Raw genomic sequence first — 288,358 nt, forward strand, 5'->3', positions numbered from 1 at the left:
CCATTATAAAACTTCCATGAGAATCGCTATATCAAAATGTTTATTTATTCATTGTGAAGATCTTCGACAGGAGCTGACAATGCACCGTCTTTAGCAAATCGGAATAAACTATGAGCCCGATTCGGATTTTGTAATAGACGTCTATTAGATATCTTTTAGACATCGCCAAGATACGATAACGATATGTTTAAGATCTAACCTGTCAAATTTGACATTTCCGCGATTTTGGAGATACTCTTGAACGATTTCCACAAGTTATTACTTAGAGATCGAATTCACATCTAATAGATATCTAACACGATCTATCGTAAAAGTGACATTGGTTGCCCGAATTGCGCTGCAAAAGAGAACTAGTTGAAATCTAAACTATAACGTATCTAGAATGGATCTAGTACGTGTCGTCTCTTGTGAATATCTTGAAGTTCGAATACGGCAGTATGGCTATATTACATGAAAATATGTTTAATGATATGAAAAGCTACACGCAATACTTATGTTGGTATTTAATATGCTGAGAGTGGATTAATTAGCTTCAACAACTTGTAACGGTTTAGAACTGGTTTTGATACGACCTTGACGATCGTTTTGGTGATTGGCGCGCATCTCACGCACGACTTTCACTTCATTTCGCATGCACCATTGAGCGTGAGCGATGTTCAAAGTCGTAGCAAAATAAGATCATAACCGTAACAATTATACCTACTCATGGACAAATTTAGGGGAACGCAATAAAAGGTTTTAGTCGAGAGTATAAGCCCTAAACAACGGCGTTGCATGAACAAGAGATTTCCTTTGGCAGGATTGGTCCTTAGGACTCAAGGATGGATTTAAGAAGTGGAGCCACCGAGATTTTTGATGTAAAAGTTTACGGAGGGGGGGGCTCTCATATGTATCTTGTTATCTATATTATTTAAGCTACTAGGCCAAGTTTGGTATCGTTTTCGTATAAATCGGGGATGCCGAATTCATTTATGATAGCAAAATGACACCATTCTGAAGTTGATTCGGTTAAATTGTGTTTTTTGAAAAAAAAAATTATAGCCAGCATTCAATGAATGTAGTATGATACCTTTGGGTATGGTGCTTTACGCACACTAGTGTCCAATCCCCTCCCCCTGACTATACTAAACTTATTAACCTCAGACGTCGCAGACGCTTAAAACCCCTGCATCAAAAATCTGGGTGGCTCCACTTCTTAAATCCTTCCTTGGGTCCTAAGGACCAATCCTGCCAAAGGAAATCTCTTGTTCATGCAACGCCGTCGTTGACTTTTTTGGGCTCTTTGCACACTCGACTATTTAAAGTAATTTCAAAGTTAGTAATTCAACTTTTTTTTGCGTTTCTCTTTTGTCCCCGTCCCATCCCCGATTAAATTTTCATAATTATCAATTATTAACGTTTCGGTTCGAAGAACCATGTGCAAGGAACTTTTCATATCTTTTAAGTAGTATTTTTTGATTAAGTACACATTTTAAATATGATAATCAAGCTAGTTTATTTCAGTCTGATTTCTTTCTTCCCATGGGGTACGAAGAAAATGAAGAAGCGCTTATTTCTTGAATTCATAAATACCCAAGTTTCAGTACGAAAATATATTTGGTTACTATGTTTACATCCAATAATCTGCCGAAAAAGCTACGAAAATCGTTAAGCAATATTGAAGATGATGTCGAGGAAAACCTTTTTGTGGGTCAAGTGTTGCAATCCGATACGTCTTCATCCCAAATTCTTTCGACCAGCCGGGGATTAGCATCTCTTGTTCCAAGAATTACGAAGTAAAGTTAAATTTAGTACACTCCCTAAACAAAATTATTCAGATTTTCGAGAAATCCTTGAGGCCTTTGTCTCCCAGCGACTGCCCTCAAATTATCTCAAATTTTTGCCCGCAATTATATAACAATGGAGTCGAATTGAAAAGCACTCGGCCTCAGACAGCCGCGGAAAAATGGCATCTCAATACGTTACGGATAAAGGGAATCCGCAAATCCCTACAATATCCAATAGCGTAAAAGAAATGCGGGAAATTAAATTCCGAAGCGTAGCCGTTTGTGAGAAACTGTTACGCACGCCCGCCGCACGCGGGTTATTGAAATATACGAATTTATAAAAATACTGCAAGCCCCAGGGAAACGGGACGTGCGTCCTCTCTGCTGAACCCGTTCGCGAGGAGTCCCGTCCCGCCAGAAACTCCTGGCTACAACTTGCTTGCCCGCACGGAATCAATTGCGTTTTTAAATCCCCTGCACATTTGTATTTCCGATTTCGCAGTTCGGACGTTAAACGACAATTCCGTCTGCGAATCGGAGATTCAAAATTGAATTTCAATGTCACAACAGCAGATATAAAAATCATCGGAGCCTCCGCCGATCGTTTGGCAGCGCAGTACGCAGGCGCGGCGGGGTGCGGCGCGCGGGCCCGGCGGGGGAGGGGCGGGGGTTGCGCGCGCTGGCGCGGCCGCGTCAGTAGCCCGGCTCGCGCGCGCGGGACGGTCGTGTGTTGCCATGCCAGCCCCCCGCGCCCCGCAGCCCCGCGATCGAGTGTCGTGTCGCTAGTGACCCAGTGGTGGTGGCTTATGTGAAGGAGCGGGAACACGCGAGCGATCTGAACGCGTAAACAAACCCGCAACTTCGCTAGAGATGTTCCAAAGTTTTCGAAACTTCATCTTTCAAACTTTAACTATTACCCCCTGAACCCGTTTCAAACTCGCGCGATATCAATTTTGCGCAGTGACAGAAACTTATCTGACGGATGTGGCCGAATTGACTGCGTGAATACGAAGGATGTGAAGTGATAATGAGGTAGTTTCTCCGGCGTATCTGCGATCAGCGGATCAAGGGCGCGATACCATCGCAGGTAACCCCGCTCTGAATAAATTTCCTCGGCTTTTCTTTGAATGGAACTTGGGCTGGACGGCGAACTTCCCAAAGTTCCTTGTTTAAATATTCATAAAAGCTTGCAGTAGCCTGAATAAAAGTGGGTGTTATCGCGGGAATTTGCATTCTCGCCGGCGGCATTAATTAAGGCGGGCAAGTGTGTCAAGAGGTGTTACACGGCATTAGCGGCCGCAGATAGCCTGAATAAAACATTCAATCTCCTCGGAACACTCTCTTTGATTAACCCCGTAAGCCTAATTACTTACCCACCTAACGCACTCGTATTGAAAAGATCGACGTCCTTAAGCCTTAAGTAAAGGACTTGAGGGAAAAACAAAGGTTTGAGAAGGAAAATCTTTGAAGAAAATTGAATTTATTAAAACTTCTGAGAACGCAATTCCGGTGCTGCCTGCAAAATACGGATACTCTGAATCCCTTTTGGAAAATACGGACAGAAACTCATTTTCAAACTAAGCTTTAAAAATAAAACTTAAGTCAATCTATAGTCAAATAGCAATCGTCACGAAAGTACTGCTCAAACACCGAAAGCGCTGGTACTCAGACACTCTTAGTGAATGGCAAAGTATAAGAAGCCTTCAGCAATACACGAAGCTCTTCTAGTGGTAGTGCGCCTTGTAAAGGCCACTCCGAGGCTGAGCAAAGCGCAACCTCTTTAATCCGATAGCGAAACTGAATAGCCGGCCAAGAAATAGTTCCAACCTTATTGCAGCCGGGCATTCAGCGCTAGAATCGCTTTACCGAGGGTTGAATGGGATTAGCCCTTCCCCAAGCCCTGCGATAAACTAATATGCGGACTCGAATTGGCTTCGAATAACCCCATTTATAGCGCGAGTCCGTGAACGGGTAAATAGCTTCTAAGGTCCTTGGGACTTCAAACGTTTAACCTTCTATAAATTTCGCCCGGTTTTAGACATACATTTTCACAGCATCGTTTGTTTAGTGCTAATCCATATTCTATGTTCCGAGCTAAATTGGTAAAAGATACGCATCAGACGATGACATCGTTTCTTTGAAGGTTCCGCTTGAATCCACTTTGGTATGAGTGAATAAAATTTCATCGAGATAAGTGCCGTCTTTGTCCGGGCGTTATCGCCGCAGCCGTGTAAAGCCGGCGATGCGGATCGCTCCCCCGGGGCCTGATAAGCCCGTTCTATAAACCTTCACTATTCCTTGATGTGATTTAACGTTACACTAAAAGCCACAGAGTTATGGCTGTTGTGGACCGTATCTTGGTCATTTCATACGCTGACCTACATCCCCTATACCTAAATCGTACGCAAAATTTCTCGCAGTCCTTTGGAAATCGTTGAAATTAATTTCTCCTGAAAGGACCCATCAATTAACTATCGAGCGACTCGCGACCCCATTGTAGACGGAAGAATATTCGATTAAAATAATTAAATAATTGTCGAGGGCTGTCGCCTAACAAAGCGTTGAATTATTCACCGGAACAAATTAGATCCCCGTCAACACAACTGTAACTCCCACGTTTCCCGAAAGGGCCTATGATCTTGGCCGCTCGAACGCCCCAACTCCTTTGTGGGTGACAGAGCTCGGGCGCTAGTTAAATGGCTCGGCTATGCGGACACGAAATTGTATCAGAGGAATTAGATTACGATTTGAGTCGGGCTAAAATTGATGGCGGCCGCGGTGACTGCTATTTGTATTTATGATCCTGAAACGACTTTCCAAGACAAACTGCGAAATCATGACATTAAACATGAAAAGTGAGAAGTTCAGGGAAGACGTGTATAAGGTTATTCTAAGGTTGTTAATTAATTATTTACCAAGCCGTGAGCCAGCTTTCACGGTGTTACAGTTTCATAATACAAAGTGAAATATTTGAGCCCCTAATCCTAAAGAGGGTGCTCGAGTGTCCTCCCTCACAAATATAATATATATACAGCCAAACTGACTAAGTCCCTCGCAAAATATTACGTGGAGCAATATTGCTCTTTTGGCGAATTTCGTAATCAAATCGTACGCTCAACGCGGACTCGGGCTTTTAGATCAAAAAGGAGGTTCAAATAAATCTGTAGGTTTGAAGAAATTAATCTATATTTCCGAGCGCTATTTTGTCGGATAGTACCTACTGTCTTAATGTCGGTCGCTATCAAGCGGGTCGCCGGAGGTTTATTGTTCTAATAGGTCGTCGGGTTACAATAATATCTCCGAACAGTTGTAATGAGCGGCCATTAGTTGCGGTGCGATGCTTATCCGCGCGTCAACTCGCTTAATAGTTTCAAATGAAGTCGCGGCCCGAACATACCGCAGTGGGTGACCCTGCGATACGATCTCTTGTCAATAGCCCGACTCATTTGTTCAAATCGCTTTTCGATTCTTTTAATTACACGTTCATGACGGATCGCTGTGTTTGTGGAACACCTGTCATGTCCCAGTATTGCTTATGTACTGATTGAAAATTAATGGGTGCTGATTCGATCGTGGCTATTTTACGATTGTGGATAAATCACGAGAAACCCTTTGAGCCGACCCTTCTCGCTGTCAGGCTCCGACAACTCCACAATTTAACAGGAATTTTATAGAGGGACATTTCTTTTCTTTGAACTCCATTGAATTGGGCACGGGGTTTCTGTAAGTTTTTGCTATTTTCCCGCGGCAGCGGCATTTTGTGTACTTACACATTTTTATAGCGCCTATAATATGAGATTACATTGGGACGTGGGGAAAGTTAACGAGTTCGCTGTAAAGACTTTGTATGTTGTATGTGTGATCCCGCATCTAGTAGCTCCGGAGGGAGTGTTAGGGGATGAGCTCCAGCGATTCGATCCTACAGAGCCGAGCATCGTGCTCAAATCCGTAGACACGACAAGACACAACACGGTAACCCGACTAAGTGGATACTCGACAACACGTCTCACTAGCTTGGCTGGGACAAGTTGTATTTTCTCGCTTGTCTCTTAGTGTCTCTAATCCCTCCCTCCCTCTCCCATCCATTTCTATAAAGGTTAGAAATTTAATACCGAGTTTTCTGTTAAAGGGGTCTGTGTTATTTAAACGATGTCATCTAGATAAATGTCAAGCAATTAGAACCGTTTTGAAATGCAAATGTTAGCGAACGACATCCATCGACTGTCCGGCAAAATTAAACCGAAGTGCATCCCATTCAATAAAGGACAAACTGCCCGCTCGATGCCAAATGCAAATCTGCGGGCATAAAAGCGGGCTAGATTTTGTACTAGTACTATACATACTATTTGAGGGTCTATATAATTCTCCATCAACTCCGTTAATTGGATTCCGGATTGGTATAACTTTATTAACGTAGCGAAGCTTTTTATTGGTAGCGTGGTTCGATTAAGGCGATCCCGGGGCCATGATTAGCTCGTTCCTCACCCAAATGAAAGCGGCCGTAATAGGGCGCGGTGTGCCACGCCGAAATTAGAATCGTGTCTTCTGAATTCTTTGAAAAATTATCTTCCTTGTCTGAGATATTGCGAATTTGTATTCATCACGGCGTCAGAAATATCACGTTTTGTTTTGAGGGATCGAGGTTACCGCGTTAACAATAATGTCCGCACGTAATAACCCGTGATTACGGCAGTATCGTCGCATCGACAAATTGGTACACGGTTTAATTTCACGGGGTGAGTTTGTTGAAAGCGCTGAAGTCTGACAAACGAGGCGCTTACGCCACCGTCTGCGGAAAGAAAACAATTTTCCTCTCTTTACGTTTCCGCTCCACATATTCTTGCTCGCGTATTGTGTAAGACTTTCATTGTAATATCGCCGCGGCATGTCGATATCAGATAGTGAATCATGTTCATGATAACGGTATTTTCGCGACTCCCTTTATCACCGTCGAAGGGTGTACTGCCATCTCGCCGAAATATGTTTCGCCTAATTTCACTTCCCAACCAACTTATTGCAGTACTTTTAGTTGGCAAACCAATGCTTAGCATATTATTATTTAGCATAATTTTTATTTATTCAAAATTTTATTTAGCAGATGTTCATTTTACCACGATTTATTTAGAAAAATAGTCACTAAGCAAATGTTTTATATTATACCTAACTATTTATTGTTAAATAACGTTTGCCCAAATTGAAACTTCGCATACTTTTTATTTCATCACAATTATATTTAGCATTTTTTTTTATGACCCGTAAAACGAAACTGCTCCCAAAGATAGGTAGGTTATGTTTTTTTTTATAACCCGTAAAACGAAACTGCTCCCATCTGATAGTTTTGCCAAATGATACTATGGGAAAAATAGTTTGGGAAGTGATAATTTGCCATTCAATTTTCGGCCACATATTAGTAAACCCCGTCGAAGGCCTGCCATTTCTACATTCTCTACGATATATTTGCAAGCACGCGTCAGTAAGTGTGGGGGACTTTCGGAATAAATTTCTCATTGTCGTCACGAACTCTTCAGGAGGGGTGCGGTGACAGTTTCGACGAAAACCAATGGTGCGTCGTGCGATCCTAACATAAAAACCTTCAAACTCCAGATGTACTATTGAGTACCTTATAGTGATGGGTAGGACATCAATTTAAAATGAGTTTGTATGAGTACCTCATTTTCTAAAATGAGGTGTTACAATGTCTTACTTCAAATGAGGTGAGGTACTAGCATATTTTCAGCGTCGACTATTCCATTAATTCCAACGGCGACAAAAATATTTCATGTATATACATATTTATGTATTCATAACTTCCTTTATAAATAAATAAATAGTAACATTTAATTGGAGTGCAATTCTGGAGGTTAAGAATAGAACTTTTAGGAGAAAGATAATTTTAGAATCAAGTAAAATGAATAGAGGAGTGAAGTAAGACATTTTTGCGGTACGAAGTACTGCGACAAATTAACAAAATGAGTGGTACAAATGAGGTGCCTCACGAGTGAGCGACTCAACACTAGTACCTTAAGTACCTACTATTCAAATATTTTCTGGGAAAATTCCTCATTGGCAGCAGGTTTTTGAATATCGATGATCAAAGCGAATGTTGGCGCTAAACAAAACTGGGAAAACATCTAAAACAAATTTAAAGAACATGCGAGCCTTTGTACTCCGATTACAGCCATGAAGTTCGGGCTAAGAATTTTCTCCTAAAAACCTCTAAGTATTGTTTCTTGGGTCTTTTCTACTAGCAATTGTTTTCCATAACATTCAATATTTATTTGATATTTTAAGTGTTGGAAAGTGTCTTCGTAAACCGAAAGAATCTTGTTTACAGGTAACTGCATAAACGCACGTGGAACAAGTTTAAATGTTTGAATAATATAACAGCTTTTGTTCGCGTGCGTGATGCCGTCACATTCTTTCGACCTTTACTACTAAACAGACTAAATTTGTAATCAGTGCTTATTTCCTCGACAATATACATCTTCATATGGACTTCTCATAGTTTCATTTACGCCCGAGATCAAACAGGTCATGGGCCTGCGCGTTTTCAATAAAAATCAAAAATATTTCGAGCGTAAAAAGCGAAAATAGTACGGTCGCCGGCAGTAATGGCGTCCAGTACAAGTTCCTCATCTCCACTCGTGATGGAAAAACTAAAAGGAATGGAAAACTATTCATCGTGGAAATTTATGATGAAGATGGTGCTAGTTCATGAAGATCTTTGGGATTTTGTGGAAAAAGAGGTTGACGATAAAAAACCGGAAGATGTGAAAAAGGGCCAGAAAGCGCTCGCACGCATTGCATTGTCCGTGCAATCGACGGCCTTCGTACACATAAGGAACGTAACCTCGGCACACAAAGCATGGAAGAGTCTTCAGAAAGCATATGAGGATAAGGGATTATGTCGGAGATTAGGCCTGTTGCGAACTTTGTTTAGCACAAAGTTGACAGAATGTCAAAATATGGAAAAATACATAAATAAAATCACGGATGTCGCACAACAACTGGAATCAAAGAGATGATACCTATGATTATAGAGGTCTTGTAGGTTCTCTTATGTATATTGTGTAAGGGTAAAAACACCAGAGCACCATTTTAAACAATATTTATTAGGGAATCACAATAATAATCAGAGTTTTGGACTTAGGTAATACGCGACGCCGATCACGCGCAAAAACCGATCTCTAGATGACAGACGTCATAGTGTTGCTCTATCCCCGGTTCTCGTAGTGATGTCAAGACCGCTGTTTGACGATGCCGCCTTTTAGCTCGGCCATCGCCTGTCCCGACCAGCGCCCCGCAGGTCACTGTCATCAGTGCAGCCACTGAAGTCTGCCACAGCCAACGCAGTCGCAGCAAGCTGGGTCTTCACCAGGTGGATGTAGCCTCCACCAGTTCAATATTCTGCGAATTGAACAAGCACCTTTTACGCTCAGCCGATATACAAGCCTTGGTCCTTTTGAGTAATTCGACTCGAGTTCCGTTGAAACGGTCTATTTCGTTATTGTCAACTTACACCAAGATATTTAGTTCTATTTCAGTCGAATTGGAGTAAGGGCTTAAGCCGACTGAACCAAATGTAAGAAAGCATGACCAGGCTAGGTACCAAATAATCCGTGGTATGAGAGGTGTTAGGATATGCAAGTCTGCTCAGCACTTGCTTGAAATACACAAAAGGCTTAATTCACGTGCATATGACACCAAGAGGATATAAATACCAATTAATTAATTATGCAAAATAATAAAATATTGCGATGAGCGTGACATCTAGCGGCAGGTAGATAAACCACCCCCTTTTTTTGTAACACCATCTAACATAAATTATTTTCTTGTGAATAACGTCATATAACTTTGAAGGATTTATTAGATTTTGATAAATTTCTACCATGTATACCCATGCAGCTAACCCAAACCTTCCATTGAGCGGTGCGTTCATACTGACCGCTTAACGTAACAATGACTATTTGTGTCGTTTTAAAAGCAAAGACTTGGAACAAACTCACAATTGGCTTCTCCGTTGTAGGATGTAAGACTCCCTCGCATGCACGCACAAAAATGCGTACAACTCGTGAGAGGCTAACATGGGACACGTCTCATGCATGTGCGGAGCTGCCTAGGCTAGGACACCACTGCCCTTGTAGGCGCAACGACCGTAGAAGTCAGCCCTTCACGATAAGGTTGCCACGGAGCCCGGTGCACGCACTCGCTCCAACTGGGTATTTCGAACAGGCACTCCCTCCAACTCTACTGGATCCGGTACTTCGCCAGCGATCCCTAGAAGGTATAAGTGCAAGCAACCCTTTCAAGGTAACCTTGAGATCATCAGTCTTAAGGTCATTAAAATATCCTTTTGTAAACAAGGTCTCAAGCCAACCTCTCAAGGTCAACAACAAATAGTACGATACGATATAGATAAAACATTTATCGGTAGTAGAATAATGGTCCTCTTAAGGATAATATCATATCGCATGCAATGGTCCGCCTCTTAAAGCCTGCACTGCAGATACCAGGAACAAACTAGCCTGTTAAAGATAGTCTTGTATCACATGCAATGGTCCGCCTCTTAAGGCCTGCACTGCAGATATACCAGTAACAAAATTAGCCTATTAAGGATAATCTAAGCTCACATGCAACGGTCCGCCTTTTAAGGCCTGCATTGCAGCAAATACCAGTAACAACCATCCTCTTAAGGATAGTCTTATATCACATGCAATGGTCCGCCTCTTAAGGCCTACACTGCAAATATCAGCAACAACCACCCTCTCAAGGATAGTCTTATATGACATGCAATGGTCCGCCTCTTAAAGCCTACACTGCAAATACCAGTAAACAACCATCCTCTTAAGGATAGTCTTATATCACATGCAATGGTCCGCCTCTTAAAGCCTACACTGCAAATACCAGTAAACAACCATCCTCTTAAGGATAGTCTTATATCACATGCAATGGTCCGCTTCTTAAAGCCTACACTGCAAATACCAGTAAACAACCATCCTCTTAAGGATAGTCTTATATCACATACAATGGTCCGCCTCTTAAAGCCTACACTGCAAATACCAGTAAACAACCATCCTCTTAAGGATAGTCTTATATCACATGCAATGGTCCGCCTCTTAAAGCCTACACTGCAAATACCAGTAAACAACCATCCTCTTAAGGATAGTCTTATATCACATGCAATGGTCCGCTTCTTAAAGCCTACACTGCAAATACCAGTAAACAACCATCCTCTTAAGGAGAGTCTTATATCACATGCAATGGTCCGCCTCTTAAGGCCTACACTGCAAATACCTGTAACAACCATCCTCTGAAGGATAGTCTTATATCACATGCAATGGTCCGCTTCTTAAGGCCTACACTGCAAATACCAGTAACAACCATCCTCTGAAGGATAGTCTTATATCACATGCAATGGTCCGCCTCTTAAGGCCTACACTGCAAATATCAGCAACAACCACCCTCTCAAGGATAGTGACAAGCAACAGGCCGCTCCTTAAAGCCTCTGTTGCGATTACCGGCGCCAGGAAGTAGCCTATTAAGGATAGCATCCCTTGCCAAGACTAAAGTAACAGCCCTTCTTAAAGAGCACATAATAATTAAAGCTCTATAGCAGACATTGAAGAGAGTAAGTAATATAAATAAAATAATCACTCAGTTCTCAATCCGAGTGTCTAATAAAATTAATCAAGCACAATGTGTTTATTTTAGTCGCCAAACCTGTTAACAAAACACATAAGTATGACAACAGTAACCCAGTTCTAAATCTGGGATAAAACAAAATCACAACTCGATTCCAAACTCGAGAGTAAGTAATATAAATAAAATAATCACTCAGTTCTCAATCCGAGTGTCTCATAAAATTATATCTCAGTTCCTAATCTGAGAATATACTCGTAGTCAGTTCTTAATCTGAAAACGGTACCTGAAATAACAGCATTTGCCCTTAACATGGGAAATATAAAATAATAAGCAGTTGCTACTATGCAACCAATTGTAAATGATCATGTGCAACTTGGCTTGCCTCTTCCGTGCCCCTAAATAAAGGCAACACTCTTACTATACCAACATTGAACTACAGTAGAGCCTGAACAGAAGTTCATGTTATCGAGGTTTCTCTCTTACCCAGGTTCGCCTTATCGAGGTTTCACAAATTGTATTTTTCAACCATCATGAAGTGTATATTGATAATGACCAATCAGTCAAATCATGGCACATATGCTTAAACCATAAAGCTTCCAATCCCAAGACACACATGGTTGATTTTCTCCAGCTGTGCATGTGCATTTTATGTGTAGATAACTCAACACATCATCATCCAGGTTAACTTATACCTGCACAAAACTAAATAATTTTGTTAAATGCCATGCAAGCACACATTGTAAGAGAAATGAGTTCATAACATAATAAACCACAATTTATGCATTTTTCAAAACAATGAAATACATACTTAGTGAACCCACAAAATTTGTGAAACATATTATTATTTATAACTTCTGATTTATGAAACCCAGAAGTAATAAAAGTGTACTGTTTATTAATGCAACCGGTACCATAACACACTACAAGTTCAGACGAAAACCGTCAATAACTTCAAACAGTAGCTCATGACATGATATTCTTCGATCGGTTCATTAGCAGTGAATGGGTTAAAATAGTTATTTGGAAAGCTTTAACCAAGCTATTTACCTTCGTTTAATATTCACCCATAAAACACTTATCGGACTGGAACGTTTAGAGTCCAGTCGCACTTGTATGTAAAAGACATGTATCATGTAGACCGTCAATATCCATATTGACTCCTGAAAGTATTTACCTCGCTTACCATTAGCAACAACCTGCTTTACCAGTGTCATACTCAGCTCAGTAAATATCTTGTTCAATATGTCCATCTCTTTGACAAGATTTTAACCTTGGAAATTCATCAAACTTCATCAGTAATAAAGTTTTGTTATAATGAAATGCATCTGAAACATACTGTTAGATCACAAATGTGTGTCAATAACTCAAACACTTGACAATGTCATGCCAATAACTTTCATTAGTTTGGTAAGTCTGTTTAAATATATGTCTTTGGTTCATTTTATAACATGACATTTTGTGATAAATATTTGCAATGCAAACTTAAACCAACATCCCAATGAACAAAACAACAACCACAACATACTATAAGCTGTATGCAATTAATTTGTATAAACATTCATAAGATTTTTCATACATAGAACCAATCAATAATATGTACAGACAGAAATTTTCTCAACATCTCAAATGATTTACTGCCTTATTTATCAGTATGTCTGCAGCTTAATGTTAATTGCAAAGATGCAGGAGGTTATATGTGATATGAACTGTCTTTTAAAATATTCAGTCCGAGGAGGCTCCGGAAACATGGAACGACTACATTTGTCACAGACACTACTAACCAGCTTGAAATAAATGTCACCTTTCGCTTATTCACAAAGCACATTTTACCAACCACACACAGTCAATGTAACACATACTGACCGTTAGTGTACATGTAGAACATGAACAAACATTTTATTTCTAAATAAATACCTCATTTTCCATGACATCGGAGTATAGCCACTTATCAACATATTTTCTCCATATATGAATTATGAGCACTAGGACATAATATACCTGGCATCCATAACCAATTAACAAATATTACCCATGTCCATTTGGGTTCATTATAGAGGCCTGACCCGATAGTCACTCTAGTGCGTTCAACGACGGTATGGTCGTTCAATTCAAGAATCATTGCTGTCAAATTTCTGGAAATTACACAAACCAAAAACACACCAACAAAGCATTATTTCAGTTGCAATAAGCATGTGTAATATCACACACACACATATGAAACAACAAGTAATTTCTCCTCATTGTCATTGTTCCAGTGTTTTTGAAAACATGAAATCTATTTTAATTTGATTGAAAGGATAAAGTATTAAATAGCACTCATTGTTAATCATGAAAGCATATTACCACCATACATATAGCATCAATCAAGGCTACATTACCAAACTTGTTTTATATGCTTTTTACTTGAATGTAAATTTCACCACGACACAGACTTTAGAAAATGTTCATAGCATTTTGTTAACATGTTATGTAGACATACTTAATCACATTATGTTATGTATCTGAAAGCACATACATTACAAAAATAACACAACATATAAGTGAGGCAGTGAATATTTACCACTATGGCCCCGGAGCACTGTTAGGTATTGGATCAACAGACTTCTTACCTGAGTTAACTTTTACCTGAGTTACTCTGTAATCCCAAGGATTTATTTCATTCATACCAATATCAAAATTCAATTGTACCTAATGGTATCTGTCAGCTTATATCTTGTGATCTTCTGCTGTGAATATTGTAATATACATACATGCCAGCAGCCTTATTACACTGTCAATATGTATTATTTTTGACAGTCATGATCATTGATGTACATAAACTGAAATAGGTATCTGAAAGCAAACACAAAACACACAAAACACACGGCAAGGCTCGATACGCCAACAGCCAATAGCCGGCACAGGTTAGTTTTTAGGTTATTCTTGTAGGTATGATTTTGACACCAATCTTGGACTTTGTATATTTAAGTCCCTAACTGATGAGTGGTGTTGGTGCATTTACTCATTACAATCAGATTAACGATCAGAACAATTAAACAAGGAAGGACTACGCGCGGTAAATTTCGTAATGTCAATTTCGACAAATTATATCGTAGTAGGCGGGAATCCACTATCGCACTTCTGAAGCTGTAAGGGTAAAAACACCAGAGCACCATTTTAAACAATATTTATTAGGGAATCACAATAATAATCAGAGTTTTGGACTTAGGTAATACGCGACGCCGATCACGCGCAAAAACCGATCTCTAGATGACAGACGTCATAGTGTTGCTCTATCCCCGGTTCTCGTAGTGATGTCAAGACCGCTGTTTGACGATGCCGCCTTTTAATTGCTATCTGTACCCGATCAGACATCGCATACGCAGTTAGCTACTTGAGTCAATTTAATGAATCATTTACAGAGACCCACTGGAAAGCAGCCAAAAGAGTCCTGCGCTACTTGAAAGGTACCTTGGATCTCCGTTTGACTTTTAAGAAAGGCAAGCAGCAGCTGGACATCACTGGATATGCGGATGCAGACTGGGGCAGTGACGACGTGGACCGCCGGTCGTACACGGGCTATGTCTTCAAAATAGGTGAGTCAGCAGAGATGTACAAAATGGTTTTAAAAAAGCATTTAAATACAAAATGCAAAATACTTTTCAGATTTACTATTTCAAATGCAAAATACCAAATAGTTTTGCGTTTTGTATTTCAAATGCTAAATGCAAAATAGGTATTTTAAAAATACTTTTTCAAAATAAAATACCTTTTGACCAAATCTCAGATATTTTTATTTATTTTAGGTATTTATCATGAGAATAGCCATAGAATAGATAATGTTCGTCGTTTTCGTTTGATATTGACACTAGTCAGACATAATAGCCGGTTTAGACTCTCGTGGCTCGCAAGCTCATCGAGCTAATATAATTTAAACACTAACGGCACGGCATAAGGTTTATAACCAAATGACAGGCCGAATGCGAGTGTGTCGCGGCGAGCCACGAGACGCGCCGCGAGTCTAAACGGCTATAAGGCGCGCACTCTGACCAAAGAAAAAAAACCGGCCAAGTGCGAGTCGGACTCGCGCACGGAGGGTTCCGCACCATCAACAAAAAATAGAACAAAACAAGCAAAAAAACGGTCACCCATCCAAGTACTGACCCCGCCCGACGTTGCTTAACTTCGGTCAAAAATCACGTTTGTTGTATGGGAGCCCCACTTAAATCTTTATTTTATTCTGTTTTTAGTATTTGTTGTTATAGCGGCAACAGAAATACATCATCTGTGAAAATTTCAACTGTCTAGCTATCACGGTTCGTGAGATACAACCCGGTGACAGACGGACGGACGGACGGACAGCGGAGTCTTAGTAATAGGGTCCCGTTTTTACCCTTTGGGTACGGAACCCTAAAAAGGGCGCGCATGGCTAGCAGACTAGCTATCGGTCAAATTCGGTAATACAAGCGTCATTCGTTCATTTCATTTTGTTTGACTGGTAATGTTGGCTAAACTTAATCACAAAGTATTTTGCATTTTGAAATGAATATTAAAAATGCAAAATACATCTCGAAAAGTATTTCAAATAAAATACAAAATGTTTTTTACTAAAAGGCATTTAAATGCAAAATACAAAATAGGTATTTTGCATTTTGTATTTGCATTTTAAATAGAAGTATTTCAAATAAATCGCATCTCTGTGAGTCAGTGGTTACTTGGGAAAGTCGCAAGCAAAAAAACAGTTAGCCTTAGCTCTACCGAAGCCGAATACTACTCTTTGTCAAATTCTTGTAAAGAGGGTTTGTTTATTCGTACATTTCTGAAAGAAATTATAAACAAAGAAATTGTACCGACAATTTTCAATGACAATCAGTCAGCGCTAAAATTGTGTAGGAGCTCTTTACATCATGCTAGGACCAAACATATCGATATACGGCATCATTTTATTAGAGAACTTGTAAATAGTAATAAGATTACTATTGAGTATCTAAATACTAATGATATGTTGGCAGATATACTGACAAAAGCGTTGTGTAAAGTTAAACACAGTAAGTTTGTGAGACAGCTCACATTACTGTCATAGGTAAATGCATAAAACTATGTATTCTATGTAATAATTGTGTTCTTATTGTAATTACCATCGTGGTTATTTGTTTGGTTTAGTCAAACATGATAGTGATTACATAAAATTAAAAGACACGTTTATTTTATAAACATTTATTGAATTACAATTCATAAAGTGGATAACTGAACTTTGTTGATACGGTGTAGTGAAAGTTCAGTGCATATGTTTTTGTTAATTTACTTAATGTTGTAGTGAAGTGTAGGTCACTATACTTTAGTTTTGTGTTTGTGTGTTGAAACAAGATTGCTTTGATTTAAGGGCCAGTGTTGGAAAGTGTCTTCGTAAACCGAAAGAATCTTGTTTACAGGTAACTGCATAAACGCACGTGGAACAAGTTTAAATGTTTGAATAATATAACAGCTTTTGTTCGCGTGCGTGATGCCGTCACATTCTTTCGACCTTACTACTAAACAGACTAAATTTGTAAGAAGTGCTTATTTCCTCGACAATATACATCTTCATATGGACTTCTCATAGTTTCCTTTACGCCCGAGATCTAACATTAAGTGCTAGTGAATATTTTCTATTTCGTTTTCATAGTCATAACACCAGAATGGTAACCAAAAATTAAAAGTGTCTTTTTTGTACAAGTTATTCAATGAGCTTCATAATATGGTAGGTACTCGTCATGTCGTCATACCATACATCATATCATATCATACGTCATATCAAAGCCATAATATTTTGTCCTATGGACAGAATTAATACAAGTTTAGGTAATTTCAATGCAGGTAAACAAAGTTCGCTAATAGGTTTAGACCTTTGATGTTGCTCAAATGATGCTTTGATATCTTCAAGCGCGCATTCAATATTCAATGGCGGTGTTCCACCGAGCACATGATTCGATACCGAGTACGGTCCGGCTCGACTCACGTGAGCACGACGTTTCCTAATTGAATCCCAAGTAACAATGCAAATGGGAAAAGCTAATAAGAGTACGAAGCATCCATTTTGTGGCTGAAATGAAACGCTGTAATGGTGGAGCCATTACGCTGGAGATAGTAATGCAGTTTTTGATGGAGGGCGAAGCAAATGTAAGCGTGTATAATAACCTATTTTGTTCTTAATAGCTGTTTTTACTTGGTAAAATTCTGTGGGATGTAGTAATATAATAAAGAAAACTAAAAGAGTTTACATGTTAAGTAGACTGTAACTAAAAGGTTCTCAATAGATAATCTTTATTTTTATAACGTAAGATACATAACTAGGATAGGTGGTAGGTCTCAGGATTAACCAGTCAAAAACTAAATACCTCCACATGAAGCGCTACAAAAATACACGAGTTCAGCGCGAAAGTCTCCATGTTGGGGGTACCGTCTACCGTGGAGTTGACAAGTTCCGGTATCTTGGATGCACCATTACCGATACAAACACCAGGGAGGAGGAGATCAATATTCGCATCCAAAACGCCCTGCGATGCAGTGCAGCCCTCCATAAAGTGTTGGTGTCTAGGATTCTCAGCAGAAATACTAAGTTAAGGATATATAAGACCGTTATCCGACCAATCCTTATGTATGGTTGTGAGGCCTGGACACTAACACAAAAAGAGGAAAGTCAGCTCCTGGTAGCGGAAAGGAAAATCTTTCGGAAGATCCTGGGGCCTAATATTATAAATTTATCTATGATTGCTCTAATTATAAAATGGTGGTGCCTCTTTAACTTTGCTCACCCGTTACCATCAAGATGTTCTCTCTTTGACTCCCCAATCCAAGTGAACGAGTCTGCACAACCGTCCGTTTAACTCCCACTTACCCCTACCACTTGCTAACTCAAGTGTTGCCAGGTAAGTCATTAAACATTACCCATTACCCTAATATTAAATTCAGGTATTTTCAGAAAGTTGCCAAGTAAAATTCATATTTGCTTACACTTTTTGATATAATTACCAAAAATCATGACATTCGGCCATCCTACTTCGTGCATGACTCCGGCGCACGAAACTCAATTTAAGGTTGAAAAGAAAATAGCTAAGAAAGCTCCTTTAGAAACACTTATAAAACATTTCTTATACACCGAAATAAATCGTACCTACTCCATGAAATTCCCCTGAGATCGAAATGCTTATTCAGCTTCTTATACCTAGTTGTAAACAATAACATTAAATGTGTAAACTTTGTTTTAAATCAATATGTTTGAGCTCGCGTCTATCATGACATTCGGCCTTCAGTTCTTTCCTTTCTTTATGTTTACTGTCAATTGCATATGTTTAGCTTTATGAGAATTTGACTTGTAGTTAATTATTTACTTGATGTTTACTACGTGTCTTACAAACGCTTAAAACATTTTTCATCATACAGCGATATAAGTTTATGCAATAAATAGATTTTATTCAATGAATTCGATAGTCTTCAAGTAAAATATGATATTGTACCTTTAAAAGTTTAAATTTTAATATTATGAACACAAACTATTTTTTTTTTATTATTTCTCTGAAACAGACCTGACAAATAAATTAGCTATTGGTGTTGTTACTTAAGATATACATATTTTCTTTATTTTATTAGCATATAACCTTGCTAACCTGTTTCCGAATATTAAACTCAAAGTCGACAGAAACACTTGAGACAGGTTTCAGTAGCAAAACGCAGACTTTATCAATTTTATCATGCATAATTGTAGATTTTTATTTTTGCAAATAATATTAAATAATTGTATAATGTCCAATATTTTGATGCATTTTCTAAATTTCAAAGTCTATTTGACACCCAATATATCTAATAATTTACCAGTTTTTCTTGAAGATTTATTTTATTTCATCTATTGTAACAGAAATAAATCAACTCGTCGGACCAAACGGAAGATTTGCATTTTGTACACACCCTTTTGATATCATTCGTTACAGCAGTCTTCTAAAGATGGCAATTTATCTTTTTTTTTTTGTTTTTAATCAAAGTAAGCTTTCCAAAAAAAAAACATGTTTCTTCACATTCTTTCAATATTATTTCTCACAGCAATCATGCAAAGATAGCAGATTTTTGAAATCAATGCAAACATTTCTGACGAAACCAATCTTATTGGTGCAATTGGTTTCTTCTTTCATACTAACTTAATTGATTTTAAGTACCTATCTATAGTGCATATAAAGCCATTTATGGCAATTATAATATTCAACTCTATTGACAGTATTAAAATTCAATTTGAAGTAATCAATTTTATGTGACATACATTTTTTAAGCGTACCGACATATGTTAAGTACCTAATCAATAACCGTTTCAATATTATTTTATTACCTCTGTTAAGATGAACTTCAAAATGTAAGTGTTTCATTAATAAATAAATGAACCACGACACAATGACACGAAATTAACTTTTTGAAAATAGAACGTAAATAATACAGAAACTAGATATTAAAAGCGGAAATGTGGAAAGTCATGTGATATACCAACTACAACTTATGAAAATTATGAATTTTGAATTACATTTTTTTTTATCCTGATCCTGATACGAACGAAACATCACAATCATAACTTTGAATACGAGAGAGATAGGATGGTTTTAATTTTGGATGTCTCGATCATTGATGTATATGTTACCCTATATAACCCTTTCTAGATATGCTAGAACAGTTATTAACAACTACTAATGCTATCCCATCATTTAGATAAACTATTATTCTAGACACTGTTTTAAATCGATTAACAAATCAATAATAATCAAGCAGAGTATGTTTAGAGTTAGACCCTGGCATAAATACGACTAAACTCACAATTCGCATAATTTAAAAGCAAATCAGTTACTGAAATCACGCATAGGCAATGAATGTTACCTATTTCATGTCTCTAACCAAAATCTAAGTCAAATACCTAATTCAACTATTTTTTTTTTAATTTACGACTATACATGTACTTTATTATTTCTATGCTTCAAACATATTATTACGTATCTAGAGGCTGTAGCTCTAAACTTCTTCACAAACTCAGCCATTTCTACAATTTCGCTTTTATAACGTGATTTGTAACTGTATATAACCCTAAATATTCTTCATATAGACGTACACACAACTAAAAATAAAATACCTTTTGACATTGATATCTAATTTACTAAAGCTTTTTTTTTTCATTTGGATATTCTAAGTTTCAAAAATAAACTCGCATCAAACTTTCAATCATAGAGAAAGTACATTTTTATTTCAAAATATTTCGAGACCGCATGTAACGATACTTAAATACTATTTTGTAAGAGAGGAAATCAAGCCCAACCCCTACATGACACCAAACTCGATCGCACCTTAAAGAAAAAAAAAAAACAACTGCATACAGTATAAGACAAAAAAAAAACAACGGGCTGCACCCAGGGAGCGCCAGCAGCGAAAACTCAATGACCAGTGCAAAATGACAATTGTCTCAATTGAGGCCAGCGCCATCCAGCGTTATTTCGTCTCATCACTTGAAACCCCCAAACACATCGCTGTCAGTACTCGAGCCATACCAGTACCAGCTAGAGGAAAAGTCACCAGATGGCATTCAATTCAAATCAACAAAGAAGAACTCAATGACATTGTAACAGTCCCTCGACCAGGCCACGTGCCCGTCCCACGTTTTACGAATCTTACGTCTTACGCTCTCGCGAGTTTAACATTTTTTTTTTCATCACAAAAAATGCTCGGCGCCGCCAAAGAAGTTTTCACTTTAAAAATTACATTCATTATCACCACTAATTTTGAAACGACTATTTCGTAATGTTAAAAAAAAAATGTTTACTTATAGTTAGTTTTTGAACATTTACTGCTTCATAGTACCACTCACTTATGGCATGTACATATACTAATTTAATTTATACAATAAGTTATTGCCAATTGCGTTAGTGTGAAAAATTCTAAATCAAACAGTTTTCTGACATCAATCAGTCAACTATAGCTTCAAAAAGATCATTGTATTTAATATTCAACACAGATATTATTTTATTGAATTCATTTCATAGTCAAAATATATTCATTAGAAAAACCCGATGAGGTAAAAACCAACTACTCTTTTCAATCTTCCGCCAATGACAAGAGTTCTCTGGTATAAAAAAAAATATTCTCTAACCTTTGTTATAAAGTTAGCACAAATGTGACATTTTAACTAACTCTGTAAATTTTCATTGACCCCATTTCACAATTCATTCAACAATTCTCAGTCACCTTGACCCCTCACTCCTATTTGAGCAGGTCAAAACCAATATCAACTTCCTTTGATGCTTTCAACGTTTCTCGTATCTCGTTTGTTCCACCTCGTACTCCAGCACATAATCATTTTAAAATAAACAAAATTCTTACACTTCCTTCTCAATACATTTAATATGACTTTGCAAAACACGTTAATGAAAACTTAACTACATTTCCGTGCAAACAGATCACTCGCACAAGACAGGGATCAAAAAATCAACTCCGAACTCATCCTATTAGACTGACCAAGTCATATGGTTGGTAAAGTTTTACTTGTCATTAACTTCTGTCCTTTTTAAGAGAATTACTCCCATACTGTTGTTAATGTTATTTCAATTTGTTCATTATGTTGAAACTATTTGCCGTATCTCTCATTAACCACGTCGACATTTTAAAAGAGGAATAAGACATTAACATTTACTGCGCAACCCGATCGAAATAATACACGTACTTATCCGTGAAATATTTAAAATACTTGAAATGTAAGTACTCAAACCCTTTTCATGTCTTTACATAGATTCAAAATGCTTGTTATCACAAAAACACAACAAGAACTACCAGAATATTAATAAAGCTGTCGCTAGTACGACATAAATCCTCTGCACTCTCACGATATCTATGCCTACTTTTTTCCCACTATAAACATTTTAACATGATCTGCAATAAATGATCAACATTAGCCTGTCAGATCCACATCAGTTTATTTTTTAACTTTCAATAACGTACACGCGCGCTATACTATGTATTTTACTTGTTCCAAACATCTCTAAATTTTCAAATTTAAATAAAAAGTCATCTTCATCAGACGCATACCCGCGTTACACAAAACGAAACTCCAATAACGCATGCTTAAGTAGTACAAATGACGCACTTTCGTGTCATATAGAACTTAACCTTAATGACGCCCCAACGTCAAAAATTCAGCTTCAATGACGTCTCCACGTCATACAAAACAACATCAATGACGCCACAACGTCACACAAATGACACTGCCATGTCATACAAATGACGCCTCCACGTCACACAAAAGACGCCTCCACGTCACACAAAAGACGCCTCCACGTCACACAAAAGACGCCTCCACGTCACACAAAAGACGCCTCCACGTCACACAAAAGACGCCTCCACGTCACACAAAAGACGCCTCCACGTCACACAAAAGACGCCTCCACGTCACACAAAAGACGCCTCCACGTCAAACACAAAAGACGCCTCCACGTCACACAAAAGACGCCTCCACGTCACACAAAAGACGCCTCCACGTCACACAAAAGACGCCTCCACGTCACACAAAAGACGCCTTCACGTCACACAAAAGACGCCTCCACGTCACACAAAAGACGCCTCCACGTCACACAAAAGACGCCTCCACGTCACACAAAAGACGCCTTCACGTCACACAAAAGACGCCTTCACGTCAAACACAAATGACACAAGCTCATATTAACGTCGATTTAAAGTATCAGGTATCAAAGTATCCCTGTGCTATTGTTATCTTACTAATGTCATATTTATTTCGTAAATGCACTGCATTGCACAATACTACTTATACGGTACTCATTTAAATTAATTGTAATGATTATATTGTATCATAAAATATTATTAGTTTGCATATGACAAAAAAAAATCAAATAGGCTTTAACCGAGAGGAACAAAGTACCGTTGTCACTAAAAATTGCTGGACAAAAACTATAGGTTATAGTTAATCAGTTCAGTTTCAATGAACAAGGCTTATTCCGTCCCAATTAACCGCGATATGCTACACATGTACTATATTTTATGAAATAAATAAGACATAATTCAATAGCACAAATTTCCGATCACTGATCACCAGCACAAGCCCACACATCAATCTGTAATCATAAAACACAAAAAGATCAAAATAATAGGCATTTCAAATATGTACTTATCTACTCATAAATGTATCAATTTTCTTACGACGTTGCAATTTGATGACAATAATTTTGATCATTTATAGTAGATAATAGGTACATATAAAACAATAATCTGTGCTAAATAGCCATTAAATCGACGGGTACATAACTATTAACTTATGAACTCATTCCAAAATCAAAAGTCTGCCGCTTTAATACTAATACAATAATTATAATTTCATTGTAGGTAGATGTCGTAATAGCAACCGACTAAAATAATTGTACCATTCAAATGATATCGAAAATTATGGTTATATTCCAAATACTTTTGCAAAGAACACGTACCTAGATCAGATACTCTAATTACTCATCCATCTAAGAGTATATAATTAAATATATAACTTTTTACCGTTAGCAAAATGTAGGTAACCTACCTTCATTAAAACAAACCAAACAAAACTCAATACTTTTACAATGAATTGATGTAAAATTTTACTTTGTCGCTGATTATACAACTACCACTCATGTATAATAAAACTACCTTATATTTTTTTTTTGCATTAAAATATCTTGATAATTTAAAACAACACTACAAAGCAACAATGTAAAGAAAGTCTAAGCTTCTTACAGCTACAAAACTGCATTCAAAACACATAAACTACTCGAGGTTCATAAAATCAATCCATTATGTAGGCACTTAGGTACCTACTATTGAAATAAAATAAAGACAACTTACGTTTTTATTCTACCGATCGAATCTAAAAATCTTATTGTGGGTTAGTGATACGTTAACACTTCTGAAATATTATAAATTTATCTATGATTGCTCTAATTATAAAATGGTGGTGCCTCTTTAACTTTGCTCACCCGTTACCATCAAGATGTTCTCTCTTTGACTCCCCAATCCAAGTGAACGAGTCTGCACAACCGTCCGTTTAACTCCCACTTACCCCTACCACTTGCTAACTCAAGTGTTGCCAGGTAAGTCATTAAACATTACCCATTACCCTAATATTAAATTCAGGTATTTTCAGAAAGTTGCCAAGTAAAATTCATATTTGCTTACACTTTTTGATATAATTACCAAAAATCATGACACTATCAAGAGAGACAACGGCACCTGGAGGATAAGGAGGAATGCCGAAATCGAGGAGTTGGTGGCCGGACCCAATATCATCGGCGAAACGAAATCATCCCACAGACTTCGCTGGTTCGGGCACCTATTGAGAATGGGAGAGGACCGAGCTGCCAAGAGGGCGTACCTGGGAAGACCGACTGGTGGCCGCCCGGTAGGTCGGTCCAGATACCGCTGGGGAGACAGTGTGGAAGCGGATCTGCGTCAGCTTCAAGCCGATAATTGGCAGGAAACGGCGCAGGATCGGAAAAAATGGTGTGCTCTCGTTTCGGAGGCCAAGATCCTCTTTGGGTCGCTGAGCCGTAATAGTTAGTTAGTTAGTTAGTTAAGATACATAAAGCTTTCAGAAATAAGATTTTTTTATAAATAAGCTCTCCTTTAAAACGTAAGATTCGGATAAATACGTCGGAGCTCAAAGCGAGTGTCGCCCGTGACAGAATTTCATTTGTCGATGTCAAGAGACGCGGGAGGACTACCGATATCCAGGGTTCCGTCGAAAACTGTTCCTATCTCTTAAAATTTCTTTTATATTTTTCAATCATTTTCTTAATGACTATATTCTTGTTTAAACGTATCACTACCACTGACCAAAAAGAGTACCTTGGGGAACACCTAATTTTAGTTCTGATAAAGGTTCAGATGAAGGTTCAGGTAAAGATAGTTGATGTTCTATAAATATGAATTACCTAAGTTATTTGTTAGAATAATTGAGCTAGTTTTCTGGCTATTATTTAGACACAACTAAGATTAAATATTAATCACTGAAAATTATAATGTTGCTACCCTGTCCAAAGCTATAGAAAAGTCAAAAGAAACCCCAAAATCGTACTTTTGGTCAAAGCCGATTTAGGGTAAAGAAGTAATTTACGAGTAGCACACGAACTTTGCACGAACGAACCAAAACCAAAATTATTTTTTTACAACATAACTTAAGATACACTTCACCGCGTCGTCGCAAAGTTTTGTCCTTGCGGAACCCAGGGGCGTAGTTGCCTAACTTTGTGGGATATTCTCGTTCGACACTTCCTGGGTTGTCGTTCCGATCGCTTTCGCTCGTGGTTCTTATTGACCTTGAGGTCATGTTTCATCGGTTTTAGAATGTACCGTAAAATGGGGTGAGTAGGGTAAAAACTGAAATTCAAACCTCGATAACATTTTATTTTTATATATGAAAACTGAATGGTGTATATAATAAGTGTTCCGGACGTTTGTATTTTAGTTTTTATTTTATTTTTGGTAGTTCCATTTCATAACTTTGACGATAAAGAGGAAAACCCACCTCACCCCGTAGTGCCTCGTATTTGGGGTGAGAGGGGTTTTCATACAAAGGTGATTTTGGAAGATTGTTGGATCGATTTTTAAGGTTCCGCATCCAAATGGCAAAAAACGGAACCCTTATGGATTCGTCATGTCTGTCTGTCTGTCTGTCCGTCTGTCCGTCCGTATGTTACAGCCACTTTTTTCCGAAACTATAAGAACTATACTATTGAAACTTGGTAAGTAGATGTATTCTTTGAAGCGCATTAAGATTTTCTTACAAAAATAGAAAAAAAAAAACAATACATTTTGGGGGTTCCCCATACTTAGAACTGAAACTCAAAAAAATTTTTTTCATAAAACCCATACGTGTGGGGTATCTATGGATAGGTCTTCAAAAATGACATTGAAGTTTCTAATATCATTTTTTTCTAAACTGAATAGTTTGCGCGAGAGACACTTCCAAAGTGGTAAAATGTGCCCCCCCCCCCTGTAACTTCTAAAATAAGAGAATAATAAAACTAAAATAAATATATGATGTACATTACCATGCAAACTTTCGCCGAAAATTGGTTTGAACGAGATCTAGTTTAGTAGTTTTTTTAATACGTCATAAATCCCCTAAATAGGGAACCCTTCATGGGCGAGTCCGACTCGAACTTGGCCGCTTTTTTTTATTATGCGTTTTACTATAGCTCCGTTTTAAATTGGAATACATTATTTTTGTAGCAGTAGCCTTAAAATCCCTTCTCACCCCCCCTCTCAAACCTTCTCTCCCCATTCATAACCCACCTCTCCCCGCGAAACCTACTCACCCCGTTTTACGGTACTTATGCTCGGGTAATGGAGAACACGGCGACATGACAACTTCCATTAACTTCTTTAAACGATCTATGCTTGGATTCTTTAGTTTATATTTAATGACAATCGTGTTTTTCTACTATTATTTCGTTACTTTATATATGTTACTTAAAGAAAGTGTTAATATATTTAGATTTAAAAATTGGTGATAAATAAAAATATCAATTCATTATTTACGATGCATTTAACGTGATCATTATTTCATTTTTTGATATATATCTAAGTTTAACATTCCTGCAAGAGGACTAAGTAATATTATTTATTTAGAGGCATGTGAGATGTCCACAGATCCTATTTATATCAATTGCTATTGATTAATATAACAAATAAATAAAATCATCAAATAAATAAATTGACATTGAAATTGATTATATTTATTATAAGTATCAATAGTTATTTCCTAAACGTAATTAATCTTGTTTCTCCGAAATGACTCCCAAAATGTCTCACTAAATAAATGACACGACACGATACGATCAATTATACGAGCTACAGAGTTATTTACTAACGACATCTAATAATAAAAATATATGTAACGCGGTTAATACAAGTAATATTACCGATATCTTGGTAAAATTGGTAACGAATTGTAATAAGATGTTTTCCTGGAACGTACCTAATATTTATTATTTTCGTTTCATTTATAATCATCAACGATGTTTTATTTACAGATTATTTTTATTTAGAGAAACAGAAATGGATATAAAAAGTTCATGAACAGAAAGTTAAATAAATTTTCTTTCCATCCGACATTCGCTAGGTTATATTCCGATTAAATGTGTACGCCCGCCTCTGATCTAGGTCGTATTTTACTTTTTTCGCTTTGAATAATGTGTTTGGGCGCTCGTGAGTTCTTTAGGGAATACCTTTTTAGGACAAGCGTATTGTTCTAGATTTGTGTAGGTTCGAATTATTCATGACATGCTTTTTGTCAATGCACCGTTCCGGTTGTTTTTTAATACCTTATTTTACATCTTGTTTCAGATGGTATAGTTTGTAGGGAATGCAAATCGGTTATTTTTTGTATGGAAATAACCGCGGTTTCGGTTAATAACCGATTATTTCCATACAAAAAATAACCGAAAATAACCGATTTGCATTCCCTAATAGTTTGTAATTCATTTTATATTAAATACTGAGTACTGAGAACGTAATTTAATACAATAACATTGAGTAATATTTAATAATCATTTTAGCTGCTTCTCCTTTGACTTCTTTTTCACTTAAATACGTTACATGTTGTTCCTTAATATTTGAATACAAACTTTCATCTTCTAATAGACAAAGGAATTTTCATACTGAACAAATATACAATTAAATCGTCTTTGTGCTTAGTTTTCATATCAATCTCTTTCATTGCACTATTCACCACCGACACAGCGGTCAAAGTTGCCATAATCACCCGACGTGCCACATTGACCCCGTTGTATTCATTCTGGGGAATATGCTCGTTCGAATGCTATTCATAACTTTCCGTGAAATGCCTTTGGAAATGTTATACCTTTTGAATACTGCTTCATGTTAATTTTGTTTATAAAATGTGATTTTCATACATGGAAACCGTACTTGATATTATTAATACAACGTGATTATATTGGCTTTTGGCGTTTAGAAAATATTTTATGAATTTGCCATTAAAGGTATTCCAAGATTTAAAGTGTTTATTAATTGTCTCATATAAAATCTCACGACTGCTATGCAATAAAATTTTATAAGTACATTTGTTATAAGTAATAGTTACAACTGCAAAAATTCATATTAGACACACTCATAAAAAGAAAATGTACTTTATACTAAGCACATAAATGTTCACCAGTCTGTATAACTTTCTTCCAAGGATCGTTTTCAATGTTTACTGAGTACAGAGATCCTGAAAAGAATACCTCAATTTATTTACCCCAATTACCTACGCGTCTGCAAAGAGCTTTGACTTAATGCAAATTCCTCCAAGGCCTGCCGGCAGCCAAAACCAGAATGTACTATCATAGTATCAGGTTCCTGCATTCTTAGTACTTTCTCGCTTTGGCTGCCACTGTAACTGATGAGAAAATCTAAAGTAAACAAGTAGCGCGGAAAATTCCTCGAAACGCTAAGCGGAACGTGCAATTGCAACGTCAACATGACCTGATATCTTCATCCTTACCCCTCTCGTAATAGAGTTCTCATTACAATAGCTTATGTAACGATTGGAAATCGAATGAAGACTTATAGCTGGTGTAATTGCGCTTTAAGACATGTTCGATTTTATAAAGTTGTTAGTGTAAAGCTTTTGCGTTTGTTGAGCTTACGTAAGCAGCTTGTGTATTCTATATTGTTCTCGCTCGACTCGTCTAGTTAGTTGACTGAACAATCAAATGTGAAACTGTTTAACAAGAATATAATTGTTGCTGAATAACATATTGAGCATAATTGAGTTAGTGCGAAATACATGTAATAGGTATTTAATAAGTAAACTTTAAACTTCTATAAAGGTTATTTACTAATAAATTGTTCACATTTTTTTCCAAACATTTCCCCTACCTCTATTACTTGTGAAGTGTGTTTCATTATGTTCAAAAAGATAGACAGCGGGTGAAAATCGAGGCTAACTTGTACCTACCCCAGGGAGCTCTCGGGCCGAGTTTGTTCGTAACGTTCTGTCAACAAATCAAAAAGATGTTGGATGTTGAATATTGCAGCCTTTGGACCTGCTGATGATAAATTCAGAGCTTGCGGCGAGTGCGGTATTCAGATTTTAGAATTTAATAAAGATCATCATCTTCCTCGCGTTGTCCCGGCATTTTTCCACGGCTCATGGGAGCCTGGGGTCCGCTAGGCAACTAATCCCAGTAATTGGCGTGGGCACTAGTTTTACGAAAGCGACTGCCATCTGACCTTCCAACCCAGAGGGTAAACTAGGCCCGTATTGGGATTAGTCCGGTTTCCTCACGATGTTTTTCCTTCACCGAAAAGCGACTGGTAAATATGAAATGATATTTCGTACATAAGTTCCGAAAAACTCATTGGTACGAGCCGGGGTTCGAACCCGCGACCTCCGAATTGCAAGTCGCACGCTCTTACCGCTAGGCCACCAGCGCTTCAGAATTAGAATTTAATAAAGATATTATGATAATATTATGAAACCTTGGAGGTGACATTCTAATGATGCAGCAGCATTACTGTTGCAACGTTACTGCTGCGGCGTTGACACCGGCAATGTCATTGTCAATGTCGTGGGTAACATGAGCAACGGCCATTGTATCGTATCACATAAATCTAAAACTAAATAGATTTCAGAATATAGAAGAAGAAGAAGAAGAAGAAAAGCATTTATTAGCACAATAACATAATCTTAAAAACTAACAAAGAGAACACAAAATGAGAGGTTGCGCTAAATGGTCCTCACTCAGCTAGGTGTCACGGTATGAGCCACATGGCACACTCCGCGACGCTGATTTTCAGTAAGGCCCAGTGGATGGACTAGGTGGCACTCAGTAAAGGACACAATGTACAAAAATACGGGAAAACTTAAGTAAAACTAAAATTAAACATTAACATTTACATTATATCGCTCCTGCTGATGTTAAATTCAAAGTTTGCGGAGCCGAGAGCACTTGCTACAACATTCTACTTCACTATCAGCTACTTAAATAATAGCCACTGATTTTCTTCAGAACAAAATGTAATACGTGAAAATAAATAGACTAAAACGGGTATAAGAAAGAATTTCGGGCTGAACTTCAAAATGACGAAGTCGACTCGAGAATATTTTTTAGTTTTTTGCTTAATAATGTTGTTTATGGAAATGTGCAGCTAATGAAAAATAAAACTAGTTTTGAAACGTGATTAACTAATCTTTAGTCAACACCCAGCAATCTATCATGGCTGTCTGTAAATTCCAGCTAATTATGACTTTAATAAAAGCAACAATCAAAAATGTATTAAAAAATAGACGTTAAAGAAGAAAAGGAGTATAAAAAATCGTAGACAATAAATTTAATTTTTAACGCATTCACTGCCAGGGGGCGTGGCCTAGGAACCACGTTGCTTGTCTTGTTAGTTGAAACCGTAAAATGACGTATAACATTTATTTTGTGTGTGGTTTTGCATATCCCTGGAGAATATTTCGGGAGTGCGTAGCTTATGTGCCTTGTACATAAACACTCTCTATGCAAAGTCGTATCGACCCTGGGCCCGCTGTTGCGAGAAATAAGGAAGCAAATACAAGTTTGGGTTTATATTAAAGGTAAATGATAATATAATGTCTTTCTTCAAATTCTCTTTGCTAATATATATTTTCTAATTTAAGTCAAAAACTTGTTTAGTTTGAGTACAGGTTAATGCGTCTTTCTAGTAGATATCATAAATCATAAAATAAACGGGTTAAAGAGCATAATTTTCTTACTTTATTCTTATAATATATCCTTATGTTGTATTTCGTTTTATTTATAGAATATAAAATGTCGTATTTGTTATTACTTTTAACTGGCAATTGATAACTTGGCTCAGTAAGAAAAATTTGAAGTTATAGATATACTAGTTTCTGCCTCATGTCATGATTCATTAAAACTATCCTATGTCCTTTCTCGAGCTTCAAACTATCTCCATACCAATATTATCTTAAACGGTTCACCTATTTACGAGTGAAGAGGTAACAGACATTATTTTCACATGTGTAATATTACAAGATGTATACTTACCTATACATTGAGATCCAATTTTTCTGAAACGGAACCGTCATAGATCGGGCCGTAAGTACAAAGCAATATTTTCGTTTGTCGCGTGACGAGGGTAGGCTGATCAAACGGACAGATGTTTCTTGTGAGACAATCTGACAGCAGAGGTCGTCTGTGAAGCATACATTATTTGATCCTGGAACAAATCAAAAATAAGAATATTTTAAGATTTGTAAATTGCGTCTTGTTTTAAAATATGTTTTTAATTTTCTTGAATAATGAACCGAGGCCTACAGAAAGGCCTACATACTACATAGGTCTTTTAAATAATAATCAACTACTTTTGAATAATCTTACAAATAAAATCATCTTAAGCTATAGTATTTTTCACATAGCTTTTTTTTTAAGATTTTGACATTAGATAATCAGTATAATCACCGATGCAAAACCACCTTTAAAACGACTTTTAATTTAGCTTAGTATCGATAGCAAAATAAAAAGTCAAAACGCGAGCTCATATAACAAATCAAACGCATAAGAACAAAGTGCTGAAGATGTAGCAATCGACATAATCAGCTACAAATGAGGCGTCTCCGTGGGTGACTGTAACAGCGGCGTGACACGGGAAACGCCAGGGTTATACCGCGACACACGGCCCCTGTGACAAACTGACAGATCTATTAATACTAATGACTACAGTTTATGTGGGTGAAGAAATCCGAGGTAAAATTAGAACTTTTATGGACGTGTCTCCGATAGTTGCAGTTTCTGAAGCAAAAGTTTAACCAGATGTAGTAGCCAGCTTGTAACTTAAATATTAAGAAGAAGTAAGTAAATGAACAGCTCATTCAAGTCGATGAAAATAATGTGCAGATTGCATGTTTTGCTTACTCTAGAGACCTAGGTTTAAAGGTACTCAATTACTTTTGATATATTGCTTGCAATTAATGTTATGTTATTTATGTGGCGTAAAAAACGGCGTTATTTATTCTCGTAATATTTCACAAGCCTTATTAATTTTGTGAGTATTGTTTGTGTCCTATCTGTAACTTTTTATGTTTGTTATGTTAGTAAATAAATTAACTAAAAGAGGCTCGTTAAGAGCTTAACTAACCTCTTTTAAATTATGTCACTTTCTATCAAACACACTAAAAAAACATTTAATATCAAAACTGATGAATAGGGGCAAATGATGGTAATCAACGTTATTTATAATTGGCAGATGTTTATGCACAACGCCAATTTTTTAAACGTATTACTTAACCTGAAAGTGACCTCACAGTTCATTTCAAAACAAACGTTTATACTCGACTGTAATAATCACAGTAGTTAATTATAATCAATTTATTTTGATAAAGCGGAGCCCCTAAGACGCTTAACGCCCCAAATCCGACGGCGACCATTAAAAATGCGTAAAAAGCGGAAAAGCCTTAAGAATGTTTACACTGACTTATCCTTATTCTCTTAAAACGAGTATTTGCGAAGACCTTAAACTTTCCGAGTATTGTTCCTTGCGAAAGTCCTCGATTGCGGTTGAAAATATTAAATTTGTTAGTAAGTAAGCTTGTAGATATGCTACAAGTTTGGTAATACAAATTGGTACGTGATCTTTGGTAACAAAGTTTTGGCCAACCTTTTTTGTGCGGCTATGGCTATGAAATAATATTAGGTTTTGTAATATTTCTTTTTGAAATGTGTGTAATACTAAAGAATACAAACAATGTTTACTAGAAGCAATCACACTATACGTACATAGTACATATAACAATGTCGTAACCTTGTGAGCCATAACTTATTCTTTGGCTATACTGTCGCAACCATTCTACGACCACTGTCGGATGTTTTTATTTAACGACACGACTTTTATTCCAGCCACTAAATCTATCCCGCCTTTACGATACAGGCTTACGTAAGAGAATTTCGCGAAGATCTGAGCAATCAGGAAAGTGGAGCGAGCATAGTTAGGACTAGTTAACACTTTCAGTGCTGAAGGCAAACTAGTTTCGAGACAGCGCCTACAGTGGCCTATTTACTGCGATACACGAGATCTTGGCGAGCTCCTGTTTTTATGATCATCTAACACGAGTTGTACTCTGTTGCTTGTATGTACCGGTAATATGTAGGTAGAAGTAACATAGTGATGAAGAAAAGTAAAAAAGAACAAGTACTGCTACTCGTTCACGATTTCTTTCTTAAGGTGGTTCGACTAGGTTACTCAAAGCTTAACCCTCGCTAGATGGCGCCACTTTCGCAAAATTTCATGTTTTATTTTTTTGTGGAATGGTCTTGCTATTTGTATACTTAAAAGTATGTTTAGCGAACTCTTTAAGTAAATATTGAACTATTAAAATAAACATTGAATACTTCATTGTGCAAAAACCACCCTTTAAAGTCGACGGAGTGTTGCTGTCATGCTTTTTCCTACTATAACTCACACATGCAAACAGTGTTCCCGTGATGCTTGTAGTAGACAATTTCACACAACGTAAGTATGCTGCAATAGCGTTACGGTATGTTCGTGGAAATACGTGCAAGAGGATTGGGGTTCAAGACTGGTGCGAGTAGGTAATTTCATTTTGTTTATTTTTGTCCTTTTTGTGTTATCTTAACGAGCAATTATTATATATATATATTTATTTATATATTTGGATGATATCAGAAACGGCTCTAATGATTTCGATGAAATTTGCTATAAGGGGTTTGATCTCTTAGCTAGGTCTGATCTGTGAGAAAACACGCATTTTTGGGTTTTTATATGTTTTCTGAGCTTTGGTCGGTCTCCCAGATATTCAATCTCTTCTTAGGTATCGGTATATAAATAGGTTCCGGTAAATAGGTATCAAATGATATTTCGTACAAAAGTTCCGAAAAATCATTGGTACGACGGTACGAGCTGGAGTTAGAACCCGCGACCTCCGGATTGCAAGTTGCACGCTCTTTCCGCTAGGCCACCAGCGCTTCCCCCATATATTCAGTATTATCATCATCACTATCACTATCACTAAATAGTATAAAACAACGTCGCTTTCCTATCTGTCTGTCTGTATGCTTAGATCTTTAAAAGTACGCAACGGATTTTGATGCGGTTTTTTTTAATAGATAGAGTGATTTAAGAGGAAGGTTTATGTATAATTTGTTAACCCGTGCGAAGCCGGGGCGGGTCGCTATTATCAATAAATTACTTTATCAACGTTTAAAAAAAAATTAAATACCTGATTTTCACAGATTATGATCTTTTTGGGTTCTTCAAACTCAGAATCACTAGCATATTCTTGTTGAATCCTGAAGCTAATATAAAAAACCGGCCAAGTGCGAGTCGGACTTCGCACACGGAGGGTTCCGCACCATCAACAAAAAATAGAGCAAAACAAGCAAAAAAAACGGTCACCCATCCAAGTACTGACCCCGCCCGACGTTGCTTAACTTCGGTCAAATATCACGTTTGTTGTTATGGGAGCCCCACTTAAATCTTTATTTTATTCTGATTTTAGTATTTGTTGTTATAGCGGCAACAGAAATACATCATCTGTGAAAATTTCAACTGTCTAGCTATCACGGTTCGTGAGATACAGCCTGGTGACAGACGGACGGACGGACGGACAGCGGAGTCTTAGTAATAGGGTCCCGTTTTTACCCTTTGGGTACGGAACCCTAAAAACTATGTCCCAAATATTTGTATAGAAGTTTTAGTTTCCGCTACGTCACGCAGGCTGGGAAACATTTTTGATACTAAAACCTGACGTAATGACCGACCTCGGAGTAATAATCCAATATGGAGTGGTGACACGCACTAATTTCTATGTGAAAAATTCTGCCGTTTTCGGCGCGGGGGGCGAGGAACGCACACAAATAATGTAAACACTAATGCATTTTTTGCATGCGTCGCTACACACGCACACGACAAAATTAACAAACACTAGCATAAACTATATTCACACAAATACAAGAACAAACACAGACAACCCTGTCCGTGAACGAGATGATGTCAGTTCTAAGTAAACGTAGAAGTGCGAGGGACTTGTCGATAATATTGTCGATATTTTATTGACTGAATTTTAACTGTCTGCTTTAGTCAATTATAACCATCAAAAACATTACATGTAAAAAGGTGCAAGTCTCGCAACGCTTCTACTACAAAAAAGTTTTGAGATGTAATGCTAATTTGAAACCAAGTCGGTTATTTTAATCAGTGCCAGGGGGTGTTAAAACCGTATCAATAAGATATCTTTAATTTGTAATACGTATAATGACTTGGCCATCGCACGGCTGCATAATGACAAAAGGATCATCGTCACCTATTAAAAATAATTCTAATTGAACATAACGCTAGCGCTAATTGCAGTTTGAGCATTACACATATTTACGAGTACGGTACGAGTAAAGCATTATGTGCGATTGCCAAGTCATTATATGTATTACAAATTAAAGATATCTTATTGATACGGTTTTAACACCCCCTGGCACTGATTAAAATAACCGACTTGGTTTCACATTACATCTCAAAACTTTTTTGTAGTAAAAGCGTTGCGAGACTTGCGCCTTTTTAGGGTTCCGTAGCCAAATGGCAAAAAACGGAACCCTTATAGATTCGTCATGTCTGTCTGTCTGTCTGTCCGTCTGTCCGTCTGTCCGTCTGTCTGTCCGTCCGTATGTCACAGCCACTTTTCTCCGAAACTATAAGAACTATACTGTTGAAACTTGGTAAGTAGATGTATTCTGTGAACCGCATTAAGATTTTCACACAAAAATAGAAAAAAAACAATAAATTTTTGGGGTTCCCCATACTTAGAACTGAAACTCAAAATTTTTTTTTCATCAAACCCATACGTGTGGGGTATCTATGGATAGGTCTTCAAAAATGATATTGAGGTTTCTAATATCATTTTTTTCTAAACTGAATAGTTTGCGCGAGAGACACTTCCAAAGTGGTAAAATGTGTGTCCCCCCCCCTGTAACTTCTAAAATAAGAGAATGATAAAACAAAAAAAAATATATGATGTACATTACCATGTAAACTTCCACCGAAAATTGGTTTGAACGAGATCTAGTAAGTAGTTTTTTTTTTTATACGTCATAAATCGCCTAAATACGGAACCCTTCATGGGCGAGTCCGACTCGCACTTGGCCGCTTTTTACATGTAATGTTTTTGATGGGATCTCATCTCTTTTTGTAGACAGTCCTTCTTTCGGGTACTCATACCCATACTATGTATACACATATCATAGCTAAACACATCTTTATTCATACTCACATCGTACATACATCGTAGTGTACCTTTACCTACTATTTGTAGGAAGTGTAGGAACTGCAACAGTAACTTTGTAATAGCATATATTTATATGGAGTTACAAACTTACTTATGCAGTTCTTAGATATTTAAAACGTGACTGATATTGCAATATTTTTAGGTTTTCGATGGCTTGGTAAGCTGAAAACTACTTATGTTTAAAATGTATTGCATCTTTTGGAAATCTAAAAAAATAAATCAAAAAAACAATATATTTATAATGTTCATATAGATTTTATCGATATTGGTTTTTATGGTGCCCCATCACTAACTATGGTAGAGTGAGACCAGAGTAATAAATTAAAAGTGCCTATTTATGGAAAATGACGGCAGTAAATACCTTAAAATAAATAAATTACAATACAAACATTGGACATGTCAAATAAAAAATATACGATAGAAACTAAGACAAAAATGAATTTTCAAACAGTAGTAGGGTAGGTGCGTTAGTTTTCGTCCAGCTCTAGTTTTCGTCCACTTGACGAAATTGAATATAAATCTACATTGCTGCACAAATTTGGACTTAATACAATCCTTAATGTCGAGACAATACATCTATCTACATAAAAAATGTATTTGGCAAGTAGCAAATTAAATATCAAATATGTTATTTGCTAATCTGTCATGTCGACGAAAACTAGAGACTAGAGCATGGACGGAAACTAGCACAATGACCCTATATCGGTAATATCACGTTATTTATGATTTATACTATTTATTTCATTGAATGGATTATTATGTTGATATAAAAATAAGGTGTTATATAAATTAAATTATACAACAATAACCAACGCAAATTAGAAGTTAGGTATACCTAATGAATATTTAGAAAGTCTTCTTTAAATTTTACCCTAAATTAGATCTAGTACCATGAAGTGGTATCACTTTCAGATTGACAATGTTTTTTAGTTTTTTGCTAAATTAGTGCACTATTTCATAATATTTAGATGTAATAGTACTTACATATGAAAAGAAACGTGTTTTTTAAGTACGCTAGATGTTTCCGATCGGTTTTTACAGGAGAAAACGCTACAATTCGGCATTTTCTGCTCCTAATATTCCGCTTAGACTGACGTTTGCTGAATGGCGTATGACGTATGGCAACTAGTTTTATATAACCTCCTTGACCGGCGGCCGCCGACTATTGGCAGAGGGGAACGCCTATTAATGGCGGTTCCTGTTGGTTTATTATTCCGAGTGACCGACATTTTAGGATATCTTTTTATGCTAGGATGGAGAATACCTACTGACGATTTTTAGTAGAATGAGCCCAAGGAAGTCCAGGTTTGTAAGTGTCAGGTATCAGTTTTTTTAAAGCGCTAATAGTTTGTTCTACAAGTAAAGCAATCCCTTACTGCCCAGCCTCTAATAAAGTAGTAGGTAATTGTAAAATAAAAGGAAAACATTTTTTTTTTTAATTCAAGTACCTACAGTACATTTTTTCATATTTGTTATCCGTAGTAGTCCCTGAAAAAAATATAATATCATGAATCATGATAGGAAAAAATCTCTAATATTATAGGAAGAAAGATGAGGCAACAATATGGATTCTAATAAAGTTATAATTTACTTACCTGGTAGTAACTAGTAATAATTGTGTTTTTCATTCATAGACAAAATTCCATTATTTTCAACCACAGGAAATTTTATACATTTCTTTTTTATTGCTGTGAGGATGTCCTGATTGTAAAAATCAAAGAGATTAGGTAGAGTATAATTTCTAATTATCTTTGTAAAAATTAAACGAATACGCTTAGCCCATACTTAATCAATCGATTTTTGAAAATAAGAAAAATTAAAAAAAAAAAACAATACGAAATTTAGGTGTAAAAAAAATACAAAAAGTTATGTCCCAGCATACAATGACTGGGGATTGAACCGGGAACCTTCCGTTTGTAAGCAAAAAAGCGACTGTTTACAAAACGCACCATGATAGTTCTTAGCTAAGCTGACGAAATTCGGGTACTTATTCAACAAAATCGGGTAGGTCAACAAAAATGTACTAAACATGACGGGACTTCAAATTCACGCCGTGGTCAGCCCGGCAACGTCGGAAATGGTATGGCAACGTCGCAAATGTATCCGTACACGACGTTTGTGACGCACACATACGTAAAATTGATGAAAAGTTAACTATGATTTTTGCATGATTTCTGTATGAAACATTGTTTTCCTATTAATTTAGCGAAAATGAATATTCGAAAGAAGATAAATGCGGAAATATTTATGTAGTAATAGTGTGTAGTTACTTAATGAAAGTCGATTGAATTTTGTATGAAAATCGAACCACCTTAAGTTTATACATTTAATTGCACATTGGAAGATTTAGAAGTGGTTTTTAAACTAAAAGGCATTCGAGTTTTTTCAAAATGTCCAAATTGTGTGGCTATTAACTGTGAATTGTTTCTACTTATTACCGTACTTTGTGTCCAGAGTCCTGGCCCCGTAGACAACATGCCAATCGCTAACGCTCCGTAGCGAACATAACGCAACTGTCACTGTCACACTAATATGGAAGAGCGATAGAGACACAAAGCGATTCGATGGCTATAACCGCAAAAATCGAAGTTCGCAAATTGCGGGCATCTTTCTCTTTTACTTTAATTACGCCTTCATTGGAGTCAAAGAGAAAGATCCCGCAATTTGCGAATTTCGGTTTTCGCGGTAGACCGTTTGTATCGAAAAAGGCAACGCAGATTGTAATCCTTATATTAATATCGTTACGCGATAATCTTAAATTACCTACGTATTTGCAATACATATGTCTTAAACTTAGTTACTGTCGACGTCACGTCGCTCTCATACTCGTAGGAGCGCAGTTACGGGCGCGAGTGCGTTCTCCCGAACTTTATTCTGAAGATGACTTTGAGACTTGAATTATTTAAGAGGCGTTACGACATGAGGGCCAAAGTTACGACATTCGTTTGAAAATTAAAAGTTTGCAACCTTGTATTTAATACAGGCAAAGAATACAAAACGAGGTTTTATTTTATGGGTTTACGTGATGTCACGATGTCTTTAATTTCTTTTTTTAAGCTTATGCAACATTATTATTACAAGCTTGGCTTCAGGTGGTAATAATCGTGATCTCACTTCAACTTCCAGCATATTATTGGGCCATGTAAAATCATTCTTACATCCGCCGTAAGTTTCATATTTTCTAAAAGAGCTAAATACTAACAAATTCCAGACAATACAAATAATCATGGTATTACATCAAAGCTTTAGCCTTCTTCAAGAATGTCAAAGCAGCTGACAGATTCCAAATGTTAGTACAAGCTTGAACGCTGCGGTAATGATGACGTCTCTCCCTCGTTACAACTCGAAAGACACCATTTAACTTACTTAAGCGCCGCAGTGTTGGCCGCCTCTTCCGCAATGTCTCTAGTGCTGCGGTGCCGTGCCAAAACCTCTGAAATGTTTGTACAGCCACCAAATAAATTTGATATTCTTGACGTCGAGCTGTGGCGCGAATAAAGTTTTTTGTCACTTGGTTTTCATGAAAGTTAAGTTTCGATTGGGTTGGGAACTATAAGTATAGTTGGTATAATTTGTTCAGTTAATTTAAAGTCATTAGGGTTTTTTTTTAGTTTAATAGTATTTTTTTTGTTTTCAAACGCAAGTTTAATAAATACCTTTTATACTTAATTTATGGCCTTCACATACAAAAAATTTATTTAAGACAGTACAAATCCATTACTTACATGAGCATATTTTTGAAATGTCCCAGACTTTTCATTGAAATAAGTAGAAAAAACAGTTGTCAGACTTGATTTCCCGTTAAATTTCAACCACCAGCATCGTTGTAGCCTCAACGTCACTGCGGAATCTGCGGCAACAGACTCCCTACAGCTTAAAGGAGCCGTCGCTTAACTTACTTAAGTTTATAATCTTGGCGGCACACCTCGCCAGATGGCGCTATCTCGTGACGTCATGCCTGGCGTTACGCCAGCCAGAAACAATGAAACGGAATTTAAAATAAGTGTTTCGCCTGAAATATATCGGGGGTAGTTTTTCGAGAAGCCAAATTTTAATTTTTGTCAAATTCGAAGTTCATTTAGAGGGAAAAAAGTGTTTACTTTAATGGCTAAAGCTATTTGTGGTGGAAAACAGCCGCGGCCCGCCTTAAGGAGCGCTTGTGCGGTGCACTCCCATATATAATCAAAATGAAATTATGGTACCTATTTAATATATTACTATTTAAGATCGATCGTAAAAAAACTCAATACCAATTAAATAATAACCTTTATTCATTATAAGTTTATAAACAGCTCACCACTACCTACACGGCGTACTCCTATAATTTCATAGAAATCAAAGGTAACGCGCGAAGCGGAGCGCTTTGGATTGCGCTCCTATGGAAAAAGATTTAGTACATTCGATCAATAGGAAATTCAATAAGAGCGAAAGAGACGTTTCACCACAGCTTCGCGCGTGAAACGGAAGATTTTCTATGAGGGAAGAGGCAAAATCGGTGCGGCGCTCCGAGCCCGATTGACCTTGCGCGCGCATCCCGCGCGCCATGTTGATGTTGTCACGTGTTTCTAAACAGACCTTAATCAATTTTAAATTATGTGCGGGAATGCAATTTTGGCTTTTTTTCATTCTAAATAATGAAACAAGAGTTTAAACAGTTAAAGCACATAATCTGTTTGTTGTGAGGTGTTTAAAAATTAATGAATTTAACGTGAGAATGTGAAAAAGTTTACAAAATCGACTCGAGTTAAATTATGGACGACCTTGAACTTTCGTAGCAATGTTAGTCAAAAACAAAAACTTATATATTTTTTAAATCAGATCAATATGCAAAAACACCGTGGTTGTGTTGTGTGAATGTGATAAAAGTAACTAGCTTATTTTGTTTTTCGTGTTATCTAAGTATATGTTTTGTGTTTGGCGCGGGCGCGAGCGACGGCTGTGCGGTGAGTTTGTTTGGAGCGAAACAGGTGTGTTATTAACAATTTAGCACATCTTTTCATAAAATTGAAATAAAAACATTATAATATATCCATTTGTAAAATGAACTGCAGTTGGCGTCTATCGGTCGTCAAGATATTCGTAATACCGAAAGTCTATGAGAGAGTTCAATGACCGGGTGGACGGAAATCGACATCTAGGTACTTTGCGACGGTTAATTGAAAGTGTAGGTTTAGTTTTTGTTTTTTATTGTGAGTGAACACCCATAATACATAGCTACCAGCCGCCCCTGGTGGAAAATGCGAACTTAATGCTTGGAATATTTTTTCTGAATTAATTTTTAGAGCTCCTTTAAAATTAATTATGTTTTACTTACTTAAACTATCTCAAATTTATCTAATTCTAGAATGCCTTAGTAACTAACCGATTACTCTTTCCCCGAGAACTTTTTCTTTCTTTGAGAGCTCAACATTTTAGTCGCAAAATAACTTGCTTCGGAGACTATTAGCATTCCTTAATTTGCTTGTTCCCTCGTTAACCAAATAGTATTTTGTCCTTATCCTAACGCTGTTTGTTTTTCTTCAAGTACGACCTTTTTAATGATCTCAACAGTTACAGTAAAATATTGGTTAGTACTCTTCTAAAAATGGAATAATAATGATTACAGGTCAATCAACAAAATGTCGAAAGAATTTTAAAACTTTTTTGTAATAAATAAACATTATTATATTAGGAGATTGCTTCATTGTGGTTGATTACATAAGCTTGTTAAAACATCGGTTTATTATGGCATCCCTTATTATTAAAACAGTAGATGGATCTCTCTGCGGTTGATCTCTCGATAGTTGGCCAGATCGCGGTTGCTGTCTCCTTAATTGGAAATTTAGTCGCCAACATCGAGTTTAATATTATTTATTCATCCAATGAATTCATCTTCAATAAAATTAACAATACAATTTATAGATACATACATTTCTTATTGTGACTAAAAAGGATTATAATCCTTAAAAGAAAATTGTATTAAGCAAATCATACCTACTTACAACAAGGCAGTATTCCTAAGAAACTAAAAACAATTGAATGCTGAGATCAAATAAATCATATTAAATTTATTGAGTAAAATGCCTGGCACTCAATATAACTGGCTATGACGCGGGATCACGAACCAAGCAATCAGCATTCAATGAACATCTCGAAGTATACATACATTATGTACTTAGACATTGGTTTGGTAGTGAAATTTCAGCTCGGGAAGGGTTATTTACTCGCACTTCCCCAACTTTGTTCCAGCATTAATCTTTTCCAACTATTTTTTGTTAGCGAAGACGCAACTATTGGTGGAAGTAATTACGGTAGTTTAGTAACAGGACGCGAGACTGCCACTACAGATCCCGAATGTCGTAAGAACCTCGGCGAAGAAATTTTCATAAGACCTTTTGCTTTTGAAAGTGTTTGAGGTGCTGAGTTAGTGGAAGAGCAAAGAGGTGCGGCGAGAGGCGGGGCTCCAAGTTCGAAGTTCACGAAGGAAAGTGTTGCTGTTGGTTTTCGTTGCATTTGCAAAATGTCAAATGGTGCTTTTAAAAGCCAACTAAAGGTGTTAGTGTTATTTTTGTTCAGTGATTTTTGTAAAAGAGCGTTTAGATATATATGAGCTGTATGAGTTTATGTTTATAGTAGTATACAATTTTTAATTACAAAGAGACAACTTAATTCTTTAGACAAATATAAGAGACGCAATTTCCACCAAGGTCGTGACTTATGACACAAACCACACAAAAAAAGGTTATAGTTTAAATATAGTATTTTATGCAACCGTTGTTTAAGAGAGGTCAAAAAAGGCGAGTGGCGTGAGTAACAATTTGAGGCGAAGCCGAAACTTGTTAATAAAGACGCCACGAGTATTTTTTGTCTCAGTTAAACAACGTTGCATACAATACTTTTTCTACGACCAACTTTGAAATAAAATTGTACTTAAATTTAACAAATATTTTTAACTCAAGAAGTAGCAAAAATGGAGGGTACTGGCGGGAAAAGAATGAATGAATAAATGAAATTAAAAAAAAAACATGTCTATGGTTCACTTATTTGTCAGAGATGACATTTAAAATAAGGTTGGCAACACTGTATTTCATTCAATATTTTTTAAGTGGACATTACACGAAGTATCGTAAAATCGCCAAAAAGATACTGCGTGTATGCACAAATTCTTTTTTGGGGAATAGACTAAAGACTTGTCGTGACAACTATAAAGTAGGGTTTTAAAGGTGTGTGCACGACCCTTTAAATGACAAATAAAGGTACGGGAGTAGAAAAAATAAATAACATATTATTATATTATAGTACACAGTATAATAAAGCAAATCATTAAATGACTACGTAAATAAACCAGTTTTTATAAGTTTTAAATAATTTTTGGGCTAATCTAACTCTAACAAAGCGCCTAAAGCAAAGTTCAAGGCATAAAACCGCACAGCCAAAAACGAGTTATTTCCACTCACCTTGAGTTAAATTAAATTATTCAGTGCTCCTTTGAGTATTACAAACAATCCCGAAATCCTAAGCATCTAGGCCAAGCTTGTCGAGTTTAATTAATCAACAGCCTCACTTCATTATCCCTGTGGATCTCATTAACATCGATCCGCCGGGAGCGCCCAATCTCAAATAAGGAAAAGAATCAGGTTACAGAATCCTTTATTTGAGATTCCGGTCGCCAGCCCTGCTCGCCTCAAAGAGAAATGAACTCTGAATAGCATAGTTTAAAGTCCACAATCGATTGTCGCAGAATCACATCAAAGCATCTATTCGCGGCAGCGGAAGTCCGCTCCTCACTCAGGGGTGACACATTTGCAACATTTAAAAAAACATATATTTAAGCCGGCGTAATTTTTCCTCGTAAACGTACGTATAAATTCGGATTTATCTTTTTATGATGCCATAAAAATTAATAACGCACTCTCGCGGTGTCAGGTAATATGAATTTATTCGCGGCGTCGTAAAGTTTGCCTGCTGAATGCCAACTCATTAAGTTTAAAATGGAAACTGTCACGAATGAATAGTTTCATCTTCTTAACTTGTTGTTTGGAACTTTGCTGGATAAACTCATTTTCTCAAGTTTAAACAGCAATCAGGATTTCTGACTAAGAATTTATATTCTGTTGTTTAATGTAAATTTAAACAGATATTAACTGTTTGTAACTTGCCTGTGGACAGAAATAGGGTAAATACTATAGGCAACAGGAAATACGATAAGAAATGTATAACCCTTACGCCCCCAACTTTACAATTGATATTCAGAAATACAACGTCCTTCCACACATGATATTAATAACCGGAACAAAATGGCCTTGGTGCCATCAACTAAACGAAGTGTGTTAGTATATCAGGGGTATAGACCAGAAACCAACAATAGGCCCCAATATACTTCCTTGCTCGACCCTACTTCCAGGACATAAGTAATGTAAGAGCTGACAGGCGACATGGCGCCATCGATTGTCCGTCTATTCATAACCTATCCCTCTGTCCTCTTTGTATCGAATTATTATTATGACACTTATATTGATTATGTTGGTTGAGGATAGTGTTACGGGAATCGATAGATGGAAAAGTTGTTTTGTTTTGTCTATTGTAAGCTTAACAACATATTTGATTAAAGATTGGTTGGCCGTATGTCTTTGCATTAAAGTTTATGAATGATCATTGATTAAGCTGGTAACTAAGGTTTTTTTCTACCATACTTTCAGATTTAAATCCGAGGTTACAAGATTAATCTTTTAATCTACAGAAAATTTAATGTTAAGTGAATATTTTGCATTTAAGTTGCCTCGAATCCCAAGCGTTCATTATATGTATAGGTGGTACTAGGATAATCTAGAAATTATTATTATTATAAGTCTCTTTATTTATTTATGTTCTCAGTATAGGTTCTTTATAATATGAATATAAAAGTAAAATATAAAAACACTTACAAAACAATTTAAAAAAAATACATATAAACACATTATTATTATTTGGAGCTTGTCGTGTCCCACTGCTGGGCAAAGACCTCCCCCCAATTTCTCCATAAATCTCTGTCCAGTGCTATGTCTGGCTAGAAATAGGATTCGGAAATGCCTACATGGTTCTATTTTCAGATCCCAACTGCCACATGGTAAATTGATATATGTCCAGCTTCGTGACTGACGGGTGGTTTAGAAATGGCGATGTGTTTGAATGTCACGTAGAAATTTGGTTGCACATTCTACGTTCGGCAATGCTTTTGCATTTTTGGATTGCAGTTTGTCACTTTGGAAGTTCTTAAAAATAAATAATATGGCTTGGTAACTACTGATGGTGAGTGACCGGCTTCAATGGGAAGTACCATATCAGCCCATGTACCCCACCCCATTTTGCATCTATATCTAGTACTAAACAATAAATTAGACAAGCCCCTGACAACAAAAAATACACATAATTAAAGTAAAATTAAAATGTAACTAGGTACTGATGAGCATTATAAGTACCTCCGAAATTTATTCAGGTTTGCTTAGTTGCCTAAATAATGATCTGTAAAACATAATGATAAACCAATAATGATAAAGATACTTTTAAAGCAATAATTGAATAGCATCACAAATAAGCCGTGTAATTTAGTATTTTCAAATGATTTATCTACACTTTTTGTTTGAATACTACCACTTTACTATTTTTTTTTACTATTTTATTTAACGGTAACTGTAACAGACTAATCATTTTTGCCGTAACCAGCAAAACCGCGAATATTCTCAATCTCCAATCAGCTCTGGCGTTGGGACGTCCGTTAGTTCATTAATCTAGATGCACTGAAATAGTGCATTGTCTGCCGCTGGACTGATTAAAATGGAGCTCTGTTTAAAACTCCAATTCGTTTGATCAGAGTACTCTGACAATGATGAATCCGTTTTTAGTTTCTTGGAAAATAGTTTTTGCTAAAGCGTTTAATATAATTCAAGTTAGATTTGAAATTTTACACAAAAAAAACTTGAAGTAATAAAATATGAAGGAATTTATTCACTGCATCGTTGAAAGGAACGTTTTTTTTTTTCAATTTCTATTTGGGCCTGTGTGTAGTGTACTGGCTCTTTCTTTGTTATTTTATATCTGGAACTTTCTATGTTAGTTCAAACATTTGTCCTTACAGTACAAAATAACACTTAAATATTATCAGTTTTTCAATCATCCTCAATGAATTAGACCTAGTTATTAATTTTAAAATATATAATCAAGTCAATATACTCCTACGAATGAAACTAACTAACAACAGCACAAAGCCCTAATACGAGTTCCATATCTTCCATGATTAAGCTAAGTGTAGTATTAGGAAAGGAATCATTATATGGGCGCGCGTTCGGCAAGTCACGGCGCATTCAGCGTGTTTTGGTCGGTTAGCGCGCGCCGTGTCACGCGATGAATGGCACTTCCCTCAAGTGACACTTCACAATTTATTAAAATAATGTAAGTTTTGTCTAACATAAAAGAGAGTTACTTTGTTGTTGAGTCATCTTTGTCATTTACAAGTTAAATAACAATTTAATCTTCTGCACGAGTATAATGTTTCTCATTTGTTTTAATTTGATATTCAATAAACTTATTATTGACTAGTTAATTAATTAATATTGACAACTGAGGACTTGAGGACAGTAGATTATCTTGTCGCAATGGGGTATACAAATATCATTTTGATTGTGTAAACTAAGGTAATTCAAATCAACAATTGAAATCCATGATTAAAACATCCTCACTAGCATCAAGAATGATCAAAAATATCTCGTAGCCGCTGAAACTTATTCAGAGACCTTGAGAAAATAAGTTTTGCTCAGATTTAATGGCTCCTCTACACGCTGGGCCAGCGCCGGCCACTCCAAGGGACGCAGTCATGCGGTAGAATGAGATAGCAATATCACTTGCTCCCTCTAACGCATAAATGCGTCCCTTGGAGTGGCCGACGCTGGCCCATCGTGTAGAGGAGCCATAAGACATCACCTTATGTCGTTTTTAGTTATGACGAACATACTAAAATTGGTTTAAAGAACAATCTCTCTGTACCGCAGCATCTGCACACAACACGTCGGTGATATTTTACTAAAACTGCAGAATTTAAAGCCGTCATTTCGCAAACTTTCGTCGCATCAGCGCGACTGCTCCAACTTTTAGTAAAATTATGTCCCTCGGTGCGCTGCGGAAAAAATAATTGCGCCATATTTTACGGAGGGCTGTTATACGGTTCATTACAATAATGGACGAAATAAAGCGAAGCCTTGACGAACATGTGTCTTGTCGGCGCCGTGTTACGCGTTACGTATGGCCGCAATTATATAAACTTCCGCTTTTAAATGGCTAGCGGAAATATTGTGTATGGTTAATATTATACATTTACCAAACTTGCCCCTGATTTATGTTTTACGGTGATGGTTAACATGCGACACGCCTACGCCTTATAAGTAAGCGGTCACTACACTCTCATGGTAAAATATTGAGCTTGTATGTAAATGACCTTTGATAGTGAAAGTTTTCTGTGTAAGCTAAGAATTTACAGTATGGCGCAAATCTGCTGAAGGGTGACCATTGTTTTCCCACCATTTCATCTGAAGGCTATGTTTATATATTAGATAGGAGATATTTTAGAGAAGTTATTCAAATTATGGTTGATAGCACAAAACATTTAAACAAAATTTATTAGCAATTTAAAATGTTAGAATGTACATTATTTATTTATTTATTTTTTATTTATTTTATTTACATGGAGAACCAACAGCTATAACTATGCTAATAACAACATCAATAGTGACACAGAGCCAATTATAGGATCTCACATATAGCAACATGTTAATATTTAACATTAAGTTAAATAGCACGCACAATGTTACATGGGCACATGCAATAATATGTTGGCAACATTATGTATTAAATACTAAAACTAATTACTTAAGTTGGATCAAGTTTTACAATCAATAATTCAATGACTACCTAACAATTTATACTTATACATACGAGTAGCAAACAGCAACTGCAGTTAATGACCAATTAAACAACTTATAGTGAGTATGTTGGACTTAAAAACTAGCCCTTGGATAATATTATATCTATATAAACTACATCTACTTCGGGCTCGGGCATACGTACCTACCACCTGTCAGTCTTTTCACTTAAAGCAACTTGTCATCAATTTACGCCTCGCAGAATGAATGGAACAGTTGAATATGTCAATATCTAGCTCTCTTGTCACATTATTTAAGCAACGACTGGCTCGAATCAGAAAACTATTTTGCCTATATTTGGATGAAACACATTTAACTGAAAGAGGGGGGAAATGACGTTTAGACCGAGTAGGCGTATTAAATGAAAGCTTGTGAAGCAGTTCGGGGCAATCCAGATTACCACTCGTGATATAGTTTTATTAATATAAATTACTAAAAGACATAGAATATAAAACTAAAACTAACTACAATTAAAATAACTAAAACTAAAAATTAAAAATATCTATCAAATATCTTGAAGAACTTTCTGTAATATTGCATGATGAGGAGTGACAGGTATTTTTATTCTTTTCTGCAGCCTTTTCATTATTCATATAATTTATGTCTCAAGTAGGTATGATGCTAGTGTCAAATCATAATTTCATTGCTTTTATGATGTTATAAAAATGTATTTTTACAGGAGTGAAGTACACAATGCATTTTGATGAGTGTCACAAATCGTTCTTAAAAATATTGATCATTGTCTTTCAGCATTTTCATACTGAAGTGTCACATATGATATTTGAAACAAATAAAATGATGTTATGTTCTCCTTGTTTTTAGTCAGGATTTTATACGTTAGTGAGTTGAGTGATGAGTCGCTAATGGCTATCAACTTTAAAGATCAAATTTTGTTGCTCGAATTGTACGTTGGGACACATTTTTCATTACTTATAGTAAGAATTAATTTCTTTCAAAATAACTATTGAACTTTTTTGAATGGTTGTTTTTGTAACATATTTAATCCTTAACAAACGGCGCAGTTGCTTAATGAATCAACATCCTCACTTGGCTGCGACTTGGAAAAAAAAGACAACGAAAAACAATGAAATTATATCGCGTTAGACCCGTTTGTGTAAATAAATATCTGTATATAAAAGTTTGATGGCTCGACAACGCTTACTAACAAAGACGAACTTATCCCTATAAGGGATCTCTTCCATGCCTCTCTATCACTCTTGGTCTTGCATAACTGAGTGACACAGAAGTAGATAACGTTTTTCGATTTTCCGCTGTTGATGGCCTACTCTCTGGTCAAAATTGCAGGAAACTGTGATGTGTTTATGTTTGATCAGGCCATCTCATAATAGGACATTCTTAGGTTTGGTCAAAATTATGCAATGAACATCTTTCAGTTATATGTATATTATGAGAATGATGATGTCACGACTTCACGTGGATATAACATAAGGTCTCTGTTCCGCCTAAATATATAACTTCAGAGAATGTCGTACGTAGGCCAAACTAGCAGTAAAACAAACTGCTCACATGTAACCTTCCCAGCGCACGTAACCTATAAACAATTCTTTGCCGTTCGTACCGCATTGTTTAGGGTCACGGGGTGAAGCGGGAGGGGGTGTCTTCAGCTTCGGTGAGCGCGGATCCTTTTATTATTTAGAGCAAATAATGCGGAACAGTCGGCCGGAGAAAAATTATCGGTGTAGGGGCAGTGCTAAGTGGGCGAGACCTCTCGACGTGGATTCTGTACATAGCCAGACGTAATAAATGTTAGCGGTTAGCAGGAAAAATGGTTCAACGAAAGATGGGTATTTGGAAGATTTGAAGTTGTCAGTGAAATCATGCGTACATGATAATATTTATGATTATAAAACGCGTTTGCTTCCATACCTACTAAACTCCAAGCGGTAAAAGAGAGCGTTTGTACTTATATAATAAATCCATAATTATGTTTCCAAATCTCTGCAAAAAGCGTATTCTAAAATGAAATCCGGTAGTACTTCAGTCATTGCTTCCGTAATTTTAAATAAGTTGTATGGATTTATGATTTCAAAAAGGAAATAAAACGTCGATAGTGGCCTAGATTAAGAATCAAACCTAGTATCGTTGGCTGGTCGCCAAGCCAAGTTATATTGCAATATTGCAATATCTTTTATTTCTACACTTAGTCGGAGCTACATTATAATGTCACATTAGACGTTCGCGTTCGTCTTCATTTTGTATTAATGATGTGCACACGTCGCTTAATCTGGGTTCACCAGCAAGTCAAACGGCGTAACGAATATTTGCGGCTCATTAGGCTTAAAGTTAAGTGGCTGCACTGCACGTCGTTCTGCTTTTACCGTCTTGTAGTTATCTCTTCCATAGATTTTACATCATACATTGTTGCTTTGTGTATTGCATTGTATCTTCATTATTTTCTTTCGTTTTTATGTCGCGTACATCGATTTTGTTTCATCGTTTCACGATATCTTTATCTGTTTTATTGATTCTTCACACAGCTATCGATACACAAATGTTTTTATACTGTGTATTTATTCTTCTCTTGATGGTTTACACGTTATTAATTTTTTGCGAGCTTCCTGACTTTTTATTGTTTTTTTTTTATGATTTTTGCAGCTTAGAAGTTATCTAATGAGCTTTTGTTTATATATACCTATTTCAAGTACTTTAGTGCTGTTGTTTTTAAGTTGATAATTTCTGTGAAAGCGCAACTGGCCATAGGCTCATTAAAAATAATCGCCATTTAACAAATCTTCAAACCGAATTACTTAGTTATTGCTACAGTTTAACCATCCCAATATAACTAAAGCATGTCAGTTATAATGATATAATATAATTCAATTGAACTACCAATCAATCGTTAACATCTATAATAACAAGTAAGCAATTAGCAGCGGATCGGAGGTTACAAAGGATATACGAGTAGTTGGTCTTACATTCCCTCTGCAAGCACAAACGTGGGCACGTCCAATTTTAACTTACCCTTGAGATATTATATAAAAACCTACGTGTAGAGAGATCAATTTATACTGGATTAATAAACCTTCGTTTTGTCCTCAATAAAGCAATCAGAATGATATTGCCGGGGGCGTCAGAGGAAACAATATATGATACGTTACGCTGTATTGTGGTCTGTGTCAATAATTGCCGATAATAAACGGTAGAAACAAACTGTTGTAGTAATACACAAATACACCAGAAGTCATATCGTGGATTTGGCAAACAATAAAGGAATAAATAATATTTCTGTTTATCAAAGGGTGACAATATACCTACACATGAGCATACTTATCCCGAAATGAGTTTTTTTATTATTATCAAGATCATGCACGAAATACTAGTTGTAGTCGTTTTTTCTTGGCAAGAGGTAAGTACCATAGCCATAATAATTAAGGCCAGTTTAGTGAAAAGTATTTACAGTCCTAAGCTAACCTTGCAACAGTTGCAACGACTTGAACAGAACAAAGAGAGAAAATGTCATTATAAACGTCTTTTCATAGAAATGTGATAGATGACATCTTCACACTTTGTCATTGCAAATCCCATGCAAATTGAGCTTCGTCCGACTCCAGTAAAACTCAACAAGTAAATAATAAAAAAGTTTAGTGATATAAGTAAACTAGATGCCAACAAATGTCTAACATCACGACGCAGCGCACAACGTGCAATTTTACGAGCACATAGTCATTAAAATACCGCTCTCGGTATGCAGCGAGATATTTCCCACTGAATTTTCAGTAAAATTTCACTCAAAATGTTTTTATTTAACTACCAAGTTAATCCAAACAAGCAATTATTTTCACATTACAATCTCTCTGAATGAATACTGCTTTATTTATACCCCAATTCGTGTGAATGCAAGCATGGGCCGCCGAACACGGCTAGCTAGTTAATGCAAAGTAGGTACCTAGGTAATTAAAACTCTAGGTAATGAATAAATCTGGAATGAGCAAAAATCTAGCCTTTTGTTCATAGCGACGGAGAAAGCAACATTGAATCTAGTGTCCAAACGCGTTTTTGGATCTTGCTTCAAATTACACGCAGTGCAGTTCTCTCGTACTTTTCTCGCAGGATGGGTTTCAATCCTAAGGCGCATGACACACTACTATACTGCCTCCGATTCGCACGTCGCTCCGATATTTGAGTGAAACATCGCTATACGCGTATTATAGCGGGGATGTCGCGTTTCATGTCGGAGCAACGTGCTAATCAGATTCAGCAAGGTTTTTTTAAAATATTGTCGCCCCACGTTGGGCGCCAAATCTCCTTCGAGGCTCCTGGATGGATGGGTATAGTACGGCTCTTCTGAGGTGAACTTTTCGCTTCAAACCGTAATCTTTCAAACAAAGGCCATTGTCTCTATTATCGCAAAAGCGCTTGCTCCCGACTTGGCACGTGCCAGTACAACATTCATATTGAAAAACAACCGGTATCGTCATAGTATTAAGGTTCAAATTAAATGTCACTGATGTTCTATATATTACGTTTTGGTAGTGTAGGACGATAGACCGCCCCGAAGCGATACGGCACTCATATTATTTTGATACTTAGTGTGGTGTTAAAAATGAAACACGGTTATTTATGATAAAGCGTTGTATATTTGTTATATAACAAAATCTAAGGTAACAATGTAAATTTAAGATTAATAAGTTTAACATAGGTATAATCAAAATTTTTCCGTGTAGGTATATAAACAGTTATACGTACTACTAGATAAAATCGTGTCATAAAAAATCAGATATAATCAATTTCTTTCTTATATTATAACCGACCTTTCTTCTGACCGTTGACACGTGACGTTTTGTTAGAAAAGCTGTACGCTTCAAAGCTCCACGTTTGCCTTATCAGTGTTTTTATTGTTACTATGCGTCGGCATCACATCAGAGGTGCTAATTTCACAGTATCGTTATTTTAAAGATAAGAAAAAATAACAATGCTTGCAGCTGCACCTTTGTAAATTATTAAATTTACCACCGCAAGCTAATAATTTAAATAAAACAATATAATAAATAACCGCGTTTCATTTTTAACACCACACTAAGTATCAAAATAATATGAGCGCCGTATCGCTTCGGGGCGGTTTATCGTCCTACACTACCAAAACGTAATATCTAGAATATCAGTGACATTAAATTTGAACCTTAATACTATGACGATACCGGTTGTTTTTCAATATGAATGTTGTACTGGCACGTGCCAAGTCGGGAGCAAGCGCTTTTGCAATAATAGAGACAATGGCCTTTGTTTGAAAGATTACGGTTTGAAGCGAAAAGTTCACCTCAGAAGTGCCGTACTATACAAATTGTACATACATACATAATTATAAATAATTACTCCGTTTTTTCATAATGTAATAGATGGAAAGTGCTCAAGTCGTCAAAAAACTTAAAGTTGAAGCACTTTATTTCAAGAGCCAGCTACGAAATTTTACATTTTAATAAACGTAGGTCCTCCTTTTATTTCTTATATTTTAAGATTGACGTTAATATTGTTTCGGCAGTGACAGTTTAATATACTAGCAATATTGGATAGTCTCTCGTTAAATGAAATTTCATTCATAAAAATATTTTATTTTACGACATTAATCAACTTTTACGATGACGCCGAATTTTAACCTCGGCTTAAAATTTTAATCAATAAGTGTAGTTTATTCTGGATCAGCGAAGAATTAACGCCAATGTACCTATTGTGTAAGGCTTTATGGTAATTATGGATGAAGATAACAAAGAAGTGAAATATTATTTTATGTTTACAACTTCGGAAACAACTAACTTTTGTAAGAATAGCAGACGTCAGTTATTTATAGTAGGTACCTATTATACTGCAATCAGCAATCACCATCTGAATGTAATCTTAAGAAAAGTAAGACCAAATCGTAGAAGTAAGCGGTACAATGTGAAATGCTAAGTTAGCCTTTTGGGATAGCTGTGCTATGACGTTTCTTGTAATGATGAGATGGCCTCCTAGCCTAGTCAGTAGTGACCCTGCCTACGAATCAAGAGGCCCCGGGTTGAAATCCTGGTAAGGGCATTTACTATTATGTTTATCACAAATTTTGTTCTTATAAGTACCTATACCGTCGTCTAGTAACGGTCGATCTGTGTGTAATTGTCCTAGTGATAATATTAATTTATTATTTAATTATTTGCAAAACAATTCCTGTTAAGACAATTATCCTTAATCACATACCTGATACGTCAGTAATTACATTCCACTCGCGTGATCGAACGTCGAGCACCAATCACAGGTGTCTGCAACAGCGTCCTCGGAATTAGCAGTAAGTGCGACACCGTGTTCCACGCACGACATCGGAGGCTTACTATTAGCTAATGGCTAAGAGACCAAAGCAGAATGGTATATGCTGAATTGCTAAACAATCTATAATGAATTTAAACCTTGACGATAGTTCATCAAATAAAAATTTAACTGAATTTTTTGTTGACGCCCTTCTAGGCATGAAAATATTCGAGACCCCGCTACCCCCAGCTGCTATACTAGAGCTGTGTGACCCACAACTGGAAACAAATTGATTTACAGCTATTTTATATTAACGCTTATTCATCTAATGAAAATTCATGCGTAAACAGGAAAAAAAGGAGTGAATATTCCGCCCACCAAAATACAGCGCAGTTAAAAAAGCGGCCAAGTGCGAGTCGGACTCGCCCATGAAGGGTTCCGTATTTAGGCGATTTATGACGTATAAAAAAAAACTACTTACTAGATCTCATTCAAACCAATTTTCGGTGGAAGTTTACATGGTAATGTACATCATATATTTTTTTTAGTTTTATCATTCTCTTATTTTAGAAGTTACAGGGGGGGGGGGGACACACACATTTTACCACTTTGGAAGTGTCTCTCGCGCAAACTATTCAGTTTAGAAAAAAAATGATATTAGAAACCTCAATATCATTTTTGAAGACCTATCCATAGATATAACCCACACATATGGGTTTGATGAAAAAAAAATTTTTGAGTTTCAGTTCGAAGTATGGGGAACCCCAAAAATTTATTGTTTTTTTTTCTATTTTTGTGTGAAAATCTTAATGCGGTTCACAGAATACATCTACTTACCAAGTTTCAACAGTATAGTTCATATAGTTTCGGAGAAAAGTGGCTGTGACATACGGACGGACAGACAGACAGACAGACATGACGAATCTATAAGGGTTCCGTTTTTTGCCATTTGGCTACGGAACCCTAAAAACATGAGCGATAATAAAATTACAGGTAAAAAACTACGTAATCACATTATTTCTATTCTTATAATGACTACAGATATCTCGCGTTTGAGTATGTCATCGATAAATGAGTATCCATTCCCAAATCGATCCCGAAAATTGATTCGACCTTCCGTGATACCACTTTATTGAAATTAGGAACAATTAAGCTATATTGGAATATGATTGACCTTGTCTCGTTTAAGTTTCACACGTGTATCGATTTATACTGGAGTTCATTATAAGTCTTATAATTAGTATAATAATACCTTAAATTCTTATAAATGATGCCAACGGTAATAATTGTGTCGGAAATTATATAATTAACATGTTCGCGTTGAAACTCGTTGTAAACATATTTAATTACTCGGAATATTTGTAATAAACATACATTAAGCTCACATTAAGTATCGCTTCAAGTTTACTTAATAATAGGTATTTGAAAATTCAATTCTATAACTTTTCCATCATTAATACTAAAATTGAGTCAATACACGTGTCCAAAAAAGTTCGAACAATTGTAATTTTAGTGACAAATATTAAGTTTCTAATTTCTGAATAATTTATTATCTTTATTTATTCAATGCCTTCCTAATAATACGTTGGAAATCTAAAAACCAGCAATAAAATGAAATAATTTAACACACATTAATTAATGGACTTACTTTTGTCGTAATTGCAACGTTTTTTAATGATCACATAAAATACAAATCCACCGAATCAGACAAATTACTATACTTACAACCATTATTATAAATAATTGCATATTTCATTAAATAATACTGCGAACTGCGACCCAGGTGTGCGAAACGGTGCAAATAATAAATTCAACTTTTGACTTTTAGGTGTCCTCCAAATTTGTTCGTTCGGATCGGGAATTCAAACACGGTAATAGGGCCGAATGTGGGCCGAATAGTCCCAAGGGTCTGGGAATGGTTGTCAAAGTTTAAAGTTTACGGTCTGTCGATAATGAACTTTGCGTCTCAATTATATGTTATAACTAAAGTAAAATTAACGACGATGATTGGCTACGGTTGCCGTTTACCATCAGTAGGCCTAGCACATGATTGGCGCGACAGTATCTCGCGGCGAGATATACTTACCCGACTTTTTCTAACTATGTTAACTAAAAAGGGACGGGTAGTCTATCTCGCCGCGAGATACTCGGCCATATTCGAACTTTAAGATACGTCAAATACTAGAGATTGAAACGATATGGAATGGATATGTCAGTGTCAAACAAGTGTTAAAAGTGACGTTTCTTCAAACAAATGCGTCACTTTTGACACTTCTTTGACACTGACATATCCAATCCAAATCGTTTTAATCTCTAGTAATTGACGTATCTTAAAGTTCGAATACAGCCGACTGTCGCGTGCTGTCGCGCCAGTTATGTGCTAGCCCGGCTGGTGATCCAGAAGCTTTATATACTTGTGGCGTTATTCATAAACGCGCTACATAACAATCCCCAATTATCAATCAAAATGATCTTTTGTCTCAATATCTATTTTGGCTTATGTAAAATATAAAATAAAATAATGAGAAAGAGAAAAACATAATTATTATTAACTATTCAAGGCTTGTACAATGTACAGTTTTATTAGTAAGGGGGTTAGTTACCACTGACATGGTAGGATCGCACGACGTGGACGTAGATAAGAACATTTCCCATTAGTTCCTTGTCTATATTCTTAGATTTCCATGAAAACTGATGGGTATGAGATTACTATTAGGCACGTGTAAATTGTAGGTTTTTACATATTTACTTACAAAACTACATGTTTACATACATAGCTACCTACATATTTACACAGCCTTTTGAACATGGTAACCCAGCGAAGAGCTCCGGACTTAAAACTTCTTAGAAGTAAACATGAAAGCTTAAATTCCTGCGCCTGACATTAAGTTAAGTGATCAAAGCGATTTACCTTACGCTGTAAAATGCCGGAGGCCGGTGACTGCGAGGTGGCAGGGTTATTAATAAGAGCATTTACCCGCGAGGGCAAGAAATGTTATTTTTACAGCGGGTTTTACGAGTGATTTGGAGAAATGCGTAGCAGCGAGCGCCGGGAAATTTGTAAAAAAAAATTGTTTTGGATAGATTTGTTCGTAATATGATTAGTAGGTGGGTATTATAATATTTCTTGCTTCCATTTTTATATTGTAAGTCAATCTCTCTAACACGTATTATTGTATATTTCGTTTGCGTCTCTTCTAATGTAGACATTGCAAAGATAAGAGAATCAAAAGCTGAATAGTAAACCTTTACAGGCGGGATACATTGTTTCAGTCCTTAAGACTCAAATAAGAAACAGTGATAAATGTATACCCGGGTCGTTATTTTTGATGTTTTGCCCACAAAAGTGACCTTTTTCTGAAATGTGTTTGACCCAGAGACGTACACACAAATGATAAATTATAATGAAATAATTTCATAACAGTACGTTCGAAAATATTTAAAGAACTAAGTAGGTAACTATAATTACTTGGGAGTTATTTATTAGACTTATGAGGTAGCCCTATTACCAACCACTAAAGTGTGAACTATTTGACCACTATCTGGACCAACAAAACAAACCCTCCACCCGCCATAATTAGCGTTCTATTTATTATTTACACACGATCTTATCTTTCTTTTTTTCAAGTCCGGCCCCGAACGGCGTCGCGTGCCGCCATGTCGGAAGCGTTCCGTCCGACGTCTTCCGCCCCCCCCCCCCCCTTAAATTCTTCCTTACACCCCCCGGAAGCGCTTCCGTCTCCAGCGATTGGGATGCCTCAAACGCCTCGCCTGTAGAAGCTTGATTTTTCAGTTTGATATTTCTTCCTGATGTAAATTTTATTGTCGGCGACGAAATACTTCGTGAAATTGTTACCGGTGATTTAGAGATACATATTGAGAAAATAAGTAGGTATACAGAAAAATACTCAATGTATTATATTTCTGACTTTTGCAAGATTTTATATATTCACAACTCACATTTGTTAATACAAATGTGAGTTGTGAATATATAAAATCTTGCAAAATGCATGATTATCATTGAAGATATTTGTTATTGTTATTGTGATTGTTATCTGAATTAAATATATATAAATAAATAGAAATAAATATTTGTATTAAACTGGAGCCCGATTCAGATTTAACAACTTTTTCTCAAAAATGAACGGCATAGTCGACGTCGTCGGTTAATAAATAGGTCGCGAAGTGCGTTGTTTATGGTCAGTCAAAAAATTCAAAAGATAAAAACATTATTTGTCGATTTCCAAACTTATTAAAAGTTGAAATGGCCATATCAAATGAAGGCATAGGTCCATTAAACAGCCAAACAGATGCTCAGTAGTTATTATTATAATGTTGATACCGCGACTATTTAGGTGTCTCAAATAGGTTGGCGTATTTTCAGCAGACAAATGCCTACACTTCTTTTATTCTTTTTTAAGGCGGCAAAGCAAATCTTTTTAATGGTTTTACTTTTTTCTGTGAAAATTAGAACGTTGCATCTGTAAAATATTTCTATTTCTTGCACCATTTTGAGAAAAGCACTATATTATAACTCGGCTGGAAGGCTACTTGCTGGCTTCGGATTCAATTAAACGGACTCCCAAGGTCGTCCGTTTAAAACGAATCCTCAGCCAGCAAGTAGCTACTTCCGAGCCTCAACAATAATGTACTAATTTACGGGTTTGAACTAATTTTGATACGACCTTGAAAATTACTCACGATGACACCAATGTGCACACATGAAGTGAAGTCGAGCCTAAGATGCGCGCCAATTACCAATACGATCATCTAAGACCTAAGTCATAACAAAATCAGTTTAAACTATAACAAATTATAAATAATACTTAAAAAATATTATTATCAAATGAACCATTCTTAAAACTTAGTGATATACTCGTATGTAGTTAATACGTTAATATGGATCTCAAGTCCTATATTTACTAGACAGCCTACAGTCGCACAAAATTCACGAAGTAGCTCGACCCATGTCATTGTGATAAATCAACTCAACCTTCCCTAACTGTTGTTCTCCTAGCTTTGGGCTTACACGTGTCACAGAAGTGTGTTCAATAGACGACTGCATTAGCAATTAGTAGTGTATGCTCTGAATTATAGATGGCGCCGGGTGCGATCGACCCGTTGGACCTACGGTGTACAGTAAGCTCCCAAGTCCCATAGTTAAGCTCAATAAGGATTGTGTTATGGGTACTAGACGACGAATACATCCACACTGACTTATGAGGAGGTCCCGTGTTCACATCCTGGTAGGGGCATGTATTTATTTATCGCATATATTAGGTACTGACCTATTTAATTGTGATTAGAACCCGGGACCCCCTGCTTCATAGGCGTAGAGATGTGGAAGCAAACTGTGTGCAACTCAATTGAAATGAGAAGTACCTAAGTAATTTTGTTTTGATCTTATTTTGATACGACATTGAAGATCGCTTACGCTGATTGGTGCATGCGAAATGAACTTGCGCGTAAAATACCAATCACCAAGATGATCGTCAAGGTGTCAAAACCATTTTATATAAAACCAAATTATTAAATTAATAGAATCGTCCTCGTGTTCAGAAACATTCAGAAGAAAGGATGCTCATCGTTATTACCAAACCTTTTAAAAAACTTGACAAACTACAGACATAAACTTTTAACATTGTACAAATCACCGAAGTTCGTACTATTTTATCAAGAATGTGCGCTCAAGAAATTACTAGACAAAGTAAGCGCCCAGAGTTCTTAATTGTTAATAATTGAAAGCAATCGATAATAAACAAGTCTAGACACCAACATTTACTAGTGCTGAGTACTTTATACTCTTTATAGCATAAAAGGGGCAAATAGCTTTTCTTATAACAATCAAAGAGTGTTCTTTTCTTTATTCACAGCTGCACTTTGATTGCCAATCAAAACTTTTATTGACGATTTCACGGAAAAATTGATTAAGAATTGTACCTTTTCTCTTTACTGTGTTTCCACTTCAATTTCTACTTTGATGTTTATTTGAAGTGTTCATTAATCGCTACTGCTTAATAACAGTTCACCCTCATGCTAAATCTAATCTAAATCTAACAGATAAATGCGATATCAAAATGAAAATATAGATCCAGCTACCTTTTAAGTGATAGTAATCGTGAAACTTCTATACCAACCTGAGTTAAGTGATACACCTATAGAATCCTACAACAGTATTAACAATGTTTGTTGTGGCTAGAGTAAGCCTGCAGTCGACAATAAGATTGCGCTTTGTCCTGTCATAGCCAAGCTCTCATTCGTCTTCAGACCTTTTGCACTAATCCCAGACGAGACCATTATTAATTTCCTTGTGTTTACTAGAGCCGAGTATTTCCGTAGCTGGGTATTTTGAAATAACAGAATAACAGTTTTCTTCTGACAACCGTTTTTTTCACAACTGAATCTGAAAAAGGCCTAACGCCAAAAACGCCACAAATGTTTGTGGTTTTATTATTAGCACAGTTACACACTGAAAGTAACGCAACTCGAAAATGTGTTTATGACATTTTCCCGTTCCAATATAGGTATAAAGTCAATACAATAATGAAGGGAAAACAAATATATAATGGGATTTTAGTCCATTTGATCACAATAGTCACACGCCAAAGTCTGGCAAAACTGTTTTCCGAAACGGTATCTCAAATTCTCAACGAAACTCGTAACGTTTCGTTTCACAGCTCTCGTGTCCACAACAATTAGTAGAGAGTACACGTGTCGAGTTCACTGGAGCAGTCATGACGTTGTTATGTCGCTCATGAAACGCTATTTGTTAAACATTAGTCTCTACTACTATTACTCCATTACTATTTGGTAGTAGAGTTTTGTGTCTCTTAGCTAATAACTGAATTTATATTGAAATCATAGTACTTAGTAACTTTTTTTAAATCAGAGCTTTTTTCAACCTTTAGACATATACATGCCTATAGACATAGACATAGACATTATTTATTGGTAATAAGGTATTACAGGTCACAATTTTCAAACATATTTCTGTACATCTTACATCTATTATTTACACTAATTCGTATAAGTATTACACTATTCTTTATAATTATTCTATAAATTCCATAATGCGCGAGATATCCCTATTAAATAAATAAACATTTAATATGTTTGGAACCTAACTCGAAATCGCTGCGAACTTTTTTTAGGCTTTTAATGAGTTTTATACACTGTACACAAAAACACACGTTATGCCAAATGAAGAGTTGTTAAGTTTATTACCTACTAGCTCTTGCCCGCGACTTCGTCTGCGTGGAGTTAGTAATTTGGGTTGCTTACTTTTACCCAATCTGCTTTTTAACGATTCCACATACAAACTTCCACCCCCCTTTTCACCCCCTTAAAGGGAGATTTTTGGGATAAATACTACCATGTTATTCCCCGGGACTCAAACTATCTCCATACTAAATTTCAACTAAATCGGTTCAGCGGTTATTGATTGTCCATACAAATTTCCACCCCCCTTTTCACCCCCTTAAGGGGTGAGTTCTGAGATAAAAAGTATCCTATGTCCTTCCCTGGGACTCAAACTATCTTCATACTAAATTTCAACTAAATCAGGTCAGCGGTTTAAGCGTGAAGAAGTAACAGACAGACACGCTTTCGCATTTATAATATTACTAGCTTTCGCCCGCGACTTCGTCTGCGTGGAGGTAGTAATTTGGGTACTTAGCTTATTTTTACCCAATCTGCTTGTTAACTATTCCCCATACAAACTTCCACCCCCCTTTTCACTCCCTTAAAGGGAGATTTTTGGGATAAAAACTACCCTATATATCCTTCCCCGGGACTCAAACTATCTCCATACCAAATTTCAACTAAATTGGTTCAGCGGTTATTGATTGCCCATACAAATTTCCACTCCCCCTTTTCACCCCCTTAAGGGGTGAGTTCTGAGATAAAAAGTATCCTATGTCCTTCCCCGGGACTCAAACTATCTTCATACCAAAGTTCAACTAATTCAGTTCAGCGGTTTAAGCGTGAAGAGGTAACATACAGACAGACACACTTTCGCATTTATAATATTAATATGGATTAGTATGGATGGAATTAACCTAGATATTACTAGTGATTAAGTACTAATATGCGTATGCCTTCAACAATTATTCCGCGTGTCGAACTCACTGGAGCTGTCTGGGCCACCCGAGCGGACGTAATGTATGGAAATACCTGCCATCAACGTATCTGTGCGCTTCGACGACTGTTCATGTTTATTGGCACTTGAGTGATGGCACTGATGGCTCATTTATTAAATTATTAGTAGAATGTGTTTATGAATGTTATTGTCGTTTTAGGTATAGGTACCGACCGATTCTTATGACTTTGTTTCCAATTCGACAAATGTGGTTCAATCAAACCTCAAAATGATGGTATAGAGATAGTTTAAGAATGATACCCGAGGGAGGACACAGAATAGTTTTTATTAATAATTATCATCATTAATTAAAATAATATTGCAAAGTCCATATCCTGGACTAGGCTTCTTTTCTTGGTTATATTTATTGTCTGCTTCTAAATCTATCTTCAGCATTCTCAGCAGAATTCATCCATCTTCAAAACCTTATATATAATGTTTAAAGTAAAATAAAGTAAGACGTGCTTGAATACTCTTTATGCTTGCTTCGTGACTTGAAATCTTCTGAATGTCAAATTGTAAACATTTTACTTACCTTAAGTCGATAGAGGATGCCCGGTTCTCCATACCTTCAAATGGACTACATTTGAAGGTATGGAGAACCGGCCATTTTCCTCCCTGGATATAGACTTTATGGAAAATATTAAAACGATTTATTGTATATTAACCATAGCTAATACCTATGCCCCTTCATAAGACTTTTTTTTGATTTTTTAATTATTAGGAACGAAAAACAATTTTCATACTAATTCTTAAAAGCTCCGAATAGCTATGGTTAATAATAAAAATATTTTCAATACAGTCAATTTCTAGGGAGTAAAATGGAGACTACGTTTGTATGGAGTAGCTATCACCTGACTACGTCCCCTTTCCTCTTAAGACTACAACATAATTAAACACGTCATAGTTACTTAAGGTGCCATCTAGCGTTAATCCAGGACAGGAAACTCATCTATTATTCAAGTATTCAGAACTGACCGCTCATTATAAATGCAAAAGTTGTTGTTTTGAAGATTTTCAACGTGTAGCTATTTAAAACCAAGTTGGTTTATTTAAAACCACTTGGCGACATTCTCATTAGGAAGCTTGTTGATTGCTTCTTCAAACGAAGTTTGTTCCTCATTTGTTTGAGCAAACACGTAATACAGACGTGTATTAAAACTACTTACGGTGGTATTACGGTGTATTCGGTGTTTACGTAACTACTGACGTTAACTATCATTTGTTATTGTTATTTTGTAAATAGTGTAATAGAAATATGCATAGATAGTATGCATAGAGTTGTAGTTTTTTTACTTTTGTATGTAATTTTAGTTTTAAGATTATCACGAATAAAAACCTTGATTCTGATTCTGATTCTGAAATTGCTATCTAAAATTGCTATCTTATTTAGTGCCCCAATATCTTTTAGTACCTAGTGCACAAAACTTTGTTCACGGAGCACTTATAGGATTACTTCGGTCTTGCAAATCGGTTAAATGCGTTTTTCTCAAAGACGAGACGTTTTGACGTAGATACCTGCAATTTGTAATACTGTAAATAAATCATAACCGCTTATGTCTTACTTTATAAAAAGTATTAAATATATGTACGCTTGAAAATACATAAGTTCTCATCTACATATTTTCCTTAGTTGCGAAAACCATCCGTTTGATGCGATTCAGTACACTAGCAACTGAAGAAACTATAACTTTATGCCTACCGATTTCTCACAATGAATAACTTAACTAATCTCTCTTCTTCATAATCCCATATTTATCCCATACTATAAACTACTTGGTTATTGACTAAAGTCAATACTAAACCTCAACCACACAACTAGAGCGATGACAATTAAAACTTCCTTAGCTCTATTCGGTTGTCTTAGTAAACTTGTAAAACAAACGTGTATGTGTTATATAGTGCAGGTTTATATAGGTCATCGTGTGCGCCTTCTCATAGATCAACTAACTATCCATTAGATGGATCATTTAAGAGGGGGCTACCGCAAATTTTAATATTGAATTCTTACGAAAATTACACAAGTAGCAAATGTATGAACTCGCAATAAACTTTAATCAATTTGTAAACAGGCACCAATGTTAAGATCAGCCACACTTATATCGCAGCCGCATTTACCCGTATCGACCTTATATCTTAGATTGTGAAGAATTTTCAAACTTGCAATAAGTAGTTTAAAAAAATACCTCTATAAATTTGTACTAATGAGATTTTGTTTGTTCCAGGTAAGTCACATGGGCTCGTCATATAATCTTTTGTCTTTACACAACGTTTACTAACAGACAATTAAGTGGAGATGGCACATAACAATACGGTGTCTGCTGGAGGAAGCCTAATGTTCGTTGACCTAGTTATGAGCGTCACTTACAATGCTGTTATGTGCCATTGTAGCGGACCGACACGCGAGCAAAATCGCTACCGCTTATGAGCTTGGGCAACCGCAGATCACACCACCTCGTACGTCACCTATTATCCGAGCGGCCGGTCTGCGCCCGCGCCAGTGTGGATACAAGGGAACGTAACCGAGAATCGAACTCGGTAGCTTGCGTTAGCTTATAGGGAGCGAATGCGATCTTTATGAAAAAATGCGCGGCACAATTTATATAACTATTTAATTTAATATCACAGAAGGAATTTACAGTTTACACTTTAATATTTAATAATGAAGAAAGAAAGAACACTAAATTTAGAAAAGAAACAATTAACACTGAATAGGAAATTAAGAAATAACTAAACACAACGAAGTACAACACAAAGCGAAAAAGTAAAGCGGATAGCAAAGCGAATTGCAAAGAATGACTCGATACAAAGCAAGCGCGCGTGTGAGTTAGGCAAAGGCTAGGATCGCATTGAACGGCGATCGACTGAGCAGGCTTTAGGTATTGGCGGGGTGAGGCGCGCGGGTGCGCGGGCGCAGACCGGCCGCTCGGATAATAGGTGACGTACGAGGTGGTGTGATCTGCGGTTGCCCAAGCTCATAAGCGGTAGCGATTTTGCTCGCGTGTCGGTCCGCTACAGCTATTAGTTTGTTGTTTGTCGCTTCAGAATATTCTACTCGTATTGTTTTGATGGGCAGTAATAAGCACGCGCCAAAGCCACATGCAAGCATATTCTCTTAATCTGTTTTATAGGGTTCTATAAGCTGTTTACCTTCGCCTGTAAACCATCCATACTTATCTTATCTATAAATGCGAAAGTAACTCTGTCTGTCTGGTTGCCTCTTTACGCTTAAACAGAGGAACCGATATACCTAATAGATGCAATTGGTAGGGGCATAGGATAGATTTTATTGACCAACATTATTTCTAACGCAGATGAAGTAATTTCGTAGGGATACTAGGGATTTAAAATTCGTGTAGGTCATCATCATTGAACTTTTCTTAAGGGGCTACCGTCCGGACGATATCGGCCTGTCAGTTGTTCGGAGCTGTCAACTTTTTGTTCTAATCGTCCGGCGGACTGTTAATCAGTGGGCCCCTTTAGAGCACACAATCATTTAATAATATGATAATGTTACAACATATGCTGACTTGAAAGTCATTTAGCGTACCACTATGCACTATGCACTGTCCACATTTTAAAGAGGCACCTTCTATTCTAAGAGTCCTTACATTTCCATACGAATGTTAGTTGCCTGTTTTATACTCTGTGGTCGAGCGGACTCCGTGATCACGAGGAAACTGTTTGAACGTAGTATAACGGCTTCGATGCGGTTGCAGCGTCGATAATGGCTAGATTCTTGCAGGTCTAATATAAGATTCTGCAAATGTAATATTCTAAAGTGAAAGTGAGCAAGCCCTCGAATGGTTGTGTTTAGTGGCATATGTATTAACTCACACTAAACACTAATCAATGTGTAAGCTGACCCTAATCGCAAGTAACAATTCCATAAACTCGCCATTATCACTTAGGCGTCGTAAACGCTACTCCATCGTTTTATTGTCAGAGACAGGACAAAACACTTCTCTCTGTCAGCCGCAAGGCAGGTGCTTATCTTACACCCCCCGCCCCCCCCCCTCGAACGTCTTATTTGAATATGACTCTCGTTTGTAATATCGGTTTATTATCTCTGTATAATTCTCAATACTTGACATAGTACACAGAGATAATTTTTGGGAAAGTAAGTGCAAGATGTACCAATGTAAGTTATGTTCGAAGCTTATATACGTCCCACTTCTGGGCACAGGCCTCCTCTCATGGGCGAAATGTCATATCCGAAAGAAAATGTACCAGAGCTGGAATCGAACCAGCAGCGTCCTCTACATTCGCGACATATGCCTAGACCCCTCGGCCACTCGGGCCACAACCCGCCCAATAGGCCCCGCATATATGGCTACTTCCCTCAAGCTAAAATGTCCTCGAACTCTTACCATTCGGTTGAGGTGTCTTACTGTTACAAAACCTTATACTGCTGCTCTTAACAGTGTAATACATCAGAGTTGTAAGAAATAATATGTTAGGGTGAGGCGTTGCGTTTTGAATAAATTGTCAGAACTCTTAGGGAGGGGGGGGGGAGGTGGAGGGAGGATCAATGACGCGTGACGATTGCGTACATGCCGCTCTTGATATAAAGGTTCTTACTATGCCGGAATACACAATTCATTGAGAATACATCACCTTGATACACTTTGGCGCTTCTTTTACACGCAATTTGAATCTTCAATCAGTTATTGAGGCACCGAGGGCCTAATACTATGTACAAAATAAAATAATCCAAATACTGTAGGTGAACTCCCACTCACACAGTATTAGGTACAAGTTTAATACTCGTATTCAAACTATTTTGATAAAATTTGATATTGCAAATTATAAGTCTTTTCTCTTTTTACAGATTACCTACTAATAATTTTCTAAGGCTTCACGTGGGTCGATGTTCTTATTTCTATTTCATTTGTTTTCGCTTCAAAATTGTTTAATTTTATGACAATTTTCTCAGAAAGCCTACTTAGTACCGCCTACTAGCACTTTTAGTACCTATTTATATTTTTATTCATCAAAGGATTGTTTAAGAGATATTTAATGATGTTGTTTTGTTTGTTTAATCAGAATTATGTTTTCCATGAACTTGACGTAGGTCGATGTTCTAAAAATACCTACCCTTAAAAATACGCAATAAAAACAAAGCAGTTGGCTAAAATGAAACGCGAATACAGTAGTTTTCTAAAAAATTCACCCCATCAAAAAAAATCATTAAAATTCTTAATTAAAATCACTTTATTAGAAACTTTCGCGTACTTGGGACTCAAAATTGGCACTCGAAGAAATGTCGAACTTTGCTCTCTTATTGCACAAATAACTATTGATAAATAAATGATTTAAGACACAGACAAATATAAAGCAAGTAGTAGAAAAGAAAATATAAATCGTTCACGAAACAACCGTATCGCTTCCCACGTGAATGTAGAAATATAATATTAAAGAAATATAGTGGGAAGTAAAAGTTGCACTACATCATACGGGCTATAAATTTCAAAGGAAGCTAAATATTTCCTTTTAGCTCTCGTTTCACCGTTACATGTGTGTGTGAGGGATGATACCCCTCTTGTAGACTCCGCATTACGAAGGAATATTGAAAAGCCCTATATGTAGAGGAGGTCAAGACCCACAAAGGGTTGTAGTACCACAGGCAGTAAGAAATATTAAGAACGATATAAGAAGAGTCGCGGTGATTAAACTAACTGCCGTATTCGAACTTCAAGATATTCACAAGAGACGACACGTACTAGATCCATTCTAGATACGTTATAGTTTAGATTTCAACTAGTTCTCTTTTGCAGCGCATTTCGGGCAACCAAAATGTCACTTTTACGATAGATCGTGTCAGATATCTATTAGATGTGAATTAGATCTCTAAGTAATATCTTGTGGAAATCGTTCAAGAGTATCTCCAGAATCGCGGAAATGTCAAATTTGACAGGTTAATTAGATTTTAAACATATCGTTATCGTATCTTGGCGATGTCTAAAAGATATCTAATAGATGTCTATTACAAAATCCGAATCGGGCCCAAGGGCACTTTTTATACCACCTACTTAGTAGGAAAGTAGGTACCTACTTCTCTACCAGCTGCGCCCCTTCCCCGCGTCCCACAGTTTTACACTATATGAGCCCATTTACCTATACTAGTTATATCCATGGAATCCATATTTGTTGATATTTTGTAGCTTATGTGGAGTCAAACATTACAATTTCTATGTGATCATAGACCTCACTCGTCTCTATGAGCAAGCCGTGTAGATGGATGTTGTAGGTGTAGTGATGTCGTAATAATCCAAATAAAACGAAAATATCGATCAAATTCTAAAATTCTGAGTTAGCTATTCTGAGGGAGCCTAATACAGATTTAACAACTTGTTACGACTTGTTGTGACCTTGAAAATCGCTTACGCTGTTTGGTGAATGCGAAATGAAGTAAAAGCTGTGCGTAAGATGCAAGCTCATAATGAAGACGATTGTCAAAGTCGTATCCAAACCAGTTCAAACCCATAACAAGTTGTTAAATTTTTAAAGATTTTAAAGATTAAAGATTAAAAATCTGGATCGGGTTCCGCATTTGTTTTGGGTGTAGTGGCTTCGATGGCTCAGCTATGTAGGAAGTGATCTGTAATGAGAGAAAAACAGACGGCGCCATTTCAAAGAGTATTTATTTAGGTTCCGGCGAATAATGAACACAATATGCTCCTTTACAGACATGTGTGTATAACTTGTAGTGTTAGCACTGTTCTTTTAAGTATGTTAGAATAATTAAAAGGCAAGTTGTTTTACCAGGCGGGCTAGTCACATTGTTTGAATAAGTACTTGTTCAATTATGCTTTTACACACACTATGTAAACACAGGGCCTTTTTGACCTTTGAGGAAATGAGTTTACGCTTGCCACCTGGTCTGGGGGAACCAGGCCGGATGTCGGACTAACCAGTGGTAGGACTACCGTCTAAAACAACCAACGAATGCTGGCTCCACCTCGTAGTGGAGCACCGCCGCCGCGGGGTTGCTACTATACTCGCATTGAGGCTGACTGTATCGGTCGTGACGATTCGGTTGAAACAAGAACAGAGAATATTATTTTTGGTATTTTTTTTTACTGTTAGATAATAGTCATCTCACCAGGTTTCTTATTTCATTTTAGTGCCCTCACGCTAAAACGCTAGCGACCGCATCAACTCACAGTCTCATGTGCAGTCCATCTCGCTTGTGAGTTACTTTACGCAGTCGCTAGCGAATATGACAGTGTCAAACTCGTGGTAAGGATATAGTTCGCAGGTGCAGAAATATTCACGTGGTTTTACAATTTCCTTCATCCGCCTTAACTTCAGTAAGCTTAATAGTATTTACTTACACAATGTGGAACTGTGGAATAATCCAGAATCCAGCGCTGCGGCCATTTAATTAGTCTAGTCAACGTTAAACGCAGGAGGAGGAGGAGGAGGAGGACCTAAAATAAATAATGTAGATAATAGGTACTAATTGCAACCAAGTCAACCAAGTAAATTAAAGTAGGTATGTAGACAGACTAAATTTTCTAAAACAAAATAAAAACGTTCGGAAATGCGACTTTTCTGTGGACATAGTCAGCATAGGTACAGCATAAAAGTTAACAATTTGGATTTTGGTTCGATTAAATTCGAATTTGGATAGGTATAGTTTTTTTTAAGACTTTAGTTATAAAAAATTAAGATGTATTTATTCATTGCCGATTAGGAATCCGTTTATTTTATGGTTTTCACACTCTAAAAAAGTTTTGATCTTTAGGTACTGGGGTTTAAATCCAGGGCCTCGATCCCCGTGGCCAGGGTTTACCGAAGTTTACAGAGGACTTAATCAAAATACGCCTCCAGAATATATTCATTTACTCTGAAAACATGTCTCATGTTTGTTGTTTTAGGCCACTTGACCTAATCTCTAAGTAGGCCAATCTTCAAGAGTGTTTTTTTAACTTTGATCCATCTTATAAAAAAATATTTAATCTTCTACGTCACCTCAAAGAGAGCATGCCGATTTTTAATTTGTAATGTATTTTCTTTCTTAGCAGTTTTTCTTATAAATAGACTTTGCATTCTTGCTTGTTTATTTACGTCGGCAATATAAAACAGCACCGTTTTACGGTATTCAAACCGCCAATTAAAACTACTTTTTTAATCGAATAATATTGTTAGTAGTAGAAAAATATTTCAATACTTAAATGAAAACAGTACGTACTTACTTAAATAAAAATTAAAATACAATAACTAGGCAACAAAGCGTCCTTACGAAAATCCATTAATAACGGGTATTATCACCACCAGTATTCAAACATTAAAACAACTAAAAAGATAAAAACCTTAAAGTACCCAGTATTTTTGTTTGTCTTTAAAAAACGGCGTATGATATTCATATTACCTATAAATCCTATAATATAAGTACATAAATCTTTCCGAGGAAAACGGGATCCTCATTGAAAACACTTTATTTCCGAAATACGCTTCACGTACCTAGAGGTCCCATAATCTTTTCCTCGTCGTTTGGTATTAAGACTCCCAATTCCTTTGCAACACTATATATTGCGGATAGCGTGTAGACGTTTTTATTAGTTTCCTGGTATTTATTCCCCTTACATTTTTGGAAGTTGTTACAAAGATAATTTCACGGGAACTAATCTCACCAACATATATTCTTACGGGCGGGCAATCGTCGGTGCGAATAAAAAAATCGCTATGTGTTCGCTGTGTTTTATTTTGGCATATTCTAATTCCTTTTTCAATTTCCCGTCGACCTATATCAATATTTTTTTTATATCTATATTAGTTTTGAAAATAACTAACAAAATTTGTACAAAAAAATAGCTATGTGATTTTTTTTGCACATAACGAAATTAAATGCCTTGTTTTCCGTCGAGGGTGATGGCGATAATGTTGCACATGGCGATTTATTGACCCTAAAATCCGCTATGTATCATTTCTCGTGCTACGTTACTTTAGCAACAAATCGCTATGTGTAAACTTTACACATGACGATTTTAAGTGAACCAAATTTAAGTCGCTATGTAGCAAAATTCTGGTTAAAATAATTTATATTGTAAAAAAATACGAAAAAAACTGTTTATTTTCTGCATAAGTATCATGTAAAAGCCATTGATCTACCAGAAAAAAAATACAGGCGCAAGAAATATATTACAAACAGGAAAATAAACAGTTTTTTGTCTCCTGTAAAGTAGCTAAAAAATACATGGCGATTTTTTTATTCGCCCCGACGCAATGCTCTGCGAGTGATTATAAATGGGATCAAAAACGTCGTATAAAACACGCGTGCATTATTGGTAAAATAATTACACACATCTGCTTTCTTATTGCGCGCTCGCTTTTAGCTCACGCGCACAATATCGCCTCGAGTGTAATGAACAACATAGCACACTTGTATCATAATGTAAAACACAACCATGACAACGTGCTTTTTGAATTTAAAAATAGAAAATCATAGACATATCAGCTTGGTGCTGGATTCTGTTAAGTCTACAACAAGTTGATTGCCGTTACGTCTCCACTTATCTCCGCCTCAGTGGAAAGGCAGCCTTATTACACATTTCAATCAGCATAGCCGCAGTATACCTAAGCATTAGCGTAAACAACATTTAATTACTCGAGGTAAATTTCTTGAATCATCAAATATGAAATAAATTATAGGCCACAGAATGTTCCTGTTTTTCTAAACTGAAACTTTTATATTGACACATCCTAAAACAACGATGAAGGGTTGTGTGCTCGGCGCCGGCGCCGGCGCGGCGCTCGGTAAACAGAGGCAAGGAAGCGTCGTTTAGTGACGCCTAGAGGCTGTTTGGGGTTCACCGCAAAAATTGACGGGTAAGGAACCTTGTGGCTTAAATTGAATTTTAAAATAAGAAAATACTGATACTTTATGCCAATAATGCGGTACTACCCGCTACTTTTCCTTTGCCCTTTAGGAGGTTTGTCATATTGTGACCTAAATCGAGAACTTAAACTTGACATTATCAATTCCCGCCAACAGACGGGCTAAAAGTCTTTCACGCTCCCTGTACATGTCTACGTTACCGTTACCGCTACGTTAACGTTAATATTTAAATACCTACACAATTGTCGCCCGAACAGTATATTTTAAAACCTGCCCTTTAAAGCACGGGCATTAAGCCCATTATGTATCAAAAAACGTCTATTTCTGAGAATTCTAATAAAAACGGTCGCTTGCAGACTATACAAAATGTCATAAGATGTCACCTGCAGCTGCATTACTGTTGCGGCGTTGTTGTTGCCGCCGCTGTATCTGTCAATTTCCTTGATTAAACGAGAGACGCGACGCGATTATGACGTTCACTCATTCATGTCTACGTATAATTTACTCAACAATCACACATTTTTTAATAACCTTAAACCCCGCTTTAACCTAAGTATTACTTACGTAAAACACACAAAACAACCAATCACCATTATACTGTTATTGTTTGTTTTTAATAACAGCATAAAACTGTACTTCAATACTATAAATGACTAACCGCTTTAATTCAAACCAAACGTAGTAACCAATCAAAAACGTCATAACTTCATAAACGGTTCCCACCACTTACAACCTTCTCGTCTTCAAACATACTCTCATTGTTCCTCGTACCACAAACTTCCAAGATGCAGTGAGGCATTTGCTAGAGCGTGTTTATTGCCGGCTCGCCATTAACGGCCCCATACGGGGCGGAGCGCAGCACGCAATGTACACTGTACACTCATTAAGATCATCCGTTTAGTGGCCACTCGAGTCGGTAATAATATGGCTCCTTGGGACTGTTATAGCAGTGCATACTTTATGGCGAAATGAGTGTTTATGAAATTAATGTGCACTTTTTACAGGAAAGTTTGCTAGTCGTGTTGTTTACTTTACCGATAGGGAGTTTTTTTATTAGACACTGTTTTCTTTAATGCAATTTAATTATAATGTTTGTTAAACTTTATCTTTATTGGTTAAAATTTGCCACGCAGATTTAAAAAGTCAGTCCGATAATTTATTACCTACCTATATTATGTATGTAAAGTTACAAATAAAATTAGTCATATCTTTTTAGGGTTTTTAGTTAGGTAGGTGAGGCATATAAGGCCCGACGGGTAACTAGGCCCAGCAATCAAAAATAGCAATTACACAAGTATGATTTTTTCAACTTATAGACTAATAGACTCTCCTGTGGACATCATATTAAAATCATAAACTTTTGTAACGTTTGTAATCCATCTTTATGATTGCTTTATATAAATAGAGTTGTGGTAGTTTGTACAACTTTTACTCAAAAGATAGTCTAAAAATAAAAAATACTTACAAAAATAAAACTCAAGTTAAGTGAATAAAATAACTCGACGTCTAGACCGCAAGCTATAAAGAGAATAGTCTAGGTATTCGTGAATAGGTACTTATATTGTCTGAGAAACTTACCATCTAGGTTTTCTCAAGGGTCTACATGTCTACAATTAAGGTTACCTTAAGAAAACGGGTATACAGTTTAACGCATTCACGAAAATAATTAGAAATCGAATGTACGCCGCTATCAAATAGTTATCATTCAAAATTATCACAAGTCAACATTTTCATTAAATTAATTTGCCAGTTTTGTGAGCCTTTACTAGCTGATGTGGTTAGAAATTAATATTATTCGCCGTACTTATTTACATAAGCATCTGAATATGCCCCTAACATAAATACACGCTGCCAAAGCACAAGATATATCGTATAGTTCGAAACATGTCGTCCCGCGATACGGAGACGGGCTACGAGATAGCGTAGCAAATTCGTAGCGCTACGCCGCTACGATAACACTCGCGTAAAGTTTGAGATAGTGAGTTCGTATATAGTGTATTCTAGAGAAATGCAAGTTAGGTTAAACGTGTACATGACGAATAGTATAGTGAACTAACAAACGTATTAACTTTGTAATTTAATTAACTTCTTACTAAACTAGGTTATAATACTTATAATGTTGCTCGAGAATTATAGTACATTGGTAGGTAGGTATGTTATTTAATCCTGCATTGTATATGTGGGCTGACTTTTATTTTGTTATTTTTTGTTGTTTAATTTTGATAAGTATGATGGGCTCCTTAATCTGGGCAAAATAATCATGAAATCCTGATTTAGGACGGAAAATGTATGCATTGTATGTATATTATCATGCCGCGATCAGAAAGGGATTAGAAATAACAGATTTCCATACACTTACGTCAAAATCAATATGGATTGACAGCTATCTCAATCCCTTTCTAATCGCGATTCAGTAATACATAAGTAGGTAGATGTCGTTTTCCGATGAGCTTACGAAAATTCCATACGTTTGCGTTACTCAGAGGACAATCTTTCAGGGCATACTGAGAAATTATGCTTAACTATATTGTACATAATATGGAACTCCATCGCCCAATTTTATTGAAATTTGACGAAAGATTAATTAAAAATAAATAAATTCAAACATAAAAAGTTATCAAAAATCGGCGCATATAGCGTTTTGTATAGGTAAAACTATTTATCAATCATTTTATCATTCATTTCATTAATAGTGAGCGATTATTACGCATAAATATAAAACCACATAACGATTTTTAAAGAATACGGCTATAACCAGCGCTAGCATTAGAAAGGCTAATATTGACTGAAATAGTTAGCTTATTACGTACCGTTAGCAACGAAATATTGCTTCCATCACGAACCACTAACGTAATTAAATACAAGCACCATTAACAGTTGCCAGAGTTAGTGGCAGAGCTCAGGGGGCGGGGCAGATTAGTCGTGGTTCTGATTACTGGGACAGCAATGCTTAGAAATAAAGGAAAAGTGGAAAAATGCATGCGAAGGATATAGTGGTAATCTGGGGGCACGGCAGTGCCCCCGCCAAGACGAGCTAAGCGAAGCGCAAGGGCACTACCTACCTTTTCTCGAAGCACTTCGTCGTTTTTAGGGTTCCGTACCCAAAGGGTAAAAACGGGACCCTATTACTAAGACTCCGCTGTCCGTCCGTCCGTCCGTCCGTCCGTCTGTCACCAGGCTGTATCTCACGAACCGTGATAGCTAGACAGTTGAAATTTTCACAGATGATGTATTTCTGTTGCCGCTATAACAACAAATACTAAAAACAGAATAAAATAAAGATTTAAGTGGGGCTCCCATACAACAAACGTGATTTTTGACCGAAGTTAAGCAACGTCGGGCGGGGTCAGTACTTGGATGGGTGACCGTTTTTTTGCTTGTTTTGCTCTATTTTTTGTCGATGGTGCGGAACCCTCCGTGCGCGAGTCCGACTCGCACTTGGCCGGTTTTTTTCACCTTACGCCCATGTGACGGTAGCGAAACGTCACATATTTTGACTAAGGTGTAGAGTTTGTGAAGTTAGGGCTTGTAGAGTTAGAAGTCTGTGTCTCTACAAGAGATCTAATAACTTTTTGACAGTGCGAGCCTTATGGTTTCGTGAAATTGTTTTTGGTGGGATATTCGCTGTCAACGGGTAAGTCTCGGTAGCTCAGTTAGTAGCGCGGCTGGCTGGTATTCCGGAGTCGCGAGTTCGATTCTCGCCCGTTACAGTGAGTTTTGCCACTTCTTCAGTATTTCTAAACATTGTGATATCGTTTTCAGACGTTTCTGCTTACTAAAAAATATTTTTACTGGGACTTTAAATATCAGCATTCGAAAGTACTAACGCTAAATATGATCGAGAAAAAGGAATAATCCACCCGAATGCGGAATAAAAGGCCGAGTGTAGCGAGGCCATTTAATGAAGATAAGGCCTGCAATCCCTATCACGGCCCGCTATTTCCTTACGTGCTATGTTTAGTGATTACCTCAAATAATAACCTTACAGTTCAGTGGACGACTCCGTTTGTGACGCGTGCTTAAGATTATGCCGGCCCGGCCAACAATGTTATACATAAATCTATTGCCAGCCACGATTGAGCGCGTGCCACACGTGTTTCGCAACCTATTATTATGAACGTAAGACAATATTTTCATTGTGAAAGTAATTAAGAATACCCTAGATAATCAACTCAAATTTCCTAAGGGTTAAATAAACATCCTAATTCAATAAAAATATTTGATTGTCCTCAACTGACAAACTCAGGAACGTGTCGGGATATATTCTTAGATAGGTACCTCGGATTTTTCCTTAAGCCGATGTCTCTGAGAATATTTATATGCCATCCTTCGGGATCCGTGATGTGTTTATAATTTCTAATAACGTGTTCCGGTTTTTGAGGACACGGAAAAGACGGAAAGCTTCTTAATTTTAGCCACGGGGACATAGGGAAATATTATGTACCAATCGGATTACCACGAAAGATGTTTACGCAATTTATTTCGTTAAAATTATGTCCGTCACTTCGCGAAGTTCCGCCCTGCTCTCGCTTTTTACTATTGTATTGCTTATAACCCCAATCTCGTTTCCATTTTTTTCTTTTAAATTCTTGCAATCTTTTGCGATAAAAATGTTGATCATCTTTAACCCTTGACAATTTTTTCTCAATATGTTGTACATATATTTGTATATAGTATTTTTTAGTATGTTAGTGGTGATTATTGAATGTTACGCATGTAATGGTAGATCCTTTTTATTAGAAATATAAATGATATTCTAATTCCAATTTAATTATTAGACTCATTTTGGCAATCATCACAGGAGTTCGTGTAAATTCTATCTTATTTCAAAATACATGAACACAAAAAGCAATCTAAATTCCAAGTGATAAACACATAGCTGAACATAAATAGATTCCTTTTGAAGTAATTTCAAAAGACATGTGTAAAAGAAAATATACCATTGACGTAGAATTATTACTAATTTACTAATTTAACAATGTACTCAACAGTATTCCACAGCAAATTGAGTACCGTAAAATGGGGTGAGTAGGCGCAAAACTGACATTCAAACCTCGATAACAATTTATTTTTACATATGCAAACTGAATGGTGTATATAATAAGTGTTCCGGACGTTTGTATTTTAGTTTTAATCTTATTTTGGGTAGTTCCATTTCATAACTTTGACGATAAAGAGGAAAACCCACCTCACCCCGTAGTGCCTCGTATTTGGGGTGAGAGGGCTTTTCATACAAAGGTGAATTTGGAAGAATGTTGGATCGATTTTTTTTATTATGCGTATTACTATAGCTCCATTTTAAATTGGAATACATTATTTTTGTAGCAGTAGCCTTAAAATCCCTTCTCACCCCCTCTCAAACCTTCTCTCCCCATTCATAACCCACCTCTCCCCGCGAAACCTACTCACCCCATTTTACGGTAGCAGGCCAATTCGAACGTACACTGACATGAGAATGTTATTTGAATCATGTCATTTACTTATAGTTATCGTGCGTCTCACTCGCGCGCGTACGGACAAGTACTTACGAGCGCAATGCACGATAACTAAATGACATGATTCAAATATAATTTTAACGACAGTGTAGGTACACCTACGTTCGAATTGGTCTGTTAAGTTTACAGCAAATTGATAAAATGGTCGAATCGACCCTTCTGCGTCGCCCTGTCTAAACGCAAGGTCGATTACAACGCCCTCTGCCGCCAACTCTTGTCTTATCTAGTTAAATGTTTTATTCAAGTATTTGTAGTCACGCTCGAATACATGTTTTGGACTTTTTCACGTTGGTTGGTTGGACAAACGATCATGTCCAGGCATCGGATCATTGGAGGCAAAATTAAGTGGCAGGTAGAGAGACTCAATCATCGCTACTTTTGCCATGTACTTTGCGATACTTGTGCGGTTTTAATAGCTCAAAACGTATTGTACCCCGCGCTGGGACACTGCAGGTGAATGATATTTAAAATACTTTTAAAATATTTTTTTTTTGTAATTAATATTCATTGAATCTACTTTCATTCAATGACAATTGCCTTAAAAATATAATTATAATTTGTATATAAAAATTATATATAGTTAAAAAAGGTCCAACATAATCATATTGATGGGGCGGTCGTGCCACGGTTTTAAGAAAAGGCTGATTTCGTTAATGGCAACCTATTGGGGCATAAAAAGGTAGTCCTAATGAGTAACAAGGGGAATAGGTTCTCATAAGAACCTGGTTGTACGTAGTTGGATGAAAACGGGCGTTTCTTTCAGGCCTATGTTTCATTACTCGTCGTAAACCGAGCCGTAAAAGCCGTAATTACTATACACTTGATGAAACGGCCTTTTTACTACTATAATCTAATTTAGTAATTAATGTTCCTTTTCATTAGCTCGTCCGCTCGTACGTCGCTGGGGAGTCGTAATTAGTTGTAGTCAAAGAATACAGACGATTGTGTTGTGAATTAATGTTGTATAATTTTGTCTAACTACATACTTGGTTGGTTAAAATGTATAGTTTTACACATTATAATTTTGACAGAGGTAAATACTACATATATTTATTATTTGCCTCAGTCTCCCGTCAACCACGAACGCTGTAAAATATTTACATATTATAATATTGTCCCCTAGTATACCTACCGAACAATTCTTACTGTGTTTACTGTGAGGTCGATTTATGAAAATAATATTCATTTATTTTTAGTATCATAGGATCAAATTCTGAATGCCACTCGAGGTGGGTGTCATTTGATAGTGCCAAGGCTTAGCGTGCCAACCGGGCATTTTAGATACGAATAGCTAGCGTTTGGAACAAGAATAACAGTACACCAGCTACTTTATTGTAGCATTTCTACTCGACCATTATCAAACTTTGTACACTTCACGGCGCGGCGGTACACCATTCGCCCGTTTCAAATTTAATAACTTTCTTCTTTAATTTTTTTTGTGTTCAAAACGCGAAAGTTTTAAATATTAATAACTTAAGTTCCAGTTTTGATCTTATTTTGATACAATTCAACCATTCTTGAAGATAGTTTACAATGATAATTATTTTACAGTGTACTCGTATGCGAAATGAAGTGAAAGTGGTCCGTGAGACGCGCCAATCGCCAAAACGATCGTCAACATCGTATTCATATTCATATTTCTTTATTCAGTATTATTATACATTGTCAAACAGATAACAAACAGTAATATGTACAGATAGTGAAATAAATTAATTTTGGTCAATATAGGTAGGTATTAAACATAAAACTTCTAATATTATAATTTAAAAAAAATCTGCATTATGGGACACAACACACAATTATACATAGGTATCTAAAGAAGTTATTTTAACTTACTTCGGATAGAAATTCAGAGACGGAATAGTAGGCCTTCTGTAACAGCAGTGATTTTAGTTTATCAAAACCAAACCATTAGTATCAAAGCCATAACAAATTGTTAAACTAGAATCAGCCTCTTTGTACACTTCAAGCCGATTAATATATCATAAGCGGAGGATATAAAAAGCGGAAGAAATACAATAAAACGGTTTTGACGAAGGAAAAAAGGACAATCCATGTCGGACCTAAATGTGTGCATAATTTATATTTGAACGCTTTTATATAGGCTTAATGTTAGGTACAGTCAGCAGTAAAAGTTCGCTCTTATTCCCTTGACAATAAAGTCGCGTCAAGATCATTTTGAACACCTCGCCCGCTTAGCAACTTCTACTGCTGACTGTACACTTGTACAGTTAGCTGGCCAATTGTGAACTTTAATGCTGGTTACCTTAGATATGCATTAACAATGTACGATACCTACTGACCCTGTCAGTGTCAAAAGTGATGTTTTTGGTTGAAGAAATGTCACTTTTGACACTGACAGATCAGTATCGTATCGGATTTAGATCTAATAACTGTAGGTACTCGAATTGGCCCGTTATTCTTATTGCAACTGTAAATATCTGACATAATATAATATATATAGCATTGCCTCTAGTCAAGCTGCCAGTATTTAAAATTACTTCGAATTTAGTTCATTTTATATATATAACGGTTCTGTCTTAATTTTAGGTATAGACAACGACCTATAGTAATTAAGTTTCACCTTGTCCTCAAATTCAATTCAAAATGCACCCGTCAAATCGGGTTAGGGTAACATTCCATTTCTGACCGCAGCTGCACTACTGGTACTGAACGCGTCGCTGTTACTGTCAATTTCCATAGTAAAATGAACAGTAGTGCAGCTGCGGTTGGAAATGGACTGTCACCTTTATTCTAATCAGCCATTACTTCTAACATTATATGTATGTATATATGTATTATTATGTATTTGAGCCAATGTATCGGATCACGTACCTTGGCGATGGCGATTACGCCACATTGCCCGCTATCAGCTATCTCCAAACAGCTTTGGGCTCATATCGATGATCATTATCGACATTTAGCTTCGGTACGCTTTTAAAACGCCTCTTTTAAATTATTTTCACTAAATGAGAGTTTTAAATCGAATTCTCTTCGAGCTTCATTTTATATCGTACTTTAAAAATAATGTTATCACGATTGTTTATTTTATTTTAGCTTCTTTGGAACAAATATTTTATGATGCTAGTCGGTACTAGCTTATACTTACCTAATCTGCTAATCTGAAAATTGAGTTTTAAATTTTCATGACTGTTTTATTGCGAGAAAACTACTGGAACTTTTATTGTTAAGCCATTCAATGCACTTAACATTAGCCAAGTCTAGGGGAAGTATGGAACAACCAAATTAGCTAGAACTCTAAAGTGGTTCAACAATCACAGTCCGTGGCCCTACTTACACAAATATAGTGATTTACCTATAATGTTAATCACAACGCCTGTTTGCACCAGGGATGTTGCGAACATCCGCATCCGCATCCGCAACCGCGGAACTTCCGCATTATTTTCGACATCCGCATCTGCATCCGCATCCGCATAAAATCGAGGCGGAGCTTATGCGGATGCGGATGTCGAACAAGTTGGTACAGGAACGTCTTAGCGGCGGCGTAAGTGCTGGGTAATTTCGTCATTACCTGTAACGAAATCGTCTAGATCCAGAAAAGTCGGCCAAGTTACTGTTTATTAAATATAACGCACCTATATTCTTGCTCAAATACTAAAAGTTTCGTTTTTTTTTAATAAAAATATACTAAAAATAAGCAGCAAAGCAGTGGTGGCCGAGTGGATATGACGTCCGACTTTCAATCCGGAGGTCGCGGATTCAAATCCTGGCTCGTACCAATGAGTTTTTCGGAACTTATGTACGAAATATCATTTGATATTTACGACTAGCTTGTCGGTGAAGGAAAACATCGTGAGGAAACCTGCATACATCTGCGAAGAAATTCAAAGGTGTATGTAAAGTCCCCAATCCGCATTGGGCTAGCGTGGGGACTATAGCCCAAGCCCTCTCGCGCATGAGAGGAGGCCTGTGCCCAGCAGTGGGACGTATATAGGCTCAAATAATAATTATTATTATTTATACTAAAAATGTAATATTTGACGTTTTCTAAGTACCTAATCTTGACATCCGCATCCGCATCCGCATCCGCGGATGTGAGCCTTTAAATATCCGCATCCGCATCCGCATCCGCGGATGTCAAAAAATCTGCATCCGCAACATCCCTGGTTTGCACTGTCCGACGCGATAAGGGCACTCTCATTATGAACCGTAGACTACCAGTAACAGACTCCACACAGCGTTTTTTTATGATACAGGAGGCAAACGAGCAGACGAGCCGCCTGATTACCGTCATCCATGTACACCCAGAAGAGGTCTGTGTTGCTGGCCTTTAAGATGGGAGTACGCTCTTTTCTTGAAGGTTTGAAGGTCGTATCCTTCCGGAAATACTGCGGGTACATTAACAAACAGAAAAGATGTGTGTATGCAAAGAATGTATGATGATTTCGAGTCGCGTATATGCTTCATCTAGCAAGTGATCTGCGTTACGAGCTCATAATTGCGCCACGACCATGACTTTACGACTGGTTCCCGTCGTAAAAACATACTTTAAAGAAAAACCAATTTTAACAGCCTCAAGATAAGGTCCAGAATGGGTCAGCGCTTTATTTCAACGGTTATTATGCCATAAAAAGTGACGTGCGGAATCGAACCCCAAGAAATAATGGTTTAAAATAAAACCTAACACTTAAATGGTGGTTATGGTTCACTATTAAAAGTGCGTGTTTGAGTTTGAACCAGTTTTCGAATTCAGAGCGATGGTAAACTTAACAGTAATGAACTCATTAAGACGAAAGGGGACGGACTCACGTGAACGCTACTCCATACAAACACTATCCTCTTATTTTTTTCGAATAGGGAATATTTCGTGTGACTTCGGCCTGATTTTTCCAGAGCGTAAAAAGAGGAAATAAAAAAAATAATTCAGACGAATGTCTTATTTGATTGAAAGTTCCCAAATCTTATTTTATACGCAATACCTACCCGTTAGAGAAAATAGAAAACAAAAATCTTCTGTATACGATTTACTTAGAAATTTAGACGTAACCTGAGAGTCAGATCACCACCTGTGTAAATTGACAAGCATTATAGTGGCATGTTATAAAAGATGATAAGGTCGACCTGGATAACGACTAGAGGATTATTGCGTCTATATTTGAGTTATTTTAATATTAAACAACGTGAAAAAGCCTGAAATACTTTGAAATAAATCGTATCCGAAAAATAACAAACAGACGAGACGCCATAATCCATTAGTTGCATTTACCCCGGTTGACCTTAGTATTTTTTTACCCACTCGTGTTTTTTCATGTGCTTTGACCCCATTAAATTACGCTCACTCGCAGTGTAGGTAGGTACCTACTTATTTCTCAGTATTTATTCATTCTTGCCTTCAGTTTTCCTAACATCAAAAAGTGCGACAAAATCGTCGAGTTGTTTTACCTACTCCATCAAAAACATGGCGACTTGTCAGTTTGACGCGATCGTAAAGTGAGGCCTTCGCCTACGCCGATACGTCACGACGTTACTCGAGTTACGGGTACTAAAGGTTTTGCTTGTTTTCGCTACTTTTATATGAGATTTAGACGTAAAAGCCCGTACACGCGATTTCGTTTAGTTTTCGAGAATTTATGACCATGCTTAACAACCGTATATGTTACATTGACAAACGTTTTTCGTTTAAAAAGTTTATTGCAAACAATGGAATGAGGTTTTGTACGTCACATTCGGTGTTTTAAATCAGTCTTTCTTAACAACTTAAAAACTTTTACTGATTGTGATGTCACGATCAAGTACTTACTGTTTAGTCAGGGTAGTTTCGCGCATTGAGTAAGATTGTTAGACTTATGTCATTTCTGATTATTGTATTGCTTATTTAATGCAATGAGTCCCTTATCTACATTTTGGTTTTGATCCTCAAAATAAACCTGACCGTCTGATAACATTAATAAAAACTTGTCATCTAGTCTATTCATAACTATATGATTTGTACCTCGAGTTGAATTATTGTTAGCATTGATAACTTATAACCACAGTAAATAAGGTTCTTATTGTCTTGTATCTGTATTTGAAATATCTGGGCGTTATCTACATCTGTATTTGAAAGTAAACCATCATTTACAGTTTGACGCAACCCCACAGACACTAGGGCATGACCCTAATAGACGAAGACGTTACCGTCATGAGCGGCGTGATGGATGTGCAGCCTTATTGATTCCGTGCAATATCGGCCCGTGTCCACTAACGACTGCCAACAGGCGAGCCTGTTACATAATGGTTGTAAACGGCGGGTGAAAAAAGCTCCGAATTTGATCTCTAAGCTCAAGTATTAAACCAAGGGTTAAAACGATCCCCTAGCCTAGTCGGTACTGACCCTGCCTGCGAAGCAGCAGGTACCGGGTTTAAATCCTGGTAAAGTCATTTATTTGTGTGTTCATTATTGATATCTGTTCCTGATTTATTTATATCTATCTACTATAATTATCGTCGTCTAGTACTCACAGCATAAGCCTTATTGAGCTTGCTGTGGGGCCAGGTCAGATAGTCCCATAATATTTATTTATGTAGGTATATTGGAATCAACTTGTTTCACAAATGGCGCACTGTCTTTTGATGCCTGTTCGCTTGAGCGACCGTCTCGTCCTCTCAAGAAGCAATAGCTATAAAGGCCGTACCACATCGGCCGCTCCGGGAAATGGCGTCTGCATTCTATGCATACTCTCCCGATGATTTGTAGTAGTCTGAAGCCCGCAAGGTCTAGCGGAGCCGGACCATTACGGGGAAATAGCAGTTTCTTGTTAAATGTAGGCACTAAGATTAAGGTACCGTTCGAATTCAAACTAAGCCAGCAGCATAATAGCTGCAGTATTGCAACGAGACATCACTGTAGCAATAACTTCCCGAGTCTCTGGCGCAAAAACACTTTAACAACACATTTGTTCGAATTTTTTTTGTAAAATCTAGAAATGAGTCAAGATCAAATGCGTAAACGAATTTTTCATTAACATTAATTAATACTCAAATTAATAATTAATAATTTAACTATATGAATAATATAATTAAAAGAGTTCAGAATTATTTTAATTTCCACTCCCATTTATTTGATTGTTTATTCTTCACAAAATACAAAATGCAGTTTTTATACTTCTAAATTCGAAACCTCCAACTAAAATTATAACATCATCTAGTAAATTAATAATACAGACAATAAACACAATAAATGTTTACATTCCACGCGCTTTCCTCGATATGCTTTGTATCATCGATAACAAAACCCTCAATAAAATAAACCGATTGGACATAACGTAGGCTATCGATAAGCCGCGCGATAACATCGATAAATAACGTTAAGAGAGCGCCGTAACGCTATCGCAACGGTGCGTCATCGCTATCGAACGCCACGGACGCCGCAGCACGCCACACGCCACACGCGGCACACGCCACGCCAGGCAGCGGGCCAAGCGGGCCTACTTATCGCGACAATTAAATTAAAGATAGCAGTTTAGTGCAATGCCATAACAGTATAATAACGCCGTTATGGCTAAACTTATTTCTGTGAGTGCTTATGTAATATCTGAATGTTATGCTTACAAGATTAGAAGAATTTTTAACATTTCAGCGCCCTAACTTCAGTGGGTTGAACGAACGATGCGCCGTTTGTCGAAATTTATACCGATTAGTGAGAAGATTTTACTTTCTAAATGATAAACTGAAATATAATTGAAATCATAAAATCTTGAAAAAATATTCCACTTAATTGATTTGTTTCACAGTTGGCAGTGCCATCTTTATTTTATTAATATAGACGAAGCTAAATCATGCGAAACCTGAAATTATTTTAACTTTGAAGAATTGAATAAAGTTATTTTCATCCCTCGTCATTAATTACTGGTAATTAAAAATTAATTTGTAGCTAAAGTTCTGATTAGTGTCTTAGACTTAATTTATCTTGCTTTAGAAATACGAGTTTGTGAGGTAAGGACCGGTATTAACGCAATATATTAAAATTTGGATATTGTTATGATACGACTTTAATACAACTTACAGATTCACGTAGCAATAGTGTGAATGAGACGCTCATTGACATTACCCGCAGCTGAGCAGTCCATAGCATAGCTAACGTATCATAGCAATATCAAAACCTTAACAAGTTTAAAAATCAGAATAATGCTCCAGGGCAATTTTAACGTTGACTAACTGCAAATAACTTTGAACTTTCTAAGGTGAAACGTGGGCCTACTAACATTTAAATAAATCTAGTTTTCAGGGCAAGATAAATGATGCAGATATGTTTTTAATTGTAATAGAAAATAATACATTGCGCTATTTTGTGAATGTTAAGAACTGTAAGGAGTTAGATTAAATACCTTAAACCAAATAAAAATAGAACCAAATTGTTTGAGACTTCAGTAAATATTTTTACTAAGAAAAATTACTATCAAATGGTTTTAAAAGAAAGGTAATAACATATCGCTTCACGAGGCTTACGAACTTGAAATCAACAGAATAGAATACATACAATCCAAATGAGCTAATTAATTCATTCAAAGCCATGGCTCTTTTGAAGCCGGGTACACCTACTTACTCGTACACATAATTTAACGCTTATAACAATTATGCCTATGCAAATATACCCAAGAACTATGAATATGGGTCACATAGTAGCTTGTTTTGCTTGCCCTCGCATGTAACCTACCTACGTATGAAAGTATAAAATTACGAATTTATTTTAAGAAATACAGTGGCTGCCGAGTTATTTGTGTCAAAAATATGGCGAGTAGCAGTAGGTATATCTATTACCTAGTTTTCTTAGTCGAATTATTAAGTGAAATACGTTTTCTGTGTAAATGCTATTCTAGATTACAGTCACAGAACATATTAAAGAGGTTAGAACGGCTATCGCGCGCAGTTAGTATCGGAACCGGTGTCGCCGCTCGTTCCTCTCCACATTTCCACATTTCTCGCGCAACGGTAGTAAAACCTTGTATGCCTGGTGAATGGATACGCCTTCTTTAGACAGATTTGATGTCTGGCTTCTTAATCTGAACGTTATTGTGTCGCAAAAGGCATTTTCACGTTTTTCGGTCAGCGCGGGCGAGTACTAGCATGCGAGCGTTTGCTCATAACCGGCGGCGACACGTACCCTGCTCGCATCGCCATTCTACTTGTTCTGTGATTACAGTTAGATGTAGTCGAGTCGACCTCTATCCTTTCAAGCAGGGATCGGAACCGGTTTTTTGCAAAAACTTAGAAATAACCATATTTTTCGAATTATTTTATACTCGAAATGTAGGACACAGTTGTGGTATTAGGTTACGACTTCGTATTATTAGATTGCTCAATTAGAAATGAAGTAATTAGCAAAGAACGAAAAAATACCGTTTCCGTTCCCATACAAAAAATACCGGTATCCGATCCCTGCTTTCAAGTACATACAGTCCGTATAGAAATAGCCACTAAATCGTAACCAATTTGTTAAATCTGGATCGGGCTCAATATCGTTGTAAAATTAGTTACTGGTCCTGAAACTAATACTCTATTTATGTTTTTTTGCTTCAATATTAAAAATATGTGTGTAATTGTTGCAGTTCGGCGCTAGAAGACGCAACATGTGCGCGCGCGCTTGGCGTCTGCACGCGTTCACCGCCGCGCTCGTGTTCGCCGCGCATCTCATCAAAGGTGAGTGTCCACAGAGGCTAAGGGTTCCCCCACATATGTCGACGCGCATTCGGCAAAAGCCGATAGGAAAAAGCTTTATGTCCGCGCAATAAGAGCGAAACAGTCGTCGTTCGCGTCGGCTCGCATCGGCCGGCGCCTGCCGACGCGTCGACGGCTTTTTCGCTCTTATTGCGCGGACATAAAGCTTTTTCCTATCGGCTTTTGCCGAATGCGCGTCGATATATCTGGGGAGACCCTAACTTGTAGGCTGCGCATGACACAGCATGTGCGCGGGTGAATTTACACGTTAAGCATACCTAGATAAACGAAAATTACTAAATATACCTATGTACCTATCTGAAGGTTAGTCGTTTTAAAGAGTTTCACAAACAGAATTTTTCCTTAATTTTTTTTTTACCTAGCTTCTTCTCATCACTATTTATGTATAAAGTAACCAGGGATGCCATAGGTATGCTTATGTTATAAACAAGTAAAAGCAATGGGTAGTCAAAATTAGAAATCAATGGCTTCTTTCGTGTAAAAAACTATACACCCGCAGGACTTTATCATGAACGTAATACTTCAACAGAACTCAAGTATAAATGACTTCTCCTACGGGACACACAATTTACATTAATCCACCAAAACTAGTACCGCTTCGAACAAGTTTTAATGAATATTTTAATCTCGAATTTTCGTCAAACCGTTGCACTTCAGTCGTCCTTTTTCATCCGGCTGTTAACGAAAGAGACGCAAAGCGAGAAACTAGTCGAAACCGTGAAAGTTCCCGTCGCGTAAATAAGTGCGGCGAATGTTCTCGAAACTGCTTTATGTCGGGATGTTCCCTTTTTAACTCTACAAATGTAATTCTTTTGCGTTTAGACATAAGTAATGCAAGTCTATTACATGCCTAAACTGTAATATTTTTCCCCGCAACGGCTCGTAAAGGCTCTCTTTATTCTTCAAAATCTGATGAGAAAGCTACATTTTATCCGCATGAGTGGCAAAGTAATTTAATGCCAATTTGGAATAAATTACTCTGAATGTTTGTTCTTTTTTTTTTATTCAATTTGTAATGTATTGCAGTTAATATTTTCACTCAATAGCAAAGTTTGTTTAACACTCGTGCCTTGAAACCCTCGCAGCGCTCAAGATTCATCTTTTCAAACCACTCGCTAGGCTCGTGGAGTCCTTTATTTGCTCGGATATCAGTTACTAATATAAATATTATTCTTGCTAGTAAGCAAGTTGCTACTGCTGCACAAATGGTCAATTATAAAAAAGAATATTTGGGACTTGTTATTCTATTGTGATTGTGTGTGTGTTATCTGTGATCCTCTTTGGGTCACTGAGCCAGTGATGTATGTATGTATGTATGTATGTTATTCTATTTCCACCGAAAATAATGGCAACGGGCTCAGTTAAGAGCATACCTTTCTATCAACTGTCTCTGACATTAAAGAGCCGTACTATCTCCGACAAAGCGCGGCGCGGTGAGGAACCCTGAGGGCCTACCGCGAACCACGTTCGACGTGTTGCCTCTCTGTCGCACTTGTAAATTCGTACGTAAGTATGACAGGGAGGTAACACGTCGAACGTGGTTCGCGGTAGGCCCTCTGTCGCTCCAAACTTGTAGATCCCTAAAGCCACTAGCTACGTGTGAATGCATTTTGGAGCTTTGTGACTTTCAAATGCTTTAGTGAATAGAATTTGCTGTAGTTTTATTTTAAGGAATTTCAAATGCGACTCTTTTAAGGTACCCACAGAAAATGTTCACTTTTAAATTAATGTCGACACAAAAAATATAAATTCCGTTGAAATCCGCAACTTCATTAAAACAGATTACCATACCCCACCACGCCGTAACATCCATTGAAAATCAGTAGTAAATTATTGAATGACATTTTCTAATGGTTAATCATAAGATCAATACGGCTAAGTGTGACATACGGTTGTGTCCTTTACATTGGGGCCTGGCTGTTTACGCTTTGATTAGTGTTTAGTTATTGCGAGTTCATACATTTGGCAATTAACAAGTAGCTAAATGTATGAACTCGCAATAAACAGAACACTAATCAGGCCCCAATGTGAACGCCAGCCACATTTACCTGTACTATTAATTACCGTAATCGTTTCTTTTTAGGGTTCCGTACCCAAAGGGTAAAAACGGGACCCTATTACTAAGACTCCGCTGTCCGTCCGTCCGTCCGTCCGTCCGTCCGTCCGTCCGTCCGTCTGTTATCAGGCTGTATCTCACGAACCGTGATAGCTAGACAGTTGAAATTTTCACAGATGATGTATTTCTGTTGCCGCTATAACAACAAATACCTAAAACAAAATAAAATAAAGATGTGGGGCTCCCATACAACAAACCTGATTTTTGACCGAAGTTAAGCAACGTCGGGCGGGGTCAGTACTTGGATGGGTGACCGTTTTTTTGCTTGTTTTTTTTTGCTTGTTTTGCTCTATTTTTTGTTGATGGTGCGGAACCCTCCGTGCGCGAGTCCGACTCGCACTTGGCCGGTTTTTTAGGGTTCCGTAGCCAAATGGCAAAAAACGGAACCCTTATAGATTCGTCATGTCTGTCTGTCTGTCCGTCTGTCCGTCCGTATGTCACAATCACTTTTCTCCGAAACTATAAGAACTATACTGTTGAAACTTGGTAAGTAGATGTATTCTGTGAACCGCATTAAGATTTTCACACAAAAATAGAAAAAAAACAATAAATTTTTGGGGTTCCCCATACTTAGAACTGAAACTCAAAAATTTTTTTTAATACGTCATAAATCGCCTAAATACGGAACCCTTCATGGGCGAGTCCGACTCGCACTTGGCCGCTTTTTTATTGGACACACGAACAAAAACCAAACATCGATCGGTTTTATTTTCCTCGTGTAAGATTATCGAAAAAGGGAATTTTTCTTACAAACAACATCACCTTTGTACAATCTCAATTTTGAACACGGTTTCTTTGACAAGTAAACAGCATGCAAATTGTGCACTCCACTAACGGCTACAATAGTAATAGGGTCCCGTTTTTACCCTTTGGGTACGGAACCCTAAAAAACAGATAAGTTTCACTCCGATTTCCACAAGAAATGTATCTCTTTCCCACTATACGTGAAGACAGAGACAAAAAGGTTGCGCAACGCCGCCCTAACCTAGTTTCTCCTAATAGATTGTGTCTGTAATTCTGTTTAAATTGCGGTGAATTGTTTATCTCGATACTCGAGCCTTGGGTGGCTTATCTACGCATCGTACGAGTATAGTCAGCATCAGCAACGGATGAAACTACACGTCGGAAGTATACAACAACCCGTACGTACAAAAGTCATTCATAGGGCAATGCATTCCTTTGAACACCAAAAAACCTACATCAAAAATTATATGATGTAGGTTTTAAAAAACTCGAGGACTATTTGACAGACAATCAAGCATACATACATGACCTGAACCAGAAACTATAACATACGCGAGTAACATTTAAATAATCAAATATTTTATGTTTTAAATAATCAAATGTCAAATGTTGTATTCTACTACAATTTTAATTTATGTTTGATGTGTTTTCTGCAAAAACTACGCGTTACGTACTTATACTTTTCTCTCTAATAACTGAGTCTACCGCTATCTGTGAAATGACAATGAACATCCAAAATAATGTTAATAATTATCACGATATTAAAAAAGCAAACGAACACCTAGCACATACATTAATTATACAGTTTTAGTTTCCATTTAATAAGCCCATTGCAAATGGGTTAAGCTGCACAAAAGCCTCGCTATTAAGCGAGCTTACCTTATTTTTACGTGGGCGTTACAAAGCCGAAGTGGAGAGTAGCCATAATATGATAATAATCCGCCGTAATCGCGTTCCGCGTAGGCGATAGTTACATCGTGTAAGGCCTTTTAAAAGCTTTAGTAGTCGAAAGCCCTAAACATGGGAGCAAGGCTTATGATGAGGGTACTTAGGTATTTATACTGTATAGAAATAGAAGAAGGTTTAGTAGTAAAAACTTTGTGTAAGTAGGTACGAAGTTTATTAGTACGTGCTAATAAATCTCATAATTGAGATAACAAAATACCTAATCATAAGATTTTTTCTTCATAAATTCAGATTTAGATAGATTGATTATATTATAGCATTCAGCAAGTTTAGTAACAATGCAAAAGTATTCAGGCTTACTGCCCATCCACTGCAGCGGAGATAGCGGCAATGCTAGGATATGCGCGGAAAACAACCAATAGCATTATTTGTACCTAATCGACATCTCTTCTCCGCTGGTTGATTCTCGTATTCTCTTTCCTCTCATCTTCGCTCTTCTCTGCTTTAGTGGAAAGGCACCCGAAAACAATCTATTTTGTGGCATAGTGAAATCTTGCTTAACCCCTTAAGTCCCAGAGTTATTTTTTCAAACCTTGTTTTTTGGAACCTTCTTTTTTCCATTATAGTTCAAAATTAGATTTGATTGTGTCCCTTTTAAGAGGACTTCGGTATTAGGAGGTTAACCTAAAATCATCCTAGAAAATAGAATTTTTGACAGGCTGCAGATATCGCAACGTCACGGTCTGCGTGTCGAATGTCGAAGACCCCTCGGTGAGCCGGCGGCTCCGTGATTTATCTTGATCTGCCTTTAATTATCCACGCGGCTCAACCAACAAATTACAAATCTGTCGAATGATAATATCGGGACTCAGTTCTCACATTTCAATTCTCATTTAATGCATTTAACGACCTCTTAGCCTAGTCGGTAGTGGCCCTGCCTACAAGGCAGGAGGTCCCGGGTTCAAATCCTCCTTAGCCTTTTATTTGTGTGTGCATCACGTGTATGTGTTTCTGGGTTTTGGATTTATATCTATTTAGTACCCATACCACAATCCTTATTGAGTTTACTTGTGGAGCTAGGTAGTTTTGTGTAAGATTGTCCCATAATCATCATTTATTTTATCCATCTTTTGCTCTGACAAATTGCACGTTGCACAGCTGTTGACAATACCTGGCTCAAACAATAAATTGCATAATTTATCGAACGATAAAAGCACGCCTTCCGCTTTTAGAATTTTGATTATGCATGAGCAGGACCGAGTTATTATCCGATGCGGGGGTCCATCGAGTGCGCCGACTTCTGGCCGTGGGGTGTCGTCGTGTTACGTAGGTTCCGGGGTAAACTGCCTAATACGATACAAGACCCTGTTCTGACGCCAAAATAGTATTTAGTTTTAATTTTTTGAAATTTGTATCTATCTAATAGTAATAAGGGCCTTACTGCTTTATGGAAATTTTAAATAAATAAATAAAGTATTGCTAAGGTCTGATGGGGAAGAGCAATCCGCAATTTGAACTATTGTTTCCCTTAAGCGATAAAAACTTGTATAATTACATAATACTTGTAATAAAATAATTGTAATACAATAATATGTTTGCTTGTAGTTTAATTTTGCAGCGGGTGCGAGAATGGAGTCCCTGATAAGACCGTCTCATTGATTCCGAATATAAATTCAGCCTCGACTAGTCCTTCGGGATTAAGGTCGTCCTAGTTTTACAATAACCCGCCCATGTTTATTCATTAACGACGAGATTATCTCTCACTATCCGAAGGAAATTAATGATGTTGTATTTGTAATCCTTATCATAGTTATTAATCCCTTTCCCTCCCCACGCAAAAAGAGGGGTGCTATATGTTTGACGCCATTGTCTGTCTGTCTGTGGCATCGTAGCTCTCCTCTTTGTTAGATCCAATGTTATTAAGTCGTTTATTTCTGTTATTTCTATATTTCAAAAAGATTCTCCTTTCCCGAGTGTTCTATGGAGGTAGGTACTATTTACTGAGTAAACTTTAGAATTTTAATGTATACCTAAAGCTTGTATGGGCCGGGCCCAAGGAAAAATAAATACGGACTCTGTAAATACAAATGAAATAATAAAAACGTTCGCTCAAAATACCTAATTCATGAGTTTCATGACCTTTGTCGCTGTCGTGTTGTCAGGTTTAATTGAAACGCGACATAATTATATCCTGTCGCAGGGTATCGCGATTTGTCAACATGGATTAAAAAGAGGAAAGATCAAGTCAGTCATCGTATATTATGTAGGTACATCTTATGCCATTAAGTTTCCTTAAATATACTTAACCATACCCCCAAATTACCGGAATTTTATAAAAATACTGTGTATAGTGTGAAACATCATTAGGTACCATAGAGAAAAAAGGTGTGTACAAATTAGCGTCGTGCCCGTGGCCGAAAATATCTCGAACAAATTAGAGTAGTCGTAGGTGTATAAGTTGATGATAATAATATTTATATCATGTACCTACTTATTTACCTTTGGCGTTATTCATAAACGGCTGCTAACTTAATCAGTTGATGATCGTCGTTTGTCCCTATCTGTCGTTACGCCATAGAGAGTGACAAACGACGATCATCAACTGATTAAGTTAGCAGCCGTTTATGAATAACGCCACTATAGGTAGTGGTAGGCGATGTAGGCATCGCCTCCTCGCATACATAAACGTTTTTTGTCAGATTCCTTGCTTAAAATAGATTAAAATTTAGAGTTAGTCGTGACTTTCTCAATTCAAACCAACAAAGCACAAAATACCTATCAAACTTTGACCTTAGACAATAAAAAAGCGCGCCTTTTGCGTAATTGCTAATGTGCTCTAGCCCTTGTAGCCATAAACTAGACCTAGGCCTTGCTCGTTAGTGCCTAGATTTAGTGGGCGGCGACCGACTAATGGCCCTAGGTGACCTTTTGCGTGGTTTACCACGTGCAGCTAAAAATAACTGGGTTTTATTTACGACGTTTTAACGAGAGCTAATATTAGTAATTTAGGAATTAATGGTGATGACATTTGGGGAAATTATACGTCTGTACGTATGTCTACCGATTCAAATTTCAAATAAACCTTCTGTCAAACGTAGGTGCCTATTTGTACCTTCGTAATACTCGTATATAATTAATTTATTTTCAATTTAAGGTTTACAGAAAACAAATTCCTTTGCACAGAAGTTTGCTTAATCCTGTCTAGGTAGGTACTTATAATTAAGTACACTTATAATTTAATCGTCGTGAAGATTAAGCATAAATCGATGTCAAAGTAATTTGTTATTAAATTACACGTATATGGAAACCCACAAAACTACATACAAGGCCTGCCTTTAGGTATGTACTTAGGTAAATTTTGTACCTATACATAGTTATATGGTACTTACAGCGACCGACCCACATTACAGTAAAACACTTACGTGATTTTATCTTCTTACTAGATTTGAACTAGAAAGCAAGTATGGATTTAGGTTTTTAAGAACTCAGCTGAAACAACAAACGCACAGAAAAACTATCGGCCCGATTCGGATTTTGTAATAGACATCTGTTAGATATCTTTTAGACATCGCCAAGATACGATAACGATATGTTTAAGATCTAACCTGTCAAATTTGACATTTCCGCGATTCTGGAGATACTCTTGAACGATTTCCGCAAGATATTACTTAGAGATCTAATTCACATCTAATAGATATTTAACACGATCTAACGTAAAAGTGACATTGGTTGCCCGAATTGCGCTGCAAAAGAGAACTAGTTGAATCTAAACTATGTATAACGTATCTAGAATGGATCTAGTACGTGTCGTCTCTTGTGAATATCTTGAAGTTCGAATACGGCAGTATATTCCTTTAGCTCCAAGATTTTTCTACGCTAGTTTTTATGATTTAAAAGAAAACGCGGATGGAACACGGAGACCGGCGCTAAGCCGGATTACTCATAAAAGGTTTAACGTTTTGCTGTTACAAGCAATCGCTGTGCGGATGAGACATCTGGGTGCCGCTCGAGAATACAACATATTTTATGGTTGCTATTTTTAGAAGCACTGTATTTGCGGTGGAAATTCTGACACAGAATATTATCACGTTTAGCATAACAGAAAATTAAATAAATAATAAAATTGTTTGTCGTGACATTTTGTCGTGAGATCTTCACGGAAATAGTGACGATATTTTTTTATTACATCCACGTCGGTTGAAAATGTTAAGCGGTTACCATTATAAGGTTCGTCTGAGCCAACTTTGCACCGATTTTGCAAAGGTGTGAAGTCATATTTTCATAGGGATTTGACGTCAATGGCGATATTTCCATACTGTGGGTTGCCATTTCGATATCTTCGTACATTTTGATATCAAAATTATTTTACTATTTAACCCGTACGTCTCACTCGCGCAAATAACATGTATGAACAAGTGCGGGCAAGATGCTCGCGCTATTGATAGCAGAATGGCATCATTTTGATATCAAAGTGTACGTTCTAATTGGCCTCCAGGCAGTTTTCACTTTATAAATAAAGTATAAAAATCAATTGTATGTGACATTTTTTACTCAGCATCTATAAAATGCGTGTCCACAAACCCGATATAGAAAACCAATAGTATCGCGTCCTCGAGCTAGCCTCTAAGAAACTTGCGCCGAAGTAAATCGAATGCCCCGCGGAAACGCTATGAAATAGAAATGCAGGAATTTTACAATCACTCCGGGCCGTAATGAGGTTGTAGTGCGCTCTGAATAAGCAATGTTGCTACGAGGCAGGGCTGCTACGACAGGGTGTGCTACGAGCTGCAGCTACAGGCGTAGCACGCCTACGGTAATGCTACCAGACGGCAGTTTTGTATATGGAGTATTATTTTCGAACAAATGAAATTGTCAACCGTAAAAATACTAAACTGTAAATAACGTTACGTTCTGTGAGGGTGTGTAGCGCTGTCGCTGACTTCACTATGTGAAACTCACTGCAATGTACAAGTCGTAGTTTTTAATACGTCTTTCCATACTTACAAACTCTGTTTATTATAATTTTAACCAAGTGTAGTCTTATGTACTGACCTAAGTTTAATTACTAAGAGAAAATCTACCTCATGTTTACCTAGTCAAGGCAGAAAGTTAACCACGCTAAGTATTTACTTAATTTCCTCTGCACGAATTCCTACCGTATTTAAACTAAAGCCAAAACACTACACTTATAAAGGCGGAGACATATCGCAGCCATTCATTAGGTAAACTAGTGTTCGTGCCGCGCGCGCGTTACCGCCGCTTCCGGCGTGCGCGCGCGACGGGGGGTAGAGGGGGGGGGGTGACGGACAACGGTTGTGAATGGGTGATTAGAGCGTGATGGAATAGTAGAGTAAGTAGACTAGTTTTACTTCGAGCTTCCGGTTATAGATGGAAAATAAGATAGACAGTTTCAATAAGTACAGTCCACATCAATAAGACTGCGCATCCCAAGTGTAGGTATAGAATAACTTCTCTGTTCCCCAACAGCTAGAGTGTGGCCGGTACTTTTGTAACCGAACTGTAGGGTGTGCTGTTTTTAAAACTTTGAGATTATTTTTTTTGCTTGTTGAAAGAAAACAGTCAACAACAGTTTTTTGACAAAAATTCTCCCTTCCATAACAATAACAATATTTTTATTGACAATTATGGTTGAGATATATTATGTCGAGGTCGTGGCCCGCAGACGCCGGAGCGCCCGCCGGCGTTCGTTAATGAGATGATAAACTGCGTGCAACACTAATTAAAATGGATTTATATTAATTACGACAGTATTTTATGAATAAGTTGAATGAATAAATAAATAGGTAAATAAGTTAATCATAAAACATGAAGTCTATGAAACACGAAGTGTTGTTGGTAGCCTAGCGGTAAAAGCTTGCGACTTTCAACCCGTGAGGGTTCAAACCCCGGCTCGTACCAATCATTTTTTCTTTATGTTTATGTAATTTTATCACATTATCAATTTATCATAAAAGTGCCCTGACGTTAGGTTGAACTCTATGGGCCCGATTCGGATTTTATAATAGACATCTACTAGATATATTTTAGACGTCACCAAGATACGATAACGATATGTTTAAGATCTAATCTGTCAAATTTGACATTTCTGCGATTCTGCGATACTCTTGAACGATTTCCACAAGATATGACTTAGAGATCCAATTCACATCTAATAGATATCTAAAACTATCTAACGTAAAAGTGACATTGGTTGCCCGAATTGAGCTGCAAAAGAGAACTAGTTGAAATCTAAACTATAACGTATCTAGAATGGATCTCGTACGTGTCGTCTCTTGTGAATATCTTGAAGTTCGAATACTGCAGTCAGTCTTTTGTCTCGTGAAACTTTCTGTATTCCTCGGTTACTTATCTACTTTCAGCAGTGTAAGGGTTGGTGCGATGACAAATATCGCAATCATTCGCATGCAGAGCGGATCGCGACGATTTGTCGCCGGGACGATGTGGCGCTTGTCAGGGGTAAAAATGAGGGGGCGATGCAGAGGGTGAGGGGGAGTAATGATTTAAAGGAAAACGACGTGAGTTTTCCCCGTTACGTTAGTTTGAGTCATTGTAAATGGGTGGATTAACTATTTCCAATGTAACAATCAATGTTTTATTTGCAAATATAGAGTAAGGAAATGTGTTACAGTTTTGAAAAACTTAAATTGGCCTGTTAGTGTGGAGCAGGACGCCTGACACTGACTGTAGGTTCGCATTTACTAAAAACCGTAAGCGATTGTAAATATTGTATCACAACAAAATCGAAACTTTAACAAATTGTAAAATCTGAATAGCGCTAGTATCGCAACTGTCTCTACCAGTGTCGTGTTTTTCAGCGTTGTTGAAAAAGCTGTACAAGTACTCCAAAGCGTTTTACAGCGCTGAAAATGGACACTGTATTCAGCTTCAGTGGGCCGCGCTGAGTTTCATTCAGCTATCACTATACAGTTGAAAGTGATTGCTGGAGTTTGTGAACTTGCAGGTTTACGAAACCTTTTTTCCTTTACTATTTTTATGTTAAAATAGTTTCAGAATAACTATTTATGGATAGATTGTGTGTAGGTGCCTACGTGCCACGATTTCAAAAGTAGGTATACTTTTACTGTATTTAATCGATAGATTTACAGAAGTTTAGTTTTGCTATACATTGGTTAACGGTGAGTGTAAATGCTCAGAATGGCCCCACGATACGATATAATAATATATGATAAGATTTGATCTGATCCCGTGAGCCCTATTTAGATATAACACCTTGTTACGGTTTTGATCTTATTTTATTATACGACCTTGAAGACCGCTCACGCTGTTTGGTGCAAGACGTCAAGATCGTATCAAAAATCAAAACCAGTTCAAAATAGTCACAATTTTTTAGATCTGAATCGGGCTCAAGGGTAGGTATTATAGGTAATTAAATGTACCAAAACATTACGAACATAAGCCCATGAATTAGATGATTTCTCTCAAAAATCAGAAACAACATTTGTACTCTCACAGTACATTAGACAGAGAGAGATATAACACCCCGTGACAAAGTCCCGCGGTACTTGTGTTAGTGAGGACAACAGTCACTCGGGTCCGCTCGGTTAGCCCCGTAATTGGATGGAGTACACGAAGAACCGCGGGCCACAAAGTCCCGAGGACAAAGAGTATACAGCTTGTATGATAAAGCTTAAGCCACAATATGTTTTTTATAATTGAACGAAGTGTTAGCGAAGGTCTCCGTTTTAACTCGGGCAAAATGCTTTCGTATGTCCGGATGTTCTCCTCTACAGGTTTCCTCTACATTCTCAACCAATTCACGTGAAATTTTGTGACTAGGTTCGGTACTTAAATAAAATTTGTCTGCCAAACAACAACAACCAAACTATCTTAAAACGTAGGTCTATAACTCATTAATAAAATGTAATAAAAAATAAATATCCTTCTCTTTTTAAAAACAGTAATAATAAATTCTAGTCCCTAGAAGGTTTTTAACGCTTGATGCACATTAACTAGTATATTTAATTAGGTAGTAGGTAATTTTACTTTGGCTAGTACCTAAGCCATATGAATATGTGAAACGTTTTTTCTCTAGTGGAGTATATTAGCAAGTTCCTCTTCCGCTCGGGGCGGGTCGGTTAAACAAAATTACTTCCCCAAACACGGCCACAAAGAGAAGCAAAAAGCGCATAACGAGCGGCTTGATTACCGCACAGACTACCCCCCGTAGACGGCTCATGGAGCGTTTACAACGAAGTCAACATACACACAATACAAATCTCAAAGTACCGTTTGGATTCTCACTACACCAGCATTACCTACTGCTACAGCGCAACCATTACTGCCATTACTGCATTGCTGTCACAAATTCCAGAAATCCGGGCAGCAACATTGATTTTGACATTTGCGGTCTGATCTCATTTGCAAACCGTTCCATAAAAAATATATATTTAAATAAAAAACACCCAGATTTAGCTAGGTAGGTATCCTGTAGATTTACAAACTTAAATACTTTACTGTATGCCAAACTATTAAATTAATTAATATTGATGCTTCAATGTGTTATGTGGTGAATGATGACTGTCCATCTAGTAGTACTGATCTGTGTTACTGGCCAGCGGGGACCACGAACGGACTTTTCTGTTTTAGGACCGCAATTTCGCAGGCGCGGTAATGTGTGGAGCGCTAGGCGAGGTCACAGACTACATAGGTAGGTACTGCATTGAGGTTACATTCGGATGGCCACTGTAGCAGCGTTAAGGTGACGTTCGTATGTCAACAACAGTAATGCAGCTGCAGTCGACACCTAAATGTCACCTTTAAACTATTAATTCCACTAATGGTGAAAACCTCCAATATAAAGGCTGTTTTGAAAATGTACCTGCGTGACTCGTGAAAATGGGCACACAAAGCACCATAACCGAATTAAATTAGTCTCAAGCATTTTCCTCCAGATACTAGGAGCAAATCGCAGCAGTAACGGCGCACACGAGCCATTACGAAGTGCAGTAACACTTACGAGGAGTGCAGTAAACGCGCCTGCATTGTTCGCGCGATATTGAGACCGTACTGCACCAGCGGTGATAAGCTGTACATTGCGCAGTTATTACCAAACGTTCTAAACAAAGGACGCTTAGCACGAGTAATTCCGTACGTTGACCCGCATGTTCCTATTTCTGTCCCGCGTATGATGATGATGATGGATTCTACAGTGCAAGTGGGACAGACGCCTGCAATCAGTACATAGTATAAAACAAAGTCACTTCCCGCTGTCTGTCTGTCTGTATGTATGCTTAGATCTTTAAAACTACGCAACGGATTTTGATGAGATTTTTTTTAAATAGATAGAGTGATTCAAGAGGAAGGTTTATATATAATTTGTTAACCCGTGCGAAGCCGGAGCGGGTCGCTTGTGTAACATAAACAGATAGACAGAGTTTGTTTCGCATTTATAATATTAGTGGGGATATTATTGTCACCAGTGTGGGGAAGTTCACCCATTAAACCTTGTAATAACTTCAGAAACCGTTACATTTCCGTTCAACACGGTGACACAGTTCCACGAAGAACGTGCACCGCAAATGTAATTCCGTGTACTCCGCTGCACTGCACTGTGTGCACTATAATGTTACACGACGTGCCACTTCAATCCGCCCGGAAAACACAAAGGACTGCCAGTAGAAGCCCGATTCAGATGAAATAACTTGTTATGGTTTTGATCTTGTGATAAGAATTTGACGATCGTCTTGGCCATTGATATGACGCGCATATCATGCACGCCTTACACTTGATTTTGCATGCACCAACATCGTGAGTGGCGTCCTAGATCGTATCAAAGTAAGATCATGACCGTAATAAGTTGTTTAATCTGAATTAGGCTCCCAGATACATTATAGTAACTTCCTCGTATTTAGAAGATTTAAAAACTACCTACTTTTCGATTTTGACAGACGGCCTCGAATATATTGTATGAGCTTTACTTTAGGCATATACTTAAAACCTCACCTTTCTAAAACATCAAAAATTTCTACCTTTTCTAAGTTATGATGCACAAATTAATGCGTACAGTATTTTGATTTTCCTCTTGGAAAATAACTATTTGTTGTATTTACCTTGTGCCATGCCAATCCATAATTTAGATATGCTCTTGTATTTCCTTAAGTACATATATTATTCTTTACAATACAGTCAAGTTTGCAGACTTTTCAGAATGTCATCGGTTGAATTTTTGCTTCTGAGATATCGTAATTGAAAAACCTACCGTGAAAGTGTAGAAACTTGTACAGACAGAAGTCACACTTCGCTTGTTTCGTCTCAGGTGGTGCCACAGCTTTGCCCCGAGGGGCTTGAGTTACGAGAGAGCTGCCAATGCAATTTTCTTCGTATCGATGCTATTGGTATTTACACTGTTCCACTGTTTCATATTTTACCTGTTTTAAGTTTTACTTTTGAGATCTTTTCATCTAATAACTATGAAATACGAACGAAATATGACGTCTATAAATAACCAATCGAAAAAACAGAATAGATGTCAAACATGATGTCATATACTGTATTGTTAGGAACACAAAATTCGAAAGTATTTAACATTTCAAACACTCGCGTTTTTTACACATGATTAATTACACAAACGGGTGTACCGCAATAAAAATTGAGTTAAATTACAATAGCAGGTACTCGATATAGGACCTTCTGAATATGAAATATGAAAACATAAACCACCACCTGGGCAACCACGGCTCTGAATTGCAAAAGGTCCTATATAGTAATCTAACTCTATTCTTCAAGCGGGAAAGTTGTTATCCGTATGGAATCTTTTGTTGTTATTGCTTTTTGTTTTGCTCAGGTAATTAGCGGTTTGGTTCAAAATAAGATAACAATTCCATTCATCGGCAGGTAATCTCTCAAGTGGATACCGACATTTAAAACCGTACGACTATATGTATACATCAGCATTGATTTAAAAAAAACCTACCTATGGTAATTCTCAGAAATTCTACACAGTAATTCTCAGAAACAAACGAAAGCTAAACTAATTAATATTTACAGTCACTTTCATTAATCAAGTTATGCAACGAAAGTTCAATGTTATGTCGCCGAGAACACGTTACCGAGCGTGCGCGTGCGGTGCGTGGCCCGGCGCCATTACCTCTGACACACGTAAACCCACTGAGCACACATAACGTCGTTAATAACCATGGCGAAACCGGTTTGAATTTAGACTTTGTTGCACGGGAATATGGTTTAAAACTGAATGAATTTACCAGTGGCAGTTATGAGTAATGTGGATGGTGCGTTGCTGTACGCACTAAGTAATCATTCGTCAGAAATGTTCTAAGCAATCAAATGAGCAATATTTTGTATCGTAATCGTGAAGCCTAAAGCGACTCTTAAAAAGGAGATTCGTATGTTGATAGGTAAATCCGTTTTCTTTGTGGTTTTAAACAGGGAGCCCGTTTTTGTTTAAAAAATTGTTACAGTTGATTTGATTTTGATACGGCCTTGATGATCGCTTAAACTTGAACGCTGATTGGTGCATGCGAATTGTAGTGAAGTTCGTACGTCAGATGTGCCCCAATCACCAAGACGATCGTCAAAATCGTATCAAAACCAGTTTATAACAATCACAAATTGTTGAAACATTTTCACGCCAGGGAGGGATAAAGTTTTTAAAATCTCAACTTGATATAATATTGATAAGATACGACTTTGCCTTGGCTCGCAGTGCACCTCGCGCGCATCATTATTCTATCATATCAATAACAAATGATACGGTGATAACATTGACAATTTACTAGGTAAAATGAGAGATGGATTGAAAGTTCTAATCGCGAAGGCAATGCAACGACAGCAACGAGGCGTATTCTGACTGTAATTACAGGTAATGAATTTGATCTGTCAGTATCAAATGTGTCATTTCATAAACCAGACACCTCGCTTTTACCACTGACAGATCATATCTATAGATAACAAATCCAGCGGGCTCAGCACGGTTCCATTTTTATCGACTATCACTAAGCCCGTCACTTTCGCACTTACATACTTGTTAGAACGTGACAGGCATGGTGATAAATGATAAAAATGCGACCATGCTACTAGGGCAGATGAAATTAATAACCTGCTGTTACAAACAGAATATGCCTAAAGTACATTGAGTTTGAGTTTCAGCATCTAAAGTGTAAACCTTCGACATAATATACATACTTATATTCTGCTCGTATTCTTTACATTGTGTTTCGTACCGCCGTAAACTCGTACGTGAACCTTTCCCGCTCCCGTGTTCCGAGCGATATATAACTTGTTTTCATTTGCCTGCCCCGCACGCGCGCAGGATGCGTCCTGCTTCCGAGTAAACACACTGCCGTATTCGAACTTCAAGATATTCACAAGAGACGACACGTACTAGATCCATTCTAGATACGTTATAGTTTAGATTTCAACTAGTTCTCTTTTGCAGCGCAATTCGGGCAACCAATGTCACTTTTACGATAGATCGTGTTAGATATCTATTAGATGTGAATTAGATCTGTAAGTAATATCTTGCGGAAATCGTTCAAGAGTATCTCCAGAATCGCGGAAATGTCTAATTTGACAGGTTAGATCTTAAACATATCGTTATCGTATCTTGGCGATGTCTAAAAGATATCTAACAGATGTCTATTACAAAATCCGAATCGGGCCGACCATCTTTTCATCTCGCGCGCACATTTGTTATCGCTAGTGTTGTGCAACAAGCGACTGCTGCGGTCTTGACTGGGAATTATAGTTAATAAAACTACTGTTGCATGTAGTCGTTTTCCCGCCTGTCCCAAGTTCCATGCGGTATGCAAAACTGTGTCAATGATGTATGAAAGTTTAAGGTATCGTGCGAATCCCCCGCTAGTTTTTTTTACAAACTATAACGCACACTGGATATCTTAATAGTTATTTGCTTCTGCTGTGGAACGTACACGTAGCTGCAAAAGTTCAAACTCACATTATGAATGGAATTCATTTATAAATTAGATATACACATTTGCAGCTCGCCATACCTGCTAATATCTTTCAAGAAACCACAGGGGTATGTGGTTCTTTAATAAAAGAGTTTTCAAAAGCACCTGCAACGCGCAAGTGGCAAGTAACCATCGTGTATTTGTTATTATCATATTAAAATACAGGTAGGCCAAATTACTGCAGAATTGGTATTTAAAGTAAACAACGTAGTATTTAAACTCAAATGCCAATATGTCACATCACTAGCCTTCGTGTCGATCCGTATAAAAAGTTCACGGCACGCACGCGGCCTACAAACAGCGACAATACGTCGCGGACGTGATTTAATTATGGACCATCCCTAACAAGGATACCTTTAATACAATGGATGTGCGGTTTTTAATATTGTTACGTTGGTACCTACAGTTAATGTCAAAAACGAGCAACAACGGTTTCACTCCGGGAGTGCCGATAGAAGTGAAAACTCACCTCACTATGTTACCGACGCCCGGTAACACGATACATACGTTTAGCGGAGGTATTCTATTTATTTATTATATATTATTATCATTCTCAAATAAGATCACACTTTTTCATTGACATGGTTTATTTACATACTGCCATGACAACGTCAAATTATTTGAACATAGGTAAAGAGTGTGTAAACAGGTAAGTATAGATTTTGAAAAGGAGTCCGCAACATAAATGTCAAATAACATTGAGTTTTTCTTTATTGATCTAAATGCTATCTTAATAATAATAATAATAAGGCGGTGATCTTGGACACGGCGCGGATAGTCCGCCGGTTCCTCTCTCTGCGGCCCTGACCACCGGCAGCTTGGGCCTTGCCCCGCTGCTGGCGGCACCCTAGGTTACGTTTTTTTATAATATGTTTATAAGTATTTTGTATTGTTTTTGTAAGTGTTTTTGTATTTTATTTTTATATCCATATTATAAAATAACCTAACTTGATGAGAAATAAATAAAGAGAATAATAATAATAAAATGCTTTATTGCACACTACAAAAGAAATAGTACAAAAGTATGAACAGGTACAAAAATGTAGGTAACAACAGGCGGTCTTATCGCTAAATAGCGATCTCTTCCAGACAACCTTCAGATAGTGAGACGGCGAAACAGATTCAAGTTAACTTAATCTGTCAGCTCCCACGGCTAATATATGAGCCAGAACGCTTATGGTGACGTCATATCGTGGGATTCGACAGGTTAATTATGAGTGGCCACCTTACGGGGCTTACGGTCACGTGATCGCCTTACGCTGTCTCGAGTTTATCATTTTTTCCCCACCTCAAAAATTGCCCAGCGCCGCTAAAGAAGTTTTCACTTCAATAATGTCATAGAAACTTGAAGAATAAGTCATTAGCGGCAATAGGTAAGATTTAATGATGGAGGCGGTGGCGGCCAAGTGATTCTGACGTCTGGTTTTCAAACGGGAGGTAGCGGATTCAAATCCTGGCTTGTACCAATTATTTTTTCATAATTTCCCCCCTTGGCTTGTATTATGACAATACCACCATTTAATTAGGTGCCAACTTGCTTTCCGACTTTAACCAGGTCAGTTTTATTAATCAATTTATTTATGCGTATTATTATGCGCATAATAGTGGCCTGAATAATGGACTGTGATATACTGTAGCTAGGGCGTTTCTGAATTCGAAATAATCTTAAAATTTCAACTAACTGGCGCAGTCGTTGGTAGGATTAGATCATATTATTATTCGTTAGAACTTTTTTCTATACGCTGCGAGGCGATACCTAAACCTAAATAATAACGTAATATTAAAAATAGGTCTAAACCACTTTTACTGTATGAAAAAATTGGTTGTATATCATAAGTAAGTATATCTCGGTTGATCATATCTCGATGTTTTCTACGGGGCAGCCAAAACTTTTAACCACTTACAATCTCTCTGGTGTTACGGGTATCCATGGGCGACGGTAATCGCTTACTGTCAAGCGATTTGTCAGCTTGTTTTTCTCCTATGTCTTAAAAAAGCTATTTCGTGGTAAAAGTTGTCCATTACGTCCTACGTTTTCGGATCACAGGGTAATAGCCAGGGCTTTAAATACCGTTAAAAAGTTGGTATCGTTACCACAAGGTGACAGATTTAACGTTAAGTTGTAACTAACGTTAGACCAGGTACCGTTAGTTATACTACTTTTTACCGGTAACAAAATGGTAACGTTAGCAGCTGTCAATTTGAGCTAACGTTAAGTCAAAGGTATCGATACACCATTGTTAACGTTAGTAGGTAACGTTAACAGCTGCTTATTTACCGTTTGATTAACTGATAGGTGCCATCATCGTTGACAATCGAGCGAATGTTCATTCACTCTCAAGCAGAGATGGGCAATTTTAATAACAAAACTTCCGTGAGACAAAGACATATTAAATGGAGATGGGCATTTCGTAATTGATTCCTGGTTCCACGATTACTCGAAATTACTTTGTAATCTGATTGCCTGTATAACCTTTAGCTTAACTACTCCCACGTACGTACTACATTTTTGCCGGTCCGTCCGAGCGCCAACAAAAACTTCCGCGCGTAATTAAATAGTTGCACACATTGAAAACATACGTGACCTTTACACACACACGCAAGCATACTTACTGTATACCTACGTAATTACGTAAACAAAAGGTAACCTCCTAATAGACTTCGCATTATGAAACATACTTGTGCTTAAAATATTTGCCTTTTCTTATAATAATTCTGATAATATAGTGTTAATGATAGTATTTGTTTTAAAAGGCGGTCACATAATATCCGTACCGTTTCATTTGGATCCCATTTAACACTATTACTTTTTGAGTGTTGGTGTCTTTTGGTCAATTGTAGCTACGTATATTCCACTATTTCCATTCCGTGTTTGGCGATGCTATATTAAATTAAATTAATTGTTTTATACCAATAAATCAGTATTTGAGTAGCTGAATGAGGGTATGACACCTCTTTTGCGTGTGCACGGGTAATACACTACATTAATTACGATTATAAGCTCAGCTCATTACGCTCCATCTAGAGGGCGAAGTTATCTGTGACGTAAGCATATCGTGTATTATCCTTTGGGCCGCAATTATTTTTTAGTGTGGGCAAAGTTTAATTGATAACGGGGATAATGGGCACGCGACATAGATTATGGAAACGCCACAGTTTGGGATAGTTCTGTTTTGTTGGAAATAACACGGATATACAGCTAGTATGTAACCTCGACGAATGTTAAATGTTTTAGGTAGGTATTTGCAGCTATCGAATATACAGTAGGTGAAAATGAGTATTAGATTTTCAGTACAAAAGGGTACTTACCAGGGTGGCTGGTACCTTTCAAGCACAGCACAGGAGCAGAAAGCTTGCCTTGGGATAGATGCCCTCTTTATGACTTTGTACTAATTTTCTGATGGAAATGGGAAATGCAATTTAGACAAGGATATATTTCGTTTTGATAACATAAAGAAAAAAAAACATTACGTTTATATTTACGATGTCTTATGTCTCAGTTAGATCACTGACTCAGTACCTATAGGTCCTTGTATGGTGTATAATTGTCGCGTGTTGTCTCACAAATTGTTTTCCAAACTACAATCATCAACCAAAGTTGATAAAAAACTGAACTAAACTTATTATAACTAATGACACCAGTTATCAGCAATCAGGTAATAACTGTGCGTAGGCGGACTTGAGCTATATTTGAACTTTACATATTGATAACAATTTAACTCATCATATGGCGCTGATGTTAGGGGAGTGTTGGAGAGCCTTTACACATCTAATAGTATTTTCTCTGACATTGGGGAAGAAATTTTCTATCTTCAAATTTATCTTCTAGCGTCCCATCTAATACTTGTAATGACTAGCTAAAATGTAATTTAAATAATTATTAAACGGAACTTACTTACTTGTGTTTGTTTTGTTTCATTCCATTTCAACACGAATTCAATTCTATTTTGTAACATCATTGATATAAATTTGAATGCCAATTTTTCTTGTATTGTGGCCCGCTAGAGGTAAACGTATTATTAACCATAGAAATTGTTATTGTAGCAATTAATTGACAAAGTAACATTTACACGAGCTGTGTATTTTATATATGTTACTGTTTATTTTTAATGTCACTGCTAATTTTATAAGACCTACACAATATTTTAAATTCTTGGGGTTTTCAGTTTAGACTTAGGAAAATTAGGACCGATATTGGTTTATAAAGGGTATTTTGCAATTTTGTACTTAGTCATATCTTGAGTGATATTGTTTAAAAAAAATTGGATTGTGAACACATTTTTGCTTAATACACATATCGAAGCGAATTAAAATATCTTGTGATTTCTAGGTATTTAACATAAAAAAAATAGCTTATTCTGATCATCTTTAAAAACCTAAAGGGGCCCACTGATTAACAGTCCGCCGGACGGTATTGGCGTGTCAGTTGTTCGGAACTGTCAACTTTTTGTTCTAACTGACAGGCCGATACTGTCCGGCGGACTGTTAATCAGTGGGCCCCTTAAGGCCTACCCATGATCGGGAGGCGTACTCTGATTGTATTAACAGGTTAACTAAGAAATCCACCGCCGTCACAGATGTGTTACTGTGCCCTATCCAAAACAAATCCGGTTCGAATTCATAATCTGTTACTGCCATCAGAATACGCCTCCGTTACTGTTAAAGGCAGCAAAGCTCATTCTCTGGCACGGTAACTGAAAATCTTGCAAATGCTCTGTCCGAACTTGAATCGCAGCGTCGCGGCCTACATCCATTGTTCTCTCCCGTTAATTAGAACCCCCCCCCTCCCTCCTTACCCTCCCTTCCCTTTCCTCCACGCAGCTGAACAAAAGAACTGATGGATAATACGCGTAATCTGTGCGTATTTATGTCGGTGCGTGCTTACCGGCAATGAGGCAGCTGTGTATGTCGTAAATATAACTGTGTACGGAGCTGGAGTTCTTGGGCCTTGGCTGTTTCTCTCTGACGTGTAAATTAACAAATCAAAGAAAACGAATCGTGGTTTTACTATAAACATTTTGGCATCAAATATTTTTTCTCTTCTCTGGACTTTACATTACTTAAAGAAAATATTTATTATTATTCCTTTATTTATTTATCTTCTCTAAGCTAGGGTTTTTTACAATATGAATATAAAAGTAAAATATAGAAACACTTACAAAACAATAAAAAATACATATAAACACATTATAAAAAAACCTAACCTAGGGTGCCGCCGGCAGCGGGGCAGGGCCCAAGCTACCGGTGGTCAGGGCCGCAGAGAGAGGAACCGGCGGACTATCCGCGCCGTGTCCAAGATCACCGCCTTCTGCATCTGGCCCTTGATCCAACCACCTAGCGAGAGTCTCTCAAGATGTTGGTCGAGACTCTTCGCTATTAGACCGTTCGCTGAAACAACTATCGGGACAATGATCGTCGAATCAACATCCCACATGGCGGTTATCTCGTGAGCCAAGTCTAGGTACTTACTGGACTTGTCCTTCTCGGCTTTCACGAGATTCTCATCATGAGGGATGGTGATGTCAACGAGCACGGCCCGGCGTTGCGCTCGATCTATTATCACAATGTCAGGCTTATTGGCTACAATAGTCCTGTCAGTGATGACAGATCGATCCCAATAGAGCGTGGCACGACCATTCTCGAGAACTTGCGCAGGTGAATACTTGTAGTACGGTACTTCGCGGTCCACAAGGCCGTATAGAAGAGCAAGCTGCTGGTGAATAATCCTGGCTACGAGATTATGTCTGTGCAAGTACTCGCCGTTAGCAAGATGAGAACAACCGGAAATGATATGCCTGAGTGACTCTCCGGGACGGCGGCATGCCCGACAAATGTCGACCGTACCGTCCTTCAGGATATATTTCCGATAGTTGTTCGTCATCATTACTTCGTCCGCAATTGCACAGGCAAAACCCTCGGTTTCTCCGAAGAGGTCCCCGAATCGTAACCAGTTCACCGACGCGAGCAGGTCCACATCGGGTCCCGTGAGGGCCTTGTAGAACCGCCCGTGTAGCACCTTACTCTCCCATGCCGCCTTGCGATCCGCAGTACTTAGTACCACAGGTTTGCGCCAGTTCTCGTTTGCCAAGGAGAGCGGCGTGAGGTTCCTGTCTACTGCCACCACATCACGATGCATCCCACACTCGTTGTTAAGGAAATAATTCCTGAGATTTTACACCTCGCGGTTGTGGAGATCCTTGGCGTTTAGGAAGCCTCGACCTCCACATTTCCGTGGGATGTACAATCTCATAACTGACGAGCGTGGATGTAGCATGCGATGTGCGGTGAGCAGTGATCGGACCCTCCGATCCAGGGCGTCCAGCTCGGTCTGAGTCCACCTTAGTATGCCAAAGGAGTATGTGAGTAGGGGCATTACCCAGGCGTTGAAGGCGCGCACTTTGTTGCCTCCTGACAAAAGACTGTTAAGGACTTTTGTGAGCCGACTGAAAAAGCGCTCCTTCACCGACCGTCTAATGCCCTCGTCCTCAATACCCAACGACTGTGACATACCAAGGTATTTGTAGGTTTCTGATTCAGAGATAGATCTGAAAGACATTGTCTCAGAAGGTTGTAAATTTGTTGAATTTACAACCCTCCCCCGCTGTACATGCATAACCGCACATTTATCGACACCAAACTCCATGTTGATGGCACTACTGAAGACTTCAGTGGTGTTCAGTAGCTCCTTCAAGTCTTGGTTATTTGGTGCAAATAGTTTGAGGTCATCCATGTACAGAAGGTGAGAAATGACTTCACCCTCTCTCCGAAGCCGGCAACCTAGACCCAAATCCTTCAGCAGGGTGCTGAGGGGATTCAGAGCTAGGCAGAACCATAGGGGACTCAGACTATCACCCTGAAATATTCCTCGCTCAATCCTTATGAAATCCTGCGGGCCAGGGCGGTCATCCCCGCCTCCTGGTTGACGAAGGACTGTGGTCCACTGCCTCATGCACGCGCTTAGAAAGGCTCTCAAAGCTGCATCAACTTTATACAGCTCTAAGACCCTCCCCAGCCATGAATGAGGCACCGAATCATAGGCCTTCTTATAGTCAATCCAAGCGGCTGAAAGGGCCTCCTTGTTCCGCCGGATTTGTTGGCAAATGGTCATGTCTATGAGGAGGAGCTCTTTAGTACCACGGGACCCAACCCTACATCCATTTTGAGCGGGGGCCAAAATATTGTTAGCGACAATGTGCGCGTTGATTTTTGTCCTCAAAATGGATGTAAGGAGCTTATAGAGTGTAGGTAAGCACGTGATGGGTCTGTAATTCTTCGCTTCCGTGGTACTACCGGACTTATAGAGCAGGAAGGTGACACCAGTTGTTAAGGAAGGTGGGACAGAACCAAGCTCGAGGGCTTGTTGAAATTGTGCTGCCAAGCACGAGTGCGAGCATCGGAACCATTTTAGCCAGAAGTTGTGCAATCCATCCGGCCCAGGACTTTTCCAGTTCTGGGCCGTGCGGATGGCACAACTTACGTCATCGGGGGTGATAGTGACTACCCCCATAGGTTCGATGGACTCGCATTCACGCTCGACAACATTCATCCAACTCCCCTCGGTGTGTCCGACAGGCACCGACCAGATGCTACGCCAAAAGTCAGTCATGACAGTAGGATCCGGCGGCTGCGTGTCGGACCCACGAAGGTTAGTTTCCTCCCACTTTCGGTACACCTTCCTTTGGTCACTCTGGAAAAGACGATTCTGCTGGAATCGATCCACACGCTCTCTGTAGCGGCGAATACGGTTTGCCCATGCATAGACTTTCTGCTTAAGAAAGTCGATGCGCTCCGTGATATTGGCAATATAGTCGCGGGGCTCAATACCCGTCCCCACGAACGCCTGATTCACAAAGCGCATTACTCGGGGGCGGTTATTGCCCCCCCTAAAGCAGATCAGCTTTGCAATAAGAGTCCTAAAAGAGCTGATACGTCGCTCGATCCGTATTTGCCATGCGGGGGCACCTCCGTCGGTCCTAGGTGCACGTTCAGAGTCCGGAAGCTTGACTCGTGCAACACGGCACGCCGCGATGGCTCCGCAATACATGATCGCGTGCGTATCATCTAAATCTTTACTAGTCCGTAGATATGGCTCTAGTAAAGCGTTTAGGGCTCCCATTAGCGCTAGATTGCGTCTATTCATAGGCAAACGTGGTAATCGTGGCCTAGTGTTGGGAGTGGAGCGATACTGCGTAATCGCCTCATCCAGAGTCCTCCTCAATTGCTCATTGGCTGTACTACTCACACACTGCGCGATCTCCTCTTCGTCAGCGCTGAGATCCACCCGCGGTGCCCTCGGTGCCTGGTCGGGTGCCGGCACCGAATCCGGCAACGTCGCGGGCGGGTCCTGCGCCAAGGTGGAGGCCGCGCAAGCAGAGAGAGCCTCCAGGCGAAGCCGATCAAGTGTCGAGTCATCCAACCGCTTTAGCCGCTGAATGACGCGCACCTGATCCGATAATCGCTGCTCCGACACGGTGATGGTGGGTTCAAGAGCCTGAAACAGAGGCAGCATTCTTGAACGATAGGCGGATAGTTGTGTTCCCCCCTCTGTGGCCCCATAATAGGCGCGCATGACGTTCTCGTTCATTTGTCGAGTCCATCGCATGCGTCGCACTATACCACCGGTAGCGGGAGCCGTGGGCGGGGCAGGATGTCCCGCAGGCCCCAAGCGTGCCGGCAGCGGTGGCCGCCCTCGTCGCGCAGGTGGTCGTGGCGGCGGCGGCGGCGGCCCGCTCTCGTCACTGGACCCGTCTGTGTCAGGCGCCGTTGCGAACTCGTCGCCTGACGACGATGTGGACGAGGAAGTGGACGAGGCGGGCGGGGGTGGTGGGCGTGCGTTTGTTGTTACCGCTTTAGCTTTAGCTTGACTCCTTGTAATCATTTCTTAGTTTTGCCGGTGGTGTATGACAACTGTCAACACGGTTGTTATGCGGGTGCGATACCATGATCGAGGTGTTTATAATGAAATATGTGAATTGTCCGCATGATTTAATAATAACTCTGTTCACACATGAGTAAATTATCAGTATTTTAGGGCAAAAACCACATGTAAAAATATAATTTATGAAAAGAAATATAAAAGGACGTCTGTCAGTGTCAGCGGTTTTTTTTTATTATTATTATTATTATACACAATTATTTATACTTATCAAAAAATCTAAAAACGTTGAACAAACTGGAAATATCCAATGAGGAAAATGGGCACTACTTTTATTTATATCAAGAAGCGGTGGTCCAACTATCACGGTTGACGTTGAAATCAACCATTATATCAATCAATTTCCTCGAAATATACGTTTTTTGTGGCATAAACGGCTGTATCTTAATTTTACGTTAACTTAGAAGTTTCATTTTTTTCACAGCTTTAAGGGACCGTAGACTTGAGTATATGGTTTCAATTTCAACTCGATACCTCTATTACGTGTTCCCGAGATAAAAGTTTTTGACAGACAGACGGACAGGGCTCAAATGATTCAAGTTTCTACCAGCACTAATACTTGGTCACTTCTTAAAGTGCATCTTGCATTAAAATCACCATCTGTTAAATGCAAACTTTCAGACACGTGCCTTAAAGAAGAAGGCTGAGCGTAATTAAACAAAAGAGGAGCGGGACAATGAAGTGACAGCGGCGGCTTCATTAAAACAGTTGCACGCAAACAAACCGCTAAGTTACTCGAGCGGGATTCCCACTTTGGAAGTCTGCTTCGGATTTGCCGTTAGAATCGTTAGATACTCACAATGCAATCGGGTTAGCTGGTTGAAGTATTATACAAATGGCGCCAGCATAGGTTTTACCTGGCAATCCTACGAACTGTGTCAATTTCTTATTATTTTTTAGTTTTGTGGCTTGAATGCTAGCCAAACACAGGTAAAACCTATGCTGGCACCATTTATAAAAACATTTGACAGTTTTTAACACTATGATAAGTAAAGAACTATTTTTTTTATGAGTAGTGCATTATAAATATCAAAATTCAAATCAATATATTTAAATTGGAGTTCCACTCCTGTGCAATGCGATTTCAGTGTGGCATAAGGTACATAAGGGTACCAGAAGTTGTATTTTCTTAGACATGACTGTAATTCTATGTAGATAGTCATCAGAACGAATACCGGAATAATAAAATATCTACATAATTTTTACGCAAATAAGCGATGACGCTACCTTACTAAGTATTTATAGTGCCTATATATACACACACAACATGCGAAAAATGTTTTGATAGGATCGCTGGCATTCCCGCAGTTTATATCGTTGTTATATTGCTTAACGCTACCGAATTAACCGTTATTTGATAGCGTTATTTGACTTAAGTGAATTAAGTATGATCAATAAAACGTTATTATGTAAACGTATTAATGTTATTAGCTTTTATATTGTTTGAGCTGCTCGAGCGGGTAAAATTTAATAAATGTTAAAATAAATATGACTTATTTGTTAGTTTAAAACTGTATTACAATTTAGTTAACCTTTTATAAATTACTCAAACTCTCATTTTTTTTGCAGGTAAGCTCTAAATGAGTATGACGCAGACAATAGCAGTGACACTCTTCATTATGGTACACACAGGTATATACCTACTCGCATGGACTTCAATCGTTAAGCCAGTGTTTACATTAATAAAAGTCACATGAACGCACCGCCAACATAATACTTAGAACTATTTAGTAGAAGTTTTGTGTACATATGACGATGGCTACGTCCATGTGACTAGAACTAAATTAGCTTGAACTATTTAATTCCGTGACCTATTAATGCGTGAAAGCGATTCGAGAGCTTCACCTAACAGATAGCTGAGTGTCACATTTTAAAGAACTGAAAATTTTTACTTTGTCTTTCCTCTACATTTTTGAGATTGCGATGTACATCAAGACAAACCCAACACTATTCAGGACGGTCTCTGAGGTATTTGCTAGAGATTCTAGGTATCCTCAGAATCTCTTTCCTGTTTCCGCAAATACTGCCCTAATGCGCAAAAGTGTGTTCTGCTTAGCTAGTAAGATTTATAACAAATTGCCTGTCCCATTCAGAATGTTACCCATAAATACTGACATTTTTAATTGATAATTGTTTTTACACTATTTCTGAATTTTTGCTGTATAATTTTAATGCTTCTGATTTGATATGAATTTAATATTAATAACAACTAGGTATATGTATAGATATGTAAATTTATTTCGCATGTTAGTATGTAAGGAAATAGTCTTTCCTCTACATTTTTGAGATTGCGATGTACATCAAGACAAACCCAACACTATTCAGGACGGTCTCTGAGGTATTTGCTAGAGATTCTAGGTATCCTCAGAATCTCTTTCCTGTTTCCGCAAATACTGCCCTAATGCGCAAAAGTGTGTTCTGCTTAGCTAGTAAGATTTATAACAAATTGCCTGTCCCATTCAGAATGTTACCCATAAATACTGACATTTTTAATTGATAATTGTTTTTACACTATTTCTGAATTTTTGCTGTATAATTTTAATGCTTCTGATTTGATATGAATTTAATATTAATAACAACTAGGTATATGTATAGATATGTAAATTTATTTCGCATGTTAGTATGTAAGGAAATAATTCAAGTTTTAGTACGCCATAAGGCAGGGTATAGTGCTACAAATATTTTTTACCGTCACTGTAATCAGTTTGACATATACTTACTCACAAATAAAAACACTTTGACTTTTGACTTTGACTATTTTCGCACAAACATGAGGCACATCTACCGTCTAATAGACGTGAAATATGATAAGCCATAGTATGTACTTTGTACGAGGTTCAGGAATTCAGAATGTGAAATGAAATACCTAACACTCTACTTTATGTAACATACACATTATTTCTATTACTCACTTTCTAAGAATAAATGATTTTAATTTACTTACCAAGTGTTTGTGTGCCAAAAGTTTTACCTAGGTATGTAATGTAGGCACTACATTAAAATTTAGGTAGGTAGGTACTGGACATAAATGGTTTGTATGTACTTAAATAAAATTAATAAGTTTTTTTTAACTATAGTTTTAAATTCTGAGCTAGATTTCTACGGGAAATAAATAAGTCCAGTTTACGGGATAGAAAATGTTGTTTATTGTCGCGGAGCAAAACAATGTTCCTGGCACAAGATTCCATTCATAATAAAATTAATCGCGACAAAATTGTTTCATTTCGATCTGCAGAGTAAAGGAAATGTCCTGGCTGATACTGCTACAATGCTGAAATGATACAACTTTAGTACTGACACACTATTTTACCACATAAATCCATGGCTATTTCTCAGCAAGGATAATACCTTCAAACACATTCCCGTCTTCCTCTAATACAAGCAGCTCAGCAAATTCTGTGACAACAGAACTCAAAGACACCCCATTAGCTCGTTCCGATATTAACGGCCTTTACGCAAACACTTCTCTTCACGCGATTTTGTACCTTAATAACACGTATTAAGGTATACACTTTTAGCGCCATCATCTCACATTACCCGCCACGCTATTATACACCTTACTTACAAGTTTTAAGGTATAGTTTACAGATTATTGGTTTTGGAAAGTGTCCTAGTTGGTCATTCGAGCGTGCCGAAGCCGTGGCAGATGTTTATTCACCAACACTATAATCGTTGGTAAAGGTGAACCAGTTCATATCTGAGAGGGATTACGGCTACAGCAGCCATAATAAGTAACTTATTATGAGACTCGTCATCATCATCATCTTCCTAGCGTTGTTGAGACATTTTCCCACGGGTCACTTGGGAAGCTTGGAGTTCGGTCGTCCCAAAAGTCAACACAGGAACTAGTTTTTAGGAAAGCGTCTGCCATCTGACCTCCCAACTCAGAGGGAAAACTAGGCCGCTAGGATTATTTTTTTTTTATTTCCTCACGATGTTTTCCTTTAACTATCGGAAAGCGATCCGTAAATTAACATTGATAATTTGCGTATAAACAAAATGATGGAAGGGAAACGGCTTAGATAGTTTAGTTGGTTAGAGCAATTGGACAGGGTTTTCAAAAATATCACGAATACTTGCCCGGGGCGGTGAAGTTTTAATTTAATTTAAATATTGCTAAATATTCAATTATATTCAGTACATAAGTTTCAAGAAACTGATTGATACGAGACAGAGTTCGACCTTCGGACAAAAAATTAAAAGCCTTGCTATTTAGTACGCCAACAATGCTTCTATTCTTATACTTATACTTAGGTCAAGTTATACTGGAGAGTTAATAGTTGATCGTAATGTTTCGTGAACGTACAGAATAGGGTGTTTTACGTGCAGTGATCGATGGCAAATATTTCCGTAGTGTCGATGGCGACAACTGCGTAGACCGTGTACAATCAGCGATAATAGTATAGCGGGTGAGTTGACGTATCCAAAGTACTATCGAGTTCACATGTACACGCGCGACCTTAATATTCGTATCTTAGAGGCGTGTAAATATATTTTGGGAACATTGGCAGATGTTTGTAAACTTGACTGGACTGAGGTAAATACAGTCAACAATATCCAATAATATTGTTGTAATTTTTCTCGTGGATATAATATTTTTGACCTTAGACATGAGTTAATTCTATTTTTAAAGGAGTTTAATAAGTTAGTCTAACAATACAATACAAATATTGCACACCTCAATAAAAGAAGAAAATGCAGAAAGAAAACAGCAACACAAATAGAGGTCAACAACAGGCGGTCTTATCGCTAAAAAGCGATCTCTTCCAGCTTCTAACTATAAGTTTGTTACCTAATTTTTGTTAATAATATGTATATGTATTGAAGAAATCGCTTTTCAACCTCTAATCTTCATGTTTTTTCGCCGTATCGTTTTCATTAGTTGAGAGTATAAATAGGCATGTGTAAATAATACCTATAAAGACATATTTGTGTATACGACACTAATACACGTACCCTCCCGTACCCTTGACCCACTTACCCTGACCCGAGGTCCCGGGTTTGACTCCCGTGCGGATCAAATTAGGCACCGGCCAGTCGCGAATCGTCTCCGGCCTGCAATAACATGTGAAGGGTCGCTAACTTTGCCGTGAGCTATTGAAAATGGACCCCGGTGACCTCGATCTCTGTCCGTCTTACGGTAAATATTCGACAGTGAGTTTTTAAAGTAACCACAAACACAGTACCTAGTATACGGGGACTTTTTTTATTACCGTCAATATTTTGTGATGTAAATATTTAGGACGTGATTTCGAGGTTTATCCCATAGTTAAAACACATCGAAAAATATAACCGGGAATAAAAGATCACCTTGTAAATACTCTAGACTCTCTAGAGCATTAAAACAGCCCACTTTGAAGATATTTTTTTACACAGTCACTTTTTTGCTCTTCAGCTATATCAGCTATATGCAGATTTATGCCGAGAAAAGCTTGGTGAGTAATGTATGATTATTTTAACACTAAATTATTCTGCCCTCTTAAGTCAATTAGCGTTATTTCAAATAAAAAAAAAAAATTTCAACATCATGTTTTTAGATACCGCTTATGAGGCATATAAAGGCTGTGTTTTTGTTTCAGTTCGCCTCTGCCCGAAACTTCGCCTATTCTCGTTTCACACCCAGGATAAAAGATTCCGTAAAATGTGTCTACTTTGCTCCTTGATGGGTAACTATGCTCCAATTTAAAAAAATTGCTATTTCTATATTATTATTTATATACTCAGATAAACGAAATTGTATATATTTTTTGAATTGCTACTTTAGTCATAAAATTAATTTCTTTTCTTGGCGGGGTCTATTAATTTGGCGCACAATGGAGTGACTTTGCACCTCTAAGTGGAGCAATAGGTAATAGGTAGGAGCAAAAATGAGTATGTTGTGCCCCGTATTCAAAGCTTCGTTTTATATAAAACAACATTTCATAAAGTTGATTTACCGATGAAATATGTCACATGAGATGTAATGTTCTTCTTCATATTCAATTTGTTTGAATATTTAAATGAGAAACAGATTAAAAAATATTCAAAATTTCCTTAAAGTGAAGCCAATTTTGGAGCAAAGTAGGACCGTTTTACGGTTCCATTTCAAGCTAAAAAAAAATTATATATTATATTGAATCCCAAATCTTTTAGAATAACTTAACCTAAAACGGTATAACCGTTTTGAATAATTGAGCAACAGACATCAAATTTATATACAAACTTTCGCATTTTAATCGTAGGATTTGACGCAGAGCCAATTATAATCACAAGAGACACATCTTTTGTCTTTCTTCGCATGAAAACATCACCCCAAAGATTTCCCGTTCACCGGGCGAATAAAGCAAATTAAGCCAACGTCTTACATTACCGCACGGTACATAAACCATTTGAGAACCTTACAACGTAACGTTTCTTGAAGCTTCCCCGAGGGTAGGGGTGTCACGCTGGGACTCTTTATGCGTCTAGACACGGCCACTTAGATACGAGGACGTACTGTGCGTGACAACCTTCCGGGACGCCACGCCGCGCGCCGCGCCGGTGGAAATGCAGGCAAAGGGCACTGAGCGTGGAGGTTTAGGGTAAGAGTTAAATTGTACAAGCGATAAAAAATATACCAAAGAGGGCCAAAAACGAAGGCTAACAAAGGAACCCCTAGGAACGCCAGGAACAACGTATAATAATACGATAAGAAATAAATATTAAGCTGTGTAGACTCTATTCAGAATCTATACCCACTTTATTTATTTTAGGACACATTTAGGTTCGTGTTTCTTAGGATTTTAACAATAGGACTCCTATATTAAGAGATAACAATTTAAGTATTACACAGTAACATAACGCAAAAAATGTTTGTTTTGCAAAAAGACCGCACAGAAAAAGAAAATTTGTTAGTATAATTATCAAAAAATTAAGTAAAATATTATTTATTGGATCACAAAAGAAAACAATGTATTAAACAGATGTAGGTACAATATAAATAAAGGTAGCAATAGGCAGTCTTATCACTATAAGCGATCTCTTCTAGACAACCTTAGGGTAGCAGTAACGATGTTTTCTTAAAACATTTACATATTCAAAGTGTTAATCAAACGGAATTCCTTGCGTGCCACAAGTTCCAAGCCAGCGACAAAGTGCAAATACCCACTTATTAATTAGCTTAGAACTTTTGCAAAAACCTCCAATATTTTAGCGCTTAACTTAGGTACGCAAGTTATTAATAAAACATTCGTTCTGCAACTTTTAATTACATTTCGCGCGTAGCGTTCTACGGGTTCTATACTTGTTCTACGGCGCATGAATTTCATATTTTGTAACTAGGTAAATCGAAAAATTAATAAATATGAATACGGAATTAATGGAAGATAGATAATGGAATTATCATATTAGTAAGGGTCAATTAAGGGTCGGCCGTTCGCTCGTGATACTTTAGAATGTCTAATGTTCTTAAAATACTGTCCGGAAAGGAGACTTGGTAGTGGGTTTCGCGTCGTCGGTCGGGCAGGTGCTTTAGATAAACGCTTAAATTCTCCCACATGATGACCTGTACGGCTATGATGGCCGGCTCTTTATCATTTGTCACCATGGCTGTCACGTTCTAACAAATATGTAAGTGCGAAAGTGACGCATAGCATGACAGGTGATAAAAATACGACCATGATAGCTGGTCTGACTTACAAGTCACATACTACACATAGTACTATACATAGTATTATTAGGTCCTAATCCGCGCCCTTGCTGTCTTGTAAGCTCACGGTCCAGGATTCGACCCCCGGCAAGGCTAATGTGTCAGCGATCAAATTAACACGGCGCAGGGGGTAAAAATGTAATAGGGTAGTGATTTATCGAGTCGTTAAACTGTCAGGGATAGTCTGTTGGGATTACGACTGGCCTTTATTATTGTTTGTGTCCGACAGATCACATCATTTATTAGATAGAACATATACCTAAAGGTACCGTTCGGATTCAGACTAATAACTAGGTACACCAGCATTACTACTGCAGTATTACAGCGTGATAATACTGCCACCTCTAAATATTACACCTGTATTGCTGTAAATCTCGAAGATCCGGGAATATCGATTTTGACTATTGCGGTATTAGGAAGCAGAGTAGGCAGTAATATCGAGCTGCAATATTGCTGAAATAATCTTCACAACTTGTCTTTCACTACTAATAAAATTAGAAAATAAATCACAAAACACTGATACACACGTATACACACGTCATACACACGTATGACTACCAAATAAAATTTAGTCCATACAACACAAAAATCAACCTGTATATCTGATATAATTAGGGTTCCGTCTTATGGATTCGTCATGTCTGTCTGTCTGTCTGTCCGTCTGTCTGTCCGTCCGTATGTCACAGCCACTTTTTTCCAAAACTATAAGAACTATACTGTTGAAACTTGGTAAGTAGATGTATTCTGTGAACCGCATTAAGATTCTCATACAAAAATAGAAATAAAACAATAAATTTTGGGGGTACCCTATACTTACAACTGAAACAAAAAAAATTTTTTCATCAAACCCATACGTGTGGGGTATCTATGGATAGGTCTTCAAAAATGATATTGAGGTTTTTAATATCATTTTTTTCTAAACTGAATAGTTTGCGCGAGAGATGCTTCCAAAGTGGTAAAATGTGTGTCCCCCCCCCCCCCCCCTGTAACTTCTAAAATAAGAGAATGATAAAACTAAAAAAAATATATGATGTACATTACCATGCAAACTTCCACCAAAAATTGGTTTGAACGAAATCTAGTAAGTAGTTTTTTTTTTTAATACGTCAAAATCCCCTAAATACGGAACCCTTCATGGGCGAGTCCGACTCGCACTTGGCCGCTTTTTTTTTTTTTATATCGAATTAAGCCACACGCGCAGGTTTATATCCCTCTGATTGGACGCAGACGTCACTGGCCATCTCACAACTGAACTGACTTATAAGCCGTACAAATGAACGGCACTTACGACATTTTTGACACCACCGTAACTAGCCACCTTACAACTAAAGTGGCGTAAGAGTTTTACGTCCGTACGGCGCTTACAACATTTTAGTTTGCGCCGCTACTGGCGCAGTGCCCGGTAAACGAATTATATTGTTTAGTCGGGGGCTGATGCAATTGCTGCATACAGGTTGAGCCGTATAAATGGGTCAGTAGTCTGAAAGTGGAAAGGATAGATCTGATACCTAAAATAAATATTAGTGTCCGCCCGAAACCGGAACCGAAGGTTTGGCGCTAGTTTCGCTGAAAAATGTTTTTTTTTTGGCAAAACTTTGTTAGTACAAAATATGTTCCTTGGTGTAGAATATTCGTTTTGTTGTCCAGAAAAAGGTGAACTTACCTAAACCAATTTATTAAATAGTTTATGTTTAAAATGGAATCACTATCACTACTATAAAAACTATGAATGTAGTTCCCGAGGTCGGATTCGAACTGGGTTCGTCTTTCAAGGCCTTTGACCATCGCTAACCCACTAGTCATCCTAGTTATGCAGAGTATAATGTACCTTAAAAATGGCTTTCTAAGTAACATTTTGCCACAAAGTCGGCGGTATTAGTACCTGTACTTCTGCCGTATCTAAGCTTTATAGTAAAAACTGACGGTCTCTGGACTACGCGTACAGACAGAAATCACTAACTCAAATAAAGAAAAAAAGCGGCCAAGTGCGAGTCGGACTCGCCCATGAAGGGTTCCGTATTTAGGCGATTTATGACGTATAAAAAAAAAACTACTTACTAGATCTCGTTCAAACCAATTTTCGGTGGAAGTTTACATGGTAATGTACATCATATATTTTTTTTAGTTTTATCATTCTCTTATTTTAGAAGTTACAGGGGGGGGGACACACATTTTACCACTTTGGAAGTGTCTCTCGCGCAAACTATTCAGTTTAGAAAAAAATGATATTAGAAACCTCAGTATCATTTTTGAAGACCTATCCATAGATATCCCACACGTATGGGTTTGTAGAAAAAAAAAATTTTGAGTTTCAGTTCGCAGTATGGGGAACCCCAAAAATTTATTGTTTTTTTTCTATTTTTGTGTGAAAATCTTAATGCGGTTCACAGAATACATCTACTTACCAAGTTTCAACAGTATAGTTCTTATAGTTTCGGAGAAAAGTGGCTGTGACATACGGACGGACAGACAGACGGACAGACGGACAGACAGACAGACAGACATGACGAATCTATAAGGGTTCCGTTTTTTGCCATTTGGCTACGGAACCCTAAAAAAGAGGTGTAGAGTTAGAGACGGTGTAGCTTTATGTGACGTTCATAAGCGCATTTGATTGTAGGTAATACTTACCTATGCCTACTTGAAAAAATAAAATATATTTATCTTCATCTAAAGTTCGTATTACCTATAAAACAAACTGAACTAAATTTTAAAATATCCTACGGTGGCAAATAATCATAACCTCTTTCTTATAGCCCCAGCTGAAAACTAATTAAGTCTGACCCTGAATGGCGCACTTTTGCGCTTTTTTACCGAAGCCCCATTTTATCTCTTTGCCGCATCAACATCACACTCGCACAACCCTCATACAAATGATACAAATAACACCCGCGCCACTAAAATATTCACATTGCCAACTTTTATTTGAAAATTTGATTACATTCGCAAATGGGTACACGTACGGTTAATTCCGCCGACGGACGGGTACCCGGGTAACCGAGTTACCCGTGTTTTGTGCTGTAATTGATTAGCAGAACGAGTGCAGACGGACGTGGAAAAATCATTTCACAATTTGCCGGCTTTGTTGCTGACTCTATTCGCTGCTTAATTTGAAATTGGAATTGAATGATCCAATTTATAACTGTTATTTTATGTAAATATTAAGTTGGTGTTCTATTTTGGAATCGGGTTTTTAATGGATTAATTATTAAATAATGAAATAGAACGAGTTATTAGTTTTAAACAATTTTCCATGAAATAGCAGCTAATTAGTCTGATTTTTAGTTATTTCTGCAAAACATCATAGTTTAAGAACCAATTTTAAATAAATTTGTTAATTTAGTAATAATAAAAGACGTAATTAAGAAAAAGGATCCATCCTCAAAGAATTATGTATTGTTATTTGATAAATTACTTACTTAGGTATCTTATTTTTTGAGAGAAAGTTCAAATTTTATATTTTTTTAATAAATTATTTAAATATTGATGACTTAACTTACTTTATAAATATTTATTTCGCAATATTTCAAGTATTTCAACACACTTTATACCTAAGCTAATCTTCTTTTGTCTTAAGTTCTCAAATCTAAGACAAACATCGTATTACAAGAGTTAAGTTAAACAGAGTAAAGATGTTTGTTTATAGGGCCCCCCAAAGTTCGCTATTCATCGCAAACCGGAGCTCGGAGTTCCACAGGGCACTATTCTTCGGCCTAAATTTATGAGTAAAGCTTTCGCCAGAGTCTACTCTGACGTAACAGTAAACAAAGTGGGGTTAATGTCGCTGTTATTTGATACTCCATTTAGCACTTTGGCTAAACATACTACAATAATAGTAGATAGGTATTATTATTCAGGCTTTTCGGTGTGACTTCGTCTGCGTAAAATTAGTATAGGTACGTACTTCTATATCCCACTTCCACGGTATTATTTTAACCTCTTTATCTGGTGATTTCATTGATAAAAAAATATTCTATGTCCATTCCCGAGACTCGAGATTTTATCGGTATAATGAATGTGTACTTATACAATTTTATTATATTATTGGCAGGTATTCCACAATTTGTTCAGTCAGCTTGAATATCAGCCACAATGAGAATTTTAAAGCACATTCATCTCTGAAAATCAACTCAAATATTAATATTAAATCCTGTACCTGTATTCGAAGCCTACAAACATAATGAGAGAAGCATTTCCGTTTCCCAATAGTATCAGACATAATTTGACTACATTTTCCGGTATCCCTACCACCCCCTCCACTGCCAGCCTGGCGAGTCAGCCATCTTGGATGGAGCTGCTCGCCCCTTGCCTCATTAGCGTTTTGTTTCCCGACGTGAACGGTCATGGTCCAAGACGTGGCCGTCTTGTCCCAGAGAACAAAGTCTTTTTGAATTTAAACCGTTCATAACGTATAGTATCTTTAAATTTCTTAATTTAATCTTTAGTTCTGTTTAAAAAAAAAAAAAAAAAGAGCATTTTTGGCTGAATAACGGTTATTGCCGTTCGATATTTAAAAGTAAAATTTTAACGGTTACATTTCCGGTCTTACGAAATTTTAACATTGTGCTTTTTATTTTAACGTGATTTGCTTGCAGCGACAATGAGTGGTCAAGGTAAGGACCCCGAGAGACATCGATCAAGACAAAGGAATGATTCGGAAAGCTCGAGTTCGTCATCAAGTTCGAGCAGTGATTCGTCTGCAAAGAAAAGGCGTCGTCATAAAAGGCGTAATCATGAGGTGAAAAAACTGGCAAAGGAGGTAAGCGAGTTACGTAAATTGTTTTGCCGTCCTGTTAGCAGCACTCCAAACTACCCGCCAGCCGATAATTTAAATTTTATCGATCATGATGTTAGTGGCGATCTGTATGACGACGTGTTGGCCGATGCTAATGTTGGTAATGATGTCGTTATCGATCAGCAAGTTGCTGGGGTCGCCCCTGCCCAGTCAAAGTTTTCTATAAATTTAGAAACTAGCGTAAAAGCACCCGCGATTCCAAAAACGCCAGATAGTTATCTCGAAGCCTTGCAAAAATTAAATCGATTTACTAACAAAACGTGGACTGATGTGCGTTATCTGGATGTTCAAAAACTGTATACGCATTCCCCCGGTTTTGTGGAGTTAGAAACCAATGAGGAAGTGCTAGCTTATGATACATCTAAATCACTGTCACATACAGAGCGATCGTACGCTGCGCTTACTTTTGCGTTGTTAAAGCAAAAAGAAACGATTGAGAACAATATTCGTGAATTCCTTGACTGGGCACAGGGCTATAGTGAATTGACGTTTGCATCGATCAAAGAAAAACTAGAAGGACTTTTCGATACAGGCGAGTTTCATAAGGTGTCCGTTGATGCCTTACAACTTGTGTGCGGTCACCGAGCTGATATAGTTGAACAGAGAAGGGATATGATATTGCGGGCAGTTCGGGACCCGCTCGACAAGTCCAATTTACGGAAAATTCCACCCACTACTACCAACCTGTTTGATCCGCAACCTTTCGCAGCTGTACTTGAGAAGGCTGGAGGCGTTCGTAAGGTTTTTTGGCCTAAACCAAAGTCATCCGCCAGTGCCCCTGCTGCGCAAGCAGGTAATTGCAGTGGAAATGTGCAACGCCCCGCGCAGGGGTCCTTTGCTACTAATATGCCTGCGCAAGGCTATCAATATCAGAGTAAGAGGCGTGGCCCTCCTCAATACACACCCGCGCAGGGTATGTGCAATCATTATCCCTCGCAGGGACCAGGTCCCAGCAACTGCCAACATTGTCCTGCGCAAGGAACAAACAATGGTGGGGATCAGAGGGCAAATCAACGCCGCGATAACACCACTTATCGACCCCGAAACTGGCGACCTAACAGGAATGGCCGCGAGGCCCGTGGCAATAAGCGGAGCGGATCCCCTGCTTACAGGGATAAATCTAATAAGCGAAGGCGCTTTTGACTCGAGGCCCTTCCAAGCAGGACAGCTACAACGTTATTACAAAAATTGGAAAAATCTACAAGCACCGCTTTTCATTTTAAAAATAATTCAGGGTTATCGCATACCCTTTTTATCAAAACCGCCTCTCATAGCACCGCTGCAAAACGAGAACTATGCAACACAGGCATCGCCGGAAATGACTGCGGTGATTCAGGAACTGAAAGATCAGGGCGCCTTGGAGGCAGCCACCACGAGTCCAAGCTTTTTATCCACAATGTTTCTGGTGGAAAAGGGGGATGGCTCCAAGAGGCCCATTTTCAACCTTCGGGCCCTGAATTTCTACGTCCGAACCGAATCGTTCCGCCTGATAAATGTGGTCAAAATACAGGATTTTGTACAGAGCAGGGACTGGCTTGCAAAGATAGACCTGTCTCAAGCATATTTTCATATCCCGATTGTGAAGAGTCATCGGAGGTTCTTGCGACTTGTTTACCAGAACCAGCTGCTGCAGATGACGTGTCTCGCGTTTGGCTTGAGTTCGGCACCAAAAGTTTTCGCTTCAGTAACAAATTGGATCGCTCAAGTACTGAGAGAGCGTGGATTGAGAATCCTGGTTTATTTGGACGATTTTTTAATAGCTCACCAGGATCCACATACTCTCGAGATCCACATAAACATGGCGACGCAATTGCTACAAGAGCTAGGATGGCAGATCAATTGGCAAAAATCCATCTTAAGTCCCAGGACACGCCTAGAGTACTTGGGTATAATATGGGACCCGTGGACAGACGAGAAGAGTCTCCCCGAAAAGAAAGTACTCAAAATCTTGAGTTTCATATCAAAGCTTGTTCACCAACAGGCTGCGAATCTCAAAGAATTGCAATCTTTAGCGGGGATGCTGAACTTTGCAAGCTTCGTAGTAACCAGAGGTCGCCTAAACTTTCGACTTCTACAAAAGAGAGTCAACCAGCTTCTGTGTCAAAACCCGAAGAAGCTGTTTTTGCTCCCCAGCGGAATATTGTCAGAAATGGATTGGTGGAAGGCCAATTGTCGGAACACATCACCTATGCAGATCCCTCCACCAACACATTATTTGACAACCGACGCATCGGAGGTCGCATGGGGAGGAAAATTGAACAATGCGCACTTCTCGGGTCTTTGGACTGCATCCGAGAAGAAATTACACTGCAACCAAAAAGAGCTACTGACTATTCTCAAAATTCTGCATCTAAATCAGTGTCAAGATCTGTACGACGCTTCACTATTAATTCAGAGCGACAACCGGACTGTGGTAGCATATCTGAGAAACGAAGGCGGCACTCGGTCGGACATGCTTATGACCTTAACCTACAGGATATACCAGTTTCTGGATATGTTTCGGATTCAGTTACGTATCTACCATCTTCCAGGAATATACAATGTCGAGGCCGACCACCTTTCAAGGCTGAAGGTGCTCCCCGAGTGGCATCTGCTACCAGAAGCCACGTCACCAATCTTCCGCAAGTGGGGAACGCCTCAAGTCGACCTGTTTGCGTCGCGGACGGCGCATGTTGTAGCGGCGTACTGTTCACTGGATCAGACCGACAATCAGGCGCTATTTTGCGATGCTCTGAGCCTGACGTGGAGCTTCAAACTAGCATGGGTCTTTCCACCCCCATGTTTGATACCCAAAATCCTACACCACCTAAACCAAGCCAAAGGAGTGTTCTTAATGGTAGTCCCCAGATGGGAGAGAGTGTATTGGCGCGCGGATCTGAAGGCTCGGGCCATGGGCCCCCCACATACGATATGGAATCTGAAGAACGTGCTAGTCGATGTCGCCACCGGTCTTCCTCCGCCGAAAGTAGATCAAATGACCCTGGAGGTCTGGAAGTGTGGGGGTGGTCGAGGGACCTAGAAAGCTGGTCTAAAGATCAAAAGTCTTTACTTTTGTCGGGTTGGCGTCCTTCAACTATAAAAACATATTCAGTTGCTTGGAATAGATGGTGCCGCTGGGCCCAAGAAAATAATATCGATTATTCCTCACCTTCTGGGTCACAGCTAGCCCGCTATTTATCGGACTTGTTTCAAAAAGAGGGCCTCGCATACAGTACAATTTTAGTGCATAAGTCAGTGGTGTCGTCGCTATGTAACGTTAATAGCTCGGAAGTACTAAGTTCGCACAAACTTGTTAAGCAAGTTCTGAAAGCTATAGCCCTACAAAAGCCTAAAGATCCAAAACCACCCATATGGGATGTTTCCAATTTAGTGTCCTTTATGGCTTCTAGGCATATCAAATCCGATAGTTTTTTCGATGTGACTAGACAGACGGCCACTCTGTTGTTATTGTGCTCGGGAAGAAGGGTCCATGACCTTACACTCTTATCGATAGACCCCGAACACATGATTGAATCCGAAGACTGCATCACCTTCTGGCCTCGGTTCGGGTCAAAGACTGACTCTGCAGATCATAGACAGTCAGGATGGAAGCTTCTTAGTAACACACAGTGCCCTGCTGTCAACCCAGTTTTTTGGATAAAAAGACTAATAGAACTGTCACAACAGAGACGTCTTGCTTGTAAGAGTCAAAATCTCTTTCTTACTGTAAATAATACTCCGAAGGCCGCTTCACGGACTGTAATAGCCGGTTGGGTAAAGAGTTTATTACGTGACGCCGGCATAAAGGCTACACCAGGGAGTGTTCGTGCGGCAGTAGCCTCCAAGAATTGGATGGAGAATTTTCCTATAGATAAAATTCTAGAACAAGGAAATTGGCGTTCAGGAGACACATTTAGATTGTTTTATCGTCGAGAGATAATGAAATCATCATCGTCACGTGACAAAAATGTTGTTAATTTAAGCAATTTGTTTAATTGTTCATAATCATAACGCTTTATGATTTAAATCCAGGAAATCGTTTATGTGTGATAAGCAATTTGTTGTCAATTTAATTAGAATAATTAAATAATAATAAATGTCCTATTGATTATACAATGGTTTAAGTTTCACCCTACCACTACCTTGAGCTTACAATTTTATGTACCCATTGGTATATAATAATTGTAATGGGTTTCGCAAACCAGTGTACTTCTAGCTAACTTGTCATCACATTAGCGTTTTACCTTCACTGCCAGGCGATAACAAACACGTCTCATTATGTTTGTAGGCTTCGAATACAGGTACAGGATTTAATAAAGGCGTTTTACCTTACAATAAAACGCTTATTAAATACTTACCTTATTCGAAGCCTACAAAATAAGTCCTGCCTGGCGCATACTGAGCCGCAATGAGGCAAGGGGCGAGCAGCTCCATCCAAGATGGCTGACTCGCCAGGCTGGCAGTGGAGGGGGTGGTAGGGATACCGGAAAATGTAGTCAAATTATGTCTGATACTATTGGGAAACGGAAATGCTTCTCTCATTATGTTTGTAGGCTTCGAATAAGGTAAGTATTTAATAAGCGTTTTATTGTAAGGTAAAACGCCTTTATTCTTACCACGAATACGACTTTCAATCAGATTTCATATTATATACGAATTCGATAACCGGCTTTTACTGATTTTGTGCCAAATATCACTACCTTTCGAAATACAGTTGTTGTTGTGATATACAAAATACGAAAAGCTGTATTCAGAAGATACTGTGGGCGGTTATAATATACTTATTGGAATATAACTACTGCTACAAAACCAAAACATGTACGCAATCACATAGTTATAATTTCTAAATTCAATACTTTCAATGACTCTTAACGTCATTCCGATTATGGTCGTACTTTTGATATTTGATAGGCAATCTTGTACATTGTAGATCAGTGGTCGAATGTCCCTGACTGGAATGACTAAATGACAATAAACAGATGATTATTCAAGTGTTTAGCTCGATTTAGAGCACGAATATTAAACAGTTGAACATACACTCGAAATGCTTAAATAGATTGATATTTGCATGCAACATATCGACCGGGACTGTGACGAGCGATTTAAAGCCATCTTGAGTTCCAACAACACTATCTTAGTGAACAACTGGGCATACACAGACTAATACACAGACACCGCATTATGAAGCATTTACATCAGTGGTTCCTAACCTGGGGGTAATTACCCCCGTGGGGGTAAAACTGGTATTTTACGGGGGTAATAAGCTAACCTAATTTAACAATACAACAAACGTACACGTTTTATTTTTTATTACCATTGGGAGGAGGGGTAAAATCAGGTTCCCTAGTTAGTCATAGGGGTGACCGGACTGAAAAGGTTAGGAACCACTGATTTACATAGAGCACGAGCCCTCTCTCGTGTGGTAACTAAGGTAAATGCAGGTATTAACGCCCCCCTTAAGGTTATTTTAGAATCGACCATAGTTTTTAAGTATACAGGTTGCCCTCAAGTATACTTTTCAATTTTTATATGCTAATATTATGTTTATAAAAGGTAATTACAAAGCTACCTGTACCTAAATAAAGGATTATGATGTAAAAATTAATTTATAAAGTTACTGAGTCGATTGTTACTATTGCCGACCCATAATAATTAGTGATGGGTAGGACATCAATTTAAAATGAGTTTGTATGAGTACCTCATTTTCTAAAATGAGGTGTTACAATGTCTTACTTCAAATGAGGTGAGGTACTAGCATATTTTCAGCGTCGACTATTCCATTAATTCCAACGGCGACAAAAATATTTCATGTATATAAATATTTATGTATTCATCACTTCCTTTATAAATAAATAAATAGTAACATTTAATTGGAGTGCAATTCTGGAGGTTAAGAATAGAACTTTTAGTAGAAAGATAATTTTAGAATCAAGTAAAATGAATAGAGGAGTGAAGTAAGACATTTTAGCGGTACGAAGTACTGCGACAAATTAACAAAATGAGTGGTACAAATGAGGTGCCTCACGAGTGAGCGACTCAACACTAATAATAATGGCTGTGAAGCTATTAACGATTTTTAAGCAGCTATTTCCGATCGTGATAAGCTGATAAGAGAAAGTATGTGCCCAGCAGTGAAACTCATATATATATATTTTATACATATATGTATATACCTGGGCAGGTGTGGTGACATAGTTTCCATAGTGAATTATTTTAAACATTTCTAACACTTTATAAGGTAAATATTTTATATTTCCAATATGAACGAAAATTTCTAGGAATTTTCACGCATTGCTTAGTTTGGGGAGATTGATCTGTGTCAGTTTGAGTGTGTGTATTTATAATAATGGGTACCTATCGTGTCACAAGAGTAAGTATAAAATTAAATTATATATCTACGATCGGTAATAGCTTCTTATAGTTACTACTATTACCGATCCCTTTGAATCGGTGATAAAATAAGTAATTTTACAGGGTTAAAATAAGAAAACTAGATGATGAAGTGTATGTCGGTAATAGATTTTTAAAAAGACTAATTGTTTGAGTTTATTCGGGTCCATAAAAATACTTGTGTTGGTATGTTATGATAATATAAAATAACGCAATAATTAAATATTACGTTGTGGCCGTTACCGACTTACGGATCGTTGATAGCTGCTACAACTAAAAGTGGTGATGCTATCACCGTTCTATTTTAATTTAAAGTTTTATGGTTTTCAATGTAATTTTTTAGATAAATTGTGATGTTAAAACAAGAATTTATAATTGAATTGATACATTTAGTAATAAAAGGTAAAGTACAGTAGTCAATTATTTCAATAAATGTCTTAAGCAGAAAAGTCACGTACTTACTTGAAAGTACAAGCGCCAGTACTACATAACCTGCGTCCACGCTACCCGCGCCGTAATTGACGTAATTTATCTTTTTTTCGAACCACCACTCAAAATAACGTTAACCTACCCGATACCCAAGGAACAAACGCTTGTAGAAGTCTACCTACCTACCGCTGAAATGGTTCTGGTATCGAAAATACATCTAATTACCTAAATAGATCGGTAATACCTGCAGTTTTTCGAGGGGTCGTTAATAGCTGCGTTTACCTTACCACACATAGGTGCAATTTTACTTGGAAAATAAAATACTAAGATTTGAGCAGTAGGTACAGTCCCGCTCCGTGATTGTTGAGCCATTTTGGGGTTTAGCTAAATTATTGGACACTATTGGAAGAGTAAGAATTGAACACCAATTTAGTTAGGATCCTAAATTCCTCAGCAATCACGGAGCGTGACCGTAGGTACAGTAAGCGAGTTGTACTTATTTACCACTGTTTTATATTAATGCCCGATATTACAATAAAAAAATAAATAAAAAAAAATCATTTATTTCAGACTAAAGGTCCATACTAGGCGATGACTGCATGCAGTCTCTGCCAACGGCTGAGCATGGGGCCGTTTTCGCGTTCCATAAACATAATGCACAGCGAAATTATATTATTATATGCCCAATGAAAGTTCTTGTTTAATAATTTAGTTGCCCGGTTATTAATAATAAGCTTTTTTAATTTACACGAGTACTAGTCGTAATTATTGTGAGTTAAACTGAAATAAGCGGCCACGCTCCTATACTACATATGTAGGTATGTACGGGAGCGCTTATGGTGACTTCAATTGTCTTATGTGCTTTGTCTAGTAGATGGTCTGTGATATGCAAGAGCCATCGTCCATGTTCACTGATCAACGGCGCCGGTTCGGCCGGAATCCGATGGGTATTAACCGGATTTGGCCGTACCATCGCATACATACGCGTACCTACCTGCCTATCATCCATATTCAAACTTTAAGATACGTCAAATATTAGATATCTATTAGACATCACCAAGATATGTCAGTGTCAAACAAGTGTCAAAAGTGACGTTTCTTCAAACAAAAACGTCACTTTTGACACTTGTTTGACACTGACATATCTTGGTGATGTCTAATAGATATATAATTCAAAATCCGAATCGGGCCCTATGTCGCATTCAAACGCCCTTTTGATTTTCCTTAAATAAAATGCTAAAGCTGTGTGAATGAAAATGTAAAAATGTTTTAGATTGACACTTTTAATTTTTAAACCATGAGGGGGATACAGATTTTACAGTTTGTTAAAGATTTAATATTATTATCCATAATGCACTGCAGCAGTGGTATGAAATTTGCACCTGCAGGCGGCGTATGAGGCGTGTAATATAATATATATATTTATTTTATTATATTGTTTACACCCTGAAACGACTAGCAGAGATAAAACTAAGCTTCCCTCTCTCGAGTAGCAAACTTATTAAGCAAAATTGTGTATCGCCCGACTTGTTGAAAGTAGTTCGTTGAATAGATTCAGATTGTTTTCCTGGACTGTTCGTTTTGTTTTCAAATTGAGAATAACGTTTAATTATGTTGCACCGTTGCAGTCGGCAACAAAGGTAAAACTAATTACGGGATTCGGACAAGTGTTAAATTGCTTGTAAAATTGTTTTATTTCATGTTATTTTAACAATATTTTTGATTATGGAAGATTTGTTTTGTAAAGAATATTGATTTAATTTAATTAGTGTTAGATTTTTAATATTGTTAATATTTAGTGAACTTAATACCTATCTCGATATTAAAAACATACTTAAAAAACATATAGGTAATTAACAACTTGTTTTATAATAATCACCTTGCCTTGGTTAACTCCTCACGCGGTATTTGTAAACTTTGGCGATGATTGTTCGTATCTAAATTAAAGCTACAAAAATTTTTACAATGTTTGGCGGTCATTTTTATATCGTCATCATCATCATCTATCCGTTTTAGGTCACAGTGACTGCATTCTGCCGCTGATGCGGCCTCAGATAACTGACTTAGTCATTGCAGCAGACGTGCGACCACTACCGGGCCGTACCCGGGCCGAGGCGCCGACATGTCATTTTCTATGACGGCTGATCACCTGATCACGTGGTGCTTGCCATAGAAAACGAAGCGCCGGAAGCACCGGGCCGGTCTAGCGTGAGTCATCTTTTTGAATAAAGTATACATCCGTCAGCAACTACAACAGCCTTGTAATCGGAGCCGACGGTGTCGTGTCCCGTCGCAATTAGAGAATAAAGCGAAACAGATAGCGTTGTCGCACTACGAGTAGATAGCGCGGCGCGATAATTTACACTTGCGACATTTATCAGGACGTCGTAATTGAGAGCTTCGTGGGAAGCGAAAGGTTAAATCGGACATCAAACCGATAGGTATTAGAATAAAAATCTTTATTAATATAAATTACTAAAAGACATAGAATATAAAACTAAAACTAACTACAATTAAAATAACTAAAACTAAAAATTAAAAATACCTATCAAAATTTGGTGCCCGCGGGAGGGTGCCCAATACGCAGGCAGCGTTCCCGCGCTGGATTGCGATTGCAATTCTCTGCGCGAGAAAGCTGCCCGCGCGGGGGTCGCCCGTTGCCTCCCTCAGCCGTTTCCCGAGTGCCTTGTGGAGCATCTGTGCGCCTCTGCCCCACGAACCAAGCGTCTCGACGCCAAATGCGACAAATTCGTATTGAGCGCCGAGACAGCTGTATTTGGCTACCTTTTGACGCTCCCGAGTGTCCGCCGCCGCGCCAGCACGCCTGCTGGTCGATGGGACGTAGGACGCCGCTAGCGTGTCAGCGCATAATAGAATAATTAGAATAATATTGAAATCATATCAGATAACTGTCATTCGTGCGTTCATTTCGCTCAGACTTGTCCGCACATAAACTCATGGACAAAAGAGGAACGCAAAAAAAAGTTAAATTACTAATCTTGAAATTTCTTTAGGTGCTGTAATTCAGTAATTAAAATCGTATTTTTGCGTTCTTCTAAGTTTGTCTATGAGTATATATATTATATTAGTGCGAGCGAGACGCTGTTGGAAATGGCATATATGCACACTGTTCATTGATAATTCGTAAACCTTAAGGCGGGATTCCGCCAGCAGCGTGCGGCACTGTGCAGCAAAACAATCAATCAATCAATATCATTTATTTGCAAGAATACTTAATTATAGTTACAAGATGTTCTTGTAGAAAAATGTCCAGTATTCTATCGTAATTAAACGATGCGCAAATTTTGTAGTACCTAACGTAAATTTTTAGTCCAGCACATGTGTTAGACTGAAAATTATTATGTTATTAAATTTAATTTTAAAACATGCAATATAACCAATTAGATAAATAGATTTCACTCAAGAAATTGTATAGCACATTTCATTACATCAATAAAATTGGACTAATATCAGTACATTATTATATTACATAAAATTTATATTTAATTGGATTTATAATAACTAAAATTAATTATTTGCATTATTGTGCTCAATATACTGCTTGACACTATAGAAACAGTGTTATAATAAAAAGCTTGTCATTTTCTTCCTAAATTCAGTAGTGTTTAGACATCTTAAATTGACAGGCATACAGTCATATAGTAGGATACACATATTATAGGCGTTATTTTTGTATATAGCCGTGTTGCATCTTGGCTGATATATTAGATTTTGATATTGAGTTCTCTGAGTTCCTGAGAAGAACTCAGATCTCATTTTAAATATGTCTGGGCGATTCTTTACAAATAGACACGCTTTTAAAATATTTGTACTGAATATGCTTGTGCCGCAGAGAGCCGCATGCTGGACCAACAACTATCAAATCTTCCAAGACATTGGTCCTGCGTGTTGCTTTAAAGTAAGTACCTGAGAACGGAGTCCCCATAACTGTATGATGCTCTCACCTCTCAAAAGCTCTGTTTTATCGGACCTCACATACTAGTAACAATCTATAGTCTATACCAAGATTTTCATTTTTCAGTAATAAGTAGTGATGGGTGGGACATCAATTTAAAATGAGTTTGTATGAGTACCTCATTTCCTAAAATGAAGTACTACAATGTCTTACTTCAGATGAGGTGAGGTACTACAATTATTTTTGCATCGACCGTTCCTCCGGCTTCAAAAAACTCCAACGGCAACAAAAAATATTTAATGTATAGACATATTTATGAAAGACATATTTAATATGTATGAAAGCCTGCAGCGCTTACGCTTGTTGTCTTTCGTGTGTCATTTTCGGCGAGGCGACATTGAAGTTGGGCGTGTGTCTGTCTCACTCCCTCTTTGGATAAATATAATTCATTGTTTCATTTTGAAAGGATTTTTGAGGGAATGTCCCAGTCAGTGACGCGTGAGGCGGTGAGCGAAACTTCAACGAATTTCTCGGTGGACCTTTTGTCTTTGCAATAAGGTTTGTAGTTCGGCAGTTAACAGACTCATTTGAGACTCAAATGAGGATTTGAATGTCGGCGAGTACCGAGCGGCTCGCGCGCTCGCGAGTATCGCGACTCTTGCGAGTTGTGAGTAATTGTGCGCATCGCGCGCTCGCGCGCCTCAGCCGCGAGTGGTTTTTTCAAATGAAGTGTTTGAATGATTTGTGTGGTAAGACCTGTTGTGATGCGCGCGCGTAAATGAGTAAAATGAATAGAGGAGTGAAGTAAGACATTTTTGCGGTGTGAAGTACTGCGACGATTTAACAAAATGAGTGGTACAAAAGAGGTGCCTCACGAGTGAGCAACTCAACACTAGTAATAAGTAAAGTAAAATTGTTGTTTTATACAAAAAAGCAACACATAAGACATGATACTGCGTATTTTGCTCCGTCAAGTTCCGTTATTATGGCAGCGGCGTGTCCTTTACAAAAAACAATGATAGTCCATTAGCTACCAAATGCTCTCAAACCCGAACAACAAAATTTTAATCATCAGTGTTTTAATTTCACCGTAATCTTGGGAGCATGGAGAGTAAAGATTGCTTTGTTTGTGGTAGATACAACTACAGAGCAAGACCGCGAAACAGGGCGCCGCGTCGTCTGCCGCCGGCCTCCACTGACCCGGCATTCGTACTTTATGTAGCCTTTCGGGACTAATCTTTTATTTATTTTTGCTTAATATTTTCTTCAGTCAAAGCGCTGGTGGCCTAGCGGTAAGAGCGTGCGACTTGCAATCCAGAGGTCGCGGGTTCGAACCCCGGCTCGTACCAATGAGTTTTTCGGAACTTATGTACGAAATATCATTTGATATTTACCAGTCGCTTTTCGGTGAAGGAAAACATCGTGAGGAAACCGGACTAGTCCCAATACGGGCCAAGTTTACCCTCTGGGTTGGAAGGTCAGATGGCAGTCGCTTTCGTAAAAACTAGTGCCCACGCCAATTACTGGGATTAGTTGCCAAGCGGACCCCAGGCTCCCATGAGCCGTGGCAAAATGCCGGGACAACGCGAGGAAGAAGAAGATTTTCTTCAGTCACAGTAATCGTTACTTATGAAATAAAACGTTGAAAACTGATTTTATCGAATTTTATAAATTTAAAACACATCCCGACGTTTACGGGCGACTGGGAAAAATATAAACTACTTGCATACAAAAATAATGAAACAAAAACAACAAATTTTAAGGCTGGATTGCGACTTGTGACTAGGACTTGACTTGGCCTGCCTATATTTATGTTAGTTTTTCTAACCAGTTACCCACCAAGTTGTTAGCTGCTAACTCTCCTAGTGATATAAGCAATATCAAGAACTTAAAATAGGTAGATCGAGTTTAGAACAGCTAGATTAAATATCGATTATGCTCACATTAATTAGTCCATCATATTATGAGTAGTTGCTGTTGAAGTGTAGGTAATGCACGTCCCACGATCGCGAGTTGCCTCGTCTGATCGTGCCTCGTGCTTGCCTCGGGGTATATTACCTAACTGGGGTAATTAATACCGCGTCAGAGAGATAAAGCTTCTAATCGTTCAAAGTGTGACGGTGAAAATGGTTTCATAAATCACGTTGTATGCATTAATCCCTGTATTGTTGGATATGACGAAGCTGGATATTTTCTACTGAAGGTTCTACTCTCGTATGTAGGGTTAGAAAGAGTATTAACTACTTAGTTAGCGCTGCGTCCTGAGATTATCACCATCGTAAAATTGTTTTAATGGTTATAACTTAAAATTACAATTAATTTTGTTAACTTTGCTGCCTTATTCTCAATAATATTTTTATTTAAATATCCTGAATTTATTTTTTCTAACTTTGTGTTTATTAGGTACTTACTTATATAATGTACCATCAGCCGCAAAAGTGCATAGCGACTTATCAACGAATTGATTCATAATTTATCCATGCAATTTTGCAGCTCAGCTCAGCCAAGTTAAAAATTATGAATTCAATATTCATCTTGTAAAAGTTTCGCTAAAGAACTAGACCAGAAATCTCGAAATCCTTTGACAGCATGTTTTTTTTTTCACTTTATAGCTTCCATTGCATGGCACTGGCTATTTTCAAATTGCCTACGTGACGTACAAAAAAGTGATTTTTTTCCACATCGGCGCCTAAATGTTCAAAAGTCCACAAGAGATTAAGAAAAGCCGTTTTTAGTACACGATTACGTCATCATTTAATACCGCATGTGGACGTGGTCGGGATTCATTGAAATTGATTGTTTGATATTTCTTTGATATTGCACCTAGTGCAGAAGCGTCATTAGAACTTCAAAAGTCGGCTACCTATTGAATTGTTATTAACTATATTAAGTTCGTATCTCGCTCGAACCAATATAATACAGGATGTTTTTTTAATACCCATATTCAAGCAATAATGTTTGAGTGGATAGCGTTTGAGTGTTGGTGTCAAAATCATGTGTGTGGAACCCAGAGATGCGATTTATTTGAAATACTTCTATTTAAAATGCAAATACAAAATGCAAAATACCTATTTTGTATTTTGCATTTAAATGCCTTTTAGTAAAAAGCATTTTGTATTTTATTTGAAATACTTTTCGAGATGTATTTTGCATTTTGCATTCATTTCAAAATGCAAAATACTTTGTGATTAAGTTTAGCTAACATTACCAGTCAAACAAAATGAAATGAACGAATGACGCTTGTATTGCCGAATTTGACCGATAGAGGCGCCTACTGCTAGCCATGCCAGTCAGAGTGCGCGCCTTATTCGCTCCGTGCAAAGCACCCGTAGGGGAAGCCGAAACGATCGCAGCGCTTGATGTGGCCAATAATGACAAGATTGGTATCAGTGTTTCTGTCAATTCCCATACTTATCAGTTATTTTAGCTTTATAATCATACTTACGATAAAAATTGGTCACGATAGCTATTGTGTGGTAAACTGCAATAATACTGGACGAAACCGTAATAGTAAATTTTATATATTTTCAACGCCGAGCTAGATATTAGCTTTTTATACCATATAGTACTATTCCAGGCTTAACAACGTAATGGCTAAACATTTTATCTAGTCTATGTCAACACAGAGTTTTTCTTGTATGTTAATAAAATAGCTAATACAGTGTACCAACATTAAGTGATTGTAATATTAGTTATTTAAAGACCGTCAAAAGCACACTTTTGGCACGTAGGGTTATTATCTGTCGTCTGTCACAAGTGTCACAACAGACATTGTGCCTTAAGCGGGAGAACATAAATTTTTAACATAATATGTGTTGATTAAAACCTGTGAAAAGGTCAAAGTTTTTATAATTGCAAGCATCGTACGTATCCCCAGGAAAAGGATCACTAAGTGAGTCATCAAAACATAGTGAAACATGCGTTTATTCATTGAATTTGTAACGAAACAACAACGAAGAATATTGACCGAATAATATAAAATACACAGATAATTCTTACTGTTTTCACTAAAGCAAAAACCAAGTGTATTTAACATTAAATACGAATAGATTCCGCACATTGTTAAGTACATTATAGTAAATATTTTTAAGGAATAATCTTTATTTTGTTGCGCTCGCTATTTGACAGCGCCGACCACGTTGCGAACGCTAGGCGGCGCTGCCATCGTGCACGGTCTCAATAGTCGTTTAGACTTGCGGCTCGCGGCTCGGCTCGTGGCTCGCCTCGACGCACTCGCGTTCGGCTTGTCATTCGGTTATAAACCTTATGCCGTGCCGTTAGTGTTTAAATTATATTAGCTCGACGAGCTTGCGAGCCACGAGACGAGCCGCGAGCCCACCGCTTACACTCGCGTTTCGTGGCGCGGCTCGCGGCTCGTCTCGTGGATCGCGCGAGAGTCTAAACCGGCTATTATGTCTGACTAGTGTCAATGTCAAACGAAAACGACGAACATGATCTATGGCTATGAAACGCAACGCCGCTGACGCCGACGATTCGATTTCACTGGTGAAGTGGTTACTGATTTGATTTGATTACCTACTTTTATGATATTGAAGTGTTGTTGTTATCCCTACAATACTGGAACGGCTATGTACTGTACTACAACAAGATAATTTAGATAATGTAAACATTTACATTATTTACATTATTGATACGCGTACCTACTGATAAATATGACCAAAATGTCATGCATAAGGTGCCATGTTATTAGACGTTTTTGTTCGGCTCGGCATTGTGTCTCTATTTCTCATGATAAATACCTAAAATAAATAAAAATATCTGAGATTTGGTCAAAAGGTATTTTATTTTGAAAAAGTATTTTGAAAATACCTATTTTGTATTTAGCATTTGAAATACAAAACGCAAAACTATTTGGTATTTTGCATTTGAAATAGTAAATCTGAAAAGTATTTTGCATTTTGTATTTAAATGCTTTTTTAAAACCATTTTGTACATCTCTGGTGGAACCTAACAAGGCGATTCAGTCGTCGGAGAAACGATTGACTGACAAAAACACACGTCATCTTTTCAATAATATTAGAGGTAGTTCCTATGTAGTAAAACATGATGTTGCGGAATGGAAAAATAGGTATTTTTGTTTGTCGCATCAGGATTAATTGCGTTTAAATAAAGTAGTGATTTATATCTTGATTTACGTTCTTTTTATATTTATACAGTCATACATACCATGCATTTAATGCGTGCCAGTAAAAGAAAATACAATTATGTCAAATCAATCTCCGATTTTTTAAGTCGAACTCCTGGCCATGTCCCACGTCCCGCCACGTCTCCACGGCACGTAGACACGTAGGCACGTACGTTTCGCCTGCAATATTATCATTACGCTCCTTTCAATAAACCGACCATGTTGATTTCTTCTTCCACTTCGTTAAACTGTGCACAAGCTTTGGAACGGGTTCATTGTGAAGAGTGGAAAATGAAGCGAATATAATATGCCTTAATAATTTTAAGTCTTGAATGACGAGTCACAAGATAAGTTCGGCTCTCATTTTGATGTAGAAATGTGTTATACATATAAGAAGAAACTTGGTAAGAACATTAAAGTAACATAGGTATTAGTTTTAGTTGCTAGAGATTGTAATACATAGAAAGTAGAAATTCGAAGGTTTGTAAGTAAAATTTCTCATCGCTATATTTTCTTAGCGGTAACGCGACACGACAGTAACTTTGGACAACCTGTATGTTTAGCACGTGGATATCGTAACTAAACGCGTCCACGAGCTATAATTGGATGAAACGCTCTTTCAATTCCGCTCGTTTACGATCATAGTAATGAGTAGTGTTCCCCTCACCCCCCTACCCTCCTTCAGCCCCTCCCTGCGAGCCTTTGATCTGCCGAATCTAGTTGTGTCCCTTTTGCGACAATGAAGGGAGAGTATTCGAGAAGCATTAATGGTAGCTCGTGACATAATTGATTTTTATTTCTTATTTTTCGTTTTTGTTTCATTTGTCGATGGGTAAAGTATGTAGATATTTTTAATATTAAATCCTTTAGGTATGAATATTTTGTTTTTGTTTCGTTTATCTATGACATGAGATAGGTAACGTATTTTAATTCAAGATCCATTGTAAGTACCATACCCGCAATATCGATTAAAATATTTAAAATGTGTACATTTGATTGATTAATTTGTATTGTTTTTTGGGTAGGAGCAAATGCATACATACCATATTCAAATACTTATGAATATCAGGGCTGAGGGCCTATCGCGAATACCGATGTTCGCAAATTGCGGGTATCTTTCTTTTTTACACCAATTAAAGCGTAATAGTGACAGAGAAAGATGGCCGCAAATGGCGAACTTCGGTGTTCGCGGTATAACCCTGCTGTGATGTATCTGCCGGCGACTGTAGGTACTGCAATGGCGATGGAACAGCATCGTGCCGTAGAAGCGTTACGAGAACACTCCCTAAGATTTATTTGCCGCTATAATTTTGCTCCGCACGAGTACTTTTAGTCTTCATTTTCTTTTTACCGGCTCATATTATAGTAGAAGTGCTCTCACTGTTTTGCGAGAAATGTGCTTGAGAACGTTGTTTTAGCCATTTACTGTGTTCTCCGGGCCGTAATGTGCTAACATTCTTCTTGAAATAGGTAGGTGAAAATGTACATATATGTTGTATATGTACATATATATAGACAGAATACTGGACAGGGTAATCCTGTTAAGTCTATGTGATACTGAACAACTTAGATATTACTAGTATGAGGGACCTGAATAACGTAACGTACATACCTATGTAAATATGTAGCCACATAACTTTTCATAGCATCTGTCAATCCGATATCTTAATATTTCTTTCCGTTTAGCGTTTGACGATATACGATTGTCAACTTGGCTACACCCCCTGATTGCGGGGTATCAAGTTATTATGTTGTCAATTTTGACGATTTTAATATACTAATATTTTAAGAAAATGTCTACATGTGAACTTAATTTAAAATAATCCTCGTTTTAAAGTGTAAAAAGTGCTTCCAGAAATACTACAAGTTCTTCATCCTGTGATATTTCAATAAACTAGTTGTCTAGCTTCGAAACCCTATTCTGCATGTGTATACGCGGTACGCGGCTACTCGACACTCGGGGCAACTCCGGGCTGAGTGTTATCTTCTCTGCTAGCTGTGAATTATGAACTAGAAAACCTTTTCCTTCAGTAACTATAGAGTGCACTTTTATGTACAGTAAAATTACCCAACTTCCAAAGGCGTGATTAAGTAGGTAAACACTAATTTTGTTTTCGTATTTGTCAGAGTTTTTTCTTTCATTGTGTATAATTTTATTTATTTATTTAACATTTTAAATCGGGCAACAAGGCCCATATTACAAATACCTTACAGACTAACATATATATGCATTTTATATAAACTTAAAAAACTAAACACTATTTAGGCGACAAAACGGCGTGGCTCCGTTGAATCGTCTGGTCTTGTGTCGGATTCGACAGTTTGCCCCGGAACCTCCGAAACACGACACCCTTCGGCCAGAAGTCGGCGCACTCGATGGTCCCCTGCAGCGGTCGCGGCACGCGCACCACAAACGAGTTGAAGTGCACGTAGTGGCGCGATCGAAGCTGGAACACCCTCAGCGTATAGCCGGTCTTCTGGTGTACATACTCCACCACTTCAGCAGCCGTGGCGGTGTAATGAATGAATGAATGAATGAAATCGTTTATTTCAGGCAACTAGTGGCCCATACATAAATACCTTAAAACTGTAAAAATAACAACACCTTGAAGATATTTATCCATTTATTTTCTTGTCTTCTTCCAATTTACAATAATCTCTTCTCTTGACAACCGCCTGCTAGCACGACTCAACAACCAAAGAGAGCTGTCCGCCAAGTGTCTTTCTTTTTATACCCAACCAATAACAGTCTTCAATTTCAAACTACCCTTAACTTTAAAAACTTATTAAGTAGGTATGCTAGGTCTTATTTCAAACTACCCGTAACTTTAAAAACGAATTAAATAGGTATGCTAAATACCAAAAACCCTACACTCGTCCATCCTGACTCCGTGTATGTCCTCATACACGTGCCAGGTGGAAACCCTACACTTGGCCGACAGACTACGTATACTACTTAACAGTGGATACACTAATCGCATAGGATACGAAACAGTTTCAATCAGGCATCAGCAAGTCAAAATCTCAAAAACATCATCTAAATAACCTTTCGTATGCCTGCCACACAATTTGGACTAGAATTTACAGTTTCAAGGTTATTAATTCAGTGGTAAATTTTGACTAAAGCATACGAAGGGTTAAAATTGTTACTCTTCTGCCGGAGACATCCTGCTGGAGACGGCTCGCACCGGACTCTGGCGGCGCGAGGCGGGCTCCTGCTGGAGACGGCTCGCACCGGACTCGCACCGGACTCTGGCGGCGCGAGGCGGGCTCCTGCTGGAGACGGCTCGCACCGGACTCTGGCGGCGCGAGGCGGGCTCCTGCTGGAGACGGCTCGCATCGGACTCAGGCGACGCGAGGCGGGGGACGCCGGTAGAGGTGCGGCGCTCAACTTGCTAAAAATATCCAACATTGGGTTAATAATCACAACAGTGTACACCTTGACTAATGATTCAGGGTAACAGATCATTAATTGCCATTTATTATTCGATTTTCATGAGTAATGATCATCTCTATCTGCAGGTAGATAGTACACGAACCAATTCAATTCTCGTGACTGAAACAACAGAGTACACGAACCAATTCAATTCTCGTGACTGAAGCACTATCAATCTTCCTATAATATGAACCAGTTCAAATCTTTTCTAAAATGGTAGTACTCAGCTGTGTCAGCACACGAATCAAATCAAATTCTCGTGGCTTCAACATCATTTTCCATTATCATGTCAAGAAATCTTCAATTATAAACCTCACTCTTGAGACAGGAATATTTCCCGAGAACCTTTCAGTAACTTTAACCCTGACTATAATTTATAAAATATTACTTATGATGGATAACAGCGATAATTAAGTAATTATTGTGTACAACTTGACCTATTATGTTCCCATTATCAATGCATTAATCATCTGGTACTAAAAACCTATACCTAATAGCTCCCCTCCCAATGTTTTCAGAGAAGGTCGTATATTCTAGCTTGTTAGGATTTATCCAAGCTGACAAAGTACTTAGTTCATCAATTGCAAGACGCGTTGGGATTTTCAGACTATTAGATTTTTTTTATAATATGCATATTGTTTTATGAAAGACTTGAACAGTATATTAATTCACTAACCGTCTTTACAGCATACCAAATCCCGCAGTTCGGGAATAAACATAGCACCTAAATAGGCGTGTTTCCGCAGAAAAAGGACCAGTAATATTTTCTCTACACGTTGAATTAAATAAATTATACGTTTCAAATGTTACATGGCAGACATAAACGATAGAACTGCAAAAACCTGATGTTTTACCTATCCGTACCTTCCGACTTGTTCTAGAATACAATCAAAAATGTATACCATGGAATCGCATATTTTGTAACTGAAATATGGTATCATTTAACTACTGGGGTGATTACGACGACGTTGTAATTATGTTTAGGTTGTAAGAAAACTGCCCACGCAACATGTATCACCAATATCCACTCAGAGATTTCTTCAAGGAAATACTTGCGTTAATTGAGATCTACATACTGGAGCTAGAGATTTCTTCAAGGAAATACTTGCGTTAATTGAGATCTACATACTGGAGCTTCGCCTTTTTGTAAACATAAAATATTAAGAATAAATCTTTTAATTACGATTTGCGCACTAGTATAAATATAATTATCAAATTTCAAGTTCGGCAATAAGTAAAAGTATAAAAGTGAATTCTTTACCGCAATACGTGTCTTTAATAACCTCCCAGTTGAAATTAATATCTCTTATTATTAAATTATCTGTTTTAAAAACTGCCTCAATGGTAATCTACTATTATTTGACATAAGTAAAAGTATAAAAGTGAATTCTTTACCGCAATACGTGTCTTTAATAACCTCCCAGTTGAAATTAATATCTCTTATTATTAAATTATCTCTTTTAAAAACTGCCTCAATGGTAATCTACTATTATTTGACGAGTTTTTTATAGTTCATGCATTATTTAATATATCAGCTTATCTAATTAATTTAAACATAATATTTAATATAACCAATAAGAGGCCATCAATCCTCCTCGATCTCGGTTTAATTGCGGTGAGTTCTACAGGTTCAACCATGCACTCTTCATTATCGCTTATATTAAAATCATATTAAAATCATTTCAATGTAATGCTGCAACATCAACTGCAGTAACCTATGAATTAAAAATATGATTCAATAATTCAATGATTCAATAATTCAACGATTCTACAATTCAATAATTCAACGATTCTACAATTCAATAATTCAACGATTCTACAATTCAATAATTCAACGATTTTACAATTCAATAATTCAACGATTCTACAATTCAATAATTCAACGATTCTACAATTCAACGATTCTACAATTCAATAATTCAACGATTCTACAATTCAATAATTCAACGATTCTACAATTCAATAGTTCAACGATTCTACAATTCAATAGTTCAACGATTCTACAATTCAATAATTCAACGATTCCATAATTCAGATTCTACAATTCAATAGTTCAAGGATTCTACAATTCAATAATTCAACGATTCCATAATTCAATAATTCAACGATTCTACAATTCAATAATTCAACGATTCTACAATTCAATAATTCAACGATTCTACAATTCAATAATTCAACGATTCTACAATTCAATCAACCAACGATTCTACAATTCAATCAACCAACGATTCTACAATTCAATCAACCAACGATTCTACAATTCAATCAACCAACGATTCTACAATTCAATTAACCAACGATTCTACAATTCAATCAACCAACGACTCTACAATTCAATCAACCAAATGACTCTATAATTCAATAAACCAAATGACTCTATAATTCAATAAACCAAATGACTCTATAATTCAATAAACCAAATGACTCTATAATTCAATAAACCAAATGACTCTATAATTCAATAAACCAAATGACTCTATAATTCAATAAACCAAATGACTCTATAATTCAATAAACCAAATGACTCTATAATTCAATAAACCAAATGACTCTATAATTCAATAAACCAAATGACTCTATAATTCAATAAACCAAATGACTCTATAATTCAATAAACCAAATGACTCTATAATTCAATAAACCAAATGACTCTATAATTCAATATACCAAATGACTCTATAATTCAATATACCAAATGACTCTATAATTCAATATACCAAATGACTCTATAATTCAATATACCAAATGACTCTATAATTCAATAAACCAAATGACTCTATAATTCAATAAACCAAATGACTCTATAATTCAATAAACCAAATGACTCTATAATTCAATAAACCAAATGACTCTATAATTCAATAAACCAAATGACTCTATAATTCAATAAACCAAATGACTCTATAATTCAATAAACCAAATGACTCTATAATTCAATATACCAAATGACTCTATAATTCAATATACCAAATGACTCTATAATTCAATAAACCAAATGACTCTATAATTCAATAAACCAAATGACTCTATAATTCAATAAACCAAATGACTCTATAATTCAATAAACCAAATGACTCTATAATTCAATAAACCAAATGACTCTATAATTCAATAAACCAAATGACTCTATAATTCAATAAACCAAATGACTCTATAATTCAATAAACCAAATGACTCTATAATTCAATAAACCAAATGACTCTATAATTCAATAAACCAAATGACTATCAATACTAGATACTAGATACTAGATACTCGATACTCGATACTAGATACTAGATACTCGATACTCGATACTCGATACTCGATACTCGATACTCGATACTCGATACTCGATACTCGATACTCGATACTCGATACTCGATACTCGATACTCGATACTCGATACTCGATACTCGATACTCGATACTCGATACTCGATACTCGATACTCGATACTCGATAATCACGATCAATTCACAGAAAATGTGCCGTTAATGAGCTAATTATTGTCCAATTTTGTTTATAATCAGATGGCATTATAAATGTGGAGCTTCCTTGCAGTTCAAATAGAAATCACAAAAGTTGGTCAAAGGCCTGACCGGCTGAGAACCACTCATAGATCGTATCTATTATTTCGTAAGATAAGATATATACGCGTTATTATATCGCATTGACATATTTAGGCAAAAATTTCTCATAATTGGTACACAAGTAATAGTTTCTATCGGTTCATCAAATTTATTTTTCTCAACTTATCCTCTGGCAATATATTCATCTTATACTTATGTTATATGTGCTAGATGTCGATGAACGAGATGAAGTCAAGCAATTCACGGTATCTAACACACATTACCATATCAAATCATTCATAATATAATAGTAAAAGTAGGTGTACATGACCTGATGTCCAGTGGCGCGTGCCTCTCGCTAAGGCTGTCGAAGCGGGGTTACTCCTGACTTTCACAACAGGACTCTGCTTCGGTCTGGATTCCTTTTTCACTGCCGCTGTTATTCCAGCTACATTCCCTTTCGCGAAGACCGAGGCTTCTGGTGTTCGCAAGCGCCGTTGATCATCATGAGTCATCGTCAGCCATATTCTCCAACAACTCGGCATGAAACGTAAAAGTATCCGGTGTTACATATACCTATATACTATATCATAATACCTTATAAACTATAAAGGAATTATATGACAAAATAATGTTTAATGGTAGTTCAAATTATAAACATTCATTTATCTCAAAAACTATGCGTCGTAGCAAAAAAATTACTGAAAATTCAATGTCCCGTTTGCATAGTAAGCCATCTACTTATATTCCACAAATTTTAACATTAAGGATCAAAATCAAAACTCAAAATCTTCAATTAAATTGCGAGACCTGGTTATAAATCATAAATATCAATTTATCTCTGAAACTATGCGCCGTAGTGAAGAAATAATGAAAATTAAGGCACCCTTGAATACTCCAACCAACACATATCAAGACCCACGTGTTGACATATTCTGCCTAATTCCCACATGTGTGTGGGTAAGTAAGTAGCAAAGAAGTTAATAACTACAGTCACGTATCTATTTATTAAGAAGAACACGTGTACTTGATTTTGTTAACTGAACATTATTATGCCTAGCTGTCGGTGGCATGGTGGTTAAATACTTTGAATTCTCGACCAACTGACGCATATATTCTTATGATTACACATTGATATTATGTCCATTTAATTACATTTATGGGTCAAACTAACCTAAGTTTAACTGATATGCAATTAGATAGCCTATAATCATAATCATCATAATATTATTAATAAATGATGCAGGTACTCATTTAAATTAAATAAAAATGTTACCAGTACCATATTTCTTACGTAATTCATTAGAATTTCGTATAGTTAATTAATTATCTCCAAGCTCAGAATAAGGGTCATGTTATCAGTTATCTCACTAAATCAATAAGTAATAGCAGTAGGCGTGTACTTACGTTCATCCCACTTCTGAAGTGTAAAAATAACAACACCTTGAAGATATTTATCCATTTATTTTCTTGTCTTCTTCCAATTTACAATAATCTCTTCTCTTGACAACCGCCTGCTAGCACGACTCAACAACCAAAGAGAGCTGTCCGCCAAGTGTCTTTCTTTTTATACCCAACCAATAACAGTCTTCAATTTCAAACTACCCTTAACTTTAAAAACTTATTAAGTAGGTATGCTAGGTCTTATTTCAAACTACCCGTAACTTTAAAAACGAATTAAATAGGTATGCTAAATACCAAAAACCCTACAAAACTAGCATACATATTATAATGCAATGCATATTGTAATGCAGGCGCGACACATACAGCGCCTTACTCGGTGTAGCAACCCGCAAGCCAGAATGAACTAGTTCGGCGGTACCGCACCGAGTCTTACGAGGCGCTGAGCGCGCTTTCTTCTTTCTTGACACCAGAGTGAACTCCTCCTCATCCACACTGGCACCAGGGAGCTTCTCTTTGGGAGAATATATAGTTACCTTAGAACTGAATCTCTATGTATTCGTGTTAGTTTTGAATCATAGTGGTTTAATAAGGTAAACAATAGATGAGACCCTGATGTCACCTCTATTGACAATGATTTAAGTTTCAAGATGACATGTACTGGTACATACCGCGTCGAGCACCAGTACGTTTACCTTACTTACCTATACATCAACCAGATTTGCATTAATAATAATAACTGATTTTTTGAGGTTTAACCTTAAAAGTTTAAATGTTTTTTGATCTGCCTTTGAGGAAAGGGTGCTTGGATTTTGGAGCTAATAAATATTTTGTTGGTTTCAGGTATGTACGAGACTAATTATTACTGTCTCCGTTTTGGAATCAAAACACGTTTTTTTAAAACTAGGTAAGTATGTTAAATGACTACTCATTAATGCTGAGTGTATCAATGGTGGGGCGTATAGATCGGCGCCTACTGTCTCTTCCCAATTTATCAAAAATTTATCAAACGCCACGCTGTTGTACGCCCCGCCGAACGCTCCGCTTCGAGCGTCCACTCAGGCCTTACACTTAGAATTCGACTCAGATTTGACAATTTGTTATGGTTTTGATATGACTATGACAATCGCCTTGGTGATGGGCACGCATCTCACGTATGACTTTCAAGGCAGGCAAACTGAACCCACGTACGCAACGTATGCATGAAATCTGAACCCCGCATAACGAGTATGTTTCCAAGCATATGTACAAATTTCCGGATTCAGATTGTCATAAGGTCATAACAGTTTGTCACTGCCTTGATAAGCAATCTGCGAGGTCGTAGCAGATCAGAACCGTAACAATTTGTTAAATCAGAATTGGGTTCCTGGTGTGTACAGTGTAGGCTTGAAGTGTTAACCAACCGCTTAGTGCGTGCATTATTCCGGTCAAGTCGACTGCAGCCGCCTGTTACTCACATCGCTCTCGCGAACACTTACTCGAGTGTATTATTCGGTTATCCAGTGTAATGTGACCTTGGATTCCATAACAAACCTACCTGCGCTTAATAGACATGTTGAGTTGTTGACTGTATTTAAAACTAGTGGATCTTATGATGTGTAAACCTCGTGAACCGACAAAACAATTATAAGGTATATAAACTAGCGTCCTGCCCCGGCTTCGCACGGGTTAACAAATAATACATAAACCTTTCTATTGAATCACTATCTAGTTATTAAAAAAAACCGCATCTAAATCCGTTGCGTAGTTCTAAAGATCTAAGCATACATACAGACAGACACACAGCAGGAAGCGACTTTGTTTTATACTATGTAGTGATTATCGAACCTGCTCACCAAGTTTTACGAGAATCGGTTGAGAAATACAACCTGTAGAGGAGAACATCCGGAACACATAATAATTGTTGCCCGAGGGAAACGGGCTTGGCCAATAAATTACAACTAGGACAGGTGATTGGCGCCCATCTCACGCATAACTTCATTTCGCATGCACCAATCAGTGTGAGCGATCTTCAAGATCGTATCAAAAATATCAAAAGATCAAAACAAGTTGTTAAATCTGAATCTCTGGCTCTTGAGCTGTAGACTCGCCCGAGTTCTGCAAGCGCGCGGTTGAGCCGAGCCCCGCGCCGCCGCGCCGCGCCGCACGTTCGCAGCAGAATTATTCATCAGCTGCTCGCAGGAGGTGCTTCATTTCCAACCTTACCCTCCTAGTCATGTTTGACACCTCGTGAGACTTCACGTACGAGGATTATTAAGATGAAGCTTTTACTTCTTGCTGCGTTTTTATTATTATATGTTTTCTTATTGAAAATGCAGTAAGTTCATTGCATAGTTTTTAGTGTTGATGTTGATAAGGCATTTAGGACACATAAAGAAGAAAAAAAATCTCGGAGAGTGGTCAGTTAAATATTCTTATACGAAATTGTACCGTTCCCTTCCCGAACAGTTAAAATGACATTGCTTAAAATATGGAGTAACCTGGCTCCTAAAACCTAGAACAAGCATTTGATCCCGGCGACCCATCACATCCAAGTTTCAGCTATAGCTATAGCTGAAACGTTAATCACGAACGTAATTAAATTCCTGATTAGGGTTATAGATTGACGGAAGACGAGACCGTACTCACGGCATGTTTCCCATGTCTCTGATGTCTCTGTATGTATGGGTATGTTTTAATATTTAGTCTAATTTTGGAACGTTCTCACTGTTGTCGTTTCGATGTCATTTAAACCCAAGCCAAGCCCAGCTTTGTGATGGTGACAACCGTCTACAGATACTCGTGGCACCGTGAGCTGTAGACCTAGTAAAATTATATAAATTCTGTATTCTATATCTATTTCGTATAGATACCTAAAGAATCTCTTTGTTTTGTGGTCTATAAAGTAATCTGCCACAGGTCAACAACCTAGATGAGTTGCATCTCTTCGTAAACTTCATATCTCACTAACTGTTATTTATGTAAGTAAATACGACCGCTTAAGTTAAAATAATGTGTCCAAATTACTCAGACTAAACAATTAACAACTTTCTTGTGTAAGTATATTTTCTGAGAAACGGTATGTTTCAGTGACTTGTTGTCATCTAGACCTTCTATAAGTACCTACTTTGTAAGTTAGGACATATCTGCCAAATGGCATTGACATCGGTAACTTATAAATCTTATAATATAGGGTCCCTAAAATAAAACGTACCTAAGACTGATAAATGAGACCTCGCGGCAGCTCAGGTGCGCGATCCGTTACCAGTCGTTATCTGATCAAATAAGGGAAGACTGTGACAAAACGGAATTGCCTCAACGAAGTACGACGGACGTGGGTTTCTAAAACGAGCGAAATACAGATTTAGTGCCTTCACTGTAGTTTTGAGTATACCTTTCTTGAAATCTATATTTTTTATTAGCAAATTCTTCTAAACAAGAGGTGGTAACCGCGACTTAGAGCAAGTTGTATACGAGCACGCGATTTTTCGAACTGCATGCAATGGCAGAGACACTCGCAACAGAAGTAGGCATATTTAATGCTCATGCATTTAATTCGCGAAAGACGCTTGTAAATAACACTGCGCCTATTCTATATTTAAACGCATTGTTGCTATACTAAATGATTTTTTTAGTATTCAAATATTTACAAGTTAAATACACCTAAATTCAGTGAAGGTCTCTAGTGCTTAGTTTATTTATGCAGTAGCTAGACAAACGAACCGGCGGTTGCCTTAGAGAGCAGCTTGCTTAGAGCAAGTTGTATAGTACCTACAAACAGCAACACTCCTAACTTTGTAATAAGGTACATCAGTGGACCTTATTACAAAGGCATAAGGTCCACCGATGTACAGTTAACAGTGTGGGCAATGCTACCTACGCGGTTAACTGCGACCGCAGAGATACTCGGAGCGTAGACATATTTAATGCATGACTACAGCTTTTTGATGAAAATGTGAGGAAATCTGCAAACATGTGTAGAAAAATTCGTGAAGCATATTCGCTTTAAGCTAGCATGGGGACTTCCGCCCATCCGTTCCATTTCGTTATACTTTTACAGCGCTCTTTTTGTTTTTTCATATGTCAACTATCACTAACGCGATACTATGATTAAAGATTCATTAACGACGCCTTATTTTTTGTCGTCAAACGTCAACTTTTGCCTTTTAGACTTACCACATAATGTACGGAGCCATCTTTACTAGCTTTCAAAGTCAAAGCACGAATTCTTCTTAGACTATACCCATCTAATACAGTAAATCTTTGCTTTTAAGTACTATCAGAATAATGACTTTGCATTTATATTTGTTTACGTAAATTCATTCGAGTCTTGCGAGCGACAGGAGGAATTTCGTTCCGAACGCTACATAAGCAGGTAAATACTCAACCCAACCAGGGATCTCCGAAGAATAGTTGTTATGTTTTGAGGTCATATACATACCCATGGCTTACTGATTTAATTTTTATGACTCAGGTGATATCGATAGGTGCATAGGTATCATTTTTTAAATCATATTAACAAGTGTAACTCGTCTATGAACTAAAAATTATAAATTAAACTACTAATAATAAGCGCCTGACTGTTACTTAGTTTTAAACTTTTTTCGTATATTCTTATTGCAACTATTAATTGCAACTATAAAATCTGCAAAATTCACTCTGATATTCTTAAAAAATACATGGAATATAAATTCAGTTCATATTATTATAAAAACAATTATAACATGACAGAATTACATTACGTACTATACGTCATAATTTTATCGACATCGACTTTATAAAAAAAATTGCCCTTGCACTGTTAAAGCGCCAAGCCAAAATGTCTCCCTTGAAATCGTGGTGCGGTTCATATTACACTAGTAGTTTTTAGAACTCGACTCGCTCAAGCTTGCTCAATTAGTATATTTAGTATGTATACCCAACAATCGCAGCGCATTCGGCTCCGTTCGACTGACAAATCGAATCGCGCCGCGTTCCACTCCGCTCTAATTTGATTGTTAACAAATTGGATTCTTGAGTGTTTGCTTTAATAAGGTCTGGGCTTAATGCTGCCTTATTAATCTGAAGGTGAGCGAACCTCTGTGTGAGTGGTAAGACATCCATCGAACTTGATTCTCGGCGGATTGCCTATATATTTTATTTGAGAGGGCGCTAACAGCAAAATGTTTTTGTATTGAATATTTACATGTTTTAAACAAGGGCAAATGCCATGGAAAAAAACACTTAGTAACTAAAACATATTGCAAGGTCAAACTCCAACCAGAACCTTAAAAAAGCGGCCAAGTGCGAGTCGGACTCGCCCATGAAGGGTTCCGTATTTAGGCGATTTATGACGTATTAAAAAAAAACTACTTGCTAGATCTCGTTCAAACCAATTTTCGGTGGAAGTTTACATGGTAATGTACATCATATATTTTTTTTAGTTTTATCATTCTCTTATTTTAGAAGTTAGGGGGGGGGGGGGGGGGGGACACACATTTTACCACTTTGGAAGTGTCTCTCGCGCAAACTATTCAGTTTAGAAAAAAATGATATTAGAAACCTCAAAATCATTTTTGAAGACCTATCCCTATACCCCACACGTATGGGTTTGATGAAAAAAAAATTTTTGAGTTTCAGTTCGAAGTATGGGGAACCCCAAAAATTTATTGTTTTTTTTTCTATTTTTGTGTGAAAATCTTAATGCGGTTCACAGAATACATCTACTTACCAAGTTTCAACAGTATAGTTCTTATAGTTTCGGAGAAAAGTGGCTGTGACATACGGACGGACAGACAGACGGACAGACAGACGGACAGACAGACAGACATGACGAATCTATAAGGGTTCCGTTTTTTGCCATTTGGCTACGGAACCCTAAAAAAGAGTAAAGTTCCCTCGATAGAAAAAACTAAAACATGTTTAATTTTCAGAATCAAAATTTTAAACAGAAATATTTTTTCAGACTTTCAGAGTAATTGAGAAAAAAGCGGCCAAGTGCGAGTCGGACTCGCCCATGAAGGGTTCCGTATTTAGGCGATTTATGACGTATAAAAAAAAACTACTTACTAGATCTCGTTCAAACCAATTTTCGGTGGAAGTTTACATGGTAATGTACATCATATATTTTTTTTAGTTTTATCATTCTGTTATTTTAGAAGTTACGGGGGGGGGGGACACACATTTTACCACTTTGGAAGTGTCTCTCGCGCAAACTATTCAGTTTAGAAAAAAATGATATTAGAAACCTCAATATCATTTTTGAAGACCTATCCATAGATACCCCACACGTATGGGTTTGATGAAAAAAAAATTTTTGAGTTTCAGTTCGAAGTATGGGGAACCCCAAAAATTTATTGTTTTTTTTTCTATTTTTGTGTGAAAATCTTAATGCGGTTCACAGAATACATCTACTTACCAAGTTTCAACAGTATAGTTCTTATAGTTTCGGAGAAAAGTGGCTGTGACATACGGACGGACAGACAGACGGACAGACAGACGGACAGACAGACGGACAGACAGACAGACATGACGAATCTATAAGGGTTCCGTTTTTTGCCATTTGGCTACGGAACCCTAAAAAGCTACAAGCCCACGCAATGGGCATTTCTACCGTTGCAAGTCTCGCGCAGCGTGTTGCATCTTTTGTCCCCTTCTAATTTCCTGGCTTTGCGGTCCTCAAACAAAGAGTAGTTTAGAGTTTGGTAGCTTGTAGGAACAAGTTTCTAAACCAAATGCCCCTTTTGAAGTACACTGCGGCCGTTTCGTTTGCTCCGTAAGTCAATCAAGTTGTCGCTCTTGCGGCTGCAATCCACAAACAGACAAACAAACTCATTGTATCCCACAACCGACTTTAACGGAAAGCAAAACGGTCCAAAATCGATCAGCGGTCGATCTTGACCGCGATCTCGCATTACGTGCGAAGTGTTCCGCCACTCATTACTTCTGTTTGTGCTTTACAAACGATTCTGTGTCTTAAGAGTTATGTGTAAGGTTGTGATTTGAACGGCACGTTTGACGGGTAGGCGTGTAATGACCGGGTATTGTTTGCACTGCTGTCGCGATAGCCCTTGTGGCCATAACATTAAATGCCAATATACGCTGACCCTTCATAAGTACAGGTGCTTGGAAGATTCGGAGCTCAAGCATCGTTGGATAACTTTTATTAGACATGGGTAAGAAGGTATCTGGGGGCACGGCAGTGCCCCCGCCAAGTCGAGCGCGAAGCAAACACTGCCGTACCATCCTTTACTGGAACCATTTCGCCGCATTTTCAGGCCCCTATTTGAGAACCTCTGGATAAGACCAGAACGCAGAAATTTTCGTCATCCAGTAAGCTATAATCACATACTTAAAATCCAAAATTTCAAGTCTGTAGGTCATTTAGTTCCGAAGTTAGCGAAAGTAAAGTTTCGCATTTATGACACTCATTCATTCACTCATGATCATCAGAATAGAATTAGTACTTCCCATAAACTCAGAGAGCTGAAATTTGGTACAGAGTTAGGGTTTAATGGCCACATAAAGGGTAAACCTAAAAATATTGCAATATCAGTCACGTTTTAAAGATCTAAGAACTGCATAAGTAAGTTTGTAATCCCATATAAATATATGATATTACAAAGTTACTGTTGCAGTTCCTACAAATAGTAGGTAAAGTAAAGGTACACTACGATGCACGATGTGAGTATGAATGAAGATATGTTTAGTTATGTATGATATGTGTATACATAGTATGGGTATGAGTACCCTAAAAGAAGGACTGCCTACAAAAAGAGATGAGATCCCATCAAAAACATTACATGTAAAAAGGTGCAAGTCTCGCAACGCTTTTACTACAAAAAAGTTTTGAGATGTAATGTGAAACCAAGTCGGTTATTTTAATCAGTGCCAGGGGGTGTTAAAACCGTATCAATAAGATATCTTTAATTTGTAATACATATAATGACTTGGCAATCGCACATAATGCTTTACTCGTACCGTACTCGTAAATATGTGTAATGCTCAAACTGCAATTAGCGCTAGCGTTATGTTCAATTAGAATTATTTTTAATAGGTGACGATGATCCTTGTGTCATTATGCAGCCGTGCGATGGCCAAGTCATTATACGTATTACAAATTAAAGATATCTTATTGACACGGTTTTAACACCCCCTGGCACTGATTAAAATAACCGACTTGGTTTCACATTACATCTCAAAACTTTTTTGTAGGTAAAAGCTTTGCGAGACTTGCACCTTTTTACATGTAATGTTTTTGATGGGATCTGTTTTACGTAGTCATTAATACCCGCGGGACGTGTGTTATAAAACCTCTCTCTCACTCAATTACTAAATTACTATAGAGAAAGAGAGATAGAAATAGGACCTGATTTGTAGCGCAGCAGGCCTCAAGGGAAATCCTTCGGATAACGCTATTCGGTATTTTAATGCATTTTTATGGAGTTAGGAACGTGCTCGTATAAAGTAGGTGTTTATGCATAGATGTTAGAACGGATATGCATAATGTAATTTGATTTGATACATCGATGTAGTGGTGTAATGTAATAATGTATGTATGTACATAAGAATTATTATTAGTAGGTACTTACCTACGATTTACCAGAAGCGAAACCTTCATGAAATTAGATTCCCCTATTCATTTAGATATTTTACCATATTTCTATGTTACAGTTTTTCTTTTGACTATTCATTATGCAAACATATTTTTTTTTTTTCAATTTTCTTAGACCTTTTTATGGGTTTTGCATAAACATAGATTTTAATATAGACTAAAGACATTGTATTATATTTGTTTTGGTGTAGTGAAAGTGTGGCAGTACAGTCATCATGAATAGCTGCCAGATACTCGGATCTAGAAATAAGAAATAGTATGCTGCCATGATAAACCAGTAGAGACCAATTTAGAGCTCATTTAATTATGCATCTGTTATGCTTTTGACAAAAATCCGTTCCTTTTGGATTATCACGGCAGAATTGCAGCGTACCTATATTTTAGGTTTTCCTGCTCTATAAATTGTGCCTTTTTGGTGCTGGCTCTTAAACCGCAGTTTCATAGACTTGGTACCTTGTGCGCCCGACCCCGTAGTTTAGAGCGGCACTAACTCTATGCACTAAACTGTTATGGGATCGAGTAAAATGGCTTGCGGCTCTCTATAAACTGTGGCGATTTAGAGCGTATCACCGCTACGGGTCGCGTAGCGCTACGATCGACGCTACGAAGCAGTGCTACGAGTCACCAGCGAGTATTGTAAATACGATAGTGGGCCCGATTCGGATTTTGAAATAGACATCTGTTAGATATCTATTAGACATCGCCAAGATACGATAACGATATGTTTAAGATCTAACCTGTCAAATTTGACATTTGCGCAATTCTGGATATACTCTTGAACGATTTCCACAAGATATGGCTTACTGCCGTATTCGAACTTTAAGATATTCACAAGAGACGACACGTACTAGATCCATTCTAGATACGTTATAGTTTAGATTTCAACTAGTTCTCTTTTGCAGCGCAATTCGGGCAACCAATGTCACTTTTACGATAGATCGTGTTAGATATCTATTAGATGTGAATTAGATCTCTAAGTAATATCTTGCGGAAATCGTTCAAGAGTATCTCCAGAATCGCGGAAATGTCAAATTTGACAGGTTAGATCTTAAACATATCGTTATCGTATCTTGGCGATGTCTAAAAGATATCTAATAGATGTCTATTACAAAATCCGAATAGGGCCGTTAGAGATCCAATTCACATCTAATAGATATCTTACGCTATCTAACGTAAAAGTGACATTGGTTGCTCGAATTGCGCTGCAAAAGAGAACTAGTTGAAATCTAAACTATAACGTATCTAGAATGGATCTAGTACGTGTCGTCTCTTGTGAATATCTTGAAGTTCGAATACGGCAGAGTGACGTACCTATTGAAATAGGATTTGGAGGTCGATTCTTATTTAGCAACTTGGTACGGTTTTGCTATCGTTATATGATCACTAACGCGAGAGAGAGATCTCTAATGATACGACTTCCAAATCATTTCGCTCGCACCAATATATTTTATTTAATGTGTCGTTGGTGGTGATGGCTTGACGAGTTTACGGCCTTATGGATTTACCCATAAGGGGTTTTCGCTGTAGCAAGAGAGATGGTGCTGCCTTTTATTTAACTAGGGAACAAATCATATTATCCCGTCAAAAACATTACATGTAAAAAGTGGGCAAGTGCGAGTCGGACTCGCCCATGAAGGGTTCCGTATTTAGGCGATTTATGACGTATTAAAAAAAAACTACTTACTAGATCTCGTTCAAACCAATTTTCGGTGGAAGTTTACATGGTAATGTACATCATATATTTTTTTTAGTTTTATCATTCTGTTATTTTAGAAGTTACGGGGGGGGGGGACACATTTTACCACTTTGGAAGTGTCTCTCGCGCAAACTATTCAGTTTAGAAAAAAATGATATTATAAACCTCAATATCATTTTTGAAGACCTATCCATAGATACCCCACACGTATGGGTTTGATGAAAAAAAAAATTTTTGAGTTTCAGTTCTAAGTATGGGGAACCCCAAAAATTTATTGTTTTTTTTTCTATTTTTGTGTGAAAATCTTAATGCGGTTCACAGAATACATCTACTTACCAAGTTTCAACAGTATAGTTCTTATAGTTTCGGAAAAAAGTGGCTGTGACATACGGACGGACAGACAGACGGACAGACAGACAGACAGACATGACGAATCCATAAGGGTTCCGTTTTTTGCCATTTGGCTACGGAACCCTAAAAAGGTGCAAGTCTCGCAATGCTTCTACTACAAAAAAGTTTTGAGATGTAATGTGAAACCAAGTCGGTTATTTTAATCAGTGCCAGGGGGTGTTAAAACTGTATCAAATATATATCTTTAATTTGTAATACGTATAATGACTTGGCCATCGCACGGCTGCATAATGACATAAGGATCATCGTCACCTATTAAAAATATTTCTAATTGAACATAACGCTAGCGCTAATTGCAGTTCGAGCATTACAGATATTTACGAGTACGGTACGATTAAAGCATTATGTGCGATTGCCAAGTCATTATATGTATTACAAATTAAAGATATATATTTGATACAGTTTTAACACCCCCTGGCACTGATTAAAATAACCGACTTGGTTTCACATTACATCTCAAAACTTTTTTGTAGTAGAAGCGTTGCGACTTTCACCTTTTTACATGTAATGTTTTTGATGGGATCTCATCTCTTTTTGTAGGCAGTCCTTCTTTTCGGGTACTCATACCCATACTATGTATACACATATCATAAAGAAACACATCTTCATTCATACTCACATCGTACATCGTAGTGTACCTTTACTTTACCTACTATTTGTAGGAACTGCAACAGTAACTTTGTAATAGCATATATTTATATGGGATTACAAACTTACTTATGCAGTTCTTAGATCTTTAAAACGTGACTGATATTGCAATATTTTTAGGTTTTCTGTGGCTTGATAAGCTGAAAACTATTTATGTTTAAAATTTGAAGCTTGTGGGTATACTAGAAGTACCTTAGAATTGTGATGATCGTAGGTGAGTGAGTGAGTGAGTGAGTGAGTGTGTCAGTGTCGAAAATAAGTAACTTTGACGTACAATAATTCTTAAACTACTGGTTCAAATTGAATGTTTTTGAGAATATATCTTAAGCATGTTAAGCCCTATATATTACTGAAAATTCAGGGTTCTAGCTTCAGCCAGCACAAAATTACAGGTCGTCAAAAATGGCCTGAATCGCTTCGAGAAAAGGATGGTACGGCCGTGCCTCTTTGTTTTGCTCGACTTGGCGGGGGCACTACCGTGCCCCCAGATAGGTAAATTCGTAATAAATTCGTACCTACACAAAATGTAGTATGCATTGTACATAGGTAACGACTAACGAGGCTGACAGCAAGGGGAGATCGTAATAATCGGGGACATCAATTTGTAACTGTCGATATTGCCTTGCCTTCGTTTATAATTGTCCGATAATTTGGGTTTCTTATGTATGTAGAAATGTCACTGCTGAGGAGAGGTCGAAATAAATCATATGAAATATCTGAATTGACAAATATAGACGGTTTTTTTTAACGCCACTTTGCTTTGGTTCAACAGTAGCAGTTTGCTAATAGTATACTTTATGCATTTAAGTACAGTAAACATTTAAGACAGTTATGTACGGCGAGCAAAAATATACACAGAATTGGCTTTAACAATAAATTTGTAGGTATACAACAGGCATGTTGCGTGCATTGTACATCGCCTGTGTATGTCGTAGATACGTAACGCGGCTGACAGCTAGGGGAGCCTGGGGACGGTTGTGACAGTCGAGATTGCGTTACAATCGTCGGATACCTACGTTTCGGCACTTCGTTTAGATACGGTTTCTGTTTGTCACACGCAAACGTAATATCAATTGACACGCTTTATTTGAGTATCTGTGTCAATTATTTGTATTGAAACGTGATATTAGAACAAGTTGAAGACACTTTTGTGAGAAATAGTCACATAATATCTTTACAAATTAAATACAGCCATATTCGAACTTTAAGATACGTCAAATACTAGAGATTGAAACGATATGGATTGGATATGTCAGTGTCAAACAAATGTCAAAAGTGACGCGTTTGTTTGAAGAAACGTCACTTTTGACACTTGTTTGACACTGACATATCCATTCCATATCGTTTCAATCTCTAGTATTTGACGTATCTTAAAGTTCGAATATGGCCCATAGTCTTAGTTTTAGAGCTACTGACAAAGCATTTTCTGGTGATAGGGGTGCGGGTGGTTTCATGTTGCATGAAAAGTAATTGTGTTGTCATTTATAGGTATCGTGTAAACATGCGGAAAAAATAATAAATCGAGTTATTCCATAGTTTGTTTCGTAATAAAAATTTATCATTAGTTTCTTTAGGAATGAATAGTTATTTTCACCTCAGCAGCTCGAACAAGGGTACTTTGCTACTTAAAAACAGTGAGCAAAATCGCATTTTGCTCACTGAGTGAGACAAAATGACATTCAAGTGACCTTAATATTCAAATGTCATTTCAACATGCGGGGTCTAATACAAGTTCGAAATACTTGGATTTTATTATCTCTGTCCCTTTCACGTCGTTAGCAAAAAGAAAGAGACAAAAAAAATTTCAAACGACATTCAACGGTATATTTACGGTTTATAATAGACCCCCGAAAACCGTCAGAACGCATCGTTCCAAAACACATACAAGTATGAATTCTTAATATGTAATTAATGAAAATAAAGTTTCAGATTTGATAAAAACTGATAAAAACACTATATTTTACGTAATTTATTGTACGATTAAAATAATGAACTCAAAAAATACACAGTATATGACGTAAAATAAATAATTATACTTTTAAGAATCTCTACAATAGTTTACAAATAGTAAGTATCCGTAATTCGGACCGTATCTTACAATGTTTTTTTTTTACAAAAAAAAAAGTTGCCGATTCAAATGTCAATCAATTGATGGTCGTTGTTTTCATATATTACCTATTTTACTGAAATTTACTACGTTTGTTTGTTTGTTTTTGTGTTTGATTGCGGTAATTATACTTAATTGTTAGTATATCTTAAGAAACATGACTAAATAGGTAAGTGATGAAGAAGGATTACATTTTTCGGGTTGTCTAAATGTTCTTACTGCTGAGGTGAAAAGTTTTATGAACTACACGAGATCAAAGTTATTTACATCTCGTGCGCTTTTGAGTCCCTTACTACGCTCAAGATTCTAAATTAGATTCACTCGCTACGCTCGTGAATCTACTATAGAATCTTTCGCTTGCACGGGACTCAAAATAAGCACTCGAAGAAATATCAAACTTTGATCTCTTGTTGTACAAATAACTATTGTTTTATAAGGGGGCAAAGTTGTTGTTTAACCGCTCGTGCTAATATTGATACCCGAGCACGCGAAAGATTCCAAAATTTAACCACGAGCGTAGCGAGTGGTTCGAAAAATGGAATCTTGAGCGTTGCGAGGGTTTCAAAGCACGAGGGTTAATCAAAATTTGCCCCCGAGTGAAACACAAAATTTTTACCACCAACCCGAAGCAAATATTAAATGTAAAATATCAAACAAAATCAAATTCAAATGAATGTTATCAAATATTTAAAATCCAAAATCATCATTTAAAAGTCAATTCTACCAGCAAACATAAGAAAACAACTCAAAATTTGCATTTGATTACTTTGACTCACATGTGAATTACTGATAGCAAAGTGCAACTTTGCTATCCGTTTTTGAAGAGCAAAGTAAGCCTTTCCAAGCTGGTGTGTGGTGAAAATAAATATTTTACATCCTTAAATATGCTTATTTTATACTTCAATAAGACTAAATACGTAAGGCCCATTAGGGTAGCTTCGACAACGGAGCAATTTTGAAAATCGCTCATATCTCATATCTCAAAGCACCTTAATAAACCTTTAGCGGCAACATTCACAAATCCAAACCGCCATTAGATATTGAATCGCTTGAAATAAGGATGCCGAAACGGCCCCCAATGAATAGGGGCCAGACAAAAGCCGGTGACGGACGGCCGGACGCACTCACAATCAATACACCTGATTTATTATAGGCGAAGAGTAAGCGCCGCAAAAATATACAATTTACGTTCCATAAGTATATTTACCTCTTTTACCTAGTTGGAAGGTTCGAATCCCGGTAAGGTAAGGGTATATATATGTATATGATGAACAGCCAGTTGCCCGAATCTTGTATTTAACAAGGATCGTTTCTATAAACTGTATACAACTTTCTGAACCCAGCTCTTACACAATTAGATCCGCGCAAACAATAACGCCTTTGTATTAGTATGTATGACAAGCTTTCCTAATGGAGGCATTCGTCAATACTTCACCACGTTCTCAATATACACGGGCAACTGAAACTCCCAAACAATTTTTTCGATAGACTTCTGAATTCGGCCGCAAAGTTATCTTTGTCAGTGTATAGTGTATCTCGCTCTGTCGTTAATAAAATGTGCGTGCGTCTCGCTCTGCGGCGCGGATTTCCGATCGGTATGAATCACGGGCGATCAGTTATCGCGGCTTTTTGCGGTGGTTTCAGTCCGCAGGGCGCGGGGCGTAGATGCGAAACACTTTGATTATCAGATGCGGGTCATTCGAAGTGTAACAACAGGTTATGAATTTGATCTGGATTTGTTATGGATATGATCTGGCAGCTGTTATTTTTCCAGGGGCCTTATGGCGTAATTTATGAACGCCTGACAAATCTAAAATAGGCATTTTAGATTTGTCAGACGTTCATAAATGACGAACGTTTTTGTCCTTTCAGATTGTTAAAAAGGGCCAAGTTTAACAAAATAATGGTAATAAAATTATAAAACGTCCTTTCCGAATGCACTCGCACCCCCCCTGTCATCGGCACCCGCTCTTTCATGAAATGTGTCACGAATAAACTTTTAAAACGACCTTTACTGTATAACACCAGTTAAATATTATTCAATTTAGGAAAAGGCAGAAATGGGAATGTGTGAACTCTATTCCAAGATAAATGGAAAAGTAAGACAATATACAAAAAAAAACAATAAATATAAATAGGTATAGCAGTAGTTCACCAAATACTTAATGCTTTCCGGAGGTGCATACATATTTCACTGAGATTGTGAAGACAATGAAACTCCTTATTGAATATAACTTACTTAAACATTTTTCTGAACACGCCCGCACGCAGCCCCCGCGGTCGGCTCTGACAACCTGTCGTCGGCACTCGGCACTACCGCACCGCACCGGCTCTTCCATGAAATGTGTCACGAATAAAAGCTTGTAAAACGATCGCGTCATCGTCACGATAAGTATGTTTGCGTGAGGTTAGGATTGCGCTTTTAAAATATATCTGTAACGGGGTGTTGGGGGTCGGACGCCATAGCTTTTATAAGGGAGGTGGGACGTAGAATTAGGGAGAGGACCTCTGATGCTCGCGCGGGTTCGTACCTGGTGCAAAGGCTGGCCATCGCTATCCAACGTGGCAACGCGGCAAGTGTCATGGGCACCTTTGCACCCGGTACAACTCGCGGAGGTCTTTTAGATTAAAATATTTTAATATTTAGATATATTTAAGTTATTTTTGTATGATATGTCGGAGAATGGCAGAAATGTGCCATCTATTGCCTTCAAGAGGCGTTTCATCAAGGAATCTTTGACAAATAGAGCAAACTAGGGTGTACACCTGAGTGGCGTTCGGCGCAGTTCCGCCAAGTCGTCATAGAGTGCGCTGTCAAAAACAAATGAGAGCCAGAACAATTGAAGTCATGCTGTCAATCAATCTTCAGAGGAGATCTTGACGAGAATGAACGGGAGAAGATGACGTCTGTGGCGGTTCCTGGGTCTAATCCACTGGTTTGCTTTGAATAAGAAGTGTAACGTGTGCTATGATTTGTAATCAGTCTTATCCAGTAAAGACTGTGAGTTGAATAAAAATTTCATTGACGAGGGCTCGCCATCCATGATTGAAGTTCCTGATGTGCTCCTGATAGTATGATGCGCCCACGATTCCGACATACCATTATCCTTTTGTATAATATAAATAAAGTTACCAATTAACCTTAACTGAAAAGGTCTTATAAAAAGTACTTTAATGATAAATATTAAGTAATAATTCAGTCATATTACTAAATTCGTCTGTTTGAAGTTAGTCGGTGGTGGTTGAGTGACGTAACATAAAAACATTACGCTATAAATACCTTAGCAGCCAACTATTTACATCGCGCATCGATATCTTACTTGTCTTCGCTCTTTACCACGGCATGCTTTTAAACAATCTGGCATCCGCTCGGCTACCTAATTCATATTGTATTGGTTGCCGAGAATCAGGTATCGCCGACGATATTGCAAAATGTCAACAACAAGATATACCAAAAACTCTATCCACATAGAATTTATCTGTGTAAACGACACACGATATTTACTTGTGTCAATTTCTAAATCCATACTTCTGTAATATGCACCAAACATTGACAATTCATATTTGTTCACGAAGCGTGCTTTGATAAATGAAAAAATAGATCTATTATTTTTATTTCCTACAAACTCATGGCAACAGGAAAACGTAAAATCATAAAACTCGTAATAATGTTTTCATTCCGCCGGAAAATTTAGGTCGAGGTCGAAATACATCAGACTTACTTCTTAGAACAACAACTTTGGGGTTACGAGTAGGCTTCATAGGAAATAATAGGTACTTGACTGAAGCTACAGATAGCAGACAGCATACCAAATTATCTTATATAACTTAGTCGGCTATTGTTTTTTACCTCATGGACGCAAGAAATACCGGTTGTAGTTGATGGTATTTGAAGAAGAAGAAGAAGAAGAAATACATTTATTTTAACGCCACAACATGAAAACAGAAAAAAATAAAAGCATGCAGACATAATAGACATTTGGACGCTAAAATAGGATCCCACTCAGCATAATGCCGCGGCAAACCGTGGCGCTGGTTTTCTGTGGGGACCTGAGTTAATCTAAAAAGTTGACGGCGACACGTACGCCAACGCCAAAATTTTACAGAACGTCAACCGCTTTGACGTATTAATTTGTCCTTTTTAGGGTCCCATACCTGCAAAGGAAAACACGGAACCCTTAAGAACACTCTCATGACAACCTTAAAAACTATCTGTCTGTCACAGCCAATTTGCTTTGAAACTTCCGATTGAGTTTAAATCTGATACGCATATATAAATCGGTGAGTCACTCTCAGTCAGTCCTATTAAAAATTACGTCCTAGGACCATCCCGTTCTATATACTTATTCTGAGGAAGAAGAGGAAGGAGAGACAAGAGAATAATAAGGCAGTCTTAGCAATCTCTACGGTGTCCGAGCCTACACTACATGTCGAGAGCTCTGTCGTTATCTTTTTGCAGTCGCGATGTGATTTAATTTATTGCTATACTTATAGACCGCGAGCCACGAACAGGTTTCCATGACCAATCGCCCCCCGGGCGATGGCGATAACTCGTATAGTGGTTAAGGCGAGGTATGCCCGGGGAAAATTTTCAGATTCTGTCAAATTACCCCATTTCACACACAAGCACACTTCACGCACACTACCTCACTTTACTGGGACAGGTCAGTGACCCAAGCTGTTTTTTTTAAGATGCAGATGAGAGCATTTTGAGGTTAGTGTTAACCATTGGCCTTTTTAGAGGAACAGGGACTGTAAAAGCGTTCCATTAAAAGAAGAAAGAGAAATCTTATTTTATCTTGCTTTCCTTTAATGTCAAACGTGACGTACTTAAATGTAAATAATCTAATTCATTTGATTGTTGTTGAGATGCGTATTGCGCATACTAAATAAACCGAATAAATACAGAAGTCTTCAGATATAGATAATACGTTATTTAGGTACCAACTGTATTCTGTCCGGCTTTCGATAAGGCGCAAAATCAATTCAATGACTATTTCAATGAACTCATATGTGTATTCCGTTGATGTTATTAGTATACAACTTACCTTAGCTTCAAATTGTATATATTATTATTTAGTTATTAATACAGTCACCTGCAATAATATGTTACACAACGAAAGGCCTCAATAATATCTGACACGACCTTTTATTTGTAGAGCCATAAGAGCGTGTCACATATTCTTGCGGCCTTCAAAGAGTAACATATCTATTCCTTTGGGTTCAATTGGCGTAAAGGACAGTTTGACGAAAATGAGTTATGTATACAGTTTTTTTCAGAATTCTAAGCGTTCTGCATAGTTAAAATTTCGATATCTCGAGAAAAATTGTTTTTACGACCCAATTTTTACACTATGAGCTTGCAAAAACAGCTTAGCTCAAGGGGCGTAAATGACCAGTTAGCTATAAATTATAAGTTCAAAGATAGTATCGTAAAGATTATTACTAGTGATGTACCGACTATGGTTTTGGCCGACTAGCCGACTAATCGGCGCTCGGATGGCCGATTAGTCGGCCAAATTCATAATCGATACTTCCCGATAAAGATTACATACTTATGTATGGCAACTGTAGTAGATTTATTCAAGTTCAGATGCATTATAAAAACATTTTGTTTTGTCCTTGCGTCGTCGCGCTTTCAATATCAACCGAGAGATGTTCTGTGCTACTGCGACGATACACCTACATAATTACCTATACATGAATTTAATATGAACACAAGCTCATTTTGTAACCTAAATACGTATTTGAGTAAAATGGGCATGTAACATTTGATTAATACTGGCTTTTTATTTTATTTATGTCCTGCTTTACATTACATTAATAATAGACCGACTAATCGGCCTTTTTTGCCGACTATTCGCCGACTAATCACCGACTACAAATGTGGCCGGATAGTCGGCTTTCCCGACTAGACGGTACATCCCTAGTTATTACCACTAAATATTAATACTATTGTAAAGGACTTACAAGTCTTTTGTCGTCCTTTAAGCCCGTCATTTGTCATGATAATAAAATTTTCCATGTCGTATCGTCAAGATGGTCGTAAAGGACATATTTTCCTATTGATATTATTTTACTTGCCCTTTACGACCCGCCCTAAAAATGATTTAACCATAAGTATACGAGGTGAACCAGGTTGTAAAGGAATTTTCTAATATTTCTGTCGTTTACTACCACAAATCAGTTTCTTAACTCTAAATTTAAAACAAATAACATGGACGTAGCGGTGTATAATATCAAATAAGTCGTTTTCTGTGACCTTTATTACTATAATGTAATCTTTGCCCTTAAATTTGAAAGCATTTACGCTAAGAGTTTTTTCCGCAGTTATCTTTGATTATTGACGTAAAGGTCTATAATGCCAAATTAATAAATAGTTTTATGAGTCCTTTGTTACCAAAATATAATGTTTGCCAATCAAATGTTTTTCCCCCAACTATTATTGTTTTACTCGCAGTGTAATCTCTTATAGTCTTGCGACAACATACTAGTCTGTGCATAATACACTCTGAACCTTTCCGGCTCGCATTTCTTGTTGGTTAGGAGAACGTAACATGTGTATCACCGACTACCCATTGCGTCGCTTTCCTGATTCTCATCGGATACGCAGCTTGACTGGCGTAGGGTTATGTTATGACTGTTTATTATCCGTCTCTGAGCGGTGGAAGTTGTTGTTGTTTGTGCGTAATTTAATTATTTGTGTCATTGGTTGAGCTTGGCTACAATAACTAGTTGAAATAAAGAACAATGCTTCGTTTCAAACACACTCACAAAGTTTGGAACGTATCAGGACGAACTGGTAATTAATACTTAATGACTAAAGACCGAATCGGTTTTAATTAATTCGTTTACTTAATTATTTCACAATGAGTCCTGTTACATTTTAAGGACCATAATACTGTACGAAGACATTGCTGTAGGACTGATGGGCGAGATAGAAAATTGTGAATAAAATTTCACGTTTTCTCCATAGAGTCTGGCTACTGAAATATTACACAAATGTTTGGCGGGAAATTCAAAAAATCTTGGGCTGGTCACACTTTTTGTAGTAGGAATTATATTTTTGATACTAGAAAACATTTTACATTTTCTGTGCACACGTAAGGTACCTAAGAATATAAGTTAAATATACGTTGACGTGCACTCAAAGTCAGCTCACATAATTTCTACACATATGTTAACACTTTCTCACCATATACTATTGTAACAAGGCGAAAAATTAAATGTAGTGTAAATAAGACCTAGCTCGATGATACCGTATTATTATTCCATCACCAAAAAAATACATAAGTACTATGCCAAATTTGCTTAAATGCTAAGTATCAAAATATTTATAGAGCAACAACCTCCTAATTGGTTTACATTTGCTTACGACTTGTAAACATTGCAGTTATTCGTTATACAACGCTACACGTCGACTTCGCACATTGTCGTAATTATTTACGAGCTTAAATAATAGTTTGCGGACCTCACTCAGTATAGACATTATTAATATTATTTAAAATAAACCCATTATAAACCCCAAACAAATTGAATGAATGACATAAATTGACAACTGACTTTTAGCTTTTTTCTATCATAGGCAATTCGTGATAATACAATGAAATATCTCTCAACAAAGCTATCTCTCTTTTGGCTAGCCAGACTCTAGTAAATGTATGGAAAAAGTTTTTATTAATAATAATAATAAATTCATTTATTTCAGATACGTGATCCATAATTACACAATAATCAAATTAATTAACAAAATTAGAAAAAAAAACAATATAAGTACATTAAAATTAGTTGATCCATAGGCTGCAGTTAATTTGTGGCTTAGTAGTTTTTAGTACATTACCGTAACTTGACCCACTAGGAAACTATTAATACTGGATAGGAATGGAATCGATTGGCATCCAAAAATAGCATGTGAAAAATAAAAGTTTTCATTGTAATACAAATTGTCGGGGAAAAGTTTTCTTCGCTTTTTGGGATTTTTCTAGCCGGATGTTTTCTCTGATTGCATACAAGCTTTTGATTCTCAATAGGAATGAGATCGATTGGCATAAAAAAAAAGGTTTGTCAAAAATTTCCTTCTTCTCGCACCCTGTATGTTTTTTCCAAAATCTGTAAAAGCCAATCTTCATTAATTTGAAATCGAAGGAAGGTTTTCTATGACCGTTTTCTCGTAGCAGCACGGGCTCTGGTAGCTGCCCTCACTGACCTAAAAAGAAAATCTACCCTGTATAAGGCGGCTAGCATTAAACACTGGGATATTTAGTTTACCGTCTGCATTAACATGACTACCGTGACTGGTAACTAATACACCCCGAATTTGGAATAAAATAGTCTGAGAATGTCACTTACGACCCCCTACTAAACAAGATACACTAAATTACTAAAAAATGTATGGGTGTAAAAGACATTCATAGTGTTTTTGACCAATTGTAAAGGACATTGAGTAACTTCTTTCGTATTTAATTCATACAATGACTGCTAATTCAGGGTAAAGTTACTAAAATTTGGAGTACTTTTCTAATACACATCAAAAATGTAGCTTCATAAACAACAAAAATATTATATAAATATCAACATTTAAAAAAAATCGCTGTTTTTCGCGTCTTATGAAAACTAAAATTTTGTCCTTTACGCCAACTGAAACCAAATGTATCGATACTAATTCAGGTGACTGTACCTAGCCAATAAGAAAAAATTGCATGCTTCTACAAGTGAACTGTACGCATCCAGAATTACTGTCCACCTATCCATCACTACATTTTTGCAAATAAACATTTCTTTATCTTTATCAATAAATAAAGTCCTGGCAGGGTGGATTTTGGTGGGTGGAAAATAGGTACTATTATCAAAATTTTAATGTAGGTAAATTGTATTTTATACATGTAGAAATGTAACCTACCTACTTACTTACTGTATATATTAGGATTGCACATAAATTTGATATACATAGAATGTTGCACTATGCGGGGACTGATTTAGCTACGGTGTAAGCAGTACGGTACAGCTTTTTACACGACTGCCCAAACAAAAAGAGTGTATTATTTTCAGCGTTCATGTTTGTATGTATTTATTATTAAAGTAAAAAGTAAACTAATCTGAAAAAAAATCTTAAAATTACGCAAACATTGTATATGCATTTACATATATAGATTATCTTATACCTTTAAATTATATTTGGGTGCTTTAGGATAATTATTCTATTTTGTTTTCAAATACTTAAGGTATATGGACAGGTATAAGGTATGTCCTTGAACTACGTCCAAAAGAGAGGTATGGGTACTGTGAATGTCACCTGTAGGGCACAGCACAGCGGATGTCATTCCAGATCTAGAGCAGAGCTCAACCTTACAGTAAACCGCAGCTCAATAACACTAGACCCTACCCCACTCATAGTGTTATGTTCCTGCCGGTGAGTAAGGTGGCCAGTTATCAACGAGGGTACGGAGTGATAGGCTCGGCAACGCGCATGTAACAACTCTGGGAGTTGCAGGCGTTCATAGGCCGCGGAGACTGCTTACCATCAGACGTATGCTTGTTTGTCATCGACGTGGTATAAAAATTAAATATGCTCAGAATGTCATTGAACTTGAACTTTGTTTATTTGGTACCTAGTAAATTTGTATAATACCTACTGTTTATATGTATCCAAACAACCACAAACACAAACCAGACCGCAGCGCTATTGGCCTGTAAGCCTCATAGGTAAGTATATCTCGGTCTCAAAAGCCGCAAAAACTCGCTAGGACTGAGGATAGCCGCTTATTTTTTCTTCATTTCATGAAGGTTTGCAGAACAGCATGTAACCGCAACAAAATAGGCCTCAAAAATGTCGTCATATAAAGCTGTAGTACCACGTTCCCGACTATCGGGTCGTCCGGCCTAGGAACGAAATCATAAAATACCCGATAGTCGGGTTATCGGCACTGAATGTTAATGGGTAATATTTGAAGAACAAAAGTTCTCTAACATAAATACAAAATCACAAAATTGTCATCTGTCATCACAGTTCATTGACGTACCGAAGTCACGTAGGAACGTTTTTAAAATGACGCTATATTAATACCAGCATAATGAAAATTAATTCCAATCAGTAAAAATTAGTCTTCAAACTTTTTTCATTTTAAGCGGGATTTCAAGGCGCAAATTACTTAAATGATATTCTAATCGTATTGTCTTAAGATAGTTTACTGCGTTTTTCAACCATTATGCCCCGTAAATAACAGCAAATCAAATTTAAAATGAGACTCGAGCTCGACGTGATGATAATTATTTACCCTATTTCTTTTAATACAAACTGTCTACTGGTATACTTTTTCGTATACGTACATGATTTATTTGTCAAGAGTAAGCTGTCATGGAGCTCCAAAGCGCGATGCGTCCACCTTTGTCCAAAGCCCGCGGGCAACTAATCAAAGAAGTTGCGTGCACGGGACCGCTGATATCATGTCTTTGAATATATTTATTTAATGTTCAATTTAAAAAAAAAGGAATCACTGAGTTCCATCAAGAATAAGATTGCGCGTTATTAGAAGCAAATTTCATATCTTTATCTTTTGTGCCAAAATTGTTACGAATATTTCAAGTCCGTTTTAGACCTATGTTCGTGATTGTTTTCTATCGAGCGAAAGTCAAAAACTTAGGATTCGAATCGTTGAGTTCCCTAGAAAAAGGCCTCAAGATTGCTTATACAGTTCATGGCAGCCGTACGGTGATCCAAAAAAGCGCTACGAATATTTTAAAACTCCGTTTTCTGAACTCACCTCACCTTAACGATGCGATTCTGTTGCTGTTTCACACACATTTGTGTCATCAAATCCACTGACTCTTAATAGCTCCGGAATACGGCTTCGCTTTAATTACGCGACCACAAAGGTCGCAATAATATGTTAATTAATTGACTTTTGACTACGCAACAAGGGCGCTATAATTAGTTAATTAAAACCTAATCAGTTTGATTAACATTTAGTTTAGTGTAGATATAGTAGCCTCGTGACATTGTAACTCGAGGGCGCGGGTTTGAACCCCAGCTCTTGTCAATGAGTTGGTCATGGAATCAATAGGTATTATCCCACCCGAGGTCACGTCAAACAATTTTTTTTACATTGTCGGAAATTCATTACAAAAGGCTCTTTCAGACGTGTCGAGGACGCCGCGTGCGCTTTGTATTACCGCGTTTGATTTTGTACCCCCTGTTTCACTTTCACCCTCGTTCACGGCTTTCGACGATAATTCCATTAAAAGACAGAAAAATTTTGACATGTAAAACATTGACTTTTACCAATAAACATTGACATAATCGCAACAGAAAACCAGCTGTCACCTTTAATTTAAATGAGTAGGTAACTAGCAAAAAATAACAAAACCTCATTATGCTAATTCTGTCATTATTACCTAACCTGAAAAGCGGTTAATATCCTACGGGATTAAATACCTGAAAGTTCTATTTAATGTCGTAGACTAAATAGGTCTTCCATTCGGCTGCCCCTGGCCTATTAAGACAGCGGAGCATGAGCCAGACACGAGGGGGATGATAACATCGTGAGCTATTTTTAAAGCCACTGAGCTTATTAGGTGAAGGTAATGATTTTGGTTTTTTCATATTTGTGTTGTTGTGTACAGCTGTTTAAAATGTTTTATTTACTGAAAAGATAAATACAATGCAAAGTTACAGAAAACTGAATAGTTACATTAAACTGTTTATTTAAAATCAAGCTACAAAAAACATTGTGGTAACTTTAAGTAACACACACAAAAGGCTAAATTCGCAAAACCAGATGCACCACGTAATGCGACAACTAGAATTAAGTTAACATAAGTTATAAGTATTTGTACATTCACGTCACGGCGTGCCCTTGATGTTGTTGATGTCACAACATCGCGTGAGTTATTATATTCATCAATATTACTGCGAAGCATCCGTGCAGACTGTGGCATTACAGCTATGTTATAGCCACATCTATACCTATGGCCGACAAGGGCGACAAGCATCCGTGAACATTTCAATGCGTATGGAAATAACCGGTGCCTGGCATGCAAGCCCTCTATCCGTCCTTAGACAAAAATACATATATAATATATCACTACAAAGACTCGTGACGCTTTTAGGATTCCGTTTCCGGAAGATGACAAACGGAACCCCGCTTCTAAGCTACCGTTATCCGTCTGCTTGTCTCCTTGTCAGCAGGCGAGAGCCGTACTCCAATTTTAGTGCACCAATGGGTAAATTATCTCAGTCGGATTTTGAAAAATAAATAAATAAAAAGTTTTATTTCCACAACTACAAAAAAAACACGAAAAAAACAACTTCAAGGCACGAAACATAAGTAAGTAAGCTCTACTCTAATACCTACGTGATTTTGTGATATAGGCAATCAAATGGGTAGCTTTTAGATATATTTATAAACAAATACATGTGTGTTGTCGTCCTATGGTACCCCATTGGTACAAAGGGCCTTCGTGAGACAAATACATAATAAACCATTAATTATTTAAGCCAGCCATTGGCCAGTTTTTTATTGTTGTACTTTTTTGTTGACCTTCCACTGTTACTTCCTTCCTGCTAAACTAAATATAATTCCTCCGCGTGTACCATGCTTGAAGTAGATCAATCCTTTTTATAAGTATGTATGCAAATTTATAGGTTATATCGATTATATTACGATATATGTTTATAAAGAGATTCGTTGTCTTTTTAGGGTTCCGTAGCCAAATGGCAAAAAACGGAACCCTTATGGATTCGTCATGTCTGTCTGTCTTCTTGTCTGTCTGTCTGTCTGTCTGTCCGTCTGTCTGTTCGTCTGTCTGTCTGTCTGTCTGTCCGTCTGACCGTCTGTCCGTCCGTATGTCACAGTCACTTTTTTCCGAAACTATAAGAACTCTACTGTTGAAACTTGGTAAGTAGATGTATTCTGTGAACCGCATTAAGATTTTCACGCAATAGTAAAAAAAAACAATAAAGTTTAGATGTTCCCCATACTTAGAACTGAAACTCAAAAAAATTCTTTTCATCAAACCCATACGTGTGGGGTATCTATGGATAGGTCTTCAAAAATGATATTGAGGTTTCTAATATCATTTTTTTCTAAATTGAATAATTTGCGCGAGAGACACTTCCAAAGTCGTAAAATGTGTGTGTCCCCCCCCCCCCCCCCCCGTAACTTCTAAAATAAGAGAATGATAAAACTAAAAAAAATATATGATGTACATTACCATGCAAACTTCCATCGCAAATTGGATTGAACGAGATCTAGTAAGTAGTTTTTTTTAATACGTCATAAATCCCCTAAATACGGAACTCTTCATGGGCGAGCCCGACTCGCACTTGGCCGCTTTTCTACAGTCTACGAAATTTTTATAATCATAAGTAGATAAATGCCCTGCGTTCCCCGAACTTGTAATTTAACTTCAGATAAAACGATAGTCTAGTTCCAGACTATAAATAAAACAGCAATGCACAATGCTAAACTTAGCTACTAAATGAAATATGACAACTGCAAAGTAATTTGACTGAAATTGAAAGCAAGAATTTTATTTCATTCCATCTCAAGACAGAAACTTTTAGTTCGAGGTAAAAACAAATAATCTCAAGGAAATCTTTCATAAATTCCAAACGGCTTGCTGTATTAAAACACCCACTTTTACTCGTCCCTACACTGTTGTTAAGTAAATGCTAGGTAATACCTACTGGGAACTTAAAAATGCGAGGGCGCTCATAAGACAAATACCTAATAATTATAAAAATCATTAGTACCTACTTTTAGTACCTTTCCTATATAAGTAAACGAAAAATGTGTAATGAGTTGCGGGCTTCTTATAGTGGTCGAATCTTCCCATCGAGTTGGCCTTATGCAAATTTTCCACCGGCGTCTTGTTTATATTCTTTATTTTTGTATACGAGGGGGCATAGTGAGTCCATCCTGATCTGGGGGCACGGCAGTGCCCCCGCCAAGTCGAGCGCGAAGCAAACACTGCCGTACCATCCTTTACTGGAACCATTTCGCCGCATTTTCATTTCATTTAGTTCCGAAGTTAAGCGAAAGCAAAGTTTCGCATTTATGACACTCATTCACTCATGATCATCAGAATAGAATTAGTACTTCCCATAAACTCAGAGAGCTGAAATTTGGCACAGTTAGGGTTTAATGGCCACATAAAGGGTAAACCTAAAAATATTGCAATATCGGTCATGTTTTAAAGATCTAAGAACTGCATAAGTAAGTTTGTAATCCCATATAAATATATGATATTACAAAGTTACTGTTGCAGTTCCTACAAATAGTAGGTAAAGTAAAGGTACACTACGATGTGCGATGTGAGTATGAATGAAGATATGTTTAGTTATGATATGTGTATACATAGTATGGGTATGAGTACCCGAAAAGAAGGGCTGCCTACAAAAAGAGATGAGATCCCATCAAAAACATTACATGTAAAAAGGTGCAAGTCTCGCAACGCTTTTACTACAAAAAAGTTTTGAGATGTAATGTGAAACCAAGTCGGTTATTTTAATCAGTGCCAGGGGGTGTTAAAACCGTATCAATAAGATATCTTTAATTTGTAATACATATAATGACTTGGCAATCAAACATAATGCTTTACTCGTACCGTACTCGTAAATATGTGTAATGCTCAAACTGCAATTAGCGCTAGCGTTATGTTCAATTAGAATTATTTTTAATAGGTGACGATGATCCTTTTGTCATTATGCAGCCGTGCGATGGCCAAGTCATTATACGTATTACAAATTAAAGATATCTTATTGATACGGTTTTAACACCCCCTGGCACTGATTAAAATAACCGACTTGGTTTCACATTACATCTCAAAACTTTTTTGTAGTAAAAGCGTTGCGAGACTTGCACCTTTTTACATGTAAGATGGGATTTCCAATATTCCAAGTGTCAAACGACTGCTGGGTACCTATATGAGCTACATTACCAATGATTCGAAGCAAGCTAGCTAACTTTTCTCAATAAAATTTGAGCAGACTTTCGGTGTCTGTCCTCATAAACGTTACCTACTTGAAGTATAAAGCCTGCGATTGACGTCGGCACTGCACGTGACGTCACCCCTCCGTCTCGAGACGGCGCGATGACCTGGAACAGTCCGCGTTCTCGCCTATGCAAACGAATCAGCCCCACTTGAATAATTATTTAAAAATATTATTTTTGGAGACTTCGCTAGTGAGCCAGCTCACGTAATCCTAGACCAGTAGCAACAACACGTAATCGAAGAACCTTATACTGATTACTATCAGCCCTTTACTCGATAACCTATGACTGCATTACTGTAATGGCATTGAGAGCACTAATGGTGTCAGTAAGATGGTACCTAATGAGACGTGCTGACGCCGTGCTTGTGTATCGTTAAGCTTGTCAGAGTTAGGTACGATTACGATATTGCTATCTAAGCCAGTTGATTTAAAACATGTTTTTTTTTTTTATGTTTATACTCGTATGAAGCGTATGGCATACAGGTTGATCTAAGACTTACCTAATCAGAGAAACGAGACAATATAAGTAAATATGAAGTAGGTGCGGCCGACGAAATATAATTTGCACCGATTCACCCTACGAGTTGTTAGTGAGGTGGGTGCAAATTATATTTCGCCGACTATTTTTAATTTAGGAGGGATAATTGTATCATTGAATGTCGTGAATGTAACAATGTTGCCATTATTATTCATAAGCCCTTCCGCCCGCAACTCGCGTGCAACAGTTGCCCAATTGATACGCAATTAGTCGAATTTTCGTTACTGTTCTGGTTTGTTTGGCCGCGAGACTTTCCTGATTTGTGTATGAGATCTGAAACTTAATATCCAATTTAAGTTATATTAGTCCCGTTCTAATGACTAAATATGCAATTTCACCGTGTATACCAATACCAATATTACATTTCCACTGCACAAGAGTTGTTACCGCGTACTCCATCATCAGCTCAGAAGGCCTACCGCGAACCACGTTCGACGCGTTGCCTCTCTGTCACACTTGTAAATTCGTACGTAAGTGTGACAGGAAGGCATCACGTCGAACGTGATTCGCGGTAGGCCCTCAGCTCAGTTAACCAAATAGTTTCATGTGCATACACGTACTTAATAACACTCTAATTCGACAATCAATCTTCTCGAGTACCCACCTTACCCCAACTCCCCATCATGCTATTATGGTAATTCGACTATTATACGATATTTGAATTTAGTTAATCGCCGTATGTACGGCAGGCTGCGGCTATGAATATGAATTGTAAGTGCTCTTGGGATGAATGTCATATAATAATATTTAGAATTAGTGTAGCACCCACTTGTAATAATATAAATATAAACATCGCTCCCGTCGTCTGTATTCCCTGGGCAATAACCGCAAAAATCAAAGTTGCAATTTGCGAACTTTGATTTTTCTCTTTCACTCTAATTACGCCTTCATTGGAGTAAAGGAGAAAGATCCCCGCAATTTGCGAATTTCGGTTTTCGCGGTAGCCCTTCTAGACAAGAGCCCTTCTAAGGATGTCGTTGAGGGCAGCGTGGCGAGACAGGCGGCCGGCGCCCGAGGAGCAGGAAAGGCCGTGGTGGCCAAGCCTGTCCACTTGGGCCCCACAAGAAGCACAAGTGTGGTCTGTGCATACATCATATAATATTAAATATTTATACATTTGCTAGAAATTTATATACCTACTCATAATCGTAAACACTACCAAACTCTAAAGGACGAAGGCAAATATTTGGTACCTACTTACTACGAGAGCAGAATAAACTAGGTTCAGGGAGGATTATTTTATTTATCTTAAAATATAATATAATTTCCATTACTTTCGAAAAAAGCTTTTAAACCTTATTTACTCATATCTCCAGAATCACACATCACCCGACCTTATTCCATTTTACGACACGTACCCGCGATTCTCGCGAATATATCATACCGCCTGAAGATACATCTTAACGGCATCTGAAGATATAGATAACACGATTTACCGCCAGATGAAATTATCTCGTGAAATATTTATCAGGCCCATTGTGCCACTTGGCGCGACCGCGACGCTGTGACACTCGGGTTTATGGCACGAGTTTACGACTCGAGGTATCGAGTTGAGGTTCGATTTTATTTTGAGTAGCTGCTGTGGTAAACGCGGTTGCAACGTACCTGGAAGATGCAAATGCGTATCGATTTAATGCTTGCAGAGCAGACTTATGGGCATTCGTCGTATGTCTGAAAAGCATTAATATGAATTGATTCAAATTAAGAGCCAACAGGAGTGATACAAACGTACTCGACTGTTTCCTCCGTGGGTTTTAAAGCTAGAGCAATATTTTTTTCAACACAGATTAATATTGTCAATATCTGTGTCGGACCGTTTTTCTTTTTTTGATATTTTTGTTTTTTAAGGCGCTAGAGCCCTTCAAAAATGGCCAAAATGGCCTAATTGACTATGCCGCAATGAGAGGCGTGCTATTCAAAACTGACATCAATTAGTCAAAAAAGAAAAACGGTCCGACACAGATAATGTCATAATCATTTAGATTTCCAAATTTGGTTACGATTGGTTAAGTTTTGGAGGAGGAAACAGTCGAGTACGAAACCTCGATTTTTGATATTTTTACGCAGGATTTTTCGCCTTGTCCTTATCGCACTAGTTTTAGGAGCCGCTTCCGTTAGGGAGACAGGTATATTTACCTACAATATTTAAATCTTAGCTCCTGTTGGCTCTTAAATAGATGTCATATACAAAGTGATCAAGGCTTCCAGTGCCTAAATACAGTGAAACCTGGATAATTGCAATCTCAAGGGACCGGCAATTTTTTGTCAATTAACCAGGTTTTTCAATTAAGCAGGTCGTGCCAATTAACGAGGTTCAAAAAATCGTTGTGTCAATTATAGAGGTTTTCATTAATAGAGGTTGCGTTCTGACAAATTGACCTATATTTTAATTTGTTCTAATATGTACCTAGTACTAAGTATATACAAATTGGTCTAAGATGGTGTAATAAAAACAAAATTACAATAAGGCGGGTGTGGAAACAGCTAACTCAATTCATCCAAAAAACTCGCGCTAAATCTCGGTCTCGAGTCACCACCCCATCACTAATCGCACGAGTTATTGCAATTTGAATATTGCACGAGCGAGCCGGTGGCGTGGCGGTGCGTCCGTAAATCTTCGCTAACTTATTCACAAACAGACTAATTTCATTTGCTTGTCGCGATGATGAGGTGCCGTATGAGAATATATGTGTCGTATAATATGTGTGTAGGAATGGAACGTAAGGGGATAGCGTGAACCGGAACGTAAGGGAGAGAGAAGGATGACAAGAGGTGCGAAAGGGACGGGGAGAACGATTTGAATGGTGAGCGAGCGAACGTGGATTACGGTGTTAAATATTCATAAAATTAGTTTATCATAGTTAAATAAAACAAGTAAAGTGATATTTTGGTTTTTAATTACGAGGCCTAACATAATCCCACATAATTTTGGGGGCTCGTCCGGGATTGCCTCTAAAAACCAAATAGTTGTTCGACGGTGGCACATGGTCGCGCGCAACGTACCGGCGAAAGACGGCGGCGGTACCAGAACACGGCAAAAAGAAGATTGTTCTCCATTCCAACACGAAGACACGACGAAAAAATAAGAAGGTTGATGTACGACGATCAAGACGAAGAAAGAATTTTAAGTATTCTAAGCTCAGAAATTGAAGACGAGAAAATGGCGGCTGACGCGTGTGCTAGTCTTTTAAACCTCACTGTCATGACGGACAGTATTACGAAGTTTAGCGGCGACGATAAAGCGCACACGGCGTCGAAATGGGCGCAAGATATAGAAGATAACTCGGAAATCTTCAGCTGGACGGAGGCGCAGAAGCTCGTGGTGGCGCGTAGATCCTTGGTGGGCACGGCGGCGTTATGGTTGCAGTCAGAGAAAACCTTTAAGAAGTACGACGAGCTTAAGGCGGCATTGCTTAAAGAGTTCCCGGATGCAATCAACACTAAGGAAATGCACGAGCTTATGGGCAGCAGAAAGAAGAGAAGAGAAGACTCTTACTATCAATACATGCTCATTATGAAGGAGCTCGGTAAGCGAGCTAAGTTTCCGGATTACGTCGCGATACAATACATCGTTGACGGCATTACGGACTACGAACCTAATAAATCTATATTATACGGGGCTACTACTTATCCCGTACTCAAGGAGAAGTTGCTTTTATATAAAAAAATGAAGACTAAAACGAAGAAAGAAGACAAAGAAGCTAAACCTAATAAGATAGAAAAAGACACGAAGTATAATAGTTCATCGTCATCATCAAGTCGAAAAAGGTGATACAAATGTGGTGAAGAAGATCATCTGGCGGTAACATGTTCTAGAGGGGTGAAATGCTATTTTTGCAACGATTTTGGTCATATAAGCAGAGAATGTCCACCGAAATCCAAGGAACGCGGCGGCGGCGGCGGCGCCGGCGCGGCTGGAGGTGCGGATCCGTCGGTAAAGCAGTCTCGCATAAGCGGCGCGGGTGAGAAAGCGAGACAGCAAGCATCTCCGTCGGTAAAGCAGCCTGCGGCAATGGATATTCGTCGGCAGTCGGCCATGTTTGGAATACTGGCCAATCAGGAGGCAGAGTCAACATGGCGGATGACAGCGTTGACAGTTACCGGCATGATGTAAACATTGCGACTAAAGTTGACGAATCGAAGACGAAAAGTAATAAGAAAAAGCCGATGAAGTCAATTAATTTGTGCGGAGTGGAAATACAGGCGTTAGTAGACTCTGGCAGTGGATTCAATTTGATAAATAAGGACTCGTTCGACGAACTTAAGGTGAAAATGTGTGATGATGACTCTGTGTTTACCGGACTCGGTATGAAGGATATATTTCCTTACGGCAAGTTCTACGCTAATATGATCATCGACGAGACGTGCTATGATGACACAATATTTCATGTTGTACCTAATGATTGTATGCCGTATAAATGTATTGTAGGTCGGGAATTTCTTGACACTGTGACCATGGTTATGTGCAAAGGTTCCGTAAAGTTCTTGCCACTTGAGGATGAGGGATGGCTGGCGCGTCTGGATTGTGTGTGTGAGGTATTCACTGTTTCAGATCACGTACGCGATGGTACGGTAAGGGAAGAGGTCGAGCGTCTGGTCGCCGAATACAACCCCGTGCAGACCAGAGAGGCGCCGATCGAACTGAAGATCATTCTCAAAGATGATGTCCCAGTGGTGCAGCGTCCCAGAAGGCTTTCCATCGTGGAGCAGAACATTGTGGAGGAACAGGTTAATGAGTGGATGCAAAAAGGAATTATACAGGTGAGTTATTCCGAATATAGTAGCCCACTAGTCCTTGTCAAGAAAAAAGATGGTTCAACCAGAGTTTGCGTTGATTATAGATTGTTGAATAGTAAGATGGTTAAAGATGAATTTCCCCTGCCACTGATAGAGGATTTAATTGACAAGTTGAGAGATGCTAAGTTGTTCAGTGTTTTAGACCTTAAAAATGGATTTTTCCATTTAAGGATTAGTAAGGAGTCTGTGCCCTATACTTCATTTGTGGCCCATCACGGCCAATGGGAGTTCCTGAGAGCCCCTTTCGGGTTATCAGTCAGTCCGAAGTATTTCATGAGGTTCATTACCACTATATTTAAAGAGTTGATGCAAGAAGGTGTTATGATGGTATTCATAGATGACATTATAATTCCAGCCCAGACGGAGCAAGAGGCGCTACTAAGGCTGCAACGGGTGTTGGAGGTTGCTGCGGAGTATGGACTTGAAATTAACTGGAAGAAGGCCAAGCTGATATGCCGAGAGATTGAGTACCTAGGCCATCTGGTTAAAGAAGGTCAAGTACAGCCAAGTCCAGAGAAGGTAGAAGCAGTAGCGCGATACCCTGAGCCTGTGAATGTTAAACAGATCCAAAGCTTCATTGGATTAACCTCGTATTTCAGAAAGTATATAAGGGACTTTGCACAGATAGCAAGACCCTTAACGGATTTGATGAAAAAAGATGCAAAGTTTACCTTTGGTCCTGAGCAGCAAGAAGCATTCATTATTTTAAAACAGAAGTTAACGAGTGAGCCAGTGCTCAAGATTTTCAACCCGAAGCTTCATACCGAACTTCACACTGATGCGTCAAGCCAGGCTCTGGCAGGTATACTTCTGCAGACCAGTGAAGATGGAGAACTGCACCCTGTATACTATAGAAGTAGACGTACAAGTGAAGCTGAGAGCCGTTATTCGAGCTATGAGCTCGAAGCTCTAGCTATAGTGGAGAGTGTGAGGAAGTTCCACCACTATCTGTTCGGTATACATTTTAAGATTGTGACAGATTGTCAAGCTTTTGAGCTTACTTTGAAAAAGAAGGAGTTGACACCGAAAGTGGCAAGATGGGTGTTACTACTGGACCAGTATGACTATGAGATAGAGCATCGAGCTGGTGCCAAGATGCCGCACGCAGATGCACTTAGCAGGAATCCATATGTGGCCACAGTAGTAAGCCTACATGAGAAGATTGGTCAAGCTCAAGAAAGAGATGAAGAGCTCAATGCCATTAAACAGCTGATTTTGAAAGATGGGCATTACAATGACTTTTATGTGGAAAATGACATACTATACAAAGGAGACCAACGGCAACTGGTGGTGCCTAAGGTAATGGAGAAAGAAGTTATCAAGAAGGTGCATAGTAACGGTCATTTTGCTATGAGAAAGATGAAGGAAGCTATAAGCAAAGATTACTACATAAGAAACATGGATAGAAAAATAGAAGAGGTAGTGACAGGCTGCATACCATGCTTATTAGCAACAAGAAAGGAAGGAAAGCAGGAAGGATTTCTAAATCCTATTGCTAAAGAAGGTACTCCACTGCATACATTGCACCTGGACCACATAGGACCGTTGATAGAAACGAAGAAGCTCTACAATCATATACTTACAGTAGTGGATGCATTCACGAAGTTCGTGTGGCTCTACCCGACGAAGTCAACATCCAGCGCAGAAGTAATTAGTAAGTTGCAGCTACAGCAGCAGACGTTTGGTAACCCCACACGTATCATCACAGATAGAGGTACAGCATTCACTAGCGGAGCCTTTCAGAAGTACTGCGAAGATGAAGGAATCCAGCATGTGACGATTACCACTGGAATAGCAAGGGCGAATGGTCAGGCGGAACGCATTCACCGTATTATGATCCCCATGCTAACGAAGCTATGCATAGAAGACCAGTCTACTTGGTACAAGCATGTCGGGCGAGTACAGAGAGCTATAAACAGTACTTACCAAAGAAGTATAGATACCTCGCCTTTCCAGCTGTTGACCGGCACTAAGATGAAGTGCAAGGAGGATGTAGAGATATTGAACCTTTTACAACAGGAAACCATATCCCAGTTTGATGAAGAAAGAGAAAGTTTAAGACAGAAAGCTAAAGAACAGATACAGAAGATTCAAGAAGAAAATAAGAAAAGTTTCAATAAGAAGAGGAAAGAGAGCTCCAAGTACGAGGTAGGCGATCTCGTCGCAATTAAGAGGACGCAGTTTGGGCCAGGGCTTAAGCTCAAGCCAAAGTTCCTCGGACCCTATAAGGTAACCAAGGTGAAGCGCAACGACCGATATGACGTGGAGAAGTTGTACAGCGGCACAGAGGGTCCCAACAAGACAGCCACGTCTGCGGACTTCATGAAAAGATGGCCTGAGGAGGACTGCGAGTGATAAGGTAGTAGTCTAGCCCTTTTTCTCTTATTTCTCGATTGGCAAATGTTATAATTAGTATAAAAGACGGACCTTCTGCATATAAACTTGATCTCGTGTAGGAAATTCCTGGTTCCTACAATTTTAAGCTAAGGTGCATATTTTGTTATGTTATGGTTGGTTAAATTTTAAAGGCAGCTAGAATGTTAAAAAGTTGTAAAATGTTCCTATGTTACTTATGCTGCCAGCTGTTTTCAATATGTTTAAAACGTACCATGAGAGTTAAAAATATTAGCAGTGTTTTCTAGATTTCAGTAAATTGTTAATGTGCCATATTAAGATGCTCAATTTTCTTAGATGTGTAGTATGCAGCAGATGTGCTTAAATTAATAGTAACTTTTTATTTCAGAGCATGGCACTATAATGATGTAAGATAGAGTTAAGATACTTACCGTGTACTTACCTTTACAATGTTGAATGAATGATGTGCAGATGAATGAACGTGTGAGTATATCTGGGGGCAGATAATGATGTGCAGGACAGCCGAGAATGTAGGAATGGAACGTAAGGGGATAGCGTGAACCGGAACGTAAGGGAGAGAGAAGGATGACAAGAGGTGCGAAAGGGACGGGGAGAACGATTTGAATGGTGAGCGAGCGAACGTGGATTACGGTGTTAAATATTCATAAAATTAGTTTATCATAGTTAAATAAAACAAGTAAAGTGATATTTTGGTTTTTAATTACGAGGCCTAACATAATCCCACATGTGTGTATTAGGAAAACGTGGGAGCATGGCTGGGAGCTTGGTATCGAGTTTCACAGTGCTTCTGAAGTAAAGCATATAGATTAGATAATAGTTTATTCATCACACATGGTAAGAGGCACATTTAAAATATACGTAATGTACACAATATCTATAATACTAACAAGTGCGACTAGTCAAAAATTAATTTATAAACTAAGGTGCATGCATGTCATAATTTGTAACATTTACACTTCATTAAATTATTTTTCTCAAAAATGGACGGCAAAGTCGACGTTGCCGGTTAAAAAATAGGTCGCGAAGTGCGTAGTTTATGGTCATTCAAAAAATTAAAAAGTTAAAAACATTGCGGTCTCGATTTCGGGACTGCAATGTCGCATACAAATTCCATTATTTAACGAGTTCCAAACTTTTTAAAACTTCAAATGGCCATATCAAATGAAGGCATAGGTCCCTTAAACAGCCAAACAGATGATCAGCACTTATTATTATAAAGCCTATAACAGACTATCGCACCGCACCGCGACCTTGGAGCGTCGCACACATAAGTGAGAGCGAGAAACAGATATCTCTTTCTCGCTCTCACTTATGGGTGCGACGCTCCAAAGTCGCGGTGCGGTGCGATAGTCTGTTACAGGCTTAATGTTGGTACCGCGACTATTTAGGTGTCTCAAATAGGTTGGCGTATTTTCAGCAGAAAAATACACTTCTTTTTTTTTTTTTAAAGGCGGCAAGCTAATTTTTTTAATGGTTGTATTTTTTTCTGTGAAAATTAATGGAAAATTAGAACGTTGCTTCTGTAAGTTCTGTAAAATATTTCTATTTCTTGCACCATTTTTGAGAAAAGCACTATATATGACTCGGCTGGAAGGCTACTTGCTGGCTTCGGATTCAATTAAACGGACTCCCAAGGTCGTCCGTTTAAAACGAATCCTCAGCCTGCAAGTAGCTACTTCCGAACCTCGACAATAATGTACTATTATGCTATACAAAGTCTTTAATAGGTCTTTCACTTGAGCACGAAACAGTGTCAATCTTGATTCCTTTTTGAGATGTTCAGGTAATTTATTATATAGTGTCCGACCAATAACTCCCGCGAGCATATTTTTTGACATTGCGAGTATTTATAAATAATCACAATCACGCATATATATATATATATGGCAACTTTTCAGCATCAGGAGCAACACGATCTATGTCTGCAGAGTATTATTATGGCTGGGAGCTTCTATTACATTACTTCTAGTGAATTTTACCCGTATGCTCTAAATTCGAGCAAGCTGTGACAATTCGTCAGGTGCCCTTGCTAATTACTTAACTTAATCTCATATTTAAACATAATTTATTCCTAGTAGATAAAGGAATAAATTCTTAGGCTATCCTTAATTTTACTCCAGGAAAATTACTCGTTTTATGAATGCGAAAATTTGTCATGGCGTAATATCATATCCATCATATCTTCTTTCTGTGACTTTGGGCCCGATTCGGATTTTGTAAAATAGACATCTATTAGATATCTTTTAGACATCGCCAAGATACGATAACGATATGATTAAGATTTAACCTGTCAAATTTGACATTTCCGCGATTCTGGAGATACTCCTGAACGATTTCCACAAGATATTACTTAGAGATCTAATTCACATCTAATAGATATCTAACACGATCTATCGTAAAAGTGACACTGGTTGCCCGAATTGCGCTGCAAAAGAGAACTAGTTGAAATCTAAACTATAACGTATCTAGAATGGATCTACTACGTGTCGTCTCTTGTAAATATCTTGAAGTTCGAATACGGCAGTTTCTCTGCATATTGCGAAATTAGATACGTATTTACATCAGAGTTACAAAATTCGACATAAGGAAAACGTTCTGAAATCTTAAGAACGAATGAGAAAAGCAAATATTGAACCAAATACGCTCAATTTAATGCTGCTTTTGTACTTTTGTACTTTGAATAAGGTATTGACAGAAATCGTAAACATTTAAGCTTTTTTATAAAAGATTGTTGGCACCTGATTCTTTTGAACTAACAAAAATTACTTTTGTCCTTTGTTAAGAGTTTTGCCGGTGTTTTTTGATGTTACAATAAGAGTAAACTGACTGCAATTTAAAACAAGATTAGTATACAAGTGAGTTTACGTATAATTATGATTATTTAAGTCAAATTTACTTTAGGTAAGTCACAAAAAGTATTAGATTTATATGGTTATGAGATAATCTTATGAAATCCACGGCCGCTACTGTTAGGTTACAGTTGTATGCATATTATGTACTAGCTGTGCCCGCGGCTCCGCCCGCGTGGAATTCGGTCTGTGTCAGTAAGCTAATTCATCCCTAATTTCTCTTTCTCTCCCCTGGAGGCGGAACTTGAAGTAAAGTTGACAGATGGATACGATTAGCGGACTGAAGTCCAGATAAAATATTTTACAATTAGGTAGGTAGGTACTTACCACTAAACAAAACTACACTCCAAAACCAATAGTTTTTTTCGCCCTTATTCCAATATTAGACGTGATTTAAACGACACAGAGTTATAGTAGGTGTATAACGGACCCCTGCGTGGGCAGGCGCGATGTGTAGCCAACGCGCCCAATGAGGTGAAGGGGTGATTTCCCCAAGAGTCGGGTCCGAGTCCGGACGGCCGCTGGCGAGGTTGCGGAAGAGTACTTCGGCGTTCCTGGGACCTCGCCTTATAGCAGCGAGGCGGCAACAGAGGGGTTTTAGTGGGTAAACCTGGGGTCTCATTAGCTCACAACAGGGAGTCCCACATAACCATCCCGGCCCGTCCCCGCGCCGGGTGGTATGCTTAAAGCATTTCCCCTCTTAAAAAAAAGGTGTATAACGGACAATGCAGTACTACTTTTGTATTTTTACGTTCTTGAGTGTACCTATCCAAAACATGTCCATAGCAAATATCATCCAATTCTGTCCTCCAGTCAAATCATTCTGAGCATGAAAAATTAAGATTTATACACATAGAAATCCATACTTCCTAACAAACTTTCGAATTTAGGTCTAATATTATATTAGTTAGAAGTAAGATTACAGGAAAGGAGAATATTATAAATATCAAAAACTTGAGGCCGAGTATTTACACTTTATTTACAGTTATGTTTATGTATGCACAACTAAATATCTACATATATGTATGTACCGGGGATTACTTTTAACAGTGTAAAAAAATGTTTAATTATAAATTGGCCTAAGTCGTAGTCGCTTGGTAGGGTGCCCAGAATGCCATCTTTATTAAAGTAGGGCTTAACCCTTAAAATCGTATTAAAAACGCGAGCGCAGCGAGCGCGAATTTTTTTTGATAGAAAAAAAATTGAGAGATGGGAGTAATGTTGTCAGGGACACAGCCGCAATGGTTTACGTGAAACGTTGGTGTGGATATCTAATGCGAAAGCCGAAGGCCGAGCTCCATGTAGGGCCGAAGGCCCGAAGCGTCCAGGCTGTCAGTACTTAAGCACAGAACAATAGTATCAGTGTCTAAATGCGAAGGCCGAAGGCCGAGCTCCGCGTAGGGCCAAAGGCCCGAAGCGTCCAGGATGTAAGTGTTTAAGTCGTAGTAGTAGTCGCTCGATAGGGTGCCCAGAATGCCACCTTTATCAAATTAGGCTTAACCTTTAAAATCGTATTAAAAACGCGAGCGTAGCGAGCGCGAATTTTTTTTGATAGAAAAAAAATTAGAGAGGCTATGTCAGGGACATAGCCGCAGTGGTTTACGTGAAATTTTGGTGTGGATATCTAATGCGAAAGCCGAAGGCCGAGCTCCGCGTAGGGCCAAAGGCCCGAAGCGTCCAGGATGTCAGTGCTTAAGTCGTAGTAGTAGTCGCTCGGTAGGGTGCCCAGAATGCCATCTTTATCAGATTAGGCTTAACCTTTAAAATTGTATTAAAAACGCGAGCGTAGCGAGCGCGAATTTTTTTTGATAGAAAAAAAATTAGAGAGGCTATGTCAGGGACATAGTCGCAGTGGTTTACGTGAAATTTTGGTGTGGATATCTAATGCGAAAGCCGAAGGCCGAGCCATGTAGGGCCGAAGGCCCGAAGCGTCCAGGATGCCAGTGCTTAATCACAGAACAATGGTATCAGTGTCTAAATGCGAAAGCCGAAGGCCGAGCTCCGCTTAGAGCCGAAGGCCCGAAGTGTCAGTCGTAGTAGTAGTCGCTCGGTAGGGTGCCCAGAATGCCACCTTTATCAAAGTAGGCTTAACCTTAAAAGTTAAAAACGCGAGCGTAGCGAGCGCGAATTTTTTTGATAGAAAAAATTGAGAGAGGCTATGTCAGGGACACCGCCGCAATGGTTGAATTTTGGTGTGGATATCTAATGCGAAAGCCGAAGGCCGAGCTCCGCGTAGGGCCGAAGGCCCGAAGCGTCCTGGATGTCAGTGCTTAATCACAGAACAATAGTATAACTGTCTAAGTGCGAAGGCCCAAGGCCGAGCTCCGCGTAGGGAGGAAGGCCCGAAGCGTCCAGGCTGTCAGTGCTTAAACACAGAACAATAGTATTAATGTAGGTTAATGTGTGTGCTGGGCTCTCCAGTACCCGCTGATGCACCGCAGTACTTACCGTCGAGCGCGTCTGTCGTGCGAATCCGCTGAGCGGTCAACCGTTCTTCGCACTGCGTGAACGTCTCCGATTCTTCCTCAGATTCCTGAGACCGTGCTACCTTGTAACCTCAATACGTTGCGAGAATTTCGCGAAAAATTAGTTTTTTTCGGATAGGTATGGTAACGCGTTTAAAATGCAAGTCCCAAATTGTTTGACATTTACAATTACTTAATACCTATTTAAAAACTTTCGCGTTTCGAACACATATTAACTCACATTTATAGACCTATCTCGAAATTTATTTTATTACCTTTATTTACCGACGTTTCGACACAGGTTTCACTGGTCATGGTCGCGGCTAACTGATGTCCCAACAAAATGTCAAAACAGAGATTTGTGCAACTACCCGACGAAAAGTGTATGAAAAAGTTTGGGGTAGACATCATATTTTCAAACCACCCACTTCACATAATGTTAATTATTGTCAATAAACCCGCGATAGACCCGTCTATAAATGTGATTTAATATGTATTTGCAAAGACGTTTGACATTGACTAAGAAAAATGTTGTTTTTTTTACAAAGTACATTCACAAAAAAAAAATGTGCACCACTTTCTTAAGTTAGCGCCATAAGATTCAGGTGCAAACATAACTTAATTGAGTGTAGTGGCCACCCCCCCTTTTAGGGGTTGAATTTTTCTAGCCTAAAATAGGGCCTGGGAGTTTCTTGACAGATTAGTAAAGTTTGCATCAAAATCCGTTCAGCCGTTTTCACGTGATGCGCGGTCAAATAAACAGACAAACAGATAAACAGATAAACAGATAAACAGACAAACAGACAAAAATTCTAAAAACTGTTGGAACGTGTTCTGTTATCGATTCTAAGTATCCCCAACCAACTTTTTTTCGAATATCTTCCATGTACAGACTTTCGACCCTCTTCAGCTTTATTATATGTATAGATTACCTAACGTGTAGCAGAGTGATTAAATGAGCTTAATAGGTATTCCATTGTGTATCAAGATTTTTTTTTAAATGTATCGGTTTTTATTTCCAGTGGTTTGAGTAATCCCCATTGGATTGGTAATGTGGTGAAAATTTGCCCGTATATACCTACATGAAACCGTCCACATTCGGGTATGATTGAAACTAGCAGTAATACCCTCAACTTCGCAACAAGAGATTCGCGACCGCTCTAATGTAGTGGAAGTTTACAGCCGCGGTACGGGCCGGGCGACTGCTAACTTTGCTGCCATCGCGTGTAACACAAACACGATGTACTACCGAGTATGTAGCTCGTACTTACCACTGACTATTCGGTTTTATATTCTAGTGATAACAATATTTGGATGTTTGTTCCTTAATTACGCATTACGGCTTAACAGATTTAACCTACATACATTTGGCAGCCAGCTATAGTGTAAAACATTTTTAAGCCGGAAATTTCTTTTAAAATCGTTTTTATGGCACTGAAACCTACGGTACGAGTATTGTTTTAAAAATACACGCTGTAGGATGGGAAATAGCTGTCCCGCATCCCATAAGACAGCGCTTGTATATTCCTACGATACTTGTAGGTATAGTTGCAGCGAGCGAGCGCTCTCCGCGAGATGTGCCAATACAGCGCAGCGCTCTCGCTCGGATGCGGCGCTGCATTATTCATCGCGCTAATGAATAATTACCATAATGCTCCAGATGGAAAACCAACACGCCTCACACCGACTAATCGCTACAAATGTACGGAATACAATCCCTTGCGTTCTCGTTGTTTCTTAACCCATTCAGCGCTATTAACAACACATTACACCTTACCCTAACACCTATCGGTAAAATGTTACCTATAGTGAAACAATCTCATAAGTTTCCGTAGTGCTACTTAAAAGTGAGCGCGAGCGCCGGGTCATATGATATGACCTAATTCTACCATGTCGTCACTTTCCGCCGACACCGCTAGAAATATTGCAGACTCGTTTAAAAAAATCTGAAATGAAAATTTAACCGACTTGACAAGGCAGTCTAACATAATAACACTTTAAACTCTCGCGTTTTGTAGGGTATTAATTATGGTTTTAAACGGGTGTAACGCGTATAAGTACATAATTTCATTATTTTTACCTTATCCGACGTTTCAGCTGGGTTCACCGGCTGCTGTGCTGTGGTGATACAGTCTAACATGCTTTCATTTTATTGTATGATATATCATCAGTTCCATTTCGCCAAATATCGCTTTTGGAATGGAATTTGGATAACTCTTGCATTTGCTATTTTATATTTTAAAAATTCTCTCGGTACCTCAAGAATCCCACCATCAGATCACGACATGATTTAATAAGACCAACCTCGAAGTACTCTTCGAGATATCGGTGAAAAACAACAAAACCTCTTCGAGAATTGAGAAACATATAAATATGTCCTTCAACGTTCAAAAAATAAATACTTAACAGTATTTCGAAAAAAATACCTTCTTTTTGTAGCCGGTAAAAATAATTTAAAAGCCCATCCACTTTACAGTGTAGGACTCTCGGCTACAACTAATTGTGTCACGCCGGGGACAATTTCATTACGCGGCTCTTTGTCCATTCAGTTTTACAATTGTAAAAGGAATCGCAAAATGACACTGTCGGGCGAGCGAGCGCCGAGCGCGGACAGCGAAGTCAAAGACGGGCAAGTTCTCTGTGATCGTGTGGAGTGGACCTGCGTGCTACTCGGACAGAAAAGGGTCAACGCGGGGTATTTGATATTGCCTTTAAAGTCGCTTTTACTTATAGATACTGCCAAATAACGCACAGCCAAAGCCATTGCAAGAAGGACCTTGGAACAAACATAAATATGCGTATTATTCAAATGTTGGTACAATACCATTTTGGAAAGGTCTTAGGGAAAGATTGATTATGTGATCATGATCATATGAGTTTATTAAATAACCCACTATGTATTTTTTAAATATTACCGTGAAAGTCTTAATCAATACTTGTAGTGTCTTTGATCTTCGGTTAAACATGATCAATGATCGGAATAGGTAGTGCCATTTGGGGTGAATGACCTCAAACATTGTACTTAACATGGATAAGGCTCGGGATTCCAAGACTCTTATTTTTAGGGTTCCGTACCTCAAAAGGAAAAAACGGAATCCTAATAGGATTAGGATCACTCGTGCGTCTGTCTGTCCGTCCGCCTGTAACAGCCAATTTTCTCCGAAACTACTGGACCAATTAAGATGAAATTTGGCACACATATGTAAGTTTGTGACGTGTAACGTAAATAAATGAATTTTAAATATGGAGGCCATTTTTGGGGGTAAATGAGAAAATTAAAAAATAATGTTTTTCAAACTATATCGTGTTAATGAAAGAGCTCATTGTAAGGATTTCAAATATATATAGGTATTTTTTTAATTTTAGGAATAATAGTTTAGCAGTCAAGAAAATAGTCAAAAAATGACTATTCCCCCCCCTTATCTCCGAAACTACTGGGTCTAAAATTTTGAAAAAGTACACAAAATAGTTCTTTACCTATAGATGACAGGAAAACCTATTAGAAATGTGCAGTCAAGCGTGAGTCGGACTTAATGTACGGAACCCTTGGAACGTGAGTCCGACTCGCACTTGGCCGGTTTTTTTCACAAAAATATTTCTTGGCATGTCTTTAATTAAAGTAGGTAATATAAAATCCCGGGGTGAAAAGGTATATCCATACTAAGCTTACGCACCGAAGTCCCGTGAAATGGCACTACCAATTCCGATCACTGAACATGATTCACATGCTATTACGTTACGCGGCACGTATGCACATATTTGCTCGTATTTGCTTTATCGAGTCCAGTCAGGTCAATCGATGAAAGCACTACCTATTTATCTGCTATAAGTGAGCTAGGTTGCATTCATAAAAAGCCTTCATGGATAATAAATCTCATGCATTAGTACACCGGGACGTATGGACGGTGAAGCACGAGAGCTTCAAATGCAGAATTGGCTTTAAAAATTCACTTTTTACTTGATGTTGCTCGTTGATCAGACCACTCGTGAAATTATTTTCTAATTTGTAGTTTTTTAGGGTTCCGTAGCCTAATGGCAAAAAACGGAACCCTTACGGAACCCTTATGGATTCGTCATGTCTGTCTATCTGTCTGTCTGTCCGTCTGTCCGTCCGTATGTCACAGCCACTTTTTTCCGAAACTATAAGAACTATACTGTTGAAACTCTGTAAGTAGATGTATTCTGTGAACCGCAAAGAGTTTCACACAAAAATAGAAAAAAAACAATAAATTTTGGGGGTTCCCCATATTTTCAACTGAAACTAAAAAAAAATTATCAAACCCTTGGGATATCTATGGATAGGTCTTCAAAAATGATATTGAGGTTTGTAATATATTTTTTTTCTAAACTAAATAGTTTGCGCGAGAGACACTTCCAAAGTGGTAAAATGTGTCCCCCCCCTGTAACTTCTTAAATAAGAGAATGATAAAACTAAAAAAAATATATTATGTACATTACCATGCAAACTTCCACCGAAAATTGGTTTGAACGAGATCTAGTAAGTAGTTTTTTTTTATACGTCATAAATCCCCTAAATACGGAACCCTTCATGGGCGAGTCCGACTCGCACTTGGCCGCTTTTTAACATTTTACCTAAACAGAACTGACTAACATTGACAGATCAAAGTGTAAAAGTATATATTACCGATCGTTAGCGAAGGTCGCCGTTTCAGCTTGGACAAAAATTATTTCGTATGTATCGGATGTTTTCGTGTACAGGCCGCATTTTCCAACCAGTAAAATCGTTCTCGTATGGTGAGCAGGTTCCATAATTATGTATATTACAGTTTATTGTCGATTCAGTTTTTGTAAATTTTAAAAATGGCGGAGCCATGGGTAAGTGCGAGGCCTACAGCTCGCACAGCTTCTAGTTTAATAGAAATTTAACGTTTATGATAACAGTTTACACTGTGTCATTGAAAAGTCCGTGTAAGTTATCTTGATCGGACTATATGTATATACCCAAACTTGTACAAAACCTGTACAATGCAACGTTTATAAAAAACGCATGACCGCAGCGGACCACATTATAACATCGGAACAAAGTGCATGCATACATTAAAGTTTATGACGTCATATTACTTGTAAAACCACCGCTACAAATTGTTTACAACAGTTCTATTTGAGGCCGGAACACGGTCTCGTTTATATTTAAATGACTGCGACGTGCAATTTATAACGAGTGCGATAATAATTTTCATACACGAGTAGCGGGTATGTTGTACGTCGCGATTCGAATACAATTACGACGGGATACAAATTATTTATGTTTTACAAAGCGGCAGGAAAGCGCATACGGGCCGCGCGCACGACACAGCCATTCAACGCAAAATCCACTTTAACCTCATAAGTATACAGATCAAATTCCTGCCACATGAAATTCCCGTGCATGTATCATTGAATTTGAAAGTATAATTGGCATCGACATCGCTAATGCGATCCGATTGGCGGGCGCGCGCGGCCGCGGGGCTGCGCGCGCCTTATCGCCGGTGTGCTGTTGTTTGTGCAATCGACGAATGCATCGAATAGGGCCCTGACAAGTGCTAAATTGCGTTTTAGTGTCACGCTACCGCTTCCCACTATGTGAGTTACGTTAGTTACGTGTTGTTTTTAGCGACCGAAGCGATGAACGAGAGGTTTGTAACTTGTAATCCTTTATCCACGATGTCCTGGCGTATAACCGATGGATACATTTCAGAATAGAGTTGATATTTCGTTGGTTTATGTTTGTGTTTGATTTCTGGTTTTAATTTTCCTTTATTTTATATCTCGCTACGTGAACCTCAACAAGGGAGGGTACAAAATTGAGGGCGGCTCAACGCCTCCGCTGAGTTTCGCCATTTAAATATAAAAGAGCATAATCTATAAATAGTCTCTAAATCTCATTAATATTCATTTACAGTACATATTTCCGCACTAGTGCGTAAAATACCTATAGTACCAATAAATATTTTAGTTTAGTTTAGTTTATTTATTCATAAAATAATAATTTTACACGTCACAATAAAAATAGGTATATCACAATTATTAATAATAGTAAATGACACACATAATTACATATAAAACAATAATTTAGTTGTAAATATTTTTGTCGAGTCCGAGTATGAATGTAAGTAGTTACTTTAGTAGTCCGACTATACACTTTTTTTTTTTAATAACTAGGTAGGTGCGTAGGTACATACATACGTTTTACTTACTTAAGAAATCACGCGACGAATAATACGCAGCAGAGACTAAGTAAGATTTCAGTTTCGATACGAACAAGTTATTGTTTCTAACAGTCTTTATGTCATCTGGGACTTGATTATAGATTTTAGGTCCGATGTAGTTGAGACACTTTTTCGCCTTGGCCAACCGCGTTCGAGGAGCGCGGAGCTCCTGGCCGCGTCTGAGGTGGTACTTGGGTTCATCAGCGTTTGACTGGAACTGTTTTAGGTTACATCTTACCAGCTTTGCTACCTCGAGGATGTAAAGGGAAGGTAGTGTTAGGATTTTGTAACCCATGAACAGCTCTTTGGCTGGATGATCCCATTTGACGCCGGCTACTACACGGATTGCGCGCTTTTGTAATCTGAAGACTCTTTCACGGTCAGCGGCGTCACCCCAAAGGTCTACACCGTATGATAATATGGAGTGGAAGTATCCAAAGTAGGCCTTTTTGATGTTGTCGGTGTGCAAACTTGGGCGCAATCTAGTGAGCGCGAAGCAGGCAGCAGCGAGGCGGTCACACAACGCATCGATGTGCGGTCCCCACGATACCTGAGTCAATACTCAGCCCTAAATATTTGACTTTGTCCACTTGCGGCACCGGTAGGCCATTGCAGGTGATATTAAGGGTGTGCTTTCTCGCCCCACGCAGGCCGAAGTGGACAATATTGGTTTTCTCGATATTTAGGGCCATTCCGTTCGCTGCGAACCACGCCGCGACCTGGTCCATCACACTGCCCAGTTTTAGCTTGAGCTGGTCGTAGTTGTCAGCAGCGACAATAACACAACCGTCATCGGCAAATAGGACGAACTCTGCTTCATTGGATGCTTCAGAAAGATCATTCATTAAGATGAGAAATAGGTTATTCCCCATTATAGAACCCTGGGGCACGGCGCTGTCTCCCAGCTCCAGGAGCTCCGACCGTTCACCCTTGACAGACGTCAGCTGTTTGCGGCCTTCCAGAAAAGATGCTATCATGCGGTGAAGGTTGCCTGTCACACCGTAGTGGTCCAGCTTCGCCAGGAGGAGTGGATGATGCACCAGTTCGAAGGCGCGTGAAAGGTCGCAAAATATGGCCGCAACATGCCGTTTAGCCTCTAGATGACTCATGACCCTGGATGTTACGTCACGGGCAGCGTCTATAGTCGATCTACCGGGCTGGTAAGCGTATTGTTGCTTGTTCATTAACCTGTTTTTATTGAAGTGCGACATAAGTACATCGCTCAACACGCGCTCGAATATTTTTGAAAAGATTGGAATTAGTGATATGGGTCTAAAGTGTTTTACGTTATCCATTTCTCCCTTGCCTTTATAAATTGGCTGTACTTTCACATTTTTTAAACTCGCAGGGTAAACCCCACAGTCAGCACATTTATTAAATAAGTCGCACAGTATACTGTAAAGGAACTGCGGTATTATGTCTAGAAATTTAGTTGTCATGTCATTAATGTCTTGCGAGTCTTTACGTTTGATTTTTTGCGCGATTCTTATTATCTGTTGCGGCGAGCATGGTTCGATACTGATAATGTGTGCGTGCCTAGCGATGTACTTACGTAAATAGGCAAGCGCAGTTGAAATACAAGTGTGCGTGTTGACACTTTTATTCGCATCAACATAGAACCGGTTTAGCTGAGTAGCCGCTGTGGCTGCGCGCTGCTTATCTGACCGGCCAGCTGATTTATTTATTAAAATATCTAGCGCATCACGTTTGCCCTCGCACTTACCCGTCTCTGAGGCAATTACTCGCCATGCCGTTCGACATATGTTGTTGCTATTTGAAATTGACTTATTTACATAGTCCCTACGAGCCTTACCTAGTTCATTGATGTAGTTAGTTATTTTCGACAGAAATTAGTTCGTGATATTCACAGTTGTCGTTTGATGACAGCTGGTTCAATAAAATCTTAGTTTTAGTTTCACGCATTCGTTTTCTGGCTTCTACCACATTTTCATTAAGCCAGGATTTGGATATATTTTTTACAGGATTTTTTTTTACGGGAAAGTGTATGTTAAAAAAATGAATTATAACATCCAACACAGAGTTAAAGGTTTTATTAGGGCATTTGTGTTTAAGTAACAATGCGTTCCAGTCATAAAATAATAAGCTACCATTGAACTCATTAACATTCATACTCGAAAATACTCGTTTTAGAATAACACTATTAGATTGTATTAACTTCTTAATTTCCAACGATACGAATATACATTTGTGATCTGATACATACATTTCATACGGTTTGACACATAGGACGTCCGTTACGGGAATGTTGGTATAGGCATGATCTATACATGTTTGTGTTGTTTTGCAAATTCTGGTAGGGAATTTAACTAATGATCTCATACCTGCTGATTTTATTAAGTCGATTAGTACTTTTTATCGTTGGTTTTAGTTAATAAGTCAATGTTAAAATCTCCTAGAATTAGTACTCTGTATTGATTTAATGTAGGAAGGTTCAAAAGTTCGTGCAATTTCGAGATAAATACAAGAAAATTATTCTCTTGGCCCGATTGATGGGGAGGTTTGTAAATACATACGATTATCAAGCCTAGACCAACATATTCCGTGGCACACGCTTCTAAGTTCATCTCTTTGCTAAGTTCAGCGACTTCCAGACGTTCCAGGGTGAGTAGGGAAGACTTCGAGTATATGCATACTCCGCCGCCGTTCCTCGAGGATCTGCAGAAGCTCGAGCTGAGTTTGAAGTTCATGATGGTCACTGCCTCCAGCTGCTGTTTAGTGAGCCAGTGTTCGGATAGGCAAATGACGTCGATTTCATTATTCAGTTGCAGTTCACATTCTAACTTGTAGGTTTTATTCTTTAACCTGTTGATGTTTTGATGAATCACAGTAAAATTGTTAGTTTGAATTGTATACCCTGTCGTTTGCGGGCCGGTTGAGTGCAAGCTACAAGTTATGTTGCTTGCGTTTATTTTCGAATAAAAAGGGCCTATGGGCTATATAGGGCGCATATGTTGACGGGCCATGTAGTGGTTTTCAGGAATAAGTCAAACACTGAAGACGGGATTCCAATTTTAAAGAAGTTATAATTTTCATGCTTGGATTGAATAAGCTCGGCGGTGTAGTTGTGCCCGTCTTTAATTGATTTTAAGTAAGAGATAACATTGTCAGGTTGCGTTGTAGTTTTAAAGTAACAGGCATGGAGATATTTCATTTGATCAATTCCTTCTATGTTTGTATCCACGGCCGTTCCTTTTATTGTTTTTACACGACGGTAGTTGTTTCTAGGTTTGTGCTGGTCGTTGGATCTGTTCTCGCTTTGTTTGGTTTGTACGGCGCTAGTTGTGTTGTCCAGATCGAGGGTTTCGTGTTCGGAACTAATTGGGGTGTGGTGATGAGTTGGTGTTTCACTTATGATTGAGGCCGAAGTGCTGTGAGAGCTCAGTGATTGGTCTGCCGATAGTTTAGGCGTCGTTGGCCGGCCGGGTTGGCGTTTTTGTTGCAGTAGGGCCAATTTGTGTTTTGTGTCTTTGGCAGCGGCTCGAACTGGCCTTTGAGATTCTTTTCTGTTGCTGGTATTAGACGAGGTAACGCCGCGGGAGACGACTGCGGCGTAGTCATCGTTGAGATCTACCTTCATTTGTAGCGGTTGCGTCGTTGGTATCGCAGCATTCGACACGGCCGTTGGGTGAGTTTGAATCGGGTTACCGGTTCTTAGATCACGTATTTCACTTCTCAATTCACTTATGATATTGCTTAATGATTCGATTTTGTTTTCGAGCGGGAGTATTGCCGCTTTGACAGCTTTAGAAATCGCGTCGTTGTTTGTTCGCGACATTATTATGCACTTTGGGTCGTATAACGAGCGAGAGCGCGCGAACGCTGCTAGCCGGCCGAGTGTGCGAGCGAGACTGGTCGAATATTATATTATTATTTATTGTATACCTATAGTCACAATAAATATATTATGATTATGAATAGCACTTTTCGTGCGTATGTCGAAACTTTATCAGTTTATTTATTGTATCCATGGTAGTTACATTTGGTGTTACATAGTAAAAGTAAGTTTCACATGGGCCCTGGCACAGCAATAGTCTTAAATCTAAAATAATTATGCTAGGTACTAAGTGCCATATGTACTGTAAAACGTTGTTCGATACACGTGCGAATAGGTAATTCGCAACTCGTGTCGATTTCGAAATCGAACAACGTTTTACAGTACATATGGCACTTTAGTACATACCTAGCATAATTTATCGCCACTCGTTTCGAATTTCCTCTTTTTCGCACTTGTATCGAAAATAACTATTATTCCCCTGAAGGGTTAAAGTTACCTATAGGTACCTACTAACAACTGTGCGCAGGTATAGCTAGCTTACTGTAGCTTCTTCTGCCCGCAACTTCGTCTGCGTGGGATGATGATGATGATGGTGATTGATAAAAAGCTAACTTATGTTCTACTTCGGGCCTCTAACATCTCCATAACAAATTTAAGCGTAAAGAGGTAACAGACAGACAGACACCATTTATAATATTAGGGATTCGGCTTTAGAAAGATATGCCATGTCTAATACTCCAATAATACACTAATCTACCTACCTCTTCACTTCTCTGCATGAACATACACGGTCCCATCCCAACCACCCTGAAAACTACATAAAGTTGGCATCCTCGCCCGCTAGTCCCGCCATACTTTAAATACCTCGATGATTGAAATACTTCACCCCTCACTCGCGCGCGGCGACGGGTGGGGGGGGGGGGGGGTCACAAGGAACCTCATTATTCTGTTAGTTAGTTATTTATTTATTTACCTTTAATTAGAGCTAATAGAGGGGATTAATTGGACGTAATTTGGGAGATTACAGAGGCTACAGCGCTGGAGTTACTCTTTAGTTTGTGGAATTGTACATTTTGCTGTCGCGAACAGTCGCAGAATAACATCTACATTTACAATGATATTATGTGCTAGATAGTACCTGAAGGGCCGAAGAAAAACAATTCTACAAACAAAGCTACTATTTATTTTTAATTATCCTTATTAGACTTATAATCAGGTCTACGGTCTCTTAAAGCTGTGAAAAAAGATACAGCCGTATATGCCCCAAAAAACGTATATTTCGACACTATCAATTGTTAGGGTACTTCCCTGGAACAATGAAATTTGGCAAGTAATATTGTCTTACACTACAAATACAGGGAAAACCTGAAAACTGTAAATTTGTAAAGAAACATGTTAAATATGTACGGAACCCTCGGTGGGCGAGTCCGACTCGCACATGGCCGGTTTTCTAATTATGTGAGATTGTGAGTGAATCGCCTGCACTGAACCGAGGACGTTTTAAAATGGCATTTTCCGCAACGGGCTCAGGACGCGCGTGGTCCTAATGGCCGGTAATGTGCACTGCAGTGCACTTGCTTACTGGATAACATATTATTGACTTTGCACAAACATGCTGTACAGTCACCATCCATAGAATGGATCAGATTACGGTGAGACTTCTTATTCCTCTAACCGTTTTAAAGTAGTGCCATGGAGATGGATATAAAGATAAATACCTAGATCTCTGGTAGTTAGTAGTTGTGAGACGTGGCCCGTTTTCAATCCTATCGAGCGTGCCAAGCGTGCAGATGCAGGCTGTAGATGCTGTAGTGTATCATCGTTTATAGGCCATCGTAAACCTTATAGTGAAGAGATAAAGTCTATTAAGAGCCAGTTATTAGTGTGTCACTGTTTATACTTTCTAGTGAATCCGCTAGGGCATACCAAGCGTGCGTTGTAGATATTGTTGGTTAAGACTCGAGTCCTTTGAGTCCACTGCTTTAAGACTCGACTCGGTTTTCCTCGTACAATAAAGTCGAAGCTCGAGCCCTTTTTAACTTGTTAGAGACACCAGAGATTAACCGAGTGTTTGTAGAGACTTGCGTCCTTTTCAGATAACTCTCTATTTATTTACAAAAATGCAGTTGTCTTCATGCAAAATTTTAATGTACCTACTTAAAATACACAAATCTTACAATAACGCCTATTTAACTATTGTTTTAATGAAACTTATAAATAGTTGACGAAGGCCTTTTTGTTCGGGGGATCCACTCTTTTTGAGTTGCGCTTATTTAAAAAAATTCCATAAAGGACTCGACTCCGGATTTTAAACACTCAAAATGGTTTTAAGCGCTGAGCCTCATTCATTAAACGATTCAAATCCCTAAAAAAAAATTTAGAGTCCGCAGAGTGAACCTAATTTCATATTTCTTGCATATCAGTAATTTAGTAGTATTCATGATTAACGATTGACGAGAAGTTAAATAAAGTAAATAATACAGATTACTTATTGTGAGTTCATCGGCGAGCTGCGACCTAATCAACACTTCCCATCGGGATGGAAGTTGGAATAAAGCGCGGTTTATCTGGCTTTCTTTGCGTCAGGGAAAAGCCTTCATACCTAGTTGGTGTCAATAATTATAAAAATGTATCTATATGAATTAATTTTGTATTAAGCAGAAACGTCTGCGAACGATGCTATTAAGCTTCGAAATAAATTAATTTAGTATGGGATAGCGCATTGTTACTGGTGAATTTCCAATATGATTTAGAACTCTAGTAGCCGTTTAAGAAGTGTAGGACTCTTACGGTAGATGTCGCTAAGAGCCTCCCTATTAGGGCTCATATATGGTGGAAATATTCGCTGAATTGGGTACGGTCTTGGTAGCTCAGATGGCAGAGCACTGTACTAGTGATCCAGTGGTCGTGGGTTCAAGTCCCACCCAAGACAGTGAATTTTTCCACTTTTAATTTATTTCGAAGTTTATGTATCTACATGGTCTTGTGTAAGTACGTTCTATGGAAAATCGTACAACTCGTACAAGGTCACTAGTAAATCAGGGTAAAGTCAAGGTATTTAATATCTTAGTAGGTAGAGTGCTTTTTATAGACATGGACAAGTTTATCATCAGGGACCTTAGTCAAGAAGACAACATTACATTGACAAACGTCAAATGAAAAGAAAAAATTAAACGGATGAAAGATGCAGCTACGACGAAAAGTCACGTGAAGTTCCACATATTATTTAAGTTTCGATTGGCGTTTTCTATTTACGATTGACTTCTTGGCTAGGCCACTACCCAGTTGTACTCATTGTAGGTGGTTGTACCAAATTTCCTTACATATAATTATGTTTTACACCACCACATTGCATTTCTATTGTATTGTTTATTTTTTATTAAAGTTTGCCAAGTAGTAGGTACTGTGTGGCAGCTTACTGCTATGTGATTAAGTATGTGTACATGTAGTACATAACATTAGAAGCGGCTGTTTTCCGACATTTTGTCCGTCGCAATGCAAATTGTTGGGTCCCCTGCCGACCGCAGTCGCGGCGACAAGGCCGAGAAACGATGTTACTTTATTCAATTCGTTTAACACTGGATTAAAAATTTCTTTGCAGTAACAAATAAACTGTAATAACCAATAAAGTAAACTCAAAGTTGAGCTCTAAATAAATTAAATAAATTTCAATTTATTCTACTAAAACGAATTCCAGGTCATACTGGTCCAAAAAGTAAATCTCTGTATTTTATATCGAAAGAAAACAAATAATTGAGTCACCTCAGTGACTTTCAATCTATCTTTGTGTATTGAAACTTAAATGTGACTTCGTAATATTGTTTGACGAAACTGCCGTCCCTGAAAACATGCGTTACACGTGGTTCGTGAAACCTATTAAGCTATTTTAGGTGCCTACCCTAAACGTTTCATTAAAACGGGTTACTTATGTACATTATACAAAATGTAACGTTTTCGAACAAGTTCTTCCTCATTTTTGTATAAAAACGTGAGGTTTTAATGTGTGTCACTCCTCTGGGTTCTAAGTTTTGTATATAAAATTAGCATTACAGTAGTTCACCAATGTATGGTTCAATAAAATTTCTGTTATATTGTCTCTTAAAAGAATACCAACAAATCCAATGACGGGGATTACCGGGTAGGTAATCCACGTCGGACTCCCAGCCTAGGCGAGTGCGCACGACAACCGCGACCGAATACAAAACGTGCCCGCGATGCTAATGCCCGCGCCGCCAGTGTCGCCACCGCACCAGCTTTATTTCAATTCCGCCTTCGTAGTAATAACGAGTGAAACGCCTGCTCCTTCTCATGTGATGCTATCTTGTTTCAGGTATGTACACGGCAACCAATAAGAGACTGAAACAAAACTCAACACATCAACCATCACAATATTAACTTAGGTACCTATACGTTTCCCACTGTCGGGCACGGACCTCCGCTCCCAAAGGTTTTCGGATGTAGTACGTACGTATCCATAGCGCTAGCGGAGTGACCTTTTCAGCACTTTGAGGTGAACTGACAAAATATTCATGATGAACTTATACTGATTACAATAATATATTCTATGAACATGACTATTAAACTTAAATCTATAAATTAATTACAAACTATTCATTACGTAGAGTATCAAAATAACCAATGAGTGCATTGCTACGATGTTCAAGGGAAAGCGTCGAAATATTGGCAAATTGTGACCTACCTGGCTTTGTCCCAAGTTGGTAACAACTAAGCATGCTACAGTAAGTAGTAGGTACCTATCGCTTTAACTTTTCCACATAGCTAAAGACATACAGTAAGGAAATGGACGTAGGTATCACGCTGTCTTTAAAATCGTACCCTTGAATAAAATAGTCAAAAGCTATAGAATAAAGCAGACGTTATATCTGTTAATCAAGTCAAGAAAAATCAAAGCACGCCCGCATCCTGCCAACAATAATTGTCACATTAACAATCAAAATTCGCTCACAAAGACTCAAATGTAAAGCCTGATGAAGTGAATGAACAAAGCAAGCCGCTTCCGCGAGCCGTGTGTTTAATTGTCGCCGTGAGACTGACATGCCACCCCCCCCCCCCTACCTCCATACTTACCACCCAGACACCCCCCTTTGAACTGCAAGTCCATTCACACCTGTCACCTCGCTCCAATTAGCCCACCATCGAGTGATTCCCACAAAGGGCGCGGGTCACACGCGGACGAGCAGCGATGGAAAAGTTGGATGCGCTTTGTGTCACTCTTATTACTTATATGTAAAGTTTACAAACTGTTCAATAGGCGGACGGAAAGACTTGTCAGGTGTTTGGGATTTTTACCTACATATAGCCTCATTATTAACGGCCAAAGTGGCCAAATATATCTGTACACAATTACACATCCTTATTTTCATGGTAACAAATGTGATTTAAATTTTAAGACATAAATATCTGGGAGACCGAGCTTTACTCCGAAAACATATAAAAACTCAAAAATTAGCGTTTTCCAAGAGATAAGACCTAGCTAAATTGATTTATCGCCCCCGAAAACCCCCATATAGCAAATTTCGTCGAAATCGTTCGAGCCGTTTCCGAGATCCCTGAAATATTCTATATATATAAATGTGCAAGTGTCCTGACTGACTGACTGATTCATCAACGCAGAGCCGAAACTACAAAAGCTAGAAAGTTGAAATTTGCACACTAGGTTGCATTTATAAAGGGTACAAGAGATAAGAAGCGATTTTGAAAAATTCAACCCCTAAGGGGGTTAAAAAGGGGATGAAAGGTTGTATGGGGAACACGTTTTATTTTAAGCTAGGAATTTGAAACTTCGTAGAAAGGTATATTATTAAAAAATAAGAAAACTAATTTCCGCGTTTTTGAAAATTCATCCCCCAAGGTGGTGAAAAAGGGGTTGAAAGTTTGTATGCAGATCGAAAAAAAATTTGAGTGCGGGACTTTAAACTTTGTGTATGGGCATATTATTAAAATACAAAAAAAGTAATTTCAGCGTTCTTAAAAATTCATCCCCTAATAGGGTTAAAAAAGCGGTTGAAAGATGGATGGATGGATTCCATTACAAATTCTTTGAAACTTCTTATAAACGCGTAACATAAAATAAAAAAATAACATTAATTGAACATTATTAAAAATTCAACCCCTAAGGGGGTTAAAAAGGGGATCAAAGTTTGTCTTGGGGTTCAAACTTTATTGTAAGCTAGGAACTTCAAACTTCGTAATAAGGTATTATAATAAAAGAAAAGAAAACAATTTTCAGCGTTTTTGAAAAATCATCCCCCAAGGTGGTGAAAAAGGGGTTGAAAGTTTGTATGCACATCAATAATTTTTTTGAGTGCGGGACTTGCATCTTTGTATAAGGGCATATTATAAGAATACAAGAAAAGTAATTTCAGAGTTTTTGAAAATTCATCCTCCAAGGTGGTGAAAAAGGGGTTCAAAGTTTGTATGCACATCAAATATTTTTTTGAGTGCGGGACTTGAATCTTTGTATAAGGGCATATTATAAAAATACAAGAAAAGTAATTTCAGCGTTTTTGGTAATTCATCCCCCAAAGTGGTGAAATAGGAGTTGAAAGTTTGTATGGAGATCAAACATTTTTTTGAGTGCGGGACTTGAATCTTTGCATAAAGGCATATTATTATAATACAAGAAAAGTAATTTCAGCGTTTTAGAAAATTCATCCCCCAAGGTGGTGAAAAAGGGGTTGAAAGTCTGTATGCACATCAAATATTTTTTGAGTGCGGGACGTGAATCTCTGTATAAGGGCATATTATAAGAATACAAGAAAAGTAATTTCAGCGTTTTTGAAAATTCATCCCCCAAGGGGGTGAAATAGGGGTTTAAAATTTTGCATGGAGATCAAACATTCTTTTGAGTGCGGGACTTGAATCTGTGCATAAAGGCATATTATTAGAATACAAGAAAAGTAATTTCAGCGTTTTTGAAAATTCATCCCCCAAGGTGGTGAAAAAGGGGTTGAAAGTTTGTGTGCTCACCAAATATTCGTTTGAGTGCGGGACTTGAATCTTTGTACAAGGGCATATTATAAGAATACAAGAAAAGTAATTTCAGCGTTTTTGAAAATTCATCCCCCAAGGTGGTGAAATAGGGGTTGAAAGTTTGCATGGAGATCAAACATTCTTTTGAGTGCGGGACTTGAATCTTTGCATAAAGGCATATTATTAGAATACAAGAAAAGTAATTTCAGCGTTATTGAAAATTCATCCCCCAAGGTGGTGAAAAAGGGGTTGAAAATTTGTATGCACATCAAATATCTTTTTGAGTGCGGGACTTGAATCTTTGTATAAGGGCATATAATAAATATACAAGAAAAGTGTTTTCAGCGTTTTTAAAAATGCATCCCTTAAAAGGGTTAAATAGGGGTTGAAAATTTGTATGGAGATGAAACAATTTTTTGTGTGCGGGACTTGAATCTTTGTATAAGGGCATATTATTAAAATACATGAAAACTAATTTCAGCTTTTTTAAAAATTCATCCCCTAAAAGGTTTAAGAAGGGGTTGAAAGTTGGTAGAGAGTTCAAACTGTATTTAAAGCTAGGAACTTCAAACTTCGTAAATAGGTAGTTAATAGGTAGTAGGTTTTACTAAATAGTGGACTTGAAAATATGCTGGGGGTTGAGAGGGATTATATCGAGAACAGTTTTATTCAGTTAGGGGCTTGAAACTTCGTAGCCAGGTTGTGTATAATAATTAACAAATGATTAACAGTCCCTGCTGCTATCTTTTGCTGCATAATGTTCTAAGCTAATGTAGAATATATAACCACCAATATACAAATCCACGCGTACGAAGTCGCGGGCAACAGCTAGTATATAAATAAATAAATAAACAAGAATTGCTCGTTTAAAGGTTTAAGATAAGATAGGTATGTTTGTTTTTTAATTACGTATAGCCAATGTCACTATCTATTTATTTGACAGTTAAAAGAACGCAGTAAAATCTACGTCTTAATTATCCAGCTCTAAGAATAGTACGAATACTCTTGTATTATCTAATTTTTGAAGTGAAAATTTCTTTAGCGGCGCTGTGCACTTTTTGAGGTGGGGAAAAAATGTTAAACTCGAGACAGCGTAAGGCGTAAGGCGTAACCCTCTCTTTCTACCGCGCGGCGAAAATGTATGCCTGAGCCTGCTGTTTCGTTTTTATTCACTAAAGAACTTTAGTCATAACGTATCATAATCAGGTCAATTATTTAAAACTGGACTTTTATATTAAGCAATAAAGCTCAATTTTCTAATCTTGTACGGGCTGAAATACGAGGATCTCACAGTTACATTCTAACTTTATATCACTCCAATATAATTCAATAAAGCTACATCTTGATGAAATCGCTAATAAAAGTGAACTCTAGTACTGGTAAATAAAACTCAAAATATCATGACCAAATATATTTAGATGCGAGGTCTGCAAGTTAATTTTACAATTTCTATTCGAATTTTAAACAATGAACGCTACAAATTTAAGCTCACTGGCCAGCAATTTCGGAACTAAAGTTTTTCAATAGAAAGGAGGATGGGTCAATTATACATAGTGCTGCAGACATTTTGGACTAGTCATTGAGTTTTCACTTCTGTCGGCACTCCCGGAGTGCAACCCGTTGTTTTTTTTTTGTTTTTAGCGTAATGTTCCTAAAATACAACAGCACAGCAGCATGAGTGCAAATCACTAGTGATTTGCATTATAATTTCATATAATTTTCCTCATTTTATTTGCAATTTTCTTGTTTGGTTTCTTACCGACATTTGATCTTCAATAAAAATGTGGTCCGCATGCATCAAACAATTCGTTTTGTGAAAAAATGATTGACAAATACGCTACATTTTCACAAAAACCAGTCTAAAGATATAAATTTATAATAATAAGAAAGGTCTCATGAAACGGTATTTGCGTGACGACAATACACCCAGTAGCCTTACTGACCTATTTTAAAAACCCACACATATGTTTAAGCGAACTGATATGCGGATGCGTGCGTGCGGCCTCAACGGAAGCATTTACCCTCGCCTGTATTCTATCGCTGACGTATCGCCAACAATCGCTTCTTTTGCATTTGCACTTCCCACACATAGGTAACAGCAATTTAACTGACCGTGGGTATTACGCCTTCGGAATAAAGTTTACAATTTAGCCTGTTGTGTGGACGATGGCCATAAACCAGCCATTATGACTCTGAGCTCCGATCACGCATAGTTCTTACGAATCTCGGGATCAATTTATATTGAATATGCTCGCTCGAAGCAGTGTGGGTGAAGGCTGAGCTAAACAAAATGCAGAGTCAGTTCGTTTTCTGTTGTCAGTTGACTGGACTAATACTTCCGAGCAATTGTACAGTGTCGTGTAGGTATTCATTTCTTCGCCACTGCTCACTGTGTATCTATAGGTACATACAGCACTGCAAAGATCTTACATATATGGCTCTTGGCCACTATGTGCATATTTTTTTGGTGCCAGTTCCAATGAAGTAACGCTTGGATAACGCCAGCAGCAGTGTAGGTACTGTTGCAGCGTTGACAACTGTCTCACTGTCAACTTCCTTATTCATTCAAAATCTGACGAAAAAAAAATCGACCAGAAATAAAAAAGCCAATCAAACATTTTATATATCTATATAATTATAAAAATGCATGTGTCCTGACTGACTGACTGAGTGATTCATCAACGCAGAGCCGAAACTACATCTACAATAATTATATAACGTCATTGAAAAGGTATCCACTCACCTTGAAAATATTGCAACAAAATATGGCTAAAGAAGTGTCGCGAATCGTAAAAGGCCAAATAATTATAAAGTACCTAATGGGCGAAACACGAGTACCTATGCATTACATCTCGTTAAATATTGAAGTAGTCTCAAACTTGACGGGTGTAGGCCGAGGCCGACACGCCTAAATCCTGATAATCTCCAACACTAGTTATCCCTTATGTATAAAGTTATTACATTAGTCAGCCTACCCCAGCGAAAAAGATCAATATTAATTAATGTACCTATGTAAGTTTAGCAAGCCTTTTAGCTGAGGCTTTCAGCTGGAATTTCAAGATAAACAATACTCATTTTACACGTGGCACGCCGCGACAACAGCCTGTTTGGATTGTCATTGTGATGTACGCGTTTTTAAGGACAGGACAGGTACCTAGTAGACGACGCCACCATAAATAACGTAACAAAATCGTCCATTACACGATATTAAAACAATATGCAACCCTGATTGCCGCGATACGCGTGTGAATCGTGTGATCGACCGCCGTGATTGCATGAGTGACGGCCGCAACTTATAACTTCCACAATGCGACAATCCGCTCCATTGTTTTTGCCGCTCAAAATGGTGAGATAGTGTAAACGTGAATGTCGAAGCTATCCATAACAATTTCATAACCAGATTATAAAGATGGAATCGCTCTCCTGTGTAGATTGATTGCTGAAAAGATGAGATGGATAGTAAAATAATTATTCCAGCGATAACAGATATCACTTACCTACCTAAGTATATCGCATAGCTCAATGTCAGGCGGGCGTTCATTACGACATTAAAATTAAAAACAAAATGAAATCGCCCTGATAGCCGCGACGCGTGTGATCGACCTCGACTTGATTGAGCGACAGCCCCGCTATTTGGAACTTTCCACAATGTGACAATTGATTCCGCGCCATTGTTTTTGCGCTCATAATGGCGAGATAGCGCAAACCTGTGTGTGTACACTCTACACTGGCTGCTGAAAGGCGAGGTCGATAGCCGAATGAACTTTACTAAATGCCGGCCTGAACTTTATGATTCATAATGATGCTTGAGTATTCGTATTTATTCGTGTAATTTGTAAGTATATCAACATTCGTTGAACAAAACAGTAAACGTTAAGAACTTATTACGACTGCATTCAACTAAATTTCGCTCGCTTGTGTTTTACGATTCATAATAATGTGCTTGATTCGTATTTATTCCTGTAATTTTATATTATTTGCGCAATAAACGTTAACAACTTGTTGCGAATGCATTGTGACTGCAGGGAGAACAACATAATACCTAAAATCTCTTATGCGCGTTATTCAGCTTCTTACATCATATAATTTTATTGTGTCCCTCCTTGTTTCTACATTCTCATAGGCGGGGGAAGAAAAAATTTTGCTTGCATTAATTCGTACAGTTTCGAAAGCTTTTCCTAATCAATATTTAGGGTTTACAGATGCCCACGATACGATTATCTCCAGTACCGTAATTGAGCTCTTCATGAAATTAATGACCCTAGGGTCAATATCTAGAACACTATACAGACTAAGTCATACAGTCGGGATAATGTATCAATTATATGTCTTAAGTTAGTTCATGATTAATAACAAAGAAATCCCGAGAGTTTCCTGTGAGCTGTGTACAGTAAGCTCAATCTATAGTTTTTTTTTAAATAATCGATATAAATGTAACTTAAAAATTCCTACACAATTCGAAAATTTGATGATTAGGTCATAATATTAATCTCAATTGATATGGAAATTTGCACCACTCGGATACCGTGAGATCTATTTATTATGATTTTTTATTTTTTATTTTATGCTTAAAAAATATGTTTATTCATCCTACACTCGAAAATTTTATATTTCTACAATTATCTGTTTATTTAACACGTGTTATCAAAAAAATATTGGAATAATAACAAGTGCTTTGCGAGAAATCAAAATAAATAACAAATAATTTGAGACCAATACTTTTAAAACTGCTACGCTCAAAATAGCTACGTTCAAAAAGCCTAATGACAATACTTTGAAAGTCAATATTAATAAAAAAAAGTCACCTTTCTCACTTGTTTGACCCTGACATATCCCATCCATACAAGTGTCAAGAGTGACGTTCCTTCAAAAACATCACTTTTGTCACTTGTTTGACACTGCCATAGCCCATCCATACATGTCAAAAGTGACTTTTCTTCAAAAACGTCACTTTTGTCACTTGTTTGACACTGACATAGCCCATCCATACAAGTGTCAAGAGTGACGTTTCTAAAAAACGTCACTTTTGCCACTTGTTTGACACTGACATAGCCCATCCATACATGTCAAAAGTGACGTTTCTTTAAATAAAAAAGTCACTTTTGTCACTTGTTTGACACTGACATATCCCATACATACATGTCAAAAGTGACGTTTCTTTAAAAAAAAGTCACTTTTGTCACTTGTTTGACACCGACATATCCCATCCATACAAGTGTCAAAAGTGACGTTTCTTAAAAACAAACGTCACTTTTCTCACTTGTTTGACCCTGACATATCCCATCCATACAAGTGTCAAGAGTGAATGTTCTTCAAAAACGTCACTTTTGTCACTTGTTTGACACTGACATAGCCCATCCATACATGTCAAAAGTGACGTTTCTTTAAAAAGTCACTTTTGTCACTTGTTTGACACTGACATATCCCATCCTTACATGTAAAAGTGACGTTTCTTTAAAAAAAGTCACTTTTGTCACTTGTTTGACACCGATATATCCCATCCATACAAGTGTCAATAGTGGCGTTTCATAAAAAACGTCACTTTTGTCACTTGTTTGACACTGACATATCCCATCCATACAAGTGTCAAGAGTGACGTTTCTTCAAAAACGCCACTTTTGTCACTTGTTTGACACTGACATAGCCCATCCATACATGTCAAAAGTGACGTTTCTTTAAAAAAAAGTCACTTTTGTCACTTGTTTGACACTGACATATCCCATCCATACATGTAAAAGTGACGTTTCTTTAAAAAAAAGTCACTTTTGTCACTTGTTTGACACCGATATATCCCATCCATACAAGTGTCAATAGTGGCGTTTCATAAAAAACGTCACTTTTGTCACTTGTTTGACACTGACATATCCCATCCATACAAGTGTCAAGAGTGACGTTTCTTCAAAAATGCCACTTTTGTCACTTGTTTGACACTGACATAGCCCATCCATACTTGTCAAAAGTGACGTTTCTTTAAAAAAAAGTCACTTTTGTCACTTGTTTGACATTGACATATCCCATCCATACAAGTGTCAAGAGTGACGTTTCTTAAAAACACGTCACCTTTCTCACTTGTTTGACCCTGACATATCCCATCCATACAAGTGTCAAGTGACGTTTCTAAAAAAAAACGTCACTTTAGTCACTTGTTTGACACTGACATATCCCATCCATACAAGTGTCAAAAGTGACGTTTTTATTTGAAGAAACGTCACTTTTGACAGTTCATGAACGACCAAAAATCGTGATGTTAAATAAAATTATCAGTTTCGTACGGTAGTCCCCACGCTAGCCCAATGCGGATTGGGGACTTCACATACACCTTTGAATTTCTTCGCGGTACGGTAGACTTTTTAAACTTAGGTCAGCTAAACGTGGGACACATGTCGTTACAAGTTTCGCAATTTATACATTTTAAACTTAGGTCAGTTGAGATACGTCAAATATTAGTTATAGAAACGATATGGATCGGATATATCAGTGTCAACAAGTGTCAAAAGTGACGATTCTTAAAAAAAAAACGTCACTTTTGCCACTTGTTTGACACTGACATAGCCCATCCATACATGTCAAAAGTGACGTTTCTTTAAATAAAAAAGTCACTTTTGTCACTTGTTTGACACTGACATATCCCATACATACATGTCAAAAGTGACGTTTCTTTAAAAAAAAGTCACTTTTGTCACTTGTTTGACACCGACATATCCCATCCATACAAGTGTCAAAAGTGACGTTTCTTAAAAACAAACGTCACTTTTCTCACTTGTTTGACCCTGACATATCCCATCCATACAAGTGTCAAGAGTGACGTTTCTTCAAAAACGTCACTTTTGTCACTTGTTTGACACTTTTTTCCTACGTCCAGTTGACCTAGAACTGGACGTAGGAAAAAAGGTCGTTAGTATTTTCGTGCACTAGCAGACATTTAATTGCTGGTGACTGTACGCGTACGCTCGTATAAAACCCTACTCTGTAACCGCCCTAAGATACCTTCATCCTATCCAATCCGTTGCTTTGCGGCCGTGCGGCCTTGAGGTATCGCCATCGCTTCCCCTCCCGCCCCGCGCCGATCATTTAAATAATTTAACGATAGCCATTTTTACAATTGTGACAAAAGCTCATTGTATTAATAGGAGATTCTTTGACGTTGTGATAACATTAATTACAGGCTGTATGGTGCATTAAAAAAATATACTGTAGAATTAATGCGCGTGGGGTAAAATACGTTATAATTGTTTAAAAAATAGTAAAAATAAAATCCCCTGGTTTTTTATTTTATTAGATTGAGTACAATAATTGGCGTAACAATATAGTGGAAAATCACCAAGTGTTTAATTAATGTTGTATTGTAATTATTTATTTCAAACATTTTTATTGCTCATGACGTATGCACCACTAAAAAAGTGGTGCATATTTTACTTACAGTGTAAAATATTTAGTTATGCCTTTTGAACAAAAAATCGCTACTGTAGAATTTGATGTTCACATCTTTTTAAAAACTAAATTTTTAATTTTTTTTTTTCCAAAAATCTCAATATATTTTTTAGAGATTACTTTACACATACATTCACAAAATAGTGTTCTATTATATTCCAAACACAAATATACTGTAGGATATAATGTGATGCTCTCGAACAATTTAAAGTTTAGTAACCGGCCTATCAGCTAATTGAGCAGATTATAGAACCTACACAGAGTTTCTTAAAACTCTCTTTCATTAGGTACCTACTTAGCAATGTACTTTTCATTTATGGGATTACATACTATAAGTACCTATTTGCTTTTCTAACTATGCGTATAATAAATACATTAACTATATAAATGTGATTAGTTCTAATTATATGAACCTACTTATTACAAGTTAAAAGACAATAAATTTCAGACAAAGAAAGGATGTGAAATGTGAAGATTCTTTTTATTTTATTTTATTATAGTCCAATTAGTCTAATATTATGTTATTTTTCAAAACTATTAGATTAGGTATAAAAAATAGTTACTTACAGTAAAACACTAATGGCGTTATTCATAAACTAAGTTATTCATAGTCTAAGAAGCCCTTGATAATATTTTGTCCTTATTCGTCATTTTGACATTTTTGTTTTGTTAGAAAGGGTGATAAGATTGTCGTAGACTTTTAGAATTTTGATACGGGAAATTCCGGGAGCTGGAGCCGATACTGCGAGGCGGTTCTAAAAGGAAATTTATACTCGCAGATGACTTACCCCGTTCGTCCGTAGTCCTTGTCCACTAAATCTTGGCGGTTTCTTGTTACGAGTATCAATATGCGGCGGGAGCGATATTTAGCGGGTTATAATTATATTTATATGCGGAAAGGCGGAATAATAAATTAAATCGTTTCTGTGTATCTTTGCGGTAATTATTTTTTTAAGAATGAAGTCTGTTGTCAGTATGTCAATATGTCAGCGTCATGTCTAGGTGGCCAGTCACCGTAGAGTTTTCATTTTAAAAAAAGGTCGAAAGGGAATTTTGGCGCAGTAGCGCCACCAAAGGGACATACCTAATTTAACAAAAATTTTACGAATATGGTGGTAAAATTCCAGCGACGCTTTTGTATTGCATTTTTTTTTTGCTCATAATGTTAGTTTTACTATGGCAGATACCATAACAAATTGTGATTGACGTTCGTGTATAAATTGCAGTGTTGTCGTGCGGCGAGGCGGGGAGCGGCGGCGCGGGCGCGGGCGCGGGCGCGGGCCGCGCGCGCCGCTACGTGGGCCTCTACACCGGCCCCTACTTCGACCCCGCCGCGCCTAACAACATCACAGCGCAACTGGGGACACACGCCTACCTGCCCTGCAAGGTAAAACTCACACCAACTTAGATACAAGTGGAAGTCCCTTTCTAACAAAAGCTGTCAAAAAGTGACATCCGCTTGTATTACAAGTTACAAGCTTTTGAGAAACGGGCCCCAGATGTGACGGCTCTACATCTGCCCATACTTCTCCTGCTCCCAGCAACATCAAAGCAGCGCAACCTTACCTTGCAACCTTGCAAGGTATCAGTCATAAAATGTTCCTAGCCCTCTACGCATGGCTATGCTCTGGCCCTTACTTCGATCCCGCTGTTACACACCAAAAACATCACAGCGCAGTTGAGGACGCACGCCTACCACGGTAATCTATGTTCCACGGTAACAGAGATGACTAGTCCCCATAGAGTGCAAGCTTCGCTTATTTTTGGGGCTAAGTCGAGCTGTGTAACGCAATTCCCAAATATTTTTTATATTTACCAGCAACATCACAGTTCTGACTTCTAACGTATGGTATCTATAAGTATGTTGATGTTACGTTCCAGGTGCGGCAGCTGAGCAACAAGTCGGTGTCGTGGATCCGGCGCCGCGACGCGCACATCCTCACCGTGGACCGCTTCACGTTCATCGCGGACGAACGCTTCCAGGCGTTCCTGGTCGAGGCCACCGACACCTGGACGCTGCAGGTGTGTGGCTACACTACACCCAGCCCCTGCAGTAGATCTGTAGCTAGTCATTACTATCGTTAATTTTTTCACACAGACTTTTGTGTCATAATTTTCCATAATACAAATGAATTATAATGGAAGCACAAATTATTACATATACTTACATGGTTTACATTAAGAATATTAAATGAACCTTGTCTTCTTGGTACATTGTAAGGCTTTTTCAAAAAGCTTGCTTGCTATTTAATATTCAATTTATGTTCATATTCAAGAACTGATAGGTAACTAAGTATTCTATGCTAGAAATGTTATCCCAACTCGTTGTTGATGATGTAAATGTATGTCGGTTTCAGGTGAAGTACGTGCAGGCCCGCGACGCCGGCGTGTACGAGTGCCAGGTCGGCACCGAGCCCAAGATGAGCCACTTCGTGCAGCTCAATGTCGTCGGTCAGTACAACACCAATGTTCACATAGGATAAGGTATTTGACTGACTAGACCAATCAGGAGGCCAATCCCAACGGACACTTTGATAACAAAATAATGATGTTAGGCAGCTATATTTATCTTAATGTCCGTGGATGTATGGGTACGTGTGAGACACACGGGCAAATGAGAACATATCTATTAACTTAAAAATGTTAAAAAAATCTTTTATCACTTTTGAAAAGAGCTAATACTCTTCAAATTTCTGGATCGATTTTTATCAATTATAGCTAAGAACCATCATAAGGAAATAGGTATATTACGTACCGGAATAAGAAACCGTTACAATATTGCCGGCGCCAGAGGGCGCACGGGGGGGCTTAGGTAACCGTATATACCCTCCACCAATATACATATATACATAACAATTATCAACGAGACACAACCATAACGTCTAAACTGTTATCAATATATTGCAGTGCCGAAAATCGAGATCGCGGGCGAAGCCGAAGTGTTCGTGCGCGCCGGCAGCACCGTGCGCGTGACGTGCGTCATCACGCAGGCGCTGGAGGAGCCCGCCTACATCTTCTGGTACCACAACGGCGCGCGCGTGTTGGACTACGACCGCAGCGCCCGCGACATACGCATGGAGCGCCGCGCGCCCGACACCACGGTGCGTACAGTGTGATCACCTGCCTGCATCTGCTGGTAACACAACCCCGACTGTTGGACTCCGACCGCAGCGCCCGCGACATACGCATGGAGCGCCGCGCGCCCGACACCACGGTGCGTACAGTGTGATCACCTGCCTGCATCTGCTGGTAACACAACCCCGACTGTTGGACTCCGACCGCAGCGCCCGCGACATACGCATGGAGCGCCGCGCGCCCGACACCACGGTGCGTACAGTGTGATCACCTGCCTGCATCTGCTGGTAACACAACCCCGACTGTTGGACTCCGACCGCAGCGCCCGCGACACCACCCATGAGTATGTACAGTGTGACCACCCTCCTACATCTTCTGGCACTACAACAGCGCACAAGTTACTTGAATTGTCACAAATCAGCGCCATATTCTTCAGCGTCAACTGTAAAACTATATTTAATTTAATTTATCTTTTAATACAATCAATGACTATATTAAAGTTGGGACGCGACGGTCAGGGCTGGCGGCGACGCTTCTTTCTGGGCATCCACTCCACTGTGACTTTTTAAGGGAAACTCGACGCGAATGAAAAAGGAGTTAAAAGTGTGGCTTTATTGACCGAAGCGTAGCGAAGGTCTACGTTTTGACTCGGGCATTTTGCTTTTGTATGTCCGGATGTTCTCCTCTACAGGTCACAATTCTCAACCGATTCTTGTGAAATTTTGTGACCAGATTCTATGAGTAAATAAAAATTTTTTGTCGATCCCGTTTATGAAAATTTTCAAAAATGGAGGAGTTGTGATACCTCTCGCTTAAACAAATAGTCGTATCGATATCATAAGAGTATTTTCTTTTTGAGGCTTATTTACATAGTAAATGGCAAAAATTGCAGAAAAATTGTATTGCTGGTTTAGGCGGTATTTAGATATTTAGTTTGTACTCGAGAATGAGTAGCCGAATTTCGTCAGCTTAGTTAAGAACTATCATGGCGCATTTTGTAAACAATCGCTTTTTTTGTTTGCATACAGGAAGTCTAGGTTCGATCCCCAGTAAGACATAACTTTTTGTATTTTTTTTTCACTTAAACTTCGTATTTTTTTTAATAAATTAAAATCTTTGTATTGTTTGATCAAACCGCTGTGTGGCGCTGTCATCGTGCACGGTCCCAATAAGCTATGCTCGCGAGGTCTACAGCTCACAGAGCCACTAGTACCTATTTGACAGGGTTTTGAATAGTCGCATCGATATTCCAGGTGGGCGACCTGGTGATGTACAACACGCGGCGCGAGGACTCCGGCAACTACTCCTGCGCGCCCTCCAACCTGGACTCCGCCTCCGTCGTGCTGCACGTGCTGAGCGGTCAGTATTAACCCGGACACAAGGACCACATAAACAACAGTCGCGGCAAAACAGTTTTAATTCTTTTACGGTGAGCGCTCCGACCGAACTAGACATCACCGACACTGCGGGGCCGCATTCGCATTATGTAATACATCGCAGCCATAATACGTTTTGTACTTTTAAGTTTCAAGATATACATATATTTTATAATTATGTATGTATACTATTCGGTTTTAAACCTACCACTTATCTATCACGGGCCACTAGTCGCCCGAAATAAAGATTTAAATAAATAAATAAAAACCGTCTATCGGAGATCATCGATCCATAACATAACAATTAAATGATAACGTAATGCGGGCGTGCAGGAGAGCAACCGGCGGCGATGCAGCACGGCAACGCGGCGCCGCCCCGGGCGCCCGGCGCCGGGCCGGCGCTGCTGGCGCCCGCCGCGCTGCTGGCGCCGGCCGCGCTGGCGGCGCCCGCGCCCCCGCCCGCGCGCCGCCTGCTGCGGCTGCTGCTCGCCGGCGCGCTCGCGGTGCTGCTGCCGTGAGTACACTACACGCTCTATGTTATTACACGAGCGTGGGGCCGGTGGGGTTGGAGAGATTCCTTCGTTTGTGAATGTGGTGAGAGGGAGAAAACTACCGAATTCGTTTTTCTTCGCCGCCCCCCGTGTCCGTATCCGCGTACGACCGAGTGGTTGCACGATTTGTTACGGCCGTAGAAGGTTATTTTGAAAACGTAGCCAAATTATGACCACCTATTACTATATGTTTTATCGTTTACGTAGGTGACTGGATTTGTGTGTCATATTTCACCTCGATATTTACAATCCTGTACTGACTACGAGTTTCTATTTGACTCGTTTTCTGTTGACCGATAGAGAATGCCTTGAAAGTCCGCCATTTATACAATAACTAGCGACCCGCCCCGCCTTCGCACGGGTTAACAAATTATACATAAACCTTCCTCTTGAATCACTCTATCTATTAATAAAAACCGGCCAAGTGCAAGTCGGACTCGCGCACGGAGGGTCCCGCACCATCAACAAAAAATAAAGCAAAACAAGCAAAAAAACGGTCACCCATCCAAGTACTGACCCCGCCCGATGTTGCTTAACTTCGGTCAAAAATCACGTTTGTTGTATGGGAGCCCCACTTAAATCTTTATTTTATTCTGTTTTTAGTATTTGTTGTTATAGCGGCAACAGAAATACATCATCTGTGAAAATTTCAACTGTCTAGCTATCACGGTTCGTGAGATACAGCCTGGTGACAGACGGACGGACGGACGGACGGACGGACGGACAGCGGAGTCTTAGTAATAGGGTTCCGTTTTTAACCTTTGGGTACGGAACCCTAAAAAGTAGTATGCGTCTGCGGCGTCTGGCTGGTGAGCTTCCTGGTATTGTTACACTGTTCTTTTTGAAAAAAAAATGTCTATCATAGGATAATAAAGATTATCTACTTTATTTCTGCTAGCATACTTAGTCTTTTATCATTAGGTACAAATGTTTGTAGTCACAGTAAATTAACTGCCATCTTTCGACACAGGATTAAAACTTTTAGAACGTCATATAGGCGGATTAGACTCTCGCGCGAGCCACGAGACGAGCCGCGAGCCGCGCCACGAGACGCGAGTGTAAGCGGTGGGCTCGTGGCTCGCAAGCTCGTCGAGCTAATATAATTTAAACACTAACGACATGGCATAAGGTTTATAACCGAATGACAAGCTGAACGCGAGTGTAAGCGGTGGACTCGCGTCTCGTGGCGCGGCTCGCGGCTCGTCTCGTGCCTCGCGCGAGAGTTTAAATCGGCTAATATGACTTTGACCCATGTTCCTTCAGTGTTAAAATTGTTAAATATCAAACGGTGTCGCCATCTACACGAGTATAGGCCAAACTAGGTATGGCGCCATCTTTTCGAGCATATTTTTTTCTTGATTTTCCGAGGCACGTTCTTTGCTTAGACATCGCTTATGTTATACGGAGTTACATATATTATATCTTCGATCGTAGGTACGGGATCTAGAAGCGTAGATCGTCGGTATAAGCAAACAAGCGGCCATCTGTTCAGTAAAACATGTAGCTTTATGTTTTTATTGCAGAGTATTCTGCCACGACGAGGAGCGCTCGCCGCTCGTGCGGCACTAGCGCTAGCGGCGCTCGCCGGCGCTCGCGGCGCCGCGCCCGCGCCCCGCCCCGCGTCGATGGCGCGTCGCGCCCGAGGGACACGTCCACTACATTGCTTATTGTACATTTCGGTATTCCGCGAGGGTGTCAAAGTGAAAGGACGCTGTAGTGTATACCCTTGTACATTGTACATATTACGTCTACTATATTAATGAAGTAATTATATAAATATAACAGCCGCCGGGCCGCCGGCAGACATCGAACTTTACATATTTTCAGTATTTGTTAACGGTACAAACTAAAGGAATTGTGTTGCGTGTGTGGGTCATCGACTGCGGCTCGCTCCCGTGACGTCGCCGAGATCGCCCGAGCCGATCACCCGGGGGCCGAGATGAGCGAGCGTTTCTGTCGTCGATACTTGTCGTTTTATCATAAGTGTAAAAGTGACGCATGACTCATAGACGATAAAAGCTCAGCCCTTAAAGTATTTTAGATTATCGATGTAAATTTATCTAAGTTTCTCCGGGTGATTTTGATAAAATTTTCTGGATATCTCGGGTGTCTCGATGAATGTCACGCTTGTATGTACCGCCATTTTTTTTACTCTCGGTGTAAATATACTTAAACAGTGAAAGGTCGGCGGGCCGCAGTGCGTCGCCGTCGTCCTTTTGAGTACAGTAAGTCGGTGCCTTTTTCACTAAACTCCAACTTGAAGGTACTAAAGAGCCTCTTGCCGGCTAATCATTTAAAAATGTGTATTCAATTAAAATCAATCAGTTTTATTTTTAAGTTACGTCATAAAATAAGTAAGCTGGCTTGAGCTGTCTGAAATGACGACGGCGGCGTCTTATGATGTTCTTTACGTGATCCCGGGTCGTAAGTAGCAGTTCACTACACACTGTGGCAGAATTCTACTTACAAACCGAAGGCGAACGTAAAATTGTACACAAATGACGAGCAGTGATAAAGAAAGCATCAGATCGCAAGATAACTCTGCTTGTAGGAATACCCGCGTTCTGAAGCGTCCTTTGTTACTAAGCCGGTATGTATGTACTACCGTTAAACAGTGGAGTTTCGTTACACTGTTACTGCCTCACTTGTAAATAATTAATTATAAGGATACGAATAAAGATGAGATCGTTGAAACATTAACCTGTGTATTAATTGTCACAATCTCCCGATCGTTCCCTATCTCAGGCTTAAATCCAGGTAAAGGCAAATATTTATTTTATTAGTATCATTACTTATTAGGTATTTATTCTATGTATAATTAGTTTGAAAGTTTTTATTTATTTAGCGTTTTTATAATCAGCTACTTACAGCTTAGCATGTCTTGCGCTGTGGCGTGCAACTACATCGAGGCGTCTGACACTTCAGTTTTCTTTAGAAGGTAAACGTCACCCCTCATAGAAAACGAAGTATCAGAAGCCTCGGCTGACTCGGCTCGGACCCGGCCCATTCTAGCGTCAGTCATCCTATAATGAAATATAATGATTCGGATTAAGAGCCCATCAACGTGCACACTATTTAAATCTTCTCGGGGCAGAGGTGTAGGGTTGGAGCCGGTCTACCTAGCTTTATTTGACGTTCATAAGCGCATTGTAATTATGGCTACTTGAATAAACTATCTTTTATCTTATCTTGTCTTTATCTAGCACCACTGCTAAATAATCATGATTATTTAAATTTAACGAAATATATTTAAAAAAGGACCTGTGAACTCAAAACAAAAGCGGCCAAGTGCGAGTCGGACTCGCCCATGAAGGGTTCCGTATTTAGGCGATTTATGACGTATTAAAAAAAAACTACTTACTAGATCTCGTTCAAACCAATTTTCGGTGGAAGTTTACATGGTAATGTACATCATATATTTTTTTTAGTTTTATCATTCTCTTATTTTAGAAGTTACAGGGGGGGGACACACATTTTACCACTTTGGAAGTGTCTGTCGCGCAAACTATTCAGTTTAGAAAAAAATGATATTAGAAACCTCAATATCATTTTTGAAGACCTATCCATAGATACCCCACACGTATGGGTTTGATGAAAAAAAAAATTTTGAGTTTCAGTTCGAAGTATGGGGAACCCCAAAAATTTATTGTTTTTTTTCTATTTTTGTGTGAAAATCTTAATGCGGTTCACAGAATACATCTACTTACCAAGTTTCAACAGTATAGTTCTTATAGTTTCGGAGAAAAGTGGCTGTGACATACGGACGGACAGACAGACGGACAGACGGACAGACGGACAGACAGACAGACATGACGAATCTATAAGGGTTCCGTTTTTTGCCATTTGGCTACGGAACCCTAAAAACGGCCGTTTTAACTTTGGACGCATAGATTGACGAATCCAGCAACACAGAAACTAGTTTGATGTATTCAAAAGGTACATTAATACAAAATACAGTACGTAGCGGCCCCCTTTTTTTGAAGTGAAAACTTCTTTAGCAGCGATGGGTACTTTGTGAGGTGGGGAAAAAATGATAAACTCGAGACAGCGTAAGGCGATCACGTGACCGTAAGGACCACATGACCACTCATTTAGATGGCATTTAAATCAATAAAGAAAAACTCAATGACATAATTCAATAAAGCTACATCTTGATGAAATCGCAAATTTTTTTCAAATTTGAATTTCGAATTTTAAACACCAGCAATTTCCGAACTAAAGTTTTTCAACTGAGAGGAGGATGGGTCAATTATACATAGTACTGCAGACAGCGTAAGGCCCCATTCGCACGGCAGCTTTTTCAACGCGCGTTAAAAAAGCGTTTGAATGACACAAATGGATAAGTACATGTGTATTTATTTTGTCTGAATTTTGTCCCTATGTACACTGAAATAATTATCTTTACTAAAAATGGGTTGGTACTCGAAATGTGACCGTAACCGTAACTCGAAAAACTGTTACATATTGTCATTGAGTTTTTCTTTATTGATTTAAATGCCATCTAGTGAGTTTCGCTCTAACTGGTATTAATATAACTCGAGTACTAACAGTGATGTGCTTAGGGGTTTCAAGTAATTAACGCTAACGCTAGATGGCGTTAACCTCAATTATACATAGTCCATTTTGCACTAGTCATTGAGTTTTCACTTCTACCGGCACTCCCGGAGTGCAACCCGTTGTTTTTTTGTTGGTAGAAACAAAAATGCGATTATTTCCAACATAGTTTATTAATAAATATTTAAAAAGATTTAAAATATTAAACTTGTACTTCAACATCAGATCATTCAACAACACAATATTAGGAACAATAATAATCACTTCTATACCTAGATAAGCTCAAGATCTAAATTAGTTATTAGACGTACCTACACAGGTTATAGATAAACCATTTTTTAACGGCGTGTCCTTCCTACGTACTTAGGCTCGAAAACTTTTTCTATTGACAATTTTGGTTAAAGAAAATTTATATAATTTAGTATATGAGGTATAATTATAACAATGTTGCCTTGTTAGGCAATGTAAGCTATCTGATTGTCAGTTTTAAGCTGTCACTTAATTTCCTAGTAATTGAATTGCCAGGTTTTCTTCTAATTTACAACATTTCGATTGTGACACCACTATATAGTAATATTCGGCAGAGGAACGCAGTTTAAATATAATTTATTTCGACTAGTAGGTACTAAGTAGGTACCTTGATATGCAAATAATCAGAAACACATCACAACAAACCTGTTGTGATGTGTTTCTGATTATTTGCATATTATTTATTTGAAGTAGAAGAGAAATTCGGAATCGTTGCATTTAAAGCGCGACAATGAGAACAGCGACGCGACATTGAGATATCAAAGAGAATGTAAGTAGGTACCTATAACTAGGCCTGGACATATCTGAAACAAGAGAAACGTTGACATTTTAATAACTTTATTTGTAGACGTTTGTATGTGTAATTTAGTCCATAGGGTTTGTAAACAACCAGGAATCAGCAAGTCTGTCGTGTCTACGTTTCCCTCTGGGTCAGGCTCGGATCTGGCCCGGGGGCAGTAGACAAGGATAAAAAATAGACTCACTTAGTAAGGATCACTCTCCTAGCCCCAGCAGGTCTGCCGTGTCCACGTTTTCCGGCGCCGGGTCGGCGTCGGGTTTAGCCCGCGCGGTGCGGAGATGCCGACGTAGAGTGCGCCGGACGCCATAGTTTGGCAGTAAACGCGCGCTGCGGAGACGCCGACCCGACACGCCCGATACCGCTCCCTCTGCAATGCATAATTACAAAAAACACAAAATTATTTCCTTAAAATGATCCAACTGACAATGAGTTTTAGGTTGTAGGAAGCTGTATTTTTATTTGTTTAGAATACGGAATCCGCTTCTTTGATAAGAGAGTTAGATAAAATAGATACCTATTTGTTTAGGGACCAGCCAACACTTACGCCCTTCGAGCGTGGACACTAGTGCGGAGAGTCCCTAATCGAACACTAATATGTTATGGAATCACGGGATCACGGGACCCTAACTCGTACCCGCAGCCAGGAACCATTCGTGCGCGGCGCCTCGCTCGTAGGTCAGGCCGTCGGCCGCGCGCGCCGGCGCCCACAGCAGGCGGTGCGACAGCGGGCAAAGCAGCGCGTGCGGCGCCGAGTCCTCCTGTCAATTTACTGCCTTCAGCGAATTCCAGAGATTAAGCTACGAACCGCAACAGTAAAGAGGTAGTAAGTAATAACCTTGCTAATGTAATGTACACATCAATTCGACACCAAAAAAAATACCCCATGTTTTTCGGTAAAGCAATTGCTTTCGTCAAAAGCAATTCTTAGGATTATATTGCTTAGATACTCCCACTGAAGAGCCCGGGCTCTTTTAGTGTGCAACCAGGAAATGTGAGAAATGGAGTATTGATGGCTTGGATCATACCGCAGCAGGATCAGGCGGCCCTCGCCTCAACCACCGCAGCTCGCGACGAAGCCTCGCACGCGGGGGTTCGTCTTCCGTCTCCGATTCCAGTGCCAAGTCTTCATCCTCGTCCAAGTCGGAGTCCGCTGAATCTGCAATTACAAAAATACGAATAGAGTAGGTAGGTACTCAGTACATGCCAAATATATAACACACAGGCCAGTCATTAAATTCGTTGGACATTTCTACCGGAGCGATAACTCGTATAATGGTTATATATTTGTGAAGCCTTGTAAAAACAATTGGGTAATAGTGTGAACAATACTACCATCCTAATATAACTTTAAAGATGTCAAACGACATTAAAAAGTTGCTAAAAAGTGTAGGAATGATTTTCAGTCGCCGCCAGCAACGCCGTTTTTGCTTCACGTCTCGCATGAGCCACGGGCACTCCAAACTCAAATTCAAACATTTAATTTAACAAATCATGATAAAAATATCAATTCAATGCAATACTTAGAGGTGTATAGTCTCTAAATGTCGAATTACACAAGAATGACTTTAAAAAAATGGTGGCTACGTTGGAAAGATTACCGTAGTTGAGCGCACGCATCAAGTCTGGTAGCAGGTCATCGAGAAGCCGCGCGCCGGTGAGCTCTGAGCCGCGCGCCGCCGCCAGCAACGCCGACTCCGCTTCAGCGTCCCATAGGTGCCCTGCATAGAGTGCAATATTAACAAGTAACAAGCAGTTTCAAAACAACAATCGAGCATAGAAATTACCGCTTATGGTCGCTAAATCACCTTAGCCTTACCCGAGGTGGTGGATGGCCATATCTTTAGTCGCAAATATTTCTCATATCTTTTGATTATTTGTCCCTTTTAATAAGCATAAGGGTTTTTAAAAAGAACGGGCACCTTTATCTGGCAGTATTACCTGGAACTCTGGTGACGTGCTCCTGGAGCCAGCGGCGCACGCCGGCGGCGCCCCACCAGCGCGCGGCGAGCGCCTCCTCTTCGCTCTCGTCTGCCGCGCCCTGCAGCCCCGCCGGCAGCCTCCACAGCGCCACTTGCCCCTGCAGCCATATATGTATAAACAACTTTTTTTAAATATACATTTATTCAGATCAGACTTTAGTCCAACAGATCTTATTGGACGTTCATCGCGGTATCACTTGCAGGGTGATGGATAAATTTGAGCCAGTACGATTCGAGGCGGTTATTTTATTTAACTTTTATTATTATTTTTAAAAGTGACGAAACCTGTTGCGGATTACATGTCTATTAAGTATTTGTCAAAGGATTTTAGGTAGGTACTTCCCGTCTGCATGCATGTTAATGCAAACATCAATAAAGAAAACGGGAATCTGTAACCGTCCGCCGACAATCGTTTCGTCGCTTCGCTTAACTGTCCGCCGACAGAACGTTTCGTCTGTAAGCGTTTCCACGACAGAATCTTAGGCCTTACTAATGAAATAAGTTTGAAAATATTGTTCTGTTGCTTAAGTAAGAGTATGTATACTGGTAACTCTTTAAAAAATAAATATTGTTTTGCAAGTCCGCATAAAAATACCACCACCAAAAGTACAAAACTTTACACTTTTTTCGCCCTGTAGGGCATTATCAGTAGGTGCTGGAAATGTTGACTGCCTGGCGTCCGGCAACGCACAAAACAAAGGACAACACGGGCAAAGTAACGCCTGGATATATTAATTACTACTATTAGAATAGAATAGAATGTCATTGATTCGACAAAGCACACATACACAGGACAAAAAGATGAAAGAAAAAGAGAAGGAAAACAATAACAATGCAAAGACAGCAGAGAGAAATTATATACAAACAGACAGAAAAATAAATTACACTTAAGTCCAGCAATGTGTGCAGTAAGGAAAAGGCTTTGACTCAGCATATTGTCACAATTTGCAAACGAGGCAAAAATTGCAACGCTGTTTATTCTGCCAAGGTCTGAGGGAGTGACTAAATATAAACTACACATAATAAAAATAAAATAATAAATAAATAGATAAGTAAAGTGCAATAAATAAATAGTAAATATTCGTGATACCTACATCCAACATTTTTATTGGACGTTAACTCTGTGGATAAAATATAGCGTGTTTTTTTTTGTTGTGTTGTGTTACAGCGTTTGTAAAGTCGGCATAAAATATATATTGGTTGATACAATACCTACTGAAAGATATTTGAGCATATATGCTACACGTACAATAAGAAAAAAAAGAGAAAGAAAACGAAAAATTACTTAAGTGGGGCGGATTCAATTTGGGTGTCCAAAAGTATTTGACGCAGTTTCCTTTTAAAACTAAATTTGGAACCGCAGTTTCTAATCGGAGGCGGCAAGTCGTTTCAGCACTTGGTAGCCTGGAACCGGAAGCTGCCACGAAATGCAGCACATTTATATTTTGGGGGAATGAGCGGCTTCAAGTTAGCTGTAGTCCGTTCTGACCGCCTTTGTGGTCGCCAAATAAGTTTTTCCAGAAGATAAGACGGCTTGCCGTATTTAATTACACCGAACATAGAGAAGCTAAGTGGAGGTGCAGCCTATGTTCCATTTTAAGCAGCCTTGCATTGCAAAGGTAAGGTGAAACTGATGCCCGCGGGGGAATATTAAAACAATAACGGGCACAAGCGTTTTGTACTCTTTGGATCAGCTTTGAGTTTTTTTGTACAGACACGGGCCGATAACTGTGTCACAGTAGTTAAACTTAGACAGTACGAGAGCTTCGCAGAGTTTTATTCTCATGTCTACCGAAATAAAATGACATATCCCGTAAAGCACTTTCAGTCTATAAAAACAGTTGCGGACCGTGTTAATGACATGTGCCTCGAAACGTAGGTGACAATCCATTTCAATGCCTAGATTTCGGGCTTCGTATACTCGCTCAATAGGAAAACCAGCAATTAGTACTTTGTCATCGCACTGCGTAAACCCAGAAATCTGTTTTTTACTCCCAAGCACGAGGAATTTAGCAGGATTTAAGACGAGGGAGTTTTTCGCAGACTACTGAGCTATGCTAGAGAGATCCTCATTCATACGGTGGATTACTCCCTCGACGTCGTGTTTATGAAAAGGGACCATCAACTGCAAGTCATCAGCATATAAATGGAATTTGCTATTTTTGATGCTGTGTGTAATATCAGCCGAGTATAGTATAAATAACAAAGGGCCAAGGATCGAACCTTGGGGCACACCTCTTTTAACAGGCTGGGCGTTGGAAAATATGACCAACCCATTTGACTTCCCAAGCTCAACTAGTTGCTGGCGGTTAGTGAGATAACTATTGAAGAATTTACGGTCGAATTCGATTATTACGAGTATCATCATCTTCCTCGCGTTGTCCCGGCATTTTGCCACGGCTCATGGGAGCCTGGGGTCCGCTTGGCAACTAATCCCAGTAATTGGCGTGGGCACTAGTTTTACGAAAGCGACTGCCATCTGACCTTCCAACCCAGAGGGTAAACTAGGCCCGTATTGGGATTAGTCCGGTTTCCTCACGATGTTTTCCTTCACCGAAAAGCGACTGGTAAATATCAAATGATATTTCGTACATAAGTTCCGAAAAACTCATTGGTACGAGCCGGGGTTCGAACCTGCGACCTCCGGATTGCAAGTCGCACGCTCTTACCGCTAGGCCACCAGCGCTTCGATTATTACGAGTATGTATAGCACTTTAGTAAAATAAAATGATTGCCTGCAACGTGCCGAACGCGATGTACAACGCATCGTCCTCTCGGACCAACGCCGCCGCCAGCGCGGTATCGACGGCGCCGGCCGTCGCCGCGGGCACGGCGGCCAGGCACGCGCCGTCCGGCGCCCACACACGCGCCCAGTCGTCCGCGCCGGCGCTGGCGAGCAACGACCCGCCGCCCCAGCACGCGCGCGCCGCCGCGCTGCCGTGCGCGCCAACTAGGCGCGCCAGCTGGAGGCGAGCTGAACCGCCTTCCGTTTCCTGAATTACCACAATAATAAGTAGTTTAACACAACTGATACCTACATAATGGGAAGAATTGTGTCATCCTATTACAAAACTCGTATTTTAAGGCCTAATTATGTACAGTGTTGTATACCATATACTGTCCATACTTCTTCGACGACAGTGAAATAACACAATTTTAACATCTGAATGTGTATCAACACTCCTTTACAATTAAATATAAATAACTGTGACTAGTGAGGAAAAGTTTTACGCCATGCACTCTTGTAGAGACATTGCCTTTTGTAATTTTTTTTTAATAAACAGGCTGTAACCAAATTCGTGGCGATTCCGTTTAATTAAGATCAAGATACCAAATATGCCCATTTGGTATATTGTTCTGATTAGGAAAAAGTAGAAGATTTTTTTTGACGCGGTGTTTTAAACTGAACCCACCACATCGAGATCAACGATCCAGAGTTTAATAAGCGAGTCGCCTCCGGCGGTGGCTAGCACAAGCCGCAGCATGCCCGCCGCCTCCGCATCGAGCCCCACCGCCGACGCAGACGGCGCAAACTCACAACTCGTTACACCTATGTACGCAGACAAAATATCAATGATATATTATAGGAATTAAGTACAAACAGCTACAATCAACAATTGTAAGTGATTATCGTTGGATCTCTGCAAGAAAATTCACGAATTGAAATAGCGTGGACGATGCTATTAGGTCGCGCGCTTCAGGCACTAGCTGAGCGTCGCCGCTGCGCCGACGGGACATACTGTGGTGCTATAGAGACATACCTAGGTCGTGCGCGTCGGGCACTAGCGCGAGCTGCCGCGGCAGGTCGTACGGGGGCGGCGGCGCCAGCACGCGCAACTCGCCGCCGGCGCCGCCGAGCGCCGCCGCCGCGCCGCCCGGCGCCCAGCTCACGCACCACGCCGCGCCTGCCGCTTCGCCCACCAGGTACACACTGTACGTTAAACTAAAGTTTAATATTTTAGGGCATTAAACTATTCTTTTAATATATTATTTTAATTATGTATAATACTTAAAGCAGACAACTATTTTCGCATTCTAATCCTATATTCTTGAAATAAATGCATTTGTACTTGTTTTTTTTTTGTATTCGATTACTTTAATGCGTACAGCTTACATGATGATATACTTATACTATTACTACGATATTATGCTATTACGATACGACATGTGATTAGGAAGTAGATCACCATCAATCTTATTCAATGACAGTCGTGGAACCGCCTTTACGCCATCAAATTAAAGGTAAACATCAACTCGTATCGAAAATGGGACACGCAAGCGCATTAAATGAAACACTTTTCCACACTCAAACAACTATGCTTTGATTGCTTGAACTTAATTCAAGTTTCCGTTTGTATGTAGCAAGAAACAAAGTATGTATTGTGGTCTTTGATGGTAGGTATCAATGCTGCGTGTATAGGTACACGTTTAAGAACAATCAAGAGTTTAGTTTACTGTATAGGCTTGGGGTCGTCGTGGAGGCCCCACACGGGCGCGAGGCCGTCGTCCGTGGCCAGCAGCAGCAGCGGAGGGCGGTGCGGCGACACCGCCGCTCCGCGCACGCCTCCGCCGCCCGCGTCGCCGCCGCCCACGCTCGCGCCGAGCGACAGCGTGCGCAGCCGGCATCCTGCCTGCACAAGTGTACATACGCAAAGCATAAGCAAAGAAATAGAATGTCATGTCCCAAGAAAATATAAAAAAGAACAGGTAAGGCCATCTACGCTGAGAGTGGTAATTGGGCGCCTGAGCGATTTCTCAGGCAGTCGTCAAATTCTTGATTAGTCTAAACAGATAACCGTGGCGGAGACCTACATGGCGTCGCGTCAAATTGTCTAATAATGTGTTAGGTATTAACATTATATTATAATTTAAAAAAATAAGGTTTGGCACCAAAAACAAGTAAAGAGCGTTAGTCAAGTTTGGAGTAGACTCGAAGATTACGTTCACATGATGAACGTTTTCTTGAAGCACTAAATGTCATCGAAGCGATATTTGTGTCACCTAGGCTATTCATGGCTAATTCACTCATTCGTGGCGACTGATTGCGTAAAGCACTCGAGGTCTGATCAAAATCGATTTAAATTGCCATCATTTTGTACAATTATCGGGCGAAACCTTCACAACAACTCGATATGAATAATAAATGAACGTGTTAAGTTTATTAAGTATTATACATATTAAATTGGCTTAAACAGTGAAAACACGACACTTTCATGGGGATTGAACGGTAAAAAAATATAAACATGTACTATAAAACTATATAATTATACAATTTTGCATCGCCTGTCACGTTGTAACATTTGTTATCGCCTGTCACGTTGTAACAAATATGTAATTGCAAAAGTGACAGGCGATAAAAATGTAACCCAGCATGGTTACATTTTTATCGCAGGAGAGTCGAATTTAAAAGGTTGTGTCGTATAAGTGACTAAAAATACGTGAATTAAACAGTAAGTATTAGCTTAATGCTAGGGCTTTCCCTAGTAGTTCATTGAACAGCAACACTTTTGAAATGACCAGCGATGGATCTTTTAAAGATAATCTCTAGCGGCCCACCATACAATAAAAACTGCCAGTCAAATTTAAATAAGCAGTTTTATACAATGTATACCCAACATGCAAGGAACCCACAGCACGGCTTGCCCGTCCAGTCCGGTGGTCAGCAGCACCCCGGGCTTCGCGCCGGCGTACCTGTGTGTCCCAGAGCACGGCCTGTCCATCCAGTCCGCCGCTCAACAGCACGCCCTGTCCCCACGCCGCGGTCTGCGCCGGGTACTGGTGCGCGTCCAGCACGTGCATCTCCTCCAGCGCGCCGCCCGCGCAGCGCATTACTTTCACCAGACCGTCACTATTGCACAATTGTAGAAACTTGATAAGAAACACCATATAGATTAGTAACCCTCATCAGCTTTAAAGTCCAAGAGCGTTAAGCGTCGAGCGCTAAGTTGGTATAAGTGGATGCTTTGAATTTTTCTCTGGTGGCTGCAGATACAGTTTTTTACTCGCTTGACCTTCTCAATCCATTCGCGCAGTAAATTACCAACTTCGTAAGAAAGAAGTGCCTTTCATTCCTAGGTTATAATCTAGTATTAAACATCAAAATTGGGTAATTAGAGTTGTGACCTAGAAGCTGTGGCGAGCAGGTCTCCTTGCGCGACGACGCAGTTAACGGCGCCGGCGTGCACGCGCCCGCGCCACGACAGCCGCGCGCACCCCGCGCGCTCGCCCCCCTCCCCCTCCTCTTCTTGCACCCCGTCCAGCTCCACTAGCTCGTCGTCGTCCAATGGACTAATGCCCTGTAAACAGATATGCAGATAGATATGTCTATTATGTCTCTCCGCCATTCATCTCTTGCATCGGTTTTCTCATCACTGAGGGCTAAAAACTTCTGTTTAACAATCTGTCGCGGAATGCAGTGAATCGTGCAATGTAATTGAGGTGGAATTATACATATATTTGTAACAAGATGTACTGACCTGTAAGTCGCCCAGCGCGAAGTGCGCGAGCCCGTCGCAGGGCGGCACCAGCTCCTCCTCCAGCGCCAGCCCGCGCAGCCCCCACATGCGAATCGACTTGTCGTTCGAACCTACGCCCACACAATATTTTGTCTCAATACCAGAGCGTTAGCGTCCGCCTAATTTCTTCGAATACCTAATAATTTTAGTTGTCTGGTAGAGCCCATGCAGGCAAACTCCCAAACCAACGGACATTCACTGTAGACACGCTTCATCAAAAATGTGTCCTATACTTAGTGCTTTAAATGCCGGGTTCGATTCTACTCGCTAAGCGGCTGAAACTTCACAACCATAATAATATATGTAGGTATCTATTTACATAGCAATATAGCAAAATATAGTACCATCGAGCTATCTGAGGATGAACACAGGAGGTGGCTATAGAACCTCTGTCTGTGATATAACGCAACCGAATTGTGTTTAGGCTTGTTAGAATTGTCTCGATGAGTATATTATTAGTTGCCTGTTGAAAGAAAAGTACAAATAAGTATATAAAAGACAGTGTCGGAGTAACTTTACCGGTGACGAGGTAAGAGAGGTCGTGCGCGAGCGAGAGGCAGGTGAGGTAGCGCGGGTGTGCGTGCAGCACGTGCAGGCAGGCGGGAACGGCGGGCGCCCACAGGCGCGCCGTACGGTCCAGCGAGGCGGACGCCAGGACGCCGCGCGCGAACGCCAGCGCCGTCACGGCCGCGGTGTGCCCCTCCAGACGCGCGCCGGCCACCACACGCCGGTCTCGGCCTCGACCCTGTGGAATACAATAAATATACGCGTAAGCGGTGTATGTAAGCGATTGCCATAGCCTATGGACGCCTAGCAAACTCTAATAACAGTGGTACCTGTCAGCGTGATGAAGCATGGGTTAGGTCATGTGACTACGCGCGCCAACGAAGTCATGCTAAGAGGTCTGGTCGCGCCCGGGTCGCTCCGCTCTTACCTGCACCCACCAGAGCCGCACGCCGGCGTCGTGGCCGCCGGTGGCGGCGATGGCGCCGTCCTCGCTGTGCGCGGCGCTGAGCGCGCCCAGGTCGTGTGCGCCGCACTCGGCCAGCAGCGGCGCCGGGCCCGCGCCCTGCTCCGTACCACCGCGGCTAACTTCTACAAAAAACGTTTAAAAGCTTTAGAGCAGCGATCGGCAAGCCGCGGCCCGCGGGCCGCATGCGGCCCGCGAGCCTCCCTGGCTATTTTGAATGTAATATTGACAAACGACAATATCTGATAAAGCCATAAATATTAGCAACGTGCGACCCGCGTCAACTTCGTTACCTACTATGTGGCCCTTGGCTGCTAAAAGGTTGCCGACCGATGCTTTAGAGTCTTTAGACAATGTACCAGAATTTTATGGACACTTTACGGATGGAATTCAATCATAACAATGAGGATATGTACTTTTACAGCTCGCTGTTGTACATCTGTACATGAGACGCTATTCCGTATTGTAAATAAGTTGGCGGGTAAATTCTTATACGACCACATGGGCATGCTGTAATGCGGTTGCAGCCTATTATTTAAGTTGTAATTACTCTATACTTTTTATTTTTAGTTTTACTTACCTACCTAGGCAAATACGCTAGCAAATACATATTATCGCGTCAGGTTTAGGTAATTTTTCTACGTATATTTATGCACTAGCTGTGCCCGCGGCTCCGCCCGCGTGGAATTCGGTCTGTGTCAGTAAGCTAATTCATCCCTAATTTCTCTTTCTCTCCCCTGGAGGCGGAACTTGAAGTAAAGTTGACAGATGGATACGATTAGCGGACTGAAGTCCAGATAAAATATTTTACAATTAGGTAGGTACTTACCACTAAACAAAACTACACTCCAAAACCAATAGTTTTTTTCGCCCTTATTCCAATATTAGACGTGATTTAAACGACACAGAGTTATAGTAGGTGTATAACGGACCCCTGCGTGGGCAGGCGCGATGTGTAGCCAACGCGCCCAATGAGGTGAAGGGGTGATTTCCCCAAGAGTCGGGTCCGAGTCCGGACGGCCGCTGGCGAGGTTGCGGAAGAGTACTTCGGCGTTCCTGGGACCTCGCCTTATAGCAGCGAGGCGGCAACAGAGGGGTTTTAGTGGGTAAACCTGGGGTCTCATTAGCTCACAACAGGGAGTCCCACATAACCATCCCGGCCCGTCCCCGCGCCGGGTGGTATGCTTAAAGCATTTCCCCTCTTAAAAAAAAAGGTGTATAACGGACAATACAGTACTACTTTTGTATTTTTACGTTCTTGAGTGTACCTATCCAAAACATGTCCATAGCAAATATCATCCAATTCTGTCCTCCAGTCAAATCATTCTGAGCATGAAAAATTAAGATTTATACACATAGAAATCCATACTTCCTAACAAACTTTCGAATTTAGGTCTAATATTATATTAGTTAGAAGTAAGATTACAGGAAAGGAGAATATTATAAATATCAAAAACTTGAGGCCGAGTATTTACACTTTATTTACAGTTATGTTTATGTATGCACAACTAAATATCTACATATATGTATGTACCGGGGATTACTTTTAACAGTGTAAAAAAATGTTTAATTATAAATTGGCCTAAGTCGTAGTCGCTTGGTAGGGTGCCCAGAATGCCATCTTTATTAAAGTAGGGCTTAACCCTTAAAATCGTATTAAAAACGCGAGCGCAGCGAGCGCGAATTTTTTTTGTTAGAAAAAAAATTGAGAGATGGGAGTAATGTTGTCAGGGACACAGCCGCAATGGTTTACGTGAAACGTTGGTGTGGATATCTAATGCGAAAGCCGAAGGCCGAGCTCCATGTAGGGCCGAAGGCCCGAAGCGTCCAGGCTGTCAGTACTTAAGCACAGAACAATAGTATCAGTGTCTAAATGCGAAGGCCGAAGGCCGAGCTCCGCGTAGGGCCAAAGGCCCGAAGCGTCCAGGATGTAAGTGTTTAAGTCGTAGTAGTAGTCGCTCGATAGGGTGCCCAGAATGCCACCTTTATCAAATTAGGCTTAACCTTTAAAATCGTATTAAAAACGCGAGCGTAGCGAGCGCGAATTTTTTTTGATAGAAAAAAAATTAGAGAGGCTATGTCAGGGACATAGCCGCAGTGGTTTACGTGAAATTTTGGTGTGGATATCTAATGCGAAAGCCGAAGGCCGAGCTCCGCGTAGGGCCAAAGGCCCGAAGCGTCCAGGATGTCAGTGCTTAAGTCGTAGTAGTAGTCGCTCGGTAGGGTGCCCAGAATGCCATCTTTATCAGATTAGGCTTAACCTTTAAAATTGTATTAAAAACGCGAGCGTAGCGAGCGCGAATTTTTTTTGATAGAAAAAAAATTAGAGAGGCTATGTCAGGGACATAGTCGCAGTGGTTTACGTGAAATTTTGGTGTGGATATCTAATGCGAAAGCCGAAGGTCGAGCCATGTAGGGCCGAAGGCCCGAAGCGTCCAGGATGCCAGTGCTTAATCACAGAACAATGGTATCAGTGTCTAAATGCGAAAGCCGAAGGCCGAGCTCCGCTTAGAGCCGAAGGCCCGAAGTGTCAGTCGTAGTAGTAGTCGCTCGGTAGGGTGCCCAGAATGCCACCTTTATCAAAGTAGGCTTAACCTTAAAAGTTAAAAACGCGAGCGTAGCGAGCGCGAATTTTTTTGATAGAAAAAATTGAGAGAGGCTATGTCAGGGACACCGCCGCAATGGTTGAATTTTGGTGTGGATATCTAATGCGAAAGCCGAAGGTCGAGCTCCGCGTAGGGCCGAAGGCCCGAAGCGTCCTGGATGTCAGTGCTTAATCACAGAACAATAGTATAACTGTCTAAGTGCGAAGGCCCAAGGCCGAGCTCCGCGTAGGGAGGAAGGCCCGAAGCGTCCAGGCTGTCAGTGCTTAAACACAGAACAATAGTATTAATGTAGGTTAATGTGTGTGCTGGGCTCTCCAGTACCCGCTGATGCACCGCAGTACTTACCGTCGAGCGCGTCTGTCGTGCGAATCCGCTGAGCGGTCAACCGTTCTTCGCACTGCGTGAACGTCTCCGATTCTTCCTCAGATTCCTGAGACCGTGCTACCTTGTAACCTCAATACGTTGCGAGAATTTCGCGAAAAATTAGTTTTTTTCGGATAGGTATGGTAACGCGTTTAAAATGCAAGTCCCAAATTGTTTGACATTTACAATTACTTAATACCTATTTAAAAACTTTCGCGTTTCGAACACATATTAACTCACATTTATAGACCTATCTCGAAATTTATTTTATTACCTTTATTTACCGACGTTTCGACACAGGTTTCACTGGTCATGGTCGCGGCTAACTGATGTCCCAACAAAATGTCAAAACAGAGATTTGTGCAACTACCCGACGAAAAGTGTATGAAAAAGTTTGGGGTAGACATCATATTTTCAAACCACCCACTTCACATAATGTTAATTATTGTCAATAAACCCGCGATAGACCCGTCTATAAATGTGATTTAATATGTATTTGCAAAGACGTTTGACATTGACTAAGAAAAATGTTGTTTTTTTTACAAAGTACATTCACAAAAAAAAAGTGTGCACCACTTTCTTAAGTTAGCGCCATAAGATTCAGGTGCAAACATAACTTAATTGAGTGTAGTGGCCACCCCCCCTTTTAGGGGTTGAATTTTTCTAGCCTAAAATAGGGCCTGGGAGTTTCTTGACAGATTAGTAAAGTTTGCATCAAAATCCGTTCAGCCGTTTTCACGTGATGCGCGGTCAAATAAACAGACAAACAGATAAACAGATAAACAGATAAACAGACAAACAGACAAAAATTCTAAAAACTGTTGGAACGTGTTCTGTTATCGATTCTAAGTATCCCCAACCAACTTTTTTTCGAATATCTTCCATGTACAGACTTTCGACCCTCTTCAGCTTTATTATATGTATAGATATGCAAATAGCTAATTAAAAATAGCATATGAATATAATAAAATAATAATAAACTTTGTGGAACAAAATCTAATTATCCCGTTTATACCTATCATATTAGAGTCAGACCAAGCTAACCCGGCAGCGATTTTGATAGCACAGACTGTGCAAGTGTTATTATGAATCTGAAAACTTCTATGAAATTATGACGATTAAAATCTCTGTGCTGTCAAAATCACTGCCGAGTTAGCTTGGTATGACCCTATTCTGGGTCTCTATTGTTTCCCAAATAGTTTTAAGCCATAATGTATTGAAAATTCTGAAATGTTTAACGGTTTCAGTTTTATGACTAATGATAATATGAAAAACAATACATTATGACTTAAAACTTTATGGGAAACAACGGGACCCCCCCTATTCTAGTCTTTAAATAGAAAAAACCGGCCAAGTGCGAGTCGGACTCGCGTTCCAAGGGTTCCGTACATTAAGTCCGACTCACGCTTGACTGCTCATTTCTAATAGGTATTCCTGTCATCTCTAATAAAATTTAAATTTAAATAATAGGTATTATTTATTTGCATTATACCTAATATCTGGGCGACCGAGCTTTGCTCGGAAAACATACGAAAACTCAAAAATGCGCGTTTTCCCAGAGATAAGACCTAGCCAGATCGATTTTTCGCCCCCCAAAACCCCCATATAGCAAATTTCATCAAAATCGTTAGAGCCGTTTCCGAGATCCCCGAAATATATATTTTTATTTATTTAAGCCATTTAATTCCTTAATAAAAAGTATACATATTTCATTATTAAATTAAATAATAATAAACTATTAAATTAAATTAAATATTATCAAACTAATGTACATGCAAGTTTAAATTGTAAAATTCTATTCAATAATTTAGTTTGTATTATTAAGGACCTCTTGACGAGTAAAGGCCTCCTCCATTTTACTCCACATTTCCCTGTCTTGGGCTATTGTTACCCAGTCGTCGCTGGCAAACTTTTTTAGGTCTTCTGTCCATCTTCCCAGTGGGTGGCCTGACTTTCTTTTACCGGGAGGTCCCGCCCATGTAGTGACTCTCTTAGTCCATCTTTCGTTGCTCATTCGTGCCACGTGGCCCGCCCACTTCCATTTTAGTTTCTTGCAATGTGATAGAGCGTCGATAACTTTAGTCTTTTCCCTTATAGCCGTATGACGTTGTTTGTCTCTAAGTTTTAGGTTCATGATGCTCCGCTCCATGGCTCTTTGACAAGTTGTAATTTTTCTTTTCGTGTATGCATTATATATCCATGTTTGACTTGCGTAGGAAAGACAAGGTAGGAGACATGAGTCCAGAATTTTCTTTTTTAGTCTTAAGGGTATGTTAGACTTTAGGACTTCCTTGTGGCTCCAGAATTTATTCCACGTCATTGTAATGCGTCTTTCTAATTCGTCACAGTGTCTAGACTTTGATAGAGACAGTTGTTTACCTAAGTATATATATTGCTCTACATACTCTATCTGTCTGTTTTCAACGAAAATAGGTCTATGAGCTTTGTTGGACATGAGTTTCGTTTTGTCGATATTTAATTCCAAACCAATATCACGGCTAATACATTTAAGTTCGTTTATCATCCCTTCCAATTGTGATGCTGTCTCTGAGAAAAGGACTAGGTCGTCAGCGAAGCGTAAGTTGCTTAGGTATTTTCCTTTTATGTTTATGCCTTTCTCCCCCTCTCTCCCGAAATATATATACATATAAATAAATAAATAAATAAATAAACAAGAATTGCTCGTTTAAAGGTATAAGATTAAGCAATAATCACATTTATAAAAACTTAGGTTAAAGTGCTCAACAAACATAATTATAATATTATGATTAGTGGGATCGATTTCCTTTAGCAGAACAAACACTCGAGCGTCAATTGTCTAGTATCCCTCAACCTGCCGTTATTATTTTATCGGCCCTCACCCATTGAGGTATATACAAGAGACGACATCTCGAACAAAATGTTTCCGCACCTCAGAGAAGTGCAATGCCCTCACCATCGAGGTCGAAGACTCTGAGCACGCCCTCGGTGCAAGCGACGAGCAGCAGGGCGTAGCGCGCCGGCGCGCACAGCGCGTGCACCGCGCCCTCCAGCGGCTGAAGGCGCGCCAGCAGCCGCGCCGGCCCCACCGCCCACACGCGCACGCTGCCGTCGTCGTGCCCCGCCAGCAGCCGGCCGCCCGCCCAGCACAGCGCGCGCGCCGCCGCCGCACCGCCCGCCGCCAGCAGCCGCCGCGCCGCCAGCCGCCGCCCGCACCACACGCGCAGCGCGCCGTCCACGCCGCTCGACGCCAGCAGCGCGCCGCTCGGCGCCCAGCGCGCGCACGTCACGCCGAACCGGTGCGCTGCACGCGCCTCGCCGGCGAGCGCCCAGCCCGCGCTCGCGCGCCACTGCCACAGCCGCAGCGCCGAGCCGCCGCCCGTGGCCAGGCGCGCGCCGTGGGCCGCGCAGCACGACACCTCGCCGGCGTGCGCCCGCAACGCCTGCACCAGGGCCGGCGCGCCCACCTCCGCGCTCATTCCGCCGACGGCCACGTCAGCTCTAATCACGATCGATGCCCCGATAGCGGCCGATACCCCGCGCCCGTCACTCGCCGGCGATCGCCTCGCGTGATTGATGACGGCGTGCGACGCGGCTGTCGCGCCGCGGACGACTGACGACGGGCCGCTCGATTATGCACCCTACCCCAGATACCTACTCGTATAATAGTTTTAACAAAAAGAGGACAATTAACGTGTAAATTGTAATGAAGGTCGTCGACTCGTGAGTGTCGAACCGTGGCGGATCGCGTGTCCGGCGCGATCGATTTGGAGCGGCCTTCCGCTCGTCATTAGACATTGTTTAATTAATCACCTATGTTTGTATGAGAACACGCCGTTCTATTTATAGAGGATAAGACTATGAACTCGGTGAGTCAATGTGCCTGGATTGGACGGGATCGATTTAATGATGGGAAGTGTCGGCTGCAGCGGGCGATGCACCGGCGGCGGCGGCATTGGGGCCCGACCGCCGTGCGCCGTTACCTGCACCTGTAGCCTTAGGCTTCGTTCACACGGCATTGTCCTGCACGTTTTTTTGCAGTATACATCTTAATAAATAGTGGCACATACCAGTGCATAGAACCATTCACACGGCGTTAGTACTGCAAAAAAACGTACATTCTTTATACGTTTAAACGGATACTCACCGGACTTGTCAAGCAAATCGAATGAACTTTAACGTATTCGGTTTGCAGTGGCGAGTAGTATAGTTCTGTTTCATTCACACGGCACAATTTTATACGTTTTTTAACGAATAAGCGTCTATAGTACTACTCGACGTCGAGCGTTTTTCGGAGGGATCACACGTATTTTGTTTGGAATTTCGAGGTTATATCAAAATGGTTGACGAATCTTGTATAGATAACGAATTATTAATTAATTTAGTGGAATAAAACTTTATATAGACATCCGAAATAAATTGAAAAACTTTGTTTCATCATTCCTAAGTCTAGCGTACCTATAAATTTTCAAATATTTTATTACGCACAGATTTTTCATTTATGGGATGTAGCAAAAACCTTCTATTTTGTCGGCGGCCAAACCGTTATCGCCATCGATACCAAAATAAAAGTACGATGAAGCGTGAATCCATCTCAGACGTCTGCCCACTGCGACAACTGCGTGAAAACTGTCGCTATTCGGCGTAAAAACGGTTTTTAAACGAATGAAAATCTACCGTGTGAACACCCGACTAGTTGTACGTTTAAAATCGAATGCGTGAAAAAACGTGCAGGACGTTGCCGTGTGAACCTAGCCTTATTCTACAACTACAACCTTTATACCTTGACACGTTTAGCAGTGTATTTTGATAGCACACGCAGTGCAAGTGTTATTTAAAACGTCAAACTTCTATGAAATTATGTTAAATTAATTATTAATATATTATATTGGTGGTTACAAAATCTACATTAGCTTAGAACATTATGCAGCAAAAGATAGCAGTAGGGACTGTTAATCATTTGTTAATTATTATACACAACCTGGCTACGAAGTTTCAAGCCCCTAACTGAATAAAATTGTTCTCGATGTAATCCCTCTCAACCTCCAGCATATTTTCAAGTCCACTATTTAGTAAAACCTACTACCTAACTACCTATTTACGAAGTTTGAAGTTCCCAGCTTTAAATAAAATTTGATCTCTCTACCAAATTTCAACCCCTTCTTAAACCTTTTAGGGAATGAATTTTTAAAAAAGCTGAAATTACTTTTCATGTATTCTAATAATATGCCTTTATACAACGATTTGAATCGTGCCGCACTCAAATAAATGTTTGACTCCCATACAAATTTTCAACCCCTTTTTTACCAGCTTGAGTGATGAATTTTCAAAAATGCCGAAATTACTTTTCTTGTATTATAATAATATGCCTTTTTACAAAGTTTCAAGTCCCGCACACAAAAAAATGATGGATCTCCATACAAACTTTCAACCCCTATTTAACCCTTTTAAGGGATGAATTTTTAAAAACACTGAAATCACTTTTTCGTATTCTTATAATATGCGCTTATATAAAGATTCAAGTCTCACACTCAAAAAAATATTTGATGTGCATACAAACTTTCAACCCCTTTTTCACCACCTTGGGGGATGAATTTTCAAAACCACTGAAATAACTTTTCTTGTATTCTTATAATATGCCTTTATACAAAGATTCAAGTCCCGCACTCAAAAAAATATTTGATGTGCATACAAACTTTCAACCCCTTTTTCACTACCTTGGGGGATGAATTTTCAAGAACGCTGAAATAACTTTTCTTGTATTCTAATAATATGCCTTTATACAAAGATTCAAGTCTCGCACTCAAAAAAATGTTTGATCTCCGTACAAACTTTCAACCCCTGTTTAAACCTTTTAAGGGATGAATTTTTAAAAACGCTGAAATCACTTTTCTTGTATTCTTATAATATGTCCTTATACAAAGATTCAAGTCCAGCACTCAAAAAAATATTTGATGTGCATACAAACTTTCAACCCCTTTTTCACTACCTTGGGGGATGAATTTTCAAGAACGCTCAAATAACTTTTCTTGTATCCTAATAATATGTCCTTATACAAAGATTCAAGTCCAGCACTCAAAAAAATATTTGATGTGCATACAATCTTTCAACCTCTTTTTCACCACCTTGGGGGATAATATTTCAAAAACGCTGAAATCAGTTTTCTTCTCTTTTATTATAATACCTTTTTACGATGTTTCAAGTTCCAAGCTTACTATAAAATTTGTATCCCGAGACAAACTTTCATCCCCTTTTTAACCCCCTTAGGGGTTGAATTTTTAATAATGTTCAATTAATGTTTTTTTTTATGTTACGCGTTTATAAGAAGATTCAAAGAATTCGTGATGGATTCCATCTTTCAACCCCGTTTTAACCCTGTTAGGGGATGAATTTTTAAAAACGCTGAAATTACTGTTCTTATATTTTAATAATATGCACAAAGTTTCAAGTCCCGCACTCGAAAAAAAAATTTCGATCTCCATACAAACTTTCTACCCCTTTTTCACCACCTTAGGGAATGAATTTTAAAAACGCTGAAATTAGTTTTCTTGTATTTTAATAATATATCTTTTAACGAAGTTTCAATTTCCTTGCTCAAAATAAAACTTGAACCCCATACAAATTTTGGACCCCCATTTCACCCCTTTAGGGGATGAATTTTGAAAAATCCTTTCTTAGTGGACCCCTAGACCTTATAAGGAACCTACTTGCCAAATTTAGACTTTCTAGTCCCAGCGGTTTGGGCTGTGCGTTGATTTAAGTCAGTCAGTCAGTCGGTCAGGTCTTTCACGTTTATATATATAGATTAATGTATAAAGAATCCGGTAGATGGCACTAATCAATAAATGCGTCAAAGATAAATGGCGCTATTAAAATTTTCCTCCAAAGTATGAGGCTATTTTACAAATATAGGGGTTAGGTACGGTTTGGAGTTAGGTTTTAGGTTTTGAGTTAGGTTTTAGGTTTTGAGTTAGGTTTTAGGTTTTGAGTTAGGTTTTAGGTTTTGAGTTAGGTTTTAGGTTTTGAGTTAGGTTTTAGGTTTTGAGTTAGGTTTTAGGTTTTGAGTTAGGTTTTAGGTTTTGAGTTAGGTTTTAGGTTTTGAGTTAGGTTTTAGGTTTTGAGTTAGGTTTTAGGTTTTGAGTTAGGTTTTAGGTTTTGAGTTAGGTTTTAGGTTTTGAGTTAGGTTTTAGGTTTTGAGTTAGGTTTTAGGTTTTGAGTTAGGTTTTAGGTTTTGAGTTAGGTTTTAGGTTTTGAGTTAGGTTTTAGGTTTTGAGTTAGGTTTTAGGTTTTGAGTTAGGTTTTAGGTTTTGAGTTAGGTTTTAGGTTTTGAGTTAGGTTTTAGGTTTTGAGTTAGGTTTTGAGTTAGGTTTTAGGTTTTGAGTTAGGTTTTAGGTTTTGAGTTAGGTTTTAGGTTTTGAGTTAGGTTTTAGGTTTTGAGTTAGGTTTTAGGTTTTGAGTTAGGTTTTAGGTTTTGAGTTAGGTTTTAGGTTTTGAGTTAGGTTTTAGGTTTTGAGTTAGGTTTTAGGTTTTGAGTTAGGTTTTAGGTTTTGAGTTAGGTTTTAGGTTTTGAGTTAGGTTTTAGGTTTTGAGTTAGGTTTTAGGTTTTGAGTTAGGTTTTAGGTTTTGAGTTAGGTTTTAGGTTTTGAGTTAGGTTTTAGGTTTTGAGTTAGGTTTTAGGTTTTGAGTTAGGTTTTAGGTTTTGAGTTAGGTTTTAGGTTTTGAGTTAGGTTTTAGGTTTTGAGTTAGGTTTTAGGTTTTGAGTTAGGTTTTAGGTTTTGAGTTAGGTTTTAGGTTTTGAGTTAGGTTTTAGGTTTTGAGTTAGGTTTTGAGTTAGGTTTTAGGTTTTGAGTTAGGTTTTAGGTTTTGAGTTAGGTTTTAGGTTTTGAGTTAGGTTTTAGGTTTTGAGTTAGGTTTTAGGTTTTGAGTTAGGTTTTAGGTTTTGAGTTAGGTTTTAGGTTTTGAGTTAGGTTTTAGGTTTTGAGTTAGGTTTTAGGTTTTGAGTTAGGTTTTAGGTTTTGAGTTAGGTTTTAGGTTTTGAGTTAGGTTTTAGGTTTTGAGTTAGGTTTTAGGTTTTGAGTTAGGTTTTAGGTTTTGAGTTAGGTTTTAGGTTTTGAGTTAGGTTTTAGGTTTTGAGTTAGGTTTTAGGTTTTGAGTTAGGTTTTAGGTTTTGAGTTAGGTTTTAGGTTAGGTTAGGTTAGGTTAGGTTAGGTTAGGTTCCACGGACCTCCACGGACCTGCTCGGGTGCCCGAGTGGGCGGGGAGGTGAACCCCGACGTGGCGCGTCCCCAGGTGGTGGATAGGGGAATGCCCCGGCCCGTTGTCGTGCTGGGGTAGGACGTAGTCCCGCGAACCAAACACCAGGGGGGGGATTTGGGGGGCTTTGTGCCCGAGAATGGCTCTCCACGCGTCCCTCTGAATAAGCAGACGGCGCAGTGGATGAGCAGAGAGGAGGAGCTATGAGAGCAGTATGTAGGGTCAATCGAGTCACTGTTTCGCGCGCGGACGTCTGGGGACCTCCCCCCGTAGGCGCTGGAGGAGACCGAGGGCTCCCTGACGCGTCGTGGATGTGGGTGGTTGCCGGATTGGGGAGCCTTCTGCTTTTCTAACATTGCCTAGCTGTCTGGAAGGATTGTGCATTGGGCTTCTGTGAAACCCAATTGCAGATCCATTTCTCCGGGCGGTTCGGCGGTGTTAGCGGATCGGGAGGATCGCGCACCGGATGCCGCGCGTATCTGTTGTGCGTCTGGGGGGCTCTTGGCTTCCAATAACGGCTGCGGGGGGTCACATTCCGGATCTTTGCCCGAGGAGCAGTTTCTCGACTGAGGAGTGACTGTGGAGAGGTACTAGTGCTCCCCGGGGCCATGCCGAATAGGACCTCTCATATCGGACAGGCCTGGGACGCGGTACATGGCGGGTGGCTCCGCGTGTCCCTCTGAATAGCAGAGGGCACAGTGTGAGCTGCAAAGTCCCTGTTGGGACGCTGAAGGGACCACTGGCGGGGGGAGGAGGGGGGATGGCTCCGGCCACCAAGCGCGGTGGATGGAAAAGTGGAAGAAAACCACTATAAAAATCACCCCAATCCCAAGGTGTGTCTGGCGTGCCGATGGGATGCGTGGCTGGAGGGAGTCCAGTCACAAACGTCAGGGAGGGGCATACCTCCTCAAAATAGCACACAAAATGAGTGGAAACGAAAATGTAGAACTACCCCAGGAGGTTCCAATCCTCCATGTCGCCACAGGACGGGCAATTGCCCATGCTGTGGCGACATGCCGCCTTCCGTATTCTGGGGGGGCAAACCACTCACGATCCCGAAACGACAACACAAGCAAACACTTCATGGACACCGATTTGCAGAGTGATTTGGTATTGAGGCTGCAAGGAGGGGGTGATGGGGAGAATAGCAGTCCGGCGGAGGCAGGAGCCTCCACTGGCCACCCCAAAGATGGATTCCGGCCACTTCTGGACGCCCAGGGGCGCTGGGTGTTCCATGTTGATGACGTGCCTCCGGGGACAGCGGAGGATTCTACACGCTCCCCACCCAAACACGCTAGGGGGCTTAGTGAGAGACGGCAACCCGTAGTGCGAATAGAACGCATGCCAGAAAGGGTCCCCTCTCTTGGCAGGGAGGAGTTCTTCTCCCCCATGAGAATAGACACGGGTGACCTCCCTGGGGACGGAGTATTTTTCTCTCCGGTGCCAACCGACGGGGAAACCGCCGAATCCGACGTTTCGCTAACTGCCCAAATGGCCGCAGGACGGAAGAGGCAGCGAAGCAGTGGTAGCGACACGGGAGCATCGCCGAGCGGCGAGGCTTCCGATCTTGCGGAGCGAGGAAAGTCTGCCTCGGGGCCCTCCAAGCGAGGAACAGGCCGCCAACCATCCACGGCGCGCCACGCCGGGCTAACCAAGGAAAAGGCTAAGCGCCGGGAGCTCGAGCTGCAAACTGAAGAGGACCTGATGGCCGCGTCCAAAATGGTGACGCTAAGACGGCTTGCCCGCCATCCGGATTCGTTTGGGACGACAAGTGGGTCAGACGACGAAGAAAACCGCACTGTCCTGGCCCTAAACCAGCAGGTGCGTGATAGTCTGGGGCTTATCAAGGACGTGGCCACCAAGTCCAAAAACCTAAAGGGCACGTACCAACGAATCCTGAAGGAGGCTGTGGCTGCGATCAGGGAAGCTGTCGGTGAGATGAGGGGCCGGACTGTCTCCGATGAGACGAGGAGGCTCGCCGCCGAAAACGCTCGCCTTAAGGCGGAAATGGCCGAGCTCCGTAAGGAGATGGGCGACTTGCGCACTAGCCTTGGGCAGCGCCTCGAAGGGACGCGCCAAGAGACGACGACATCACCTGCTCGGGAGCAAGGTGACTTAGAGCGCAATATCGTGGCCAAGGTGACTGAAATGATGGGTACAAGGTTGAGCGCCCTGGAGGAGAAACTGCTCCCACAGCAACCTACTCAGGTGTCGTCTGCTCCCACACCTTCCAAAGCAGGAAGCTCTCCCCCCGGTCACACTCCAGCTCCTACCAACCCAGCGGGTGCGAAGCGGGCTGCGAAAAAGAATAAAAAGAAGGAGGGGCCCAAAAAGCGTCCTACGAGTGTTCCTGGCCCCGCTTCCCAAGTCCGGCAGCCTCGGCTGCAGACAACAGTGCCTGCCTCGGAAGAGGAATGGACGACTGTGGTCAAGCGGGGTAAGAAGAACAAAAAGAAGTCTCCCGTTGGAGCAGCGACGACTGCGAAGCCGCAACAGCCGGCGGCACCGCGGAAAGCGCAAGAAGGGAAGGGTCGCAATAAGACCAAGGCGCTACTGCGCACCCCGCGGTCAGCCGCCGTAGTCCTCACCCTGGAGACGGGAGCAGAAGAGAGGGGCGTTACCTACGGAACGTTGATCACGGAGGCCAAGTCCAAAATTTCCCTGGATGGGCTCGGTATCACCGGTCTAAGGTTCCGTAGGGCAGTGACAGGGGCGGCAATCCTGGAGATCCCAGGCCCAGACACCACCAGCGGCAACCAAGCAGACTCTCTTGCTGCCAAGTTGAGGGAGACGCTTAATGTGGCCGACGTCCGCATCTCTAGGCCGGTAAAATGCGCGGAGATGCGCATTTCCGGCCTGGATGACTCGGTTACAGAGGAAGAGCTCGCCGCTGCCGTGGCGAAAGTTGGAGGGTGTGCCCTAGAGGCAGTGAAAGTTGGCCGGATCTCCCGCACGCCAACAGGCCTGGGCACAGCGTGGGCTCGCTGCCCCGTAGCAGCCGCCAAGAAAGTGGCTGAGGGGCGACTCCTCGTCGGATGGGCTTCGGCAAACGTGAAGCTGCTGGAGTCCCGACCCCTGAGGTGCTTTCGCTGCCTGGTGCCTGGCCATGTTAGGAAGGGGTGCACCTCAGAAATCGACCGCAGTGACCAGTGCTACCGATGCGGTCAATCCGGTCACCGGGCCAGGGACTGCACCGCCGCGCCCCACTGCACTCTGTGCACTGCAGCGGGCAAACCTGCTGACCACAGTGCCGGCAGCAGTACCTGCGCGATGGGGGCTAAAGCCCCAAAACGCATGTCCCGGAAGGCGACCAGCAAACCAGGTACTCCTGGAGTGGCGGCGCCCCTGGCTGCACAAGAGGGCCCGACTAGCAATGCGCCTAAATGACGAGGTCAACTACTCGGATCCTCCAGGCGAACATAAACCACTGCGCCGGGGCGCAAGATCTCCTCCTGCAGTCCATGGCGCAGTGGTCGATAGATGCTGCCGTGGTCGCCGAGCCGTACTACGTCCCCCCCAGCCACAACTGGGCTGCGGACCTGGATGGCTTGGTGGCCATTATTACAAAAGCAGGGGTAGAGGGCATACCGCCCCCCTCCACGTTGTCGAGGGGCCATGGCTATGTGGCTGTTCTCTGGGGCGAAATTACCCTGATCGGGGTATATTTCTCCCCCAACAGAAGAGTCTCCGAGTTCGAAGCCTTCCTCGGCCAGCTGGCGGCTCTCGTTGGGCAGACCCAACCGCGCCAGGTAGTTGTCGCAGGTGACTTAAACGCCAAATCCATGGCCTGGGGCTGTCCCGCAACCGACATTCGCGGAGACCTGTTAGAGGAATGGGCGACGATGACCGGAATGTCGGTTCTGAACCGAGGGTCGGCCAGCACCTGCGTGCGCTGGCAGGGAGAGTCCATAGTGGACGTTACTTTCGCGACCCCGGCACTCGCGACCCGCGTCCGGGGCTGGAGAGTACTGGAGACGGTGGAGACATTATCAGACCATTTGTACATCCGGTTTGATGTCTCCACCTCCTCCGGAGGCACGACAGACACGGATCGTCGTCCGAATGGCCGTGCTGCGACCCCTTACCCTCGTTGGGCCCTGAACAGCCTGGATCGTGAAGCGGTGGAGATAGCGTCCCTCGTCCAGGCCTGGACAACATCTCCTGGGCCTGTGGAGACCGAGGAGGAGGCAGCCTGGTTTCGCGAAGCCATGTCACAAGTCTGTGACGCAGGCATGTCGCGAGCCAAGCCGCGGCCTCCGAAGCGTCAAGTGTACTGGTGGTCGCGAGAAATCGGTGAACTCCGATCCCGCTCCAACAGAGCGAGACGCCAGTACACACGGTCCCGTCGACGCAGACACCGAGACGTTGAAGAGGAGACGCGGCTGTACAGTGCCTACAGGGAGGCGGTCAAGGCGCTGCAGCTCTCCATCTGCGAGGCGAAGGCGAGCGCCAGAGCGGAGCTTCTCGAGACTCTAAACCAAGACCCATGGGGGAGGCCGTACAAGACGGTCAGGGGTAAACTACGCCCTTGGGCCCCCCCCTTGACAGAGAGTCTCGAGCCTCGACTACTGGGGGTGGTTGTTTCCAACTTGTTTCCGAACAGACCGGAACACCAGCCCCCAGAAATGGCACCTCCCCATCAGCTCGCAGGGTTCGAGGGTGCGGAAGTCGGGGTGCCTCCGGTAACGGAGGCAGAGCTAGACGCAGCCGTGCGGAGGCTAAAAGCCAAAAACACGGCACCGGGTCCAGATGGGATCCCAGGACGCGTCCTGGCTCTGGCGCTGCGGTCCCTAGGGGAGAGATTCCGCGGGCTACTGGACGCCTGTCTACAGTCCGGCCAATTTCCGACCATATGGAAAACCGGCCGGCTCGTCCTCCTAAAAAAGGATGGGCGTCCCGCGGAATCTCCATCAGCCTACCGTCCGATCGTATTGCTCGACGAGGCTGACAAGCTCTTCGAGCGCATCATCTGCTGTCGCCTCGTCGAGCACCTCCGAGGAGTAGGACCCGACCTGTCCGAGCATCAGTTCGGATTCCGAGAGGGCAGGTCGACCGTAGATGCGGTCGCGCGCATCAAAGCCCTCTCGGATGAGGCGGTTGACCACGGTGGGGTTCTTCTGGCGGTGTCCCTGGATATCGCCAATGCCTTTAACACCCTGCCGTGGTCGTGCATTAGGGAGGCGCTGAAATACCACAAAGTGCCTCCCTATTTGTGCCAAATAGTCGGGGCCTACCTCTCGGAGCGGTGTGTGGAGTATCCGGTCCGGGGTGGCGGGCTTACAAGGTGGGAGACAACGTGCGGTGTTCCACAGGGCTCGGTCTTAGGGCCGCTCCTGTGGAACATTGGGTACGACTGGGTGCTGCGGGGGGAGCTTCTCCCGGGGTCAAGTGTGACCTGCTACGCAGATGACACGCTGGTCACGTCCCGGGGGACCTCGCACCGGGAAGCAGCACGCCTCGCCACCGTGACGGTGGCACAGGTGGTGAGGCGTATAACGATGCTGGGTCTGGAGGTGGCGCTACACAAGTCCGAGGCGCTCTGCTTCCACGCAGCCCGGAAGGCGCCGCCTGCAGGATCCAGCATCATCGTTGGTGGCACCCGAATCGAGGTAAAGTCCAACATGAAATATCTTGGACTTGTCCTCGATTCCCGATGGAACTTCCGCGAGCACTTTGCCCGCCTGACCCCCCGACTAATGGCAGCATCGGCCGCTCTGAAGAGGCTGATGCCCAATATCGGGGGGCCGGAGGTAGCGAGCCGCCGTCTGTATATGGGGGTGGTGCGATCGATGGCCCTGTACGGGGCGCCGATCTGGGCGGTGAATCTGGCGGCCCGAAATATCGCCCTGCTGAGAAAGGCTCAGAGGGCGATGGCCATCAGCGTCGTACGCGGGTACCGGACCACCTCATATGATGCGGCGTGCTTGCTGGCGGGAACGCCTCCTTGGGATCTGGAGGCGGAGGCCCAAGCGTCTCTGTACGAGTGGCGCAGGGAGCTCCGGCTGCGGGAGTTCCATCCTGCGCCTAGGGAGGTAGAGGCGCAAAAGCTCCTCGTCCGGCAGTCCATCGTCCTCCAATGGGAGGAGCAACTGGCTGGACGCGAGGAAGGACACAGGACTGTCGAGGCGGTCCGGCCGGTCCTACAAGACTGGCTGGAGAGAGAGCGGGGCTCGCTAACCTTCCGGCTGGTGCAGGTGCTCACGGGGCATGGCTGTTTCGGGAGCTACCTGCACCGGTACGCAAGACGGGAGGAGACGGCGGAGTGCCACCAGTGTAGCTGCGGCGAGGACACGGCGCAGCATACCCTGGAGGAATGCCCAGCCTGGGAGGGGCAGCGCCGCGAACTCGCGGCAGTGGTGGGGGACGACCTCTCCTTGCCAGCCGTAGTCAAGGCTATGGTTGCCGACGAGAGGTCGTGGAAAGCGGTCCTCTCCTTCTGCGAGGATGTAATGTCGCAGAAGGAGGCAGCGGAGAGGGAACGGGAGGCCAACCCAGCCTCACACCCGATCCGCCGCAAGCGCACAGGGGCCCGGAGGAGAGCGTATGCCCATCTCCTCCCCCCCACCTAGCGAGGTCTGGGCAGCGGCGCGGGGGCGTCGCTGCCCATTACATAGGCCTCGCAGAGAGGGCGCGCGTGGTATGCCCACGCGCCTTCTGAGGAGGCAGGGGTAGAAGTCCCTCTCTAGCTCCCCTCAAGAGAAGGGCCCGCTGCGTAGGCGGGCGGCGCCGGCGTGGTTGCGGTTGCGTACTCTAGAGAACCCGTGGCCACGCCCCACCGGCGGCGTGTAGGCATACCGTTGGTTTTTTAGTGGGTAGCGGCACCTTTGCCGAGTCCCACATAACCCGCATTTCCTCCCCCGGGTGTGCGGGTATGCATAAAGCATTTTTCCAACGCAAAAAAAAAAAAAAAAAAAAAGGTTCCACGGACCTGCTCGGGTGTCCGAGTGGGCGGGGAGGTGAACCCCGACGTGGCGCGTCCCCAGGTGGTGGATAGGGGAATGCCCCGGCCCGTTGTCGTGCCGGGGTAGGACGTAGTCCCGCGAACCAAACACCAGGGGGGTATTTGGGGGGTTTTGTACCCGAGAATGGCTCTCCACGCGTCCCTCTGAATAAGCAGACGGCGCAGTGGACGAGCAGAGAGGAGGACATCTGGGGACTTCCCCCGTAGGCGCTGGAGGAGGCTGAGGGCTCCCTAACGCGTCGTGGATGCGAGTGGTTGCTGGATTGGGGAGCCTTCTGCTTTTCTGACACTGCCTAGCTGTCTGGAAGGATTGTGCATTGGGCTTCTGTGAAACCCAATTGCAGATCCATTTGTCCGGGCGGGTCGGCGGTGTTAGCGGATCGGGAGGCTCGCGCACCGGATGCCGCGCGTATCTGTTGTGCGTCTGGGGGGTTGTGCGGCTATTAGAAATTCCCTCTGGCGGGGTGAGGAGTGGGGATGGCTCCGGCCACCAAGCGCGGCGGATGAAGAAGTGGAAGAAAACCACTATAAAAATCACCCCAATCCCAAGGTGTGTCTGACGTGCCGATGGGATGCGTGGCTGGAGGGAGTCCAGTCACAAACGTCAGGGAGGGGCATACCTCCACAAAATAGCACACAAAATGAGTGGAAACGAAAATGTAGAACTACCCCAGGAGGTTCCAATCCTCCATGTCGCCACAGGACGGGCAATTGCCCATGCTGTGGCGACATGCCGCCTTCCGTATTCTGGGGGGGCAAACCACTCACGATCCCGAAACGACAACACAAGCAAACACTTCATGGACACCGATTTGCAGAGTGATTTGGTATTGAGGCTGCAAGGAGGGGGTGATGGGGAGAATAGCAGTCCGGCGGAGGCAGGAGCCTCCACTGGCCATCCCAAAGATGGATTTCGGCCACTTCTGGACGCCCAGGGGCGCTGGGTGTTCCATGTTGATGACGTGCCTCCGGGGACAGCGGAGGATTCTACACGCTCCCCACCCAAACACGCTAGGGGGCTTAGTGAGAAACGGCAACCCGTAGTGCGAATAGAACGCATGCCAGAAAGGGTCCCCTCTCTTGGCAGGGAGGAGTTCTTCTCCCCCATGAGAATAGACACGGGTGACCTCCCTGGGGACGGAGTATTTTTCTCTCCGGTGCCAACCGACGGGGAAACCGCCGAATCCGACGTTTCGCTAACTGCCCAAATGGCCGCAGGACGGAAGAGGCAGCGAAGCAGTGGTAGCGACACGGGAGCATCGCCGAGCGGCGAGGCTTCCGATCTTGCGGAGCGAGGAAAGTCCGCCTCGGGGCCCTCCAAGCGAGGAACAGGCCGCCAACCATCCACGGCGCGCCACGCCGGGCTAACCAAGGAAAAGGCTAAGCGCCGGGAGCTCGAGCTGCAAACTGAAGAGGACCTGATGGCCGCGTCCAAAATGGTGACGCTAAGACGGCTTGCCCGCCATCCGGATTCGTTTGGGACGACAAGTGGGTCAGACGATGAAGAAAACCGCACTGTCCTGGCCCTAAACCAGCAGGTGCGTGATAGTCTGGGGCTTATCAAAGACGTGGCCACCAAGTCCAAAAACCTAAAGGGCACGTACCAGCGAATCCTGAAGGAGGCGGTGGCTGCGATCCGGGAAGCTGTCGGTGAGATGAGGGGCCGGACTGTCTCCGATGAGACGAGGAGGCTCGCCGCCGAAAACGCTCGCCTTAAGGCGGAAATGGCCGAGCTCCGTAAGGAAATGGGCGACCTGCGTGCTAGCCTTGGGCAGCGCCTCGAAGGGACGCGCCAAGAGACGGCGACATCACCTGCTCGGGAGCAAGGTGACTTAGAGCGCAATATCGTGGCCAAGGTGAACGAAATGATGGGTACAAGGTTGAGCGCCCTGGAGGAGAAACTGCTCCCACAGCAACCTACTCAGGTGTCGTCTGCTCCCACACCTTCCAAAGCAGGAAGCTCTCCCCCCGGTCACACTCCAGCTCCTACCAACCTAGCGGGTGCGAAGCGGGCTGCGAAAAAGAATAAAAAGAAGGAGGGGCCCAAAAAGCGTACTACGAGCGTTCCTGGCCCCGCTTCCCAAGTCCGGCAGCCTCGGCTGCAGACAACAGTGCCTGCCTCGGAAGAGGAATGGACGACTGTGGTCAAGCGGGGTAAGAAGAATAAAAAGAAGACTCCCGTTGGAGCAGCGACGACTGCGAAACCGCAACAGCCGGCGGCACCGCGGAAAGAGCAAGAAGGGAAGGGTCGCAATAAGACCAAGGCGCTACTGCGCACCCCGCGGTCAGCGGCCGTAGTCCTCACCCTGGAGACGGGAGCAGAAGAGAGGGGAGTTACCTACGGAACGTTGATTACGGAGGCCAAGACCAAAATTTCCCTGGATGGGCTCGGTATCACCGGTCTGAGGTTCCGTAGGGCAGTGACAGGGGCGGCAATCCTGGAGATCCCGGGCCCAGACACCACCAGCGGCAACCAAGCAGACTCTCTTGCTGCCAAGTTGAGGGAGACGCTTAATGTGGCCGACGTCCGCATCTCTAGGCCGGTAAAATGCGCGGAGATGCGCATTTCCGGCCTGGATGACTCGGTTACAGAGGAAGAGCTCGCCGCTGCCGTGGCGAAAGTTGGAGGGTGTGCCCTAGAGGCAGTGAAAGTTGGCCGGATCTCCCGCACGCCAACAGGCCTGGGCACAGCGTGGGCTCGCTGCCCCGTAGCAGCCGCCAAGAAAGTGGCTGAGGGGCGACTCCTCGTCGGATGGGCTTCGGCAAACGTGAAGTTGCTGGAGTCCCGACCCCTGAGGTGCTTCCGCTGCCTGGTGCCTGGCCATGTTAGGAAGGGGTGCACCTCAGAAATCGACCGTAGTGACCAATGCTACCGATGCGGTCAATCCGGTCACCGGGCCAGGGACTGCACCGCCGCGCCCCACTGCACTCTGTGCACTGCAGCGGGAAAACCTGCTGACCACAGTGCCGGCAGCAGTACCTGCGCGATGGGGGCTAAAGCCCCAAAACGCATGTCCCGGAAGGTGACCAACAAACCAGGCACCCCTGGAGTGGCGGCGCCTCCGGCTGCACAAGAGGGTCCGACAAACAATGCGCCAAAATGACGAGGTCAACCAATCGGATCCTCCAGGCGAACATAAACCACTGCGCCGGGGCGCAAGATCTCCTCCTGCAGTCCATGGCGCAGTGGTCGATAGATGCTGCCGTGGTCGCCGAGCCGTACTACGTCCCCCCCAGCCACAACTGGGCTGCGGACCTGGATGGCTTGGTGGCCATTATTACAAAAGCAGGGGTAGAGGGCATACCGCCCCCCTCCACGTTGTCGAGGGGCCATGGCTATGTGGCTGTTCTCTGGGGCGAAATTACCCTGATCGGGGTATATTTCTCCCCCAACAGAAGAGTCTCCGAGTTCGAAGCCTTCCTCGGCCAGCTGGCGGCTCTCGTTGGGCAGACCCAACCGCGCCAGGTAGTTGTCGCAGGTGACTTAAACGCCAAATCCATGGCCTGGGGCTGTCCCGCAACCGACATTCGCGGAGACCTGTTAGAGGAATGGGCGACGATGACCGGAATGTCGGTTCTGAACCGAGGGTCGGCCAGCACCTGCGTGCGCTGGCAGGGAGAGTCCATAGTGGACGTTACTTTCGCGACCCCGGCACTCGCGACCCGCGTCCGGGGCTGGAGAGTACTGGAGACGGTGGAGACATTATCAGACCATTTGTACATCCGGTTTGATGTCTCCACCTCCTCCGGAGGCACGACAGACACGGATCGTCGTCCGAATGGCCGTGCTGCGACCCCTTACCCTCGCTGGGCCCTGAACAGCCTGGATCGTGAAGCGGTGGAGATAGCGTCCCTCGTCCAGGCCTGGACAACATCTCCTGGGCCTGTGGAGACCGAGGAGGAGGCAGCCTGGTTTCGCGAAGCCATGTCACAAGTCTGTGACGCAGGCATGTCGCGAGCCAAGCCGCGGCCTCCGAAGCGTCAAGTGTACTGGTGGTCGCGAGAAATCGGTGAACTCCGATCCCGCTCCAACAGAGCGAGACGCCAGTACACACGGTCCCGTCGACGCAGACACCGAGACGTTGAAGAGGAGACGCGGCTGTACAGTGCCTACAGGGAGGCGGTCAAGGCGCTGCAGCTCTCCATCTGCGAGGCGAAGGCGAGCGCCAGAGCGGAGCTTCTCGAGACTCTAAACCGAGACCCATGGGGGAGGCCGTACAAGACGGTCAGGGGTAAATTACGCCCTTGGGCCCCCCCCTTGACAGAGAGTCTCGAGCCTCGACTACTGGGGGTGGTTGTTTCCAACTTGTTTCCGAACAGACCGGAACACCAGCCCCCAGAAATGGCACCTCCCCATCAGCTCGCAGGGTTCGAGGGTGCGGAAGTCGGGGTGCCTCCGGTAACGGAGGCAGAGCTAGACGCAGCCGTGCGGAGGCTAAAAGCCAAAAACACGGCACCGGGTCCAGATGGGATCCCAGGACGCGTCCTGGCTTTGGCGCTGCGGTCCCTAGGGGAGAGATTCCGCGGGCTACTGGACGCCTGTCTACAGTCCGGCCAATTTCCGATCATATGGAAAACCGGCCGGCTCGTCCTCCTAAAAAAGGATGGGCGTCCCGCGGAATCTCCATCAGCCTACCGTCCGATCGTATTGCTCGACGAGGCTGACAAGCTCTTCGAGCGCATCATCTGCTGTCGCCTCGTCGAGCACCTCCGAGGTGTGGGACCCGACCTGTCCGAGCATCAGTTTGGATTCCGAGAGGGCAGGTCGACCGTAGATGCGGTCGCGCGCATCAAAGCCCTCTCGGATGAGGCGGTTGACCACGGTGGGGTTCTCCTGGCGGTGTCCCTGGATATCGCCAATGCCTTTAACACCCTGCCGTGGTCGTGCATTAGGGAGGCGCTGAAATACCACAAAGTGCCTCCCTATTTGTGCCAAATAGTCGGGTCCTACCTCTCGGAGCGGTGTGTGGAGTATCCGGTCCGGGGTGGCGGGCTTGCAAGGTGGGAGACAACGTGCGGTGTTCCACAGGGCTCGGTCTTAGGGCCGCTCCTGTGGAACATTGGGTACGACTGGGTGCTGCGGGGGGAGCTTCTCCCGGGGTCAAGTGTGACCTGCTACGCAGATGACACGCTGGTCACGTCCCGGGGGACCTCGTACCGGGAAGCAGCACGCCTCGCCACCGTGACGGTGGCACAGGTGGTGAGGCGTATAACGATGCTGGGTCTGGAGGTGGCGCTACACAAGTCCGAGGCGCTCTGCTTCCACGCAGCCCGGAAGGCGCCGCCTGCAGGATCCAGCATCATCGTTGGTGGCACCCGAATCGAGGTAAAGTCCAACATGAGATATCTTGGACTTGTCCTCGATTCCCGATGGAGCTTCCGCGAGCACTTTGCCCGCCTGACCCCCCGACTAATGGCAGCATCGGCCGCACTGAAGAGGCTGATGCCCAATATCGGGGGGCCGGAGGTAGCGAGCCGCCGTCTGTATATGGGGGTGGTGCGATCGATGGCCCTGTACGGGGCGCCGATCTGGGCGGAGAATCTGGCGGCCCGAAATATCGCCCTGCTGAGAAAGGCTCAGAGGGCGATGGCCATCAGCGTCGTACGCGGGTACCGCACCACCTCATACGATGCGGCGTGCTTGCTGGCGGGAACGCCTCCTTGGGATCTGGAGGCGGAGGCCCAGGCGTCTCTGTACGAGTGGCGCAGGGAGCTCCGGCTGCGGGAGTTCCATCCTGCGCCTAGGGAGGTAGAGGCGCAAAAGCTCCTCGTCCGGCAGTCCATTGTCCTCCAATGGGAGGAGCAACTGGCTGGACGCGAGGAAGGACACAGGACTGTCGAGGCGGTCCGGCCGGTCCTACAAGACTGGCTGGAGAGAGAGCGGGGCTCGCTAACCTTCCGGCTGGTGCAGGTGCTCACGGGGCATGGCTGTTTCGGGAGCTACCTGCACCGGTACGCAAGACGGGAGGAGACGGCGGAGTGCCACCAGTGTGGCTGCGGCGAGGACACGGCGCAGCATACCCTGGAGGAATGCCCAGCCTGGGAGGGGCAGCGCCGCGAACTCGCGGCAGTGGTGGGGAACGACCTCTCCTTGCCAGCCGTAGTTAAGGCTATGGTTGCCGACGAGAGGTCGTGGAAAGCGGTCCTCTCCTTCTGCGAGGATGTAATGTCGCAGAAGGAGGCGGCGGAGAGGGAAAGGGAGGCCAACCCAGCCTCGCACCCGATCCGCCGCAAGCGCACAGGGGCCCGGAGGAGAGCGTATGCCCATCTCCTCCCCCCCACCTAGCGAGGTCTGGGCAGCGGCGCGGGGGCGTCGCTGCCCATTACATAGGCCTCGCAGAGAGGGCGCGCGTGGTATGCCCACGCGCCTTCTGAGAAGGCAGGGGTAGAAGCCTCACTCTAGCCCCCCACAAGAGAAGGGCCCGCTGCACAGGCGGGCGGCGCCGGCGTGGCTGCGGTTGCGTACTCTAGAGAACCCGTGGCCACGCCCCACCGGCGGCGTGCAGGCATACCGTTGGTTTTTTAGTGGGTAGCGGCACCTTTGCCGAGTCCCACATAACCCGCATCTCCTCCCCCGGGTGTGCGGGTATGCATAAAGCATTTTTCCAACGGAAAAAAAAAAAAAAAAAAAAAAAAAAAAAAAAAAAAAAAAAAAAAAGGTTCCACGGACCTGCTCGGGTGTCCGAGTGGGCGGGGAGGTGAACCCCGACGTGGCGCGTCCCCAGGTGGTGGATAGGGGAATGCCCCGGCCCGTTGTCGTGCTGGGGTAGGACGTAGTCCCGCGAACCAAACACCAGGGGGGGATTTGGGGGGCTCTGTGCCCGAGAATGGCTCTCCACGCGTCCCTCTGAATAAGCAGACGGCGCAGTGGACGAGCAAAGAGGAGGAGCTATGAGAGTAGTATGTAGTGTCAATTAAGTCACTGTTTCGCGCGCGGACGTCTGGGGAGGAGGCTGAGGGCTCCCTGACGCGTCGTGGATGTGGGTGGTTGCCGGATTGGAGAGCCTTCTGCTTTTCTGACATTGCCTAGCTGTCTGGAAGGATTGTGCATTGGGCTTCTGTGAAACCCAATTGCAGATCTATTTCTCCGGGCGGGTCGGCGGTGTTAGCGGATCGGGAGGATCGCGCACCGGATGCCGCGCGGATCTGTTGTGCGTCTGGGGGGCTTTTGGCTTCCAATGACGGCTGCCGGGGGTCACATTCCGGATCTTTGCCCGAGGAGCAGTTCCTTGATTGATACCCTGAGGAGTGGCTGGGCGGGTGGCTCCGCGTGTCCCTCTGAATAGCAGAGGGCACAGTGTGAGCTGCAAAGTCCCTGTTGGGAATTTCTAATAGGTCCCCTATTAGAAATTACCTCTGGCGGGGGGAGGAGGGGGGATGGCTCCGGCCACCAAGCGCGGTGGATGGAAAAGTGGAAGAAAACCACTATAAAAATCACCCCAATCCCAAGGTGTGTCTGGCGTGCCGATGGGATGCGTGGCTGGAGGGAGTCCAGTCACAAACGTCAGGGAGGGGCATACCTCCTCAAAATAGCACACAAAATGAGTGGAAACGAAAATGTAGAACTACCCCAGGAGGTTCCAATCCTCCATGTCGCCACAGGACGGGCAATTGCCCATGCTGTGGCGACATGCCGCCTTCCGTATTCTGGGGGGGCAAACCACTCACGATCCCGAAACGACAACACAAGCAAACACTTCATGGACACCGATTTGCAGAGTGATTTGGTATTGAGGCTGCAAGGAGGGGGTGATGGGGAGAATAGCAGTCCGGCGGAGGCAGGAGCCTCCACTGGCCACCCCAAAGATGGATTCCGGCCACTTCTGGACGCCCAGGGGCGCTGGGTGTTCCATGTTGATGACGTGCCTCCGGGGACAGCGGAGGATTCTACACGCTCCCCACCCAAACCCGCTAGGGGGCTTAGTGAGAGACGGCAACCCGTAGTGCGAATAGAACGCATGCCAGAAAGGGTCCCCTCTCTTGGCAGGGAGGAGTTCTTCTCCCCCATGAGAATAGACACGGGTGACCTCCCTGGGGACGGAGTATTTTTCTCTCCGGTGCCAACCGACGGGGAAACCGCCGAATCCGACGTTTCGCTAACTGCCCAAATGGCCGCAGGACGGAAGAGGCAGCGAAGCAGTGGTAGCGACACGGGAGCATCGCCGAGCGGCGAGGCTTCCGATCTTGCGGAGCGAGGAAAGTCTGCCTCGGGGCCCTCCAAGCGAGGAACAGGCCGCCAACCATCCACGGCGCGCCACGCCGGGCTAACCAAGGAAAAGGCTAAGCGCCGGGAGCTCGAGCTGCAAACTGAAGAGGACCTGATGGCCGCGTCCAAAATGGTGACGCTAAGACGGCTTGCCCGCCATCCGGATTCGTTTGGGACGACAAGTGGGTCAGACGACGAAGAAAACCGCACTGTCCTGGCCCTAAACCAGCAGGTGCGTGATAGTCTGGGGCTTATCAAGGACGTGGCCACCAAGTCCAAAAACCTAAAGGGCACGTACCAACGAATCCTGAAGGAGGCTGTGGCTGCGATCAGGGAAGCTGTCGGTGAGATGAGGGGCCGGACTGTCTCCGATGAGACGAGGATGCTCGCCGCCGAAAACGCTCGCCTTAAGGCGGAAATGGCCGAGCTCCGTAAGGAGATGGGCGACTTGCGCAATAGCCTTGGGCAGCGCCTCGAAGGGACGCGCCAAGAGACGACGACATCACCTGCTCGGGAGCAAGGTGACTTAGAGCGCAATATCGTGGCCAAGGTGACTGAAATGATGGGTACAAGGTTGAGCGCCCTGGAGGAGAAACTGCTCCCACAGCAACCTACTCATGTGTCGTCTGCTCCCACACCTTCCAAAGCAGGAAGCTCTCCCCCCGGTCACACTCCAGCTCCTACCAACCCAGCGGGTGCGAAGCGGGCTGCGAAAAAGAATAAAAAGAAGGAGGGGCCCAAAAAGCGTCCTACGGGTGTTCCTGGCCCCGCTTCCCAAGTCCGGCAGCCTCGGCTGCAGACAACAGTGCCTGCCTCGGAAGAGGAATGGACGACTGTGGTCAAGCGGGGTAAGAAGAACAAAAAGAAGTCTCCCGTTGGAGCAGCGACGACTGCGAAGCCGCAACAGCCGGCGGCACCGCGGAAAGCGCAAGAAGGGAAGGGTCGCAATAAGACCAAGGCGCTACTGCGCACCCCGCGGTCAGCCGCCGTAGTCCTCACCCTGGAGACGGGAGCAGAAGAGAGGGGCGTTACCTACGGAACGTTGATCACGGAGGCCAAGTCCAAAATTTCCCTGGATGGGCTCGGTATCACCGGTCTAAGGTTCCGTAGGGCAGTGACAGGGGCGGCAATCCTGGAGATCCCAGGCCCAGACACCACCAGCGGCAACCAAGCAGACTCTCTTGCTGCCAAGCTGAGGGAGACGCTTAATGTGGCCGACGTCCGCATCTCTAGGCCGGTAAAATGCGCGGAGATGCGCATTTCCGGCCTGGATGACTCGGTTACAGAGGAAGAGCTCGCCGCTGCCGTGGCGAAAGTTGGAGGGTGTGCCCTAGAGGCAGTGAAAGTTGGCCGGATCTCCCGCACGCCAACAGGCCTGGGCACAGCGTGGGCTCGCTGCCCCGTAGCAGCCGCCAAGAAAGTGGCTGAGGGGCGACTCCTCGTCGGATGGGCTTCGGCAAACGTGAAGCTGCTGGAGTCCCGACCCCTGAGGTGCTTCCGCTGCCTGGTGCCTGGCCATGTTAGGAAGGGGTGCACCTCAGAAATCGACCGCAGTGACCAGTGCTACCGATGCGGTCAATCCGGTCACCGGGCCAGGGACTGCACCGCCGCGCCCCACTGCACTCTGTGCACTGCAGCGGGCAAACCTGCTGACCACAGTGCCGGCAGCAGTACCTGCGCGATGGGGGCTAAAGCCCCAAAACGCATGTCCCGGAAGGCGACCAGCAAACCAGGTACTCCTGGAGTGGCGGCGCCTCTGGCCGCACAAGAGGGCCCGATTAGCAATGCGCCAAATGACGAGGTCAACTAATCGGATCCTCCAGGCGAACATAAACCACTGCGCCGGGGCGCAAGATCTCCTCCTGCAGTCCATGGCGCAGTGGTCGATAGATGTTGCCGTGGTCGCCGAGCCGTACTACGTCCCCCCCAGCCACAACTGGGCTGCGGACCTGGATGGCTTGGTGGCCATTATAACAAAAGCAGGGGTAGAGGGTATACCGCCCCCCTCCACGTTGTCGAGGGGTCGAGGCTATGTGGCTGTCCTCTGGGGCGAAATTACCCTGATCGGGGTATATTTCTCCCCCAACAGAAGAGTCTCCGAGTTCGAAGCCTTCCTCGGCCAGCTGGCGGCTCTCGTTGGGCAGACCCAACCGCGCCAGGTAGTTGTCGCAGGTGACTTAAACGCCAAATCCATGGCCTGGGGCTGTCCCGCAACCGACATTCGCGGAGACCTGTTAGAGGAATGGGCGACGATGACCGGAATGTCGGTTCTGAACCGAGGGTCGGCCAGCACCTGCGTGCGCTGGCAGGGAGAGTCCATAGTGGACGTTACTTTCGCGACCCCGGCACTCGCGACCCGCGTCCGGGGCTGGAGAGTACTGGAGACGGTGGAGACATTATCAGACCATTTGTACATCCGGTTTGATGTCTCCACCTCCTCCGGAGGCACGACAGACACGGATCGTCGTCCGAATGGCCGTGCTGCGACCCCTTACCCTCGTTGGGCCCTGAACAGCCTGGATCGTGAAGCGGTGGAGATAGCGTCCCTCGTCCAGGCCTGGACAACATCTCCTGGGCCTGTGGAGACCGAGGAGGAGGCAGCCTGGTTCCGCGAAGCCATGTCACAAGTCTGTGACGCAGGCATGTCACGAGCCAAGCCACGGCCTCCGAAGCGTCAAGTGTACTGGTGGTCGCGAGAAATCGAGGAACTCCGATCCCGCTCCAACAGGGCGAGACGCCAGTACACACGGTCCCGTCGACGCAGACACCGAGACGCTGAAGAGGAGACGCGGCTGTACGGTGCCTACAGGGAGGCGGTCAAGGCGCTGCAGCTCTCCATCTGCGAGGCAAAGGCGAGCGCCAGAGCGGAGCTTCTCGAGACTCTAAACCGAGACCCATGGGGGAGGCCGTACAAGACGGTCAGGGGTAAATTACGCCCTTGGGCCCCCCCCTTGACAGAGAGTCTCGAGCCTCGACTACTGGGGGTGGTTGTTTCCAACTTGTTTCCGAACAGACCGGAACACCAGCCCCCAGAAATGGCACCTCCCCATCAGCTCGCAGGGTTCGAGGGTGCGGAAGTCGGGGTGCCTCCGGTAACGGAGGCAGAGCTAGACGCAGCCGTGCGGAGGCTAAAAGCCAAAAACACGGCACCGGGTCCAGATGGGATCCCAGGACGCGTCCTGGCTTTGGCGCTGCGGTCCCTAGGGGAGAGATTCCGCGGGCTACTGGACGCCTGTCTACAGTCCTGCCAATTTCCGATCATATGGAAAACCGGCCGGCTCGTCCTCCTAAAAAAGGATGGGCGTCCCGCGGAATCTCCATCAGCCTACCGTCCGATCGTATTGCTCGACGAGGCTGACAAGCTCTTCGAGCGCATCATCTGCTGTCGCCTCGTCGAGCACCTCCGAGGTGTGGGACCCGACCTGTCCGAGCATCAGTTTGGATTCCGAGAGGGCAGGTCGACCGTAGATGCGGTCGCGCGCATCAAAGCCCTCTCGGATGAGGCGGTTGACCACGGTGGGGTTCTCCTGGCGGTGTCCCTGGATATCGCCAATGCCTTTAACACCCTGCCGTGGTCGTGCATTAGGGAGGCGCTGAAATACCACAAAGTGCCTCCCTATTTGTGCCAAATAGTCGGGTCCTACCTCTCGGAGCGGTGTGTGGAGTATCCGGTCCGGGGTGGCGGGCTTACAAGGTGGGAGACAACGTGCGGTGTTCCACAGGGCTCGGTCTTAGGGCCGCTCCTGTGGAACATTGGGTACGACTGGGTGCTGCGGGGGGAGCTTCTCCCGGGGTCAAGTGTGACCTGCTACGCAGATGACACGCTGGTCACGTCCCGGGGGACCTCGTACCGGGAAGCAGCACGCCTCGCCACCGTGACGGTGGCACAGGTGGTGAGGCGTATAACGATGCTGGGTCTGGAGGTGGCGCTACACAAGTCCGAGGCGCTCTGCTTCCACGCAGCCCGGAAGGCGCCGCCTGCAGGATCCAGCATCATCGTTGGTGGCACCCGAATCGAGGTAAAGTCCAACATGAGATATCTTGGACTTGTCCTCGATTCCCGATGGAGCTTCCGCGAGCACTTTGCCCGCCTGACCCCCCGACTAATGGCAGCATCGGCCGCACTGAAGAGGCTGATGCCCAATATCGGGGGGCCGGAGGTAGCGAGCCGCCGTCTGTATATGGGGGTGGTGCGATCGATGGCCCTGTACGGGGCGCCGATCTGGGCGGAGAATCTGGCGGCCCGAAATATCGCCCTGCTGAGAAAGGCTCAGAGGGCGATGGCCATCAGCGTCGTACGCGGGTACCGCACCACCTCATACGATGCGGCGTGCTTGCTGGCGGGAACGCCTCCTTGGGATCTGGAGGCGGAGGCCCAGGCGTCTCTGTACGAGTGGCGCAGGGAGCTCCGGCTGCGGGAGTTCCATCCTGCGCCTAGGGAGGTAGAGGCGCAAAAGCTCCTCGTCCGGCAGTCCATTGTCCTCCAATGGGAGGAGCAACTGGCTGGACGCGAGGAAGGACACAGGACTGTCGAGGCGGTCCGGCCGGTCCTACAAGACTGGCTGGAGAGAGAGCGGGGCTCGCTAACCTTCCGGCTGGTGCAGGTGCTCACGGGGCATGGCTGTTTCGGGAGCTACCTGCACCGGTACGCAAGACGGGAGGAGACGGCGGAGTGCCACCAGTGTGGCTGCGGCGAGGACACGGCGCAGCATACCCTGGAGGAATGCCCAGCCTGGGAGGGGCAGCGCCGCGAACTCGCGGCAGTGGTGGGGAACGACCTCTCCTTGCCAGCCGTAGTTAAGGCTATGGTTGCCGACGAGAGGTCGTGGAAAGCGGTCCTCTCCTTCTGCGAGGATGTAATGTCGCAGAAGGAGGCGGCGGAGAGGGAAAGGGAGGCCAACCCAGCCTCGCACCCGATCCGCCGCAAGCGCACAGGGGCCCGGAGGAGAGCGTATGCCCATCTCCTCCCCCCCACCTAGCGAGGTCTGGGCAGCGGCGCGGGGGCGTCGCTGCCCATTACATAGGCCTCGCAGAGAGGGCGCGCGTGGTATGCCCACGCGCCTTCTGAGAAGGCAGGGGTAGAAGCCTCACTCTAGCCCCCCACAAGAGAAGGGCCCGCTGCACAGGCGGGCGGCGCCGGCGTGGCTGCGGTTGCGTACTCTAGAGAACCCGTGGCCACGCCCCACCGGCGGCGTGCAGGCATACCGTTGGTTTTTTAGTGGGTAGCGGCACCTTTGCCGAGTCCCACATAACCCGCATCTCCTCCCCCGGGTGTGCGGGTATGCATAAAGCATTTTTCCAACGAAAAAAAAAAAAAAAAAAAAAAAAAAAAAAAAAAAAAAAAAAAAAAAGGTTAGGTTAGGTTAGGTTTTTTTTTTTTTTTTTTTTTCAATTTACAGACTGTTGTAATTAGTCCAACGGCCCTCGCGATTGGTACGGGCGACCGTGGACGTTTTAGTCGAAAGCTCCCGCTGGTGATACGGGTAGCTTTGTTGTTACTATGTATTTATTATTAATATGTTGTGTTATATATTGCTTTAGAATACTTCGTGATCTGTAGTGAGATAAACTTTATTTTATTTGTTGCTATTTGTTAAATTTAAACTATTTTGACTGTATTTAATTATGTTCCATTAAATTTTTTAAGTGTATTAATAATTTTGTTTATATGTTTTTCAAATGTTTCTATTGTTTCTTCCTTAGTTATTATTTGTTCAAGTTTATATGCATCTATTTGGTGAATAGTATATAATATTTCGTGTTGTATTCGTGTATGAGTATATGCAGGACAGTGTTCTATTAAATGTTTGATGGTTTGGGGTGTAGTGTTATCACAAGGACATGTATTGTTGTCTATTATCTTATGTCTGTACAAGTACGTTTTGTTATAACCATGACCTGTGAGTATTTGTGTCATTTGAAATGTTAGTTTTATGTGTTTTCTGAGTGTGTGTATGTGTTCTAAAGTTGGTAGAAACTGCTTGAGGTGTGATCCTGTAGTGCTGTCTTTATATGTGTCATCTTGTATTTTAAGTGTGTCTGTCCGTAGGTTTCTTTTGTGGTATGATAACGGGAATCTGGAAAAGTCCGGTTGCTTGTGCTGTGCAGCTGCCTGTTTGGCTAACATATCTGCTGCCTCATTCCCAAGGAGGCCAACATGCGCTTTTATCCAGGAGAACTGCACGTCCTGTCCGCGCTCCAACATTTCCGTCATTTTATGATGTACATTATTAATTATGTAGTTTGTGCTATTTCGGTTAGTTAATTCAAATAATGCTGCCTTAGAATCGGAAAAGATAGTAGCATGTTCCAGTCTTAGTTCGTGACATAAGCTGCACGCCCTCTCGATGGCCAAGCATTCCGCTTGAAAGACTGTGCAGCTAGGGTGTAGTTTCATCTTTTTGGTAGTTTCCCTCCCATCAGGGTGGTGTATAACCACTGCAGCCCCCACTACTCCGTCATGTTTGCTGCCGTCCGTGTAAATTCTATTCATGTCTGCAGTGTAATAGGGTTCCAAATCTCTTTCATTATAAATCTCTTTAATTTTAATATCGAGTCTATGGGCAGGATGATCCAGGCGTATTACTGGTACCCGTTTGTCGTATTCTAAGTCGTTGGGTAAGTATTTCGTAGTAAGGTGTCTTTTAACCCTTTCAGTTGACGCAACTTCTTGCACCTTCTGCGGTAATGGGATAAGCCCTGCCAATGCAATTGATGGTATTGTTGGCAGGGTTCTGAAACCATGTAGTATTTTAATTGCGAAGCCTCGTTGTAGACTCAGTAGGCTGTTGTTTACCTTTTTGTATGTTGTTGCGTTGCTCCATATTTCCGCACCGTACGTGATGATCGGCTCAATTACCTGTCGATATATGGTGTCTATATTGTCGGAATGTACCCCCCATGTAGGCTTGACAAACATGCACAGTCTTTTGTATATATTTTGAGCCTTTTTAATTATATATTCAGAGTGCCTAATGAAGTTAAATTGTTCATCTATGATGATGCCTAACAGTTTAAAGTGTTTGCTGAAATTTATTAATGTTTGATTCATAACTATTTTGGCAGCTTTGGCTTTGACTGTGCATGTTATCATTTGTGTCTTGGACGGTCCAAACTTGAGCTTATTATCTATTCCCCAATTATATATTATGTCAAGCGCATTGTTAGCGTTATCTTCGAGCTCCTTGATGTTTTTGCCAGCACAGATGAGCAGAATGTCATCTGCATACGCTTGTATATGGGTGTGTGGTGGCGTTGGCTTTTCCAGCAGGGTGTCAACGATGGTGTTCCAGAAGATGGGTCCAAGCACTGAACCTTGGACGCACCCTCTGGTTTGGGTTTTCGTTACTACTGCATCAGCATAATTGAGTGTGATTACCCTATCTTTGAGGTAGCTTTTTATTATGTTATGAAGATTAGTGGGGCAATTTATTTCTTGCAGCCGTTTGAGGAGTGCTGGCCACCAAGCATGATCAAAAGCACCCGCTATATCTAGCGAAATGGCTACAGTTAGCATCTTATTTTGTTTAAATTGTTTGAGCTTGGTGATGGCAGTGTGCAGCGCGTCCGTGGTTGAGTTTTGCTCCTTAAAACCTTAAAACCAAACTGGTGGGGGCTGCAGGCATTATTGGTTTGCATGTAATAAGTAAGTCTGGTGGATATAAGTTTTTCAAGTACCTTACCGAAGACATTAATTAGGCCTATTGGCCTGTACGATGAGACTTCATTATAGTTTTCTTTACTAGGCTTTGGTAAGGTCTTTATGAAGGCAATTTTCCAAGAGCTAGGAAAGTAGTTGAGTGTGAGACATCTGTTGAAAAGCTTAGTGATTTGTTCAGGGTAGCATTCTATATATTGTTTACATATGTCAGCAGTAAGGTGGTCGATTCCTGGTGCTTTTCTTGGGCTCATATACTTCATGATCTCAGTTATTTCGTTAGTGGTGAATGGGGGTTCATTATTATCTATATTAGGTATATTTTCTGGTTGTAGCTGTCTATTGTTATTGTTGTTTCGTGTAATTGCTCTTATTTCCAGGTGGTGTGCGGTGTCGTCAGCAGAGGTATCATCAGGGAAGAACTTTGCGGCTAGTTTCTCTGCGGTGTCCTGGGTCGACAAGGTGTACCTACCATCCTCAGATTTTAGTGTCGATGGTGGCTGCAGTTTGATAGAGTTCTTGAGGAGGCGGTTGGTCACAGACCACACGTCATCTTTGCCCTGTTTGCTGCAGAAGTCTCTAAAGTGGTTTGAGGACGTAGTTCGAATTTTAGTGACATATTCCTTTCTAGCTTCCTGTACTTCATTTAATATGTTAGTTATGTCCTTTTTACCTCTTTTCAGATCCTGCAGCCTGTGATGCAAGAAAATGACCTTTTTCTTCATGTCTGTAAGTTCCTGCGTCCACCATGGGATTTTAAAATAAGGCTCTTTACGGGTGAGTTGTACATCACATGTTTTTGTAATTATATTAGTCATGTTATTTATGTATGTGTCTATCTGAGCTGTGTCTAGTTGGTCTATGTCTATGTCGTTGATGTTACTCCTTTCCGTATTTTCTTTTAGTTTAGTTCTGAATTCTTCCCAGTCTATTCTACCGCCTGTGTTATATTTGTAAGTCGATGTGGATTTGATTTTCTTATTAAATTCCTGGCTAGTCTTTATTGCAAACTCTATCCCATGGTGATCTGACGTGGGTATTACCTCCCTATTTACTCTCCAGTTGACTATATTATTCGCCATCCCGATTGTGGCAATGGTTATATCTATTATAGCCTGTCTTTTTTGTGTATGTGTGATGGTCTCAAATGTTGCCTCATTCCCCTTATTGCACACAATTAGATCATAGTTGACAGTCAGGTCGTAGATGGCTCTGCCTCTTTCGTTATCCCTTGTGGATCCCCATAAGGGGTGCCAACCATTCAGGTCCCCACAGACGATGTGCTCCTTGTTGCCGTATAGTTGGAGGAATTGCTCCAGATGTAGCATCGTGCGTGAAGGGTCCTCCCCGGGCTCAACGTATATTGAGGATAAGCACATCTTCCTATTGTTACGAGTTAATTCAACTGCCACAAAGTTGGATGTAATATGCTGAGTTAGTCCTATGTATTTGCCAAGCTTCCTTCTTACTGCAATGCAGGATTTGGATATAGCATTTAAATCCGTACATTGATAGACGTCATATCCATCCATATCGCAGGTGTATTTCTTTTTATCTCTTCCTACGTATGGTTCTGTCATGAATATTACGTCGTACTTCTTTTCTTTAACATTATTGATCATCTCGTATGTAGCTGTGTAACTGCGAGCAAGATTGCATTGTAGCAGTGTTATAAGATGCGTGCTAGTGGTGTTGTTGTTACTGTGGTTGCCCCTGTCCAGGCCTTTAGCAGTACCGAATAGCTGCACGGGCTATCCGATCCCACTTCTGCCATTCTGGACAGGACTGACTATAAGCTGGGTGATCGTGAGGTTTCCCCAGTTCCCTGCAGTTTACACATCTCTGTCCCTCCGAGTCTCGTGGGCAGCACCTGGTGTCATGGTTCTCCGCGCAGTGTCCGCACCTATTGGCAACGGTGCAACCGGTCGCGCGATGTCCGAATCCTTGGCAACGGTAGCACTGCTGAATCGGTGTCTGGTCTACTGCCGGAATATTTTGGTAGCCGATTTTTACCTTTCTATCCTTTAGGACGTTCCAGATCTGCGGACTTACTTCGATGATTACATTTTTTGTATAGTCCGATCGGCCTTTGACACATCTGATGTATTTTATATGTCTATTATCCTCACTCACTCCTTCCAATATCCGTGAATTTTGTTTCGAAATGGCTTCTGCCACCCTGTCGTTGGCATATTCATTTATTACTCCGAGCAGTCTAAGACATGGATTACGCACATTCGGCACGGTAACTGTTATCCCGCTGGTTTTTTCCTTAATTGCCGCACTGAGTCTAGCTCTGTCTGATTCAGTTTCGCAATTAATAATCACCTTATTATTTTTGGTTTGTCGCATTCCATTTATGCCAATTCCGAGGCTTACCACATCCACCTTCTCCTGGACAGCCTTCATCGCATCCTTCACGTTCGCCCTGGGGTCAATAGATTCTACTATGACCGCGTAGCTGGCGGATGGAGTGCTTCTTCTAGGCTGCACAGGCGGGGTGTCGTTTCCTAGTAAGTTTTCACTGTTGGCTGCGTTCGCTCTTTCGGCTCTTGCTGCGGCATGGCGCGCTTTTTACCCTTTTTAGTAAGGACCTCAGTGAAACCTTCGTCTTCTTCTTTCTCCTCAGATGTCAAAGAACACACAACCAGCTCATTGATCTTCTTTTGCTCGTCGATCAACTTTGCAACTTCAACCTGCATGGTTGTGATTATATCTTTCTTCATTTTAGTCAATTCCAGTGTAGTCTTCTTATGCAAGTCCTGAGTTACCACCGCAGCAGTGCCTGTACTTGCAGTGATTTCTACTTCAGCTTGCGTTTGTGTGGCGAAGCTTTTGGTCAGCGCACTTCTAGACTTTGTCATAGGAGCAGTACTTGTCATACTGTTGAAAAATGCGTCGCCCTCCGTCTCATCGGCGTAACGCGCTGACACCTCTAATATCATTTCGACACATTTGAGGATTTCTTTCTTATTGTTTCTGGTGACCGACTTATTTTCCTTCAGCTGCTCCTTTATGCGGTCAGCTTCAAATTTGATAGCAGATCTGAATCGGCCACTGGGGTTCCTGGACCCAGGACTCATCATTGTTGTTGTTATAGTCTCCGAACTCAAATGCAGCCTCTCCATCACATCAGACTCAGTGGCGATGTCAAAGACATCCGGCTTTGTTGCCTCGGCCGGTGCCATCCCCGACACCACCAAGCCCTCTGCAGGTGTTGGTGCTACATCCTGATTGGGTCGGTTATCGTTATTATTATTTGCCACGTTATCGTGGCAAAAAGTAGTATTTGGTGCGGTCGGTGTATCAAGATCAAGTGTGGGCAATTCCGTGCCCGACGCATGCCCATCTTCATCCCTTGTCTTTGTTGCCGGCTCATCACTCACTCTCTGAGCTACGCGGGATTTGCGGGGTGATGAAGGAGGTGTGTGAAACATTTTTATACAAATTTTGAGATTTTTAAGACGAAAATTAGCGAAGAAATGAATAAATTACAAATAGTTTAAATTTTTAAAAGAGATGTTAATTTTGAAGGTCAAGGAAGGATTTTTGAGAAAATTTTATATAAAAGAAATTGTTTAAATCAATGAAATCTATCAGACAAATTTAAAACAAGAGAAAACTACCGGCTAGAAATGAAGAAAAATCAGTTTAAAAACGATTGCTACTAGAATTCTTGCAGGCACCGCAAAAATTTGACGAAATCTTAAAATTTAACTAAGAAGTTGTAAGAAAACTACTTAATGTTTCTATACTATAATTTAGAAATGACTAAGGTAAATTTTATGGTAAAGAAAAATTATTGAAAAGTTAAAAAACGGATGAGTTATTAATTTTTGAAAACTTGAAAAATTTCTGAATCACTAAAATTTGAATATCTCCGTAACCAAGAGCAGTACAGAGACAAGAATAGTACCAAAAAATAGGTCGTATTGAGCTTTAAAATTGTGCAAAATTTCAGAATTTTAAGATAAGATTCGTTGAACAAACTATTGAAAAGTATGAAAAAGTTAGGTCAAAAGACGACGGAAGTGAACTTCGAAGTTAATAAAAAAACTGTAAGAGATACAAGGTTGTGTTATACGACAAAAAGGATGGAAAAAATTTACTTTACTCGATAAAAGAAAAATTGGAAAAAACTATTGAATGGATTCAGAGATATTAATGTAAATATAGATTGCTCGTAGCTAACTGGCAGGCGCACTTTTTGAGTGAAGAAAGTTGGATATTTTTATGTGAAGTTGTATAAGAGTAGTCTATTTTAAGAACAGAGTTATTTAGAAATTACAAAAAGTGATTTTTAGAAAAAGAAAAAATGGTCATAAGTGGAAAAATGGCTGAGTTACGAATTTTTGAAAAACTGAGAAATTTGAAAAGTATAAAAATTAAAATATCTACAGATCCAGGGGGGCTATGAAAGTAAGTAAGGTATCAAAAAATCGGGCTCAATTAGGGCTAAAATTGTGCCAAAAAACATGAAGTTCGGGTAGTATTTGGTCACTTTTAAAAGAGCTTAGGTTAGGTTAGGTTAGGTTTTTTTTTTTTTTTTTTTTTTTTTTTTTTTTTTTTTTTTTTCTACCTCCAACATGATCGGAGTCTATGTTAAGCTGTCTCTTTCGTTCCAGTTCTCGCGATTATGCCTCTCGCACTTTCATGCTACATACTATCTTTCATTCATCCTTCATCTTTCACGGCTTTTCTGGGTGGGGTTCCCAGCTACGCTATTCTATCTACTCTTATTTCTATTGGGATTTTGGTCAGGTTTTTATTCGTTTCAATGATACAAAGGTTCGGTGTTTTAATATGTTACATGGTTTTCTTTCTTATGTTTCTATAGTTTTCTATCTACATACTTTTATTTATTTATCTATTGTTTACATTTTGTGATGTATAATTCTTTGTTATTAATTTGTACATCTATTTTGCTTATGTTTATGACATTATAAGTTATTATATTGTTTAAACATAATTTACTTATTTCGTTTTGTTTCTATTTATTACCACTTTTATAATTTTGGTACAGTATACTAGAAACTTGTCTCTGTTTCTACTCTCCATTATTTCACTAATATTTTGTGCTGTCAAATTTATATTTAGGCTTTGTTCCAGGTCAAGTCTTTCCTTGGCGTGAATGGGGCATTCTAATATTATGTGTAAGACTGTCTCTTGCATTGCAGGATCACAGATGCACGATGGACTCTCCTTACACTTGAATCGATTCAAGTATTCTGAGAATCCACCGTGCCCTGTCATTAACTGTGTCTTTATATTAGTTGCTTCCATCTTTCTGATCGTCCTGTACGCCGTGATCGCATTTGGGAAGAAAAGTTTGGTGCCCGACGCTGTGTCTCCATTCACGTATCTTTTATTCCATTCGTCAAGCGTGTCCCTACGAATGCTTTGCCTGACGAAGGACACCGGGCATAGTTCGTAGTCCGGTTTTCGTTTGGAGTTTTCAGCGGCCTCTTTTGCTAGTTGGTCAGCTCTCTCGTTCCCTTCCAGACCTGCGTGAGCCTTTATCCAGTGTAGGTGGACGGCTTTACCTTGAAGGTGTGAAATCCTAAGGTTCTCTCTCGCTTCCACGGCCAGTGGATGTAGGCATTGGCTGTTTTTCACGGTTTGGAGAGCCGCCATAGAGTCGCTGTAAACTCCAAACGACTTTGCTTTGTGTCTTTTTATTTCCCCAGTTGCGTTGCAAAGTGCTAGCAGCTCTGCCTGGTATACCGTGCTATAACTTGGTAAGGCGAGCTTTTTGGTCTTGGTTTCTGACGTACTGTTCCAGATGGATAATGCTGCTCCCACTTTTCCTCCAAGCTTGCTGCCGTCAGTGAATATGCGAACTTCGTAGTTGTTATTTGCGTCATATTGTTCTTGGTTTGCCAGGCTTACTATTTCAAGTTTGCTTCGCTCAGCAGGGTGGGGAGTTTCAGCAGCTGGGGTCATTTTTTCGACTTCACGGTCACACAGTATCGGCAGGGGAACTCCCCTCTTTGCTTCGTATAGTGAGGCAGCTTCCCTCACTCTTAGATCGAGCGGAAGCAGCCCCGCCAGTACCAAGGCCGCGTTAAGGGACACGGTACGATACGCCTTGCACATTTTTTGTGCAATTCCTCTTTGTACAACAGCTAATTGTTTAATTACCCCGAGTTTAGTAGCCGCTGGTGCCCACACACTGGCGGCGTACAGGATGATAGGTTCCACGGTTGCTACATATATTGTGCGCACGACTTCAGGATGCAGTCCCCAGTTGGTCTTGGCGGCTCGTGCTAGTTGCTTGTGGATGCCGATTGCCTTTCTGCAGACATTCGCGACATGCGCGTTAAACGTGAGTTTTTCGTCGATTGTTACTCCCAGCATTTTTATTTCTTTAGACATTCCAATGCTGGTCCCGCCCATATTCAGCCGTGGGGTATCGTATTTTAATTTTCTGGTTATAACCATCGCACTGGTTTTATGTGGGGCAAATTTCAATTTGTTATCTATACCCCATTTCTGAACATAGTCGAGAGCAGGATTGGCTATTCTTTCAATGTCCATGGCAGTTTTTCCATCGAACAGCAAAACCACGTCATCCGCGAATGCCTGGCAGTGGACTTTTTTAGTTTCCAAGGTCTTGAGGAGTGGATCCAAGAGGAGGTTCCACAGGATCGGACCACCGATCGAGCCCTGTACACATCCCTTGGTCGTGCTCACACCATGTTCTTCACCGGCGTATCTCACTTTTACCTTTCTGTCCTGGAGGTAACTGTCCACAACCTTCCTCAAAGCTAGTGGGCAGTCCTCATCTGCCAGGCGGACTCTTATAGCAGGCCACCATGCTGAGTCGAAGGCTCCCTCTATGTCCAGCGACACTATAGTTACTATTTTCTTCTCATCTAGTTTATTCTTAATATGTTGTAACATGGAATAGAGGGAGTCCTCGGTACTCCTCTGTGGCATGAATCCAAATTGCCGGGGGCTGGTTCTTGGGACCAGGTGGTGTTTTAAGCGGGCTACCAGCATTTTTTCATAGACTTTGCCCAGTATCGGGAGCAATCCTATCGGTCTGTAAGATTTGGGTGTCGTGTAATCAGTCTTTCCTGGCTTCCTTAGAATCACCACCGTTGCCGTTTTCCAAGCCCCCGGAAAATAGCCGCAGGTGAGACACTTGTTGAGTATAGATAGGAATACCTCAGGGTTACATTTTATTGCTTGGGTACATATGTCCGCTGTAAAGCCGTCCTCTCCTGGTGCTTTCTTTGGATTAAAGGACTCATAGGCCCATTCGAGCTCCATTGCTGTGAATGGAGGTTCGCAAAAGTCACTTTGCTCTTCTTCATTCACTTGGTCGGCTCTTTCTCTGATGAGTCTATGATGTTGGCTGTCGTCTGTGGCCGAATCTCTTGGGTAAAAAGTCTCTGCCAACAGTCGAACTGACCCCTTTGCGTCCAATATGTCTCCTTCTTTTACAAGCGGCAAGTCTTCTTCTCTTTGTGTTGTTCTGCCTATCACCCTGTAGATACCCTCCCATAAACCCTCCTTATCCTGTTTCCTACAGAATTCTTTCCAGGAGTCAACTTGGGCTCTGACTGCCTCTTCCTCATATTCTGCCTTGGCTTTCAGGTATTCCTCCACAACCCTCGACCTCCGCACGGGGGCTGCACACCTAATTCTTCTCTTCCTGGTGGCGACCTCCTTCTTCATACTATCAAGTTTCTCTGACCACCATGGAAGGGTGAACTGTTCTTTTGCTTTCTTTTTTGGTAGTACTAGGTTGCACGTTTTTTGAACAGCTTTGTTGAAATTATTAACAATCAGTTCAATTTGTGCCGCGTTATCTGCTTTTGCTATTTCTTGGACTTGGATGTTATTATCTGTTAGCAATTGGTTCAGTTTATCATTAAACTGTGTCCAATCTGCTTTTTTAGTATTATAGATTCTAGTTGTCCTTTGTACCTGTATGCCAATAAGTTTTGAGAGTTTAATTTTGAATAGAATTCCATTGTGATCAGAGCTCGTCAGTCCTTGGTCCACTCTCCAGTCATCCACCAGGTCGAGGATATTTGTTGAACACGCTGTTATGTCGACATAACTAGTATAATGCCGACTCCCCCTGCAGGTGTCGAAGGTTGGGACATCTCCTTTGTTCAAAATATGAAGGCCAAGTTCGTCTAGTGTCGCTGCCAGGAGTTCTCCTCTGTTGTCTATTGTAGGACTCCCCCACCAGGTGCTCTTTGAGTTAGTATCTCCACCTATTATCCATTTTATGGAGCCCAATTCCTTCATTATGGTTTCTAGGTGTTCCAGGTAAGGTTCCAGCGGTTGATCTGGTTCGAAGTACAGGGAGACGAGTGCAACCTTCCAGGCCTGGGTCTCTATCCCCACCACTACGATGTTGTTAGTGGTGAGTTTTGGGTACTGGGTTACTTTGATGCCTTCGCCAAAGACTGCTATAGCTGCCTTCACAGTCCCTTCACCTGGATCCTGGACCTGAAAGATCCGGACGCCCCTGCTACTTCTCATCCTTTTCACTCCGCCCACATATGGTTCCTGTAGGAGTGCCGCTGTTATGCCCCGCCTTTCCGCCTCTGTGTAGAGTTCTTCCGTAGCCAGCTTTTTCCTTTGGAGATTTGCTTGAGCGATCTGGTGAAAGATTTGTTTGTCTTGGGTGCCCTTAGCAATACGCCACACTTGACCTTGCTAGGTCGTCCCATCTTTTCCTTGTAGGGCAGGCATGGCTAAAGGCGTTGTGCTCTGTATCTTCTACTCCGGTTTTCACGCAGTTCCGGCACTTTGGTGATTGTTTAGTGAGCCAGTCGGAGCATTCAGTTCTTAGATGAGGGCCGCCACAGTGGCTGCATAGGTCAGCAGGCTCCGTGCAGTATCGTCTCCCGTGGCCGTATCCCAGGCAACGGGTGCACTGGATCAACGGCGACTGGTCCTCGACTCTGACACGCTGGAGGTCCACGTGGACGGTCCCGGCCTCTGTAGCTCTTTGCCATATTGTGGGGGAGGCGCATATCACCACGTTGCAGGTGTGGGGGTTCCTCGTCCTCCTTCTAAACTTCACTTCAAGCCTATGGTCCTTTTCATCGAGGTCGCGAAAAATGCCCCGGTTTTGGTTTTTCATTGCTTTGATGATGTCCTCATCAGTGTTAACTGAGAGGACCCCTCTCAAGAGCAGTAACGGGTCTTTATTTTTCACGTCCTCGACTACAAGGTTGACTCCCTCTTTCTTCAATCTCTCTTTTACCTTTTCTCTCTCCTGTTGAGTTTGTAGTCCCATTATAATCTTCCTATCCTTTGCCTTCCTTACCTTTTCAACCTGGACCCATCCGTCTTTCGCATCTACCGCCTTTCTTATCCTGTCTAGTACCTCTTCTCCGCTTTCAGTCTCATCTGTTGAGGTGACGACAACCGAGTGTAGTGTATTCCTTTGTAGGGCTGGTTTCGCAGTTGGTAGCACGCCCTGAGTTCCTGCTGTTATACTAGCGTACGTCGCGGTCGTCGCCATCCTCTCAATGGTCTCCTTTTGGGTCTCCATCGAGGCTCTCAGTTCATCCATTTTCCTACCGTTCTCTTCTATGAGCTTGGTTTGCTCTTCCAGTTTTAACAGGAAGGTGTCGTTATCCGCTCCGGCCGACGTCTTTGTGGCCTCTTTGGTTTCCTTGGGCACCTCCCTGTTTGCTACTGGTTTATCTTTCCTTGTATCGGTATCTGCCTCCTTTTTTGCCTCGGTTTCAGCTTCCTTCACGAGCTGGTACAGCCGGTCTAGGGCCTCCAGGACGTCGTTTTTGATTGACGTTTTGACATTTCTTCCTTCTTTTATGCTTTTAACCGCCATGTCGTGGAGGGCCCGGGCCTCTGCCGTCCTGCTCGAGTAGGCCTTTTTTGGTTTTGCAGGTGCGACGGTATGCATTTTCGCTGGTGATATGGTTATCGTATTTTGCCTTATAGGGCCTAAGGTTGCTGTAGTTTTACTTGTAACCTTGTTCTCTTGTGCCAAAGCTTCCTTTTGCTTTGCCGGGCCTGCCTGCATTGTCGTATTGGCATTGGGGGTTTGAGTGGGGCCGTTTTCACTGCTGCTCGCTGCTTCCCACTCCCCTATGCTCCGTCTCACGCTCTTCTCCGGGGTTTTTTGTTTGGGGGGAGCTGTGTCCCCCGTCTGTTTGACCGGGCTTCTGCCGAGGATCATGTCGAGGTATGTGTCAGTCAATAGGGACCAACCTAATATACTTAATCTTACTACACTCTACACTCACAGTATAATTGTAAGCTAATTGTTTTCCGCCTCTGTAAAGGGGGGGCGGCGCTCTGGTAATGTACTTACCGTCAATGTAGATTAAAAAGAAGAGTAGAAGAGGGAAATAAAAGAAAAATAAGGGAAGATGCAAGAGTTAAAGAAATCGATGTTATTTTTACAAATATAGAGTCACAGACTCTACTATCAACTTAATACCTATAACCTTATAACTATAATTATTCTATGCGCTATACAGCACGAGTCACAGACTCTGTCAACTTACACTTGTAGTTTTTGCTCTATGTAGAGCCGTAATAGAGCCTCTGTACAAGGGAGGCAGCAATCTCTTAAATTTAATGACAATTAGAGTCCGTCTGCGCTTTTTAGAAGCCGAAAAGTCGATTTCCCTAAGCCTTTACGGGGAAACCGAAATTTGGCTCTATGTAGAGCCGTTTTCTTAATGCCAGTTGATAGGTCTCCCCGAGCCCTTTCCAACGGTACCAAGCACGACCCTGTACCCCTACTGGTTCCGGAGCTACGACGGTCCGAAGTTTCTGGTTTCTGTCCAGAAACCGGTTTCTGAATTCGGTATCCGCCTGTATCTCCGGATCCGCTGGCCCTACAGACCCGCGCCTGGGCTCGTTTTTCTGGGCTCGATTAGCTCTATCCAGCGGAAACACTTTCAGATGAGGAAAATTTTCAGTTTTTCAGTTTCCTGAAAAGTCCTGAATTCGGCTGAAACCTTTTTCCTCACCCGGAGTTGCGCCCGCTGATGTCCTTGGAGGAAACCCCAGCTCTCTACGACTTACCGATTGGGAGATATCTCGGTTTAAACTTTTCCAAGATGGCGGCGAGAACTGTCAAAGTACAACTTTGACCGCTGATATCTCCCGTTCCCGGAGTCGCAGAAAGCCCGGATTTTCGACGGCTCACCTAAACTTAACCTAATCTACCGGCTAAGACCACTTTCAGGCCTCGGAATTTTTCAGGAATTTTCAGATTGAATTTCACCTGAAATTTCCTGAAAAGGGTCGAGGATGGTAGACTGGCCTGCTCTTTTCTTCAGGAAAGAAACCGCGAGTCTCTAGGCCCCTGGGTTGCCGAGATATTGCCACTTGAATAAAGGCAAGATGGCCGCCGAGCTGTCAAACTTAATGTTTGAGGGCCAATATCTCGAGAACCGATGGTCGGAGGAAGTTCGGGTTTCCTTCCCTGCCTTTCGCCTTATCTCCTCTGTCACTTAGAGGTGGTCTCAACCTGTAGGAGTTTTTGTCGAGATTTTCACCTGAAACCTGAAAATATCGGTTTCTGCTCAGAAGACACTATCAAAGGTGAAAATCCGACTTTTCTATGTCAAGCGGTTACTGAGTAGTTGCAATTTGAATTGTGGAACCAGAAAAAACAAAATGGCGGTTTTTTGGTTTCTGGCCAATTTAAAAGATACAAGGTCCGGGTTTCTGGTTTCCTAAGGTGAAATAACAATTATAAAGCTGATTATGATGAGAAAAAGTAATATTTTATATTAATTTAGAATATATTGCCAAAAATAGATTAAAATTTAATAACTTCGGTACCGCTTGACATAAAAATACACAAAAAATTGTAAAATTAACAGAAAATACACAGCTATAACACACAATAATAATCTTAATTAGTCACGAACAAAAAATGTACAAAAACAGTATTTAAAGAGATTTTTGGAAAACTCAAAAATTTTCTATCTTAAAATGTCCAAAAAATTTTCAAACTTGAGAGATGTGGTCTTCCAACTAGCGCGCACAAGATTTCACTTTAAAAAGTATATGGTCTGCCTGAAGTTTTTGAGATATATCCGGTCGAATTTTGAATTTTAATAAGTCAATTTCTCAAAAAATATAAGTCCAAAAATTTTGTTTCAAGTACCGTAATACTCCAGGTGATGCGCCGCTTCTTGGTGTGTCGTCAGTTTTTGCCGCACGCCTCTGGATCGCTGACCACGCCACCACGTGGTACTTGTTTTTTTGGAGATTGTGCCTCGACGGTGCGTCTCCCAGATGTCGTCAAGGTGTCGTCGTGTAGGGCTCGTCGAGGCGCTTCTGACGACGTATCGCACGTGTGGGTTGCAGCGACCAGGCGCGCTGCAGACAGCGTTTTTGTGGTTCCTAACCTCTAAATTTGAGGTTTTCAGTCGTTTTTCTTTCGCACTGTGATCCGTGGGTTTAGCACTTTTGTACACTATATGGGCCTTTCGATTGCGCACACTTTGACACCACTTTCACTGCGATAGGACGAGAATTGCCACTTCTATGAATTTTTTACCGCGGAGCTTTGCGGAAACGCTGTTGCTTCGACGCTGGGGGGTGCGTGACTGGTTAGGTTAGGTTAGGTTAGGTTAGGTTAGGTTAGGTTAGGTTAGGTTAGGTTAGGTTGAGGTAAATTTGAGAGGTAGAATTGAGGGAATTTTGCGAATTTTTGTGGCGAGATAAAGCTAATTGAGTTCTATTTTATACCGTTGTTCTTTCCCAGCCTTTCCCTAGATTTCTATAGTATTTTTAATTTCTTTCACTTTACATATAAATTCACTTTTTTCTTCAGGCGCTTTTTCACTTTGAAAAATTCACATCTTCTTTTTCTTTGTGTTTCTCCTACGTCTGTTAATTTTGTAATTGGGTCGGCTTTTTGCTCTACACGGAGCTTTTTACCCCATATCGATCCGACCTCTGGTTCGGGAGATATTGGAGTTCAAATCTCACGAGTTCGGTAAAAAGTTTACCCCATTTGCGGTTGACGACGTTAGGAGATTTCACTTTCAAAAAATCATATCTTCTGTTTTTGTGTAAATAAATTCTTTGTAGTAGGTTAGTTAGATTAAGCTAGTTGTAGGGAATTCAAATCCGTTTGAATTATATTTTTAGAGGGTGTAGTTTAGTAGTTATTAATTTTTTAAAGGATTGCTATTCCTGTTTATCAGGCGTCGGTAAACGCAAACATAAGTTGGTTTTCGTGTTGGGAATTTAATAAATTGTAAAATATTAAATATTTTTAGTTTTAAAAATTAGTGGTAAATAGCACATACTTAGAACTATTTTTTGACCTTGGTTCGAGATCTGTAGCTCAACCAGGAGTGACGCTACAGCCCGTCGCATAAAATAATTTTAAGTTTGTTTTTGCTGTTTTGGTTCTGCTGCGACTCGCACTTGACCAAAATAGTTAGGTTAGGTTAGGTGTTTTGGTTTTTCACCTTTTTTAGGCGAATTCCACCCATAAGGGGTGGTCTTCGCGTAGTATTTGTATGGATAACCCCGCGCAGGGGTTGAACCCGGAGATGGCTCCAATCACTGGGCCCCATAAAGGGGCTTCAGGGGCGGGTTCTTCGACCTCGCCCGACTGGGAGGAACCTATGGAGGGCCAGTACAGGGCTGAGGCCGCCTCCAAGAAGAGGCCCCATGAGGGAAACCGGGTCCTGGATTATGAGACTCACGTTGGGAGCGGGCCTAAAGTTAGCACCTCGCTGAGGGGTAGGGCCAAGGCCATGGCGAAGAAAGCCTCCATAGGCCACTTTACCGGCCTGGCAGCAGCCAAGGCCAGACTGAAGGCCTATAAGGAGGACTTGCTCTTGGAGGTGCTGGACAGCCAGGAGGGAAAGGGAAAGGGAGTGGTCCCCCCTTTACTCCTGAGAAGGTCCCAGGGGGACAACAAAAAGAAGGGGGATAAGGAGCCGTGGATGGTGAGCCCGTCCCCTTCTCCAAGTCAAGAAATGACAGAATGCAGCCCGCCCCTATACACAGGGACGGACTACATAGAAATAGTGCGGGAGGCGACCCATATTATCCTAGAGGCTGCCGGAAAATCCGGCAACCTAAATGGACAAGTCTGGGGCAAACTGAACCAGGCCTGCCGGGACATCCTGGCGGCGACTGACGTCCTGGCGGATAGAGTAGAGGACGAGGAGTTGCGGGCCTTGAAGGAGGATAATAACCGAATGCGGGAGCAACTGGCCCAATGTCAGTCCGAGATGAAGGCCCTTCGTAGAGCCTTCTCTGAGAGGACGATCCAGCCCTCACAGGCCCCGACGGCCCAATGCGACCAGGCGACGGACTTTTCTGAGGCCCTCAAAGAGGCCCTCAAGGAATTAAAGGAGGACCTGAAGCGGGACCTTACAATTACCATGGGAAACATGATCTCGGCCCGCACGGGCCATTTCCCTGAGCCGGTCCCCCGCCCTCCTCTCGCTGCGGACAGGAATAAGACGATTGCGAACCAGCCGGAACCTCTCTCTGGGGCGCCGCCCTCAAGGGCAGTGACAGGTGCGCCGCCCATAAGGCAGCCTAAGGCCCCTGTGGCCCAGCCTTCGGCACCAGCGACCAAGAAGAGGGCTAACTCTGCTCCTAGGCAGAAGACGGTGAAGGAGCCTAGTGCCTCTCCACCCTCGCAGCCGGCAACAAAAACGCAGGAGCCTGCTGAGTCTTGGACGCAGGTTGTCAGGAAGGGCAATGGCAAATCCGCCAAGCCCCCTTCCCCCCCTGCCGCCCCGGCTCGGAAACCGGCACCAGCAGGCCCACGGAAGCTGGTTGTGCCCGCCACGGCCGCGATCGTGATGGCCTTGAAGCCGGAGTCTGAGGCGACATACGCCTCAATTTTGTATAAGGTCACCAAATCGGTGAAGCTTGCTGATGTGGGTGTAGAGCACGTCAAGGTCCGCAAAACAGCTGCTGGGGCCAGGATACTTGAGGTGTCCGGGTCCGACAATGGTAGGGCGGCTGACGAACTCTGCCGAAAAATGACGGAGGTGATCGGAGAGGAAGCCCGAGTATACAGGCCCACCAAAATGGCGGACTTACGCATTTCGGGCCTAGATGAGGCAGCCACTCAGGAAGCGATCGCGGGAGCGATCGCTAAACTGGGAGAGTGCTCAATAAATGAGGTTAAGGTGGGATCGATTAGGGCCCAATATAATGGGACAACGTCGACTCTGGCACAGTGCCCTATAACGGCAGCCAAGAGGGTCACCGCAGCGGGTCGACTTCAAATAGGATGGTCCTCGGCTCTGGTAGTGGCGCTGGACCCAACACCGATGAGGTGCTTCAGGTGCATGGGCACGGGGCACACCAGAGCACTATGCCCGTCGCCAGTAGACAGGAGCGGGCTCTGCTTCCGGTGTAGCAGGCCGGACCACAAGAGGGTGGACTGCAAGGCGGAGACTGCCTTCTGCTCGGTATGTCATGCGGCCAAACGCCCAGCGGGACACATAATGGGTGGCTTTTCCTGTACGCCCCCACCAGCAAAAGGCAAAGAGGCTCTTCCGAAGACCCAAAGAGCCCCTCCAGTGAGTAACATCGACCAACGGGCCTGTGAGGGACAAAATATGGATATTTAGGCCCTACGTCTGGGGGGAGAATCAGAATGGTCATTGATTCTCCCCTCCCAAAGTGCGGGTTCCCTGGGGACGCCGGGAAAAGACGGGGGGCATCATGGAGGAATGAATGCGCGAGCCCATGATGCCCCCATACAACGTCTGAGAGGGGGACAACGGAGTGGGGTTTAGTGGGTATTCTCTTTCGCTCCTTCTCGCTAGGAGAGGGAATCGAAAGAGGGAGTCCCACATACCCTCCCCATTATGGCCTTGCCCCACGGCCGGGGAGGGATGCGTAAACGCATTCCCCACTCCGTCAACAAAAAAAAAAAAAAAAAAAAAAAAAAAAAAAAAAAAAAAAAAAAAAAAAAAAAAAAAAAAAAAAAAAAAGGTTAGGTTAGGTTAGGTTAGGTTAGGTTAGGTTAGGTTAGGTTAGGTTAGGTTAGGTTAGGTTAGGTTAGGTTAGGTTAGGTTAGGTTAGGTTAGGTTAGGTTAGGTTAGGTTCCACGGACCTCCACGGACCTGCTCGGGTGTCCGAGTGGGCGGGGAGGTGAACCCCGACGTGGCGCGTCCCCAGGTGGTGGATAGGGGAATGCCCCGGCCCGCTGTCGTGCCGGGGTAGGACGTAGTCCCGCGAACCAAACACCAGGGGGGTATTTGGGGGGCTCTGTGCCCGAGAATGGCTCTCCACGCGTCCCTCTGAATAAGCAGACGGCGCAGTGGACGAGCAAAGAGGAGGAGCTATGAGAGCAGTATGTAGTGTCAATTAAGTCACTGTTTCGCGCGCGGACGTCTGGGGAGGAGGCTGAGGGCTCCCTGACGCGTCGTGGATGTGGGTGGTTGCCGGATTGGAGAGCCTTCTGCTTTTCTGACATTGCCTAGCTGTCTGGAAGGATTGTGCATTGGGCTTCTGTGAAACCCAATTGCAGATCTATTTCTCCGGGCGGGTCGGCGGTGTTAGCGGATCGGGAGGATCGCGCACCGGATGCCGCGCGGATCTGTTGTGCGTCTGGGGGGCTTTTGGCTTCCAATGACGGCTGCCGGGGGTCACATTCCGGATCTTTGCCCGAGGAGCAGTTCCTTGATTGATACCCTGAGGAGTGGCTGGGCGGGTGGCTCCGCGTGTCCCTCTGAATAGCAGAGGGCACAGTGTGAGCTGCAAAGTCGGGAATTTCTAATAGGTCCCCTATTAGAAATTACCTCTGGCGGGGTGAGGAGTGGGATGGCTCCGGCCACCAAGCGCGGCGGATGAAGAAGTGGAAGAAAACCACTATAAAAATCACCCCAATCCCAAGGTGTGTCTGACGTGCCGATGGGATGCGTGGCTGGAGGGAGTCCAGTCACAAACGTCAGGGAGGGGCATACCTCCTCAAAATAGCACACAAAATGAGTGGAAACGAAAATGTAGAACTACCCCAGGAGGTTCCAATCCTCCATGTCGCCACAGGACGGGCAATCGCCCATGCTGTGGCGACATGCCGCCTTCCGTATTCTGGGGGGGCAAACCACTCACGATCCCGAAACGACAACACAAGCAAACACTTTATGGACACCGATTTGCAGAGTGATTTGGTATTGAGGCTGCAAGGAGGGGCTGATGGGGAGAATAGCAGTCCGGCGGAGGCAGGAGCCTCCACTGGCCACCCCAAGGATGGATTCCGACCATTTCAGGACGCCCAGGGGCGCTGGGTGTTCCATGATGAGGACGTGCCTCCGGGGACGGCGGTGGATTCTACACGCTCCCCACCCAAACCCGCTAGGGGGCTTAGTGAGAGACGTAAAGCCGTAGTGCTAATAGAACGCATGCCAGAAAGGGTCCCGTCTCTTGGCAGGGAGGAGTTCTTCTCCCCCAGGAGAATAGACACGGGTGACCTCCCTGGGGACGGAGTATTTTTCTCTCCGGTGCCAACCGACGTGGAAACCGCCGAATCCGACGCTTCGCTAACTGCCCAAATGGCCGCAGGACGGAAGAGGCAGCGAAGCAGTGGTAGCGACACGGGAGCATCGCCGAGCGGCGAGGCTTCCGATCTTGCGGAGCAAGGAAAGCCCGCCTCGGGACCTTCCAAGCGAGGAACAGGCCGCCGACCATCCACGGCGCGCCACGCCGGGCTAACCAAGGAAAAGGCTAAGCGCCTGGAGCTCGAGCTGCAAACTGAAGAGGACCTGATAGCCGCGTCCAAAATGGTGACGCTAAGACGGCTTGCCCGCCATCCGGATTCGTTTGGGACGACAAGTGGGTCAGACGACGAGGAAAACCGCACTGCCCTGGCCCTAAACCAGCAGGTGCGGGATAGTCTGGGGCTAATCAAGGACGTGGCCACCAAGTCCAAAAACCTAAAGGGCACGTACCAACGAATCCTGAAGGAGGCTGTGGCTGCGATCCGGGAAGCTGTCGGTGAGATGAGGGGCCGGACTGTCTCCGATGAGACGAGGAGGCTCGCCGCCGAAAACGCTCGCCTCAAGGCGGAAATGGCCGAGCTCCGTAAGGAGATGGGCGACTTGCGTGCTAGCCTTGGGCAGCGCCTCGAAGGGACGCGCCAAGAGACGGCGACATCACCTGCTCGGGAGCAAGGTGACCTAGAGCGCAATATCATGGCCAAGGTGAGTGACATGATGGGTACAAGGTTGAGCGCCCTGGAGG

The 288,358-nt window shown here is 40.6% G+C and overlaps 5 protein-coding genes and 1 long non-coding RNA gene across 6 annotated transcripts; 3 read left to right on the top strand and 3 right to left on the bottom strand.

The window, feature by feature from the left end:
- The first annotated feature begins 2,449 nt into the window (after positions 1-2,449).
- On the top strand, positions 2,450-222,860 carry LOC134656633 (hemicentin-2-like). Its single transcript, XM_063512190.1, has 9 exons — positions 2,450-2,853; positions 87,900-87,990; positions 217,516-217,676; positions 218,171-218,311; positions 218,647-218,740; positions 219,197-219,390; positions 220,618-220,723; positions 221,074-221,254; positions 222,815-222,860. The coding sequence occupies exons 2-9, from the start codon at positions 87,921-87,923 to the stop codon at positions 222,858-222,860; spliced, it is 993 nt and encodes a 330-aa protein (XP_063368260.1). The 5' UTR covers positions 2,450-2,853; positions 87,900-87,920.
- On the top strand, positions 122,050-122,459 carry LOC134656369 (uncharacterized). Its single transcript, XR_010097512.1, has 2 exons — positions 122,050-122,169; positions 122,372-122,459. It is a non-coding gene; the product is annotated as an uncharacterized LOC134656369 (long non-coding RNA).
- A 3,902-nt stretch (positions 222,861-226,762) lies between the features above and the next one.
- On the bottom strand, positions 226,763-228,777 carry LOC134656342 (uncharacterized). Its single transcript, XM_063511860.1, has 5 exons — positions 228,613-228,777; positions 228,273-228,392; positions 227,700-227,830; positions 227,309-227,432; positions 226,763-227,041 (listed from the first exon to the last, which is right to left on the bottom strand). The coding sequence occupies exons 2-5, from the start codon at positions 228,289-228,291 to the stop codon at positions 226,869-226,871; spliced, it is 447 nt and encodes a 148-aa protein (XP_063367930.1). The 5' UTR covers positions 228,292-228,392; positions 228,613-228,777; the 3' UTR covers positions 226,763-226,868.
- A 2,590-nt stretch (positions 228,778-231,367) lies between these two features.
- LOC134656634 (uncharacterized WD repeat-containing protein alr3466-like) lies at positions 231,368-242,912 on the bottom strand. Its single transcript, XM_063512191.1, has 10 exons — positions 242,043-242,912; positions 236,103-236,263; positions 235,688-235,913; positions 235,130-235,239; positions 234,777-234,949; positions 234,345-234,501; positions 233,109-233,284; positions 232,415-232,584; positions 232,067-232,203; positions 231,368-231,646 (listed from the first exon to the last, which is right to left on the bottom strand). The coding sequence occupies exons 1-10, from the start codon at positions 242,563-242,565 to the stop codon at positions 231,368-231,370; spliced, it is 2,112 nt and encodes a 703-aa protein (XP_063368261.1). The 5' UTR covers positions 242,566-242,912.
- A 27,294-nt stretch (positions 242,913-270,206) lies between these two features.
- On the bottom strand, positions 270,207-272,572 carry LOC134656635 (uncharacterized). The gene is made up of 3 exons (XM_063512192.1): positions 271,899-272,572; positions 270,369-271,804; positions 270,207-270,214 (listed from the first exon to the last, which is right to left on the bottom strand). The coding sequence occupies exons 1-3, from the start codon at positions 272,570-272,572 to the stop codon at positions 270,207-270,209; spliced, it is 2,118 nt and encodes a 705-aa protein (XP_063368262.1).
- An 11,084-nt stretch (positions 272,573-283,656) lies between these two features.
- Positions 283,657-285,741, top strand: LOC134656636 (uncharacterized). Its single transcript, XM_063512193.1, has one exon. The coding sequence runs from the start codon at positions 283,657-283,659 to the stop codon at positions 285,739-285,741; it is 2,085 nt and encodes a 694-aa protein (XP_063368263.1).
- The last annotated feature ends 2,617 nt before the right edge of the window (positions 285,742-288,358 follow it).

This window comes from Cydia amplana, chromosome 18 (assembly GCF_948474715.1).
Source record: "Cydia amplana chromosome 18, ilCydAmpl1.1, whole genome shotgun sequence".
In the NCBI taxonomy this organism is placed as follows: Eukaryota; Metazoa; Arthropoda; class Insecta; order Lepidoptera; family Tortricidae; genus Cydia; species Cydia amplana.

Coding starts and splice junctions, on each gene's coding strand:
- LOC134656634 (XM_063512191.1), bottom strand. CDS start 242,565: ATGAGCGCGGAGGTGGGCGCGCCGGCCCTGGTGCAGGCGTTGCGGGCG. Junction 235,240..235,687: donor CCTCTCTTACCTCGTCACCG/GTAAAGTTACTC, acceptor GTGTGGGCGTAG/GTTCGAACGACAAGTCGATT. Junction 232,585..233,108: donor GACGACCCCAAGCCTATACA/GTAAACTAAACT, acceptor TTTAACGTACAG/TGTGTACCTGGTGGGCGAAG.
- LOC134656635 (XM_063512192.1), bottom strand. CDS start 272,572: ATGAAGGCTGTCCAGGAGAAGGTGGATGTGGTAAGCCTCGGAATTGGC. Junction 271,805..271,898: donor ATAGCCCGTGCAGCTATTCG/GTACTGCTAAAG, acceptor TCTTGCTCGCAG/TTACACAGCTACATACGAGA.
- LOC134656342 (XM_063511860.1), bottom strand. Junction 227,433..227,699: donor GGCCGCCTGATCCTGCTGCG/GTATGATCCAAG, acceptor GTAAATTGACAG/GAGGACTCGGCGCCGCACGC. Junction 227,042..227,308: donor CGAATGGTTCCTGGCTGCGG/GTACGAGTTAGG, acceptor TATGCATTGCAG/AGGGAGCGGTATCGGGCGTG.
- LOC134656636 (XM_063512193.1), top strand. CDS start 283,657: ATGGATAACCCCGCGCAGGGGTTGAACCCGGAGATGGCTCCAATCACT.
- LOC134656633 (XM_063512190.1), top strand. CDS start 87,921: ATGTGCGCGCGCGCTTGGCGTCTGCACGCGTTCACCGCCGCGCTCGTG. Junction 87,991..217,515: donor CGCCGCGCATCTCATCAAAG/GTGAGTGTCCAC, acceptor TATAAATTGCAG/TGTTGTCGTGCGGCGAGGCG. Junction 219,391..220,617: donor GCCGCGCGCCCGACACCACG/GTGCGTACAGTG, acceptor TCGATATTCCAG/GTGGGCGACCTGGTGATGTA.